This window comes from Cryptomeria japonica, chromosome 4 (assembly GCF_030272615.1).
Source record: "Cryptomeria japonica chromosome 4, Sugi_1.0, whole genome shotgun sequence".
Lineage (NCBI taxonomy): Eukaryota > Viridiplantae > Streptophyta > Pinopsida > Cupressales > Cupressaceae > Cryptomeria > Cryptomeria japonica.
This window is the reverse complement of record NC_081408.1, coordinates 617,059,981-617,348,338: the sequence shown is the minus strand read 5'-3', so window position 1 is coordinate 617,348,338 and position 288,358 is coordinate 617,059,981. Positions and strand designations below refer to the sequence as shown.

The 288,358-nt window shown below is 37.0% G+C and overlaps 1 protein-coding gene across 1 annotated transcript; it reads left to right on the top strand.

Moving 5' to 3' along the window:
• The first annotated feature begins 241,156 nt into the window (after nucleotides 1-241,156).
• On the top strand, nucleotides 241,157-246,396 carry LOC131050101 (basic helix-loop-helix protein A). Its single transcript, XM_057984251.2, has 8 exons — nucleotides 241,157-241,917; nucleotides 242,016-242,282; nucleotides 242,841-242,937; nucleotides 243,059-243,073; nucleotides 243,167-243,223; nucleotides 243,341-244,090; nucleotides 244,985-245,374; nucleotides 245,738-246,396. The coding sequence occupies exons 1-8, from the start codon at nucleotides 241,790-241,792 to the stop codon at nucleotides 245,810-245,812; spliced, it is 1,779 nt and encodes a 592-aa protein (XP_057840234.2). The 5' UTR covers nucleotides 241,157-241,789; the 3' UTR covers nucleotides 245,813-246,396.
• The last annotated feature ends 41,962 nt before the right edge of the window (nucleotides 246,397-288,358 follow it).

Sequence of the window (288,358 nt, the reverse complement as noted above, 5' to 3'; positions counted from 1 at the left end):
GCCTGCTCATATTTCACCTCTAATGTTGATGTGATCCAAATAGAATTCCACCACTTTAGGACAATCAATGCCCATTATGTAGTCTCTTCATTTTGGTTGTATGCACTACCATATCAACAACCCTTTTTCTCAGTGGAGTGGTCACTTTTTTGCACCTCCAGCATACTGGTACACATTGGTTCTTCCTTCTGCATGAAGATGGTCACCTGGTTGTCACCAATGACAACACATCAACTCTTCTCCCATACTGGTCCATCTTTTATTCTGGCTGACATCATACTCTAATTGCAACAACCTCTTTTTCACTAGTTGACATCAATGTCAGTGATACCGGTAACATCCTATATCGGTTGACATCAATAATAACACAATGCCAACAATCTCCCCCTTTGGCATTGGTGTTAACACATACAGTATCCGATATACTATAATCTCTTTCTCCCCCTTTGACAACAATGGCAAGGGCACTGTCAGGATAACATTCCTCCTTGTTTCTACCAGGAACTAATAGAAATCTTTCTCCCCCTTTTTACCAGGTGCATATCCCCCTATGAAGATTGTGCACAACATCATCTCAAACATAAACACTTGAGATGGAAAGCTTAGGTACCAAAGAACCCTTAACAACATACACCGGTCTCTCTCCTTCTTTCACTCAGAACCAATTGAGGAATGAATTTATTCTCTTGTGTATGTGGTCCTATCGGTTTGCCAGGATTCTCTTTCTTTCATCTGATGACCCATAGTTAGATGAGCAATTTCTTTTCCAGTATTATCAAGCATTCATTTGATCTTCTTCTATATTCAATATATCTGATATTAATTTGAAGTATGGCCCTGAACTCCCCCTGAAACAAAAACCTCTGATCTTCATCTATTTAGTCAGGTCCTAAACTAGGATTCACATCTATACCTGTGAGATCCACCATCATGAACACAATGCCAACTGTAGGTCACATATCCAATTGCTTGACCCAAAAATATGTATACACATAAGGTCAACACATGTCATTTAGGTTCTTTCCAATAACACTTGAGACAACTTCACCCATCTAGGCTACCAGAGTTACTACAATGATCCCTCAACTCATTGACTTACATAACCTGTAAAACTAATCAACATTCGTGCTAGTAACATGCTACACATACCAGACTCTTATATCTACCCTGAGACACTTTCCTCTTTACCTTTATCTCCCAGCTCCAATGACCTTTGCTACCATTCATTTCACCTGTAGTAGTAAACCATCTTCCATATGTAGTCAAGGTAGTAACTACACACATACTGCCATTTTCATTTTCTTCCTCTTACTGGCAGCAACTTGTTCTTCTTCTTGTCCATTTTCACTAAGGGGATGAATGATCTAATTAGCATTTAGCTCCCCCTTAGACTTGTATCTTGTTTAAGCCATAGGAGATATCACCAATGCATTGAATGCACAATGTTGGTCCATGCTCTTATCTTTTGGCTTCTTCCTCCATGTTTGTTTGATTTCTTTCCTTTCCACATCTGCAGTCTTGGGAGCAGTGTTAACCTTCTTCACCTCATTGGTCCTCTCTCTACAGGTAGTGCTATGGTAGAATACAACATCCATGCCAATCTCATGATTAGGGAACCTTATAACATACCGATTTTCTCTTCCCTTTCTGATCATGCCATTGTGGCTGGTTACCGGTTTCCTTGAAATCCTTGATTTTGTAGGAACAATTATCCTCTCATTCCAAACAGGTCTATGCTCCTCATAACCCCTGTATCTGCTCTCACACTAAGCATAATTGATCCATCAGTTGTCATAGGACTGCCTATTCTTCTTCCTGCATTCATAAATTCTATGACCTAATCCATTCCAGTTATAACACACAATGTTTAAATTTTTAGGAGCAGTGCATGGATTCTTGTTAGAATAACTGGGAAAGGGAACATGCATGTTTCTACTCAGTGAAACATTCTACTTATATGCATGAAATATATAGCCACCTGATTTATTATTCTTAGGAAGAATACTCTATCTATTGCTAGACCTCATTTTACATTCTTCTACCCTATGGCCATAGCCATTACATTTAAAGCAATAACCAGAGAGAGGAGATTTATTACTTACAAATTTATTCTGCCAAATGTGAGGTGATCTTACTGGTTTGGCATCACCATTTCTTCTTCTCCAGGAATGGAACTGGGGTTGTCCATTTTTTGCAGGTCCTCTAACAGATCCCTTCTTCCTCCACACTTGATTTGATGTGTGGGCACCAACATCTCCCTGTCTTCTACTGGTGGAAGGCCTTCTAGGATGCCTTCTTATGTTCTTGCTTCCGGTGAAGAAATCTTCTCCTATTTTACCTTTTCCTTTCAGATCTGTATGATTCCTGCGTTTAGCATATCAGACTATGAAGGTTTGTCCTTTGCCTTTTCCATTTGAGGAGAGAAACTGAATGTCTTCTTGAGAAGTCTCCTTGCCAGTGGAGCATTCACCAACACCACATCCTAGTCCTCCATTGTCCTTGGAATTTTTTTGTTGGCTTAACATCCTATCCAAGGCTTTAGTGCCACTATCATATTTCTTTCTCAGTTTAAGATCATCTTGGCACTTATCCAGCTCTAATGTGAGCTTTGCTACTTCATCCTTAAGAGAATGACACTCCTTTCCTTTAGTCTCCACCTCTTGCTCTAACACTTTTCATCTACACCTGTTGGATCCGATCTGGATTCTACATTCACATTCTTAGCATCAACCACTTGTGCTTTGAGATTAGCAAGGGCTAACTATGATTCTTGAAGACTATTGACCAACCAATTATGTTCCATAACAGCAACATTCTTGAACATCTTGTATTCTTTCCTTAGAATCTCCATTTCACTTTCCTTGGAGTCCAAGACTGATTTCAAATCATCAGTCAATCTCATTGCCTCTTCTAATTGAGTGGTCAATAAACTAACCTTTTGGTTTGATTCTTAAAGGAAGGTTCTTAATTGGTTGCAATCCTCATGAACCAATCTTTTGTAACTTTTAAATTCCTTTTTAACATTTTGCAGGTCTTCTAGAGCACTTACCAGTTCACACTCAAGATCTACTTATGCATCTTATTCTTCTTCATCATCATTTCCAAATAGATCTTACTGGCTAGATCTATCTACCTTGACTCCTTCCTCTTCATCTTCTTCAAGGTCACTACCAAACACATCATACCGGTGGAATCTATCTACATTATCCCCTTTTGATGTGTGCTCCTCACATTCTGTCTCATGGGCCATGAAGAGATGAGTTTCCTCTTTACCAATGCTGCTGCAACAATCTAATCTGCCTCTGCCATTTGCACAGGTATCTGCAACATTGTTCTTCTCACTTCCACAAACTGATCCAGCAGTGCAGGGTTCATTTCCATAGAGCTTCTTCAGTCTATCCCATAGACTCTTTGTTGATATGCATTTATCCACTTGTGAAGAAACATCACAGTTAGTCCACTGAACATAGCCTTCATGGATTCTTCATTGCAGTTGCATCTTCTTTCATCTTTAGAGATGGTGGGACGACAAACTGTATACACCTAAAAATTGGCTATGAACAATTAAATAAATATTTTATATTTATTTAATAATTATTCATCTATTAAATAGTTAATTCGAAAAGATTAATTAATTTAATTCATTTTCATATCTTTCTGTTAATTAATTCATCTATCATATTCCTCTAATTAATTAAATATCTAATATTTAATTATTCCTCTAACCAAGTTAATTAAATATCTAATATTTGATTATCTTCTCCAATCAATTAAATATCCAATATTTAATAGTTATTCTCCTATCCTAGATTCTCTTAGTCAGCAACCCAGTCAAGGTGAGATGAGTGACACTTGTCTTCTCCTTCCCCCTTTCTCTCAACATTCACTTTTGCTCACATCCATTCAAATTTGCAAATCTAATCATGACCGTTGATCTGAGCCACATCATCTTATCCTCTCAAAGTCTATAAAACCAAGAGCTTCAATTGAGAGGAACTTAGTCTTCAAAAAAAATAGTTTTCAAGCCAATCTTATGCATCCGTGAGTTTTTGAAGAAATTAGCAATTAGTAATTAGCAAATATCATTTTAGCAATATAAGCATATAGCATTATCATTTTAGCATAATCATGTAGCTTTGCATATCATACTATCAGTTAACTACAAGTTATCAGTCCATTCTTCATATGCCATCTTGGAAGCCAACAGTGCATTATCTGAGAGCACACCATCTGCAACCAAGAACAATGGAGTTAGGACACAATGAGACATAAGCCATGAAGGTAAAATAATGTTTTATTTTAGTATGTATTTCATGTAGTTTCATTGGTGGATTTTGGATTTCCTGTATGCATTTACATTGTATTTTGTGAAACTAACTTATTACAGGTAACATTCTAAGGATGAAATTCAAGCTCATGCATTTTGGTGCCCACCGTGGGGCTAGAACTTGCATATATCTTTAAAAATCTTGCAAAAATAAAATTAACATATTTTGTAATGCAAATTCACGCATGTCTGAATTTTGACAGCGCTTTTGCATCATAGGTTAGGGCTTTTGCATCATTGGTTAGCACATATGTCATGTAGGTTAGCACTTTTGTCTGAAAATCAACGCTTTTGCATCATTGGTTAGTGCATATGTCATGTAGGTTAGCGCTTCTGTCTGAAAATTTGCACATTTGAATCACAGGTAAGCACATATGTCATGTAGGTTAGCGCTTTTACTTGAAAATCTGCACATTTGCATCATAGGTTAGCGCATTTGCATCACATGTTAGCGCATTTGCATCACAGGTTAGTGCTTCTGAACATAGGTTAGCACTTTTGTAATGCAGGTTAATGCATTTGACAGATGGGTTAGTGCATTTGTCAATTGTTTTAGCGCATATGTTCTCTAAGATAGCACATTTGAAACAGAGTGCAAATTTTTTAATCAAATCTTGAAATTAGGCTTGTGCGAGGGTAATATATATGGAATATAACATTTAAGTATAAGTGACATTTTCTCTTCTCTTTTCTTTTTCTTATACTTTAAGTTATACTTTAAGTTATATTCCATATATATTGTCAGGATGTTTGAGAGGGGTTTCAAACCTCTAGGAGTTATAATGCAAGATCTAGTTTTTGGAAGATCCTCTAAATTTCAGACTTAGTCAAATTTCAGGGCATTTCAGAATTAGGAGTGAAAAATTTGTAACCACGATTTGAAATTAGGCTTGTGGAAGCCCACCTAAGGTTTTGGATTTTCACTAACTTCTTTTTTTATTGCAGGTTTAAAACAATTTCTTGCAGATTTGGAGGAGTTAAGTTAGGATTTAGTGATTTCTTTTCTAGCTTTTTTCAAAGTTGGTTAAAAAGAACTCATATTTCCTTTTGGGTAAAAAAAACTTCATTTTTCAATTTGGCATTCTAAAAAGTACCTCACTTGTTTTTGGGCTCTAAAAATAATCACATTTGTAAGGTAAAAAGAACAACAAATCAAACATTTACTTTCTTGCAAAGTTGGGATTCACACCTCAAATTTTGGGCTCTAAAAAGAGCAACAATCTTTCATTTTCTTGCAAAGGTAAAAAGCACAATCAATCTTATTTTTTTGCAAGTTAAAAAGAACAATCAAGTTGTCCATTTTTACAAAGCAAGTTACTTTTTGCAACGATTTTCATTTTGTTGACCAGGATTTCCAATTCCTAGTTTAGAAAATCATTTGCTATGTGGGGCTAAAATAAACACCATGCTTGTTGGAGCAACATCTCCAAATAGGACTTAGCCAACAATTTCTTTGAAAGGATTAAAAAGAACATTTGTATTTCGTGTCTCGAAAGTGGTAGGATTATGCTCTCCCCTTAATTGGGTGACCAAAAAGCCAAACCCACTCTTTTACGCTTTCTTTACTTTCAAGCAATTAATCCTTTAGAGGGCCTGCCTTCCCGAGCTGCCTTGAGGGGGCCAGTGAGAGGGAATGACCTAAAGTGGAAACAGGCTAATACCGAGTCCTTCCAATCCACTATAAATAAATCATCTTTGTGATGAAAGTCCCAAACCACATGTGTTGATAAGTTCATACCAACACTATGTTTCCCCATAAATCCTATGGAGCATAACCTCTATAGGCTGGGAACCTTCTGTATTTACTAAGCTGAAAGTGCCGCATGTATGGCCACATGACCGGAAGCCTTTACTAAAAACCACTTGTACTAGTTGCCAAAATCCTTCTAGTTGTTGGCACAGAAGGTCGGACCTCTGAAGTGGCTCACATACATACGGTTCCTAGTAGAGATATAAAGTTTGCCATGGGGAGATTTCATGGAAACTTGTGCTTGGCTGCCCCGAAGAAGTGAGTGTTGAGGGTGGAGCCAGTGGGGTCAATCATCTAAATATCCACTTTGAATAGCGTAGCCTCGGGGGAAACCCCATGTGAGATTCAACAACTATTGTCTCAGCCTGCCATAAGATTTGTACTTGCTTGTGCATTCTGTTTATTAAACATTGTGTCTTCTATGTCTGTAACATGTTCCAAATGGTCAAAAATTGAAGATGATTATCATCTACAAGTGAGCAAAAATCCCAACAAATTGCTAAAAAAAATTAATCAAAAGGGTAATACAAAGGTTTTCCAACATTTGAAACACCAGATCAAACCAAGTGATCAAGAGTATATGATCCAACTATCTCAACGACAACAATACCTAGATAGGTATTCAAGTTAGTCAAGTCAAGTTTCCATATCAAGAGACTTTATCCATATCATTTGACATACTTTGTCATAGGGGCCTATCGAACAAACCCTCTATTCGACTTAGTGAGCTTGAGTATCGAAAATGAAGTATCCATCAATTCAACAACATCAACCTATCTAAACTGAAACTTTGATCACTTGTGTGACCATCCCTTGTCACTTGAAAAATAAGAAGCTTATTCAAAGGAAACGAGTCCTATCCTAAATCAAGATCAAGATATCATGGCTCTCCAATCTAATCCCATTTTTGATCAAGATCCTACCAATCAAGAATCTTATGATGATATCCTAAAATTTTGGTACTCCATCCATGATGATCCCCTTTTATCTCAAGAGCAGAGTCCCATTCAACATCCACCTCCTAAGAAAGAGCATGATATCCCTTCCATCTCCTTCACTAATCTAATTCAAAATCAAGTGGAAAACACAAACTCAAATGATCCTACTCCAAGTCAAGATCAAGAAAACTCTTCATCCTCCAAATCCATTTTAGGTCCTTTCATTCCAAAGTCAAAATCTTCATCCTCCAAATCCATTTTAGGTCCTTTCATTCCAAAGTCAAAATCTTCATCCTCCAAATCCATTTTAGGTCCTTTCATTCCAAAGTCAAAATATTCATCCTCCAAATCCATTTTAGGTCCTTTCATTCCAAAGTCAAAATCTTCATCCTCCAAATCCATTTTAGGTCCTTTCGTTCCAAATTCAAACTCTCTATCCCTTCCATTCATCTTGGGTCCTTACTTCCCTCCATCCACCATTCCATCACCTCAAATGATCCATAAGAAAGATCAACAAAGGCACACATCTTTGAACTTCTTTCAAACAACTATCTAAACATCTTTTCAAAACTATTCTTCCATCATTTCCTTTATCTATTTTGGGTTCTTATGTCCCAAAATTCAATTTCCTCCATATCTTCATTACTTCTTAAGTTGTGTACCAACACTCATCTTGAATACATTTCCATCTATCCTTGTACAAATCTTCAAACATTCTATCTATTATCTAACACATATTTTCTATCCTTCCATCCCTTTCATTCAACCCTTTGCATAAATTCATCATTTGTGAAATAGGCATTTGTGTCATTTTGTCACATGCTTGCCCATGCTCAAATCTCATGCTCAGTCCGTTTCCTAGATATCTATTCATGATACACTTCAGAATCCGAGGTTATTCCTCTTCAACATTATCTTTTGGTTGGGATACACACTCAATCCAGAAAAGAACCACTTATTGTATCTTGGTACGGACACCTTTTGATTACTATATCTCATACACTTAATCAATTGCTCTAAATCATTGTGATCTCTTAGTCGAAGACATGGCTAGTGAAAAATCTAAAATCTTACTTCAGCGCCACTGTAATTATGAGACCCATGTAAGTTTCATTGCTTACAAGCCAATGCAATCAAAATAAGAAAAGAAAAAGACAATGTCAAAAGATCCAAAGCATGATCAGGAAAAGAAAAAAAATCAAATATCAAAAGCTTGGCTATGGGAAAATGCGAGTAACTCCATCGGGGCTATGGACGCCTAGCTAGAAATGGGGCAATATTTGTGATATTACAATGATAATCTCATTGGAGCTATGGATTCTTTCCGGCAACGAGGCTCTATCTAGGATGCTTTTGAAGTCAAGGTAACTCATGTAGCTAGCCACGTTGGATTCTGAAGATTACAATGGTCATATGAGCCAGAATGAACCCAATTGCACACACATGCTTAATCAAAGACTAAGTACCTTGATCCAGTTTGGGATTCTTCTTCCCTTTTGAGTCTACTTCCTAGTTGCTAGAAATTTTTGGTTGAATTTTTCTGAAGGTTCTAAGTGTGGGTTGGGTCTCTATCTTTGAAAAGTTCAGGAACATTTATTCAGGTGGTGCTAAATATTGTGACAATCTTACATATCACCTCTTTACAAATGAAAACTTCTATACTTGGGGTCAAAGTTTCATCCACTCTATTCTTCATACCACATCTCCTATTATCCTTCCTCCAGTATCCATTACTCTATCTAAATTCATCTAGTGCTATCTACGATCTTGCTTCACGCTTATCTATACCATCTATCCTAACTATTCTTTTTTTTCATCATCTATCACTATCTATGATCTTCCATCCTTGATCTTGATCAAAACTAAGGACAAAAACATGATTTCAAAAAAAATCTCTTGACATGTCTCCTCATAAGCTACCTCGATCTTTCACCCATTCATCTTCAGCTCAACAATTCATCCATTCCTTGTCTTGCTATGCATTGGGGAAACCAAATACATCTCTCTTCTAATCCAAAAAGCTCAAAAAATAAAAAATGTCCAAAAACTAAAAAAAAAAAAAGAACAAAATGGAAAATCAAAGCATGAGCGCATGGTCCATCCATCAAATCAACAATATGAAAACTATCAAAGTCTACAATCAAACTGAATCAATCATCGATTATCAAATCTATCAAATCAAATTGAAGCAACTTAATCTATCAAATCATTTTTTAAAACCTATCAATCATGGTTTTTATCAATCACTGAGTTCAATCAAAACTCTGCTAAGCTCTTGCATTAGAGACTAAATCAGTTTCTTAGAGCCAATAAAATCTATCAAATCAAACTGAATCAATCATCAATTATCAAATCTATCAAATCAAATTGAACCAAATTAAGCTATCAAATCATTTTAAAACTATCAATCATGGTTTTTTATCAATCACTGAGTTTACTCAAAACTCTGCTCAGTTCTTACGTCAGAAACTAAATTGGTTTCTTAGAGCTATTGAAGCTAATAAAGCAATCTATCAAGCAATCAAGCTAATCAAGCAATCTATCAAGCTATCAAGCAATCAAGCAATCAATCAATCAATCAAGCTAATCAAGCAATCTATCAAGCAATCAAGCAATCAATCAATCAATAAAGTAATCAAATCAATCAATCAAGCAATCAAATCAATCAATCAAATTAATCTATCCAACAACATCAATCAATCGATCAATCAAATCAATCAATCAAGTCCTTATTTCATCATACATGTGCATCAAACACATTAAATCTAATCATCAAAGTGATTTTTAGCTTTTGCACTTATCAAATACTGCAATCAAACTGATCACATGTCTTGTTAATCAATTCATCACTCAAAATCTATCAACATCAACATGTCTTATACAGGGATAGGTACACTCAAAACCAGACAAATCAGTCTTACACTGGGTACTCACTCTTTGAAACCAGACATTCTTATCAATCATTGAACAAATCAAAATAATGACATAGATCAGTATGACTATTGGATTTTGTTCTTGGTAGTCTTATCTTTATCAATTGATGGCACAACATGTTTCATCTCTCAAAAATCAGGAAAGACAAAAAAATAAAAAAAATAAATCAAAATGTGCAATAAAGACAAGTGGTTAAAACCTGGTAAACAAACGCTATCTAGAAAGTGAGTTCCTCCATCTATAAGATCACTTTGCGCACCTATCCACTCCATCCTCTTGCACCTATCCACTCCATCATATCCAATCTATCTCTTCCTAGCTTATCCATTCCATCTTTCGCATCCATTGCTCTGAACCATTAGCAAGAAATATGCGGCTTACCAACAATTATAACCTTTTGACATACTTGTCATAGTCACTGTCTTAGATTTTATCAGTATCTATCAATCTGCATTTCTATTCTGTCATGGTTTGGATATTGATCAATTCATATATCCATAATAATTTTTGTTTCCGCTGGGGGCAAAATCCTAATTCCTTTTGCTAAGGTGATCTTTTGAATCTTTAAAAAATCCCAAAACATTCAAAAAAATTTGAAAAACCAAAAACATCTAGGGTTTTGAAAAAGATAATAAGCAACAAAAACAACAAATAAATCAAGGCATTTCATAAACAACTGAATTGTCAAACTTAGAAAATGAAGAATCAACCAACAAACTATAAAGGATTATCAAAGATCGTTCATCCAGATGATCATATAAGAACATTTGAATGACATACAAGGTTCAATGTTTATATCTCAATTTTATTGTTAATCATATACTCTATGCGACTCAAGGATGTCCGTGACTAGATGAGCTATGATGGGGCATGATTATTTTCTTTGATTGTTGTCTGTGGTTTATCTCTTACTACGGTATGAACTTGTCTTAGGATATGATCGACAAAAGATCAAGGAGGACATTCCAAGTCATGTATGAAAGGAGATACTCCTTGTCTGTTCTGCAAGCAATACTCATGTCAACTTGATCCATTATATCAAGTTGCTTGTATTAACTTGCTATATCAAAATCCATGTAAGAAATACTCAGGTCATCTTGAATCATTATGTCAAGTTGCTTGTATTTTCTTACAACATTTTTAAGCTCAATGATGAAATCAAGCACTGTTACCCAATAGCATATGAAGAATGGCAATGTAAATTTTAGTTAGATCATTTCATTAGCTCATTATTTATTTACATTATAAGCATTCATTTGTCAGCTGCATTATAAGCATATCATTTCATTAGCAGATCAACGATCATAAATTAAGATTGAGTATACTTGGACAACAAAAACAATTTGCATTTAATCATTATAGGTGCATTCATTTTTTTTTAGAATCATTTTAATCATTATCCATCTCATTTAGTTTTATATAAATCATTGCATTTTATTTGCATTCGCATTTGCATTTAGCTTGCATTTCATTCTTGAATGGGATCCTACAAGCTCATCTTATCCAAGGCTAAATCCATCATAAGAATCATCAAAGCATAATCATAAGTGTATACACAATCAAACTGATGACTCATCTCTCTCATGATATTGTCAACCCAGCGCCAATCTTATATCACCCCTCAACCGAATCACCATCAACATGTCTACTAATCCTACAACCTGATATCAACAAATTGTCAGTTCTTTATCCAATCAATCCTAATCCATTCTATCAATCAATCACATCTGATCTATCATATCATGTCTTATACAGGATGTATCCTTCCCGAAACCAGACATTCTGATCACGTCTTATATAGGATATATCTTTCCTGAAACCAGACACTCTTGATCATCTTTGTCTTATATAGGAGGTGTCATTCCTAAAACCAGACTATATCTAGATCTTATCGATCTCATCTTATCAATAGAAAACTAAACCATTGTGATCAAAGAACTCGCACTTTCATCAATCAAAGTTGTAGAATCAAACCTTTTCTAATCGGGACATCAATCTCGTAATCATCCAACCACTTTGCCAATCAATTATCTTAATTGATCTCCCAAGGGGGCATCATCATACTACAATTTATCAACCAAGGTCTGGGACATCCTATCAAACCAATATCATCATCAAATGAAATTATTCTTTGAATCAATGCGTCATCACACCTCGCTTCAAAGAGGGGCAAAATGTATACACCTAAAAATTGACTATGAGCAATTAAATAAATATTTAATATTTATTTAATAATTATTTGTCTATTAAATAGTTAATTCGAAAAGATTAATTAATTTAATTCATTTTCATATCTTTCTATTAATTAATATTTTATTAATTAATTCATCTATCTTATTCCTCTAATTAATTAAATATCTAATATTTAATTATTCCTCTAACCAAGTTAATTAAATATCTAATATTTAATTATCGTCTCCAATCAATTAAATATCCAATATTTAATGGTTATTCTCCTATCCTATAGTCTCAAATATTAAATAATTCCTAAATTATTTAATCCCTTTATCCAACTCACCCTCCATCTCCACTTCATCTTCCCTTTGCCAACTCATCCAACATGTAGCTAAGGAAATTAATATTTCTTAATATTAATTAATGATTTATCTTTAACCTCCAAAATTAATGAAATTGTGTATGTACACACATTTCATAACCATTTCCTATATTCCCTCCAACACCCCCTGCATCTTAGGAAGGACTTGAGTCCACTTGTCCTACCATGCCTAAATTTCCTCCAACCATCCCTAGATTCTCTCAATTAGCAACCCAGTCAAGGTGAGATGAGTGCCACTTGTCTTCTCCTTCCCCCTTTCTCTCAACCCACTTTTGCTCATAGCCATTCAAATTTGCAGATCTGATCATGACCGTTGATCTGAGCCACATCATCTTATCCTCTCAAAGTCTATAAAACCAAGAGCTTCAGTTGAGAGGAACTTAGTCTTAAAAAAAATAAAATTTCAAGCCAATCTTATGCATCCGTGAGTTTTTGAAGCAATTAGCAATTAGCAATTAGCAAATATCATTTTAGTAATCTAATCATATAGCATTATCATTTTAGCATAATCATGTAGCTTTGCATATCATACTATCAGTTAACTACAAGTTATCAGTCCATTCTTCATATGCCATCTTGGAAGCCAATAGTGCATTGTCTGAGAGCACACCATTTGCAACCAAGAACAGTGGAGTTAGGACATAATGAGACATAAGCCATGAAGGTAAAATAATGTTTTATTTTAGTATGTATTTCATGTAGTTTCATTGGTGGATTTTGGATTTCCTGTATGCATTTCCATTGTATTTTGTGAAACTAACTTATTATAGGTAACATTCTAAGGATGAAATTCAAGCTCACACACAAACATTCCTAGGAAGACCATTAACAACTGCCATCCAGACATCATAACCTAGGGAGGACAAGTAGACTTCCATCCTGCAACTCCAAATGGAATAGTTTGAACCATCAAAGACTGGAGCAGGGATTAACACTAAACAGACCATTGTATCCTTAAGCCAAAATCTACCCAAGTGAGAGAAAGATTGAAAAATAGGGCATGTAGGCTTTGATACTAATTGTTAGACACAATCCACCACTGAGAGGGGGGTGAATCAGTGGTTCTTAACTTTTTCCCTTTAATGAACTTATGCATGTCCACCAATTATGGGATATAACATAATGCAAACTTACCAATTAGTGGGGAGACTTAATCACAAATGCAATCACACACAAAGGGACATCTCATAACACCAGGATGTACAAGGAAAACCCAAGATGGGAAAAAACTTAGTTAGCAATGCTGCTGGAGTCTACTGCTCCAATCCGGCCTCACAATGAATCTCAGTTACAATGTTTAGGGCACCAACCCCTAATATAGAGCACCAACCCAAGGAGCACCAACCCCTAATAGATTTATGGGCTACAACCCAAAGGAGCTACAACCTTTGCTGGTTTATGGGCTACAACCCAAAAGAGCTACAAACCCTGCACCAAGCTACAACTCATTCATTACTATACATTATATTCAAATACAAAGGTAGTAATCTAGTTACAAGTGAATCTTGTAACCTCTCAATACAATCCTCCCTGCCGGTAAGGTACCTCCTCTGCCTGACTAGTTCTCTACTTACTCTGACTGAATATTCAGCACCTTAGCCACTATCTTGATGTATATCCTCTATCATTCTCTTCTCTCTTCTTCTCGCTGTTGTTGCTTACTGGTTCATCCACTCGGCACACTACCTCTTCTCTTCCGGTTTAACTCTATTTTGTCAACAACTATCTGTCACTTTCAATTCTCTACCATTCCTTCTTACTTAACTGGGTTCCTCTGGTTATTCATTCAACTTGCATTCACTCCCTACCTCCTTCTCATAGGTAGCCTTAACCTTACCGGTTAAACCCTCTTACCGGTTCTTCTTCTAATATTCGAACACTTAAGATCTTCACCAATCAGACTTAGAGTGATTTCATTACTCACAGAGGTATACCAACACTCTGTCCAGCATAGTCTTCTCATGAAACATCATTCAAACAACACCCTCATTGATTTTGGCTTGCATATATATAAACACGTTTTCTCACCAAAAAACAATTCAAACTTTAGTTGGTTAGGGTTTCTTCCACCAACCAAATCTTAATCAGATCTGATCCAATCTGCCTTGATCGATCATCTACATTGAAGGAATGCACCTATATGTGTTTTCCATCATCCAATGCATATTTTCTAAAAATAGCAAATCCAACCCTATTCTTCATCCTTGAAATCAGTCGACACATTTATGATCCAGTTGTTTCCTTCTCGAGGACAATCTGAAGTCAGATATCAAGCATCGATCATGGCACCAATAGATCTATGATCTTCCTTTGTTGTTCATCTTTCATTGAGATGCACACTCTGCAACTCCTCCATGATTGTCCCAATCAATATTTAATGTCGACCAATCACAACTACCTCTTTGACACCAAACATCACCAACCTCTGCATATTTGTCATCTCAGTTCCACGTGGCATCACATTCTCATGCATCCAATCTCACTGACATAGAGTCGGTTCATGCTTGCACATTCAGCAAACCCTTACCTAAACCAATCCTTACTGGTTTGCTTATGATGAATCAACGATGAATAATTAGTACCAAACCGGTACTGAGAGGGGGGTGAATCAGTACTGACAAAAACACTTTTCCTTGAACCGGTTTGACTGAAAACACTACACTTGACTAGAAAGCAATAAGACCGGTCTAAACCAGATTACTACTAGTTAAACACAATGAAAGACATAAACCGGTAACTCAACTTTCCACAAAATCTAACATCTTATTTCCACTTCACCCATATGCATACTCTAGTAATACTTTTAACAGAAATGTAAAGACTTACAGTTTCAACATGCTTTACCGCTTAACAGAGAATAACAAACCATCACACATAACACACATATTTTTCACGTGGAAACCCAACTGGGAAAAACCACGGTGGGGATGAATACCCACAAGCTGCTCTTTGAACCCTTTTGAAGTCTGCTTTGTTAGAAGCCTAGTCCGGTTAAATACTTTACAATAGGTTATGTTAGGAACCGATCCTGCTAGGGATCACCCAGTTAAGAGTTAAACCCTGTTAAAGGTTACCTTGTTAGAGGATTTCTAGAACTCAATGATTTTGAGTCACCCTGTTAAAGGATTTACAGCAAGCCAGTTAAAGCTACCCTATTAAGGGATTTTCCAAATGTTGAAGTGGTTAGAGGTCAACAGGCATTACAATTATCTGGTAACAACACTCAATGCCAATGCAGATCCACTTTAGTTCCTTCCTTCTGCACTCACACTCTGCAGGTATCTATTCTCTTATCTGGTCTGGCAAGAATCACGTATATTTGCACTTAGATACACACACAACATTTGCCAACAACCTCAATATGAAAAACAACATCGACCTTATAGGAAACAGATAGATCGGTAGCATAAACCCTAAACCCTAAAAATTTAGGTTAAGCAATTCAGTCGGTTCAATCCTAACCATTAATCATATTGCATTGATTACAACAGTCTTGAACAAATCTAAAGACGTTCTCCAATGTTCGTTCTTCACCTCTTCTTGGAGGTTGATAACCCATCACGCATTCTCCACCATTTATAGAGACTTCACACATTCCCAAGGTAGATAGGATCAATTTCCTTCATGCAAGATCCTTCACGCGCACAAGGCTAACGTGGCAACACAATCTGTTCTTCATTACAATGCTAACTCATCACACAATGTCATCGGTTGAATCACATTGGCATAGAACACTTCAACCGGAAACCTTGAAGCTAAGACTACCAACTGGTAGTCATACCATATGAAACCTTGATGCAAAACATTGCATATACCGGTTCACATTCCAACAGACAGGTTCACTCTTCATCATATTGACATCAATGACAACATACAATATCATCATGTCAACATACTCTGCACATATGCCAACAATCTCCCCCTTTGGCATTGATGGCAATATACGAAGATATCTCTGAGCTTCACATCTTCTCCCCCAATACTACATATATCTTCTCCGCTTCACATCTTCTCCCCCTTTGACAACAATGCCAAAGTGAAGGCATAAACATCTACATTCTACTATGCTGCTCCCCCTAAGGAGTAGAATCCTTCAACACACTAACCCTGAGAAAAATATATCAATGCAAGCCCTGACTGATGTGGAGCACACACCTTTAGTTCACCTCTTGAAGGGGCACGACCCCTAATTCACCTCTCAAATAGGTAAAAGTAGCCTTCAGTATAGGCTTGGTGAATATGTTTGCTAACTACTCCTTACTAGAAACATGTTCCAGTACAACTTCTTTGTTCTGAACCTTTTCCCTTAAGAAATGATACTTAAGATCAAAGTGCTTGGTTCTAGAATGTAAAACTGGATTCTTAGAGATGTTAATCACACTTGTGTTGTCACAAAATATACTTACCAATTCAGATATAGGAACTTTGAAGCCATTTAATACATGCTTCATCCAAATTTTCTGGGTGCAGCTCATAAATGCTGCAACATACTCTGCTTCTGTTGTAGACTAAGAGATACAGCTCTGTTTCTTACTCATCCATGAGACTAGTCTTCCACCAAGAAAGAATGCACCACCAGTTGTGCTCTTTCTGTCATCCATATTACCATCCCAGTCAGCATCTGTAAACTCTTTAAGGTTGAAATCATTACTGTATGGATACCATAATCCATAGTCAATAGTTCCCTTCAGATATCTCAGAATCCGCTTGACTGCTACCAAGTGGGATTCTCTTGATCTTTTCTAGAACTGTGCAGCAATGCCCACTGCATGTGCAATGTCTGGTCTGCTATCTACTACATAGTGCAATTTACCAATCATTGATCAGTATTCCTTCTCATTTACCAACCTTGAGTCATCCTCTTTGGATAATTTACAACCGGTCACCATCGATGTACCAACCGGTTTGTTGTCTTCCATGCCAAAGGTCTTCAACACCTCTTTGACATATTTGGACTAAGTGATAAAGATTCCATCTTTCATTTGTTGAATCTACAGTCCAATGAAGAACTTAATCTCCCCTATAAGTGACATCTCAAACTCCTTTTTCATCTCATCTGCAAAATCATGACTCATCTTGTCATCTCCTCTAAAGATTATGTCATCAACAAATACCTCACAGATCAAAATCTGATCTCCTTCTGACTTTAGGTAGATATTACTATCCTCACTTGTTCTCTCAAATCCAATCTTGACAAGATGGGAGTTCAAGCATTCATACCATGCTCTAGGTGCCTGCTTTAGTCCATACAAGGCCTTATGTAGCCTACACACCATGTCATTGTCTTCTGATAGGGCAAACCCATCTGGTTTCTCTATATACACCTCCTCTTCTAGTATTCCATTTAGGAATGCAAACTTTACATCCAACTGATATACTTCAGATCCCTTGAATGCTGCATATGCAAGAAGCATATGAACTCCTTCCAATCTGGCTACTAGAGAAAATGTTTCTCCATAGTCTTCTGCTTCTTCTTAGGCATATCCTTTACACACCAATCTGGCTTTGTTTCTAACCACTGAGCCATCTTCATTCATCTTATTTCTGAAAACCCATTTGGTGCCAATGACATTTTTATGCTTCGGTCTAGGTACCAAAGATCATGTACCATTCTTTTCTATTTGGTCAAGTTCCTCTTCCATTGCCTTGATCCAGTCTTCATCTTTATGTGCCTCTCTGAATGTTTTAGGCTCAAATTCAGAGATCATGCAAGATTTTTCTCTGATCTTTCTTCTTGTAAGAATTCTTGCATCCTTGTCTCCTATGATCTACTTTGGATCATGATTCAGCTTTACATACCTAGGAATGATCTTAGTTGTTTCCTCTTTCTTTTCTTCTTCATCCTCTTCTTTATCAACATCAGCATCTACTAGTGTAGGAGCACTATTACTGGTGCTTGGCTATTTTGCAACCGATTCCCAGAAGGTTAATACCAATTCATCTCCTACTTGCTCACTGTCGGTTTCCTCAGATTTCTCAGAGGTTTCATCAACTCTAATATTGATACTTTCAACAATTCTCTGAGTCCTATTGTTGAAACATTTGAGAGCTTTACTCTTTATGGAATACCCTAGGAATATTCGCTCATCACATTTAGCATCAAACTTGCTCTGATGTTCACTCCTCTTGATATAACATTTACTACCAAACACTCTAAAGTAGCTTACCACTGGTGTCTTACTGGTCCAATGTTACTACTTACTAAGATTGCCATTAGTCATATGTTCAAAGTTATTCTATATATTCTAGTCGGTTACTTCTATTGAATCTTTCTGTCAGTAAGCACAGAATAGTCAGTAAGCACAGTACAATCGGTTATAGAAGAAAGTAGTCTCAGAGCGTAGTATACATCAAACACTCTACCGAGTATCACTCTATGTCTACCGAGCAGAAAGAATGATATACCGAGTGAACACACATCGAGTGAAATGTGTTACCAGATTCATTGAACCTGGACATATATGGGAAACGTGTTACAAAGATCGAGGAACAAGTAACTGTTATCACATTGGAAATTGCACTTAAATATTGTGTATGATTTTGAGGTCATCTAACCAATGAAATATTTTGCATGGTTATTCATTCGAGAAATCATGTTCGTAAGATCGAAGCATGGACTAGATCACCGACATAAGAGATCTATTTTTACAACATGAATTCAGGATTAGAGATGTGAAAGTATATATGTGCATGTGTGTGTGAAGCAAGAAATATACAAAAAAGGAAAATCATGAGATATCACAGAGTGTTATGACTGTTACAGTTGACAGAGAAACACAGAGGTCACCGAGAAGGATTTCAGAGAACAGTCAAGGAACAGAGTAAACATAAGGGTTTACCGAGTTAATATATGGATTACCGAGGTATGCTATAAGCAAGGTAATGTCATTTTGAGCACATAGAATCTGCTATAACATTTCAGATGTAAAGTTGCAGATATTTGTAATGATTTATTGTAATATTTTGAAGTTGTAAGAGAAACCTTTAACAGGGTAAAAGACTCTAAGTAAGTCTATAAATTGTAAAGCCTCTAACCAGGTGCAACATTTAGAATAAGTGTTGTAAAATCCTTTAGCAAGATAGATCTAACAGATCTTGATACTGCTAATAGGGTAAGCTATTAGAAATAGCTAAACATGTAGCTCTAACCGAGCAACCTTTATTATTGTAATAGTGAAGTTGTGGGTGTCATCCTCACCGTAGTTTTTCTCTCTAACCAAGAGTTTCTGTGTAACCAAAATATATGTGTTATGGAGTGAATCATGTATGATTGTTATTTATTTGTTTTAGCACTATATTATGTTACTGCACTATTTAGTTTATGCTTAACAGTAAAGTTATTGTTGAGGAAAAGTTTTGAAGTACTGATTCACCCCTCCCCTCTCAATACATTAGCTTTCCATAGTGGTCCTAACATCCAATACTCATAAGGTGTTTTTTCCTTACCCTTTTTGATGAGTACTCGGTTCATTGTGTAGACTGCAGTGCTCACCGCTTCTCTCCAAAAGGTGTGAGCAACCTTTCCTTGGATCAGCATAGTTCTAGCTACTTCAACCACATTCTGATTGTTTCTCTCTGCTAGGCCATTCTGCTATGGAGTCTGGGGGGCAGATAGTTGTCTCTTGATGCCATTCTCTTCATAGTATTGGTTGAATTCACCGGAAGTGAATTCTCCTCCTTGATCAGTTCTTAAGCACTTAATCCTCTTACCGCTTTCTTTTTCTACAAGTGCTTTGAAGGATTTGAACTTTCCAAAAGCTTCAGATTTGTCCTTCAAGAATGTGACCCACATCATTCTTGAGCAATTATTAGTAAGAATCACAAAATACCTATCTCCCTACACACTCCTAGTTTTCATAGGACCACACAAATCAATATGCACAAGATCAAGTAAATTGTCTGCATTGAAAGGTTTACCTTTGAAGGTTGAGGAAGACATTTTCCCCAGTTGGCACTCTCTGCACAAAGGATTCTCCGGTTTACTCAGCATAGGCAATCCTCTAACTTCCTTGATCTTACTGGCCTTCACAATATTATCAAATTTTACATGGCAGAGTCTCTTGTGCCATATCCAGCTATCCTCAAACTTAGCCATTGAACATGTACTGACATTGGCATTTATCTGAAATAGGTTACCTTTGGTTTGCATACCGGTATCCATCAGTTCACTATTCTTTCCTTTGATTTTGCACACTCCATTTCTGAATTCCAGAGTGAGTCCATTATTATTCAGTTGAGCAACACTCAAAAGGTTGTGCTTGAGACCTTCTACCCAATACACATTGTTAGCACTGCTTCTTCCATTGAAAGAGATGGACCCTCTACCTTTTACCATACATGGTGCATCATTACCAAAACGAACCACACCACCATCATACTCTTCCAGAGATAGAAACTTACTCCGATCACTAGTCATATGGTGAGAACAACCATTGTCAATAATCCACTCATTGGAATTATCAAAGCGGGAGACAAGAGCCTTCTTGTCTAACACATCTTCCTTGACCACTACAAACACAATATCTTCTTTTTCTTCATCTTCTAATTCTTCATCAGTGACACCTTCATCAACTGCTACAAAATAGTTTCTCTGGTTTCCTCCTTTGAACTTCTTGAACCTCTCTGATTTATACTTGTTGTCACCATTAGGGCACTTTACAGTAATGTGTCCCATCCAGTTACAAGAAAAGCATTTCAAAGGAAGCTTACCTCTATATTTACTTGTTCCCTTGGGAAGTCTCTTGGCAAGAAGAGCTTCAAATTCCATCAGAATCTCCTCATCATCCATTTCTCTACTTTGTCTTGGTTCACCACTGGTACTAGCTTCTTTGCCTTTTCTAGATGGTGCAATAGATGCTCTGAAGGCTGATTCAGTCTTCTGAATACTACCATCATAATTATTTATCTCATAAGCTGTTAACTTTGCAGTGATGGAGTCCAAGGATACCTTTGTCTTGTCTACAGACCTCAACTCCTGAATAGCAGCAACCCTTATTGCATAGACCAGTAATAAGGATCTCAAAAAATTTCTAAAAATAATGGAATCTTCCATTTTACCACCTGCACTCTTGATATTTCCAACAATAGTTTTGATTCTTATTCCATATTATTGAATGGTCTCTCCTTCAACCATCTGCATGTCTTCAAACTTTCCCCTCAGACTTTCTTCCTTAGCTTGTTTCACATGCTCATCACCGTCATAGATATTCTCAAGAGCATCTTATACTTATTTGGGATTCTCTTTATCCCGAACATCAATAAACTCAATGTCAGATAAACTGTTGATTAGGGCTTCCATGACTTTCCCATTCTCTTGAATCTCTCTCTTTTGATCTTCGGTGAGAGTACCAGTAGCGATAACATAAGCATTCTCAACATAGTTCCAATGTTGAGCACCCATGCTTCTGATGTATATCTTCATTCTATCCTTCCATATTTTAATGTTGTCTTTGTTGAACTTTGGACCTTCCCTCTTCATCATTAGAGTAGGATCTTTACCTCAAGCGGTTAAGCTTACAACATAGAGGACCTAGAAGATACTCTGATACCAATTGATGAATCAATGATGAACAGTTAGTACCAAACTGGTACTGAGAGGGGGGGCGGGTGAATCAGTATTGACAAAAACACTTTTCCTTGAACCGGTTTGACTTAAAATACTACACTTGACTGGCAAGCAATAACACTGGTCTAAACCAGATTACTACTAGTTAAACACATTGAAAGACATAAACCGGTAACTCAGCTTTCCACACAATCTAACATCTTATTTCCATTTCACCCATATGTATACACTAGTAATACTTTAACAGAAATGTAAAGACTTACAAGATCAACATGCTTTACCGCTTAATAGAGAATAACAAAGCATCACACATAACACACATATTTTTCACGTGGAAACCCAACTAGGAAAAACCATGGTGGGGATGAATACCCACAAGCTATTCTTTGAACCCTTTTGAAGTTCACTTTGTTAGGAGCCTAGTCCGGTTAAAGACTTTACAATAGGTTATGTTAGGAACCGATCCTGCTAGGGATCACCCGGTTAAGGGATGGCTAAAATACCCAGTTAAGGGTTAAACCCTGTTAAAGGTTACCTTGTTAGAGGATTTATAGAACTCAATGATTTTGAGTCACCCTGTTAAAGGATTTACAACAAGCCAGTTAAAGCTACCCTGTTAAGGGATTTTCAACTGTTGAAGTGGTTAGAGGTCAACAGGTATTACAATGATCTGGTAACAACACTCAATGCCAATGCAGATCCTCTTTAGTTCCTTCCTTTTGCACTCACACTTTGCAGGTATCTATTCTCTTATCTAGTCTCGCAAGAATCACGTATCTTTGCACTTAGATACACACACAACAATTGCCAACAACCTCAACATGAAAAACAATATCGACCTTATAGGAAACAGATAGGTCGGTAGCATAAACCCTAAACCCTAAACATTTAGGTTAAGCAATTTAGTCGGTTCAATCCTAACCATTAATCATATTGCATTGATTACAATAGTCTTGAACTGATCTCAAGACGTTCTCCAATGTTTGTTCTTCACCGCTTCTTGGAGGCTGATAACCCATCATGCGTTCTCCACTGTTTATAGAGACTTCACACATTCCTGAGGTAGATAGGATCAATTTCCTTCATGCAAGATCCTTCACACACACAAGGCTAACGTGGAAACACAATTTGTTCTTCATTACAATTCTAACTCATCACACAATGTCATTGGTTGAATCACATAGGCATAGAACACTTCAACCGGAAACCCTGAAGCTAAGAATACCAACCGGTAGTAATACCATATGAAACCTTGATACAAAACATTCCATATACTGGTTCACATTCCAACATACTAATTCACTCTTCATCATATTGACATCAATGACAACATACAATATCATCATGTAAACATACTCTACACATATGCCAATGGCTTATACTGGTACAACCCTTTCCGATAAACCTTCATACCAACACCAGCTTAATCTTGTTGGTGTAACACATCAATTGGGCATCAACCAAGATTGTCCTCAGCAACCATCAAGAGTAACTCAGCATGTATAAATTCATCTGATGAAGGTCTTTCACTTCTTTGCATTCCACTCACTCACCTACATACCAGTATCCTTGTTTACGAGTAATTACCTAGATGACTCAATTTCATCATCCTCCATTAGATCTATATCGGTGGAAACACAACACACCTTCTTTATTCTAGTAACTCTATTTTGTGTGTAGCTGCAGACATAGCATCATTTGTCCAGCTCATCTCTCAACTAGTTTGCCATAGTGGAAAAATCCTTCACTTCAAATCTTCCTTCACCATCCTCATAACACATCTTGTCTTCACATGCTTATCTGGTGTGTATCTCTGATCTCACTCTCTGGAGGCTTAACTGATCTCAAACTTTGGAAGCATTCTCATTTTCCGCTTGATCATCCAGTCTGTTTATTCAATCACCTGCCTTCTGCATCCGATATTGTACAAACATAACAAAGTTGTCATTATGCAGATATATCTCCAGCTTTACATATGTCCTAATGGTTTTCCATAAGTCAACCTGCACTCAGAGGCAGTACACTCTATCAACCTATCACCTAGCCTGTGATAGCTTCTTCATCCAGTGGGAGTCCTACTAGTTAACCTTACACTAGCAATCCAGTGGCCTTCTCATACTTCACCTTCAGTGTTGATGTGATCCAAATAGCATTCCACCACTTCAGCACAATCGATTCCCATTATGTAGTCTCTTCATTCTGGTTGTATGCACCACCATATCAACAACCCTTTTTCTGAGTGGAGTGGTCACTTTTTTATACCTCCAGCATAGCGGTACACACCAGTTCTTCCTTCTGCATGAAGATGGTCACCTGGTTGTCACCAATGACAACACATCAACTCTTCTCCCATATCAGTCCATCTTCTATTCCGGCTGACATCAAACTCTAATACCAACAGCCTCTTGTTCACTAGTTGACATCAATGTCAGTGATATCGGTAACATACTATACCGGTTGACATCAATGACAACACAATGCCAACAATATGAAATTGGCCTACAGGGGTCACCTCTGGAGTTATGGCATTGAAATTTGGTGGTTGGAGCAAGATTAGGTCTGAAATGGAGCATCGAATGGGACCTTGAAACATCCTCGACCATTGGGTCAACAACCACCCACCTGCAGAGCATTCAAAACTCAATGGCAACTACAAGTTTGAAAATCGATTGTTGGTCTGAGATATTCATGCGAAGATGGACGCGCAAGAGCTCTCCGTGTAGGCATTTGACAGGCCCAATGCAAGATTAAAATGTGACCATTGGATCGGGCCTTTAGGAATATTCAATGACCACAATTAGCCGACGTGGCACATCGGGTCCACGTTTTCCTTATTGTGTTTGACTACTGAACAACTCTGCATTCCATGTAGGATAAGCATTCCTATGTTTCTGCTTTGTTTCTTATCCTGTTGGTCCTTTTCACTCTCTACTCCACCTTGTGGGATAAGCCTTTCTTGTTTCATCTTGCCTTGTTTTCTTATCCTACAACATCTTTGTGTGTCTATTTTTACCTAGCAGGATAAGCATTCTCTTTGTCCTACCTCACTTTTCTTATCACGTGGCCTTTCTTCACTCTCTGTTGAGCCTCGTGGGATAAGCCTTTTTCTTGCTTTCCTTGTCTGGCCTTCACTTCTCTTATCCTACGAGTCTCTCATGGCCTCAATTTTACCTAATGGGATAAGCGTCTCCTTGAGTTTTCCTTTATTTCCTTATCCTACGGAATGCGCAGGATAAGGAAGTCCTTCATTCACTTTTCTTTGTTCTTTTATCTTGCAGCCCCTTCTTGTTGACCTTTTCACCCTGCAGGATAAGGGGAAACAATTTCCTTAGTTATTTCTTATCCCGCGACATCACTTGTGCGTTGTTTTAACCTCGTGAGATAAGGGGCAAGCCTATCCTTTGTCCTCAACAAGCTTATCCCGTGCGACCACTTTTGTCTCCATTTTTCCCTGTGGGATAAGGAGGAGATACTTCCTCACCTTTGATATTTCTTATCCCATGCCACTTTCTTGGTTGTTTATTTACCTCGTGGGATAAGCAAAAAGACCACCCGCCTTTGAATTTTCTTATCCCACGGTACCACTTGCATCCCTTTTAACCTCGCAGGATAAGGGAAAACACCTGCCTCTTGTTATTTTCTTATCTCACAAGCCTCGTCGATGCTTCATTTTACCCCACGGGATAAGGGGAAAACCTCATCACCTTTGATGTTTCTTATCCCGCGCCATTTGACTGTTGCCTTTGAATGCATGTAGGATAAGCGCAAAGCTCCTCGCCTCTGATAGAAAACTGCCATCGACTGATAAGAGGAAGTCGGGGAAACCGGCCTACTAACGACCAAGAGCCCTCTAACCGGTAAAAATTAAGTGAATTGACCAGTTGACTTGGTCAACTCAAAAATAAAATTGGAGCTCAGAAATGATGCAAGGGCAAAAAGAGAGCCCTCAATGTTGCTTGTTGCTCTTATCCCGCGTGACCACATGACTTATTCCAATGTGTTGCGGGATAAGGGAGCAACCCTTAGCCGATTGAAATCCTTATCCCACACACGGCTAAGGTTGACACAAAAATTTCCAACAGTTAACTTGGGCCAAATATTAATTTTGATCTTAATGGCTCTAATTTTATTTTTTTGCACATGATTTTGATTAGGGTAAGTGAATGGATAAAATTTAAACAAGTATAGAACCTTAACCTATGTAAAGTCAAAACCTTTCAATTTTCATTTTATTTGTTGAGATTTACACAAAAATACACTTATATTTTATTCATTACACTAGGGACAAGTCAAAGTGAGCCTTAAAATATACTTTTCTATTATAACTTACATCTACTTTAACTTTCATTTGATTTTTTTAATTGGATTTTGGGATTATATTATTATTTTAAATAGTAAAGCATACATACTATATTAGCAAAACCAAGGATTAACCCCTGTCCATGTCTCAATGCATGTAGAAAACACCAAACTAATAACCATAAACCAACCTACCGCCAAACTGCTATATCACCTATCAGATTTTAATACTGCCTGCCTACAAACCAAAACCCCGCTACTACAAAATGTGGTTTTTTAACACCATCATAGAACATGATTGACCGAATACAAAATAAAATAGAACTAACTCCACGCCCAATTACAAAAGAAAACTAAATAGACTGTATTTTTTTCTTCTTCTTTCCTGGGACATTGAACCAAAATTCTTAATAGCCAAAATTTGGTTTATGTTCAACATCCTTCTTTTTGGCTTCCCTCGACAACCACAACTCCACTTCTCTTTCCCAAATGAAATCCTTAAGAGATTCCCCATCCTAGGCAAGCTTCCTCTATCTATACCTCCCTTTCCACACCATCATTCCAAAGTAGAAGGGGTGAAATACTACTTCTACACCCTCCAACATGATGCCTTCACCAAATGGTCTCTGCAACTCCTTTCCCACTATCACATGCACCATGAGGGACGTCAACCCACACAAGGAATGGTTCAAAACACTTACTTTTTACACCAAAATCACCCCCTCTCTCAACCCAAAAACCAGTCCCCAAGCAACCATTATGGAGATGATATCACCATTCATCCTGTAATGAAAAATTTCATTCTACAAAAGGTCCTCACCAAGAAACAACTCCATTATTTGCAGGAAGGAGGGATTGTAAAAGTTGAAAATCCTCCCCAGCCATTTCTGTAAAATCTTGCTAAAAAAGGAAAGTTGTTGCTTGAAGGAATGAAGCAAGAAATCTGTTTCCATCTCACTTAGTTGTAACTCTCTCTGACACTCTCCTGTCACAATTTCACAGGCTTCTTCAACACAACTACACTACGAGAATGCAAAATAATGGCTACCACCATTGCACTTAAAAAACTCCATCTCACCCCCTGTCATTTCCATCATAAATGATAATTTAAGCTCATTCATTTGACAACTTACTTGTCATCCTTCAACCAGCTCAACTTCTTGAAAATCCTCCCACACACCATCTTTGCACATTTCAATCAATGATGTGGCCATTGAAGTATATACATCGGCCACATCATTGCCTTCCCTTAATACATGAGAGATTTTGTAGGATTTGAAGGATTCTAATTCCTTCTTAATTATTTGAATGAATTTATTAATTTTTCATGCATTTTCCTCTCCTTTCATAAGGGCATTCACAACTATTTGAGAGTCCCCCTCTAAATGTAGACATGAAGTTGATAGATGCTATGCTATTCTCACTCCCAACAATGCATCTTGCACCTCAACTTTGTTGTTCATCCCCTCTACCAATCTCTTAGCTCCGATAGCCAAAATATTCCCATTCCAATCTTGAGCAACAAAACCAACCCCTAAAGGCCCTAGATTACCCTTTGATGCCCCATCAAAGTTCACCTTCAACCAACCAATCTCTAGCTTCTACCTAACAATTACTGCCCTTATATCCCCTTTACCCAAAGACTCATCTGGATCCACCTTAGAAAGCCCATTAACAAGCCAACTTTCATTTGAATTACTATAAAGATGTCTGTCAAATTAAATAAAGTACAATCAAAATGAAAGTAATTATTTAAACACTTGTAAAAGGGATATAGATAAATATGATGTTTTGATGCACTCTTATGAGTGTACCATCAACAAACCTACAAGAAAGAATAAAAATATGTAATTTACTAATATTTGTAGTGTCATAAATTGTAACCCCTTACAATTTCACACTCCTTTTTGGGCCCCTTGCTTTTGTTATGTCTCTTCTGTCTTTTCAAGTCCATTTGAGGTTCTATCCTATTTTAAATTTCAAGGCACTTTCTTCCCCACTTAAATATCATTAATCCACAAGACATTTATAATTCCGATATTAGGACCCTATTATCTCATTTCTTGAAAAAAGTGTGGCCTATTTTGTTAGGTCACTACCAATTAGCCATAGTGATCAATGCTTTTTTGGCTAAAATTTTGGGAAATTAACGTGTTGGCCTTAACATTATGGAAACTAGTCTTGGTATGTGGAAATAACCATTGTAAGTTGGCCTAAAGACAAAAATATCTTGAGAAACCTATTAATTAATTTTGAACAACTTACATAAGCTATCATTTTAAACCAAGAGCAAATACTCTTCATTCAAGAGTAGATCTGAGTACAAGGAGTAGGAAGCTACAACAAGTTATCTTAAAGTATGTTTTCATGATCGATTTTGTTATGATTTATCATGTTATTGCATAAACACTTGGAGGACTTATCTAAAGAACATTGTATCATCAATCAAAGGCATGATCATTTAATTTTAGCATTTCAATTTAGTAGAAAAGATATGGTCTAGGGTGACTAGTTCCCTAATCCACCTAGTTTATGGTGCTTGGTGTTGGGACTCATCAAAAATTGAGTCAAGTTTCGAGGCCCAATTCAAATTTTTGCTTTGCATTTCCAAATGAGTCAATTTGAATGGCCTAGTTAGAGAGGGTAAAGTGGAGCCAGTTGATTTTCAAGGGGTAAGGCTCGGGATTCATGTCCTACACCATTCATTTGGCCTATTCAGTGATGTGCAACTTTCAAAATTTAGTTCGGATAAGTTTATGAGGTACCCATTTCAAGGGGTGAGCTAAAAGTGCATTTTAGGCACAAATGCAGATTTTATTGAGTAGCCTACTTTGAGTGTTTCTATCTTTTTACCTGTTGATTTTCATGAATAAATTCAAAATGGATTCAATTGTATGCAAAAATGTGAGTTATCTTGCAAAATTTCAAGTCCTAACGAATCCATTTGCTCAGTTTTAAAAGCCAAATCCGTTTGCAGTTTGTGTGTTTTGGCAAGTCCCTGTTTCGACAGCTAGTCGAAGCCCTATTTTGCACAAGTGTAAAATTTGCCTCACTGAGTGTTATGCTAGAATGTTTGTTTTGAGCTAATTTTGGTATAAATGGTGAGCTACTTTTCAATTTTCAAGCCTCTGCCAATCCGTTTGATTGGTTTTCAAAAGGGTTCATTGAGTCATCATTTTCAGTGATCCGTGCTTTCAGTGCTATGTTAGTTCAAGTAGCCATTTTCATGAATGCACCATTTGCACCCAGTCAGGCTTTTGGTTGAACTAAGATTTCTAAGTTTTAATATGCACTTCAAGGTACCTATGTTTCAAATTTGAGGGCCTACGGAGGTCGTTTGATATTTTTGAGAAAGGCATCATGTGTTGCCAGAGCATTGACTTCATCAGGTCCGCAATGTCGACAAAGCCAGTTGGCCATTTTCGTCGATAATATCTCTTCGCTCAGGACTCATTTTGAGAAACCATTTGGTAGAGTTCATCCTTGTATTTCAGCGTACACGCCTGTCAGACGGCGAGGGCCAAAAAGTGTTTTGACCACTTTGAAAATTACGTCTTTGCGATTAAATGCGAAAATGTGGCATAATCGCTTGAAGGTTGCAAAATTCAATCTAATGATCCGAAAATGATGCCGATTGTTTCCAGAGGTATGGGTAAGGTTCCTGAAGCGTTTCAGAGGTTAGTTGCATGAAAACAAATTTTTTTTTAGTCGGACCCACTTTCGGGCCCGACTTGACTCATGCTTATGCATTAAATTTTGTGGCAAACTCTTCATATTTCATGGCAATGCATCTTCCCATGCCTTGGTCTTCACATCACTAATATCATTCTTCAAGTGCTTTGATTTCTTTCAGTGTGAGCAATTGGATTGGTCACAAATCTTCTCATTGCAGTTTACTCTGGAGTAGTGGGTTCAAGAATTGCGTAGTGTTCCTGAAATGTGTGAAGATGTGAGACTTGTTATTTTTAGGAATGCAATGGGATGCAATTTCCCGGGGATAGATATATATAACTATGCAAAATCTCTATTGGAAATATTTGAAAGAAAATGGGGAAATGTTTTGGAACCAAAGCTTATTGAAGCATGGAGCAGTGCAAGTGATTTGCAGCAAGCATGAAATGCTTTCCTATATCATGGATCAAATTTGAGTGTGCTAGAGTGAGGAGAGAATTTGAATAAAGTTTAAAATTCCGAAAGAGCAGACTAGTTTCAACCTCCTGCGTGACACTTGAAGTGGTAATGGTATTCAAAACCAAAACTCCATCTCTACACTATGGTGGTAAGGGGCAACGTTTAAGGTCTGCTAACAAATAAAAAAATGCATTAGTATCCCCTCCTCACGTGGAAGCCAGTTTCAACCCCCTACGTGGTGTGTGAACTGGCAATGTAGAAATTTTGAAAAAGAGAAACATAGCAATGAAAACCCTCCCACGTGATTGTTCGAAAGGGGCATTGAAACATGATATAGTGCAAAATGTGGTAGCTCCTCCCTCACGTGCCCTCCCAAAGCATTCTCCCATGCTTACGTGGTGTTTGAAAACAAGCTGGAATGGTGATTGAAGACACTACAGAAACTTTCAGTTAGATGCAAACAATTCACACTCCCCTTTTCTCATGTGTTATCTAGCAAAAGAAGTTTAAAACAAGTTTCAGTAAAATGAAATGTTAATGGCAACTCCTTTGCATGGCAAATGCTGGGTTGGAGTTCAATAAACAACAATAAAATGCAAATCAATGCCATGTTTTCCTTCCCTGCTGGAACGTGGTGGTTGGGAGATGAGTTTTATGCAATATGCAAATCAAATGAAAACCCCCGCATATTCCCTCTTTGTTGTAGCTCACGTGGCTGTATGGAAATCAATGAAATTTCAAACTATATATGATGAAAATGGATAACAATAATAACGATATTGAAAGGCTAAATGAATTCAACCACAAAACCCTAGCCTAACAACAACAAAGATCCACCATAACATATGAAGATTACCTAAGACAATGAAAATCAAATGAAATCACAAAGATTATACCATCACATGTCCAATACGGTTTGGATCTTCATTCTTCCTATCTCCATTGATCTTGCTTGATATATTTGCTCTCAGATTTTATGTGCACAAGAGCTCAACAAAGAATGGAATGTGGTTGCAAGAAGGATCGTAAATGCCAAGTAGTCAATTGATCAAGTAATTGGGTAGTTAGAATGATTGATTAGAATGATTGATTAGGGTTTGCTAATGAAGGAAGTATCTCCTTATATAGAAGACACTATATGAAATGGAGGGATAAGATTGAGAGGTGTAAAAGAGGTCGGCTATGATTAGAGGGTAGGTAAAAGAAATAATAAAATAATGAAAGGGGTAGGTAGTGTATGAATTAAGAGATGAATGACATGTGTCATGGGTAGAAAAGGTTAATGAATTAATTAAATAAATAAAGATTTATATAATTAATAGAAGGAGTGGGATAATTAAATAAATAAAATATTTATTTAATTTAGGAAAAGGATAATTTAAATAAATAAATGTATTTATTTAAATGAGAAATAAGGCTAGAACAGGATAAATGAATTAATTAAATAGAAGAATTAAGCTTAGATAATTAAATAAATAAAATATTTATTTAATTAGACTGGACAATTTTGGGTGTCTACACAAACAAATGCTTCTGCCAGCATCTTCTCCCTCTGTGTGGTGGATAAGAACTGCAGGCAGCGTGCCATGGGCAAAAGCCATTGAACTTGGAACAATGCATGGGCAAAATCAGAGCCAAATCCTCCTGCGTAGAAGGTGGAGGAAAGACTTTTCAAAGTCTTCATCAAACACAACAACGACATCCTTTCTTCCCTCATGATGCTGGGTGGGGCGTTGAGGTTTATGAAACATGCAAATGAAGATGTGAAAAGGGCATTGAAACTCAAAGCAAATTAATTGCTAGAACTATCCTCTGCATGAGCATGTGGTAAGGCAACAATTAAACTCAAGAACAATGCAGTTTGTAGTTAGTTTTCCTCCTTCAGCAAGAATCTCCATGCCATGCATCCAGATCCTCCATGCATGGAAGAAGGGGCAACATTAAAACACAAAATTTCAAGCAAATAAAGTTAGTAGATGTAAAACCAACATTCCACAATTTCTATGAGCATCCTCCTCTACGTGAAAATAGAGGCATTCAAGTTTCAGAAGGAAGGCAGCCATTAAAACACTCAGGAAAAGCTCTAGAATGCACAATCCCAGGCAAAGTCATTTAACCCACATTGGCTGGGAAATGAACTTTTTCGATATTTATATCAAAAGCTCCACACATCTAATATGTCAAAGCCATCAAGGCTTTTTCACAGACGGTGCTCGTTGAGTTCCCAAAGAGGACCCCACGCACGTGGGTGCGCATCCCAAGGCGACTAGGAGGTGACAGATGGCAACAGGTGGACCCCACGTAGGTGCGCTTCCCGAGACAAGAGGGTAAATTTTGCAGAGAAGGGTCAACTTAACCAGTGAGCAGGTCGCGGAAGATCCGACGAAGCGCATTGATTCACAGGCCAAAGATGCTCGTCAGTTAAACCTTGCGAAACAGCGAAAAGAGATAAAGACCCTGCAGGTGCCGGAGATCGCACAGCTCACACGACTTCATGAAGGCGAGATGCATGAACATTAGAGGCTTCAAAATGGTGAAAAGCTCAGGGCAAAAATGCAGAAGTTAAAGATCGTGCAAGTCCGAGATGATCGACGGTGCGCGTGGTTTCGTGAGGCAAAGTTGCACGCCGGTTACTGTCTGCGAAATGGCGAAAGCCAGGTGGCGCTCACGTGGCAAGTCCAGTCAAAGGTCCAGCAAGCAGGTCCCATCCCAGTGGCAGTGATGTGGCGCACATGTGGCGTACAGGTGGACAGACAAGCAGGTGGACACGTGGCAGTGATGAGGTGTCAGTTGAGATGGCACCTAGTAAACCCTGCGAACCAATCAGAGGCCGCCACGTGGCAAAGCGTCAAAGCAAAAAAGGGCCAAAAATCAAAGTTAAATGCATAATAAACATATAGTTCAGACTATATAAAAAAAATGGAAAATTTAAATGATGTGCACACATGAGGAATTAATTCGCTCAAGGCTCAATTTTTGGCCAAAATATGAAGTATTATATGTTTCCGGAAAGCTCTCGGAGTGTGGAATTCAATTATGTAGTCACTTTTGACAAAGAATAGATATTTTGGGAGCAGTTTGGTCGGGAATGAAATTCAATTAGAAAGAGGGACACATGGCAGCGTGATATGATGACTTTCTTTTTTCCCTCTTCTTCTTATTCCCAATTCTTCTCAGTTGGAAGGGTTCTAGAAATTTGGAGAATGGCTCCATATTTTCATGGCTTCCAATTCTAAGTTCTCTTCCATATTGTATAGGGCAGGGTTTTTCTTTTGAGTAATAGAGTTCTTTCTTGATGTAGATGTTTTGTTGTAGGTTCTTGTGTATGTAAGGCATGCACAAATTCACACAGAATTTGTCTCTGGATGTATTTCTTGTTGTTATAAATTGAAGGCCTTAAGGAGGTTTGAAGTTTATCAATTTCAAGGAGGTTGTAGTGATTTTTTGCAGGCATTCTTCAAGGAAGAATTTAAATTCTGTAATACATCATAGATAATGGGATATACATTTTTGCAGATCTGATGGTTTTGTGAAGGAGCTGGGTAATGCATTTTTGTAAGACATTAATGCAGGGATATTAATAATGAAGATGGGTTTACAATATATGTGATCATTTACAGTTTGATATATGACTCTGTTGCCCTTAGATAAGGCACTAGTCTCACAAGTTTTGGGGATGTTCTCAGAGCAATATATTTTAAAAGACAAATCTATTTCCCTTCATGTTTTAGGGGTTAGTGTTCCATTCTTTCCAAGCTCTATTTCATCTTATTGTTTGTACAGATCTAGCCAATTTGTGGTGTTTCCTAACCTATTGATCTTGTGAAATGATCTATCTGCTTATAGTTGATGCAGTTGTGTGTTTGTAATCATTGTATTCAAAGCATCAAAGGGTGTGCCCCCTAGGTCTAGCAGAACCTGAAGTGTAGGGGGATCAATTAGGGTCCTATGTTATGTTGTCCAAGCCCTGATGTGTTTTGTAGACTGAAATTGGCCATTTCATAGAAGGATTGCAGGTGTTCTTGGGTTATCACTTTTGGTGAACAACAAAAATGGCGACTCTACTGGGGAATATGAAATTTAAAGAGTCTCTAGTTGAAAATTTTGTTTCAAATATAATTGAGTCTGCCCATTGAGATTGCACAGAGCTGAAGATATCTTTTATGGTTGAGGGATTAGTAGATGATTTGATAAATCCCATTGAGATGCAAATGATTAAATTTGTTGTATGCTCAGACATGAATATTTTCATCATAAAAGCTTGAGATGAAAAGTGTTATAAAAGATTTCAGTTCACACATGAATCTGATGTATTTTCCAGATTTGTGTTTATAGCCTAGAGTGTTTGTTGCAGCGAGATTGAAGAAGTAAATAGAGAATTAACTAGCGTTGAATGGTATTCTACTATTCAAAATGTCCTCTATGCAAGAGGTGGCAACTCTGAGGTAAAAGACAGTGCTAAAATGTGAAGTAAATCTTCAGATCTACAAGTCTTACAGCTGCAAATCTCCAAGTATTGTTCAGAGGTTTCAAATGCAAAGATATTTGTTCTCAAAATTAGAATGGTAATGTCATTTTCCCATTTAGTGAACAACACTAGTCTAGAGGGAAAGAGGAATCACAAAAAATTAATTTGCATATCTATGATGCTAAAATATCTAGTGTATATGATCTTTCGTAATATGCAAATTTGGGAAAGATTTGTGTCAAGCAATGTTATGAATAGATCAGTATGATGATATGTGCTTGAAGTTTTTTATCCAATATTGTATAATCATTTGTGGGAGTAGGAAAAAATGAGCAATGAAGTTTTTCAGCCTTGTGTATTTCCACATACGGCCATGCCTAGTAAACCAAAACAACCATGTAATAGGAAGAGTTTCAGTATGAAGTATAATGTTGCTCTAAAATTTGAAGGTATTCCGAGTTACCCAGATCCCATACGCACAAAAATTAGAAAGTATTTGCCAATTTTCAGTGGGAAGAAATCAGAATCAGCATGTCAACATTTGAAAAGATTTTCAGATTTGATAGGAGAGTTTGAAATTTGCCAAGAAGATGTGTGCATGAAGTTGTTTGTCCAGTCACTGAAAGAGGATGCAAGGGATTGGTTCTCTTTTTTGCCAGTGAATTCTATTACCTCATGTGAAGAATTGATTTCAGATTTCATAGATCAATTTGATGAAAAAGTGAGTGAGTATGACTTGCTGAAAGAATTCACTTATATACAAATCAGGGAAGATGAATTGGTACCAACATTCAATATCAGATTTTCACATGCTTTGTCTAAAATTTCCAGAAAGTATAAACTTGATGATAAAGTATGTCTGGATGTTTATATGAGTGCATTTAATGAGAAGATGAGTTTCTTATTGAGAAACAAAGAACCCAAAACCTTGCATGAAGCTTTTAATACAGCTAGGGACATTGAGAATAATTTGAAATTTGGGATAGCCAAGAGATTCGTGTATGCTGTTGTTTCATGCCAAAGTACCTTCAATGGTGAAATACCATGTGAAGCTGAGCAAATCATTCCTTGTCTAGGTGCATCCAGCTTTGTAGTTCCGAAAGGTTTTGTTGATGCATGTGTTTCAGATTTAAATGAGAGTCAAGAACCTCTGATGTTAATGTCGGTTGTCTCTCATAGTAATGATGGAATGATCAATGGGAAGTGTTGTCAAAATGTTGATACAGAGGTAGATATATACAAGGGATACGTACCATTTGATTTGTATGCCGGTTATGCTGATTATGTGGCTGCCAATTATCAAGTTAATCATGCATCTCTCAAGGATAATGACAATGAAAATAATGATGGTGATGGCCATCGATATTTACATGATGCTGATGTATTTGATGTTGAAATACCAAATACAGAGGGATTACCAAGTGTTGTTGTTTGTGCAAGTGAAACTGTGCAATATGATGAAAATCAAAGTTTTTTGGTGCAAATAATAGTTGATCCTCACTTAAATATTGATAATGTCAATTGTGTTGAGGATGAAGTTGATGTATTTTTAGATTTCACTTCTTCTAATCATGTTGATAATCTTTCTATTTTGAAAGTTATGCACAAAGTTAATTCAGAAAATTTCAAGGGTGCACATGATTGCAATGAAAATATAGCACACATGGATGGACAATTTTTTATGGAATCTCACATGGAACAACAAAGTGCAATGCAAGTCCAAAAGATTGTAGAACTTAGGAAAGCTCTTGAAGCTGTGGATAAGAAGGTTCAAATGTTGGAGGGCCTTCGAGCCGTTAATGAAGACCTTCTACGATATAGTGAAGAGGATTCTTCAGAAAAGGACTGTGAACTGAATGCTTGTATACTTAATCAACATGCTGATCTAACAAATGGTTTTATGATAGAAAATTTTAGTGAACATGCTGAAAACTCATCAAATGAAGTAAATGGCAGCAATAGTCATCTTTGCTCTTTGGCTGATGACGAGTGTTCTCTTGGTGAAGAAGATCAATTGTGGCAAGATAAGTATGATTATCTTGATTTTCAGAATGATGGTCATAGGATAAAATCTTCTGGATGTGAAACATGGAACACTGAGAATTGTTCTAGCCAAGTTTCATTTTCTTCTTTGTCTGATGAAGATGATTATGATGATCGAATGGATGGTATCTTTAGCAATTTTACTAATGTTTTATTCAATATTGATATAGATACGAACCAACCACTTCAGTACCATAATGTTCATAAAGGGATTTTTCATTTGGTTTCTAACCCTTTGTATGAAGAAATAAATGATCAGCCAGATGTTGTAAATGATGAACCAGTCCATAATGTTGATGAAAGTCCAAACAGCAGTAGCATGCGTTATAAAAATTTACTTCATGATGAAGACAAGAGGCATGGGTTGTGTAATGACTACTCCAGACCACAAATGGAAGTTTCTCAAGTGGATATAAGTTTGAATGAAGAAAACTTAGCAAAGGATTTGCTTCAACCAATGGTATGCATTCTTTTTCATGAATGGGATTTTGAGAATTTGGAGGTTTTGAGCTTGATGAACAAGGATGGTAAAGAGTGTGATCAGCATAGGGAAGTATCACATCCAGATTGTAACATTTATGTTCCTTGTTTGCATCAGTTGGTTAGTAGTGTCCCTCATTCTATTGATTTAAATGATAATAAGGCATGTGCTAATGAGAATTATAATGTTGAGAATGAATGTTTTACTTTTGAAGTTCACCATGATGATGTCCTTGAAAATGATAGAGTTGAGTGGGATTGTGAAAGGTATGGTAGCTTGTGGGAAGGCCTTTATTGTGATTTGTCTCATGATTTTACTTGTGTTGAAATAGCGTGTGATTACAAAGTTCAAAATTAGATAAGAGGTAAGCACACTAGTTGTTACAGTGATGAGACAAAAGAGGTGGATTTTAAAAGTTGTGTTCAGTTGTTATTGAAAGGTGCCTTTGTTTGGATCATGATATCAAGTGATGAGAATCAGATTTTTGATAGAGGTAAATGCTAAGATTGTTTGAGCAGCTTATGATCAGTTGTGAGTATGTTTGTATCTCTTGTATAGTTGCTTTGCTTCAGTTGTATGGTTTTCAATAAGGATGCCCTATTTTTGAGAAGAGAAGAGGAATGATCCGTCTTTTGGATGGTCTGCTTAACCAATGATATCTAGATTCTTGTGTTTATCTTGCAATAAACCATCCCCAGTCAGAGCCACTCTTGGGACTCATAAAAAAATGAGGCAAGTTTCGAGGCCCAATTCAAATTTTTGCTTTGCATTTCCAGATGAGTCAGTTTGAAGGGCCTAGTTAGAGAGGGTAAAGTGGAGCCAGTTGATTTTCAAGGGGTAAGGCTTGGGATTCATGTCCTACACCTTTAATTTGGCCTATTCAGTGATGTGCAACTTCCAGAATTCAGTTTGGATAAGTTTATGAGCTACCCATTTCAAGGGGTGAGCTGAAAGTGCATTTTAGGCACAAATGCAGATTTTATTGAGTAGCCTAATTTGAGTGTTTATATCTTTTTCCCTGCTGATTTCCATAAAGAAATTCAAAATGGATTCAATTGTATGCATAAATGTGAGTTATCTTACAAAATTTAAAGTCCTAACGAATCCATTTTCTCAGTTTTCAAAGCCAAATCCGTTTGTAGTTTGTGTGTTTTGGCAAGTCCCTGTTTCGACTAGTCGGAGCCCTGTTTGGCACAAGTGTAAAATTTGCCTCACTGAGTGTTATGCTAGAATGTTTGTTCCAGGCTAATTTTGGTATAAATGGTGAGCTACGTTTCAATTTTCAAGCCTCTGCCAAATCCGTTTGATTGGTTTTCAAAAGCGCTAATTGAGTCATCGTTTTTAGTGATCCATACTTTCAATGCTATGTCAGTTAAAGTAGCCATTTTCATGAATGCACCATTTGCACCCAGTCAGGCTTTTGGTCGAACTGAGATTTCTAAGTTTTAATATGCACTTCAAGGTACCTATGTTTCAAATTTGAGGGCCTATGGAGGTCGTTTGATATTTTTAAGAAAGGCATCATGTGTTGCCAGAGCATTGACTTCATCAAGTCCGCAGTGTCGATAAAGCCAATTGGCCATTTTCGCCAATTAATATCTCTTCATTTGGGACTCATTTTGAGAAACCGTTTGGTAGATTTCATCCTTGTATTTCAGAGTACACGCCTGTCAGACGGCGAGGTCCAAAAAGGTGTTTTGCCCACTTTGAAAATTACGTCTTCGTGATTAAATGCGAAAATGTGGCGTAATTGCTTGAAGGTTGCAAAATTCAGTCTAATGATCTGAAAATGATGCCGATCATTTCCAGAGGTATGGGTAAGGTTCCTGAAGCATTTTAGAGTTCAGTTGCATGAAAACGATTTTTTTTTTAGTCGGACCCACTTTGGGGCCCCACCTGGCTCATGCTTATGCATTAAATTTTGTGGCGAACTCTTCATATTTCATGGCAATGCATCTTCCCATGCCTTGGTCTTCACATCAATAATATCATTCTTCAAGTTCTTTGATCTCTTTCAGTGTGAGCAATTGGATTGGTCACAAATCTTCTCATTGCAATTTACTTTGGAGTAGTGGGTTCAGGAATTCCGTAGTGTTCCTTAAATATGTGAAGATGTGAGACTTGTTGTTTTTAGGAATGCAATGGGATGCAATTTACCGGGGATAGATATATATAACTATGCAAAATCTCTATTGGAAAGATTTGAAACAAAATGAGGAAATGTTTTGGAACCAAAGCTTATTGAAGCATGGAGCAGTGCAAGTGATTTGGAGCAAGCATGAAACGCTTTCCTATATCATGAATCAAATTTGAGTGTGCTAGAGTGAGGAGAGTATTTGAATAAATTTTAAAATTCTGAAAGAGCAGACTAGTTTCAACCTCCTGCGTGACACTTGAAGTGGTAATGGTATTCAAAACCAAAACTCCATCTCTGCACTATGGTGGTAAGGGGCAGCATTTAAGGTCTGCTAACAAATGCAAAAATGCATTAGTATCCCCTCCTCACGTGGAAGCCAGTTTCAACCCCCTGCGTGGTGTGTGAACTGGCAATGCAGAAATTTTAAAAAAGAGAAACATAGGAATGAAAACCCTCCCACGTGATTGTTGGAAAGGGGCATTGAAACATGGTATAGTGCAAAATGTGCTAGCTCCTCCCTCATATGCCCTCCCAGAGCATTCTCCTATGCCTATGTGGTATTTGAAAGCAAGCTGGAATGGTGATTAAAGACACTATAGAAAATTTCAGTTAGATGCAAACAATTCACACTCCCCTTTTTCTCACGTGTTAGCTGGCAAAAGAAGTTTAAAACAAGTTTCAGCAAAATGAAATGTTCATGGCAACTCCTCTGTGTGGCAAATGCTGGGTTGGAGTTCAATGCCATGTTTTCCTTCCCTGCTGGAACGTGGTGGTTGGGAGATGAGTTTTGTGCAATATACAAATCAAATGAAAACCCCAACATATTCCCTCTTTGTTGTAGCTCACGTGGCTGTATGGAAATCAATGAAATTTCAAACAAATGCTTCTGCCAGCATCTTCTCCCTCTATGTGGTGGATAAGAATTGTAGGCAGCATGGCATGGGCAAAAGCCATTGAACTTGGAACAATGCATGGGCAAAATCAGAGCCAAATACTCCTGTGTAGAAGGTGGAGGAAAGACTTTTCAAAGTCTTCATCAAACACAACAACAACATCCTTTCTTCCCTCATGGTGTTGGGTGGGACGTTGAGGTTTATGAAACATGCAAATGAAAATGTGAAAAGGGCTTTGAAACTCAAAGAAAATTAATTGCTAGAACTATCCTCTGTATGAGCATGTGGTAAGGAAACAATTAAACTCAGGAACAATGCAGTTTGTAGTTAGTTTTCCTCCTTCAGCAAGAATCTCCATGCCATGCATCCAGCTCCTCCATGCGTGGAAGAAGGGGCAACATTAAAACACAAAATTTCAAGCAAATAAAGTTAGCAGATGTAAAACCAACATTCCATAATTTCTACGAGCATCCTCATCTGTGTGAAAATAGAGGCATTCAAGTTTCAGAAGGAAGGCAGCCATTAAAACACTCAGGAAAAGCTCCAGAATGCACAATCCCAGGCAAAGTCATTTATCCCACATTGGCTGGGAAATGAACTTTTTCGATATTTATATCAAAAGCTCCACACATCTAATATGTCAAAGCCATCAAGGCTTTTGACAGACAGTGCTTGTTGAGTGCCCAAAGAGGACCCCACACGCATGGGTGCGCATCCCAAGGCAACTAGGAGGTGATAGATGGTGATAGGTGGACCCCACATAGGCACGCTTCTCGAGGCAAGAGGTCGAATTTTGTAGAGCAGGGTCGGCTTAACCAGTGAGCAGGTCGCGGAGGATCCGACGAAGCGTGTTGATTCGTAGGCCAAAGATGCTCGCCAATTAAACCTTGTGAAATAGTGAAAAGAGATAAAGACCTTGCAGGTTCCAAAGATCGGATGGCTCGCGTGACTTCGCGAAGGCGAGATGCACGAACATTAGAGGCTGCGAAATGGCGAAAAGCCTAGGGCAAAAATGTAGAAGTTAAAGATGGTGTAAGTCCGAGATGATCGACAGTGCGCGTGGTTTCGTGAGGTGAAGTTGCACACCAGTTACTGTCTGCGAAATGGCGAAAGCCAGGTGGCGCTCAGGTGGCAGGTCCAGTCAGAGGTCCAATAGGCGGGTCCTATCCCAGTGGCAGTGATGTGGCACACACGTGGCATACAGGTGGACAAACAAGCAAGCGGACACGTGGCGGTGATGAGGTGTCAGTTGAGGTGGTGCCTAGTAGACCCTGCGAACCAATCAGAGGCCACCACATGGCAAAGCATCAGAGCACAAAAGGGCCAAAAATCAAAGTTAAATGCATAATAAACATATAGTTTAGACTATATAAAAAAATGGAAAATTTAAATGATGTGCACACATGAGGAATTAATTCGCTCAGGGCTGAATTTTTGGCCAAAACGTGAAGTATTAGATGTTTCCGGAAAGCTCTTGGATTGAGGAATCCAATTATGCAGTCAATTTTGACAAAGAATAGATATTTTGGGAGAAGTTTGGTCGGGAATGAAATTTAGTTAGAAAGAGGGACACATGGTAGCGTGATATGGAGACTTTCTTTTTTCCCTCTTCTTATTCCCAATTCTTCTTAGTTGGAAGGGTTCCAGAAATTTGGAGAATGGCTCCATATTTTCATGGCTTCCAATTCTGAGTTCTCTTCCATATTGTATAGGGCAGGGTTTTTCTTTTGAGTAATAGAGTTCTTTCTTGCTGTAGATGTTTTACTGCAGGTTCTTGTGTATGTAAGGCATGCACGAATTCACACAGAATTTGTCTCTGGATGTATTTCTTGTTGTTATAAATTGAAGGCCTTCAAGAGGTTTGAAGTTTATCAATTTCAAAGAGGTTGTAGTGATTGTTTGCAAGCATTCTTCAAGGAGGAATTTAAATTCTATAATACATCATAGATAATGGGATATACATTTTTGCAGATCTGATGGTTTTGTGAAGGAGCTAGGTAATGCATTTTTGTAAGGCATTAATGCAGGGATATTAATAATGAAGATGGGTTTGCAGTATATGCTATCATTTATAGTTTGATATATGACTCTGTTGCCCTTAGATAAGGCACTGGTCTCACAATTTTGTGGATGTTCTCAGAGCAATATATTTTAAAAGACAAATCTATTTCCCTTGATGTTTTAGGGGTTAGTGTTCCATTCTTTCCAAGCTCTATTTCATCTTATTGTTTGTACAGATCTAGCCAATCTGTAGTGTTTCCTAACTTGTTGAGCATGTGAAATGATCTATCTGCCTATATTTGATGCAGTTGTGTGTTTGTAATCATTGTATTCAAAGCATCAAAGGGTGTCCCCCTCTAGGTCTAGCAGAACCTGAAGTGCAGGAGGATCAATTAGGGTCCTATGTTATGTTGTCCAAGCCCTGATGTGTTTTGTAGACTTAAATTGGCCATTTCATAGAAGGATTGCAGGTGTTGTTGGGTTATCATTTTTGGTGAACAACACTTGGCACCATAGTCTAGGTAATTTTACTAGAAGTAAGTTAAAGGATCTTGAGGCTAGTTTTGACCCCTATTTGCACCAGGGCACCTATCAAGAATAGGGCACCTATCAATAGTGACCAAAAATTTTGAGCCCCAATTTTAGACACAAGTTCTTCTCTACATATCATTTCTAGTTCTGTACATGTCAGATGACTCTTGGTTCTTCAATTGTCTATTTATGTTGATTATTGTCAATTTCGCATCATTTAGCCTAGTGCTTGCATTTTAAATCTCTAATCATATCCAATCAATCAAATCCAAAAAATGATAATGAATCAAGTGTCTAGTTCTCCTAAGGGATTGAAGTTGGTCCTAATTGGTTATTCTCTAATGAATTTTGATATGAATGGGGTTGATTCCTAGTTTTCATGTTTAGACTAGTGAACACCCATTTTTGCATCATTATATTGAAGTGAAATGATTATAATTTTGATTGATGATGCAATTTTTTTTAGATAAATCCTCCAAGTGTTGATGCAATAACATGATAAACCATAAAAAAATCCATCATGAAAACATACTTGAAGATAAAATTTGTAGCTTTCTATTCCTTTTATTCAGATATACTCTTAAATGAAGAGTATTTGCTCTTGCATTGGAATCATATCTTATGTAAGATGTTCAAAATGATTGAGATATGATGTATTATATAGGGTTCTCAAGGTATTTTTTGTATTTAGGATAACTTACAATGGTTATCTCAACAAATTGAGACTAGATTTTGCAATGTTAAGGCCAACATGTTAATATCCTAGAATTTTAGCCAAAAAGCATTGGTCACTATGGGTAATTGATAGTGATTTGATAAAATAGGCCCCACTTTTTGTGGGAAGGAAGATAATTGGGTCCTAATATTGGATTTGGAAATGTCTTGTGGATTAATGACATTTAAGTGGGGAATATAGTGTCGTGAAATTTAAAATAGGATAGAACCCTAAATAACCTTTAAATGACATAGGAGAAAGCATACTAAAGAAAGGGGCAAAAACCAGCATGAAATTTAAAGGGTTACAATTTAAGACATAATATTTGGCCCCCTCTAAGTGAGAGAATGAACTCATGCTCATACTCATGGTTAAGTAGAGATTAATAGATAGATTATCTAAGAACAAGATAAGTTAAGGATAGGATGAAACTAAGTTTTAGGAACGATCAAGTCCCCATGCATAGGATCCTATCTGTAAGGTGGTGAAATAGGGAATCCACTAGTTTAGCTATGTAAACAAGGTATAAACCCATTTCATGTGATCCTTGAATTTAGAAGGAGATTAATGATGAATTTAATAGATTCACCTCTAAGGGGTGGATGTTGATTGACATGAGATGGTTTCCTTAGTGAGGGTTGAATTGGATACTAAAAATATGAAAGTTGTAAGATAGATCTAGAACTAAACATGGAAGATTGATGTAAATGAACATGAACATATATTTTTAGATTTAGTATGAAGCTGTAAGTACACATCTGAGATGAGGAAGATGAATAGAACTTGTGACTATAATCTGAGCCTAAAAATAAATTCAATGGAGCTCTGAATGACCCTATCCTTTGAATATCAAATCCAGATGAACTTTATCATTCCAAAACTAAAATTTTTCTTAGAATGTATTCCTAAAGCTTCATGATAAATTTATATAACAAAGGAGTGTGGTTTGACCCTATCCTTTTCTTTTTGTGCCTATAAAAGCTAGATTTGATTGTCTCTATCTACTCTACCTAATTCTAGATTTATAGCTTTTAAACCTATCACATGCATAAAAAAAGAAGAGAAAAGTTGTTGTGGATAGGGGTTTGCCTAAGTTAAACCCTGGGTTTGGAATTAACCCTATAATTAAAATTAAAATTGAAATATAATGGAAGAATAAAGTATTCCTTTTGAGGGAAGGGTCTATATTTGAATTGAAATTATTGTAATTGAAATGTTATACCTTAATAAGTCTTGCTTTAAATTCATCACCCAAGAATTGGTGTTGTCATGTAGGATGTAGGATGTTTTCATGAAATCTTGATCATGGATGTCATTTTTAATGCTTAAATATGAATGTTTTGCTAGCAAGAGACACTGCACATGTTATCTGGTGTTTTCATTGATGGAAATTGTTGTCACAAAAGTTTGCACCCTTGATGACCCAAGAAACCTTGATCATCAACCTTGTGAAACATTGAATCAACCTCTCAAGTGTGGGACTTTGCGTTGTTGTGAGGTTGAGTCTGTAGAGAATGCCAACTTCCTCTTCAATCTAAAATGCAGAGTGTTGGACAAACCCAACACTTGGTAAAACTAATCTATTGTTTCTCAGGAAAAGGGAGAGAGAGAAGGGAATGCATGAAAGAAGGGAAAAGGGGTTTTCACCCAGACTGAAATGATGATCTCCTCTGCTTATGACTGCACATAACATTAATAAAACAACCCTAGGTATGCACTGATTTTTATCCTAATTGTCACCTAAGTGCAAGTGAAAGTTAAAATATATGAAACAAATAGAGGAGCCGAGTTCAATTCATAGTCAACATCCATAGAGGGATCAATGCAAACACTTACAACTAAAGAAAATAAAGAAGAATACATTCATACAAAGAGGTAAAATATTACACATGTTGTAAGAATTGAAATCATGCAAAACAAGTTAATTTTATTCATGAGAAGGCAAGGAAAATTTTACAAGTGCAAAGAAAAATTAAGAGTTCTGCAGAAGAAAAAGGAGAAGATTCAAACAATATGTTACAATTTTGCCTTTATAGTTCAGGCATAACTGAGATGGTTACAACTGATGAAAACCCTAACCCTAACCAGGGTTAGGTTACAAAATGTTTGAGGGGGGAGAAGATTAGATTGACAAATCTGACAACGTATTATAAAACCCTCAGGAAGGCGTCTCTCAGCCTAGTAAAGAGAAAAACCACTCCTTAGTGAAGTAATCTCCGTTGACAAGCATGGTTGAGCACACTTGTATGGATAAATTTTTTATGTATTTCATTGAAAAGGTATGGTGGAATATGAAATCATCCTGTAGGGATCACCGTTGGAGTTATGGCATTGAAATCTAGTGGTTGGAGCGAGATCGGGTCTGAAATGGGCATCGACTGAGCACCAAATGTCCTTGGCCATTGGATCGACAACCACCCTCCTATAGAGCACTCAAAACCCAATGAATACCATGAATTAAAATGATTGTCATTGATCTGAGAGATTTGTGTGAAGATGTACGTGCAACATCTCTCCATGCAAGCACCCAACAAGCCCAACACAAGATTAAAACATGGTCATTGCATCGGGCCTTTATGAAAATCCAACGGCCGTAGATGTCTAACATGGTACCCTAGGTCCAAATCTCACTAGTTGTATTTGACCATCAACTGCACTGAGTTCTTATCCCACAATATCATTGTGGGTCTACTTTTACCCTGTGAGATAAGCCCTTTGCTTTTTTCTACTTTTCTTTGCTTATCCCGCGACCCTTGTTCACTATCTGTTCAACCTTGTGGATACGTCATCCTCATTTATGCCTTTGTTTCCTTATCTCATGGCCCTCTTTGAGTCTTCTCTTTACCCCGGGTGATGCAAAGATCTTGTGCCTAGCTCTCCAATTCACCCTTACTCACCCCAACTCCTCAACTCACCCTTCTACTCAATCTCCTCCAAGGCCTAAAATATATTGGATTTCCTCCTAGGTATAGCCTCTTGAGGTTTCTTGTTGGTTTTGACCCAAATCTCTGATTTTCAGATGGTCTCCTACTAGTTTCCCAAAACTCCACCTAGGCTCCAGCTAGGCTCCAAAGACCTCCGCCAAGGATCTTCACTCTAACCATGTTTAAAATTTGTGGTTATTTTTTGCAAGTATTTTCAAGGTAATTTTATTCATTATAAAGGTCCTCACCTTCCTCCCAAACCCTAGGCTTTCAACTTGCTTCTACCGGCTGCTATTAGGCCTAAATGACTAGCCCTTCGAGGACTATTTTTTGGTATTTTCCCCAAACATTTCCTAACAACCCCCAGATATTCTTACATATTCAGATACCCATTTTGATGTGAAAAAATATCACAAATTTTCCCATCTGGGTTTGTCGTACAACTAGGGTAACTCAAAATGAGCTATTTTAAAGAGGTTTAGGGCTTCCAGGCAGTTTTGGAAGATGTGCTCCAAACTCTTCACCAGTCAAAATCTACAACTAGAAAAATCTTTGATACTTTTTTTAAACCCATAGAACTTTCCAAAACACTATGGGTTGCTAAGGTATCAGTTCTCCATGGCTCTGAAAATGAGCAATCTCTGCTGCCCCCACACACTAGCTACAAGCTTGTGTGTTGTTCATCTCACCCATTCTCCTCCTTGTCGCCTGCAAAAACACAAAATGCCTACTCTAAACCTATTTATAGAGCCTACCCAAGCCATCCAATGGATTTCAACTTGTGCCATTCATGGATGCTCAGGTAAAATACATTTTTACAATCAAAACCCCAAATTTCAAGGGTTTGTGAGCAACTTTCACAATAATAGTGATAACTTTTGTTTCAAAGCACTTCAGACCTTCATATTATACTTGTTGGAAAGGTAAAACAAATTGATAACTTCCTATGCTACTATGAGCACTGTAACAGACTATACAGGTCATACAAAATCATAAATTCAAAGAAAAAATAGTCCAAACGTGAGAAAAAGCATAGGAAACCCTTGGCAAATGAATGAAATGCAAACCAAAAGTTGATTAACCTCATATTGGAGATGTTTAGAAGGTTTTATACACAATTTCAATTTTTTTCCAACCAACTTCCAATGCCATTTCCTTCATGGATAACTTTTGCCTAAAAATGCAAAAGTTGTCATAACAATTTTGACAACTTTTACCTATGAGTGCAAAAACACACTCCAAGGCTCTCAAGGCCTTAAAAATAACTCAAATGGCATCCTACAATGGATTTAAGCCATTTACAAACATTCTAGCAAGTTTCCATGCATCCACCTGTTAGGGTTTCAAGCAGATCCGAAGCAAATATGAACTAACAATTATATGCAGATTTAAATACAAAAGATAAAGAAATAAAATAGGACACAGATAACACAAAGATTTAACGTGATTCACCCAAAATGGGTTACGTCCACCATACACAACCGTCCAATCTTTCTTATTATCCAGCAAAAATAGTACATCAACATTATAATGCCTTAAGCATCCCAACCGCTTATAACATGCATTTTTAGGGCAACAAACAAAGTTGGCCTTTTTAGGGTTTTATTACAATGTCAATTTTCATCAACAAAAAATGGCAAAAATTTTTTTCTCCCAGCAAGGATACGTGCTGAATGTATATTACTTTGCTGATCAATCACCACATTTCAACAATCTCCCACTTGGAGACTGATTAGGCTCCACACCGAACAATCTCCCACTTGGAGACTGAAACTACACGACACCACTGTACATGCAACATCCGCTAGAAAAAACACTAGGAATCGACTGGTATACATTCCACAATTATCAATCAAGAAGACCAATAGAAACTGATGAAGAAATCAACCTCTCCTGTGGAACTGCCTTTGCGAACGTATCGGTAGGATTCTCACTTGTGTGAATCTTCGCAAGCCGTAACTGACCCTCCTCCAAAATAGTCTGGATAAAGTGGTACCTGAGCTGAATGTGCTTTGTCCTTGAATGAAAAGCAGAGTTCTTCGCAAGATGAATGACACTCTGGCTATCAGTATACAATGGGCGATCCTCCTGTGTTTGACCCAATTCCTCAAGAAAACATTGTAACCAAATCATCTCCTTGTTGGCTTCTGTAGCAGCAACATACTCAACTTTAGTGGTTGAAAGTGCAACAACCTTTTGCAACCTAGAAATCTAACTGACTGTAGTTCCCCCTATAGTAAAAACATACCCTGTAGTACTCCTCCGTGAATCAATATCACCCACTAGATCAGAGTCAACAAATCCACTTAGAGCAGCATTAGATCCTTTGAAACATAATGCCTTCGTAGTAGTTCCTTTCAAATACCAAAGAATCCATTTCACAGCATTCCAATGTTCCATACCCGGATTACTCATAAACCTGCTCACAACTCCCACTGCATGTGTAATATCTGGCCTTGTGCATACCATTGCATACATCAGACTGCCAACAACTGATGAATACGGGATGTTAGACATTTTATTAACCTCTTCCTATGCCTTTGAGCACATCTCCTTAGTCAATTTGAAATGACCAGCCAAAGGTGTACTAACTACTTTTGCATCCTGCATGTTAAATCTTTTCAACACCTTCTTCATATACTCGCTTTGGGATAAATTCAAGGTTCTATTTTTCCTATCCCGTGTAATCCTCATACCGAGAATTTGCTTAGCTACATCCAAATCCTTCATAGCAAATGACCTAGCTAATTTCTGTTTAAGATCATTTATATGTTGCATGTTAGACCTAGCAACAAGCATGTCATCAACATAAAGCAACGGGATAATATAACTGCCATTATCAAATCTCTTAAAATATACACAATGATCAAAATGACATCTATGATAACCATGTTCAGCCATGAAACTATCAAATTTTAAATACCATTGTCGGGGTGCTTGCTTTAGGCCATACAAACCTTTCTTCAACCTGCACACCAAGTTCTCCTTACCTTTGACCTCATATCCCTGTGGTTGCAACATGTAAATTTCCTCCTCCAAATCTCCATGGAGAAAAGTTGTTTTCACATCTAATTGTTCAAGATGTAAATCATCTACAACCACAAGACTAAGTACAGTTCTAATTGAAGTCATTTTTACAACTGGAGAAAATATTTCATCATAATCTATACCCTTTTTCTGTGCAAAACCTTTTACCACAAGTTTGGCCTTATATCTTTTCTGACATCCTTCCTCCTCCTTCAGCCGATAAACCCATTTGTTAGGCAAGGCTCTTTTTTTTGCAGGTAATGGGACTAAGTCCCAAGTCTTATTTTTCATCAAGGAGTCCATCTCCTCTTTCATGCCTAGCTCCCACTATTGTTTGGCATCCACCTACATTGCTTCTTCATATTCTTCTAGTTCACTAGAATCAATTAATAATATAGAATACAAAGAAGGAGAAAATCTTTCAGGGGGTCTACTTGACCTCGTAGAACATCTAACACTTGCAAGAGTTTGTGGGATATTCTGTTGTTGCTGAGCATCAGGTACCTGTGGCATTTCATTTTCAGGAATCTCATCCAACACCACATATTCTTGCTTCTCCTATTCATGCTTCTTTTCCTACATCTGTTTTTTATACATAACCTTCTCATTGAATATAACATCTCTACTTCTAGTTATTTTCTTATTTTCAAAATCTCATAACTGATAGCCATATTCATCTATCCCATATCCAATGAAGGTACATTTATGAGATTTAGCATCAAGCTTGATTTTGTTTTCTTTATCAACATGGACAAAAGCTTCACAACCAAAGGTTTTTAGAAAAGAATAATTTAGCTTTTTACCAATCCATGCCTCCTCTAGAATACCACCATCCAAAGGGGTTGAAGGTCCTCTATTTATCAAATAGATTGCAGTATGTACAACATCTGCCCAAAAATGTAAGGGCAATCCAGCATGCAATCTCATGCTCCTCGCACGTTCCATGATAGTCCTATTCATTCTCTCTGACACACCATTTTCCTGTGGAGTTCCTGGAATTGTCTTCTGCTTTCTAATCCCATTTAAGGAGCAGTAATATTTAAATACCTTGCTGCAATACTCACCTCCATTATCCAATCTGAGACACTTCAACCTTTTTCCTGTATCATTCTCAACCAAAGCTTTCCATTTCTTAAAAGTTTAAAAAACATCTGATTTTTGCTTTAGGAAATATACCCATGTTTTTCTGGTTGATTCATCAATAAAAATAACATAATAACAAGAGTCACCAAGAGATGATACCTGAGCCAATCCCCATACATCTGAATGCACAAGCTCTAACTTCTCACTCTTCTTCTCTTTCCCAACCTTGGAAAATCTGACTCTTTTCTGTTTGCCATAAAAATAGTTTTCACATAACTCTAAATCAATCTTCTTTAGTCCTGGCAATAGATTTTTGGAGTGAAGGATTTTCATCCCTTTCTCACTCATGTGCCCAAGCCTATGGTGTCACATTATCGAATCTGTTCTTGCAACATCTATTGTTGTTGTCCCTATAGTAGCTTTATCTGTAGCAGCTAAGGTAGAGTAAGTGTTACCAGTACACAAATATAATGTGCCTCCCTTCACACCTTTAGCTACTACTAATGATCCTTTACTAACCTTCCAGATACTGTCTGAGAAGGTAACTATGCAACCTTCACTACCTAGTTGCCCTGCAGAAATTAAATTTCTTCTTAAGTTAGGAACATGTCTTACCTCCTACAGAAACCAGTCATTACCATTCTGCAACTTGATCTTTATCTTTCCTTTTCTAACAATTTGATAGGGCTCATCATCACCCAAATATACCAATCCAAAATCACATTGAACATAATCTAGAAAATATTTTCTATGGGGTGTAGCATGAAATAAAGCCCCAGAATCTATTACCCAAGAATTATTAACATTATCCAAATATAAGATTAAAGTATCTTGTAAAGTATTACTTGCAATATTAGCTTCCTTACTATCATTTTCATTTTTGTCTCCTTCTTTATTTTTTCGAGACCAACAATCTTTCTTTAGACCAGGCTTTCCGTAGTACCAGCAATCTTTCTTTCCTCTAGATTGAGAGCATCATTTATTTGACTTCCCTCATGACTTCTCATTCCAAGGGCCTTTTCCTCTTTCCTTTGATCTTCCTCTGTTCTCCACATTCAAAACACTACCCGATGATGTTGGAGTTTCACCTGTGCTTTTCCTTCGCATTTTCTCGCTTAGGATAACACCAACAATATCATCAAATACCAAAGTATTTTTACTAGAGACGGAGTTACTTACAGCCATAACCAAGCTATTCCAGCTTTCTAGCAAAGAACATAAATTCAAGAGAGCCCTAACCTCTTCTGCAAAGGTAATTTTTACCAAAGACAATTGACTGGTAATTGTATTAAATTCATTTAAGTGCTCCGCTACAGATCCCCCCTCACTCATTTTCAAATTAAACAAACGCTTCATAAGAAATACCTTATTCGAAGCCAAGGGTTTCTCATACAGCTTAGCCAATGTTGACATAAAATCTACAACCATTTTTGCTTCTGTTATATAGAAAGCTACAGACAGTGCAATGCACAATCGAATGGATCCCAGTGCCTTTCTATCTAAAATGTCCCATTCTTCATCTGACATTGTGGTTGCTTTCTTTGTCTTTCCTTCTAATGGCTACCACAAATCCTTTTGATACAGGCAATCCTCCATCTTCATTTTCCATAACTGATAATTCTGGCCGTTAAACTTTTCGACCTTGAATTTGGAATCCTCCATTTCTTCCACTCAAATCTGAAAGTCCTACCAATTTACAAAAAACCTTGCTCTGATACCAATTGTTACGGTTTCAAGAAGATCTGAAGCAAATATGAACTAACAATTATATGCAGATTTAAATACAAAAGATAAAGAAATAAAATAGGACACAGATAACACAGAGATTTAACGTGGTTCACCCAAAATGGGTTACGTCCACCATACACAGTCGTCCAATCTTTCTTATTATCTAGCAAAAATAGTACATCAACATTACAATGCCTTAAGCATCCCAGCCGCTTATAACATGCATTTTTAGGGCAACAAACAAAGTCAACCTTTTTAGGGTTTTATTACAATGTCGGTTTTCATCAACAAAAAATGGCAAAAAAAATTTTCTCGAGGGCTACCGCCCCTGAACCCTTGTAGTGGGCTTCGCCCACTTTGGGGGCTGTCGCCCCCAAACCCCCACCCGGGGCCCGGCTAGCCCTAGACCTCGGCAAGGATACGTGCTAAGTGTACAGTACTTTGCTGATCAGTCACCACATTTCAACACCACCTGGTATAAACCAAAAATTGGCATTTTGACAATATTTCAGGATAATGACAATTTTGGATCCTGAGCACAACAAAAGTGTGGAGAACCAAACTATGGCTTCAAAAAGCATCATAGGACTTATTCCACCTTATTACAACATAAAATTACTTGAAATCACACAAAAACTCTAAAATGGAAGAAAAGACAACTTGAGCTAGGTGCCCTGCACCATACTCCCATGGGGCAAGGAACTCAAGTCCCTTGAATTATTAGGTCTGCTAGTTGCACTCCATGATGAATTATGTCAGCTACTAACATCCACGTAGCCTCTGAATCAGGTAGACCTACCCACTTCACAAGGTAATGTTTGTAGATGCCCTTTCTTGTCTTCTTGATCACCTTGGTATCCAAGATGCTTTCCAACTGAACCGGTTGACTAACTGGTAAATCCTTCACCCAATCCTCTTCAAATTGCAATGTGGTATCCATCTAAGAGGTCTAAGATTCTCCTTTATAGGGATACAAGTCACAAACATTGAAAATAGGAGATATGGCCAAAGAAGGAGGTAGTTCAACCTCATAGGCATTTTGGCCAAACTTATGCACAATCTTGAGTGGCCCAATCTTCATCATCAGCAACTTGGTTGGCTGTCCTTTTGGAAGTCTTTCCTTTCTGAGATAAGCCAAAACTAAGTCTCGAACCTTAAATTGCAAGTTCCTTCTTGATTGATCAGCTTGTTCCTTATATTTTTATGATTTGTGTTGCAAGGATTGTTGTACTTTGTCATGAATTTCTTTAATACCTTCAGCAAAACTCTCTCCTTGATCACTCTTGTGGGTCATTGTACTGATATCACTAAGTTCTAAGACACCTCTAGGATGCATTCCATAAAAAATTTCAAAAGGACTTCTACCTGTGCTCCGATTGACTGAATCATTGTATGCATACTCTGCTTGGCTGATCACCAAGTCCCAAGTCTGACCATGTTGCTTAGTGAGACACCTTAGGAGATTACCCAAGGATCTATTGACCACCTCAGTCTGACCATCTGATTATGGATGGTAGGCAGATGAAAATGAGAGTCTAGTACCCAACTTCTTCCATAAGGTTCTCCAGAAGTGACTCAAAAACTTAACATCCCTATCACTCACAATGCTAACTGGAAGTCCATGGATTCTTACTATTTCTTTGAAGAAAAGACCTGCAATATAGGTGGCATCATTGGTACTCTTACAAGGGATGAAGTGAGCCATTTTGCTAAACCTATCTACCACCACATAAACACTATCAAATCCTCTTGGTGTTCTTGGTAAACCCAACACAAAATCCATGCTCAAACATTCCCAAGGCCTTTGGGGTATGACTAAGGGCTGATATAAACCTGCATTGCTTGCTGATCCTTTTGCTCTCTGACATATGGCACATTGTTCAACAAATCTCCTTACTTCTGATTGCAACTTGGGCCAATAGTAGAACCGACTAACCTACTCCATTGTTTTATCATTGCCAAAATGACCTCCTAGACACCCTTGATGTTTCTCTTGAATGATGTTTTGTCTCATAGAGCATTGGGGTATACAAAGGAGATGTCCTGTAAACAATAAACCTTCCTGTATCATATACTCTGAGTAGGAAACATGAGAAGTGTTAGAAAAATCAGAACATGTAGCATATATAGCAGCAAAATCTTTGTCTTCTTTGTAGAGGTCTCTCAACTCCTCCAACCCCACACTATGCAATTTAATCTCTTGTATGGTCATAACTCTCCTACTAAGTGCATCAGCAACTTTATTTGAGGTGCCCTTCTTATTCTTGAGAGTGAAGGTGTAAGATTGTAGGTATTCTACCCACTTGAGGTACTTCTGATTCAACTTCTCTTGTCCATTGAGAAAACTAAGGGCATGATTGTCAATATAGACCACAAACTCTTTGGGAAAAAAGTAATGACACCACTTCTTCAAGGCTTGCACCATGGCATACAACTCCAAGTCATACACAGAGTACTTTTGTTTTGCTTCATTCAACTTTTCAAAGAAAAAGGCTATGGGAAGACCCTCTTGACTCAAAACAGCCCCTATTGCTCTTTGACTAGCATCACACTCAACTATAAATAAATGATTGAAATCAGGTAACCTAAGGGTAGGTAACTTAGCTATCTTCTTTTTCAACAGCTCAAATCCCTTTTGGGCCTCCTCTGTCCACCTAAACTGACACTTGACTCCCCCTTTGATAGTATTGAGCACAGGAGCACACACATGACTAAAGTTGCTTACAAACTTCCTATAAAAGGATGCTAACCCATGAAAGATCCTAACATCACTGATATTCTTAGGTGTAGGCCAACTAAGGATTGCTTCAACCTTACTAGGATCTAGTTTTAGACAACCTTGTGAAATGACAAAACCAAGATATACAAGTTCAGTCTTGAGAAACTCACATTTTTCAAGGTTGATTTTGAGTTGTGCCTTTTTTAGCTTCTTCAAGACCATCTCCACATCCTTGAGATGTTCTTCTTTGGACCTGATAAATATTAGAATATCATCAAGATATACAATCACAAATTTACTTATGAACTCAGCCAAAACTTCATTCATGAGCCTTTGAAAGGTGCTAGGTGCATTAGTAAGGCCAAATGGCATGACCAACCACTCATAGAGGCTGACATTGGTCCTAAAGGCTGTCTTCCATTCATCCCCTGGTCTGATTCTTATCTGATGATAACCTGATTTTAAATCCACCTTTGTGAAGTAGCTTGCACCCCCAAGATTGTCTAGCAAGTCTTCTATCCTTGGCATAGGGAACCGGTACCTTATAGTGATCTTATTGATTGCTCTGGAATCTGTACACATTCTCCATTTTCCCCCTTTCTTGGGTGATAAGACAGTAGGTACAACACATGGACTCAAACTCTTTTTGATGAATCCTTTGTCCAAGAGCTCCTGCACTTGTTTGGCAATTTCTTCATTTTGACTAGGTGTCATTTTGTAGGCAGCCTTGTTAGGAAAACTTGCCCTTGGAATCATATCTATTTGGTGATTTACATCCCTCATTGGTGGCAAGGAATTAGGTAGATCTTCTCCTATTACTTTTGCATATTGTTTGAGTAGACCCTTCACCTCTTGTGGCACTTCTTCCATTGGATCTGCCTTACCTTCTTCACTAGGTTTGAGCATAATAGCATATCCTTGATCTCCTTCTTGTTTCATCACCTTAAGAAAATATTTCCCACTCATCATCATCACACTTGATCCCACTTTTGTTTCCTCTTTTGGATCAGGTAATGGATCCATTTGATACCTCTTAAAATTCTTGATAATGATATAGCTATTCTTTTCTCCATCATGCTGAGCCTTTACATCAAATTGCTATGGACATCCCAACAGCAAATGGCAAGCATCCATAGGAAATATATCACATAATATCTTGTCCTTATACTCACCAATCTCATAGTCTACCCATGCTTTCTCATCAACTAAGACATGTTGGCCTTCTCATCAACTAAGACATGTTGGCCCCGGTTGAGCCATGACACCTTGTAGGGAGTGAGATGTGGCAGACTTTTTAACTTGAGTTTATCCACCATTTTAGTTGAAACTATATTCTCAGTTGAACCTGAGTCTACAATCACTTTGCAAATCTTTCCTTGAGACTTACAAGTTGTTCTAAACAAACTCTTCCTTTGTGGTGGCTCTTGAGCTTGTGGAATCTTCAACAAAGACCTTCTTAACATTAAACTTTCACCATCCATCACTGGGCCTGCCTTGCTGAGAGGGGAAGATACACTTTGATTGTCTTCTTCTTGCACTAATTGTGTTCTTCTCTCACCCATGTATGAGTGTGAAGAGTTGGTTTCTTTGTCTGGACACCTTCCCATTGTGTGGCCAACTTGATTACAATTGTAACAACTACCAATGAAAACTGAATTTCCTCTTCCTGAGCTTCCAAATCTGCCCCTAGAATTGTTTCTTCCTCTGAAGGATCCTCTAAATGGCCCCCTTGAAGAGTCTCCACCACCTTCTTGCCTGGGGTTTTCTTCATTCCTTGATGTTTGTTGTCCTCTACTAAAAGTGCCCCTTCCTCTAAAGGATCTGCCACCTCTAAACTTTTGATTTTGTTCACTCCTCCTCTTGATTTTGTCTTCTGCCCTTAATGCTAACTAAAAACACTTATGAACGATATCAGGAGTAAGGATACTGATTTTATCTTGTATATTTTGTCTCAATCCATTCATGTATATAGCCAATTTCTCCACCTCATTCTCATGCTTCTTAGCTATGAGGCTTAGCTTATGGAATTCTTCCATGTAAGCATTGACATCTAGCTCCCTTTGTTTCAGATTTTGCAGTCTCTTATGAATTTGAACTTCATAATCTCTTGGAAGGAATCGTGCCTTAAGTCTAATATTCATACACTCCCATGAAGTTATCTTCTTTTTGCCTTCTTGTATCCTTTCTTCTTGCATCATATTCCACCAAACCAATACTGATCCTCTCATTCTTGATTTGGCCACATTAACTATTTTTTCTTCTGCTACCTCTCTGTAATCAAATTGATTATTGAGAGCTTCTATCCAATCTATCAACTCTTCTCCATTGAAGTTTCCTCCATATGTGGGTAATCGATCCAGATTGTCCTTAGAAATGGATTTGACTACATCTAGGAATAACTTTTGGTCTTGAGGCATAGCTACTGCTGTCGGTTCCTCTCCATCTTCCACTTCTTCATCAGTCTCATCACCCCATTCTGTCTTAACCTTTCCCTTCTCCTTCTTTGCCTCTCTAGTTCCTCTGCTTCCTTTTGTGTCCTTCAATCCTTCTATCATCTTTGCCACCATCTATCGGATGGCTTCTAGAGTCATTGACTTTGGAGGCATTGAACTTGCTTCTGATTCTTCACAATCTGACATACATCAAATCTTTCAAAGAATGGCTCTGATATCACTCTGATGCAGAGATCTTGTGCCTAGCTCTCCAATTAATCCTTACTCACCCCAACTCCTCAACTCACCCTTCTACTCAATCTCCTCCAAGGTAACTTGTTAGGGTACACTCCTTAGACCTCCAAGGCCTAAAATATATTGGCTTTCCTCCTAGGTATAGCCTCTTGAATTTTCTTGTTGTTTTTGACCCAAATCTCTGATTTTGAGATGGTCTCCTACTAGTTTCCCAAAACTCCACCTAGGCTCCAAAGACCTTCGCCAAGGATCTTCACTCTAACCATGTTTAAAGTTTGTGGTTATTTTTTGCAGGTATTTTCAAGGTCATTTTATTAATTATAAAGGTCTGCACCTTCCTTCCAAGCCCTAGGCTTTCAACTTGCTTCTACCGACTGCTATTAGGCCTAAATGACTAGCCCTTCTCGGACTATTTTTTGGTCTTTTCCCAAAACATTTCCTAAAAACCCCAAGATATTTTTACATATTCAGATACCCATTTGGAAGTTAAACAAGATCACAAATTTTCGCATCTGGGTTTGTCGTACAACTAGGGTAACTCAAAATGAGCTATTTTTAAGGGGTTTAGGGCTTCCAAGTAGTTTTGGAAGATGTGCTCCAAACTCTTCACCAGTCAGAATCTACAACCAGAAAAATTTTGGATACTTTTGTTAAACCCATAGACCTTTCCTAAAAACTATGGGTTGCTAAGGTATCAGTTTTCCATGGCTCTGAAAATGAGCAATCTCTGCTGCCCCCACACACTAGCTACAAGCTTGTGAGTTGTTCATCTCACCCATTCTCCTCCTTGTCGCCTGCAAAAATAAAAAATGACTACTCTAAACTTATTTATAGAGCCTACCCAATACATCCAATGGATTTCAACTTGTTCCATTCATGGATGCTCAGGTAAAATACATTTTTACAATCAAAACCCCAAATTTCAAGGGTTTGTGAGCAACTTTCACAAAAACAGTGATAACTTTTGATTCAAAGCACTTCAGACCTTCATATTATACTTGTTGGAAAGTTAAAAAGAATTTATAACTTCCTATTCTACTATGAGTACTGTAACAGACAGTACAGGTCATACAAAATCAAAAATTCAAAGAAAAAACAGTCCAAATGTGAGAAAAAGCATAGGAAACCCTTGGCAAATGAATGGAATGCAAACCAAAAGTTGATTAACCTCGTATTGGAGATGTTTCAAAGGTTTTATACACAATTTCAATTTGGTTCCAACCAACTTCCAATGCCATTTCCTTAATGGACAACTTTTGCCTAAAAATGCAAAAGTTGTCATGACAATTTTGACAACTTTTACCTATGAGTGCAAAAACACACTCCAAGGCTCTCAAGGCCTTAAAAATCACTCAAATGGAATCCTCAAATGGATTTAAACCATTTCCAAACATTCTAGAAAGTTTCCAGGCATCCACCTGGTAGAAACCAAAAATTGACATTTTGACAATATTTCAGGATAATGACAATTTTGGATCCTGAGCACAACAAAATTGTGCACAACCAAACTATGGCTTCAAAAAGCATCATAGGACTTATTCCACCTTATTAAAACATAAAATAACTTGAAATCACACAAAAAATCTAAAATGCAAGAAAAGACAACTTGAGCTAGGTGACCTGCACCACCGTGGGATAAGCAGTTGTCATTTTTTCTCCTTCGCTTCTTATCCCATGGGCCACTGCTGATGTCTTTCTAACCTCACGAGATAAGGGGAAAGCCTAGCTTTTCCCTTGACAAGATTATCCTACAACATCTTTGGTGCATCTATTTTATCTCGTGGGATAAGAGAGAAGCCTCCCTGCCTTCGATGTTTCTTATCCCACAGGGTCTGTTGCATTTGAAAATCTTGCGACCGGTAAGAGGAAAAGGGAAACTGACCTACTAACGACCAGGAGCCGTCCAACCCATTGAAATTAAGTGAGTTGACTGGCTGACCCGGTCAACTGAGAGAAAGAACTGGAGGCCACCCACCTCACTTTTCTTTGTTATTTTCTTATACCGTGCGGTCTCTGTTGTCTCCATTTATCTCTGCGGGATAAGTACTCTTAGCTTTATCTTGACTTCCTTATCCCACGAGACCTCCCTATTGAGGTTGGCACAAAAATTGCCAACATTTCTAGTGACTTAGAGGGGGTGACAAGACTTCTTGGCACATTCATTAGTAGCCATGAAGTCCATTGGGTGCAGAGTCAAAAATTGAAACAAAACGATAAATCTCTGCCCTTGCAAAAAACAAAAATTTTCCATTCTGGAGAATAGCATATACAAGCGCACTTGTTGGAAAGCAGAAGAACATAAATTACAATATTTGCAACAGAAGATGCAACATGAACCCTTTAAGCATAAGGTGAATCCCATTCACCCCAATGGGTAGATCTTCCCCATTCATTAGCCTCCTTGCAGCCTGTAATCACATAGGGACCATTCCATATTGCGTCGAATTTTTAGTGTCTCCTAGGTTTTTCTTTATCAACATCCCATTTTAGGATAAAATCTCTGACCTGGAAGGTCCTCAACTTGGCCCTTTTGTCAAAGTATCTCTTTACTTGTCCCTAGTAGACATTTAAAGCCTTCTTGGCTTTCTTCCTGAGCTCTTTAAGCTTTGTAAGTTCAACATACCATACTAACAAGGCATCATTTTCTAGGAGCTCTAACTAATGTGCCAGGTCCAAGGATGGTAACTCAAGGGATAGGGGGAGACTAGCTTCCCTCCCATATACTAGCATGAAAGGAGAATTACCCAATTCTCTCTTGGGATTAATATTATTAGCCCACAGGGTTGTTCCCAACTTTAAGTGCCATGCTCTTTGATTGTCCTTAAGAGTCCTTTTGATGATCCTGATTATAATCTTGTTGGAGGACTCATCAAAGCCATTGCCTTGAGAATAATATGTTGGGACTCATTAAAGTTGAGTCAAGTTTTGAGCCCCATTTCAAAATTTTGATATTGCATTTTTAGAAAGGCACCTAATCTCATTCAGGTGGCCTAGTTAGAGAGAGGGCAAAATGGAGCCGGTTGATTTTCAAAGGGTAAGGCTCGAGAAACTTGTTGAACACCTTTCATTTGACCTATGCAATGATGTGCAACTTTCAGATTTCAGTTTAGATCAATTTATCAGGTACCCATTTCAAGGGGTGAGCTGAAAGTGCATTTTAGGCTCAAATTCATATTTTACTAAGTAGCCTACTTTAAGTGCTTATATCTTTTTCCATGTTGATCGTCATGAATAATTTAAAAATAGATTGAATGGTATGTATAAATGTGAGTCAACATGCAAAATTTCAAGTCTTCATAAATCCATTTGCTCAGTTTACCAAGCTCGAACTGTTTGTAGTTTGTGTGGTTTACACAAGTGTAAAAATGCCCTGGTGAATGTCATATCAAAATGTTTATTCCAGGCTATTGCTGGTATAAATGATGAGTCATGTTTCAAATTTCAAGCCTCTACCAATCCGTTTGATCGGTTTTCAAAAGGTTATATTGAGCCATCTTTTTCAGTTATCCGTACTTTTGTTGCCGCATCAATTAATGTAGCCATTTTCATGAGTGCATCATTTGCACCCAGTCAGGATTTTGGTTGAATTGAGAATTCTAAGTTTTAATATGTACTTCAAGGTACCTATATTTCAAATTTGAGGGTCTATGGAGGTCGTTTGATATTTTTGAGAAAGACATCATGTGTTGCCAAAACATTGACTTCATTAGGTCCGCAGTGTCGACAAAGCCAGTTGGTCATTTTTGAAAAATAATATCTCTTCGCTCGGGATTCGTCTTGAAAAACCGGTTTGTAGAGTTCATGCTTGTATATATAAGTACACACTTGTCAGATGACAAGGTCCAGAAAGGTGTTTTGACAGGTTTGAAAATTACGTCTTCGCGATTAAATGCAAAAATGTGACGTAAGTGTCTAAAAGTTGTAAAACTCAGTTCGATGATCCAAAAATGATGCCAATCTATTCCAGAGGTATGTTCAAGGTGTCTAAGGCATTTCAGAGGTCAGTTGCATGAAAACGAAAAAAAATTTAGTCGGACCCACTTTGGGGCCCGACCTGGCTCATGGTTGTGCCGTATTATTTTATTGGTGACTTTGTTCACTGAGAGATTTTCAAAAAATCTAAATATGGATTGTAATCATGAGGCATGTCATAAGAGTTCAAGATGCTATTATGAACTTCAGGCAATTTCAAATTGGCAAGTTTAGAGCCAAATCCTCCTTCAGCGACAGAGAAGAGACATTAAAAATGCAAATGTACTTGGTAGCCGTGGTGTTGAGAAGACCATTTAAAATTTTTAAACCAAATTTATTGGCATGTGAAAAGTCATTAAACCTTTCAACTAGATGTAATTTGGGAGGTTGAAAGCCAAATTCCACAACCTTGCCAACATTTGCCTTGCTGTGTGTAATGTCTGGGAGTGCAATTTAAAACTTCAGCCAATGCAATCAGCAGGTGTATCTCCAACATTTCCCCTTTGATGATGCAAATGGTAAAGGCATGTTTTCCAGGCATAAATCCAATTCCAAAAACAATGCAAAGTCTCCCTACACAAATGAGAAAGGGGCAAATCAGAAACAATTAGGAGAAAATCGCAATTGGCTGGAGGAGAGGCAAATGAAAAGCATAGAATATTTTCAATACAAATGAAATTTGGCAGCCAAGCCAAACTTCCTCCCTGCTGTGGTGCGTGGTGGTTGAACAGACATTTCAAATTTTAAAACAAATGCAAACCAATCTTGTTTTCTCCCTACTGTGGATGGATGTTGGGAGGCATTAAGTTTCAGAATGCAAATTGGCAGTGGTAAAGCCAACCTCCCCCTCTACATGGTATTTGAGTAGGTCACGTGAGCAATAGAAACCTCAACCAAATACAAATGCTGGAGCATGCAAATTGGCATGTGTAATACCAGCAACTAAACCCCCCCAATTTGGCGTTGAAAAGGCCAAGTAAAGAAAATATGCATTGGCTGGTGTAAAGCCATTAAGTTCTTTGCAAAATGCGTTGGAGGGGAAGATAAGAGATTAATGAAGTTTTTAGCAAAATGCCATTAGAAGTCTTAGAAAGCTTCACAAAATGCAGTCCCACGCAAAAGACTTTAGTCCCACATTAGCTGGGCGATGCAGATTTTTGGTATTGTGTAGGGGAAAAAGTGACACTAAGCAAACATGCCCTAATCTCACTTTCAATCACACACTTGTGGAATACGAAAGACCCTAGAGGTATCACACAATTGGCTACTTCTTTTTGTAGAAGAGAGAGACACGGGCTACCTGTTAGGATTTCTATTCCTTTGTTGCAAATGATGGATAAAATGATGCAAGTTCAACTACTAGCCCTAGAGTGCAAGTATGAACTAGTAACAAGATTGCAAGATTGAGATTAAGTGATGAAAAGCTGTAAACACAAGGATAAAAGGAGAATGCAGATGTGTACATGGGGTTAAAATCTGAGTGGAAATGTTCGAGAAGGGGGCGCGGGCGCCACTGTCCTGATTCTGCACCTAAAACTGTTGTTTTGCAACCTGAAAAGCTGTCAGAAAAATGCTGAAACTGCTGTCTGACAGAAGGACCAAGGCGCCCAGCACCCCTGTCCCAGGGACCAAGGCGCCCAGCGCCCCTGTCCTGGCAGGACCAGGGTGCCCCACGCCCCTGTTCTGGTCTTTTTCTCTGCAATTTGGTGTGAAGTTCAGTCTCCGTCTGCTTCCGTCCGATCTCCAACTTGCGGCGTCGTCTGAATCCCGAAACCTACACTTATATCTGAAAAGGTATGGTGGGCGGCTATATAGGGTTTTACCTTAGTCAAACCCCCGCTTTGGTGATTTCCACCTCCACGAATAGCCAAGTTGTATTGTAAAAGTAGTGTGTGTGTGTAGACCTTGTGTGTGTGTAAGATCCTAAAATGCAAGTAAGCAAACTAGAGCAACCTAGAAAGTAAACCCTAATTGCTTGTACATGATAATGTAAATGCTCCAAATCAAGATGCAAAGTGATCTAAAGCATGAATACAAATGATATAATGAAGCTTATGCAAAGACATGAAAACAACATGAAATCATACCCAACCCCAAGGGAGGGGTACAAGCCAATCTTTAGTCGGTGATCCCTTATTGTTCTTCAATGCCTTCAAAGCCCTAAATGGATGAATGAAATTGATAGATGCTTGATGGATGGATGTTGAATGTTGTTGAAGTCTTCAAAGATCTGCTCTTTCGCTGCATAGAAGGCCCTTGAAACCAAAAATCTCATCCTTTCAAATGAAGAAAGAGAGCTCTTATATATGAAACCCTAGGTCTTAATTTCAACTTTTGGCCGACCTAGAGATTGAATCTCCCACCAATTTCTTGGGGTTAAGCTTTATTTTATGATTGGATCGCGCTCCTAAAATTTCGGGAAAAATGTCCAGGACCATGTGCACGCCGGGCGCCATGGTCCCGACAACTTTTCACCAAATTTTCAGTGCCGTCGGATATGATGATTTTAGAGAGAATCCCGAAGTTACAGGTGATTTCGAGATGTTTTGACCCCCGAAATCAAGCCCCCAAGTGTCAAAATAGGACCTAATTAGGGTTTTAGATTAAATGATATATTGGAAGAATAAAATGAAAGGGGCACACTTTAATGAAAAGGGCCCAACTTTATGATATGGGAGATGATAAAATAGAACCCTAGACCTAATTAATTTAATTAATTAAGTGCTAAAGGGGAAATGCAATCCAAATGCAAAATGCGCCAAGGCGGGTGCTAAACTAGGTGTGAAATTGTACCACCCTAGCAAGTGCGTACAATTTACGACGCTACATTTAGCCCCCACTTTAGCGGTCATATGAACACTACGTGCATATGCAAGCTAAAGTACAGAAAAGTAAACATTATTTGAAAAAGGATATATCCATAAGTCTGTCGAACGAAGCCCCCAGCTGTATCTGCAGTACATAGTTAGGAACCGCACCCTACAAAGAACACGTTAGATCACAAAATCACCTAATGATTACTAAGGAAGGTGATGAAAATTTGAGGGTAGCTATATGCCCCCCCTGTTTCGGCTTGCTAATTTTAGTGAGTTGAAACAGGGTATCATGTTTACCACTTCGAATTATTAAAGAATATTGATGACAAATGCTCACAAGAAGATTTGATATGAGATCAAAAACTAATGGAGAATCATTTGGTAAGAAAGAGGACCAAATCTCAATTGCAACACAACAAAGAGTGTGAGGATTTGAGAGTTCTCTAACACAAGATGAAGGATGTGAATGGAAACAAAATGCAAAGAGAAGAAAAGATAAGATAGTTGAAAAGGGATATCTTGTAGTATGTGTAAAGGAGATCCTTATAGGAGAAGAGATCTTTGTACAAAAGACACCTATCCCCGAGAGGAATTGTCTTAGACAAATATAACATCTTCTAGAATAAGACAAAGAAGAGAATAAGAATGCAATATTTCCTTCTTTTGCGAGGTGAGAATGATTCTTAATGAAGGATGATGCTCTTTTTAACCCAATTGGGAGAGTGAATTCATTATGGATGTATTTTACCAAGTGCAAAAGAGGTTGTAGTCAAGGACTTACACCTCTTGTAAGAGAGAATCCTTGAACAAACAACAACAAATGCATACAAGGAATAACATCAAGTAATAAAGTTCACACCATCCACGAAAATAGGAAAAAGTGGATCCTTAGATAAAAATAAGAAAAGGTCATTGCCTGAGAAGGACTTACACAATCTTCCAGGGAGATATTTAGACATAAGCAAATTGCAAGACATTAGTGTATGTAAAATGCTCCTCACAAGAAGTGGGTAGGATAAGAGAGAGAATACACATCTTCTCCCATATCTAGGAAAAGAGGATTCTAAAGAAAAGATGATCAATATCTCCACACTATTACCCCCAAAGGGAAATTTTAACCATAAAAAGAAGAGATGTATGAAATTACTCTTGTCCCCATAGGAACAAGAGATAACATAGAAAACTAGGCTATTATGTTGCTTCAAAAATATGATTGCACTTGAAATTGTACCATCATGAATGACAATGAGCCCCCAGTAAATGAGCTACCAATGTCACATAATGATGAGCAACATAATAGCCATTAATGTTATTTAAAGACATGATAGATTGAATGAGGTATTTGAATATGACATGCTGAATGCTCAACTATAAGTGAGATCAAAAACATGTATAAAATGATAAAAATTGAAGAAGAAAAGTCACAAGACATCTTAGAAGAGGGATGAATGTAATTTATTAGAGCCTTATCCTTGGAGGAAAGGACTTTATTATGAATAGGAGATAAAGATTCATAAGTGGATTTAGAAATTTGAGGGGAGTCATAAAGAGATTTGTTCATCGCCAATATTTCCTTATGAGGGGAATGAGAGTTGATAGAAGTAGAAGATGATTTAGTTGAAGTGAGATCATCATCACCACTAAATATAGCATTCACATTGAGAGATGGTCTTTTAGATGCTTTGGTGGGCTTAGAAAGATTATATCCAAGTCCAAATGAATATTCATGCATGTTATGTTCTAAAGGAACTTTAATTCCTTGTTCATTTGCACCACAACCATTTCCACTATAGCCACTCTTAGCCAAAATATGGAAACCACGACCATAACGATTAGCCATTTCAGAAAGAAAAGGTGGTTTTTCATAAGACAAAGAATCAAATTCTTCAGAATTAGAGGTGTGAGGGGAAGGAGTTTGAGAAGCGGCCACAAAATTATTGCTCATAGGTTCAGGTAAGACAGATTGATCTCTAGTTTCTTCCTTCTTTTTAACTTTAATCTCTCTAGGAGGAACCCTATACTCACCTACAAAGGTGGGATTAAAATCAAGAGATCCCCAATCGTCTTCTGTGAGAACCTTCTCAGGATCAAAAGCCTTTTCATGTGTAGATTCAAGTTGATAAGAATCTTCTTCAGGAACTTCAGACTCATCCAAATAATTTTGATTATCAGAGGGTGATGATTCATCCATAGGTATCTTGTTTAACGAGTCATCACTAGAAGAGGAAGGCTTAGAAGAACTCCCTTTGGAAGTAGATGTTTGCAAACAAGCTTGAAAATTAGTATCACCTATCAAGGTATATGTCTTTTTATTATAAATAAATTTAACTTGTCTATGCAATGTAGAGGGGACAGCTTACATACTATGAATCCAAGGTCTCCCTAATAACAAGTTGTATGTTAGATTTCCCGACATAACATGGATAGGAGTAGGCAAAGTAACAGGTCCCACTATGATGGGTAAGGTGATAATACCTAATGAAGACTTAGCCACATTATCAAAGCCTCGAATGGGATTAGAGTCAGGCTCAATAAGGGATGTATCCACATTCATCTTATGCAATAGATTAATGCTACACACATTAAGGCTAGAACCATTATCTACCAGTGTTCGTCTTATAGCAGTGTCATTTATGATAACCACAATCATCAAGGGATCATATTGATCTTGAATTTCACTAGTAGGCAATTCATCTTGAGTAAACACAATTTGAGCTTTAGGATTCATCACAGAGTTAACCAAAGATACTATATTACTAGATGTATTAGGTGGAGGAACATTCAAATCTTTCAAGGCATCTTGTAACATTCCATGATGAGCAGAAGAAGTTTGGATCAAATCCCAAAGGGATATCTTAGCAGGGGTAGCTTTAAGTTGTTCTATGAGATCATATTTCTTACCAAGAACTTGTGAAATACGTGGAGCTTGCGGAAGAATTGGTTGAGGATTAGGAAGAGACACTGGAGTAACAAGAGGAAGATTAGGCTGCCTATTATTTCTAGTATTATAAGTATGGGCAACCGCATGATAACTCTCTCTAGTTAGTTGCTTAGCATACTCATAAGGGCTCTTAGTAGAATAACCTCCTTGCACAGTAATAATAGGTTTCTTAGGAGTGCAAAAAGAATAATCAGCATAACCACCTTGGACCACTAAGATAGGCTTATTTGAAGGTTGAGAATTTTGAGAAGGACAGGCACCTTGGACAGTGAAGAGAGGTTTGTTAGGTGTTTCATTCACATGTATCAAATTAATTAAGGATGGTTTAGAGGAATGAACGAAAGTGTTGGAAAGATTATTGATAGTCTTCTCTTGCACTAAAATCTTATCACGGATTAAATCAATTCTAGGAGAGAGACAAGGGGTAGGCATTGATGTTCCAGTAGGAAAAGTAATACTAGGAAAGGTCATATCATCCTCTATCATCAAAGGATCTACATGGGGAATAAACTCTCTAGGAGAAGGATCAACATTACTCTCTAAAGTCCCACTTTTGAGAGGGAGATCTTTGAAAGAGATGTTAACCATCTTGCTTTGAACTAGGGTTTCCTTATGAGTAGAACCAAGTTGAGGAGGGGGAGATGCTTTATTTTTAGAGGGAGAATAATTGAGATTCAAGGAAGGTGAGAAACTATCAAGGGAGTTTTCAATCTTGATTTCATCCCCTTTGGCTAGGGTTCTCTCATGGGGAAGAGAATAATCTACACCTTCTTCTAATGGTTCATCCCAAATAGTGAGGTTGTTGAAAGGAGTGTTTGAAGTATTTTCAATTTCGGGAGAGGAGATAACATTGTTTATTAATTCCTCATCCTTAGGAGGGAGAGCATCAATAGATGTGTTAAACTCATCCTCTTTCCTCAAAATATGTTCAATATGATCTTTAGGGGAGGGAGAATTAAGGAAATTGCTTTTTATTTCATCTTCTTTCTCTAAGGGATGCTTATGAGCAAGACAAAATTTAGGAGAAGGGTAAGCATTTATCATTAATTCATCATCTCTAGTGGGAATTTTGTTGGAAAAAGAAATGCCATCACTAGGGAATGTAGGGATAATGTCATCTTCTTGCACAAAAGGATCCTCATGAAGGGAGTGTTTTTTAGGAGCCACAAAGTCATCAAGGGCATCATCCAACAAAGCATGATCATATATATTAAAAGGTTTATCTTTTGATTCAAAAGGAGATATCTCTTCATAGAGGGGATCATTGAAAACAACCATGTTACTAGATTTAGTGGAAGAGTTGATAGGAATGTACCCTTGAGAGGAATCATTCGACTTATCTTTCTCATCACAACGAAATGGCATAGTAACAATGTTTATGAGTTTTTGGTAAAATGAAGGTTTGGTATCTTTAGGTTTCAAAAACTCATCTAAAGCTTCATCTAACTCATAATCATCACAAATATGAACATCTTGCAAATAAAAATCTGACATTTTGAAATAAAGATTGCATAGAACTTAAACACACAATGCAAAGAAACCAAAACACACTCTTTCTTTTCCTTCCCTTTTACTTTTTCTTCTTTTTTTTTTTTTTTTTATGAAAATGAAACTTAAATGAAACACGCTAAATCTAGATTTAGATCTAACAAATGTAATGCAAGAGAAAGCAATAATAAGATTCACGTCGGGTTCACCAAAATGTGTAGGGGAAAAAGTGACACTAAGCAAACATGCCCTAATCTCACTTTCAATCACACACTTGTGGAATACGAAAGAGCCTAGAGGTATCACACAATTGGCTACTTCTTTTTGTAGAAGAGAGAGACACGGGCTACCTATTAGGATTTCTATTCCTTTGTTGCAAATGATGGATAAAATGATGCAAGTTCAACTACTAGCCCTAGAGTGCAAGTATGAACTAGTAACAAGATTGCAAGATTGAGATTAAGTGATGAAAAGCTGTAAACACAAGGATAAAAGGAGAATGCAGATGTGTACCTGGGGTTAAAATCTGAGTGGAAATGTTGGGGACGGCGGCGCGGGCGCCACTGTCCTGATTCTGCACCTGAAACTATTGTTTTGCAACCTGAAAAGCTGTCAGAAAAATGCTGAAACTGCTGTCTGACAGAAGGACCAGGGCGCCCAGTGCCCCTGTCCTGGCAGGACCAGGGCGCCCCACGCCCCTATCCTGGTCTTTTTCTCTGCAATTTGGTGTGAAGTTCAGTCTCCGTCTGCTTCCGTCGGATCTGCAACTTGCGGCGTCATCCGAATCCCGAAACCTGCACTTATATCTGAAAAGGTATGGTGGGTGGCTATATAGGGTTTTGCCTTAGTCAAACCCCCGCTTTCGTGATTTCCACCTCCACGAATAGCCAAGTTGTATTGTAAAAGTAGTGTGTGTGCAGACCTTGTGTGTGTGCAAGATCCTAAAATGCAAGTAAGCAAACTAGAGCAACCTAGAAAGTAAACCCTAATTGCTTGTACATGATAATGTAAATGCTCCAAATCAAGATGCAAAGTGATCTAAAGCATGAATACAAATGATATAATGAAGCTTATGCAAAGACATGAAAACAACATGAAATCATACCCAACCCCAAGGGAGGGGTACAAGCCAATCTTCAGTCGGTGATCCCTTATTGTTCTTCAATGCCTTCAAAGCCCTAAATGGATGAATGAAATTGATAGATGCTTGATGGATGGATGTTGAATGTTGTTGAAGTCTTCAAAGATCTACTATTTCGCTGCATAGAAGGCCCTTGAAACCAAAAATCTCATCCTTTCAAATGAAGAAAGAGAGCTCTTATATATGAAACCCTAGGTCTTAATTTCAACTTTTGTCCGACCTAGAGATTGAATCTCCCACCAATTTCTTGGGGTTAAGCTTTATTTTATGATTGGATCGCGCTCCTAAAATTTCGAGAAAAATGTCCGGGACCATGTGCACGCCAGGTGCCATGGTCCCAACAACTTTTCACCAAATTTTCAGGGCCATCGGATATGATGATTTTAGAGAGAATCCCAAAGTTACAGGTGATTTCAAGATGTTTTGACCCCCGAAATCAAGCCCCCGAGTGTCAAAATAGGACCTAATTAGGGTTTTAGATTAAATGATGTATTGGAAGAATAAAATGAAAGGGGCACACTTTAATGAAAAGGGCCCAACTTTATGATATGGGAGATGATAAAATAGAACCCTAGACCTAATTAATTTAATTAATTAAGTGCTAAAGGGGAAATGCAATGCAAAATGCAAAATGCGCCAAGGCGGGTGCTAAACTAGGTGTGAAATTGTACCACCCTAGCAAGTGCATACAATTTACGACGCTACAGGTATTTATAAGTACGGCTTCACACATTCATAGTGTCAAAGCCTTAAGGGATTTTGATGCAAGGTGCCTGATGGGCGCCTTAGGCAGACCCCACACACGTGGGCACAGATCCCAAGGTGACTGAGGATGTTGACTGAATGGCGACCAAGTGGACCACACGTAGGCACAAATCCCAAGGTGTGTGAAATTTTGCAGATAATGGGTGGCTTAACCGGTTAGCAGGTTCTGAGAAGATCGACGGTGCACGTGATTTCGCAAGCCGAAGATGCACACTGGTTAGCCATCGCAAAATGGCGAAAAGTAAAAGGCCAAAAATGAAGTGTTAAAGAGTGAGCAGATTTAGCGAGATCCGACGGTCGACGTGATTTCACGAAGGAAACATGCTTGAAGGTTAGCCATCGTGAAATGGCAAAAAATAGATTGCAATCTGGTTCCCGCTGAGGTGTCATTGACATGGCGCATAGGTTGGGGTGACATTTCGCATAGGTGGCCGACACATGGCGAAAGGTGAGGTGTCATCCCAGATGGCACCCAGTGGATCCCATCGATAAATCAGAGGCTGCCATGTGGTAGGACATCAAAGCAAAAAAACCAGGCAAAAAATTAAAGTTAAATATATAGTTGAGACTATATGAAAAAATGAAAACTTTAAATGATGTGCACATATCCAAGTTTAATTCGCCTAGAGGTCCATTTTTGCTCAAAATACTAAGTATTATATATTGTCGGAAAGCTCTCAAGATAAGGAATCCAATAAGGTAGTTAATTGTAACAAATTTGTGATATTTCAAGAGCATTTTCCATGGGAAAGAGAAAGAGATTGAAATTCAGTTAGAAAAAAAGGACACTTGGTAGTGTGTTATGGAGATCTGATCTTTCCCCCCTCTTCTTATTCTCAATTCTTCTCAATTGTAGGGGTTCCAAAAATTTGGAGAATGACTCCATATTTTCATGGTTTCCAATTCTGAGTTCTCTTCAAGATTGTACAGGGTAGGGCTTTTCTTTTAGTAATGGAGTTCAATTCTTTGCTATAGGTGTTCTTAGATGCAGGTTCTTGTGTATGTAAGGCATGCACAAATTCGTATAGAATTTGTCTCTAAAATGTAATCTCATTTTATTCAAATCTGATTCTTAAGGAGGATCAAGTTGGTCATGAGCAGCTGTGTTTGTGAGTGTAATGTTGGTTTGTAGGTAATCTTCAAGGAAGATTTTAAACTCTATGAGAAAACATTAATAAAATAGGGATTACGTTTCTGGATCTGATATTTTCTGTGGATGAGCTGAGTAATGCATTTATGCAAGGCATTAAATGCAGGAATACTTAAGAATTAAGATAGATCTGTAGTATAAGTTTTCATCAATAGTTTGATTTGTGACTCTGTTTCCCTTGGATAAGGCACTAATCCTACAATTAAGGGGATTCTCAAACCAATCAAAAATCCAATTAGAATATCTTTAGTTTATGTTATGTTTTGAAATGTTTCATCTATCTCATGCTCAAACATAGCTAAGTTTTATGTGTAGATCTAGTCTATCTATAGTAAACTACTTGTTATAGAGCCCTGGTGAGATCTATCTGTTTATGTTGATGCTGTCATAGGTGTGTAATAGGTTTAATTCTAAGCATCAAAGGTATACCCGCCTAGGTTTTGCAGAGCCTGAAGAGTAGAAGGATTTAGATCCTTTTCATGTTGTCCAAGCCCTGAGGTTCTTCATAGATTGAATTGGCTACTTCATAGATCAATTGCAGGTGTGCTTAGGTTAATCAATTTTGATGAACAAAAAAAATGGTGACTCTGCTGGGGACAGAGATGTAAGAATTTTGGCAAGTCAAATCCATGAGTTTGGCCATATCCATTTGAGGAAAGAGTCATAAAAGTGTTGTAAATCTGAAAGTGTTTTTAGATCTATTGTTATCTGCCTGGTAGTGTTGTATGAAGTCAAGAGTGTCTTCTTTGTGTCATGAGAATCAATTCATATCCAAGTGTTGAAAGTCTGCTATCTTTTTATCTTTGTGTAAGTCCAGATCTGTTCATGTTCTGTAATGATTTTATAAATTCTCACAGCAGTGAGTGGTGACTCTGAAAGATCTCTGCACTAGTGTGCATTATTGTAAAAAATTTAAAGGATTTGGTGAGTTTTGTCATGCCCAAAATTTAGGGCAAAAACAGAACAAATTTTTTTTTTAAAACATACTAATTAATTAACAAGTCCACTCACACGACAAGCGTTATAGAAATTTCCATAATTAAATTCGAGCTAGTCCTGAGGTGAACCAAGCATCGATAGATTGTTAAATATTATTTGCGGAAAACTAACTGGTTTAATATTATCTCCACGAGATACCTAGTCCTTGGGTTTATTAATTCAATCAAGCTAAAGGAATAGGAGAGAGAAAAATTAATTTAATCTCCAATATGACTATAAAGTCTAATCAACCATTTTTTTTTATTTCTCTTTATTACTTGCTTCAAATTATAACCAGAATTATATAAATATAAATATATATATATATATATATATATATATATATACATATATATATATATATATACATATATATATATATATATACATATATATATATTTATAATTAAATACTTCATCCAAATTATGACCAAAATTTATATATATATATATATATATATAGATACATATATTTTAAATATTTTGATTCTAATTCAAAAGCACATTAACTTTCTAAATATTAATCCATATTTCCCCAACCCTAATTAGGGTTCTATTTTCTCATATTATAATATCAAACCTAATTATCATATTATTTTTAAAATCCATTTGCCCTAGCCCCACCCGGGCTAGGGTTTAACCCATATCTTTTTAACAGAAAATTTTATGCTGGGCCGAAGACCCCAAGGTGGCCATGTTTATTTTTTTGTGCAGGTTTCGGATGTTGGAGGCGGGAAGAGCCGTGGCGCCACTGTGTGGGCGCACAGTGGGCGCCGCGGCACCACTGTGTGTCCACACAGTGGGCGCCGCTAGCGGCTCCCCACTGTGTGGCCACACAGTGGCGGCCGCGGCCATCCACTGTGTGTCCACACAGTGGGAGCCGAAGTGGCTCCACTGTGTGTGCACATAGTGGGCGCCGCACGGCCCTCACTATGCGTACACACAGTGGGGTCCGCATGGACCCAAAAAAACATTTCCCCATTTTTAAAAAAAATTTAATATTATTTTTTTTTTTTAAATATATTATATATAAATATATATATATATATATATATATATATATATTTATATATATGTATATATATATATATATATATATATTTATATAAAATTTATAATCATAGTTTAAAAAGGGTGAAATTATTCCAATAAATACATTTTTTTTTTAAAAAGATTTACATGCAACAATCTTAAATTAATATACAAAGGAAAAGCAATATATGTTAATTCAAATATATATATATATATATATATATATATATATATATATATAGACTTAAGTTTCCTTTTTTAATTATTTGTTTCTAATTGCTGAGAGGAATGAAGCAAATTCAATTGTTAAGCTTTTTAACCAACACTAATTAGAAATACAATCTAGAAAAACTTTTCAGGAAAAACAATATACTTCTCCTTAATAAATATATTCATTGATTTTTCAACTAATTAAGCAATAACTTAAAGCATTCTTTTTTTTTTAATACATAAGATTTTTCAGTAAAATAAATTCGTATTTTGCCACAAGTAAAATATAGATAAAATTTAAATGAAATCTATTCTTTTTCTCCATAATACAAAGAGGCTTTTGCATGCAACTCAAAATAACTTTTCTTTTACTACAAATCAGAAGTAGAAATAAAACAAGCTTTTCTTCTTACAACTCAAAGATATTCTGCAAATTGTACTGGATGTTTCTTTGTTTAACCACAACAATAACCCCAAGTCAAATTTCAAGAATTGCATCTTGCCTCTCATTTCTAAGAATGAGGGCTTGCTTCTATAATAACTTTAAACAATTATTTGCAAATGAAATAAAGTATCTTCAACAATAATCTTCTGTATCTTTTCATGTTTCCTATTCTCTTTCTCCTGACTTTCCTGCATAATAGAAAAACACAAAAATGACCACGGAGTGCTCACCTCCCAGCCTAGGCTAACTGGTAGCCACCCCCGAGCTCGAAGAACCAAATCCTAGATGGGTAACAAACAGGCAAACACATAGAAAGCATTGCATACAGATTTTCCAGACACATTCCCAACTTGGCTTTCACAGCACCACACTTTGGTGATGAACATTTTCAAAGGGTGGTAGTGGACCAATTCCCTGAGGAGAACTGCAAGTATGAATTAAACAAGAAGCCACCTCATGGCACAATAATAATATCAAGAATCTCAACCCCTTATTCCTTATGCCCCCCAAAGGCATTCTAGCCTTATATCCCTCCTTATGACCCCCATTGCACAAACAGGCCATGCAGCAAGGGTCACACAAAGATCCCTTGTGATCGCTCTCAAAGAGAGTCTCTCACTCGAGGGTTGTCACTGCTACCACCCTCAAGATCCTCTTCTCTCCCAAGAGTAAGAGATCTTGAGAAAACTCCCAAAACACAACAATTCATAAAGCAAAAATACCAAAAGATTTTCTAACACAAACTTTCAAGAACACAGATTTCTTACACCACAACTTCCAGACATAAACAAGAAGAAGACATTAAAAGGAATAACTGAAACCAACCTTAATCTGCCCAAAGGTATTTTGATATTTGATGAAGAGCTGCCCAATCCACCAATCTTTTTCCTTCTACCCTTAATCAATTTTTCTATTCCATAGCATTATTTTCTTTTCAAATTTGCTTCTGTCTCCAAAAATGGAGAGTGGGTGATTACCCTTCAATTCTCAAAAATCTTGCTTAAGAAGCTCACTCTCAAAGTTCTCACAGGTTTCTAAAAACCAAAAAGGAAAGAAAGCAAAAATGCAAAAAGACTCTCATTCCAAAAGGAAAAATCTTGATTAGATTTAACTTCTAATCTTCAATTTTCGCTCAACTCAAAAAAGCCAATTTTTAAAGCGTTAAAAAGATCATTATAAAGTAGAAACTTGCCTAAAATTACCCCTAACCCCTAGGTATACCTTATGGGCTTTAGGAAACCCTACTAAACTACCCCTAGGTGTTCATTTAACCCATTTTAAACCCCTCTGAAGTTTATTTTCGGGTCAAACATAAGTTGACCACCCCAAATATTATATTCCCAAAGTATTTATGACAACACTTTATTTTATTTAAGAAAACTAAAATTAAACACTTTCCCACCAAGAGACAAAATAAAACATTTAAATTTAAATCCACACATGTGTCAAGTGACACAAATAAAACACTTTTACAAAAATGAAACATGAAATTGTCTCTTGTGGTTTTTTACACAATAAAATTAAATAACACTTAACACTCATGCAGCATATACTGTTACGAATAAAATACAACACAAACGGGGTGTTGTCTCTCCAAATAGACAAACCCTGGCTTACGAACATACATAAGTCTAGGTTTGATTCTCCATAATTTCCATGGTCACATGGTAAATTTCCTGCGCATCTCAATTTACACATTAGTACTTTCAAATATCCACATATAATGTAATTCAAAGGAATAACAATACACATCATCACTTGCATACAACTTTCATCTGCACAGATTAAGTACATCTTTTATCAAGCAAATTCACATAAGCAATTTCATCCCAATTCACATAACTTAACCATACATCATAATTCTATATTCATAGTAAAGTCCTGCAATTTCAATAATGGCATACCTCCTCTCAAATTTATCCTATTCTAGGATCATCTAGAGTTCTGTATCAATAAAGCATATAAATGAAGCATCCACATTCATAAATGTTACCCAATCACATAATCATACAAGTTCTTCATCCAGACATAGCTGACATACGTTAAATCAAGATTATCCAATCAATGGGTCCTTTAGGATTTCAACTTCATAACACATCAAAAGTACACCACTAGGTGTGATAACTCTATAACTTGGTTCAATTATCTTTCTCAAAAACCTATTTGCCTAACACAGTCCATTCTATTGAATTATAAAGCATTTATTAATAGGTCAAATAGGGTCAACTAAGTAAATCAAAGCTTGGTTTGGGGAAGGCCTTACAAGTTTGTAGCAAAGAGATAACAAAGGCTTGGAGTTTTGAGTTTGAAGGTCTCAGTCAAGGAAAAATGAAGTGAACAACAACAACATTAATTTTCTCTAGGTATTCCTCAAGGTATTCATGGAATTATATGTTCCTTATAAGGTGAAACAGTCACCATAGAAAGGAAAATAAATCTGCACTTTACATACTTCATGTTTTTAAAAAAAAATCCAGTTAAGTGATGGGAGAAGTGTGTATGGTTGTGAAAAATTATGATTGCATATGTTTTGAAAAGAGTTTATGAAACAGTAAGATGCATGGTCATAATAATGGTTCAGTAGATATTTTAAAATTGATGGATCTAGATGTAGTTCCTAGATCTTCGAATCCTTTGTCAAATCTGAAAGAAATTGACAAAGAGATTGCAATATGTCTTCAAGAGATCCAAGATAAAGTTGTCTGGTTATTAAAAGGGAAAGTAGGGAAAAGAAAAGAAGAGTCATCATATGTTTTCTATGAAATATTTATAGCTGCATTGAATGAGCTTTCAACTGATGTTAGACCCCATGAGTCTGTTTTGATTGAGTTATTTTTAGAGCTCGATGAGCCCGATTCAGTTAATTGGTCTACAACCTTGAGAGAAGAAAGTGTCACATGTATCAAAGAATGGATGGATGAGATTGAGCTAAATAAATCTGAAAATGCACATAATATTGAGTATACCAATGCTGACAGTGAAATTGGTGAATACAAAAGTAATGGAGATGAATCTGTGAATAGGGATATCTCTTGTGATTTTGAAAATGATTCTTATGATTAGCATGATAGTACAAAATTTTGTTCTCAATATGAGGAGGATGAAAATATAGATTGTAACTATCTAGAGTTTTCAGATTTGAATAGTATGAATGACAGTATTGTTAAGTTCAATCCACAAGATGTTTGCAACCCCAGTTATGAAACTATGTTGCAACATATAGAAGCACTTTATGAGCAGTATGATAAAGGCTATGATGCGGATGCGAGTTGTTGTAATGATGAAATGAATGTGTATAGAAACATGAACATTGCTGATTTAATACCTTTATTAGATTGGGACAATGTTTACAGCTCAGAGGATGAAGCCAAGGAAAATGGAAATGAAGAAGGTTCACTAAGTAGTGAACAAATTTCAAAGCTCCTAGCTTCTGATTTTTAGAGGTATGCATCCAAAAATGTGCCCAATCTCTCACGCCCAGCCAGTACCTATTTAGATATTGATGATGTTTTTGAGGGTGTGAAGTATGATACATATGCTATTGATTCTTTCTCTATTTTTTATTTGAGTGATTGGAAAGATGAAGATGCATATATGCTTGATAGGTGTGATAATGTAGATTCATATGTTGATATGAACTCAGATTTTGGTATGCATTGTATGGAACATGTTGTTAAAGAGATTGACAGATTTGAAGTAGTTTTTTCAGATTTGCAAGTGGGAAATGAACTATTGATAAGTGATAATCATGTGTTTTTACTTGTGCAAAGTGCTGATAGAAATTGTGATCAGCAAGACGAATTGTAGTCATGTTATGAGGAAGTTTTCCTCTCTAGTTCACAAGCCATTATTGTGGAAGAGTGTTCATCATTTGAGCAAACTAGCAATAGAGATGTGCCTGATGTTTTCAACTTTCAGAATAAGTTAGGCCACTTTTCATTTCAGCTGGGAAAGAATGGTAAAGAGTATGGCACTCTTATGTCACCTAGTGATCAACCCTTTCAGCATTTGTTTGGTTTTCAAGGATTTTATGATTATGAACGTGCTACTGATTATGTTTTATGTGATCAGTTGATTAGAAATGGAAGTGTGATTGATCAAGAAGATGTGAATGAAATTCCAGTTGACCTCCAGTTTGTGGAAATGAAAGTCATGTGTTCGATAGAGGTAAGAATTGATTTCAGTTTTTTAATGGCCCGGGGCCATTTATAAGTTGTATTTTTTGTACAGTTGCTTTGCTTCAGTTGTGTGGTTTTCAATAAAGTGCCCTGTTGTTTGGGTAGAATAAGGAAGCCCCGTTTTTGAGAAGAGAAGAGATAAGATCCATTTTTGGGTGGTCTGCTTAACCATAGATATTTGGATTCTTGTATTGATCTTGCAATCAACCATCCCCAGTCAGAGCCACTATTGGGACTCATTAAAATTGAGTCAAGTTTTGAGCCCCATTTCAAAATTTTGATATTGCATTTTCAGGAAGGCACCTAATCTCATTCAGGTGGCCTAGTTAGAGAGGGGGCAAAATGGAGCCGGTTGATTTTCAAAGGGTAAGGCTCAGGAAACTTGTTGTACACATTTCATTTGACCTATGCAGTGATGTGCAACTTTTAGAATTCAGTTTAGATCAATTTATCAAGTACCCATTTCAAGGGGTGAGTTGAAAGTGCATTTTAGGCTCAAATTCATATTTTACTAAGTAGCCTACTTTCAGTACTTATATCTTTTTACCTATTGATCATCATGAATAATTTCAAAATGGATTGAATTTTATGTATAAAGTCAGCATGCAAAATTTCAAGTCTTCATGAATCCGTTTGCTCAGTTTACCAAGCTCGAATTGTTTGTAGTTTGTGGTTTACACAAGTGTAAAAATGCCCCGGTGAATGTCATATCAAAATGTTTATTTCGGGCTATTGTTGGTATAAATGATGAGTCATGTTTTAAATTTCAAGCCTCTGCCAATTTGTTTGATCGGTTTTCAAAGGGGTCTATTGAGCCATCTTTTTCAGTTATCCATACTTTTGTTGCCGCATCAGTTAATGTAGCCATTTTCATGAGCGCATAATTTGCACCCAGTCAAGATTTTGGTCAAATTGAGAATTCTAAGTTTTAATATGTACTTAAAGGTACGTATGTTTCAAATTTGAGGGTCTACAGAGGTTTTTTGATATTTTTGAGAAAGGCATCATGTGTTGCCAGAACATTGACTTCATCAGGTCTGCAGTGTCGACAAAGCCAGTTGGTCATTTTTGACAATTAATATCTCTTCGCTCGGTATTCATCTTGAAAAACCAGTTGGTAGAGTTCATGCTTGTATATCAGAGTACATGCCTGTCAGATGGTGAGGTCCAGAAAGGTGTTTTGACAGGTTTGAAAATTACGTCTTCGCGATTAAATGCGAAAATGTGGCGTAAGTGCCTAAAAGTTGTAAAACTCAGTTCGATGATCCGAAAATGATGCCGATTGATTCTAGAGGTAAGTTCAAGGTGTCTAAGGCATTTCACAAGTCAGTTGCATGAAAATGAAAAATATTTTAGTTGGACTTGCTTTGGGGCCCAACCTGGCTCATGCCTATGCCATATTATTTTATTGGCGACTTTGTTCACTGAGAGATTTTCAGAATATCTAAATATGGATTGTAATCATGAGGCATGTCATAAGAGTTCAAGATGCTATTATGAACTTCAGGCAATTTCAAATTGGCGAGTTTAGAGCCAAATCCTCCTTCAGCGACAGAGAAGAGACATTAAAAATGCAAATGTACTTGGCAGTCGTGGTGTTGAGAAGACCATTTAAAAGTTTTAAACCAAATGCATTGGCATGTGAAAAGTCATTAAACCTTTCAACCAAATGTAATTTGGGAGGTTGAAAGCCAAATTCCACAACCTTGCCAGCATTCTCCTTGTTGTGTGTGATGTCTGGGAGTGCAATTTAAAACTTCAGCCAATGCAATCAGCAGGTGTATCTCCAACATTTCCCCTTTGATGATGCAAATGGAAAAGGTGTGTTTGCCAAGCATAAATCCAATTCCAAAAACAATGCAAAGTCTCCCTGCACAAATGAGAAAGGGGCAATTCAGAAACAATTAGGAGCAAATAGAAATTGGCTGGAGGAGAGGCAAATGAAAAGCATAGAAATATTTTCAATACAAATGAAATTTGGCAGCCAATCCAAACTTCCTCCTTGCTGTGGCGCGTGGTGGTTGAACAGACATTTCAAATTTTAAAACAAATGCAAACCAATCTTGTTTCCTCCCTGCTGTGCATGGATGTTGGGAGGCATTAAGTTTCAGAATGCAGATTGGCAGTGGTAAAGCCAACCTCCCCCTCTACATGGTATTTGAGTAGGTCACGTGAGCAATAGAAACCCCAACCAAATACAAATGTTGGAGCATGCAAATAAACTTCAAATAAATTGCAAATTGGCATGTGTAATACCAGCAACTAAACCCCCCCAATTTGGCGTTGAAAAGGCCAAGTAAAGAAAATATGCATTGGCTAGTGTAAAGCCATTAAGTTCTTTGCAAAATGCATTGGAGGGGCAGATATGAGATTAATGAAGTTTTCAGCAAAATGCCATTAAAAGTCTCAGAAAGCTTCACAAAATGCAGTCCCAGGCAAAAGACTTTAGTCCCACATTGGTTGGGCGATACACGTTTTTGGTATTTATAAGTAAGGCTTCACACATTCATAGTGTCAAAGCCTTAAGGGCTTTTGATGCAAGGTGCTTGATGGGTGCCCAAGGCAGACCCCACGCGCGTGGGCACAGATCCCAAGGCGATCAAGGAGGCTGACTAAGTGGCAACCAAGTGGACCACATGCAGGAACGGATCCCGAGGTGGGTGAAATTTTGTAGACAAAGGGCGACTTAACCGGTGAGAAGGTTCTAAGCAGATCAATGGTGTGTGTGATTTCACAAGCCGAAGATGCAGACTGGTTAGCCATCGCGAAATGGCGAAAAGCAGAAAGCCAAAAATGAAGTGCTAAAGAGTGAGCAGATTCAGCAAGATCTGACGGTCGGCGTGATTTCTCGAAGGAAAGGTTCTCAAAGGTTAGCTATCGTAAAATGGCGAAAGATAGATTGCAGTCCGGGTCTGGCGGAGGTGTCGGTGACGTGGCACATAGGTGGCGGTGATGTGGTGCACAGGTGGCTGACACATGGCAAAAGGTGAGGTGTCATCCCAGATGGCACCCAATGGATCCCATCGACAAATCAGAGGCTGCCATGTGGCAAGACATCAAAGCAAAAAATCATGCGAAAAATTAAAGTTAAATATATAGTTGAGACTATATGAAAAAATGAAAAATTTAAATGATGTGCACATATCCAGGTTTAATTCACCCAGAGGTCCAGTTTTACTCAAAATACTAAGTATTATACGTTGCCGGAAAGCTCTTGAGACAAGGAATCCAATAAGGTAGTTAATTTTAACAAATTTGTGATATTGTGAGAGAAGTTTCCATGGGAAAGAGAAAGGGATTGAAATTCAGTTAGAAAAAAGGACACTTGGCAGTGTGTTATGGAGATCTGATCTTTCCCTCCTCTTCTTATTCCCAATTTTTCTCAATTGTAGGGGTTACAGAAATTTGGAGAATGACTCCATATTTTTCATGTTTTCCAATTCTGAGTTCTCTTCAAGATTGTACAGGGCAGGGCTTTTCTTTTAGTAATGGAGTTCAATTCTTTACTATAGGTGTTCTTAGTTGTAGGTTCTTGTGTATGTAAGGCATGCATAAATTCGTACAGAATTTGTCTCTGAAATGTAATCTCATTTTATTCAAATCTGATTCTTAAGGAGGATCAAGTTGGTCATGAGCAGCTGTGTTTGTGAGTGTAATGTTGGTTTGTAGGTAATCTTCAAGGAAGATTTTAAACTCTGTGAGCAAACATTAATAAAATAGGGATTACGTTTCTGGATTTGATATTTTCTGTGGATGAGCTGAGTAATGCATTTATGCAAGGCATTAAATGCAGGAATACTTAAGAATTAAGATAGATCTGTAGTATAAGTTTTCATCTATAGTTTGATTTTTGACTCTGTTGCCCTTGGATAAGGCACTAATCCTGCAATTAAGGGGATTCTCAAACCAATCAAAAATCCAATTAGAATATCTTTAGTTTATGTTATGTTTTGAAATGTTTCATCTATCTCATGCTCAAACATAGCTAAGTTTTATGTGTAGATCTATCCTATCTATAGTAAACTACTTGTTATAGAGCCCTAGTGAGATCTATCTGTTTATGTTGATGTTGTCATAGGTGTGTAATAGGTTTAATTCTAAGCATCAAAGGTATACCCACCTAGGTTTTGTAGAGCCTAAAGAGTAGAAGGATTTAGATCCTTGTCATGTTTTCCAAGCCCTGAGGTTCTTCATAGATTGAATTGGCTACTTCATAGATCAATTATAGGTGTGCTTGGGTTAATCAGCTTTGATGAACAATATAATAATTTGATGATGTTTTTAGAAACACATCATGTTGGACTGCCCATAAGATGACCTCAAATCCCACAAAGGCCTTGGCATTATCTAATATGATTGTGGAAGGGGCTCCAAATTTGGTTGCAATCCCCTCAAGGAATTGAACCATTGAATTCTCGATTGCATCCTTTAAAGCAACAGCGTTTGTCCACCTTGTGAAATAGTCTGCGGCAGCCAAAATCCACTTGTGGCCTATACATGACATTGGATTTATAGGGCCAATGAAATCAATCCCCCATTGTGCAAAGGGCTGATCAGTTGAAATGGGATGAAGAGGAAGGGTAGCTAACCCTTTCTTACTTGCAAAAAGTGCACATTATTTGCATTGTCTAACCCATTTGTGAGCATCATTAAATAGAGAAGGCTTATAATAGCCTACTCTCATGATCTTAATAGCTATAGTTCTTGTTGAGAAATGGCCACCAAATGGCCCATTATGGAATTCCTCTAATAGCTTGCCGGTCTGATCTCCATGGATGGACCTCAACAAGACACCATCCACTAAGGCATAGGGTATGGAATGCAATCTGAGATACCTTCTCTTGATTCTATCAAAGTGAAAAGGGTATCTACCATCCTTTAAGAAGGTAGACATAACTTCCAACCAACTGGTTTGTGCATCTCCCTGGTTATCAATCTATTTTTCTTCCTACAGCAAGAGGGAGGTCTCTGAGTCTTTCTCAAGAGATGAATTGAACTGCTCATAGAGTCCTCTTCCCCTCACTATCCTGGTAATTTTGATGTCAAGGTCATACTCCATGAGCTTAGTGATCCATCCAACTCTCTTCTTGCCCATATCCTTGTTGAGAAGAAAATCCTTAACATTAGCATGGGGCTAGGAGTTGAATCCTGTTGTTTGAGAGCATGTGTTTGAACCTTTTTAGTGCCCTCACAATTGTGATGACTTGTTTTTCCACATAGTTGTACTGGAGTTCATAGTCCTTTATACCTTCATTGAAAAAAGATATGGGTTGCTCCAAATTATCCTGATTTAAATATGTTAGGATGACAAATATACTTGATTCTCCTCCCAAGGTGTAAAGGATGAAATCCTTCTCATAATTTGGAATTACTAGAGTAGGATCCTAAGCAATGGCCCATTTGATATGATCAAATCCCTCCTTCCCCTCCTTAGTCCATTTGAAGGGAAAATACTTCTTTAACATGGCTATGAGAAGCTTGACCAAAGCTGCAAGGTTTGGGATAAACCTTCTGACAAAGTTGATTCTTCCAAGGAAGCTTTCAGGTCCTTTCTTATGATGTGGAAGTGGAAGAGACACAATGGATTCCACTCTCTTTGGGTCTATGGCTAGACCATCTTTGGATACAATGTGTCCAAGTATTTTTCCCTGATTAGTGGAAAATAAACACTTGTTGGGGTTCAAGGACACACCATATTCCCTGTACTTTTTGAAAACTTACTCAAGATGAGAAAAGTTGTATGCCACATGCTTGGAGTATACAATAATATGATCGGGATATAGTAGTACAAATTTTTCTAATACTCCCTTAAAATCCATATCCAAGGCTCTTTGAAAAGTTTCACCTACATTTGTTAGTCCAAAAGGCATCTTACAGTAGGTATAAGTGCCCCATTTAGTAGTGAATGCAGTCTTGTATTGGTCAGATTCTTGGACTAAGATTTGGTTATAACCTGAGAGCCATCCAAGAATGAAAATCTTTCAAAGCCACTAACTTTGGCTAAAATTTGTTCCACGGAAGGGAGGGGATAATGATCTTTAAGGGAGGCTCCGTTGAGGTTCCTAAAATCTACACATAGTCTGATTTCCCCATTCTTCTTCCTAACTAGAACAAGATTGGATACCCAAGAAGAATGCTTAATTGGAAAAATAATGCTAGATTCTATAGCTTGGATAGTTCTCTCCTCATAAAAAGGCTCAATTTTGGGATTTATAGGCCTTTTATTTTGTCTAATTGGTTTAGAATTAGGATCTAACTCTATGGTATGTTGAGCTAGACTAGGATCAAACCCTTTTAGATCCTCATAGGTAAAAGAAAAAATATCATTATACTCTTGACAGAGATTAACAAAAGTATTTTGATCAGATCGGAACATACCTTCCCCAAATTGAGAGCATTTCCTTCTACCATGGCTATTGATTTGTAGTCTCCTTTCTTGGTGGCCAAGTTCATTGCTCTCCCTTTTTTTTTATCATCATGGTTGAAGATCCCCTCCAAGGTGATCATCCCCTTGGGAAACTTGTTAGAACTGAGCTGCATGATTTGATCTCCATACTAGTCTTGTAGCATGCCCTTCTTCTTATGGGAGAACTGTGCCTCATCTTGTAGGAAGTTCACAATCTACTAGTTAGAATCAAATACCTGCCAATTCACTTGGTTATCAGGCACTGTACGTCTCACCACAAGTTTGGTCTGTTGTTCTTTCTTTGCTACAATATGAGATGGAATGTCATGTTGGGCACCTACTGCTGCTAGTCTATCAACATATTTATTTTTATTTCTAGGAACACTAGAAATATTGAAGGCCTTAAATCCCTCAATTAGGTCCCATGCTCTATGATTGTAGGACTTGAGAAGGTTGTTCTTGGTGGTATTATGAGCTCTGACCTATTTTATGACCAACTCACTATCTCCATGCACCTTCAAAGATTTGATCCCTCTCCTCTGTGCTATTTGGAGACCAAAAATCAAAGCTTCATACTCAGCTTCATTATTAGTGCAACTAAACTGAATTCTGAAAGAAAATAAATATTTCTCCCCCTTGGCAGAGATCAACAATACATCGGCCTCTGCACCATTTTTGCTCCTTAAACCATCAAAGCACATGTCCCATGTCCCCTACATATTATTTTCCTCCTTTGAAAGATTTGGAATGGGAGTGTCTTCTTCATGTAAACAATATGTACCCAGACCGGTATCATTTAACTCATCAATGAGGTCAAACTGAAATGCATTTGCCCACTCATCAAGTAGGCAGTCGGGAACCTTATCTAGCTGAGTTGCAGGCTCTCTTACTAAAATTTCTTCTTTCTCCTCATGGAGAGTACAATTCATGTTGATAGGACTTGGGGTATAGGGCTCTATATGATCACTGGCAATAGGTTCAACCCTAATGGTTACTTTGGTACCATATTTTTTCCTAAACAACATGTGTGACCAATCAGAAGATAGGTAGCCAGCTATCTTAGCAGTGAATTCCCTAGATAAACAAATGGAAAAATAAGGAGGGAGGTCAATCATTGAGATGTCTTGCAACACACTACAACCCAGATAGACATGCAAGGTTAGATTTAAATCTTTAATGACTCTCACAGTCTGAATTGATGTGCCATCAAGTTGCACCACCCCTCTTGTTATAGGTTCATACTTGATACTTAGGCAGTTAGCTATCCCATTTGGTATAAATGAACTACTAGCCCCACTATCTATCATGCAATTATGAACAAGTATATATCCTATGATTAATAACAGATAAAAAGGGGGAGGCTTACTGATTTTCTTTGAACTCTCTACATCCAAGGGTTGCACCAAGCTTGTGGAAGTTGAAGAACTACAACCCTGACTGGTACCTTCTGCAACACCCATCCCCTTTAGGGCTTCCTGAAGTAGGTCTCTTTGAGATGGGATAGCCAGAGCATCCCAAATTGGTACATTGAGGCTATCCCTCTTCATCTATTCAATATTGTTAAAGTGGATGGAAGCCTTAGCAGGGACCTTCATGGTGACTAGGTTTGATTTTGGTGTGATAGGAACCCTAGGTGGCTCTCCCTCCTTAAAATTTTGTGTCAAGGCTCACTCTTTCTTGGAGCAGTCACCTTATCAGATGACTTTAGTATTGAATATTGTAGGATAGGTTGTGAATCTTGAGATATAGATGGAGTCTGATTTTCTATTGTAGAATTAACACTAGGATCTATGGCCCTACCTTTTGATCTTGTGTTGTAGGCCACACTATCCCCAATTGTCTGATTCATGCCACAAAAATTAGCCTCCTACCAATTCATGAAAGTTGTATCTCCTTATGGGTGACTGGGACAATCAAAAAATTGTTGTTTCCCCGATGTTGTTGGCTCCTCTTGTGCTACTAAGGATTGAGAAAACTCACCATTCTGACATGAGGCCTGACTATGTGGTTGATTGCATGGGACACACCAATTTTTCTCCTGAGCAAGATTGTTTTGAATTGGAACTATAGCCTTTGAGGTGCTTGTAGCTATGGGATTCACATTGTTCAAGGGCCTAGCATTGTTCCACTGGTTCTGCCCTTGAAAATTAGGCCTGTGTTGTTGATAGTTCTAGTTTTGGGGTTGATAAGGCTTGTTGTTAGCTTGTGGTAATTGTCTCTTGACTGAGACCAATTCGTTTCCATATCCTTGCAGTTGTTGGCTCATTTTTTGCATTGAAGCCTCCATAGTAGCCCTGAACTCTTGGATTTTAGAAACTGGGGGGGGTGCAGGCATGAGAAAATGGCTTGAAAGCGTCGTTGGTATTGGTGCTAAAATAGGCTAGTGGAGGAGCCTCTGGAAATAAGGGCATTGGAGGCCTAGGAAACAACTTTCTTGCTTGTATTAAGGAATTTTCTACCCTTATAGAAGTTTCATAAGATAATGGGAGATTATTTCCCCCCATAGATTGGATCATAGCTACAATATCATTGTTTAAAGCCTTAAGAAAATATAGAAAAGCATGATTTGAGGAAGGCTTTATCAATGATGGGATCCTATCCCATGGTTTTTGGAATCTATAATTGAAATCAACCATGAACTCATGGGGTGCTCTTTTTATTGTGGTCAACTACTCCATAAGTGATAAATGGTCACTTTTTTCCTCAAAATGTTTGCATAGCTTCTCCCCTAACTCATCCCAATTGTGAATGGAATTAGGAACTATTCCTCTATACCATTGAAGGGCCTTTCCTTTGAATGAGGAACCAAGAATCCTTACTGCAACATCATCTTCAATGAGATTAAACACTATGTAGATGCTTGATACATCTTGGATATGTTATTTAGGAGAGGTAAATGTTTCTCTAGTAAAAATAGTATAGCCTTCAAGGTTTCTACTGGAATGTCATTCTTTTGAGTTAGGACTAAGCGACTACCACCATTGAAAGTGACAAAGGTATGTTCTCTTGGGACCACCATTGCGAATAGGGGTCTGTTAATATGGATGGTAGGGTCTCTAGATTGAGAAGGTATGATAAAAGGAGGGGTAGACTGAAACCTTAAGGGTGTAGGTGGTTCTCCTTGAGTTCCCCTTGTAAGTGACAACAAAAGGATACCTCTAGTTCTTCTAGAATTTGAATATGAAAGTTTAGAGTATTGGAAATTACCTCTAGAATATGCTCTAGTGTGTATTCTTGGCATTTAAGTGGTGGCTGGTCCTCGCCAAGAGTTTGAGTTTGTTTAGCAAAGTCGTCAAGTTATTGATTGATTGCCTTCAAAGGCTGAATTGTTCAGGAAAATCACTGAATCCTCACCAAGTATGTTGAAATTATGTCCCACCGGGCATGCCAAAAACTATTGTCACAAAAAATTTCACCCTTGATGACCCAAGATACCTTGATCATCAACCTTGTGAAATGTTGAATCAACTTCTCAAGTGTGGGACTTTGCATTGTTGTGAGGTTGAGTCTCTAGAGAAGGTCAATTTCCTCTTCAATTTGAAATGTAGAGTGTTGGACCAGCCCAACACTTGGTAAAAATAATCTATTGATTCTCAGGAAAAGGGAGAGAGAGAGAAGGGAATACATGAAAGAAGGGAAAAGGGGTTTGCACCAAGACTGAAATATATGATGATCTCCCCTGCCTATGACTGCACAGAACATCAATAAAAATACCCTAGGTATGCATTGATTTCTATCATAATTGTCACCTAAGTGCAAGTGAAGCTCAAAATCAATGAAACGAAGAGAGGGACTGAGTTCAGTTCATAGTCGACATCCACGGAGGGATCAACACAAACACTTACAACTAAAGAAAATAAAGAAGAATTCATTCATACAAAGAGGTAAAATATTACACATATTGTAAGAACTGAAATCAGGCAAAACAAGTTAATTTTATTCATGAGAAGGCAAGGAAAATTTAACAAGTGCAGAGAAACATGAAGAGTTCTGCAGAAGAAAAAGAAGGAGAAGATTCAAACAATATGTTACAATTTTGCCTTTATAGTTCAAGCATAACTGAGATGGTTACAACTAATGAAAACCCTAACCCTAACCAAGGTTAGGTTACAAATATCTGAGGGGGGAGAAGATCAGATTGAAATATCTGATAATGTGCTAGAACACCCTCAAGAAGACATCCCTCAACCTAGAAAAGAGCAAAACCACTCCTTGGTGAATTAATCCATGTTGACAAGCATGGTCGAGCACACTTGCAGGAACAAAAAGTTTTTGTATTGCATTGAAAAGGCATGGTGGCATCTGAAATCATCCTGCAGTGGTCACCTCTGGAGCTATGGTGTTTAAATTTGGTGGTTGGAGCAAGATCAAGTATGAAAAGGGCACTGAATAAGAAGAGAACTTCCTCGACCATCGGGTCGACAACCACCCTCCTAAAAAATCATTCAAAACCCAATGGTCATCATGAATTGAAACATCTGTCATCGATCTAAGAGATTCACGCAAAGATGGATGCATAAAATCTCTCCATGCAAGCACCTAGCAGGCCCAATGTAAGATTAAAACATGACCATCAGATCAGGCCTTTATAAAAATCCGACGGTTGCAGATGTCTGACATGGCACCTCGGGTCCACGTCTCACTGGCTGTGTTTGACTGCCGACTGCACTGAGTTCTTATCTTGCGAGATAAGCCCTTCACTTTGTTCTACTTTTCTTTGCTTATCCGTGACCCTTCTTCACTATCTATTCAACCTTGTGGGATAAGTCATCTTCATTTCTGCCTTTGTTTCCTTATCCCGTGGCCCTCTTTGAGCCTTCGCTTTACCCCATGGGATAAACATTTGTCTCTTTTTCTCCTTCGCTTCTTATCCCATAGGCTTCCACTGATGTCTTTATAACCTCATGTGATAAGGGGAAAGCCTATCTTTTCCCTTGACAAGCTTATCCCATTGCATCTTTGGTGCATCTGTTTTATCCCATGGGATAAGAGAGAATCCTTCTTGCCTTCGATGTTTCTTATCCCGCGGGGTCTGTTGCATTTGAAAATCCTATGAATGGTAAGAGGAAAGGGGACACTGGCCTGCTAACGACCAGGATCCCTCCAGCCTGTTGAACTTAAGTGAGTTGATCGGCTGACCCGGTCAACTCAGAGAAAGAACTGGAGGCCACTTGCCTCACTTTTCTTTGTTATTTTTCTTATCTCATGCAATCTCTACTGTCTCCATTTATCTTCGCAGTATAAGCGCTCTTAGATTTATCTTGACTTTCTTATCTCATGTTACCTTATCCCATGAGACATCCTTGTTGAGGTTGGCACAAAAATTGCAAACAACAACCCAAGTCAGTGTACCCATCTGTAGTGAATGATTTGTTGATATCAGAAGTTAGATTGGAGATTGGATTAAGTCCGACAAGCTTAGTTCAAAGCATCTGACAGTGTGATATTTTTGGTTAAGATTTTCTTTTCTAGTTAATATTTTGTGTTTCACATCAAAGGGAAGCTAGCTTCATGTCTCAGATACCTTATTCCATAATTTTAGCCTATGGTGATGATTGGTGTGCGAGCCAAAAGATCTGATATATTGGTTTTTGGTTTGATAGTGCAATATGACTGACTAGCATGATAAATCTTTGTGCGGATTTGATGGTGCAATTTTCATAATTTTTTTTTGTGATCAAGGATGTTTAGCTAATATATGTGGTAGTGTGTGTTCAATTGTTTTGGTCCGCATTAGCATTTGAGTTCAAATTTTACCGCTAGTTTGTACGCATTTGAATAAAGTGTTAATGTTCTTGAGCCAACATGTGGCCGATATGATTTCTTGTTGTGGATATACAAGGGTGATTATTTTGATTATTTTGGACATGTGGAAGGTGTTAGTGATCGATTGTGTGCAGTTTCACATGCATAGGTTAGAGATTGGTGCTCTAAATTATAGTAGAACAGTGTAATAGAGAAGTGAGATGAAGTGTATGAAATTCATGTATTGTGCTTAACCAAAACTATAATTTGGCATTTATATATGTTGTTCATCAGTTCAAATAATCTGTAATATTTGTATCTAAGTTGCAGGCAGTGAGCCTCTCTCTCTTTTGAGCAGTGAGCTCTAAGCAGTGTGCCTGAATGCATGTGCATTTCCTAATTGTAATATTTATGTATCAGCATAAAATAGTTAGTAAGGTTAGTCAATAAATAAACAAACCAAAACCATTTCAAGCATGATATCAAGAAAGATTTGAAATTAAATCATAATGAAAGACAAACAATCAATCAATAAAATATAATCATGAAGCTCCCATTGCAAGTAACTCTTCCTTGTTCTCCTTATCTCCATGAACTTTTCTAGCTCCAAAGTTGACTAATGGAGAGTGGGAGAGAGATAGAGTTGTGTGGAATGCTCTCAAACTATCATAACAACATAATGATGGATGTAGATATGATGGATCAAAATGGGAATTATTATTGTGCTATGATAAGTGGATAAAAATCCAACATGAGGATGCATAAAAAGTGGATGGATTGATAAGAGATGAGGGCTCAATTTATAGAGTTGTTGGCTTGGAAACCGATGGTTAAGATCAAAAGTTGATCAAGGGCTCAAATTTAAGGAGAGAGCAAGGTGTTCTCACACATGTGTGAGCATATCTTGGGAAGAACAACTATCATAGGGAAAAGGGGAAGATGTTCTACACATGTGTGAGAAAATCTTGGGAAGTCCAAGAGGTTGACAAGTGGAAACACTTGTGGAAGGGTGTAAGGGCTAGTGGAAGAGAGCTTATGACATACAGGCTAAAAGGGGAAAGTGTAGGGTGGCTCTATGGGGAAGAGAATCCTCACACATGTGTGAGAACCCATTGGTCAAAGGTGATGTGGATATGTTGAAGTGACTTGTGCATGCAAGTCCTTCAAGAATGGGTCACATGTGGAGTCACATGTGGGTTTTGGGTAGATGTGTAATATTTTTAATTTGAATAAATACTAACAAGGGTTAGGCCTTGGTTTAATTAGTTTAATGGGGGGATTAAAAGATAGGTTTGTAGTAATCATAGAATTATCTTAATTAATTATAAATTAATTTAGCTAATTGGGATTAAGAATAAATTTGGAATATTCCTTAAAGGTGAGCTTGATTTATTGAAATAAATCAACTTTAGGATAAAAGAGACATGTATAATTAATTAATAAATAAATTATATATGTGGAAGGGGAAAATTAATTAAATGTAACTTAATTAATTTTGGGGAATAATGGCTAACATGATTAATTAAATTAATCAAGGGATAAAGGTATACTTAATTAAATATAATTTAATCAATTTTATGTGTCTACATTTTGCCACTCTTTGATATAGCGTCATGAAGTGATTTTATGTAAAAGAAGAATAAAATATAGTGGATAGAAAAGGAAAAGGACTAGTGGCATGATGCCCTAGTCATTGGTGGGTTGAGGAAGGACAACAAGGAGGAAATGGTATGCCCCCTCGAGAGGACATGCGGGTTTCAAGAACACGGGTGTTCTCGCGAAATGGATAGGACTATAGGATGAAAGGAAAAAGGGGAGGGCGAGGGAAAGTGAATAAATTGAAGACCCTAAGGAAAAGGGGAAATGGAATGAAAGAGGATATGATAGGTTTAATAGGATGATTATGAGTGAAGATGATGGGATTGTTGTTATGTAATATGTAGAGAGAAATCCTAGGTTTGATTTTGAAAGGATTATCAACATCACTGATTATAGGAATCAGAATGTAATGAATATCCGATGCATGGACTAGAATTGTAGACAATAGGTTACCTCAATGTATGCAAGTGTACATGTCACTATGACTAAATATATGAGGTATATGAGTTGAATGGTATCCTCGTACATTCAAATCCTTTACGAGGATTCAATTGGAATATGCAGAAGATGGGATAGACAACTATATCAACATACTCAAAGTGAATGCAATACTTGTTGGATCAAACATGAGAAACCATCAAAAACATCATACGACAAAAACTATGCCCCAATGTAAACCAACTCAGACATACCAAGATATAGAAAGATCAAGGTAGCCATGAATAGGTATAGTCCTAGGACAAAAAATAGAATCAAAGAAAAAGGATCATTCAAGCAAACAACTCGTTTGGCCAACAAAAATCCCTTGCCAAGAGTAGGACATGGATTTGGATAGGATTACCAGATATGGGCAGGATGCAACTCAATGGGCATGATGATGGAATATATCAATGGAAGGCAATACATTATACTGATTGGGAGAGATGTTAGTCAAGAGGATCTCTACTTGGATTTGGTTAAGACATTGTGTATGTGTGTTTGGATTATGTATAAGTCTAGGTAAGCTCAGATTGAAGGGAAAGCTCATTGTACTAGGGGAAAGCTCGATGTAATGGGATAAAATATCAGTGGGATGGGATGGTCTATATTCACAGTTCAGACAAAGACTCATCATCTCCTGAAAGCAGGGGATTTGCAGGGTTGGGAGCAGGGCCAGCGGATAAATTTTCCTAATGAATATACAATCCACTGACGAGGTTTAAAGTTTTATGTGGTGGCATGGCTTGAAGAATGAAGGAGAAAAGAAAATGCAAGAAAGAAGGAGGGGAGGGATGGGCGGATTTTCAATGTGGGTGATCAAGACGGGGAGTCATCCTGCACAAATGCCCTTATTTGGCAAGTAAAGTTGTACAATCCTCATAATTTGAGAAGATTGGGGAACTACATGTCAGATTACTCCATTTAGGAAATATGGATATCGGGTTTTTGGGTGGGGGGGAAAGGGGTACGGTATAAAGAAGAATTTTCTCTCGAACACTATAAAAGTGGCCAAACCACGAGACTATAGGTGGGGAGATGTAGATTTTTTAAAAATCTCATCTCTAAAAAGCGTGTTTATCCAAGTAGACAATGGATCTAGCTTATTTACCTCGATGCTTGAAACTAGGTTTTCACCAAGGCACTTGCCCATAGTGCCACAAAGTGGTTTTCATTGATGGATGAATTGATTTTTCTTTTCTTTTTTTTCTTTTTTTTTGTATTTTTCTTGAGTTTTTTTTTTAACCTTATTTTTCAATTTATTTTATTATTTTTTATTTTTTTTGAGAGACTGGCGACCTCTGAGCACTAGGCATAGAATATTTTCAAGTACATAATGTTCATAGGCTCATCCAAGGGTTCACCTTTAAGAGTGGCCAATTTATAGGCACCCAATCCATACTTTGGAGTGATCACATATGGTCCAAGCCACTTAGGCTCAAAATTGCCTTTCTTTTCACGGTCATGTAGGTTTCTCTGGTTCTCCATAAGAACAAGAACACCAACATCAAATTCCCAGGTTCAGACCTTCTTGTTATAGCTCAACCGTAGCCGGTTTTGATATACCCAGAGGTGATTTAAGGCTTTGAGACACCTTTCATCTAGCAAATCAAGCTCTTGTAGCCTAGTGAATCTATAGTCCTCATCAGGGAGGATGATCTGCAACAAAACCCTTAGTGATGGGATCTCGATCTCAAGGGGTAGGACGGCTTTAGAATCAAAGACTAGGGAGTAAAGGGTGGCTCTTATGGGTGTGCAGATACTTGTGCAGTAGGCCCAGAGGACAGGATGGAGTTGCAAGTGCCAATCACGACCAATTGCATTGACTGTCTTCTTGAGGATTTTGATGAGGGTTTTATTTGAAGCCTCAACTTGACCATTACCTTGTGGGTAGTAGGGCATGGAGAAGTGGTGTTGAATGCCAAACTTCTGAAAAAGTCCCTTGACATCCTTATTTTTGAAAGGTTTTCCATTATTCGTGATGATTACCTTGGGGATTCCATATCGACAGATGGGGTGATTCAGAATAAACTTGGAAATTTGATTCCTAGTGGTGAAGGTGATGGGTATGGCCTCCACCCACTTGGTGAAGTATTCAGTGGCAATTATTATGAATTTGTGACCATTAGATGAAGCGGGTGGATTTTCCCAATGAGATCAAGCCCACACTGTGAGAAGGGCCAAGTTGTAATGAATGGCTATAGATCTTGAGATGGTGCATGAATCTTGTCATCATGTTTCCGGCAAGGGATACATTTCTTCACATAATGATATGTGTCTTCTTCCATGATTGGCCAATAGTACCCTGTGTGCAAGAGCTTTTTAGCCAATGTGAGACCGCTTGAGTGTGCCCCATAGATACCCTCATGCACTTTGCATAGTGCCCATTCAACCTCCTATTTGTCTAAACACTTTAGGAGGGTTCCATTGAAATGCCTTCGAGATAGGGTGTCTCCAAGGATGGTGTAACAGGCACAACAATGGATGAAGGTCTATTGTTGGGTTTTGGTGAGGTGGGGAGGGATGATTTTGTCACTCAGGTAGGTGAAGGTCTCTTGATACCAAGGGGAATTGGAACCAATGAGTACACACACCATTTCACACTCAGGGAGGTCGTATGTCAGGATAAGGAGCTACTCAACCAAAAACTCACATCTTTGACTATTTATCGACATTTACAGGAGGGAGCCAATTATAGCCATAGCATCCATAACTTTGTTATTTGTATGCGAGATCTCCTCAAATTGGTTCAGAATGTCATGAGATAGTTCAGTCTATATCCAGTGCAGGCATTAGATCCTCAACCATACTACGGTAAGGAAGAAGTTTTTCTATTACTCATCATTGAATTGCTTTATGACAAGTTGGGAATCACCATAAATCTACAATTCCAATATCTTCTATTGAATAGCCAAGCAGAGTCCAGTGATTAGTGCTTTGTATTCTGCTATATTGTTGTTGCATGAAAAGGCTATTTTTTATGAATTAGGGATATAATCTCCTTGAGGTGTGACCAGTGGAATGCTTGCCCCTGATCCATTCTGCATGAAAGATCCATCAAAGTATAATTGCCATTTGGATGATGTGATGACAATCATTATGGAATCATCAAGGAATTATGTGACAAGGGGATGATCCCCTTATAATGGAGTGTCAACCAGTTGATTTGTGATTACTTGTTCCTTGATTGATTTCCTGTCTAAATACTCAATGCCAAAATCACTTAAAAGCATGACCCATTTTGTGATTCTTCATGTGAGATCATCTTTTGATAGAAGATACTTCAAGGGGTCAATCTTCACAATCAATTTTTTCTTATTGTTGAGCATGTAGTGGAAGATATTTTGTGTCCTGAAGAAAAGTGTGAGGCATGCCCTTTCTACGAGGGTGTTGTTAAGTTCGTATCCCACTAAAGTTTGACTGATGTAGTAGATTGTGTGCTCTTTACCCTAATCATCTATTTGTGCCAATAATGCCCCCAGTGCCACTACGGTTGTTGATATGCTCTTTACCCTAATCATCTGTTTGTACCAATAAACCTTTTGATAGACTAAATCTTTCCTTGGAGACTGTGTAACTGCCTAAGAGTCTTCGAGGGAGGCATTTCCATAATAGCTTTCACCTTGGCAGGATCCACTTCTATGCCTATACGAGAAACTATGAAGCCAAGGAGTTTTCCAGATGTGTCGTCGAAGACACATTTCTTAGGGTTTAAGCGTAGCTTTTAATTTTCAAGTCTTTCAAAGATTTGCCTTAGGACTGGGATATATTGACCTCTTATCTTAGATTTCCCAAAGAGGTCATCAACACAATCTTCCATTATTTTATGTAGCAGATTAGGAAAGATTGTAGTCATTTCTCTTTGGTAGGTTGCTCATGTGTTCTTCATTCTAAAGGGCATGACTTGGTAACAAAAATTACCCCATGGTGTTGTGAATGCAGTCTTGTGTCAGTCTTCCTCTACAATCCTGATCTGGTTGTAGCAAGAAAATCTATCCATGAGGGAGAGAATCTCATGCTCGACTGTTGGGTCCATGATCATATCTATATTAGGTAGGAGGAAGTCATCTTTAGAGAATGCTTTGTTCAAGTCCCTAAAGTGTTGGAATACAATGAATCCAAGAACACTGAGAGGGGGGGGTGTGAATCAGTGTTCTGTCAATAACACAAGATTTTAACCTTTTATAACATAAACATATAAACCGGTAAATGAAGAAACATATAACATGAAGTAAATAAACCAGCAACATGAATAAACACCATAACACACTGAATTTATACGTGGAAAACCTCAAAGAGGAAAAACCACGATGGGATTTGTGACCCACAATATCAATTCACTGGCCATATGAAAGATATTACATAGCATGGGGGTCTGCACATGTAGGAAGGCACACTGCCTAGAGCACACTGCTCAAAACAAAATAGTCTCATTGACTACAAGCTTCTGCTGAGATAAAACAGTAATGGAGAACTCACAAAATGCATCTGTAATGCCAAAAAGAGTTCCGGTTAAAGATATGTTTTGTACCGGTTCATAAACCCTGAATCCTTATACCGGTATCTTCTTTCCTCCAAGAATGCTTTACAAACCATCTACTAATCATAGTATGATATTACATTTACATATAAATAACCTACATACATATCCTTCGCATCACACAGTTCTACTTTTTTTGTCCACATTCAAAATGACCTAACAGACTAACTTATATACCCTTTACAAACAATATGCCTTATGTTGGCTTACAATAAAAAATTGTTTCAATGTTGGTCCTATACAATAATTAAAAAATAATTTTACGAATAAAACCTTTCAGATCCCAAACCGATGTCGGCTTCACTGAAGTGTTGGATGTCGGTGTCGGTGATGACAGTGATTACTCCAATGCTGGTGTCCGTCGGTGTATGCCTCCAAATGCCAGTATATGCCTTCAATAGAATCTTGTTGTCATCAATGATAACATATGAGTCCAATGAGTGTCAATTTCCAACAATCTCCCCCTTTGGCATTGATGGCAACACTCATGTGAAAAATGGATTCCCTTTCAGTTCAACTAAAATATGAAAACATGCTCCCCCTGAGTTGATTGACTCTGTTTGCAATATACTCTGTCGGATATCCTCCCCCTAGGATTATATACATATACATATTTTTCACATAATATACACTCCCCCTTTGGCATCAATGCCAAAGACCGGTAAAATAATTAAAATAATAATTACAGATTACTTTACTGGAGCTTGACCAATCTCAAAATTTCCAGATAAGCTTTCTCTAGCAACTGTATATAGGTATCCTAGCTAGTTTTGAATGTTTCAAATATGGATACAAGTCCACTCAGTAAATATGCTAGTGTTTCTTTCTCAGTGACTTCTGACGGTGTGGGCTTCGCAAATGTATCCATACATTCCCTCTTATGTACACCAAGTGAATCCAATCTTGGACTCATCAAACCTCTAAGACTCTTTGCTCTCTGAATAATCTTGTCTTTCCTTTTCAAAAGAAAAAACTTGGCTCTCTAAGGTCAAACTTTTTCCATCAATGGAAGTTGTAAGTGAAGTTAGTCCATCAAAAGAATTAGCAATATTAGCAATCTTTTCATGTATTTCCTTTAACCTCAGATCTACATTTGCTATAAGAATCTCTATATTACAACAGACCCTGTAGATGTTAGTACACTATTTCAAAGAATTTTCAATGAGTACAAGTTTCTCTTCAACCTTCCTCTTGTCTGTCTCAATAATCTGGTCAAAAGCAATTTTTTTGGCCAGAGTAAATCTTTCAAGTGCTTTCTTATCGGAAATCTGCTGCAATGATTGAACATTTTTAGATACATGCTCTGTTAATGCCTTAAGCTTGTCGGAAGGGCTTGCTTCATTTTCAATCATACAATCAGGAATCAATCTATGCAAAATTGTTATTAACTGATCTATTATTCCTTTGTCTACAGATCCTTCCTTCATTATCTTCTGAGTAGCCATCATCATTAGCTCTGTGGGACTCATCTTTGTGATTGATTTCTTCTCAACTTGAGAAGTGTCGATTGCCAAAAGTTTTAATAGAGAATCAACTGTCGATATGGTACTGTGTGTCTTATCAGTTTCCTTTTTCTTATCCTCTCTCGGTGTATCCCTTTTCTCATCCTCTTTTGCACCAGTGGCTTTGCCACTTGGTGTAGTATCTATTAATTTTGGTGGAGTGTTATCCACAATATTATCTATATCCTGTAAATTATCTATATTACCTTTATCAGATTGTACAAATGTAGTCTCTGTCAGTTTAGTTTGTACACTCTCATCAGTTTTAGGTTTATCTATCGGTTCACTCAAAATTTGATGTGAACTTCCCAAAATTCCTTTCCATTTAGATTTGTCCGGAATGGTGGGAGTTGTTGCCTTAGCAAATTCTTCTTGAGAAGTGATAAAATCAAGATTCTTTTGGAAGAATTTAGCCCAACCATCACTGGTCTCATTTATTATCTCATTGACTCTACCCATCATTAAGCTTATTTGTCAGGTTTTGCTACTAAAGATTGTTCTATTTGCAACATCTATACATCTTTTCATTTCCTCGTTATTTATAGAACCACACATACTCAAAAGTTTAACTTCTTTAATCTCTATATCCCTCCTGATTGCATCTAATCTCCTTGCATCTAACTTATTATATAATGATAAAGGAATTTCTTTTAAAATCTCTACCAAAGCCTTCTTATACATATCTAAATATAATAAAATTGCTTCTTCTATTTTATTTTTCTCATCATCCTCTAAGTCTTTATAAAAAATTGACACATTTTTCAAGATTCCATATTTAGTTACCTCATCAATTAATTCTGCACAAGTCATTGGGGGGATGATGGTAACAATACCAGATTCAATTGCTTCATCTATCATACTATGTTTCTTCTTTCTAGGGGTTGCAGGAGCAGATGGAGCAGGTTGCATCTTCTTTGTTGGAGGTGTGGATGCAGTTGTTAACTTTCTTACTAGCTTCCTCCTTGGTTCCACCTTCTTCTCTTCTACCAGAGGCTTGTCAGCTTTCTTCCTCTGTACCCTTCTGAATGCAAGAGGTTGATTATCCTCTAGATCAGAGTCATAAGTGATAGAAGAAATGAAAGACTCGGGTCTCTTCACCTCAGGAGCACTTACTATTGCTGGTTGATCTACCAGTTTAGATCCAAAACCTAGTTTTGTATCTATCTTGTGAATTACATTCTAAACAAATGCAGACATTTTGTCTATCTTATTTTCCCTTATTTTCTTGTTGAAACCAATTTTTACCTCAAGATCCTTCTCCTTTGTAGTACCAAAGTGTTCATCCTTATCATCTAAAGGAGCATCAATCAACATTTTAACATATAGCTCCAAAATGGTGTCGTCTAATTCATACCCCAATTCAGTGACCCATATAGTTATACGTTCCACTGCTTCGATGAGTGTCTCATCTGTTTTTACCATGAAGCAAATATCAGTGGAGTATTTCTCCATATTGTGTTTGGAGATTCTTTCCCTTAGTCTCATGTTCCTAAAAAGTTTTGAAGTAGCCCCAAAGCTTCTCATCCCTGTTACTACCAAGACCAGTGATTGCATCTTTGATTTGCATACCTATCGGTATGTCATGAGCCCAACGTTTCTTTCCCAAACCTGGTAGCTCATTCATGAAGTACAACATTAAACAAACAATAAGATTGCCAAACCAAAAGGTTCCTTTCTTAACCCCTTTGATCTTGCCAAGATTTATCATTGATTCACTCCTTGACCATTCACACAAGTCATACTTTTCATTATTCTTTATCATTTGGTATGCAACATGGATACAGGAACTAGCAACATGGTTCAATTGACTTGATTGAGTTAGCTTGTTGCTGATGATCATGCTGGAAAATTTCACATCTGCATCTTTGATGGTGTTGACCCTCATTGATCTTCCATCATGGGTTGCATCAGTGAGCTTTTCAACTGTAATGTTGGAGATCTTCTTTCTTGGTTCCTGTCCAACTTTGGGTAAGTCGGTGACCGCCTAAATAGCTTCTTTGGTGATCATGTGAGGCCGGTATAGCCAGATGAATTCATTATGAACCCTCCTCATAACATATCTAATCACTTCATCCTTGAATTCTAGTATATACAGGATTCCAGTTAACCCTAGATCTTCAATTATTTAATATTATGGTTTGATTGTTTTGGAGATACCTAGTATCACACATTGATACATTACCTTGATTTCCTCAGTGCCTAAATCCTCCAAGGTGCAGTGAATATAGGCCCTGACATCTTCCACATAAATCACGCCATCGGGAACCCTAAAAAATGCACCAATAGAGTCTTCCTTCATAGCAATTTGGGGAAATTCCTTGAAAATAGATCTAAGCCTATCCTTAACCTCAACAACAGTTGGATTTGCAAGGAAAGTAGGAGCAGATGATGATCTGTATGCCATTTCAAAGAAATACCTGGAAAACAGTCGTTGGTTGAAGGGTTTTGATTACTTCTGGAAATTATTTGGAATGCCTTTTCTCGCTTTTAATCACCTATGATTCACCTTTGCTTTGCTCTGGTTTGCTTGAGTACTGGGTGAGTGAAAATGAGTCCATTTTCTCTTTTTATCAGTGAGTAAACCCTAATTCATCACTATCATAAATCCTTAGTGATGTACCCTACCGGATGTCAGTTTCACAGTTTTATGTTGGATAAACCTACATCAATGATCAATACCACTCTCCATATCTCTTCAAGGGAATATGCAATATTTGCAATGAATTTTCCAACTCAAGAGGTGTATGCCTCAGTTATTAGTTGAATTTCCTACCGATGCAGGAATGATCTGCTCTACTGATGGAGTTACAACTGCAGTTACCAGTGTAGTTGTATCTCCACTTGGTTCTTCAGATTTTCTAACCCATCTCTTGGTGTGATCTTGTTGTATTTCATTTACCTTTTGTTTTCCTTTCTCATTTTCTTTATCATTGCTAACCGGTGTTTACTTAGCAATATGACCTATTTTATTGCATGCATAACATGTAACATTGTTCTTTTGAAATTATTTGACATATCCAATGTCATTCCTTGACCTACATTGATTAGCCAAATGTCTAAACTTTTTGCATGCATGATATGTTGGTATTTTGGTATGGTTTTGTCATTGATGTCAACACCTACTGAAAACAAGCACTCTAGAGATCCAGCAACACTCACCAGCAAACAAGTAACTATTGCACAGTTAGTGGTATATGGTTCACCGACAGGATATAATGTTCATCGGTACCTGGAATGATATGGAAGACACTTGATAATGTCGAAGACAATGTGTGGACACTTTGTTTTGAAGAATTGATCATTGGTATATTCATATTTGCTTTTACTGGCAAATAGGTCTAGGGTTATCTAGGGTTACACTGACAGGTTTATCTTTTTCAAATAAGTATGGCACGCTATGGAGATGATTTATTATTGATGTAAATGCATTAAGACGACATGTTTAATCGGTTAATTGCATCGGATATTATATTGTATGTAAAATGTTTATTGTAATATCTTGTAGAGCCGACCTACTAAAATTGGTCTTAGGTTATGGTATAAATGTAAGATCTTATTTGTAAGATCAAGTGTGGAATGCGAAAAAGAATAGAGTGAAGGTATATGCAAGATTAAGCAGAGGTATACACGAAGACATCATTTGAAGGTGAAGCTAGGTTTTTGTAGAAGCATATCAACATTACACCGGTACTGAATCCAGCATATGAAGATGCTATTTTGTGCAGTACATTCTTATTGGATTTAACCATCCAACTGTAGTCATTGTGACTCCCATTTTGTCATTGAGCAGTGAGCTCTAGGCTGTTGGCCTTTCTGCATGTGCAGACCCCATTTATGTACACTTACTATCTGCAGTAGTATCATCTGATTGTGGGTAAGGTTTCCCATCGTGGTTTTTCACCTTACAGGATTTCCACGTACAAATATTGGTGTTATGTGTTGTGGATGACTTTATGTTTATGTTTCATGCATTAATCTTTACCGGTATAGCAATTTACTATTAACAATGTCTACCGGCATACTTAACTTGTTTACCAGTATTAAGCATCAAGTTGGTTAATTGGTTTTTGCTTTGAATTTATTAGACAACTGATTCAGCCCCCCCCCCCTCTCAATTGTCTCTGGGACCTAACAATTGGTATCAGATCCTAGTCCTCTTTTGCAGAAGTTTAACAACTTGAGGAGATCCAATGTCTACTAATTATTTCAGGAAGGACAGTCCTAAACTTGATGGAGCCAACTATGGGATATGGAAGATCAGGATGGAGACACATCTAAATTGCATTGGTAAAGACATCTGGGAAGTTACAAAGAATGGATATACTGCAGCTGTAGCCGGTCAGACTGCTCCAACTACCTTAGCTAAAGATGAAGAGAATGATTGCAAAGCAAGAGAAGCACTTTTGAGCGCATTATCAGATCAACAAATCATGGGATTATCAGATAGGTCTACTACTAAATCTATTTGGGATCATTTGGAAACACTAAATGAAGGAGATTCCACAGTCAAGATTGCAAAACTTGAAAGCTTTCGAGTCAGGTATGAACATCTAAAAATGGAAGAAGATGAAAGGATTTCTACTTTTATGGAAAGAGTAAATGAAATTATTTTGGGTATTAAATGTTGTGGAGGAACCCTGAGTGAGGATGAAATTGTTTCAAAAATCTTAAGAGGATTTCCATAGGCATATTAAATGAAGGTTACTGCTATAAATGAGTTAAGAACAATGCCTAATACATCAGTAACTAGGGATACATTGATTGGAAAACTTTCAGCCTTTGAAATTGAGGAATTTGGTCTTGTTGCTACTATAAATACTGATTTGGATTTTAAAGCATCAATATCATCTGCTCCATCATTTGACAAATCAGACTGGAGAGCCTTTTATGCAAGAGAACTTGAAGAAACCAGGAAGGAGAATGAAGAGCTTGAAGAACTTGAAGCACTATTTGCAAGAAAAATGCCAAAAGGTCTAGTTGGAAGTAAGTATGAAGGTAAAGCACCCTTTAAATATTTTAACTGCAATAAGATTGGTCATATCGCTTCAAGATGCCCTGATAGACATGCTAGACTAAGAGAAGAAGCTAGAAGAACATACAAGCCTAATCCTGAATATTAGAGATACAGATTTAAGAAGAACAAAGACAAATCATGTTACATTGCTGATGAAGGTGTGACTGATGATTCTGATGAGGATCCAGCAGACAATGGATAGGTTTTTGTTGCTATAAACGAGCATCAACTGGCACCTACTGCTCAACCGGTAGAACAAGCCCTAGTAGCTAAAGTTGAAGCAAAGGATGAATGGATCATTGACTCAGGATGTTCACATCACATGACTGGAGATAAAGGTAAATTCTTGAACTTTCAATAATACAATGGAGGTTTAGTAAGATTTGGAGATGACAAAGCTTGTTCAATCAAAGGTAAGGGTTCAATATCTCTTGATGGTAAGCATAACACTGACAATGTCTACTATGTTGAAGGATTAAAGCCAACAATCTTCCCCTTTGGTATTGATTAAAACTTTGAATTATGTGCATACACAAATGCAAATTGGGCAGGAGACATAGATTATAGAAAAAGAACCACCGACAAAGCATTTTTTCTTGGAAGCAAATTAATTTCTTAGCTGAGTAAGAAACAAAGTTGCACATCTTTATCAACAGCAGAATTAGAATATGTTGCAGCAGAAACTAACTATACATAGGTATTATGGCTTAAGCAAATGTTGAAGGACATAAAGGTAAAATGCAAGGAACATATAACTATCTATTGTGATAACACTGCAAAAATTGATATATCTAAGAATCTGGTACTACATTCTAAAACTAAACATATTTCTATCAAACCGAATTTTCTAAAGGAGAATGTTGAAGCAAAAGAAGTAAAACTGGTTTATGTAAATACTAAAGAGCAGATTGCAGATATTTTCACTAAACCTTTGCGTAAGGAGACTTTTGAATATCTTAGAGATTAGCTTGGAGTCATATCCCCACCGGTAGAGACTTAGACAGTTGATGTTTGTCATCAACCAACAAAACTAATAGAGAAATCTTTTACTCTGCCTTTTGATGAGGAGAGCTACTTCTCAGGGGGAGTAGTTGGTATTTTGTATTTGAACCTGGTTTTTGTATTGCTTTGGCATTTAATGTCAAAGGGGAGAGATTGATATGGAAAAACACATGTTACTCCTAGGGGAAAGATTGTTATTTTGGGAGAGATTGATTACTCTCTGTACCTGAATTTTGATCTCTGGTTTTGATCTTTTTTTGAGAGATTGTTGGTTTTTGGTATTTGGCATTTCTATTTTGGCATTTTGATGGTTTTTCCATCTTGTGTTGCCATGAATGCCAAAGGGGGAGATTGTTGGTATTTTGGACATGTTGATATGGTTTTGTCATTGATGTCAACACCTACTAACAACTTATCAACTCTGGCACTTGGAGAATTGACAATGTTCACCGGTAAGCAAAGTGACTTATGCACAGTCTCCAGTATCTGGTACACCAGCAGGATATATTGTTCACTGGTACTTGGAGTGATATGGAAAACACTTGGTTATGTCAAAGACATCGTTTGGACACTTGGTATCATCTGAAAATTCCACAGTAACTGAGGAACATCAGCAAACAAAGACACCCCAGTATGTAAGACTGAATCACTCTGAATATCAGATAATTGGAAACAATTTTAAAGGAGTTATGACAAGAGGAAGATTGGAAAATGAAGAGGTATGTCCTATTTCTCAAATTGAACCATCATCAGTTAATGAGGCATGTGAAGATAAATTTTGGATTAAAGCTATGGAAGAAGAATTAGAACAAATTGAGAAGAATAACACTTGGACATTAGTTCCCCGGCCTAGAGATAAAAATGTAATTGGAACCAAATGGGTATTCAAAAAGAAACTTAATGAAGATGGTAAGGTTATCTAAAATAAAGCAAGGCTAGTGTGTAAGGGATATTCTCAGAAAGAAGGAATTGATTACAATGAAACCTTTGCACCGGTAGCTAGAATTGAGGCAGTTAGATTATTTTTGGCTTTTGCAGCACATAAGAAATACAAAGTATATCAAATGGATATTAAATGTGCATTTTTGAATGGAGATCTTGAAGAAGAAGTTTACATTGAACAACCTAGTGGATTTTATTTGATAGATAACAAAGATATGGTTTGTAGGTTAAGAAAAGCTTTGTATGGATTGAAGCAAGCTCCAAGAGCTTGGTATGCAAGATTGGATAAGTATCTTTTGAAGATTAGTTTTTCTAAAGGTAATACAGATAGCAATTTATATTATAAAGTGACTAATGATGACATCTTGGTTATAGAAGTATTTATTGATGATATAATCTTTGGAGGAGAAGATGGATTATGTCAAGAATTTTCTATTAAAATGCAGCAAGAATTTGAAATGTTTATGATTGGAGAAATAAAATTCTTTTTAGGATTGCAGATTTCACAAACTCATAAAGGTATATTCTTGAGTCAATCCAAGTAATTAAAAGAGTTACTAAAGAAATTTGGGATGGAGAACTCTAAACTAGTAAGCACACCTATGACTACAAATGACAAACTATCACCAAGGGATGAATCTACACCTGTCAATCCAACTAGATACAAGTCTATGATAGGAGGTTTACTGTATTTGACACAAACTAGACCTGATATTATGAATGTAGTATGTATTGTTTCAATATTTCAGAGTAATCCTAGAGAAAATCATGAATCAGCAGTAAAAAGGATTTTCCGGTAGTTACAAGGCACTATAAATCTTGGATTATGGTATCCTAGAGATGAAAACTTTGAAGTATATGCATACACAGATGCAAATTGGGCAGGAGATGTGGATGATAGAAAAAGCACCACCAGTGGAGCATTCTTTCTTGCAAACAGACTAGTTTCTTGGTTGAGTAAGAAACAAAGTTGTACATCTTTATCGATAGCAGAATCAGAATATGTTACAGTAGCAACTAACTATACACAGGTACTATGGCTTAAGCAAATGTTGAACGACATAAAGGTAAAATGCAAGGAACCTATTACTATCTATTGTGATAACACTGCAACAATTGATATATCTAAGAATCCAGTATTACATTCTAAAACCAAACATGTTTCTATCAAACTGAATTTTCTAAGGGAAAATGTTGAAGCAAAGGAAATAAAACTAGTTTATGTGAATACTAAAGAGTAGATTGTAGATATCTTTACTAAACCTCTGCCTAAGGAGACTTTTGAATATCTCAGAGATTAGCTTGGGGTCATACCCCCACTGGTAGAGACTTAGGAAGTTGATGATTGTCATCAACTGGCAGAATTAACAGAGAAATATTTTACTCCACCTTTGATGGGAAGCTACTTCTCAGGGGCAGTAGTTGGTATACTAAATTGATTGGTATTTTGTATATGAACTTGGCTTGGTAAGAACTTTGGCATTTGATGTCAAAGGGGGAGAGATTGGTTATGGAAAAACACAAGGAAAACACATGTTTCTCCCACGGGGAGAGATTGTTGTTTGGGAGAGATTATTACTCTCTGTATCTGTATTTTGATTTCTGGTTATAATCTCTTTTCGGAGATTGTTGGTTTTTGGTATTTGGCATTTCTGTTTTGGCACTTTGATGGTTTTTCCATCTTGTGTTGCCATCAATGCCAAAGGGGGAGATTGTTGGTATTTTGGTATGGTTTTGACATGGATGTCAACACCTACTAAACACTTATCTACTCTGGCACTTTGGAGAATCAGCAACATTCACCAGCAAGCAAGTGACTTATGCACAGTCACCGGTATCTGGTACACCGGCAAGATATAATGATCACTGACACTTGGAATGATATGGAAAACACTTAGTTATGTTGAAGACATCATGTGGACACTTTGTCTTGGAGTTTTATTTATTGGTATATTAGCATTTGCATATTTGTTGTTACTGGCAAATAGGTCCAGGTTACACCGGCAGGTTTATCTTTTCCAGATCAGCATGGCACGCTATGGAGATGACTTATTATTGTTGTAAATACATTAAGCCGACATATTGAATCGGTTATTGTGTTGGGTATTAATTGATTTATAAATTAATTTTATTGTAATATCTTGTAGAGCCGACCTACTAAAATTGGTCTTAGGGTATGGTATAAATGTAAGATCTTATTTGTAAGATCGATTGTGTAATGGGAAAAAGGATTGTGTGAACGTATATGCAAGAATAAGCAGAGCTATACATGCTGACATTATTTGAAGATTGAAGGAGGTTTTTTGAGAAGATAATCAGAACTACACCGATACTGAATCCAGCATATGAAGATGCTATTTTGAGTAGTAAATTCTTATTGGATTTAACCATCCAACTGTAGTCAGTGTGACTCCCATTTTGTTATTAAGCAGTGAGCTCTAGGCACTTGGCCTTTCTGCATGTGCAGACCCCATTTGTATACACTTACTATCTGCACTAGTATCATCTGATTGTGGGTAAGGTTTCCCACCGTGGTTTTTCCCCTTACAGGGTTTCCACGTACAAATATTAGTGTTATGTGTTGTGGATGACTTTGTCTTTTTGTTTCATGCATTAATCCCTACGGGTACTGTAATTAACTACTAAAACTGTCTACTGGCATATTAGATTGGTTTACTAGTATTAAGCATTAAGTTGGTTAAGTTGTTTTTGGTTTGAATTTATTTAACAACTGATTCACCCCCCCCCTCTCAGTTGTCTCCGGGAACTAACAAAACTTCTTCCTCAACCTTTTGGCACGCCACACTCCACCTTCCAACTTGCACGTAGGGAGGATTTGGCTTTGCATTTGCCTTTGGAACTTTCTAAAGTCTTTTCAACTTTCTTTTACCTTGCATGAGGAAGAGAGGATAATTGTAGACATTGTTGAAATTTTAAAAACCCTTTAGCAACACCTTTGACCATGCAGGCCAAACACCACTCCACGCAAGAGGAAGATTGACTAGTGTGCAGCTGCTAATTTGCATTTGCTTTGTTTTATTGCCTCATCCTCCACCTTCTATGCCATCTTCTAACTGTAGTCTATCCAAAATTTATGTACTTCTTGTCACGCAGGGGAGGATGCTATTACACATGCTAAAGTTTATCCTTTTGTTATGGGAACAGAGCATATAAATTCTCAAGCAATTCAAATTCCTTCTTATATCTTCCCACAAGTAAAAGTGATGAAATTATTCATTATCACTTTCTATGGCTTCATGACTGCTCTAGTATTCCTCTTCATGTTCATCATTCATATGCAAAAATTATTTGTTTGAAAGATTAATGGCCTCTTTACACAGCCACTTCCACGCAGGACAAAGGAGAGATGTTGGCAACTACATTTACCAATTTGCATTCACTTGGTTTTTGATTTTCTGTGCTGGTTGCTACCACGTGGGAAGGGGAGGGTTTGGTTGAGATTCATTTGCTTGAGAGTTTCTACCTTCCCTCTCCTCCACCATCCATGCAGGGGGGCATTTTGCTATGGTTTAAAAATTCTACATTTCCAATTTCACTCACCACAGAAGACATTAACTTGCTTGGAGTTTAAATCCTCTCTTCAAACACGCACAGGAGGTTCATGCTTGCTAGATCTACATTGGCATTTGCAATTGCTAAAAGGTTTTGATGTGGCCTCTCCTCCACCACGCACAGGGATGTAGTTGTTGTGAGACCTCAGAAAACTCCATGCAAAACTTCACACCTGCCATTTGCTAAAAGGTTTTGATGTTTTATTGCCTTTTACCATGTGGGAGGGGAGAGCATGTGAGGGGGTTTGACTGACATTGAATTTGCCATTTGTTGAAGCTGCTAAAAGTCTTCTCAATTCCATGATAGAGAACAATTAATTACTGAAGACCTTCTCAAAGTGCCACCTTTAATAACGACGCATCCTTGAGTCTACATGAAGTCTCAGGCCCCTCCATATCTCCACTGCAGAGAATATTGAGTCGTTCCCTAGAAGAGTTTATTGATTCTTGATCTATACCATCTCGCTCCTCTATAGATTCAAAGACTCTAGAAGATAAGTCTAGAATGTATGGAGCCTTTGGAGGTGTAGGCAAAAAAACGTGGAGTCTGGTCTTTATATGAGAGCATATCATAGGGTTCAACCGAGAATATCTGATCATGTCTCGCTCAACTAAGAGATACAATAGCTGCATTGTATGGCCTATTGCTCATCAGCATCTTTCCATTCTCAACATTATGTAATGAAATGGTTCCATCAAAGCCTCTCAGTTATATGCCCACATAATGAAATGGAATCATTTCTTAATAAACCAATTTGCCAACAAAAACAATGCACAAGCATGAGCCAGGTCGGGCCCCAAAGTGGGTTAGACTAAAAAAAAAAGGTTTTCATGCAACTGACCTTTGTAATGCTTTAGGAACCTTAAACACACCTTTGGAAATGATCGACATCATTTTTGGATCATCAAACTGAGTTTTGCAACTTTCAGGCACTTACGCCACATTTTTGCATTTAATCGCAAAGACGTAATTTTCAAACCGATCAAAACACCTTTCTGGACCTCGACATCTGATAGGTGTGTACTCTACCAAACAGTTTCTCAAGATGAAACCCAAGTGAAGAGATATTAATTTTCAAAAATGACCAACTGGCTCTGTCGGCACTACGGACCTAATGAAGTCAATGCTCAGGCAACTCATGATGCCTTTCTTAAAAATATCAAATGACCTCCGTAGACCCTCAAATCTGAGACATAGGTACCTTGAAGTATATATCAAATTTTAGAACACTCAGTTCGACCAAAAGACTGACTGGGTGTGAATGGCGTGCTCATGAAAATAGCAACTTTAACTGATATGGCAATGAAAGTAAGGATCCCTGAAAAAGATGGCTCAAGAAACCCTTTTGAAAACAGATCAAACGGATTGGCAAGAGCTTGAAATTTGAAACGTAGCTTGTCATTTATACCAATAATAGCCCAGAAAAAACATTCTGACATGACACTCACTAAGGAAACTTTTACACTAATGCAAAACAAGGCTCTGACTAGAACCTGAAACAGGGACTTGTCAAAACATACAAATTGCAAACAGATCGAGGTTGGCAAACTGAGCAAATGGATTCATAAGGACTTGAAATTTTGCATGCTAACTCACATTTATGCATATAATTGAATCCATTTTGAAATTATTCATGAAAATTAACAGGGAAAAATATATAGGAGCTCAAAGTAGGCTACTCAATAAAATTTGCATATGTGCCTAAAATGCACTTTCAGCTCACCCCTTGAAATGGGTACCTGATAAACTTATCCAAACTGAATTCTGAAAGTTGCAACATAGTGCATAGGCCAAAAGAAAGGTTTACAACAATTTTCCAAGCCTTACCCTTTGAAAATAAATTGGCTCCATTTCAGCTTCTTTCTAACTAGGCCACCTAAATGAGATTAGGTGTCTTTCTGAAAATGCAATATCAAAATTTTGAAATGGGGCTCAAAACTTGACTCAAATTTAATGAGTCCCAACAAGGTACTTGCAGGTTATGTAAGAAAATGAGGTTGAAGATCATTGCAATAGCCCCGATAGCATGAAGTGAAGCTATATCTCAGGTGGTGTTGATGAAGACCTTAGTGACATGAGTGGGACCAGTTGCTGATCATGCAGGCTTGCATATATTTGGGCTAACCAGTTTATTTTATGGCAATATGATGTCATTGTATGGCATTGTGTGAATTTAGGATCATGTCATAAGCTATGGTGGATACAATGGAACTGAAGGATCATCAGATGATCATATATGCATAGCTCAACTAGTATATGGTGAATATTGGAGTCTCGGTATTGGACCTGACCGGTGATGAGAACCTAGGATGTATAACTCAGGGGGAGTTCAAGTGCTCATGATGCAAAGCTGGCATGCTTGAACTAATAAGGATATTCACTCCTCAAACTACAGATGATGAAAATTGCAGTAGGAATACCTAGGAGAATTTCATTGTCAGGGGTATCTACCTATCCTCTGGTTGGTTGTATTGGTAGTACAATCACATTTGATTCCTAAGTAAATTTGGATCAAATGGGAGGTGATGCAGGTTGACCGACATGTGAGTAGTGTTCACTGACATATCCCTCTGAAATTGAGTGTTTTAACAAATGGTACAGATTTTACATACTCAATTGGTGTCAGTTGATGGTTGAATCCCCCATCTCAAGTGTTGTGACTTGAGAAAATGTAATAGAATGTAACAATTGGTATCAGAATGTGACTTGAGGAACAACCAATAAAGAAAAAGGGGAGAAAGAATTATGTCAGTGACCGCTAAATACAGGGAGGAATGATCTCCTGATAGTGCCCTTTGTCATGATTGTAGCATACTGCATACTACATGTGTGATAATCCATGGATCACAGTAAGGGGGAGAAGGATTATGTAGTATGTCGGATACTACAAGAGTTTCCATCTATTGGCATTGCACACTCTAAGGGTAGTTAAAGGTGATTGAAGGTGTTGTCATTGATGGCAACCTTGCAATCTTATGGCACCGGCAGGCATCGGCACCAACAGACTCTACACTGGTAGATAGTTCACCGGCAGCAACAATAATGTTTACCAGCATCCTAGCCAATAGGATTTTGATTATTATATTTTGTATTTAATTATAATATATTTTTGTAAGCCAACATGGCATGTTGTAATAAGACTCATATATAAGTATGAGATCTTCTAGATCATTTGTGATACATACATGATAGAGGATAGATATGATGGATATGTAGAGTGAATATTAAGGCAGATTTTGTAGAAGGGTTTATGATTATTGTATGAGATTAAACCGGTACTGAACCTGGCATAGAAGATGCTTTTTGTAGTCGTACATTATATTGGATTTTCATAATTCATTTTGTAAGTCAGTGAGACTTGTTTTTGTAATTGAGCAGTGATCTCTAGGTAGTTGGCCTTCCTACATGTGCAGGCACGTCTTGTAAGTAATATCCATTCATTGGCCAGTGAGTGAATATTGTAGGTCCCAAATCCCACCGAGGTTTTTCCCACACCGGGTTTCCTCGTTAAACATCTTGTGTTATAGTGTGCTTTCTATGGTGTCTTTACTGTTCATATTTACTTCATTAATCCTTGTTTACCGGTACATTGTTTTGGAATGCAAAATACTTAATAAGGTCAAAAATTCTACAAACTGGTTAGATACTGATTCCCCCCCCCCCCCCCCTTAGTATCTTTGGGACTATCATCAATCCTAACAATTGGTATCAGAGCATGGTCCTCTATTTTCAAAAGCCTAACAGCTTGAGGAAGATTCTGACACCGGTACAGATGGAAAACTTGAGAAAGCAATTGGAAACAGCTCTTGCAGACTTTGATGCAGAAAAGTTGAAGAATATCAAACTTGGAGATGATCTAAGGACTACACATGAATTCATTCAAGGACTTTAGGAGAATCTCACTATTGCTAGAAACAAAAGAAGAGAACTTCATGAGATATACATAATGATGATGATGAAAAGGAAACTCTTAATGATCTTGTAAGCAAGATGAGACAAGAAAACATGACCTTGAGGAATGAAATGCAAGACATGACTATGAGATTTTGTAAAGACATTGAAGATAGAAAGAAGAATGAAGATGACTTGACTAGGAGACTCAATGATGTTAGAAATGAAAATCTAAGACTCAGTCATGAAAATGATATGTTAAAAACAGATCTGATTCACATGGAACATGATAAAATAGAACTTATGAGACAGAAGGAATTTTTGGAAAATGAGTTGGCTACTACAAATCAACATAAAGAGAAACTCAAGAAAAGTTTAGAAGAAATTGATGATATGCTAAAAAGTCAGAAACCCAATGGAGACACTAATGGACTTGGATTTGAAGTTGGTGAAAGTTCTGGTACTGCAAACAATCATGATCACAACAAACTGGTAAGACAACCTAATGCCTACAAATTTAGTGGGAAATGCTTTAACTATAACAAGTATGGTCATAGAGGAAATCAATGTAGATCTAGAAACTATCAGAACACTAATGCACTCACCGTTCAATGTTCCAAATGCAACAAAATTGGTCACAATTCATAAAATTGCAGAATGAATTTAAGATTTTATGTTTGTGGAAGATTTGGACATTTATCTAATCAATGCAGAACACAAACCGGAAAAGGATATGGAAAGGCTATTCAGAAAAACAATGTGACTTGTTATGCTTGTAACAAGATTAGACATATTGAAAATTTTTGTAGAAGCAAGACTTCACCAAAAAATAACAAAGGACCCAGTTTGAAAGGCAAAGAGAAGGTAGATGAGGTAAAGCAATAATTTTCAAAACAATGGATTAGAAAGAGAGATCACAATGTTGATGAGACTATTCCTTCACCGGTAGAACAGAGTATTACTCCACCGGCAGGAGATTCTTCATCCAACTGAAAAGTAACCCTTGAAGGTATTGCAACAAATTGAAAATCATGCAAGTTTACCCTCGGTTGATGGTGAGAAGATGAACTTCTTCTTTACAGGCAGATGTGTTAAGTTTCACTTAACCGATAGGCATTTATTGTGGATGTTGAAGGAAAAGACATTATAAATCGGTATTTTTCCCTTTTTCATTCACCGAGCATTCAAACTTTCAAAGAGCGCGAAAAACCCGAGCGAAGGTATCCATAGTGAGAAGTGAAGCAAGTTCTTTCAAGCATCCAAACCTATTAGGCAGATTAAGGTATTTATCAATGGCTTCCTCCTCTGCTCGAGAATTCATTGCAAACCCTACTATTATAGAAGTGATTAAACACCCTAGGCCCGTTTTCAAGATTATCCCCGAAGTAGCGAAACAGGATGATACCCTAGGTGTTTTTTCAAAAATCCCTAAAGGAGTTGCATATGCAGAAGACCCTAGAATTTACATACATTACCACATTGAGGAATTAGGTTATGAGGAAATCATGAAAATGTATAAGAATGTTATCTGTGATGAGAATGGAACTGTGAAACCCGAACATAAGATTATTGAGACCCTAGGTTTTGTGGAAATCCTTAACATTCTGGAATTTTCTAAGGAAGTTGTAAGGATTGTGCTCAGTAGAGTTCATGGAGAATTATTTTGGCTTGACTCTATTCATAAAATCACTAGAGAAGCAGTTAGGGCAGTGACTGGCTTACCATCCACCGGTAGCAGGCTAGATAAAACTGAGAAGGTTCCTAATAACACAGTGATGACTTTAACAGGTGCAACCTATGATAGCAGATCCCTGAGAGTTAATGATGTAAAAGATGAGAATGTTAGATTCATTAGCATGATATTAGGATACAAAACCACACATGCTAACCGACTGAACTTAGTTTCAAATCTATGTATCAAAAGTGCATATGATATGGTTAACAGTGATGCTAAGATAGATATATGTGAATGGTTGAAAGATGAGTTGATTGACAATTTGAAGAACATAAAAGGAGATAAGAAAGGTAATTTTCGATTTGGCAATCTTCTTGTATGCTTAATGCTATATCTTACAAAAGAGGTTCCCAGTATAGGCAAGAAAGACTTTGGTTATGACATACCAATGGGGAAGCAACTGTTAGATATCTTCACCGGCATGGGAACAGATAAGGAAAACAAAATAACAAAGTATTTCCAAGCATTTAAAGAAAAAATGAAGAATAGGGTAAGGTTACCTCAAAGTATTGTCGACAAGTATGAGAAAGGAATTTGTTTTGTGATTAAGAAGGATGAAATTTGGATGGAGGCAGTTCTTCCTAGAACTATTTGGGTGACAGAAATGGGATATGAGGCTAATGTAAACATAACTGAAACATATGCCAAAGCCTTACTTGAAGCCCCTAGAGAACCGAAAGAAAATGTTTTTGGTAGTGTAGAAACAATAGAGAGCGGTGTGCAGACACTTAAACAAAGGAAGAAAAGGGAGAAATATATAAGGAGTGCATCTAAGAGGGTTAAATAAATAAAGGAAAACATAATGAATATCACTGGTATCAAGGAAAGTGATTTGGAAGGATTACAACCGAAGGCTCATGTCTCACCAGTTGGTACATCCTCTAACAATGAAATTCCTGTTGAGTTTATAAGAGTTGATAGGAAGAGAAAACCCTCACCAGTACCCTCTCCTCCTTCCAAGAAAACCAAGACAACAAGGCAGAAGCAACAAGCAGTAAGGCCACCAGCTAAAAAGATGACACCTAGAAAGAGAAAGGAAAAACAGGTCATTCCTCCACTTGACAACCTATTAAATGAGATAACAGATGATGGTAACTTATCAAATGTAAGTAAACTGTATGATACTTTTACAAATGAGGAGAAATAAAGCATAGAAAATAGTATCATCTTACACTTTGATATTTATAAGAAAGTTTTGATAAAGGTTGAAGATGATTTGCCTAGTGATTTGTATAGGCAACTAGATGCTAAAAGGTTAGCCATTATGGAGCTAGACAAGAAAATCAAGATTGAGAAACTGCTAGTTGTTCACCCTATAAAATCAGTTGAGGAAATTGATGAGTTGATCAATGAAGCTAACAGAACAACCTTTTCTAGTGGACGTCGACATGTAAGTCTAATGGCCGACAGAGTAAATGAGATCTCAGAAGAGACAACTAGAATAAATGGGATATTTTCTTTGTTGAAAAAGAGAAACAAGAATTGAACAGACCTAAAACATTCAAGGTATACCAAAAGGATAAGGACAAAGGAAAAGGCAAGGTAGGTGGACTACCTAATATAAAAGTGACAGATAACCTTACACCACCTTCAGTTACTCCATCGGTACTAACTGACAATTCACCAGCTACTAAGAATGTGGAGACTTCACATGAGGATACAAATCCTGAGTCTAAAATTTTATACACAATGAACATAAACACTCAGGAGGTCAATATTGTAGTTGATAAAGAAAGTACCGAGGAAAAGAAGAAAGATGTTGTTGCTGAGCAACCGGCTAACAATGTTGGAACACAAGATGAAAATGTTGAAGTTGAAACACCAGCTGATAACATTGAGATTGGGGTTAGTAAAATGATTATTGACAGTACTGTTGATGCAAACATTGAAAAACTGACAGAGACAGAGAAACTGGCTGCAGATAATACAATGAAACCAACTAAGTCACTGGTAGTGGACAGTACAGAGGTACCATCAGAAAAATTAGCTAATAACACTAAAGAATAATCAGAAAAAATGGCAGAAGAGAACACAGTGAAACAGACCGAGACACAAGCTGAGAAACAAGTTGAGAAATAGGTTCATACAGAGATAGTGCCATCGGCAAATGCTGAGAAGCTTAAACCTTTCCTAATTTAAATGCAAACACAAACTGACCTATCAGAGGTCGAGACAAGCAAAGTTGTTACTACCACTGGCAGCATGGAAATTGTTAAGGTAGTTGGGCAGTCATCTGGTACTTCCATGACTGAATTCAGACCCACAAATGTGACTAAAGTGCTTTTGGATTCTATTAAGAAAATTACAGATTGTAATGCATTGGCTTATAAGGCTATAGATGACACATTACCCATTCTTAAATTGATTGCACCCAAGTGTAATGTAGACAATAAGGATTCTTTGAGTTAGTTAGACACATTGTCTAAATACATCATAGGCAACATACTAACTGTGGACCAAATAAATGAAGAGACATTTAAGGAGAAAATGGACAAGGAAAAAGAGAAATTCTTTGGAGAAACAATAAATAAGTGCACGAAACATATTGACACTCTTTTACCGGCACTCTTTACAACCATAATGGAATTTAAGGAACTGTATAGAGACACCCGCAAGACTAATCTTCTAACAGTGGATATTGATAAGGAAATTAGAAAAGTGCAAAAAGAAATTGATGATATAGCTGACAATATCAGTTATAGAATAGGAGATAGTTGGATTTGAGGACAACCTTGAGAAGTTAGAGAAGGAAAAGGAATGGTTAAAGGGCAAAGCAAAAGATCTTAAATGTAGACTCAGTCCTAAATTGGATAATCTCATCTCTTTAAGGAAAGAGATATCAAAGGCACTTATTCTAGGACAGAAGACACCAGAAGAGAAAATGCGTCACCTCACCGGTACTATTTAGAGAATAGAGGTAGCATTAAAGGATAGCAACAAGTTCACTCAGAGCCTGAATTTGGTATTAGCAGACCTATTCTAGATTGTAACCAACCGGTTACAAGGTACCAACTGAGCACTACACTCATTGACATTTTGACAACCTTTGTCATTGATGTCAAAGGGGGAGTAGTAGAACTAAGAAAAATGACTTTCAGAAGAGATCATCTACTCAGGAGGAGCACATAGTTTTGGTAAGATTTTTGGACTTCAATTTTTGGATACAATTTTGAATTTTTCTCATGAGTGTTGCCATCAATGCCAAAGGGGGAGATTGTTGGCATTGCACACTCTAAGGGTAGTTAAAGGTGATTGAAGGTGTTATCATTGATGGAAACCTTGCAATCTTATGGCACTGGCAGGCACCGACAGACTCTACACTAGAAGATATTTCACCGGCAGTGACAATAATGTTGACCGGCATCCTAGCCGACAGGATTTTGATTATTGTATTTTGTATTTAATTGTAATATCTTTTTGTAAGCTGACATGGCATGTTGTAATAAGACTCATATATAAGTATGAGATCTTGTAGATCATTTGTGATACATACATGATAGAGGATAGATATGATGGATATGTAGAGTGAATATTAAGGTAGATTTTGTAGAAGGGTTTATGGCTATTGTATGAGCTTAAACCGGTACTGAACCTAGCATAGTAGATTCTTTTTGTAGCAGTACATTATATTGGATTTTCATAATCCATTTTGTAAGTCAGTGAGACTTCCTTTTGTAATTGAGCAGTGAGCTCTAGGCAGTTGGCCTTCCTGCATGTGCAGGCACCTCTTGTAAGTAATATCCATTCATTGGCCAGTGAGTCAATATTGTGGGTCACAAATCCCACCGAGTTTTTTCCCACACCGGCTTTCCTCGTTAAACATGTTGTGTTATGGTTTGCTTTCTATGTTGTCTTTAATGTTCATATTTACTGCATTAATCCTTGTTTACCAGTACATTATTTTGGAATGCAAAATACTTAATAAAGTCATGAATTATACAAACCAGTTAGATACTGATTCACCCCCCCCTCTCGGTATCTTTGGGACTATAATCAATCCTAACAACATCAATGCCAAAGGGGTATATTATTGGCATTGATGTCAACCAGTATACGAGTACCTACCGGCATGAGAGATGTATGTACAACATTGTCAAGAAGGAGTACAAGTTGAGATATCTAGGATATCACCTTGTGTTGCAGAACACCGGTAAGGTAAGGAAGATGACCCCAGGAGTCACCGGTACATGGGTTAGTGCCTAACTTGTGTAGATGAGATGGTAAGGTGTGTTACTACTTATCAAATTGCCATTAGTTTTATATCCAAAGTCATTCTATATACTCTAGTCGGTTACTACTACCGAAATATTTAGTCAGTATGAACAGTCTAGTCAGTTATAGAAGGAAAACAGTCACAAAGCCCAGTATACACCGAGCTGTCTATCGAGTGTTATTTCATGTCTACCGAGCAGTAAAGATAATACACCGAGTTGATATACACCAAGTGAAACGTGTTACCAAATTCATTGAACCTGGACACACATATGAAAACGTGTTACAAGATCGCGGCACATAGAACCGTTATCGCATTGGAAATTGCACATATAGATTTTGTATAATTTTGAGGTCATCTAACCAATGAAATATTTTGCATGGTTATTCATTTGAGAAATCATGTTTGTAAGATCAAAGCAATGAATCAAATCACCGACATAAGAAATCTATTTATACAGCATGAATTTAGGGTTAGAGATATATGTGAATGAGAGAAGTGTGTGTGCATATGTGTATGAAGCAAGACTTATGTGATACATGAGAAATCATAGAGTATTATGACTATTACAAAGACACAGAGGTCACCGAGAAGGTTTTTAGAGAACAGTCAAAGAACAAAGTAAACAAAAGGGTTTACCGAGTTACTTTATGAGTTACCGAGGTATGCTATAGGCAAGGTAATCTTATTTTGAGCACATAGAATCTGCTACAGCATTTCAGATGTAAAGTTGCAGATATTTGTAAAGTCTTATTGTAATATTTTGAAGTTGTAAGAGAAACCTTTAACAGGGTAAAAGACTCTAATCGAGTCTATAAATTGTAAAGCCTCTAACTAGGTGCAGCATTTATATAAAGTGTTGTAAAATCCTTTAGCGAGGTAGATCTAACAGATCTTGTTACTCCTAACAAGGTAAGCTATCAGAAATAGCTAAATATGTAGCTCTAACCGAGCACTCTTTATTATTGCAGTAGTGAAGTTGTGGGTGCCATCCCCACTACAGTTTTTCTCTCTAACCAAGAGTTTTTGCGTAACCAAAATATATGTGTTATGGAGTGAATCATGTATGATTGTTACTTATTTGTTTTAGCTTTATGTTATGTTACAACAATTTTTGGTTTATGCATAACAGTAAAGATATTGTTGTTAAAAGGATTTGAAGTACTGATTCACCCCTCCCCTCTCAGTACATTAGCTTTCCATATTGGGCCTAACAATTGGTATCAGAGCTTGAATCTTGGAAAAGGGTTTAACTGCCTAAAGAGAAAGATCTTATCAATGGAAGGCTACAAACAATCTCGGAGGATTGTGTATCTGCAAGAAGAATTGGATCATGCTAATGAAGTGATTGCAGACATGCAAAGGCAAATGCAAAAATATCTGAAAGTGAGAAGAAGATTATCTAATGATTTGCAGGACTCTCAAGAGTTAGTGGAACAAATTGAGACATCATCTAAGAACAGTATGTCTAAAGAGACTGAAGAAATGATTGGACAATTGAAAGAAAAGAACAAAGCACTGGCTGATCAACTAAAAGCGATGAAAAGAGAACATGAACATTTCAGCACACAGATGACTGAAAATCTTGATGCATTGAGGACAACTTAGGACAAAGTAAGAGATCTAGAAAGAGATAAACAACAACTTGAAGCTTTAGTATCTAATAAGGATGATGAAATCATAAGGTTGATTGGGATTCAACAAAATCTGTCAGATCAACAAGGTTATGCACATCATGAAGCAAATTTGAAAGATGATGAGAATCAAGCATTGAAACTTGAAGTATCAAGGTTGAGCAATGAACTTGAAACAGAGAAGAAATCCAAGGAAACACTGAAGAAGAGTTATGAAGCATCAAAGATGTTGGATGAGCAACTGAATACAAGATGACCCTACAAAGAAGGAGGACTCGGTTACAAAGGAAAAGACTCTACTGAGAAGGAAATTTGCACTACCGAGAGAGGAGAATCATCAAAGCAAGCTAGAATCAAGAAGAACATCAAAAGAAAGAATCCTATTTGCAACTACTGTGGAAATCAAGGTCATACTGCCAACATATGTCAAATCAGAAAAGGTAAGCAACCGAATGCCACTAAGACCAATGGTTATTGTTACAATTGCAATAAATATGGTCACACATCTAATCAATGTAGGACAAAGTCTATTAACAATTATCAGAAGGCAAAATTCAAAGGTTTTTGTAAAAACTACAATAGATATGGACATAGTACCGAGAAGTGTTGGTTTAAGCAAACGAACCACATGTGGTCTGCACACCGAGCAAATACTAGAGGTTACCGAACTCACACAGATCCTTACCGATAATATTCTGCAGTACCATGGGATTAAAATACAAGGATATGGTGTGAATATTGTGGAAGATATGGACATATAAGTGCCAACTGCTTTATAAGGTTTGGAATGAACAATCGAAGATCATGGAGAAATCCTGGTAAGGCATGTTTTCATTGTCACAAAGTTGGACACTTGGCTGGAGATTGCAGAGATCAACCTTGAGAAGACACTAAGGAAATAAAAGAGAAATTAAAGATGATTTGGAGAAAGAAGGAAATTTTGTCAAATAAAGAAAGCACCTTACCTACCGAGTTAGGTGCTCCTACTCCAAATTAATAGGTAAAGGTATGAAGGGACTGCATTCTCACAAGGTTAAATCTTAAACAGTTCCTATTTTAGTATGTACTGAATTCAAAATCTGCATAGTAAGATGTAGTAGTAAGTTTGAAATTCTATCAAAGTCTTTTGGAGCACTTTATAGGAAATCTGTCAAGTCGGTGAATTCAGGAAGCCTGTCAAGTCAGTATATGAAGGAAATTTGGTTACTCGGTTAAAGCGCAAAATGGGAAAGAAAGTTAAGTAGAACTGAGTGCATTTAATGTCTTTGACCTAACTTGAACGGAGCCCGATAAGGTTTATTATGTACTTAAAGCATTCTTTGAGGTCATTTTCATTCACCAAGTTTTTGAGAAGCAGAGTAGAGCAAATCAAGGTGATCAAACCATCTTCAAAGTGAAATCTAAAGTATTTACATCAAATCTCATTGCATTGCTAAGCTGGTTTACCAAACTCATTAAGTTGTTATTATCTGCTGAGTGTGAAGCATCTATCGTTTGTTAAGTTCTCAAACCCTAAGGTTCCTATGTCAATTTTTATCTGAAATCAAAATGGCACCTAAGATCCAAGACCCCATTGTTGTCAAGACTGTAGAGAAGCCCTCACTAAAATACTCTTTGACTCCCAAAATTGCATCTGAACTAGATGACAAAACTGCCTTTTCACTCATCTCAGATCGAGTCTTGTTAGTCGCGGATGTGAGATTCTTCACCAAATGCCATGTTGAAGAACTCGGTCATGTTGAGATCAAAGATGCATATGATGAATTGTGCACAGATGGTAAAATGGATAGCAAGTATGTGCACATAAAAATCAAGGGATTGACTGAAGCCCTAACCTATCCCCGTGTGTTCAAACCCCAGTGGGTCAAGTTTGTACTAAGCCGAGTGCATGATGATTTCATGTGGCTACAAGAGCAACTGTTTAAGATCACTAAAGAAATCATTCATCTGATCACCGGTTATCCTATCTATGATCATGCTCGAGCACAAAAAATGATATCACAGAAGGAATTGATCAGTTTGACTGGAGTAGAATCTGATTGCAGAGGTCTGAAGTTGAACAATGTCACTAATCTTGAACTCAAATTTGCCATTAGAGTAATTGGTTACTGTTTCTTCCAATTGGCAAGGGAAAACAGTGTACCCTATGCAGCAGTGGACTTAGCATACAAAATTGTTAAGAAAGGCATGAAAATTGACTTGTGTGAAGTATTGTTGAAGAACTTGTTTGAAAATCTGAACACAATCAAGAAGCCGAAGAAGAACAACTCGGCAAATACTCTAAAATTTGGATCACTACTTGTATGTATGTTTTTTTACTTTGAGAAGTTTTTTCCAATAGTCGGTAAAGTTGTTTGGGAACTACACTGACCAATCACCCATCAGATCAATGACTTCATCAAGAAGTTAGGTGATAACTTTAATGATATAATGGATGATTACTTCAGCAAGTTACAAGAGAAAATGCATAACAAGTACCAGATTCCACCCCAGCTAGTAGAAAAATACAAAGATGAAATATGTTTTGAAGTTGACACCGATTACTGTTATGTGAATGTTGTGGAACCGAGGATTCAATCTTTGTCACCTATGGGTTATGAGATTGATTTTGATATCACACAATAGCAAATTGATGCATTTATGACACTACCAAGGCATACTACCGAGCTGAGGTATGAAACCTATGAAGAGGTGAAAGAAAAAGTAAAGATGAGCATTATAGTACCCAAAGCTACAAGGAAGGCATCAAAGATGATTAAGGCATTAACTGAGAAATTCGAAGAAGAGTCTTCCTCCACACCTATCAAAGGCATTCTAGCCATCACCGAAGAGGAGACAGAAGCCCAAGAAGTAGCCATAACACTTAGCACCGAATTTCCTAAGGGAAAAGTGTTGAAGAGAAAGAAACAGGACACTTCAATGGCCCTACTAACTCCTCCAACAAGAGACCTAACACAAGGGCATCTACTGCATCACCGAGTAAGAAACAAAAGATTGTTGCCATTCCTAAGGTAACTAGAACTTACAAGAAATCTACTCGGGGACTCATTTTGCCAAAAGAGTCGAGTGATACCAAATCTGAAGATGCAAGTAAATTTCAGATTGTGAAAAGCAAGAAGGTAGATTTACATAGTGTAGAAAATTTTTGTAATAATCTGAAGGAATATGGTGGATTTGGTGGATTTAGATTTGTCAAATATGAATCCAGATCTGCCGATGAAAATAGGCAAATTGAAGAAGTTGTCATTTGCACACTTCTAAAATTCCGAGTGGTCCCATTAGAAGTATGTAATTCTATTCCTAAGGAATTATATGCACATATTGAAACTAGATGGCAATATGCCCTAGACTTGGAGAAACAAATCAGAGAAAGAAGTCTGGTGCATCTCTTTCCTGATATGTCAGTTGATGAAATAAAAGAACATCTGACAAATAGCCAAACACAATTTATAGTAAAACAAAAGGCCTTGAAATTGATGAATGGCCTATATATAGAAGTGGAGAAGGAAACAAAAGAGCAATGGTAGGACATCTTTCGAAGAAAGAATGTTGGTGAACAATCTATAGTGGAAATAGTCGATGTCACCGACCAAGAGCCTGATGTCACCAAGCAAGACCCTGCTGACACCGTTCAAATAGATGAAGATATCATGGATGCAGAGGCACCTGAACAAGAAATGATAGAAGGCAATGCTTATGCAAAACTTGTCTCCAATGAATCTGTTTTGGAGCAAGTTCAGCCTTACCCACCGATCAATCAACCTGCTACAATCAAAGCTCCTCAGGATACAGATGAAGGCACCAAAGGTCAAAAGTCTACAGCAGAAGGTACTTCACAAGAACAAACCTCTCAAGCACCTTCTAGCATGGAAAATGTTACAGCTGAGACACCAAGTACCGAGACACCGAAGGACACTACCGAGACTAAAGAAACCGACCAAAGTGTTGTCTCTACCGAGCAACATACCGAGGGTCCTCAAGCCTCTCAAGCTATTGTAGTGGTTCACCCGGTGAAAGGTAAAGAAGAGAAGTTGAAAAAGCATAGTTTCAAAATAGATTTATCGAAACCGATAGTGTTGCCCAATGTAGACATCTCCAAATTGAAAGGGCAAGCACTCACTGAATTTGGTGAACTGTGCAAAGCAAAGGCCGAACAGGAGAAGCAACTGGCCATACAAACAAAGAATAAAGTACTTCAGAAGGTAAAGACCTTACTATCAGATATGCTACCTTCAGCTACAGTATCAACCGATGCGGCCATCCATATTCAATTGGATGAACTCCTAAATCAGATTGAGACACCTGGAGTAGATGCATCTGAATACTTGAGCAAACTAAAAGACAAGGAGCTAACTACTAAAATGATAGAGGAAGTACAAAAATCCATTGTTGTTGGCAAGGTAAAACTTGTCAAATTTATTGTTGAGTTGTCCCCTCAACTCAAGCACATTCTTTCATTATTTCAGAAACTCTGCACATTTTCTTTATTCATTAAGGACATTAAGAATAAAATAGAAGCAATTGAGAAAGAGATCACCAATCTCTCAAATAAGTTGACCCCCGAGCCCAATTCAGTTCATAATTTTTATACTAAGCTACAACAGCTCATGGCTCAACAATTGGAACTGAGGAATGAAGAACACAAGATCAGGATGGACATAATGACACTTCAAACATTATTCCTTCCTCATCTTTCATTCATTCAAGAACAGCTCAACTGAGCCACTTACCTCTCTACTACACAAGAGGGAAGCACTTTAGATGGCTTAATTTCATTATTGTCTGATATTAATGCACAAAATTCTTTAATGGACAGTATAAAGGATGCACTCTCTGTCACTCTCACCGAAGCCAAGACAAAGTACAAATCCATTTTTGATCAGTTACCACCTCCAAATGGTAACTAAATTTTGATGTTTGTCAAAAAGGGGGAGTATATCATCAGAGTATATATAGCATCAAAGTACACAGGGGGAGTGTATAGTATTCAAAGTATCAAACAACCGGAGTGTACTATACATGGGGAATATACCGAGTAGAATGAGCAGAATAAACAGAGTATCCAAGAGCAGTGAACTGAGTAGTGAACAGAGGAAAGAACAGTGATTATAGAGTATTGATCACCGAGCACAAATAATCAGAGTTTTGTACAGCATATTGATAAGGGGAGTATATTTGATTATACTATTTCATTGACTAATGTATATACTGTATGTTTAGTCAAATTTTGTAAAGTATACAGATTTTTGAGTAATGACTTTGAAAGTAGTTTTGTCAAACATCTCAACTAATGTCAAAAGGGGAGATTGTTACTACTTATCAAATTGCCATTAGTTTTATATCCAAAGTCATTCTATATACTCTAGTCGGTATGAATAGTCTACTCAGTTACAGAAGGAAAACAATCACAAAGCCTAGTATACACTGAGCTGTCTACCAAGTGTTATTTCATGTCTACCAAGCAATAAAGATAATACACTGAGTTGATATACACCAAGTGAAATGTTTTACCAGATTCATTGAACCTGGACACACATATGAAAATGTGTTACAAGATCGAGGCACATAGAACCGTTATCGCATTGGAAATTGCACATATAGATTTTGTATAATTTTGAGGTCATCGAACCAATGAAATATTTTGCATGGTTATTCATTCGAGAAATCATGTTTGTAAGATCAAAGCAATGAATCAGATCATCGACATAAGAAATCTATATATACAGCATGAATTTAGGGTTAGAGATATATGTGAATGAGAGAAGTGTGTGTGCATATGTGTATGAAGCAAGACTTATGTGATACATGAGAAATCACAGAGTATTATGACTATTACAGAGACACAGAGGTCACCGAGAAGCTTTTTAGAGAACAGTCAAAGAACAGAGTAAATAGAAGGGTTTACCGAGGTATGCTATAGGCAAGGTAGTCTTATTTTGAGCACATAGAATCTGCTATAGCATTTTAGATGTAAAGTTGCAGATATTTGTAAAGTCTTATTGTAATATTTTGAAGTTATAAGAGAAACCTTTAACAAGGTAAAAGACTCTAATCAAGTCTATAAATTGTAAAGCCTCTAACCAGGTGCAGCATTTATATAAAGTGTTGTAAAATCCTTTAGCAAGGTAGATCTAACAGATCTTGTTACTCCTAATAGGGTAAGCTATCAGAAATAGCTAAATATGTAGCTCTAACCGAGCACTCTTTATTATTGCAGTAGTGAAGTTGTGGGTGCCATCCCCACCGCAGTTTTTCTCTCTAACCAAGAGTTTATGCGTAACCAAAATATATGTGTTATGGAGTGAATCATGTATGATTGTTACTTATTTGTTTTAGCTTTATGTTATGTTATAGCAGTTTTTGGTTTATGCATAACAGTAAAGATATTGTTGTTAAAAGGATTTGAAGTACTGATTCACCCATCCCCTCTTAGTAAATTAGCTTTCCATATTGGGCGTAACAAAGGTGATCAATACCGGTACACTATATCACCAGTAAGGAAAGGATGTCAACTGGTAAGTGATGTGTTGACATGGGGAAGTCAGATCAACCAAGTGAGTGGTTGTTAGCCTACAAAGGTCATGACTAGTGTGCAAGCAAGATGATCAAGGTGTTTGAGCGGTTGTTTATGATGAATAGACAAAATATTACCTGAATCACATCAACACTGGAGGAGAAGAATGAACAGGTATTATGTTGTAAGGTTGCAGGACAGCAGGACTCCCACCTGATGAAGATGTAGTCACCATATGAAGAGATGACTAATAGTGAATGTGCACACATCAGATCACATGTGCCTGTTTGAAGAAATGTTGCAAAAATAGGGAAGTCAAATGAGAACACTACAAGATGCAGAAGGCAAGATGCCACTCCACTAGTAAGTGGAACTTATCTCTAGGTATGCATGGTGTGCATCATGATTCTTTGAGATAAGAGAGAAGGGGTAAAGGCATGTTGAAATGTTGGTATAGAAGAAATGTGATGTGTTTGTCATCTTGAAAAACCGGTTGTGATATGGTCCTAGCTGATCAAGGAAAAGGCAAGGCTGAACCAATGCAAATAGAGGAAGTGGCCTGACTGAAGATGGTGTCTGGTGAAGGTTGATGATAGAGTGTCATCAAGAAGGTTTACCAGCATGTAAGTCCACCAGTAATATGTGCAAGGTGTAGATGTAGATGTCTTCCCACCTTGTGGGAATGAGCATGCCCAAGAGAGACATGTCTAACGATTGATCAAGGTGTTCCATCGGCAGTTCAGTAGAGAGAAGACATGATGAGTTAACTGGTAGAGTGTGAGATACCGGTAGGGTTTGTATACCAGCAGAGAAGAGAAACTGGTAGAATTGTTTGGTTGGTGATCCTATCTAGACTGACATGGATGCCACTTGGAGTCAAGGTGGCGAACCTGCATTTGGATAAAGATGGAATATACACCGACAGGGTAGTTGCAGGGTTGGTCAACATTAATGGAAGGTACCACAAATCATGAGACATGTTGCAGAGCTGTTGCGGGGGTTTGAGGCTTGAGGTTTGGAGGACAACTACAAGCCAAGTAAGAGTGATTGAGGAGATCAAAACGGATGAAGGAAATAGTAGAACCAAATCTTGGTGTTTGATCAAGACACTAACCGATAGGGTAAAAAGAAGATCGCCAGAGATGGAAGGCGTGATCTAGGAGGTGTATAAATGACAGAGTTATGCAGACTAGACGTCTGGAAGATTAGATCAAATAGAATATGATTGGATTTGGTTTGCCTCAAGGATGGTGAAGAAACCCTAACCACCTAGAATTTGAATTGGCTTTCGACGGGAAAACGAGTCTATAAATATTAAGGCAAAATACATTGTTTGTTGCTACTGAAGAGAAGAAAGATATTGTGCTATTGCGAAGTGATTAAGTGTTGCTTCTGCATGTGACAGAAAATTAGCCAAGTGCTCAAAAAGTATCTGAGACAAGAGGGAGAGTGAAGAGAAAACCCGGTAGTGGTTATACCAGCAGAGCAGGCAGACAATGGACTGTTAGAGTTTAGCACTGGTAAAGTGTAGAGAACTGAAGAGGATATCCTATAGGGAAGAATATTAGAAGAGTTATATCAGTAGGGCTTACCAGTAGAGAAGCAGTAGGTGAAGAGCAGCAAGAGAAGTGAGTCAGTGTTGCAGAGAAGGTATCTCACCAGCAGAGTAAGGTATATGATATGGTTGAAAGATTCACTTGGAACAAGATAACTACTTTTGTATTTAAAGTTTACTCTAAGAACACTGAGTTGTAGATTAGTGCAGGGGTTGTAGCTCCTTTGGGTTGTAGCCCATAAAGTCACGGGTTGGTGCTCCTTTAGGTTGGAGCCCATAAAGTCAGGGGTTGGTGCTCCTTGGGTTGGTGCCCTAAACTTTGTAACAATGTTTTCATTTTGAGGCTGGATTGGAGCAGTAGTCTCCAGTAGCATTGATCACCAAGGTTTTTCCAATCTTGGGTTTTCCTCATATATATTAGTGTTATGTGATGTCCCTTGTGTGATTGCTCTTGTGTAGGTATCCCTACTAACCAGTAAGTCCGCATAGAGTTAGATCTATTAACCGGTATGCTCATAGAGGATAGCAAAAGAGAAAAGTTTGAGAACCACTGATTCACCCCCCTCTCAGTGGTGCATTGTGTCTAACAAAAGGAACTTAGAAATCCAGGAGATTCAATTGGAAAGCATGGAAATCAATTCCTTAAAATACATGTATCAAGGAGATGAAGATTTCAAGGAGGTCTATGAGGTTTGTAAGGATATGAATGACAGGTATCAAACTAATTTTTCTGATTATATTCTTCAAGAAGGCTTACTTTTCAAGGGTAGTCAGCTTTGTATTCCTAATTGCTCCATGAGGAAAATATTGTAAATGAAAAACATTGTGGGGGTTTGTCAGGACACTTTGGACTTGATAAGACACTTGAATTAGTTAGGAGATTCTACTTTTGGCCTAGGATACAATCAGATGTGAGAAAGTATGTGACAAAGTGTGTGGTATGTCAAAGGGAAAAGGGGACAAGTTCCAATGCAAGTCTATATACTCCATTACCAATCCCTACCAAACCTTGGGATTCATCTAGCATGGACTTTGTCTTAGGTCTTCCTAGGACTAAATCAAGATATGACAGTATATATGTTGTTGTGGACAGGTTTTCCAAAATGGAACACTTTTTGCCATGAAAAGTTACACATGATGCTTCCAATATTGCAGGTTTGTTCTTCAAGGAGATTGTTAGACTTCATGGGTTACCCTTAAGCATTATATCAGACCGAGATCCTAAGTTTGTAGGACATTTTTGGAGGACTTTGTGGTGTAGGTTAGGGACAAACTTGTCCTTCTCTTCTGCTTATCACCCTCAATCTGATGGACAAATAGAGTTGATTAATAGATCCCATGGTAATTTGTTGAGATGTTTTACTAAGGACCATGGGGCCACTTGGGATACTATTCTTCCACAAGAAGAGTTCTCATATAATGACTCTGTGAACAGAAGTATAGGACTGAGTCCTTTTCAAATTATATATGGGACCCATCCTAGAGGTGTTCTTGAACTCCGAGAAGTGTATAATATTGAAAGGAGTGCTCAAGCAGATGATTTTGTTGAAGTGATGAGGGACATACATGAACAAGTCTAGGATAGATTGATACAAACCTCTAGAAAAGTATAAGCAAGTAGCATATGTCACAAGGAGATATGTTCAATTCAAGGTGGGAGACATGGTGATGATTCATCTCAAAAAAGATATACTCCCTAAGGAGAAGTACACCAAGCTACTCATGAAAAATATAGGTCCTTTCAAGGTCCTAAAGAGATGTCAGACAAATGCATACAAGATAGATCTACCCCCTGATGTTGGTCTATCTCATTTATTCAATGTATCTGATATATATATATATAAAGGTTCTATGGATGATGTTTGTGTTACAGGTCCATTTGATTCTTCTAATCTAGCTATGTTGGAAGGACTTCCTCCCCCTCTCAAACCTAAGATTGAGTGCGTTTTGGATCAAAGGGTTAGAAAGAAGACAAGGAGGAAGACTTACTTGGAGTACCTAGTCAAATGGAAGAATCAACCTTTATAGGATGCTACATGGATGACTTCTGAGGCCATTGAGAAGACCAGAACTAGATTTGCAGGCATCCCAACTCAAGGGACTTGAGTTTCTTTTGGGCCCAGGAGTATGGTGCAGAGCACCTTCCACTACACCTCTATTTCAAGCACATAGTGGTGTCTACATGTTCTTTTGTGATGTAATAATGGGTTGGATCAATGATCACCCTTGATGTAATTGAGTGTCTATTTGTATGGTCAATAATCTCTTAGGTGAGCATATAAACCTAGAGGTCTATTAGGCCATGAAGGCTTGGAATTTGGATTTTCAATGTTGGTGTGTTTAGGATGTTTTCTTAGGTGTTTTGATTCTAAAAATGACAAATAATGACCTTGGATGTGTTTCCATAAGGTCTAAGTGGTTAATAACCAATATTGTCCTAAGTTGCAAAATGTTGCATTTCTTGTCAAGCAACTTTTCAAAGTTATCGGTAGGATGCTAACTACTTCTCCAATGGTCCTAACTATTCAAAAGTTGGTTATGGACATTGGAAAAGGTTTATATATGCTTGGACAGCCATGGGAAAGAGATAGTAGAAATTTTTGTAAAGTTTGGTGGAGAAAGTGAATAGAACAAGTCTGATTTTGTCATAACAATGACATTTTTTTGTACTGTCCATACAAGGTGTGAGATATACTGATGAATTTTTTATTTGATTGGAAAGAGCCCTGAAATACCCTTCCAATGCATTTGATCTAACCTCTTGAAGTGAATTTTAGAGGAAGTTATAAGCGTTTTACCCTCTGCAGGTCTGAAACGCTCCATTTTCAAGGGTTACGATGCAAATGGGACCCTAACTTGAAATATACTCATTAGGATCTGATGACCATTGGTAGAATGAAATTTAGGGGCATTTATTTTGAGATTCCAAAGGAGAAAGGTTAGAGGAGTTGGTTGGTAATCTTACCACCAAGCCCTAGTCTAAATTGTTTGATGTTTTAGATTAGATTAGATGAGTTTCATTGAGCATACTATGAGTAATGATGAGATGATGAGTTGAATTGATAGAATTGGAGTATTTAGACATATAAGAAACCTCCTAAAGAGTTGGAACCTTCTTGTGATCCCATTCTCATATGCCTCCTTTGTAAAACCGGTCTAACTTGGTCAATTAGGCCTGTGACCCAAGTAGGTGTTGAAGAGTGCAGGAATAGGGTGGCATTCCAATATTTTGGAATCTGATTTTAATCCCAAAATGGTGTCTGAAACCTAAATTTTTTTAGGGTGTCATTTGGTAAAATTTGGAGAAAAATCCAAAAAGACAGTGAAATAGGGCTACTAACCAGTAGGTGTGTCTAAGCCTCAAAAGCCAATATCTGCCATGTGCTCCAAAATAGCATTGTGGGAGATCTTGATAGGTCTTAGGAAGTGTTTAGAAGTGTTGTTCCATCCCTTGTTAGGGGTAAGAGTTTGATTTCACATTTGAGGTGTGATTGTAGCCTTAAGTAAGACTCAAGGGATAGAAGACCAAGGTGTGTAGGTGGGTTTATCACCTTACTGCTGGCAACCTCTGCATCAAAAATTCTCAAGGATGGAAAATCCTTCAGTGATCCTCCACCTAACTAGAGCATGAGATGGGTAAGATAAATGATAATGGACATGAAATGAAAGGTATTCTAATAATCAATAAATTATAGTGATTCATAAGTGAATTTGAACACAAGACTGATATTTAAAGACAGATACAAGGAGTGATAAGTTCCTTACTCCATTGGGTACTTGAAGATACAAAATTTGAACTCAAAATATGATAGATGTTTATCTAACAGTATAAGATCTAAGATAATATTCCCTTACAATATATCTCATTTGCAATCCCAACCCAAACCACTTATCTAAATCCCTGCATAAGCCCCATCACTCTGTAATCCCACTCAAGCATTTAATCGACCCCTTAGGTCAAAGCATGAAATGAAAAATTACATACATCATAACAATGCAACAAATGAAAAAACCCTTGATTCTATTCATTTGAAAGATGACAGAATTATACACTGGAGAGAAATAGATCAGAATTTTATTTCTGTTGAATAAAATTACTACTTTTGTCATAGAATAATTTGCATATAAATCCTTCAAGAACCTGCACAAAGCTTGACTCTAAATGCTTTTCATTTTTCTCTATAAATGACTTTACAACTTGCTCACTTCACCTAGACTCACTACTAGAACCAAACAAGGAAACCGTAAAGGAACTAGAATCTTCGAACCCTCCAGAGACTCCCCAAATCTGAACCCCTCTAATGGCCTTGATTTCCCTTTTTTATAAAAGAAAAGGGAGCAACAAGCTTCAGGCCAAGAGACACATGTCAACAACAAATTTACTCTCAGCAATTAGGCCTAAAAGGCCATATGTGATTCTGTTACAAAATTATCCCATATCCATGCGCTGGCACCCGTGAATCGGAAATTTCAATTGAAAATTGGTAGAAGAAAAACTGCTTGATCCATGTGATTATCTCCCAGATGCCTTTGGATGGAGTGTGAGATGTTACATTCTGTTCAACAGAGCATTTCCCTTCTTGAAAGGGATACTGGGTCTCGAGAAGAAGAAAAGGTGCCTCTAAACTAGAGGAGGAGCTTCAGCCTTCATGCCCAGGATCAGAGAAAGTGGAAGGAGGAGCTTAAGGGGAAACATAATATGTTGGGGAGGGGTCACAGCTTCCATGCAGTCACAAAGATGACTGGCTGCCACTCCCCACCCAAACAAATCCTTCTTTCATTCCTCTGCGAGCTCCTTCTTCAAACCCCCTGCCATCCAGTGGCAGAGTAGAAGTAGAGGTTGTTCCATGCATGGCCTTTCTTCATAAGAAAAGGCTTTCATGCCCCCTCTAGAAATCCTTCTCACTTTCACAAACCCTCTGACAATAAACACACTCACACAGGAGGAAATACCCATCTGGTATCATAGAGAATACAGCAACTCCATGCATGATCTTTCTCAAACATCATCTTCCTTGTAGAGGAAAGTGTAGACACCTAAAAATGTCTCATTGATCATGTACTAATTATTCCTCTAATTGATTAAATAATTATTTAATTATTTAATTAAGTCAATTAAACTTATTCTTCTAAATTCTTCTAATTTCATATTTCCTCATCATCTTACTAATTATTCTATTTTCCCATTCTATCATCATTTAATCATTTTAATCAATATCTAATGTTAATTAAATATTTATTATTTAATTAATTATGGTTAATTCCCCAATTTAAATATCTTTATTATTTAAATAAATTGCTAATTATTCAATTTCTATCTCTAATCATTTAATCATTCAACCCTTTTCTAAATATTAATTAAATATTTATTATTTAATTAATTGTGATTTAATCCTTTAAATTAAATAATCTTTATTATTTAATTAAATTCCATTTCTAAATAATTAAATAGTTTCTTTAAATTATTTAATTAACTAATTAATTCTTCCATTTCCAAATCCCCCAAATTCTAATTTCATTTAATTTCATATCCTTCTAATTTCTTCCAAATTCAAATACATGTGCATGATTTCAAAAACCAAATTGAAAATCAAAGTCAAGTTCTAAATATATTCAAATGCTAAATTGAATTAATAAATTCAATTATTTGAATAATATCTCATGCAAAGATTAAATTAATAATCTAAATCTAAATGCAAGCACATGCTAAATTAATTAATTAAATCATTTATCTCTTCAACTTCTATTTCCATCTTTCAGTTAGCTTTTTCTAAATTAAGCTTTCTTTGTCATCCTCTTTATTTCCACCAAGCATTCCTTTTCTTCCTTCAGTCAGCTTTTTCTCAATCAGTTAACTCAATTAATCTTTTCAATCTATTGAGTTTCACTCTTATAATCCGCAGTTCAACTATCAATTTTCATTTGAGCTCACCTGAGTTCACACCTCTTGATCAATTTGTTCCACCTTTCAATCAATCTTCTCCAATTATCTATAAATTGAGCATCCAATCTCCATTTTCAACAATCATGAACTTTGAATCTTTGTGTCACTTGCAGGTTACTAGCGCAATATCTGAGAGCCATCATACCACGAAGAGGAGAAGAGCAATGGAAGCAATATGCAAATCTTGGAATAGGGAGTTTTATTTTAATTGATTTATAATTCCTATTTTATTTGATCTTGCATTATTTCATTGTATTGTTTGTTAAATTTTGATTAGGAAAGGGACTCATGATTTCCCTTGTTTCTAATTGATTACTTTGTTAATAGAAGAATGAATTTTGCATCCCACATTTTGGTGAACCCGACGTGAACTAACAGCAATTTAACCTTTTTCTGTGTTCTGTGTGATTTTTGCAGATTGTACAGATTATTCATTTTTTTCAGGTAGCATGAATTTAGAGAAAAGATTTTCCGTCACGCAATCAAGCTTACATCGTCATGCAATCGCATAGATAGAATTACGCATTCGACCCTTCAGGGTCATGCATTCGCTCTGACAGGGTCATGTAATCGCCCTGTCTAGATCACGCAATCGCCCTGTCCAGATCACGCAATCGCACTTTCTGGGTCACACATCCGCAGGGTTAATTGTTGTTTTATTTTTCTTTTGTCTATTATTGCTTCTGTATAATTCTGTCTTAAATTTGGTTAATCCGGGATCAAAATTACTTTTTTATTTTAGGATTTGATTAACACATTTTATGGCAAGAAAAGTTTAGTTCAAGATTTTAGGTGCAAGAAGGACAAAACAACAAAGGAGAGAAGCCAAACAATATCAAAAAGTTCTCCAAGCAGAAAAATTGATACAGGATTCGGAAGAACAACTAGCCTTAGATAGATATAATAGCCTAGTTCTTTCTTATATTGTTAAATATGATCTAATCAATATTGAATGGATGATGAGGGATTTGGCTAGGGCTTCACAATTGGTTTCGCAGGTTCCTGATCGGGTTTAGTTTTCTTGTATTTTTTTTTTTTTGTTGTTGTCTGCATTCTATCATGCAATCGACCTGTTAGTGCTACGCAGTTGAGCAGATAACGTCACGCATTCGCTCTGTCAGATTTACGCATTCGCTCAGTAAGTATCACACAATCGCTAAGGTAGTATCACGCAATCGCCTCTGTCAAGTTTTAAATTTCTGTTTTCTGTTGGTTTATTTTGCTACTAATCTTCTGTTTACAGCCTGTGGCAGATTCGCAGAGAGGATTAGATTAGTAATTTTGCATGCACATCTCACAACAGTTAAAATGGACATGCATGGATAATCTCACACTTCAATTTTTAGTGCTTAAAATCAACAATAGTTAAAATTGACATTCATGGATAATCTCACACTTCAATTTTTAGTGCTCAAAATCAACAACAGTTAAAATTGACATCCATGGATAATCTCACACTTCATTGTTGGTGCTTAAAATGAACATGGGCTAAAATTGACATGCATGCATCTTACACTTGGTTATTGGTGCTTAAAAATCAACAAATGGTTAAAATTGACATGTATGCCTTCATACTTGGATTTGGTGTTTAAAATTGACGTGCACATGCAGATCTAACACCTAAATTTGGGTTATAAAACGAATGTGAATCAAGCTGCATTAGATTAAATCACTTTTCATTTTCTTAAGGGAAAAGAACTTTTCATTGTGTTTGGGGTGGACCTACTATTGCACTAACTGACTTTCTACCCGCCATCAAGCCCATGGGAGAAAGAAGGAAGGTGACAATGACATCCAAATTTTTTTTTTGTTCTACGTAGTGAGGGGTATCTTTGATTGGGGATTTCATAACCCCACAAAGGTACTTTGAATTGGGATGCGTTGGGGATATCATCTCTGCCAGCGTACTCTCGAGTGGGTTTTTTGAGCAGCTATAGAAATATACTGGTCAGGCGGCTAGAGTGTTGAGTGAATTCGATGTATGTGGGGGCCTTCCTTGCACCGATAAGCTCAACTAAAGCCTTAAGTGGCTTGCTCTGGGAATCCATCATTGGATCAAGATCCCTCGAAACCTAATACTAAGAACCAAATTAGTTGCCAAAAATCCTACATTCAGTGGTTCCGAGAGTGTGGATCGTACCCCATAGATACCCCTCATGTACCTTACATTATGAGATAGAAATCCCTCGGTGATAAGTTCTTCGGATCTTCAGGGTAAGAGAGACTGGCATGCCCAAGAAGTGTGTGGAGTGGAGTCAATGCTGCCAGACTCTCTATCTGTCCATCTTATTTTGGTATTTTGCTGCGGGGGCCTCACTGAATGGTTTCCAATATCCAGCCTAAGATTGTATTCCATGCTTTTTTATATATCATTGTGATAGACCAGTATTGAGTCAGTCCCTTGGGCTATTTCAGGCCCTATCCCACGTATCTCTGAATTTTTTGAGATTGTATGAAAATTGAGCTAGTCAGCTATACATACCTACCAACCATTGTTCTCAGACTTGGAAAACTACAAACCATTGTCCTACACACGAAGTTACCAAAAACAAAGTCCATTTTGAAACTAATTTTCAAAACGTCCTTACATACTTGTGACCATAGTCTTTTGCATACTCTCACTTACGTCCTCATTATTGTCCATAGTCTTTTGCATAGTCCCATTTATGTCCTCATTATCGTCCATAGTCTTTTGCATAGTCCCACTTACGTCCTCATTATCATCCTAAGTCTTTTGCATTATCAACTATATCATATACATCTAAGTCTATTATCATTTATAGGTTCATAGCATGTGCCTTCATGGGTCTCCTAGGTGATGGTTTGCTCCCCTTCGAGCAACCTAATCTAGTTCCAAATGGTGGTCAACGAGAAATCATTGATGGTCTAGCTAACTTAGCTTGGGATTTAAGAAGAAGCGCACCCCAATATATGGGAGTCATACACGAGATAGATATTGAGTCTAGGATTGCCCATACAATTGATAGAGAGATTGAGGCCGAACAACTTCGTCAACAAATGGAAAGACTTGCATTAGAGAAAGCTAGAAAAGCTAAAAAGGTCTCACATCAAAATCCTCAATAGAGCATCTAGTATAGTATTGCATACCTCATATTTACGTCTATTGTCTAGTGTTAGGTCATCATCTCGCATAGAACCATCATCATATAGGCAATTTTAGATGCCCATCACAAGGTCCTAGAAAGCAAAAGGAATAATGGACCCGAACAACACATAGTCTATAAACCCTACTCGGAACATGGACATGTCAATAGGTCAACACTTAGGTACACAAACAATGTCCACCATAAACGAATTACAACAACATCTGACAAAGGAAGAAATTGAGTCCACACAGCAAGACCCGCATGTCCTCATGATCCTAGATGCACATATACATAGCGATAGGGACAAGTATCTTTCGTTGTTAATACAAAATGGGGCAAAATTACCTGAGGATTTTGATGTCACAAAGATTTTACCACCAGGAAAAACTTTAGGTCAAGATAACAGTCAAACACCACCCTTGACGCAAATACAAGCAATGACCTCTAGTCTTCCTCAAAACATACCTCTTCCAACAAATGCAAACTTTCAAACAAGCGTGTCATCTTCAGTGATCAATGCTAGTATACCATCATAGAGCATACTGATAATGTCAAGTATCTTAGCACCTATTCAAACACAAGCAACAAGTGTAACTCAACCTCCAGTTTCCTATTCTATGGGATCCACATATGGTTATCAAAATGCAAATCTAGGTATTACCAATACAACAAGTACAACTCAACCAAACATGGGTTCACATATCGCCTATTTCACAGTACCTACTGGAACACACAACACACAAGGTTATAATCTTGGTACCTTTCAATAACCTCCTAGTTATGCAACCACGAATCCTTTTGTGGGACATACACACACACAAGGTATACCTTTGACATCAACAGATATTCTGACACAACAAGTATAGAGTTTGCAACAACAGATGACGACCATGCAAACTGGTAATGATAAAAAGAGCTACACAATGCAAGACTTACGTCCTTATCCATTTGATCACACATTATACATGCCACCTTTCCCACAACATTTTGAAACGCCCAAATTTGATAGATATCAAGGGAAGGGTGATCCTAGAGATCATATCAGAGAATTTTTTATGGCATGTATAGAAGTTGCCTCAGAAGATACTTACCTAATGAGACTATTCCCTAAAATTCTGGGAGGTCCAGCTTTAGAGTGGTTTTCACATCTACCACCAACCATCATGTCATGGGGGGAATTAGCTGAACAATTTATTGCAAACTTCTCGCACAACATTGACACCCTGGTTACTTTGATGGTTCCGCTAAGCAATATGAGAATGAAACATTTGCATCCTTCATACAATGATGGAGGGCTCTCTATAGGAGATGCAAGACAGTTATCCCAGAAATAGAGCAAGTGGATATGTTTACAGAAAATTTGATTCCTAAGATAAAGTATCCAATACAAATGTAGTGTCTTACCACATTCAAACAAATCATAGAAAAGGCTCTCAAATGTGAGAAGGGCTTGGTAGATCAAGGTCTTATTAAGTATGGCAATACCAACAACAATGACAAATCTAAGTTTTGGTCAAAAAACAAAAATGTGACCAATGATGGTATTGTAGACGCCAGAAAAATAAACAGAACTCAACCCGTTTTATCACTAGGAATGAGTCAGTCAACAAATCCACATACTGAGAATAACACAACATCAACCAATGTAAATGCTATGCAAAATACAAACACAAGATACCCCAAGGTAAACACTCCAAGAAGAAATTACACACCTTTAGGAGAACCTATTGAGTCAGTGCTCAAAAAGTTAATGCAGACAAACATGATCACTCTACCTAAAGTAAGAATATATGAGCTAGGTCCTTTCAAACCCACATGGTGGAATGACAATTATTTCTGTGATTATCATAGGACTAAAGGTCACAAAACGGCAAGTTGCTACAAATTGAAAAACTTGGTCCAAGGGGACATCACAATTGATACGGATAAGACCTCAACAAACACAAATCATATGATTTTTAAAGATCCTTTTGTTAAGCATGATAAGGGAAAAGATACCACATCAGGTACCCAAGACAATATGGCTAACTACATGAAGGTCTCATATGACTACACTATTCATGCCATTAGCTCAGGAGATACAACAAACAATGATTCACAAGAAACACCTGATCAGGAGGACCAATATCAAGACACTCATAAAGATGACAACCAAATTTTCATGATATCTAAAGGACCAAAATACGATGATGATATGAATCTTTGTCTCCAAGACTGGGGGCATGATCAACCATCTCACTCAGATTGGTTTGAAGATGAACTCATTGAGCATATTATGAATGTCAAACATACACACTGGGACTATGAAGAAGGATTTAATATAAATCTAGATAAGATAGCCTATGATACAAATGATACAATTTCTACAATCACAATTACTCCTAGAGACAGAGACTGTGTAGTGGTTACTCATAGGTCAAAGGTAACCTTGCAAGGGATACCACAAAATCAACCACTAGCAGTAGGGACTTACAATGTAGTTGAGCAACTTTAGACAACTCTGGCATAGATATCCTTATTCAAACTATTGCATATTTCACCCAATCATAGAGCTATATTGGACAAAGCACTTCAAGATACAGTAGTGGACAGAGCTATAGATGAACGTGCCTTCCAGTCTATGGTAGGAAATTTGACACAAGGTACACATATTGCATTTACAGAACAAGATATTCCTAGTGATAAATTGCTTCATAATGACCCACTACATCTGGAAGCTTACATTCACAAGAAAAGAATCAGAAGAGTACTTATAGATGGGGGAGCCGGTCTGAGCATTTGTACCTTAAGGCTGGTCAAAGCACTGGGATATTCTAAACTTCACATTGATTCTTCCAAAAGGATAAACATCAAGGCTTACGATGATGAAGAACATCCATCTAAAGGCATTGTAACATTACCTATACAAGTAGGACTAATAACGACAGAGGTTGCTTTTCAAGTCTTGGATAGAGAGCTATGATATACATGTTATTGGGCCACACATGGATCTGCACCATGCAAGCAGTACCATCCACATTTCATCAATGCGTTAAATTCCCATACAATGGTATTGAAATCACCATAAAGGGTGATCCAAATCTATTTTAACATTGTAATTATCTAAAACACAAAAAGATATGCCTATGACATCCTCCTTACAAATAAAGGATATGGGTTGTGGAGAGTACTCTATTGCAAATACTTTAAATGGGAAACCATCAGATTACATATCACAAAGGAATTGGTCCATATAGGCTCTTCCATCTTCATCTCAAATAAGCAATCAGGTACTTACATCACCAAGCACAGAATCAGATGGGGAAGACATGAGACAACTCTTGCAAGAACCCACTGAGGAGTTACAAAATGATGCAGTTATTGACACAACAGTACAAGCTAATGTGGCAACAGATGCAGGATTACCCCCACCACCTGAATCCCACCCATGGTTATTATCACTACTTCTACCACGAGAGGCAACTCAGGCTCAACCTAACGAAACAAATGAAGAAATATTACAAAGGCTTATACTTGGCTTAAGAAGAGTCACTAATGTACAAAGAAGACCAGTCAATCTATTGATAAGTGATGATATCCCATATAATGAAACATATATTGATAGTGAGACAGATTCTCATGACTACGAATTCTTATCACTCCATGATTCTACCCCACCAGACAGTGTAATATCAAACAATCAAGTCTTCATGTTTTCAGACTCTACTATAGAAGGGAATACTGATTTACCCCTAGTACATTCATACTTGATTGATTGGGGGAAAGAAGGAAAACCAACATTGGATTGGTTTGAAAATGACGAAGCGATTTTAGAATTTCTAGGAGTCGTAGAGGGATTTCCACAAGGTGATCATAAAGCAGGGTTTGCTATAGACCTAAATAGAACGACATACTTTGGAGAAGAAAGTACTTCTCAAATAGAAGATAAGGATCAAACTACCCCTAATGGCTTGGGTAATCTTCCTATGCAAAGAGAAAGTTCAGCATTACTTATAGAGGAAACAGAAGAAGTAAATATAGCAGAAGGGGAAGTTGTACATAACATCCATCTTGCAAAATCACTGAGCAAAGAAGAAAAAGACAGATTCATTCATTTTTTTAAACAACGACCTATCAACTTTGCTTGGCCCTATTCAGACATGCCGGGCTTATATTCTAAATTAGTGTTGCATCACTTACCATTGATACCAGGAGTTAAACCTTACAAGCAAAAATTAAGAAAAATGCATCCAAGTATCACATTACTGGTTAAAATAGAATTACAAAAGTTGTTGGATGTAGGTTTTATCAGACCTATTGACTACACAGAATGGATATCAAACCTGGTACTTGTGACTAAACCCACGGGAGGCATCAGAATCTGTACCGATTTTCAAGATCTAAATAAAGCTTGCCCTAAGGATGACTTCCTGCTACCTAATATCAACATGATAGTTAACCTAACAGTTGGAAATGAGATGTTATCCTTAACGGATGGTTTTTCAAGATACAACCAAACTAAAATTGCACCAAAAGATCAACATAAAATGGCCTTTACATTCCCATGGGGAACGTACTGTTGGAATGTGATGCCATTTGGTCTTAAAAATGCCGGGGCAACATACCAGAGAGCCATGACAACATTATTTCATGACATGATCCATAACATAATGGAAGATTACATGGATGACATATTGGCTAAATCACAAACTAGAGAAAGTCACGTTACAGTTCTTACACAGATATTTGATTGGTTGGAACAGTATAATGTCAGATTAAATCCAAAGAAATGTGTGTTTGGCATAACAGAAGGTAAACTAATAGGGTTTATAGTATCAAATAGAGGAATTGAAATAGACCCTTCCAAGGTCAAGGCAATCATTGATATGCAACCTCCATCAACACTTAAACAACTCAGAGAGTTACAAGGAAGATTGCAATCCATAAGAAGATTCATAGCACAGTTGGCAAATAAGTGTCTCCCATTCCAGCATTTACTCAGGAAAGGAGTTACTTTTAAATGGACAGAACAATGCCAGGAAGCTTTCCAAGCTCTAAAAGATTATCTTTTGAACACACTAGTGTTAATATCTCCTACTCTAGGACAACCTCTATTGTTATACATATCAGCAACGAACTCAGCTCTGGGAGCTCTATTGGCACAACATGACAAAAATGGAAAAGAAAGAGCCATTTATTATATAAGTAGGACTTTGATCAGCTATGAGCTTAATTGTATGCCCATAGAGAGAGCATGCTTAGCAATAATCTTTCAATCCTAAAAGCTTAGACACTACATGTTGAGTCATAAGGTACAACTCATTGCACGGTTTGACCCACTCAAATACCTATTGAGTAGAGCGACATTGACCGGGCGATTGGCCAAGTGGGTTATGATCTTGAGCGAGTTTGATATAGAATACATAGACAAAAAAGCTATCAAAGGACAAATCATAGCAGATCAATTAGCAGAGGCTCCTATACAAGACAGTCACCCATTGCTGATAGACTTTCCAGATGAATCCGTGTTTACACTAACTGCCTCAGTAATGTGGAAGTTATACTTTGATGGATCATATACAAATCACGGATCTAGAGCAGGTATTCTCTTCATTACTCCTCAAGGGGATGTTATACCTAAGTCATTTAGGATCAATTTCCCATGCACCAACAATATGGTTGAATATGAAGCTCTCCTCATAGGGCTTCATACAGCTATACAATGGAAAATACAAGAGTTACAGGTCTATGGTGATTCGCAGTTGATTGTAAACCAGGTCAATGATGATTACAATACGAAGGATGACAAACTCATGCCTTATAAGAAGTTGGTCAAAGATTACAAGGAGCACTTTAGCAAAATTACCTTCAAACAAATCCCAAGAATACAAAACAAGGTAGCAGATGCAATGGCAACCATAGGATCTCTTCTCAATATGCCTACTAATGAAACTCAGTTTGAGTTTATCATAGAACAGTTAATGCTACCTACATATGAGACCCCCCTATCAGACTATGTATGTGCAATTGTGGGTCTAGAATCACCTTTGTACAATAAAATATATACATATTTGCATACCCAATACATGTCACCAGATCTGTCCAGAAATCAAAAGAAGACCTTTATTCGTCAGGCTTCTAGATACACCATTATAGCTGATACTCTATATAGAAAGGGTTTTGATGGAACTCTTCTCCAATGTCTGGATGAGAATGAAGCACACGTTGCTTTAAAAGAAGTCCATGATGGAATCTGTGGGGCTCACCAAAGCGGTCCGCCATTATCAAAGAAACTGCTGAGAATAGGGTATTATTGGCCAACCATGGAAAAAGATGCTTACAAGTATGTGTAGAAGTGTAAACAATGCCAAATGCATGGAGACCTTATTCATCCACCAGCATAAGATCTTCAACCCATCACATCACTGTGGCCATTTTCACAATGGGGATTAGATCTATTAGGTAAAATCAACCCTACTTCTTCCAACGGGCACAAGTTTATCTTGACAGCCACCGAATACTTTACAAAATGGGTTGAGGCAATTCCTTTAACATACACTACTGGAAAGCAAATATCAAAATTCATGCTCAACTACATTATATGCAGGTATAGAGTTCCAATGTGCTTTGTTACAGATAATAGGCGTCCATTTAAAAACCAGGAAATGAAAGAATTGTGTGACAAATTTCACATACAACAGAGATTTTCCATGCCATATTATCCACAAAGTAATGGACAAGTAGAGGCTACAAACAAAACAATATTGAAAATTCTTAAGAAAGTAGTCACTGACACAGGATGGGACTAGCATCTCCAATTAAATCCCGCTCTTTGGGCTTACAGAATAGGAGTACACACATCTATAGGAGCGACACCATATTCCTTGGTCTATGGTATAGAAGCAATACTCCCCATTGAAATAGAAATACCGTCTCTAAGAGTATCCTTACAGAACATTATGTCAAAAGAAGACTACAGGGTAGCAAGGTTGCAAGAACTAGAGACCCTTGATGAAAAATGACAAGCAAAATTCAATCATTTACAAGGATATCAAAACAGACTAAGATGAAGTTATAATAAAAGGGTCCGCCCACGAACTTTTCAAGTGGGAGATCTAGTACTTAAAGAGAATCAAAGGAACTTAGCAGAATGAGAAAGGCCAAGGAAATTCGAACCTAATTGGCTAGGTCCTTTCATTATAAAAAGGGTCATAGGCAATGGAGCCTATAATTTGGCTACCATAGAGGGAGAACCAATCTCTAACCCTATGAACATCATGCACCTTAAGCAATATTATACCTAAGGGTTGTGCAGTTTAGGTTTTGCTTTCCGCATTGCATATCGTATCATTTAACACACTGCATAATATGTAGTTTCCTTTTTAGATGCATTGCATTCTTAAAGTTCTGCATTCTTATATAGAAGCATCAAATAAAACAAGGCAACTGTTTGAGTTTATCATTCATTTGCATCTAAAGAAAACAAGGGTCGTCACCTTTATTAGATATTTGGACATGAAGTCTCTAGGGTTCTAAAGTCATTCATTCTCAACATTACCATGTGACGATGCTTTACTTATGGTTGGGTAGTGGTTTCACTATTTGAGACTTGTTAACCTACAATCTATCAATTGCTATATCTCATACCTTAACAAGATCTCTAATTCATTCTAGACACCTAGTTGATCATATGACTAGTGAAAAATCTGAAATTCTACTTCAATGCTACTATAATTGTTACACCCAAGTAGGTTTCATTACTTACAAGTCAAGGCAAGAAAAGAAAAATAAAAAGAGCTATGCCAAATATCCATCTAAAGGCAAAAAGAGCAATGATATAACTGAAATATCATGTATATAATTGCGATAAAAAAGATTGACTATGGGAACATGCAAGTAACTCCATGAGGGCTATGAATGCCTACTGGCAATGGAGCAATATTTGAGAAATTATAGTCTATAACCTCGTCGGAGCTCTCAAGGCTTGCTAGCAGCGAGGCTCTATTCGGGATGCTTTTGAAGTTAGAATAATCCATGTAGCTAGTTGTATAGGATGCTAAGGATCTTTAGTGAATGCAACAGTGGGAATTAACTCATCTACACACACATGGGCAAAAGAAGATCAAAGTTTCAAGAACCAATGGGGAATTTTTCCACGTCTCCATTTGTAAGACCTAGTCACTAAGTGTGTTGAGATGAATGTTCTGAAGGATCTTAGAAATCGATTGACTTCTTATCTATGAAATGTTTTGCACCTTCATTTTCAATCGGAGTATTACAAATGATAAATACAAAGACAGTCAACCTTGTTCGAATAGGAAGTGCATCTTCATCCTGCATATTGCATTCACATAGGTTATGTCAAAAATTATTTGTCTCCACACACATTTTGTAGATCATCATGTCATACAGGTCTACACACTGGGGGCATAACTGAAAAAATCCAAAAAATCAAATGAAGTCCTAAAAAAAAAATCCAAAAAAAAATCAGATAAAGTCTTGAAAAAATCCAAAAAAAATCAGATAAATGATCTTGCAAAAAATATCAAAAACATTCATATAATGTCTTTAAAAGATCAACCAAAAACATCCATATATGATCCTGAAAAAACTTAAAATCCAAAAACATCCATATAATGTGCTGAAAAAATATACCAAAAAACATTGGAATACAATCCTGAGAAAATCAAACAAAACATTCAAAAATCTACGTACATAATCCAACAACATCAAAAAAGCTCTTGGAAAAGAACTAAAAATCGAAAATCAGTCAATCAAAACACTTGCAATAAGATGTCTTGTGAGAAACCAATACCCTAGCAGATATCCAACAAACACTTCGTACGAAGTTAACAAAGAATACGACTATCTATTCAAACATATGCAATCAACTGATCAAACTATCTTATCAATCGTATCATATCCATATCAACGTAATCATTATCTTGTCTTAAAAAAAGAGGATACACTTGAAATCAGACAGGTCAGTCTTAAATGAGGTCCGCAACTTTATGAGATCAGACATTATCAACTATCACATCAAACAACTGAGAACGAAGGCACAAGGTCAGTATAGCTGCTGAATTTTGTCCGGGTCAGTCTTTATCTTTTTATCATTTGGTGATAGATATTGTTTCTATGCTACTCAAGGATGTCCACAAGTGACTAGAAGAGCTATGATGAGCATTATCTTTTTCTTTGTTTGTTTTTTGTGGTGTGAACCGATGAAATTCTAGGGAAATTGCTCTAGTGGGTGTCTGTGATAAGAGCCTTCACATCAAGGTGAAATCGCCACACATACCTCGACCCCTAATGCAATTCCCAGAATGGAGGGTTCACTCCTTGTCTGCTATGTGTTTGTTTCTACAATGAGATATCTTTGCATCTTGGTTCCTTATACCCTGATGCGCTAAAGTTTCATTGCTCAATAATAAGGCTCAGTGATGAATATATATTGATGCAATAAAATACGTGACACAGGTTCATGATTCATTCAATTTCATTCTTATTTTCATCTCATTTGCTTATTGATAGTTTGTTGGTTTCTCATCTTCTGTCTAAATCGCATTCTTTCTAACATTCTTTCTATCATCAATTTTTCTCTCTACCATTTGACTAACATTTCTTCAAGGTGTATCTAAGTTAAAATTGATTCAACCATTATCATACAAAAAAGTATTCATTATAGAGTTCATTTGCATTCATTATAGCTTTCATTTGCATTTCATTATAGAATTCATTAGCATTCATTTTAGATTTCATTTACATCATTACTACATACATGTACTACCATTGCATTTAGAATCATATAGAATTCAAGTAGATATGCATCATACAACTCATAACATCATATAAGGCATACATGGAAAATAATATACACAGATCATTTCCAAAAACCCGCATGCCATATATATAGCTCAAAAATGATAATGTGTGTGAATACAATAAATAAGCCTGAAGGCTCAGATAACATGATCAACCAACACTGCCTCTGTCAGCAGGTGGATCCTGTCCACTAGATCCTGCCCCAAGATGTCAAGGTGGTCCCATAACACCACCACTGCTAGTCCATCATGAAGTAGATCTACTCAATCTCCTCCCCATGCATGCACTAAAGCTAGGCTCTCTCTGACCCTCAGGGACGGCTCTCTCATAGGCATACCGATAATAAATAGACTCCTGCATAGCAGTGAAATACCTATCTGCATCATTGCATCCATCTGTACCTGATCTAAAAAGCCAATCAAAGGCATCCATAGTAATCTGACATCTCTACACTACCTCATCTCTCCCTCTGGAGATGATCTCGCTCGATATCCTGTCTAGCGACCTCGTCCTCCAAACTCTGAACCTGTGCTCTAAGAGTCTCCAGCTCATCATCAACCTGTCCTCTCCCATCCTCAACACCAAGCACATCCTCTAACTCTAGCATATCCTCATCATCATCTCCATCCTTGTTGCTCGATGAATCAAAAGAATCATCATCATCCTCACTGCTAATAGACTCGGTGTCCCCACCAATGTCTACATCCTCATCTCCATCATCTCCACCATCTCCTCCCTCATCTCCACCATCTCCTCCTCCTCTGACTCTCTCCCCTTCATCTATCCTCAACCACTGTCTAGGATGGAAAATCTATTATGTTGTAATAGGAACAGTAGGATCAGTCAAAGGCACTGACCCGTGCCTAGAAAACCATGCATCATACTTTGCTGTCATCCCCAGATCCACTCCATCTCTACCCCAACCCTAGAGTAATGGTTGCAAAGAATCGAACTTAGTAGAAGCAACATGTGGTTGAATACACACACCCCAATCAGATACCTCTCATGATACATGAGAAAAATATGCAGTAACCACAGGTGTCACCTGTACCTCACCAAACTATCTGAGAACCCGCATAGGAAGATACATCTCTATGATCCGCTAAGTCTCAAAGGTCCTCCCAATAAGATATCTCTGCTCTCGATAGAAAGACAAGTGCACTACATCATCAGGCCAACCGGGGCAATCTAAGTAAGGTCTCCAAATGAAATGCTGCAATGTATCCAACTGATGTCTCCAGTACAAGGTGTTCCCCGAACCCCTGTGTTTGATACCTGTTGTATACCTGAAGGCATAAGGCTCACCAGGCTACAAGTCTACATGAATGATAGGCCTAGAAATAGAAATGTGCTCCCATGCCCATGTCTGAAGCAAAGTAACACCACAAATGATAGAAAGGTATCCCAAATACATAATACCATGCATCTGATAGTACAACATGGCAAGTAGACAAGGACCCCAAGCATACAGTCGACAATGCACAATCATATCATGGAGCACTTTGCCCCATCCAACTGGAAACCCATGACCTCGTCGATCAGGTATCAGTAAACCACCGACAATACCACATTATATAATGGTCAAGTCATCATAGTCTAATCGGGCCCAAGGGATCTCATAATGGCCACTGATCTGCAAATCCTGAATCTCACACTCAAAAAGTGCACATAGTCTAGCAATGCCATCATCATGGTCATATATAACTCTCTCACCATGAATGGGAATACACAGTATATGCCATACATCCTCTAAGGTAATGGATGCCTCACCAGTTGGAAGATGAAATGAACATGTCTCTGAGTGCCACCGCTCTATCAAAGCTATAATCATGGCCCTGTTGACCGTAACCTCTAGCAAATGCAATACATGGTAAAGACCAAGCTGACAAATATGCTCAATCTCATCATCTGGTAGGTCAACTCAAAGATCAAGTCCACTAGGTCTGCTCTGTTGACAGTATAACACTCCAATGTTCTCCTGCAACGAGAAAATGATCAAAATATCAGATGTTGGATCTAGATAAACTTAAAATATTTTCAAACGCATGACAACAAATAACATATACAATTAATGCATAGCAGTTATGACTTATGTGGTACAAATAAGACTCTTGCATGACGATTAAAGCTAATGTGTGACAAAATGGGCGCATGCATGACAAAAAAACACTTATGCGTAATGATATACACGAATGTGGCATGTTAAAGCTAATGTGTGACACTTGTAGCCTACTCAAACAATCTCAAAATGACACAAAATTTCACACGCTTGCTCTTTAAACTAGTATCGAAAACATGGTCTCAATTTTTCAATTTTCTGACCACCTTTTCTGAGGGGGCATATTTACACTATACAACAATACCAAGGCATACTAGGGCAGAATTTTTTGTTTTCTTTGAAACAATGTCATTTCGACTTTGTCTCAAAGAGGGGCAAATGTAGACACCTAAAAATGTCTCATTGATCATATACTAATTATTCCTCTAATTGATAAAATAATTCTTTAATTATTTAATTAAGTCAATTAAACTTATTCTTCTAAATTCTTCTAATTTCATATTTCCTCATCATCTTACTAATTATTCTATTTTCCTATTCTATCATCATTTAATCATTTTAATCATTTTCTAATGTTAATTAAATATTTATTATCTAATTAATTATGGTTAATACCCCAATTTAAATAATCTTTATTATTTAAATAAATTGCTAATTATTCAATTTCTATCTCTAATCATTTAATCATTCAACCCTTTTCTAAATATTAATTAAATATTTATTATTTAATTAATTGTGATTTAATCCTTTAAATTAAATAATCTTTATTATTTAATTAAATTCTATTTCTAAATAATTAAATAGTTTCTTTAAATTATTTAATTAACTAATTAATTCTTCCATTTCCAAATCCCCCAAATTCTAATTTCATTTAATTTCATATCCTTCTAATTTCTTCCAAATTCAAATACATGTGCATGATTTCAAAAACCAAATTGAAAATCAAAGTCAAGTTCTAAATATATTCAAATGCTAAATTGAATTAATAAATTCAATTATTTGAATAATATCTCATGCAAAGATTAAATTAATAATCTAAATCTAAATGCAAGCACATGCTAAATTAATTAATTCAATCAATTAATTAATTAAATCATTTATCTCTTCAACTTCTATTTCCATCTTTCAGTTAGCTTTTTCTAGATTAAGCTTTCTTTGCCATCCTCTTTATTTCCACCAATCATTCCTTTTCTTCCTTCAGATAGCTTTTTCTCAATCAGTTAACTCAATTAATCTATTCAATCTATTGAGTTTCACTCCTACAATCAGTAGTTCAACTATCAATTTTCATTTGAGCTCACCTGAGTTCACACCTCTTGATCAATTTGTTCCACCTTTCAATCAATCTTCTCCAATTATCTATAAATTGAGCATCCAATCTCCATCTTCAACAATCAAGAACTTTGAATCTTTGTATCACTTGCAGGTTACCAGCGCAATATCTAAGAGCCATCATACCACGAAGAGGAGAAGAGCAATGGAAGCAATATGCAAATCTTGGAATAGGGAGTTTTATTTGAATTGATTTATAATTCCTATTTTATTTGATCTTGCATTATTTCATTGTATTGTTTGTTAAATTCTGATTAGGAAAGGGACTCATGATCTCCCTTGTTTCTAATTGATTACTTTGTTAATAGAAGAATGAATTTTGCATCCCACAGAAAGAACTACTCTCAGAAAATGAAAAGGCTTCTTTTCTCTTCTACCAATTTAGTCACCACCCTACTATATTTTTAATAAAAAACACTTCATCTGGTGATGCTCATTCACGTGAAAAATCATCATTTTGGTGCTTTCAACTCAACCTGCCAGCTATGGATCCTAGAAATCATGCCTATCAAATCCAATGGCTCCTGCTAAGGCTCATCTTATGTGAACGATTTTATTCTGATTTTATACTTCCTTGATGTACAAATTCTTCTTCAGAATCCCTGACAACAAGCAACCTCTAATTTCTTAGAGAAATTTGTGATCTCCACCTTTAGCTTAGAAACTATCAAATCCTTTCATGCCCCTAAAAACATCATCTTTGATTGTCTAATCAACCCTGACTCACTAGAAACCTTCAAACTAGTCCATCATGAATGAGTCAGCATCCAAGTGTCCTCACTTGTCACTATCTTGTTCCATGTCGACAAACTTGCATTATGTTTGTTCAAACTTTCCCGAGTGGGTGACAAATAATACCCTTTTAAAAATTTGTTTAAAACTCTCCTGTAGATCTTGTTCAGCCTTGCGAATCAAACGATCACTAACGATCAATCTGGCATTGACCTTCCATTGTGGCTTGTGGACCCATTAAATATGCGATGTAGCAGTGTCATGTTATCTCTTGGCTTAACACTGTCAGCAACCCCACCGTCGGTCTTCTTGGTCAACCCGGGACATGTGGCATCATCTCATGGTGCCACGGTCCATAAACTTCTTGCATCTATTCACATTTAACCTTGCAACCACAATGCTCACCAACCTTTGTAAATTAAAAGTCAAGCGCCTTTTCGTCTAGATTATAACATCACCGTCCATTTGAAACACATGCAAATTGATGGAACCATTAGTAATCCAGTCTTTACCTCTTGAGAACCGGTAATATAAGGATTTTGAATAGTCAAACCACCAGCTTACCCCTCTTCACCGAGAACACGTGGCATCATCTCGTGATGTCGCGGTCCTTATCTTCCTTGCATTTTTGTCCACAAGGTTGTGCAAACCGTAGGATCTATTATGCCTTTATCCACCAGTCGAAGTATTTAAAATTTTAGACTTAGGAAAAATATAAAGGGATCGGCCGAAAACAACTTAATGCTTAGGAAATACAATGGCCCCGCCAACATGTTGGCATTCTACACTCTTATGAGAATGGTTGGTGTTGTCATTGATGGCAACCTTCTACCAACCATCTGCCAACCTTCTGGAAACCTTCTGCACTCATCTTGTAAAGCCACCGGTAGGCACTAGCACTGGCATAGACATCTACATACACCGGTGTTACTACTTATCAAATTGCCATTAGTTTTTATATTCAAAGTCATACTATATATTCTAGTCGGTTAGTATTACTGAATCATGCAGTTGGTACACACAGAGAAGTCGGTATGAATAGTCTAGTCGGTTACAGAAGAAAGCAATCACAGAACGCAGTATTCACTGAGTTGTTTACCGAGTATTGTTTCATGGCTACTGAGTAGTAAAGTTAACTCACTCAGTTGATACTCACTGAGTGAAATGTATTACTAGATACATTGAACATGGACAAGCACATGAAAATGTGTTACAAGATCGAGGCACATCTAACTGTTATTACATTGGAAATTGCACTAGAAGATTGTGTATGATTGCAAGGTCAATCTAACCAATGAAATATTTTGTTTAGTTATTCATTCGAGGAATCTTGTTTACAAGATCGAAGCAATGAATTAGATCACCACTTTAAGAGATCTATTTATACAGCATGGGAAGAGAGAAATATATGTATGTGTGTGTGTGTGTATGAAGGAAGACTGTTTCAGAGACACAGAGAGGTCACCAAGAAGGTTATCAGTGAACAATCAAAGAACAAAGTAAACAGAAGGGTTTACCGAGTTACAATATGGGTTACCGAGGTATGCTATAAGCTAGGTAATCTTATTCTAAGCACATAGAATCTACTATAAGATTTCAGATGTAAAGTTGCAGATATTTGTAATGATTTTATTATAATATTGAGAAGTTGAAAGAGAAACCTTTAACAGGGTAAAAGACTCTAACCAAGTCTATAAATTGTAAGTCCTCTAGCCAAGTGCAGCATTCAGATTAATGTTGTAAAATCCTTTAGCTAGGTAGATCTAACAGATCTTGTTACTCCTAACAGGGTAAGCTATCAGAAATAGCTAAATGTAGCTCTAACCGAGCAATCTTTATTATTGCAGTAGTGAAGTTGTGGGTGCCATCCCCACCGCAGTTTTTCTCTCTAACCAAGAGTTTCTACGTGACCAAAATATATGTGTTATGGAGTGAATCATGTATGATTGTTATCTGTTTGTTTTAACTTTATTTTATGTTACTACACTATTCTGTTTATGCATAACAGTAAGGTTATTATTGAAGAAAAGTTTTGGAGTACTGATTCACCCCTCCCCTCTCAGTACATTAGCTTTCCATATTGGGCCTAACAATTGGTATCAGAGCTTGAATCTTGGAAAAGGGTTTAACTACCTAAAGAGAAATATCTTATCAATGGAAGGCTACAAACAATCTCAGAGGATTGTGTATCTACAAGAAGAGCTGGATAATGCAAATCAAGTGATTGCAGACATGCAAAGGCAAATGCAAAAATCTATGAAAGTAAGGAGAAGATTATCTGATGACTTGCAGGATTCTCAAGAGTTAGTGGAACAAATCGAGACATCATTTGAGAACAGTATATCTGAAGAGACTGAAGAAATGATTGGAATGTTGAAAGAAAAGAACAAAGCATTGGCTGATCAACTAAAAGCAATGAAAAGGGAACATGAATATTTCAATACACAGATGACTAAAAATCTAGATGCATTAAGGATAGCTGAGGATAAAGCAAGAGATCTACAAAGAGAGAAACAACAACTTGAAGCTCTAGTATCTAATAAGAATGATGAAATCATAAGCCTAACTGGTATTCAACAAAATATGATAGATCAACTAGGTTATGCACATCATAAAGCAATTCTAAAGAATGATGAAAATCAATCATTGAAACTTGAAGTATCAAGGTTGTCTGGTGAACTTGAAATAGAGAAGAAATCCAAAGAAACATTGGAGAAAAGTTATGAAGCATCAAATATGTTGGATGAGCAACTGAACACAAGACGACCCTACAAATAAGGAGGACTCGGTTACAAAGGAAAAGAATCAACCAAGAAAGGAATTCATACTACTGAGAGAGGAGAATCATCAAAGCAAGCTGGAAACAGGAATAACATCAAAACAAAGAAGCCTATTTGCTACTACTGTGGAAATCAAGGTCATACTACCAACATATGCTAGATCAAAAAAGGTAAGCAACTGAATATCACTAAGTCCAATGGATATTGTTACAACTCCAATAAATATGGGCACACATGTAATCAATGCAGGACAAAGTCTGTTAACAACTATCAGAAGGCAAAATTCAAAGGGTTTTGTAGAAACTGCAATAGATATGGACATAGTACTGAGAAGTGTTGGTCTAAGAAAAAGAACTACATGCGGTATCCACACCGAGCAAACACTAGAGGTTATCGAACTCACACAGATCCTTACCGACAATATGCAGCAGTACCACGGGATTACAATACAAGGATATGGTGTGAATGTTGTGGAAGATATGGACATATTAGTGCCAACTATTTTATAAGGTTTGGAATGAACAACCAAAGATCATGGAGAAATCCTGGTATGGCATGTTTTCATTGTCACAAAGTTGGACATTTAGCTGGAGATTGTAGAGATCAACCTAGAAGAGACACTAAAGAGATAAAAGAAAAATTCAAGATGATTTGGAAAAAGAAAGAAATTATGTCAGATGAAGAAAGCACCTTACCTACCGAGTTAGGTGCACCTATTTCAAATTAGTCAGGAAAAGGTATGAAGGGACTGCATTCTCTAAAGGTTAAATCATAATAGTTCCTATTCTATTATGTACAAAATTCAAAATCTGCATAGTTAAGATACAATTAGTCAGTTTGAAATTCTATTAAAAATACTTTACACGAAACCTGTCAAGTCGGTGTATACAGGAAACCTGTCAAGTCGGTTATTAAAGGGAATTTGGTTACTCGGTTAAAACAAAAAAAGGAGTCAATCGGTAAAAGGTGAATCGAGTGCATTTAATGTTTTGACCTAACTTGCACGGAGCCCGATAAGGTATTCTTGAGTACTTAAAAGTATTTTTGTGGTCATTTTCATTCACCAAGTTTTCGAGAAGTAGAGCAGAGTGAATCAAGGCGATCAAACTTCATTTAGAGCGAATTTCAAGGTATTTACATCAAATCTATTCACACTGTTAAGCTGGTTTCCGATCTAGTCAAATTGTTATTATCTACCGAGTGTGAAGCGTAAGACGTTTGTAAATCCTAAGGATAATTTGCTAAATTTTACCCGAAACCTTCAATGGCGCCCAAGATCCAAGATCTAGTAGTTGTCAAAAATGTGGAGAAGCCCTCACTGAAATATTCTTTAACTCCTAAAGTTGCCTCTGAACCAGATGACAAAACTGCATTTTCACTCATCCCGGATCGAGTCTTGTTAGTTGAAGATGTTAGATTCTTGACCAAATGTCGTGTTGAGGAACTCGATCATGTCGAGATTAGTGACACATATGATGAACTTTGCACTGATGGCAAATTGGATAGAAAATTTGAGCATATCAAAATCAAGGGATTAACTGAAGCCCTAGTCTATCCCCGTGTGTTCAAACCCCCAGTGGGTTAAGTTTGTCTTGAGTAGAGTACATGATGATTTCATGTGGCTACAAGAGCAACCGTTTAAGATCACTAAGGAAATCATTCATTTGATCACCAGATATCCTATCTATGATCATGCACGAGCATAGAAAATGATATCACAAAAAGAGCTAATCAGTCTAACTGGAGTAGAATCTGATTACCGAGGACTGAAATTGAATAATGTCACTAATGCAGAACTCAAGTTTGCAATTAGAGTAATTGGTTATTGTTTCTTCCAATCTGCAAGGGAAAATAGTGTACCATGTGCTGTAGTTGACTTGGCCTACAAAATAGAGAAGAAGGGAATGAAAGTAGATTTATGTGAAGTGCTACTGAAGAACTTGTTTGAGAACCTGAACACAATAAGGAAGCCGAAGAAGAACAACTCGGCAAATACACTAAAATTTGGATCACTTCTTGTATGCATGTTTTTCTACTTTGAGAAGTTCTTTCCCTCAGTCGGTAAAGTAGTATGGGAGCTACACCGACCTATCACCCATCAAATTAATGACTTTATCAAGAAACTGGGAGATAACTTTAATGATATCATGGATGACTATTTTTGCAAATTTCAAGAGAAGATGCACAATAGGTACAGGATTCCACCACAGCTGGTAGAAAAATATAAGGATAATATATGTTTTGAGGTAGACACTAATTATTGTTATGTGAATGTTGTTGAACTGAGGACTCAATCTTTGCCACCAATGGGTTATGAGATTTATTATGATATAACACAGCAGCAAATTGATGCCTATTTATCATTGCCAAGGCATGCAACTGAACTAAGATATGGAACATATGAAGAGGTGAAGGAAAAAGTAAAAATGAGCATTGTAATACCTAAGGCTACAAGAAAAGCTACAAAAATGATAAAGGTTTTATCTAAGAAATTCGGAGAAGAATCCTCCTCTACACCTGCCAAAGGCAATCTTGCCATTACCGAAGAGGAATCAGAAGCTCAAGAGGCAAAAATAACATTAAGTACAGAGTTGCCTAAGGGTAAAGTTTTGAAAAGAAAGAAACGGGACATTTCAAAGGCCCTACTGACTCCACCAACAAAGAGACCCAACACTAGAGCATCAGCTGCATCACCAAGTAAGAAACAAAAGAGTGTTACTGCACCCAAGGTAACCAAGACATATAAGAAATCTATTCAAAGACTCATTTTGGCAAAAGAGTCGAGTGATACAGAATCTGATGATGCGAACAAATTTCAGATTGTAAAAAGCAAAAAGGTAAATATTCATAGTGTTGAAATTCTTTTTGCCAATCTTAAAGAATACAGTGGATTTGTAGGATTTAGATATGTTAAGTATGAGACTAGGAATAATGATGAGAAGCGAAAAATTGAAGAAGCTGTCATCTGTACACTTCTAAAGTTTTAGCTAGCTCCATTAGAACTAGTAAAGTCACTTCCGAGTGAATTATACTTACATATTGATAACAGATGGAAATATGCAATGGACTCAGAGAGACAAATAAGAGAAAGAAGTCTAGTCCATCTACTCCCTGATATGTCTGTAGCAAAAATCAAGGAGCATTTGACCACATACAATTCTAAATTTCTTGTCAAACAGAGAGCCTTAAAATTGATGAATGGGCTATACATAGATGTGGAAAATAAGACAAAAGCCAAGTGGCAGGAGATCTTCAAACAAAAGGATGTCAGTGAACAATCTCAAATTGAAATTGTTGATGTCACCGAGCAAGATCCAGATGTCACCGAGCAAGGTCCAGACCTAGTTGACACTATTCAAATTGATGAAGATGTTATGGATGAAGAAGCACCAGAGCAGGAAATGATTGAAGGCACTACCTATGCAAAACTTGTATCTAGTGAATCTATTTTAGAACAAGTTCAGCCTTATCCGCCGGTGAAGCCACCTGTCTCAACCGAAGCTCCTAAGGACACAGAGCAAGGAACCGAAGGTAACAAATCTGAAGTAGTAAAAGATACAACCAAAGATTAGACGTCTCAAGCACCGTCGAGCACTGAAAATGTTACAGCTGAGACCCCTAGCACCGAGACACCCAAGGACACTACAATGGCTACAGGAACTAACCAAAGTGTTGCATCTACCGAGCAACCTACCGAGGGTCAGCAAGCCTCACAAGCACTTGTCTTAGTACAACCATCCAAAGGAAAAGAAAGGAAGGTGAGAAAGCATAGTTTCAAATTTGATTTGACTAAACCGATAGTGTTGCCCAATGTCGATATCTCAAAATTAAAAGGGCAAGCACTTATTGATTTCGGTGAACTATGCAAAGCAAAGGCCAAACAAGAAAAACAATTGGCTATTCAAAAGAAGAATAAAGTACTTCAAAAGGTTAAGACACTACTAACAGAAATGCTACCTTCAGCAACAGTGTCAACTGATGCAGCCATCCACATTCAACTGGATGAACTCCTTACTCAAATAGAAACATCTAGAGTTGATGCATCTGAGTACTTAAACAAGCTAAAGGATAAAGAGATTATAGCAAAAATGATTGAAGAGGTACAAAAAGCTCTCGCTATAGGAAAAGTAAAGCTTGTCAAATTCATTGCTGAGTTGTCCCCTCAACTCAAGCATATTCTTTATTTATTTCAGAAATTGTGTACATTTTCCTTATTCATTAAAGATATCAAGAATAAAACTGCTGCAAATGAGAAAGAGATCACCGATCTCTCAACTACATTGATCACCGAGCATAATTCAGTTCAGAATTTTTATACAAAGATTCAACAGCTCATGGCTCAACAGTTAGAACTCAAGAATGAAGAGCATAAAATCAGGATGGACATAATGACCCTTCAGACATTATTCCTTCCTCATCTCTCGTCAGTACAGGAACAGATCAACAGAGCTACATGCCTATCAATTACACAAGAGGGAAGCACTCTTGATGGCTTCATATCACTATTAGTTGATATTCAAGCACAAAATTCATTAATGGAAAGTGTAAAGGATTCACTCTCAGTTGCCCTCACCGACGCCCGGACCAAGTATAAGTCTATTTTTTATCAGTTACCCCCTCCGGATGGAAATTAAGTTTTTGATGTTTGTCAAAAAGGGGGAGTAATACTATAATACTACATAGAGGAAGTAATACCTGACAAAGGGGGAGTAATACTATATTTGGAGAGTGATACAATTTTGGTAACACAGTTTTGAGTATTGTATACAAGGGGAGTATACCGAGCAGAATATATAGAGCATTTAGAGCACACAAGCACAGAATAGAACCGAACATGCAAAATTCAGAGTTATGTATAGAATAATGATAAGGGGAGTATATCTGCATATACTATTTCATTGACTCTTGTATATATTGTCAAGTGTAGTCATTTTGCAAGTATATAGTTTTTGAGTTATGACTTTAAAAGTAGTTTTTGTCAAACATCTCAACTAATGTCAAAAGGGGAGATTGTTACTACTTATCAAATTGCCATTAGTTTTTATATTCAAAGTCATACTATATATTCTAGTCGGTTAGTATTACCGAATCATGCAGTCGGTACACACAAAGAAGTCGGTATGAACAGTCTAGTCGGTTACAGAAGAAAGCAGTCACATAACGCAGTATTCATCGAGTTGTTTATCAAGTATTGTTTCATGGCTACCAAGTAGTAAAGTTAACTCACTGAGTTGATACTCATCGAGTGAAACGTATTACCAGATACATTGAACCTGGACAAGCACATGAAAACGTGTTACAAGATTGAGGCACATCTAACTGTTATTACATCAAAAATTGCACTAGAAGATTGTGTATGATTTCAAGGTCAATCTAACCAATGAAATATTTTGTTTAGTTATTCATTCGAGGAATCTTGTTTACAAGATCAAAGCAATGAATTAGATCACCACTTTAAGAGATCTATTTATACAGCATGGGAAGAGAGAAATATATGTATGTGTGTGTGTGTCTGTATGAAGGAATACTGTTACAGAGATACAGAGAGGTCACCGAGAAGGTTATCAGTGAACAGTCAAAGAACAGAGTAAACAGAAGGGTTTACCGAGTTACAATATGGGTTATCGAGGTATGCTATAAGCTAGGTAATCTTATTCTAAGCACATAGAATCTACTATAACATTTCAGATGTAAAGTTGCAGATATTTGTAATGATTTTATTGTAATATTGAGAAGTTGAAAGAGAAACCTTTAACAGGGTAAGAGACTCTAACCAAGTCTATAAATTGTAAATCCTCTAACCAGGTGCAGCATTCAGATTAATGTTGTAAAATCCTTTAGCAAGGTAGATCTAACAGATCTTGTTACTCCTAACAGGGTAAGCTATCATAAATAGCTAAATGTAGCTCTAACCGAGCAATCTTTATTATTGCAGTAGTGAAGTTGTGGATGTCATCCCCACCGCAGTTTTTCTCTCTAACCAAGAGTTTTTGCATGACCAAAATATATGTGTTATGGAGTGAATCATGTATGATTGTTATCTGTTTGTTTTAACTTTATTTTATGTTACTGCACTATTCTATTTATGCATAACAGTAAGGTTATTATTGAAGAAAAGTTTTGGAGTACTGATTCACCCCTCCCCTCTCAGTACATTAGCTTTCCATATTGGGCCTACCAACCAGTAGACACTTTACCGGCAGCAGCAACAATGCATACCGGCACCCCAGCCGACAAGGAATAAACTTTTGTTTATTGTATTTAATTGTAATCATCTTTTGTAAAGCCGACAAGGCATATTCTAAAAGACTCATATATATGTATGATATCTTATAGGTCATTTAATATGGTAGAAAGTAGTATGCATGGAGAGAATACAATGATATTTTTGTATAAGGAGATATAATTTGACAGTGAAGGTTTTGGTTATAGGATAAGCTTAAACTAGAACTGAATCTGGCATGGTTGATGCTGATTTGAAGCAGTATATTGTATTGGATTTCATAATCCACTTTTGTAGTCAGTGTGACTCTTATTGAGCAGTGAGCTCTAGGCAGTTGGCTTTCCTACATGTGCAGGCCCTTCATTGTAAGTAATATTTATTCATTGGCCAGTGAGTGAATATTGTGGGTCACAAATCCCACTAAGGTTTTTCCCACACCGGGTTTCCTCGTTAAACATCTTGTGTTATGGTGTGTTTTCTATGTTGTCTTTATTGTTCCTATTTACTGCATTAATTCTTATTTACCAGTACACTGTTTTGGAATGCAAAGTTCTTAATTAGGTTAAATATTCTGCTAACTAGTTAGATACTAATTCACCCCCCCCCCCTTTCAGTATCTTTGGGACTATCATTAATCCTAACACAACGGTAACTGACCCTTGGCTTAAGTGGAAAAAGGTAATGACATAATATAACAGGCTTAGGGTTTTTCTTTTACAAGACTTAATTGGAAATTCACAAACCCTAAACCCTAGACCTTGAACTTTGACAGAGGGAAAAATAAATCTTGAATGACCAATATTTTGACTCAAGCATGAAAAAATTTGTGCAGTCATTTTTAGAATTATCAGTGTGTTTGTGTGGTGGCCCTATTGGCATGGTGGCTTATGTCCCTGTGGAGGGACCTCCACCGGACTTGCATTTTCCTCATGTTGGTAGACTTCGAGATGGCAATTATTTATTGGTTCTCCCCAATAGTGAGTGATACGTGTGGGGCCCATCTATCCTCATCAGGAAGACCTTGCCTTTCAGCAAGACTAAGCTTGCCTCTTGTAGACATATGGTAGATACACCAAAATGTCTTTTCGGTGTGATATTTAATATGTCTGGAAAATAACAAATATCTTTGGCATAACATGGGTTATGTCTTGGAGATAGAGTTTTGTTTCAGTGTGACTTGGTCACTAGCTATGACATATTGCCCCTCATCGGCTAGTCCTATCTATAGTGATAATGGTTTTGATGTGACACTAAATTTTTCACATCGACAAAGGCTAACCACAGGAGGTGAAAACAGTTTAAACTGATCGTCAAGGGTTTTAGGTTGTTGTGACAATATAGAGTCTTGTCGATAAAACCCCGACTGCATAATATGACCAAATGGAAGGATTTTAACATCTCCAATGCAGTGCAATAAAATTATTATCCATGTGGATGGGTTGAATCCAGTTAACCGAATGACATAGATGATTTATTGGAAGACATGGAACATGCAAAATGAATGTAAGCCCATCCAAATGTCAAAATGACATTGCTTGCAGAGATTGTCTTCATTAAATGAGGTAATTTTTTATCCAATCAGAGCAGGTTGAGAATGAAAGATGTTTCACTTAATGGACAACCAGCTACAAACCGTTGTGAGGCTTGAGAAAGTCCATTAGACCTAATGTTACCAAGGATAGTAATCAAATATCTGATATACAATCTAAATGTAGGAGGATTCCAAGTGGTTGCATTTATGAATGATGGCTATCTAAATAAAGGGGATGTTAGTGATTTTTATTAATACCTTCAATCCTAAGAAGAAACACAACACTAGACTATAGGATTCGTAATCTAGGACATGAAATCAACACTATCTATAGATTGAAGACAAGAAAACGTAACTAAACAAGGCTATGCAATCCTTCTACTCTTTGAGATCCACAAGACTCGGGAGGGTGATCTTATTGCAGATCTAAAAATGATAAACTTATATAAACTAAATAGGAGACTTATTTAAACAAGGTGGATAGTTCTCAAATGCATGATAATGGGTGCTTGATATTTCACCATTAGCTGAGCATAATCCCATTTTCTCTATAAAGTGTTCAGAATAAAGACTAAACTAATCCTACTCCTAAAACTAAAATGAAATGGTATTGATAAGATTTAGAACCAATTGAACCAGAACCTACAAAGTAAGGACCAGTACCAAAGAGAGGGCAATAGAGTCACATGAAAGGTCACATGAGGTGTTGCATCCAAGCATGCTTTCAAGACCTACTGAATGTTATTAACTTGTAATAACAAGATCATTGAAATAGTATCACATAATCATTCTTAATAATCCATTTGAAACACAAAAATCCCATTACATTCATGAAAGCATTTACTTTATCTCTTAGATAGACAACAATCATAAAAAATACAACTCAAAATAGCAAGTGAGCTTGAAGATTGAAAATAATCCTTGATTATTTCAGTCAAAGAAATTTACATTCTAAAATGGAAATAATCACCTAATACAATAAAACCATGAAACATATTTCAAAGCATAAGACTTCAGAACTAGAACTAACTTTTATAAATATGGCCTAACTAAGAACACTTAACAATCATTTTATAATGCATTTTTTTGTCTTAGCAGAAAATCAAGGTTGGAACCCTTCAAAATGAGGAGAAAATGAAATAAATAGATAGAGAGAAAACCTAAATAATGTTGGCATTGAGTTGTCATTGATGTCAACCGGTATGAAGAAGATTGAACCAGCATAATGAAGAGAAGTATGTTATGAGTTGACAAATGATAACACCACTATGAGGTGAGATGCAAGAGTATGTTGGTGTGCTTAAGCTATAACCGGTAAGGCATAAACCGGTATGAAGGTTGGTTGTTTGTTTGTGATGAAGAGGTGGAACGTTAATAAATTACAACAATACCTGGTGAGTTGAACACGAAGAATGACATGAAGTTATACCAGAAGGCAAGATGAATTGTCAAGATGATATGTTTCTGGTAAGAGAGATTGATCAGTATGTTGGTTATACCGGTAAGGTTCTACCGGTAGAAGGGTTTGTTGGTTATTCATGGTTGAATAGACCCTATGATGGTGAGTTGAATATATGTTCATGTGTCCTCCATAGAGTTGAGGTGGTAAATATCCAGAGGTCGATGAAATGTTCATCGACATGGTTGTCCATGCAGTTGGTGGTCATTAAATGATAAAACCACAAATCATGGGATGATATCTGACTGATGCATCTCGAGGAAGAATGGATGACATAGAATGATTAGGCAGTTGTTGTCATTGTGATCAAGGCACGAAATCTGATTTCAGATTAACCTTCAATTAGAAACAGTTGGGTGAAATGAGATCGACAAAGATCAAGGCCGTAAAACAGGGTTAAGTTTTCTATTTTTAGCAAACATGCATTGGATGAATAAAAACATGTATAGATGCATCTCCCCAAAAGCAAATGAGCGATCCAAGGTAGATCAAATTAGATTTGATACAGATTTGGTCGAAGGAAAGAAACCCTAACCGCTTGAAGTTTGAATTTGTTTTTGGTAGGAAAACTTGTTCTTAAATACTCAAGTCTAAATTGATGAGGCTATTGTTGCAGAATGATATGTGATTATGCTAGTGAATGAAAGAGAGATAGAAAATATTGTTTAAGTGAAAAACAAGAAAAATCTTAAGTGACTATGTGTTGAAGGAGAAACCGGTAAGGTGTGTGAACTAGCAGAGAACAAATCGGTATAGACAGAACCTAGCAAAGTGTGAGTAGGTGTGAAGTGAATCCAACAGTCAGAGGAAGAGAAGTTTCAATAGAGTAAGGACTAGCAAAGAGACAAGGTTGCAGTGTGTGTGAAATTTTTCATAGACCGATAAGATTGAAACCGATAGAGAAGAGTATTGAAGGGTAGCAAAACTTTATTTGCAACAGGGAACTTATTTATGTATTTGAATTTTCATATTGTCTTCACTAAGTAGGTGCTTAGTGCAGGGGTTGTAGCTCCTTTATGTTGTAGTTGTTAGGTCCCGGAGACAACTGAGAGGAGGGAGGTGAATCAGTTGTCCAATAAATTTAAAGAAAAATTAACTTAACCAAAACTTAATGCTTAATGCTAGTAAACCAAACTTTATGTCGGTTGATAGTTTTAACAGTTAATTGCAGTACCGACAAAGATTAATGCATGAAACAGAAAGACAACAACTTCCACAACACATAACACAAATGTTTGTACGTGGAAACCCTGTAAGGGGAAAAACCACGATGGGAAGCCTTACCCACAATCAAATGATACTACTGCAGATAGTATGTGTGTACAATATGGAGTCTGCACATGCAGAAAGGCCAACTGCCTAGAGCTCACTGCTCAATCACAAAATGGGAGTCACGTTGCCTACAATTGGATGTTTAAATCCAATGATAATGTACTGCATAAAATAGCATCTTCATATGCTGGATTCAATACCGGTTTAGCTCTAATATGCCTTCTTCAAATACCTTCCTTCAATCTTCAAATGATGTATGCGTGTATAGCTCTGCTTATTTTTGCATATACCTTATTACAATCCTTTTTCCAATATCATATCAATCTCACAAATGAGATCTTACATTTATACCATAACCTAAGACCAATTGAATAGGTTGGCTCACTATAGATATTACAATAAAATCATTATGTGATGTATCATGTCGACTCAATGCATTTACGATAATAATAAAAAATCATCTTCATAATGTGTCGTGTTGATCTGGAATAGATATGCTTGTCGGTCCATCCCCTGGACCTATTTGCCAGTAATAGCAAATATGAAAACCCAAATAAATCAATAATCAAATCACCAAAACCAAGTGATCAAATAATGTATTCAACATAACCAAGTAGTCTCTAAGTCATTCCAAGTGTCGGTGAACAATATAACTTGTCGGTGAACCAGATACTAGTGACTATGCATAAATCACTGAACATGTCGGTGAACATAATCAAGAATCTCCAAGTGTTGATAAGTGTTGGCAAGTGTTAACAAGTGTTGACATCAATGACAAAACCAATGCAACACATCCAAAATACCAACAATCTCCCCCTTTGGCATTGATGGCAATACAAGATGGAAAAACCATCAAAGTGCCAAAACAGAAATGCCAAAAACCAAAAACCAACAATCTCCCAAAGAGATCATTAACCAGAAATCAAAATACATAATGTCTCACCCCTAGGAATAATCTCTCCCCAAAGGATAATGTGTTTTTCCATAATATCTCTCCCCCTTTGACATCAAATGCCAAAGCAATACAAAACCAAATACAAATAGTTCATAGAACTTATTACAAAATACCAATTAACCAATTTATCCAAGTACTCCCCCTGAGAAGTAGCTCTCCTCATCAAAGCCAGAATAAAATTTCTCTATTAATTTATGTCGGTTGATGACAAACATCAACTGTCTAAATCTCTACCGATGAGGGTAGAACTCCAAGCTGCTCTCTAAGATATTCAAAAGTCTCCTTAGGCAAAGGCTTAGTGAAAATATCTGCAATCTACTCTTTAGTATTCAAATAAACCAATTTCACTTCTTTTGCTTCAACATTCTCTTTTAGAAAATTGAATTTGATAGAAACATGTTTAGTCTTAGAGTGAAATATCGGATTCTTAGATATATCGATTGCTTCCATATTATCACAGTAAATAGTTATAGGTTCCTTGAATTTTACCTTTATGTCCTTCAACATTTGCTTGATCCATAATACCTGTGTAGAATTAGTTGTTGTTGCAACATATTCTGATTCTGTTGTTGATAGTGATGTACAACTGTGTTTCTTTCTCAACCATGAAATTAATCTGCTACCAAGAAAAAATGCTCCGCCGGTGGTGCTTTTTTTGTCATCTACATCTCCTGCCCAATTAGCATTTGTGTATGCACATAAATCAAAGTTTTCATCTCTAGAATACCATAAGCCAATATTTGTAGTGCCTTGTAGGTACCAAAAAATCCTTTTCACTGTTGATTCATGATTTTCTTTAGGATTACTCTGAAATATTGAAACAATACATATTGCATCCATAATATCAAGTCTTGTTTGTGTCAAATACGGTAAACCTCCTATCATAGACTTGTATCTAGTTGGATTAACAGGTGTTGATTCATCCTTCAAAGATAATTTATTAATTGTTGTCTTAGGTGTGCTTACTGGTTTAGAGTTGTCCATGCCAAATTTATTTAGTAATTCTTTCAAGTACTTAGATTGACATAGGAATATACCTTTATCAATCTGTGAAATCTGCAATCCTAAAAATAATTTTATCTCTCCAATCATAAACATTTCAAATTCTTGTTGCATTTTATTAGAAAAGTCTTTACACAATCCATCTTCTCCTCCAAAGATTATATCTTCAAAAAAAACTTCAATAACCAAGATGTCATCATTAGTCACTTTGTAATATAGATTACTATCAGCATTACCTTTAGTGTAGCCAAGCTTCAAAAGATATTTGTCCAATCTAGCATACCAAGCTCTAGGAGCTTGCTTTAATCCATATAAAGTTTTTCTTAACCTACAAACCATATCTTTGTCATCTGTCAAAGAAAATCCATTAGGTTGTTCAATAAAAACTTCTTCAAGATCTTCATTCAGAAATGCACATTTAAGATCCATTTGATATACTTTATAGTTCTTGTGAGCTGCAAAAGACAATAATAGTCCGACTGCCTCAATTCTAGCTACCGGTGCAAAGGTTTCATTATAATCAATTCCTTCTTTCTGTGAATATCCCTTACACACTAATCTTGCTTTGTTTCTGATTATCTTTCTATCTTCATTAAGTTTATTTTTGAAAACCCATTTAGTTCCAATTACATTTTTGTCTTTAGGTCGGGGAACTAATGACCAAGTGTTATTTCTTTCAATTTGTTCTAATTCATCTTCCATAGATTTAATCCAATATTTATCTTCACGTGCCTCATTAATTGATGTAGGTTCAATTTGAGAAATAAGACATACCTCTTCATTTGCCAATCTTCCTCTAGTCATAACTCCTTGATATTTATTTCCAATTATCTGACTTTCAGAGTGATTCAATCTTACATACATGGGTGTTTTTACTTCTTGTTGTTATTCAGTGATTATTGAATCCTCAGATAATGTTGGTGTAACTTGATCAACATTCTATACCAGTATACTCATAGTAGGTTCATTTGTGATTATCTCTATTGTCGGTTCAGAGTCCATTGACCTTGAATTACCTCTAAACTATTCATCAATCTTCACATTTGCACTTTCAACAATTTTCTGCAATCTTTTGTTAAAACATCTATATGCCTTGCTCTTAGATGAATAACCAAGAAATATTCCTTCATCACTTCTAGGATCAAATTTGTCAATATACTCATCTCTTCTAATATAGCATTTACTTCCAAATATTCTAAAATATTTAAGAGTAGGCGTATTTCGAAACCATGGTTCATGAGGGATCTTACCAGTTTCACCTTTGATGTGAAATCTTTTGAATGTATAAATTATTGTATTCACTACTTCTCTCCAATACATATGAGGTAGATTTTCTTTTGATATCATGCTTCTAGTTGCATCCAAAATAGTTCTATTTTTTCTTTCTACAACTCCATTCTGTTGGGGTGTCTGGGGTGTTGATAATTGTCTTCTTATCCCATTCACTTCATAGAATGTATTAAATTCCTTAGATGTGAGGTCACCTCCTCTATCTGATCTCAAACATTTGATTTTCTTATCGGTTTCATTCTCTACCATCACCTTGAATAGTTTGAATTTCCCAAATGCTTCAGATTTCTCCCTGAGAAAAGTAACCCAACACATTCTAGAATAGTCATCAATGATTAGCATAAAATATCTATCTCCTTGTATACTTCTAGTTCTTGTTGGACCACATAAATCAGTATGAATTAAATCAAGAGCATTATTGGATTTATCTGGTATACTCTTAAAAGATGCTCTAACTTGCTTTCCAAATTGACATTCCTTACATACCGGATTGTGAGGTTTAACAATCTTAGGTAAATCTTTTACCACCTTAATTGTACTGATTTTCACAATGCAGTCAAAGTTTACATGACAAATTCTCTTATGCCATAACCAACTTTCATCAATATGTGCAATCAAACATGCTTTCTCATTGTTATTCAAATGAAAGATATTACCTCTAGTATGATTATCGGTTGCAATTTCCAAACCAGTTCTATTTAAGATTTTGCATTTACCATTCTTGAATTGTAACTAAAATCCCTTTTCAACTAATTGACCAACACTCAAAATATTATGCTTCAAACCTTTTACATAGTAAGCATTATCAGTATTGTGCTTACCATCAAAACATATAGTGCCTTTTCCTTTGATCGAACAAGCTTTATCATCTCCAAATCTCACTAGACCTCCATTGTATTCCTGAAAGGTTAAGAATTTACTCTTATCACCAGTCATATGATGTGAACATCCTAAATCAATGATCCATTCATCCTTATCTTCAATTTTAGCTGCCAGGGCCTGCTCTACCAATTGAACAGTAGGTGTCGGCTGATCTTTTGTTATAGCAACAAAAGCCCATCCATTGTCTGTCGGTTCCTCATCAGAATCATCAGTAACTCCTTCATCAGCATAATAACAATATTTGTCTCTATTCTTCTTGAATTTGTATCTCTGATAATCAGGGGTAGGCTTATATGTTCTTTTAGCTTCTTCTTTCAATCTTGCATGTCTATCAGGACACCTAGAATCCATACAACCAATTTTATTGCAATTAAAACATTTAAATGGTGCTTTACCTTCATACTTACTTCCAACTAGACTTTTAGGCATTTTTCTTGCAAATAGTGCTTCAAGCTCTTCCACTTCTTCATTCTCCTTTCTGATCTCTTCAAGTTCTCTTTCATAAAAGGCTTTCCAATCAGATTTCTTAGATGATGATGATGATGTTGCAAATGATGATGATACCTTAAAAGCTATATCTATCTTTATAGTAGGAATGGGACCAAATTCCTCAAGTTCAAAAGTTGAAAGTTTTCCAACCAAAGTGTCTCTAGATATTGATGCATTAGGCATTGTTCTTAATTCATTTATAGCATTAACTTTCATTTTATATGTCGGTGGCAAAGCTCTTAAAACTTTAGAAACAATTTCATCTTCACTTAAGGTTCCTCCACAACATTGTACACCCAAAACAATTTTACTTACTCTTTCCATAAAGGCAAAAATCCTTTCATCTTCTTCCATTTTCAGATTTTCATACCTGACCCGGAAGCATTCAAGTTTTGCAATTTTGAATATGGAATCTCCTTCATTCAATGTTTCCAATTTGTCCCAAATAAATTTAGCAGTAGATCTATCTGATAATCCCATGATTTGTTGATCTGATAATTCGCTCAAAAGTGCTTCTCTTGCTTTGCAATCATTTTCCTCATCTTTAGCCAAGTTTGGTGGATTAGGTTGACCTTGAGTAGGAGGAGTATAACCATTCTTTGTAATATCCCATATGTCCTTTCCAATGCAATTCAAAAGTGTCTCCATCCTGATCTTCCATATGCCATAGTTGGTTCCATCAAGTTTCGGACTGTCCTTCCTGAAATAGTTAGAAGACATTGGATCTCCTCAAGCTATTAAACTTCTGCAAAAAGAGGACTAAGCTCTGATACCAATTGTTAGGTCCCGGAGACAACTAAGAGGGGGGGGTGAATTAGTTGTCCAATAAATTCAAACCAAAATTAACTTAACCAAAACTTAATGCTTAATGCTGGTAAACCAAACTTTATTCCGATTGATAGTTTTAACAATTAATTACAGTACCAGTAAAGATTAATTCATGAAACAGAAAGACAATAACATCCACAACACATAACATAGATGTTTGTACATGGAAACCTTGTAAGGGGAAAAACCACAGTGGGAAGCCTTACCCACAATCAAATGATACTACTGCAGATAGTATGTGTGTACAATATGGAGTCTGCACATGCAGAAAGGCCAACTACCTAGAGCTCACTGCTCAATCACAAAATGGGAGTCACGCTGCCTACAATTGGATGGTTAAATCCAATGATAATGTATTGCACAAAATAGCATCTTCATATGCTAGATTCAATACCAGTTTAGCTCTGATATGCCTTCTTCAAATACCTTTCTTCAATCTTCAAATGATGTTTGTGTGTATAGCTCTGCTTATTTTCACATATACCTTATTACAATCCTTTTTCCAATATCATATTAATCTCACAAATGAGATCTTACATTTATACCATAACCTAAGACCAATTGAATAGGTCGGCTCACTATAGATATTACAATAAAATCATTTATAAATAAATCATTATGCAATGCATCATGTCGGCTCAATGCATTAACAATAATAATAAATCATCTTCATAATGTGTCATGCTAATCTGGAATAGATATGCTTGTCGGTATATAACTTGGACCTATTTTCTGGTAACAACAAATATGCAAACCCGAATAAATCAATAACCAAATCACCAAAACCAAGTGATCAAATAATGTCTTCAACATAACCAAGTAGTCTCCAAGTCATTCCAAGTGTCGGTGAATAATATAACCTATTGGTGAACCAGATACTGATGACTGTGCATAAATCACTAAACATGTTAGTGAACATAATCAGGAATATTCAAGTGTTGATAAGTGTTGACAAGTGTTAACATGTGTTGACATCAATGACAAAACCAATGCAACACATCCAAAATACCAACAGCAGCCTATAAATTATTCAGGGATTGGTGCTCCTTAGAGTCGGTGCTCATAAATTAGGGGTTGGTGCTCCTTAGGTTGGTGCCCTAAAATTGTAATCAACCCATTTACATTGTGAGGATGGATTGGAGCAGAAGATCTCTGACAGCTATTCTCACCGAGGTTTTCCCACATTAGGTTTTCCTCGTATATCTGGTGTTATGTGATGCATTCTTGTGTATAAGTTATATTGATTCTATAGAAAATCCTTTCACACACTTAGTTTGCATGAGTTTGGTTTACCGGTCAACACTCTATTTATTTTATATTATACCAGTATATCCCTGTTTAAGAAAAAGTGTTTAAATCATTGTTTCACCCCCCTCTCAGTGATCCATTATGTCCAACAAAGAAAACCCTAGAATGCATCATAGAATGACACATGTCTTCATCTTTATTGTTTTCAAATTCAAATATGCATTTGTAACATCCTAAAATTGCACCGCTAGCATTTTTCGACTGTATTTGGGTCTTCGCCTTAGTGTTTGCACCCCTCGGCATGATCGGAGACCTGAATATTCTCATACAAGTCAAAATTTGCATTTTGCTCAGTTGTGCACTCAAAATCCACCTTGATCCTACCCTAAAATAGGGCAGGACTAGGGCGTGGTGCCCTAGGATCCACTAGGAATAGGGTGTGGTTCCCTGGGACCCCCTAAACAAGACCTATCTTGGGGTCCCTTCCTTTCGCCTATCTCAAAATGGAGAGGGAAAATCTCCCCTATGTCAACTCAAGTTAGAAAATGAGTCAATTAAACCCACTAGAAAGTATATAAGAGGCAGTTCCCCTCTCATTTGATAGATCAAGTAATTTACACCAAGATTTCAAGCATTCAAGAGATCAAGCATTCAAGCATTCAAGAGGAATTGAGTATTTTCAGTCTTCCTTCAATCTTTGGAGCAGCAATAAAGTCAAGATTTAAAGCATTGAAGAGGAGATCATCATTCTATTTCATGAAATCATAATTCCATGTGGAGGCAAGCAAAACTTCACAAGGAGGTATAAGCATTTCATTTTCAAGCAATTTAGCATCCCCTCAAACAGGAGGATTTCTACTTTTAGTCATTTTATTTACATTGTTTCAACCACTTGGTTAATTCCAAAACTGGGGTTTAACCTAAAGGAAAACCCCTATTCCCAACACATTTCACTTTCTTTCTATGTGCAGGAAATAGGTGCACAACTGTACTTCTGGAATTAATCTTTATTCGTATAGACGGAAAAACCCTTTTCGACGCACAGAAAGTTTGGAGGACCAAGTGGAGGGTGCCCCTGTCTGGACACACTGTCTCTACGACTTTTGCCCAATTTCACAGAGCAGCTCTGAATCATCTCAAACTTCTCAGATCTAGGTGCACGACTGAATCCTGAACCTATAGCTCATTGTTTTTGCATACTTTGTCTTTATTTTCAGCACTTTGTCTTAACTCAATCAATCAACTTACGAAAGAGGTTCAATTGCATTTCAGTCTCAACAAATCTAATTATTATTCAATCCTTGCATCCTTTGGGATTGGATCCAGTAGATTCATCCCCCTCTTTTCAATGTAAAGTCTCCCCTAAGTAAAAATTGAGCTTAGAAAATTCCCCACTCCCAAGTGGAGAGTTGGCCAAGCCCCCAATTTTCCACTTTACAAAATTTTCTTCTTCCAAAATGGGTCCTCTCTACACTCTGAATTCAAATGTGACATCTCAAATATTTGGAAAAAACTCTTCAATAGTTATCACATTCACCTTTTTCCTTTGACCAAAATTTGCCATATTTTGCATCTGCACCCTTCTTAGAAACATTGTCTAAACTTTTAAAAAATGCTCATACAAGCACTTGTCAACTCACCTTTTGCTCACTTGCCAAAGTTTGCCACTTTTAGCTATTGTCCCTCTAACTTTAGAATCCCACTCATCCATCACAAACTTTGAAAACTAAAAATTACCCCCATTTGGTGAAAAAGATTTATGCACATTTTCTTCACTAAGCTGTAATTTCCCTTTTAAGTGAAAAATGGATCCTCATAGATCAAAATTACATTTGGGCAAGAACAATATCCCTTTAATTAAAAAAAATTACTCGTATTTGAATTCTCCACTATGCCATGTTGTCTCCTATTTCAACTTTTCACTTGGAGTATTTTGAAAGTACTCTACCCTAGCAATGATTTATTTGTCATATCTCACCATTTGTCCTAGTGAAATAATATTGTTGTGAAAATAAATATTTTTCACTGGGGGTAAACAGCATTCACCCTTACAAAGATGAATTTCACCTTCCATTGTAAGGTATCTCTATCACCCCTACATTGAGAAATAACCTTTATTTTGAGTGAAATCCCATATTCTGCCAAAAGCTCTCACTAAGGAATAGAACCTTATTCTGCATTACCCTTTTATTCTCATATTTCATCAACAAATTTTACCCCAGCAAAAATAAAAAGATCATAATGCATTTTATTCATTTGGATGTAAAAGCCCTAAATTTCTCACATAAGGGAAACATTCCTTCAACTGTGTTGAACTAACCAAATGAAAAAAACCTCCCCTTTGGCATTCTTTTGTCAGAGAAGATTTCATTGCTTCCCAGTGAATATGCATGATTCGATCCATCTGTTTTCTAGAAAAAAGCAGCCCAATCTATGCATTTCCCAACTGCACATTCATTTACTAGGAGGTAAAATCAAGACATCAAATAGGTGGGCTTGTCCATATATAGCATTATGAAAAACATAGAAGAATTACACTTGATGAACCTGGGTCCAAGAAACCAAAGTGTTACTCATATGAGTTGCAGGTGTCAAGAAAACATGTCCAAGAAACTACACAAAACTCCCTTAGCATTTTAGTTGAGGAATTCTTAACCAGCATCTTGTACTCCAGTCATTTAGAGAAATTCTAATCATTTTTTTGTAGTCAGCGTCTACACCTGAAACACCACCGATTTTACCCAATCCAATGACCACAATACCCCGACATGATGAAATGAAACACTGTTCACATTCCTTTTATATTCCCACGTGATGCATACATGTCTGTCAAAGCACCCTTAACTTATAGCTAATGATTTTTTATGGAATTTAATCCATCGACCCAGATATCCCATCATGGCACTGCTAGGAGATGTCCATTGGCTCGGGTTGGAGAATATGGAGACGTAGCTACCTCATATTTGTTCAAAGTCTTCAAAGTTGTTTTAACTTCTCCATTTGATGCATACCTACAATCATGGTGTATCCCTTGACATAATTTTTGTAATAAAACAACTAATCTTTGTTTCTCATAAACCTTTTACAATGCATAAAGCCAATCCTCATAGGGCGAGTCTCCCTCAATCACATCATGGTAGCCATTCGCATTGTACTGCCTTGGAGATCAACACTATTTTTCAATCAAATGCTCAAATATCCGCACTCAACGCCTTAGCACCAACTTATTCAATGTCATTCCTTCCTTTAACATTGCACGAGAGTCTCACTTCTCTTGACATTTCTGATTGAGCCCTCGGTATAGAGAACATGTTGGAAATTACTCACTTGACCCTCAAATATTTTTAGTGTGGCACCAAGTTGTGGTCACTGGCATTCCATCCATTAGCACAATATGGACTCTATGTTGAGAGGGCTAGCCTCTGAATCACACTCCTTTTGAAATGAACTCCTTCAATAGATAATACGAGTTGCGTGTCCCTTTTGAGCCCTTCCCTATTTCTCAGAAAATTCCCAATCTGCAACATCAATGTCATGATCCTCTTCGCTACCATGATCTACACAGTCTCAAGGAAGCATTGTTGATGAACACAATCCTAAAATATGTCTTGAGGGTCCATCTTTCCCTAATCCTTTTGTCTCTCACAATACAAAAACATCCTGTAATGTCCACCGGATGCCTCCCTCCACCTTGTGGGGTGGTGGGGAGGCATCACTCTTCCTACTTGTGCTTGCTTTTTTTATCCCACGGAGGTTTCATTTGAGCCCTAATACCATCATAGGATGGCGGGACAATATCTCTCCTCAAGCTCCCTCTTGCCCCATGGGTGCCCTTTGTGTGCCCTATATGTCTCGCGGGATGGTGAGGGAGATGAAACTCCCTACCACCCACCAACCGGCACCCTTCCTTGTCTTCTGGTGAAAGGCCTACAAGGTAAGGGGAGAAATAATTTTCACTCCCTGCTCGCTATCCCGCAACTTCAATTGGATTTCCTCCTTTGCTTCAGAGGGTGAAAATAATGTGAGGCCATTGAAAATCCCTTTAAACTATCTTTTATTTTTCCTTATGGGTTCGCCTTGATTTACCCCGGGCCATGTTTGAAAAATCAAATGATTTATGTAATCTTCTAAACATTGAGCAATAATAATTATCATTCTCCCATTGCACTTACTATTCTGCTCACCTTCAAATGTTGTGGTGCAGAAGGACCCCATCAAACCCTTCAAGATGACAAGTCAGACTCTGAGAAGGGAGGATAAGGCATTAAATATGTCTTTAGAATGTTTTGTATAGGTTTTTAATCATGCATTTTGTGTTTGTAATAATGAACCCCATCTTGTGAGCCAAACTCCTATTTTGGCATTTCTATGAGCCAATTAGGAATTTTGAACAATAGGGGATCAAATTTGTTGGTTTTAGTGTTTTAAGATGTTTTAGGAGGGGTGAAACTTGACCCAAGGCATTGGGAGGCGAAAGATGACATTTTGACAACTTTTGCAAAAGTTGTCAAAAGTTGTCATGAGCAACTTTTATGCACTTTTTACATTTTGTTAATTTGAAACTCTTCCAACAGCTCTAACATCTTGATTTTTGGTTGAGAGAAGTTTTGGAGTAGTTTATACACCTTGTGGATCCAATTCCCAAGGAGTGATTGTACGGAGAAGAGTTTTGATGCCCTCAACTAATAGAATTCTGAGTTTTTTCCTGCAATTTTGGAGTTTTGGTCTGTGGTATGGTATTGTATGGATTGGGATCCATTCCCAATGATTTTAATTGGTTGGAGAGGAGATTTAACTTTTTTTTGGCTTTGAGTTGAAGTTCTAGTTGTGTGTGTTGCTCCTGAAATTCAACTTTTATTGTAGGTGCCCGAAAAACCAGGGGTTTACCTTGGGTTTTTCCTCCTCCATGGTCATATCTTGCACTTTATCAATCTAAGACCCATGGGATTTGGTGAAAGTAAAGTACGATCAGTGTATTCTATGATTCCAAGTTGTTTTTGTAAGAGGAGCAAGGGAGAGGTGTGTTTGGAGCGACCCTAGGTAGACATCTCTATGTGGTTGCCTAGACCTTGAACAACAAATTTACCTTGTGTGCAATTGGCGATGATTCCAGGTGTGTAACCCTAGAATCCCTTATGTTTTATGGTTCCCTACATTCCCATGGGATTTTAATTGGTCGGTTCATTCATCTGAGTATAGTTGCTTCACAAAAGAGGCCTAATTAGCCCTTTAGGACAGTCAACATCCTGTCAGCAAAGACCTTTATTTTCCAGACCCTGAATCTTCCTTTTGGGGATTTGTGTAACTTCCAAAAGAGTACTTGAATCCATAATTTTTTTGCCAAGGTGTTTGGGAAAATCTGAACTTAAGGTCTCTTTACCCGCTAAAAAGGGCTACAAGCCACTAGGCCTAATTGAGTAGGTTTCTTAAGGAATGGGCATGAATACTTACAACCGGTGCTTGGTCTGACCTTGGGAAGTCTTGTATCAGCCAAAAATGGTATGCAAATTATTTGTAACCCTTGGAGGTATCATGGAGTGTGTTGTAGCAAGATACCCCTGATTGAGTAGGTATGCGTCTTGAAGATGGTGAGAAGATTGAACTAATGTTGTAGAGCCTTGTCTTGATAGGATCCCATTCTTGTTTTGAGGGGTCAGTGTCATATATTTTGAGGTGTTTGGTAGATTGCAAGGAGGGCTCTACATCAAGTGGTATCAGAGCTAGTAACAGCTTTGGTAAGGAGATATAGAATTGAGAGATGTCAACGGGACAAGAAGATGAGGTCCCTAGAGGACCAATCACCAACATGGAATTGGCAAAGATTGTGAGAGATCAGGCCACTGCTTGCAAGGCAATGCAGAGGGAGCTAAAGATGTTGAGAGGCAGAGTAGATGGGAAGGAAGATGGAGGCACTGGTAGTGGTGATGAAGGGGATGAGGATGAGATCCCTATGTCGAAGGAAGAGGTGATTCCTCCTAACCAAAGGCACTTCCTTAATGCCCTCAAATCCTTGGAGAGGAGAACCATGGAGCAGAAGATTGATTTGCCAACTTTCACTGGGAAAATGGAACCAAATGTTGTGATGGATTGGATAGACTCCTTGTCTAGTTTCTTTGAGTATGAAGACATTCCATGACACCAAAAGGTGAAGATTGATAAGTCCAAGTTGAAGGGAGCAGCCCTAACTTGGTGGAACTTTGTCCAAGAGGAAAGAGAGAAGGACAGTAATCCCAAGATTGTTAGTTGGAAGAGGATGGTTGCCTTAATCAAAGAGGCCTATGTACCCAAAGACTATGAAATATAACTCCATAAGAGGAGACAAAATCTCAAGCAGAAGGAGATGGATGTGAACTCATACACTGAGGAGTTCCAAAGGCTATGCATGAAGTCTAAAACAAAAGAGGAAGAGAGTGAGAAAGTTGCCTGGTACCTGAATGGGTTAAGGTACAACATTCAAGAAGAATTGAACCTTCTTAGCTCGGATACCATTGGTAGATGCCATCAACTTGTTATCAAGGTGGAAGAGAAGATCAAAAGGAGACAAGAGAAGAATAATAAATGAAGAGGAAGACAATAGAGGGGTGGAAGAATTTTTTTTAGAAGTAAGGGAAATGGTTTTGGAAATCAAAGTGAAACCAGTCAAGAAGGCACTAAAAGAGAGAGTAACTCCAATAAAAATGGAGGATACAATCAGAGAGGTAACTTCAAAGGAAGAAGACCACCATTTAGAGGGAGATCTCAAGGTAGAGGTCCAATCAGATGTTATAATTGCAATCAAGAAGGACACATGGCCAATAGATTCCCAGATAAACCTACTAGTTCCATGGGAGAAAATCTTGATTTTAGAGGTTGACTGGTGTGGCAAGTGAAAACACATACCAAAGTGTCAATACGCCTGATAGCTATGGCTACCCTAAAAGAGGTGAAGCTTTGATAATCAGAAGAGTAGTAACTACTATGAAGATGTCTGATAGAGAACCCCCATAGAGGAAGTCTCTATTCAAGACCTCTTGCAAAGCGGGTAGAAAAGTATGCAAGGTCCTAATAGATTTCGGTTCAACTAAGAATTTTGTGTCTGTAGAGATGGTGGAGAAACTAAAGTTGAGGATACTACCTCACCCTTTCCCCTACAAGGTCTCATGGCTCACACAAGGACAACAAGTTGTTGTGGAAGAGCACGCTTGGGTAGAATTCCATATTGGAACCTATAGAGATAGGTTGATGACATTGCAATTATTGATGCTTATCATCTCCTATTTGGGAGAACATGGCAGTTTGATTTGAAGGCACAACGTGACGGTGCTAGGAATACATATTCCATCACCAAAGATGGTAAGGTGATTGAGTTGCTACCTTTAATGGAGGATGATGAGGAGACCAAAAAAAAGGAGGCCAAGGTGTTGGTATTAGGAGGGAAGCAGTTCATGAGGAACATGGCAAATGAAGGCATGGTCTATTATGCCCTTATCCCTATTCCAACAGTAACAAAGGTGGAGAAGTTTGAGGATAAGAAAGAGGACAGATTGAGGTTGATTGACCCTGCAGTGCAGCAGCTACTAGACAAATACAAGGGTGTTATCTCTGATGGCATGCCAAGTTCACTACCTCCAATGAGGGACATAAACCATTGTATAGACCTTATACCTGGATCCACCTTTCCTAATAAAGTAGCATACAATCTCACACCAGATCACAATTTTGAGATGGAAAAATAGGTTGAAGAATTGTTGGAATTCGGATTGATTGGCAAAAGTTTGAGCCCATGTGTAGTCCCTGCAGTCTTGGCACCCAAAAAGGAAGGCACTTGGAGGCTTTGCACCGACTCAAGAGCTATCAACAAGATTACTATCAGGTATAGGTTTCCCATGCCTAGGATTTAAGATTTGTTAGATTGTTTGGGAGGTTCTAGATATTTTACAAAGGTTGATTTAAAAAGTGGCTATCATCAGATTAGGATTAGGTCAGGAGATGAATGGAAGACTGCATTTAAAACAAATCAGGGGCTGTATGAGTGGAAAGTCATGCCCTTTGGCTTATCCAATGCACCTAGTACCTTTATGAGGTTAATGAATGAAGTCTTGAGGGATTTCATAGGGAAATTTGTTATAGTCTACCTAGATGACATTTTAGTTTTTAGTCAAACCAAAGGAGAACATCTAAAACATGTAGACCTGGTCCTAAGAAGATTGTATGAAGAACAATTAATGATCAACTTGGAAAAGTTTTTCTTTATGCAGGAAGAGATCATTTACTTGGGATTTGTAATCTCATATGGTGAATTGAAAATGGATCAAGAAAAGGTGAGTGCCATATTGTCTTGGCCTACACCTAGGACAATGAAGTTTCCATGGCTTAGCTACCTTCTATAGGAATTTTATAAGAGGCTTTAGCCATATTTGTTCCCCTATGCTTGATACAATAAAGGGAGGACAAAAGTGCAGGTTTAGTTGGATAGAAGAAGAAGATAACTCTTTTGAAACATTGAAGAGGAAAGTTGTTGAGAAGCTCGTCCTTGCCCTACCTAATTTCAACAAGATCTTTCAAGTGGAGTGTGATGCTAGTCACATGGCTATTGGAGCAGTGCTCAGTAAAGAAGGAAGACCTATTGCTTTCTTTAGTGAGAAGTTGAATGAGGCAAAGAGGAGATATTCATCTTATGACCTAGAGATTTATGCTCTAGTCCAATCCTTGAAAAACTGGAGACACTACTTTCTACCAAAAGAATTCATAGTTTTCACAGACAATCAGGCCCTTAGCTTTATAAATAGCCAAGAAAAGTTGAATCATCGGCACATGAAGTGGGTAGAGACCCTATAAGCTTTCATTTTCATTCTTAAGCATAAGAAAGGAGTCAAGAATAAGGTGGCAGATGCTTTGAGCAGAAGATTCCTAACTACAAATCAAATTCAGTTAGAGAGTGTTGGCATAGACTCTTTGAAATCTATGTATGAGGGTGATGAAGATTTTGGAGAGGCCTATAAGGTATGTGCTTCATTTGATGAATGGTTTCATGTTGAGTATTCTGAATTTTTGATTCAAAATGGATTGTTTTTTAAGGGTGCACAACTATTCATACCCAAATGCTTTATGAGATTGAATATAATTAAGGAGAAACATTGTGGAGCAATGGCAGGCCATTTTGGTCTTGACAAGACACTAGATTTGGTGAATAGACACTATTTTTGGCCAAAACTATAGGTAGATGTTAGGAGATTTGTGAAGACATGTGTGATCTTCCAAAAGTTAAAAGTAAAGTCCACCAATGCAAGCCTATACCATCCTTTACCCATACCTTCAAGACCATGGGAAAGCATAAGTATGGATTTTGTTTTAGGATTGCCTAGGAAAAGGAAAGGATATGATAGTGTTTTTGTATTGGTGGATAGGTTTAGTAAGATGGCACATTTCTTGCCATGCAAAACCACTTGTGATGCTTCTTATGTTATAGACTTGTTCTTTAAGGAGATTGTCCAGGTACATGGTTTTCCTTTGACTATAGTCTCTGATAGGGATGTAAAATTTATTGGTCACTTCTAGAGGACCCTTTGGAAGAAGCTTGGTATAAATTTATCCTTCTCTTCATCCTACCATCCCCAAACAGATGGCCAAATTGAAGTTGTAAATAGGTCACTAGGGAATTTGCTAGGGTGTTTGACTAGACAGCATGGAGAAAGGTGGGATAGTATATTGTCTCAGGAAAAATTCTCCTACAATGATACAGTGAATAGGAGTACCGGTAATTCACCTTTCCAGATTGTATATGGCATCCACCCAAGGGGTGTGATGGAGTTGAGAGAGATACCTCAAGGAGAAGCCATTAGTGCAGATGGAGAAACCTTTGCTACTACCATAAAAGAAATCCATGACCAAGTTAAGACTCATCTTCAACAATCTGCAGAGAGATATAAAACTCATGCTGACAAAAAGAAGAGAGATGTTCAGTTTGATGTCGGAGACTTGGTGTGGGTTCACTTGAAGAAGGAAAGACTTTCAAAAGGCAGATACACAAAGCTGATGTAGAGAGATGTTCAGTTTGATGTGGGGGACTTGGTGTGGGTTCACTTGAAGAAGGAAAGACTTACAAAAGGCATATACACAAAGCTAATGCAAAGAAATATTGGACCCTGCCAAATCTTGAAGAAATATGGTCCAAATGCCTATGAACTTCAATTACTATCTGATCTTGGTTTGTTACCTATTTTTAATGTTTGTGACTTAACTCTTTATAAGTTTAGTGTTGGTGCAGGAGAAGACACAATTCAGGTTATTGTTGATGATGATATTCCCAAACATGAACCACCAAAGTTGCATAAGGTTCTCAACACTAAGGTTGCCAAGAAAACCAGGAGAAAATTTTACATGGAGTATTTGGTGGGAAAACCTGATTCTGAAGAAGTCTAGATGACAGAGCAACAAATCAAAGATCATGGTGTAGACCTACAGACTCTCATCTCAAGTGGACTTGAGATTTCTTCTTCCAGTGAGTATGGTGCAAGAGCACCCCATCAAACCCTTAAAGATATCAGACTCTGAGAAGGGAGGATAAGCCATTAAATATGTCTTTAGAATGTTTTGTATAGGTTTTCAATAATGCATTTTGTGTTTGTAATAATGAACCCCATCTTGTGAGCCAAACTCCTATTTTGGCATTTCTATGAGCCAATTAGGACTTTTGGACAATAGGGGATCAAATGTGTTGGTTTTAGAGTTTTAATATGTTTTAGGAGGGGTGAAACTTGATCCAAGGCATTGGGAGGAGAAAGATGACATTTTGACAACTTTTGCAAAAGTTGTTAAAAGTTGTCATGAGCAACTTTTATGCACTTTTTGCATTTTGTTAATTTGAAACTCCTCCAATGGCTCTAACCTCTTGATTTTTGGTTGAGAGAAGTTGTGGAGTAGTTTATACAGCTTTTGGATCCAATTCCCAAGGAGCGATTGTACGGAGAAGAGTTTTGATGCCCTCAACTAATAGAATTATGAGTTTTGGTCCATGGTACGGTACTGTACGGATTGGGATCCATTCCCAATGATGTTAATTGGTTGGAGAGGATATTTAACTTTGTTTTGGATTTGATTTGAAGTTCTAGTTGTGTGTTTTGCTCCTGAAATTCAACATTTAATGTAGGTGCCCGGAAAACCAGGGGTTTACCTTGGGTTTTTCCTCCTCCATGACCATATCTTGCACTTTATAAATATGAGACCCATGGGATTTGGTGAAAGGAAAGTATGGTCAGTTTATTCTATGATTCTAAGAGTTTTTTGTAGGAGGAGAAAGGGAGAGGTGTGTTTGGAGCGACCCTAGGTAGACATCTCTATGTGGTTGCCTAGACCTTGAACAACAAATTTACCTTGTGTGCAATTGGTGATGATTCCAGGCATGTAACCCTAGAATCCCTTATGGTTTATGGTTCCCTACATTCTTATGGGATTTTAATTGGCTGGTTCATTCATCTAAGTATAGTTGCTTCACAAAAGAGGCCTAATTAGCCCTTTAGGACAGTCAACATCCTGTCGGCAAAGACCTTTATTTTCCAGACCCTGAATCTTCCTTTTGGTGACTTGTGTAACTTCCAAAAGGGTACTTGAATCCATAATTGTTTTTCTAGTGTGTTTGGGAAAATCTGAACTTAAGGTCTCTTTACCCACTAAAAAGGGCTACAAGCCACTAGGCCTAGTTGAGTAGGTGTCTTACGGAATGGGCATGAATACTTACAATTGGTGCTTGGTATGACCTTGGGAAGTCTTGTATGACCCAAAACTGGTATGAAAATGATTTGTAACCCTTGGAGGTATCATGGAGTGTGTTGTAGCAAGATAACCCTGATTGAGTAGGTATGAGTCTAGAAGATGGTGAGAAGATTGAACTAATGTTGTAGAGCCTTGTCTTGATAGGATCCCATTCTATTTTTGAAGGGTCAGTGTCATAAATTTTGAGGTGTTTGGAAAATTGCAAGGAGGGATCTGCATCACACTGCCTGGAGGAGAAAAAAATTACATGCATAATTTTTGGTTTCATATTTTGAAAGTTTTTTCCCACCGTAGCATTTTACATTTTAAAAATGTAATGTTGGAATCAATGAACACTGAGAGGGGGGGTGAATCAGTTTTCTGCAATTCACAAATTTGTTAATTTGATTCTTTAACCACCAACTGCAAATAACTAAAAGAAAAGTGCAGAAACATAAACCAATTAAACATGCAACCATAACACCAGAATTTTTATGTGGAAACCCAGAAGGGAAAAACCATGGTGGGATTTGAACCCACAATATTATTATACTATGGCCAGAAGTAGAACAATATTACAAAAGTGGAATGTATTTGCATTTAGGCACACTACCTAGAGTTCACTGCTCAATTACAAAACAAGGTTGCAACCCTGGAGGACTCACTGTCCGACAATTGAGATATAGAAGAAAATACAATGTCTAAATTGGAATATAGCATCTACAAATTCCAGGAATCAGTTCTGGTTAGGCTCAAGAATGATCCTCTATCACTGCTCTGAAAAACTGCTTTGTTCTGCTCTACTACATGTATTGGATCATGAAGACTTAAGATGCATACACAAAACTATGCTCAATCGCTTCCAACACAATCTCACATATACACCATCTCTTAAAATGATCATCCAAGTTGAACTTATATATCCACACCACCAAAATAGATCATCATTAAGTCAGCTTCACAAAACTGCAAAATGTGAAACGTGTAGTCTTATGCCGGCTCAATCCTTATTTCGGACCTAAAAATTATAATCACAAGCTTCCCATAAGTTGGCCCAATCACCTCAAACTCATCAACATCCACAGGAATCACCTCAAGAAATATGGACCACATGCTACACCATCAAACATGAAGATAACCTAGTTCTTCCTACAATATCGGATATTGGACCAAGAAAATTGCACTAGAATCAAAACCAGAGGCTAGAATTGCATGATAAGCTTCCTCACACATCCAATCAACTATTCCAATCACTGCAACAAGAACTACATCACTAGAAATGAATAATGCTTACCGGGTCTATTCACTGTGTTCCACCGACCAGAATTATGCTTCATGAATAACCAAACTTACTTAAGACTTCTAATAATCCTAATCTCCATATACCGGATAGGATTACTAGGTTGATTAAACTTACTTAAGACTTTTGATAATCCCAGTCTCCATATACCAGATAGGATTAATAGGTTGATTTTCCATAAATGACAACCCCTAAGTAATCTCCATGCATCTAACATCATCAATCTTCACCGAAGCATCACCAGAATAGTGTCTCTTGCCAACAATCTCCCCCTTTGGTATTGATGGCAACACTATGAAAAATGACAAGTGATCCAAGAATCCAAAATTATAATCAATCCAAAAATCTGAAAGTTTGTATACTCAATTGACTCCCCCAAAGAATGTGCACCATTTTTCACTACTCTCTCCCCCTTTGACATCAATGGCAAAGGTAGGGATCTTCCAAGACTTATGTACGAAAGAATGTATGCAATAATTTACAGGAATTTGAAAATATCTGCATAAGTTACCTTCAAAGACTTCAAATATTCATTCCATCCTCTCAGGAAATAATCCAAAAAATTAATTAGGGTGCTAAACATGTATGCATGAACCTCTACACCCTTAAGATCTATTGGAACATATTTTCCTAAAGTAGTTATTACATCCTATTGAACTCCAAGCAAAGTTTCCATCTAGGGAGTGATTAAACTCCTCAATTCTCCCACTTTGCCTATTAACCGCTCCTTTTTTGCACTCAAGATCTTGATCTTATCTGTTAGATTCATGATTTGAGCTTCTAAACTACTAGCAAAAACTGAAAGAGGGGAAAAATATTGTGAAATTGTAGCTAACTGCCCTTCATATTCCTTTATCTTTATGTCAATGTCTACTGTAAATTTGGGTAAAATGAGGCATGACTTAAAGATCTTACCACCTTCATCCAAAGCATCCTCAATGCTTTTTACCGTAGATTTTAAAAGTACCCTATCAGCCTCAATTGTTTTCAAATAGGTTTGGAGTCTCGCTCATTAAATTTATTCAAAACTTTTATATTTGTTGCTTTCTCCAATGATACAAAATTTGCTTCAACTTCGTTTAACATACCCTTAAGCTTGCTGGAGGGTGTGTCACTGGAAACTTGCTTAAGGTTAGGCAAAATTTTCTCCAAAAGTGTAGTAGCTAGAGATATAACCTCTTTTTATTCAGATGTGGACTTAAGTAAGTCCTCACTTGCCTTGATTTGCATGAGGGTGGCTAATTTCAGTGCTTGAAGAGGGGACAGGGTACTCAAATCTACCAAACCATGAGAAAATTCATCCTCGTCATCTGCAATCTGTTTTCCTTTGTCAGGAATAGTGGCTTTTGCCATGGTCACCGAAGCCTTATTAGTCTGCTCTTCACCCTTCTCCTTCACAACTTCTTATGTATTTACATCCTTTTCTTCTTTCTCACCATCACCATCACCCTTTCTTGCATCACCTATCTCCTTAGTTATCATCTCTACAATGATTTCTATCTCTAGATGATCTTGTATAGCTTCACTGGAGTTGTCAATTTCTTGATTATCGATGGTATCATCTGTGATTTCTAGCAGATCTATCTGTACATATGGATGCTCATAAGAAACTTTTGTTTGAACATGAACTACCGGAGGAGAAATATATTTTCTTGATTGTCCTTCTGGGTGGGAGTCATCCTTCTCCAGATTGACCTGATAGTTATTTTCTTTCAAAAAAAAAAATAGAATACCCTTTGTATCTTTTACTACTTCATCGACTCTTCCAAACATTATTTTATTTACTTTGTACTTGCTCCAGAAGTTTTCCTTAGAAAGTCCCAAAATTCTTGGTATTTCATCTTTTGTTACATCAGGACACAACTTTACTAAGGTAAGTTCTTTTAACCTCTCATATTCTAGACTAGTTGTGTGTCTCTAGGCATCCAAACTATCATATAAATCTTTTGGGATCATGGATGACAGTTCAATCAATGCTTTACTAAAATAATTCACATTATGTACAACTACTTCTTCAATAGCTCTCTGAACTTTTTCAATAGAATACTCATAATACACAGAAAGGTTTGTCAAATTACCTTTATTTACTATTGTGTCTGTAATCTTCTGTAACGGAGGCACAATAGTGTAGGAACCTTCAATCTTACCCGACTTGAGAGCTTCATTTATCTTTGATTTCTTTTTGTATGCTCTCGTTTTATCGGATGGCTCAACTTGTGTTTTAGTTTTCTTTGCAGGTGGAGCTTCACCGGATAGAGGTTTTCTAACTACTCTAGAAAATGTAGTAGTTTTCTTCACCTCTTTGACCTCTTCATCCGATTCAGTTTCCTCCTCTATAGCTACATACTTCCTTACAATTTTTTCTTTCTTCCTCTTTTCTACTCCATCGATTGATGTTGATTGTGGCTTAGGTGGAGGGACTGACTTCTGTACAATGAAGGTAGGTGCAGACTTGCTTTTCTTGGCCTTGGACTGCTTGGGAGTAGAAGATACTAGTTTAGATTGTGGCTTCACCATATCTTCCTCCTTCCGTATATTTTTCTCTCTGGATCTCTGCACTGCAACTCAGGTTATACATATTTGTTCAACAAGTTCTTCAACTTCCTTTCTTACTTTTCTTTTTCTTCTGATCCCAGTGAATTTCTTGTGCAAGTCCAGATCCTTCTCCTTGAAAGTGCCAAATCTATCCTCTTTCTTTTCCACTGGTTGACTCAACAAGTGTTGAGCATATGCATCATGCATGACTACATCTACATCATACCCCATGGGCATGATCTAGACAGTTCTTGGCACAACTGCCTCCATATGACACTGATCCTTGTCAGCCATGAAACATATAGTTTTCTCATATTTTTCCACTGTCTTTAGGAATTCTCTCTCTACTTTTCATAGCGGCTTGAAAATTTCTAAAATATCCCCATAAAGCTGATTTTTGCATTACATTGTCACCAAAACCCAACAATCCTTACTTGATTTGCATAGCCACCGGTTTATCATAGGCCCATTAGACTTTTCCGATTCTGGGGATCTTATTCATGAAATAAATTGCTAAACAAATAATTAGAGATCCAAACTTGAAGACATGTTTCTTATCTTTCTTTATCTTCTTCAAGTTGCTCATTAACTCATCGAGGAGTACTGCACAAAGATCATACCTTTTGTCTTCCTTTAGCATTTCATAGGCTGCAAATATGGTCATGCCGGATATAGAATTTTTCCTGCTCGATTGATATACCTTGTATCCAATCACCATCGAGGCAAATCTAACATCGTGCTCAATAATATCATTGATAGTCATCGACCGGCTATCAAACTGAGATTTGGTAACCTTTGTTACCCTTGTATCCTATACTTTCCTTAAGTCGAGGATCTCATCGGTTTCTTTTAAACAAGTAACTGCTTCAATGAATTTCTTGGTGATCTTATAAGGTCGATCCAGCCAAATGAATTCATCATGAACTCTGCTTAGAATATATCAGACCCATTCAGGTTCATCGAGTACCGAAAAATGAATAAATTGCACAAAACCCTTATCCTGAAGTGCCATGAATTCGAGCTTCAGATTTCCCAAATTATCTGACATATGCTTGTTGTAGAATGATAGCATATCGAAATTAACAAATTCTTTGATGCTGTAGTGAATATAAGCCTTAATATCCTCATTATGAAGCACATCGTAGGGACTGAAGAAAATGCACCTTCTAGATCATCTTCAACAAATTTAAATGGATGGCTCTTGAATAAAAGGCCTTGATCTCTCATAAATTTCTGCCACCAAAGGAGTCACAACACCAGATGCAGATGCCATGTTAAATTAAGGGTATAAAAAGATTGCTCACAAATGGATAAATACCTCTTTCGATCTCAACCCGATGCTAGAAATCTTAGAATGATCGCCTCTAGCTCAATTATCACATCTTAAACTCATTCTCCTTGCTCTTCTTCTCTTAATCTTCATTCATAGTGTGAAAAATGAATGACTGAAATGCATTTTTTAACCTAATTTTAAGTTGTAATAAATGCTCAACCTTAAAGGCTTCCTGATACACTGTTTTTCATCATTCCTTTCATTGGATTATCAGACCACCATAAAATCTTCTAGTTATCAACTTTATAACTAATCTCCATCATCTGCAATCATCCTTGACCAATTACGAATCTTTGCAAGGGGGTTTTAAAGATCTGCATGATAATCAGACCCATAAGGAAAAAATGCCCTAGTTACCAAATGAAGTTCCATCACCGGATTCAAGTGTGGAGCCATTTTGCACATTTGAGTCTTCCTTTTTCACCCACCTCTTCTTATGCTAATCTTTGATCTCTTCCACTTTAGCTTTGCCTTTCTCATCTTGATTGTTCTTGTTCACCAGACCATTGTTCCTACTTCTGCAATATTTTGCAATATGACCTAGCTTGTTGCATGCATGACACACAACATTCCTTTGCATAGGCCTGAAGTTCATTTGATTTGGTCTCATCCTACATTTGTTAGAAATATGTCCAAACATCCCAAAAGCATAGAATCTCTTGTTCTGAAAGTTATTTATCATTGTTTTTCACATGTTTGACTTATGACCAAAATTGTTGCATATGAAACATTGACCGGTAAAGGTAGGACCATTGTTCATTACTTTATTCATCATTCTATTATTCATCCTACTTCTGCATTGACTTGCCAAATGACCAAATTTACCACAAACAAAACATTTAGTATTGAATTTATAGGCATTAGGCTATCTTATCGGAGGTTTTTTGATCTTCTGTTGATGATTGCTCTGATCAGAACTGAAAGATTCTTCTTTCTCAAATCCAACTCCTCGCATGGCTTTCCCATGTCTCTGACTTTCCAACATCTCATCTAATCGGGTTGAACTAGATTTGAACTTTTCTTTGTACTCATTAGCAGTAGTCATCTCATCTCTTAGAATTATGATCTACCTTTCAAGTTCTTATCCATCATTCTTTGTTTGCACCAATTCAAGCTTCAATTGAACATTCTCATAGTTCATTTTGCATCATTCATTTGATCTATCTTTCTATGATTGAGTCAAGCTTTCTTCATTCTTCTTCCAATCTTCAATTTCCTTAGTCAGCTTCATCACAATGGATTGCATCTCATTCTTCAAAACTTCATTCTCCTTGGCCAACTTCTCACATTCATCTGTCTTATCTTTTAGGATTTGATTGTCAACACTTTGGTCTTCTTTCTCCTTCATCTCCTTTCTCTTTTCTCTAGAGGTGTTCAATTGATCCTTCAATGTCTTAATGAAGTCTTCAGCTGCATTCAAATTTCTTTTCAGGCTACTCTTTTCCTTCATTGTTGCATCAAGGTCTTCAAGTGCCACACTAAGTTGTCTTTGCAAACCAGAGTCATTGATTCAATCTTTTGGATATTCCTCAAGTTGTTAGGCTTCTTCCAAGGCACAAGGCTTTGATACCAATTGTTGGAATAAATGAACACTAAGAGGGGGGGTGAATTTATGTTTTTCAATTCACAAATTTATTAAGCTAATTCTTTAACCACTGAATGCAAATAACTGAAAGTAAAGTGCAGAAACATCAACCAATTAAACATGCAACCATAACACCATAATTTTTACGTGGAAACCCAAAAGGGAAAAACCACAGTGGGATTTGAACCCACAATATTATTATACTATGGCCAATAGTAAAACAATATTACAAAAGTGGAATGCACTTGCAATCAGGCACACTGCCTAGAGCTCACTGCTCAATTACAAAATAGGGATGCAACCCCGAAGGACTCACTATCCTACAATTGACATATAGAAGCAAATACAATGTCTGAACTAGAATATAGCATCTACAAATGCCAGGAATTAGTTATGGTTAGGCTCGAAAATGATTTGTTGTCACTCCTCTGAAAAAAAGCTCTGCTACAGCTACCAAATCATGAAAACTTAAGATGCACATGAGAAACTATGCTCAATCACTTCCAACACAATCTCTTAAAATGATCATCCAAGTCAAACTTATATATCTGCACCACCAAAATAGATCATCATTAAGTCAACTTCACAAAACTGCAAAATGTGAAACCTGTAGTCTCATGATGGCTCAATCCTTATTCTAGACCTAAAACTTATGATCACAAGCTTCACATAAGTTGGCCCAATCAGCTCTAACTCATTTAAATCCACTGGAATCACCTCAAGGAATCTAGACCACATGGTACACCATCAAATATGAAGATAACCCAGATCTTCCTGCAATATCGGATACCGAACCAAGAAACTTGAACTAGAATAAACATCAGAGACTAGAATTGCATGATTCGATGCCTCACACATCCAATCAACTATTCCAATCACTATAATAAGAACTAAGTCACCAAAAATGAATAATTCTTACCGGATCTATACACTATGCTCCACCGACCAAACTTATGCTTCATGAATAACCAAACTTACTTAAGACTTCCGGTAATCCCAATCTCCATATACCAGATAGGATTATTAGGCTGAGTTGCCATCAATGAAAACCCCTAAGTAATATCCATGTATCTAACATCATAAATCTTCACCCTAGCATCACTGGAATAGTGTCTCTTGCCAACATGCAATTCCCTTGTTAAGCCAATATTTGCAAGTGTTTAGGTCAACATTGAAATGATTTAAGATATGTAATTTTTATTGTACTTTTCCCATAAATCATTTAATATATCTTTCACCTAGCCCCTTAAAAATATTATTTAAATTGAATCAATTTAAATAATATTTATTTCTCTTGGCAGGCTTCAAATGACCTCACTGAGCGCCATCACTAGTCAGGCCCCAGGTGGGCCCGACTAATTTTTTTTGTTTTTGTGCAACTGACCCACTGAGAATGCTCAGGAACCCTGATTGGATGCATTCTAGATGTGAGAATTTAACTGGGCAATCATTAAATTTGATATTTTGCAACTTTGAACTTTGGCTAAAAACACTTGAGTAGCCCTCAGAATTAGCCTCAAAAACTAATCAAAACATCTGATCAAAGCCTACACTCTAGCACACTAGTAAATTGTAATATTGGGAGTCCAGGGCATCAGACAGATTGTCATTATGATATATGAATAAAAATATATTAATCATCAAAGTTTCTTACTCAGAAAAACTAGAAAGTGCTGCCTGTTAACCCTAAAAAAGTTTGTTTGGAATGGGCTTCAAAAACTGATCCAATGATGAGCTGGGGGGCTGCAAAATTGGGAAGTGGTAGAAAATTATATAGAAAATCATAGGGTACAACCACTTTAAAGTGCAGGTCAACTGAGCGTTAAATAAAAAATTACAAAGGGGCTACTAACTGCTGCTTGACATAGTCCAGTTTGCAAAACTAAACTTTTTGCAAATAGAATCAACCTTGAAAACTGAGCAGATGGATTCAAGGGGTTGTACCACTTGGCATGGGGCTTCAAAAAATTGCATAAAATCATGGACAACTCTCAGTTTGGCTTGACAATCAACCGGCACAAAGATACAACTGTTCAAAGTGGGTCCCTCAAAAAAAAGTAAATTGTTGCAAATCAGCAAGCCAACTTCTAGACCTCCAAATGAGACTTCAAAAACTCATCAAATATGGTCTAGGGAAGTTGCAAATGGAATCATAGAATCTATACAAGGTTCCTAACACTCTCCCAAGGGTATTTTTCATGAAACTCAGCGGGGTCAAAATTGCAATTTCTCAAACAAAGCAACTTAAGCATATTTTGCAAGGGCAAATTTGAGTGCATTTGAACAAAATTTTACGTGGGCCCTCAAAATTATGAAAATTTTTTGAGCTCCCAATAGGGGATGTACAAAATATCCAATCCAATTATAGATTTTATTTTATAGAGGCTCAAGCTCCAAAGAGTTTTTGAATTCAGTCTTGGAGGGAAATCATAAGCGTATAGAGATGATCAAATGTAGATACTTTTGAGATGATGTTGAGTAGTTGAAGTGAATGAGCTGAGTTGATAGGATAGTGATTTTATTTTAGGAATGGATGAAGTTGAGTTGACAGTGTTGTGTTGGCAAATGGTAGAGCTAGCAGAGAGAAAAAGACTAAGTGTATGAGCAACAAAATTGAGAGTGTGTTGAACCAAGGAGAAGGTGTATTCGGTGAAGTAGAAAGTGGAGAGTTGCAGAGAAATATAGATAGTGTTGCAAAACCGAGAGTGGAGTAATCACAATAAGTAAGATGATCATTTTCTCTTTTATGTGATCATTTGTGTTCATGAGATGACATTTTTCAAGAATGATATTAGTTGTTGAGACATTTTGATATCGAGGTCTCTTCGGCTAGTTGACTTGAGGTCTTGTTTTTGGTCTTTAGCTTTTAGGTTTTGTGTGCCTTTGTGTCTTTGCCTTTTGTTTGTCTTTTTGTCTTCGCTTGCATTTTTATTTTTTTTTGTTTTGTGTGCTCTTGCATATGTTCAAGTGAGTTAAGATCCTAAGATTGGGGACTTAGTTCCTCGAAATTAGTGATATCTTATACTCATGTGATTTTTCTCTGCATTCCTCATTTTCTTCTACTTTATTGTGAGTATTTGTGTAATCTCATACTCTCATTAAAGTGCGGGATAAATGTAGTGTCCTAAAATTGCACCCTTTGCAATTTTGACCGCATTTGGAGCCCTCACCTTAGTGGTTCCATCCCCATGCTTGATCAGGACCTACTTGTGCCTCCACCATGAAACCAAGCTTCATTCTCCCATCTTATACCTTGCATAAGCCCTTAACCCTAGCCCAATTTGGGGTTAAAACAAGGGAACCTCCTCTCCAAATCATCAAAGCACCATAGTGCAAGACCCATTAATAGGTCTATCATTACATAAAAAATTTACTCTGCCCTTATCATGAGATTGGAGAATCATATTGGAAAAAAAGTCCACCATACCTCTTTTATGTCTTTTCCTCTTCACCTTTGTCTAACCCTCCTCTTGTTCCCTATCACCTTGTGTTGCTAGCTTAGATCCATCTGATCTAACCTCCTGCCATCTCACAAGATCTTGGTTTTCATTCTCCATCTTCTCATCGTCAGCATCTATCTTTGGGCAACATTTTGTCCTTGCTCTAGTAGTACTTCCCTCTTCTGCTACGACACTCCTACATCTAGCATCAACACTGGATTTCACCAAAGCCCCTTAAACATATTTAGGCACAACAAAAGTGGAAAAAACATATAGAGAAGTGGCAGATTCAACTTTTGTCCCCTTGGGGGTTTGAGGGGAGACATTTTGACTGTCACTTTCCACCACTTAATGGGTATCAACAACATCTTTCCACCACATGCCCTAATTGTTTGATTTTTTATAATCATAGCTTGTTGTAATATGACTCATCTAGAAGCAATGGCAACATCTAAAAGGGATGCCCTCATAATTGATTACTTGCAGCCAGTTTCCTTCGCCAAACTTCACATTTAAGTCTGCAGGGAGTCCCTTTTTTAGATCCATCTCAACCAGGATACAAGAAAAGGTTGTGTGATGAATCCCAAGGGAATCCACATCCACACCCAAGAATTTTCCCAATGAATCGCCGATGGTCTCAAAGCAAGATTCAAACCAAAACTACAAAGGCAAATATGGAAGTCTTACTCACATTAGAACACAATCGAAGGATTCCATTGTAGGGTTGAAGGATGTATGCCATGGTTTCAGAGGTAACATGTATTTATCCTCCCAACTCTACTAGTTCTCACAGAGGACCTTCTCTCAATCTGCTTCATTGTCAAAAACCACCACAAAATAGCCTCAAGCCCTTGGAAAAATCAGGATATCCCCCTCAAGATTGGGTTTCCAAAATATAGTGATCTATTTATGGAGGTCGAGAAAACTTGGCTAGAAGCCCTTAAATCTCCCGATAAGACCCATTTTAGAGAAGTATTTCTCATTATCCCTAACTATTGCTAGTACAATTTCTTCATGTGGAGTCCATGATTCTCCATTAGCGGTAGTCTATTGGTCCAACCGTGTGGTGAGTTCGTCGTTTGGGGCCCGTGATCATGTGGAGGCCGCTAATAAGTTTTCCAGTGCCATGGTGTGTTCATGTGGGTCCCCTATTGGTGTGGCTATTTATATCCTTGTGGAGGGACCTTTACCGGGCCCGTGTTGTCCTCATGTCGGTAGACTTCTAGATGGCGACTATTTATTGGTTCTCCCTGACAATGAGTGAGATGTGTGGGGCTCGTTGGAGCAGGGGCACTAGGGCATGTTTCTACTTAATTTTGACGTGTATACATCATTTTAATTCATGGTTATGTTAGGAATAGCATGTGCAATGTGTGTGTTTGAAGGCCTATTGATTAGGTCTAGGCAATGTAATAAGCCTTAAGGCCCCAAGGTGTGTCAACTTGGTCAAAGGCCTTGTATGAGAATTTTATATGTATTTTTAGTGTTTAGGGGTCTGCAATGTGTGGTAGGTTCATTCTCGACCTTTGGTGTGAAGGCAAGACCGAATTGTAGAAAGTTGACAAAAGTTGCAAAGTTGCATTATTGTCTTAAGCAATTTTTCTTGCAATATTTTGAAATGTGATTATCCCAATGGTTAGTTGGTTGATGGTATGCATTGGAGGTAGTTGGAGGAGTTCCTTGGTGTGATATAAGCCTAAAGGAATGATGCCTACTAGTTAGAGATGATATTGAATGAATTTCTTGTCTTCAAAGCAAACGATTATATGTAATTTCTTGCATTTTTCTTGAGTTTTATGTTCTTGCATAATTCCCTATGAATGGTGGGCATGAATTAAACATTTGGAAAGTTGTATCATAGGTTCACCATCCATGTAGAGTTGATCTGAAGTCTTGAAGCCTTTGGGTTTGGAAGAAACTGAATTTTCTATCCCAATGGCCTGACAAAACCCTCAAAACTAGGGTTTGGATGCAAACAGTGACACAAATCAACATCTTTTTATGGGATCAACCTAAAACTTGGGAGGATGTTGATTTTACATGTATACTAGATGTTCCTAGTGGCTTTGGAGATAGGAAGTGCCATTTGTCTTTCCTAAGATGATGCCCTAGGCTTGACATCACTCATGTGGCAAGCTTGTGCAGTAGGAAAAGAGGGTGGAAACCTTGAACAACAGATTGAAGGATGGTCAAACGTGGCATGAGAGAGATCCTTGGACAAGTGAAGACCCTTGAAAGTGTTATCCTTTCATTCCTTTATGACTAGTGAAGCTTTTGAGAGCTTGAACCCCAACACCGGTTAGAAGAGATTAAATAGGGTCAGTAGGGTTTGACAATCCGTACTCAAACCCCAGATGAAGAAGTTTGGAATCTTATAGAATTCCCAAAAGGGTATTCGAATATCAAATTTATTCAGGGGGTTGTTCAGGTAGGTTGTGAGACAAATCAAGAAAAGTCCAAATGGAGGGCTAATTGCTTGTAGCCCTATTTCCTAGGTCCAAAGGGGGAAAAGATACAAAGGGCTAGTAAACACCCATCTAAGGGGTCAAGATCAGTGAAAATACCATCTAACACATGTTTAAACACTCACATAGGTTAGATTCCACCTTTTGTGTAAAGATCTTGTTGCTTGGGGTTTGGATTTGTTAGGTGTCCTTGGTTGAAGGGTTGGAACCTTAGGGGTAGGAGACTCCTTGTCAGTTGTGAGTTGTCCCGAGTGAAAAGATCCTTGGGAAGGATCTAGGGAAAGCTATAGAAACCTTGATAAGGTTAAATACATTGGCCCATTGGGTGATACCAAGTGGAGACCCTTTTTGAGTAAAACCCAAGAAATTGATATAACTTCCCAAACCCTCTGCATTATATTATGGTGCAGAGGCACTAGGACATGTGTCTACTTCATTTTTACATGTGTATACATCATTTTAATTCATGATAATGTTAGGATTAGCATGTGCAATGTGTGTGTTTGAAGGCCTGTTGATTAGGTATAGGGAGTGTAATAAGCCTCAAGGCCCCAAGGTGTGTCAACTTGGTCAAAGGACTTGTATGGGAATTTTATGTGTATTTTTGGTGTTTAGGGGTCTGCAATGTGTGGTAGGTTCATTCTTGACCTTTGGTGTGAAGGCGAGACCGAATTGTAGAAAGTTGACAAAAGTTGCAAAGTTGCATTATTGTCTTAAGCAACTTTTCTTACAAGATTTCCAAATGTGGTTATCCCAATGGTTAGTTGGTTGATGGTATGCATTGGAGGTAGTTGGAGGAGTTCCTTGGCATGATATAAGACTAAATGAATGATTCCTACTGGTTAGATATGATATTGAATGAATTTTTTATCTTCAAAGCAAACGATTATTGTGATTTCCTTCATTTTTCATGAGTTTTTTGTTCTTGCATAATTCCCTGTCAATGGTGGGCATGAATTAAACATTTGGAAATTTGTAGTAGAGGTTCACCATCCATTTGGAGTTGATCTGAGGTCTTGAATCCTTTGGATATGGAAGAAACTAAATTTTCTATCCCACTGGCCTGACAAAACCCTCAAAACCAGGGTTTGGATGCAAACAGTGACACAAATCAACATCTCTCTATGGGATCAACCTGAAACCTAGGAGGATGTTGATTTGACATGTATACTAGATGTTCTTGGTGGTTTTGGAGACAAGAAGTGCCATTTGTCTTTCCTAAGATGATTCCCTAGGATTGACATCGTTCATGTGGCAAGCCTGTGTAGTAGGAAAAGAGGGTGGAAACCTTGAACATTAGATTGAAGGATGGTCAAAATTGGCATGAGAAGGACCCTTGGACAAGTGCAGACCCTTGGCAAGTGTTATCCTTTCATTCTTTTGTGACTAGTGAATCTTTTGAGAGATTGAACCCCAACACCAATTAGAAGAGATTGTTTGACCATCTGTACTCAAAACCCAAATGCAGAAGTTTGTAATCTTATAGAATGCCCAAAAGGGTATTCGAATATCAAATTTATTTAGGGGGTTTTTCAGGTATGTTGTGAGACAAATCGAGAAAATTCAAAATGGAGGGCTAATAGCTTGTAGCCCTATTTCCTAGGTCCAAAGGGGGAAAATATACAAAGGGCTAGTAAACACCCATCTAAGGGGTCAAGATCAGTGAAAATGCCATCTAACACATGTGCAAACACTCACATAGGTTAGATTCCACCTTTTGTGTAAATATCTTGTTGCTTAGGGTTTGGGGTTGTTAGGTGTCCTTGGTTGAAGGGTTGGAACCTTAGGGGTAGGAGATTCCTTGTCAGTTGTGAGTTGTCCTGAGTGAAGAGATCCTTGGGAAGGATCTAGGGAAAGCTCTATAAACCTTGAGAAGGTTAACGACATTGGTCCATTCGGTGATACCAAGTGGAGACCCTTTTTGAGTAAAAACCAAGAAATTGATATAAAATCCCAAACCATCTTCATCATATTGGTATAAGAGCCATACCAAGGGTGGAATAGTGTATGTCAGACTCAGAATTTGGAGAAGAGGCTACTATAATGCCTCCTAAGGCAATGAACCTAGAGGCCATCAAGAAGATGGTAGAGGAGTTGCTTGAAGATAAACTCAAAGAGACCGGATATTCCAAGGGAAAGGGAAAAACTTGTGATGATGAATCATAAGAGGAGAATGAAGAGCAGGAGGCCATCCCTCAGAATATGGCACCTGATCAAAAGATGTTCTTGGATGCCCTGAAATCTATAAACAGGGACAATGTGGGAAGTTTACCTATCTATAGTAGTAGCCTGAATGGAGAAGAGGTGCTTGAATGGATAGAAGCACTCACTAACCACTTTGAGTACAAAGAGGTCCCAGAGGAGAAAAGAGTGAGTTTGGAAAAGTCTAGACTCAAGGGGCCTGCCTTGTTATGGTGGATAGTGCTGCAGGGAGAAAGGATGAACTTAAAGAAGAAGAAGATATCCTCTTGGGAGAGGATGAAGAACAAAATCAAAGACCAATTCCTACCAATAGACTATGAGGTTTAGATGTATAAGAAGCTACAAAATCTTAGATAGAGGGAGTTGGATGTGAATGCATATAATGATGAATTTCACAAGCTAAGTCTTAGGTCCAAGAAGCATGAAGAAGAGGCAGAGAAGGTGGCTAGATACTTGAATGGGTTAAGGCAAAACATCCAAGATGAAATCAACATCATGGCTCCAGACACTATGCACAAATGCTTCCAATTGGCATTGAGGGTGGAAGATAAGATAAAGAGGAGAGGAGAACAAAATAATAGAGGAAGAGGTGGCAGAAATTTCAGAGGTAGAGGTGGCTATGGAGGAAGGAATACTCCTTTTAAAAATGGTGAGTTTAACCAGCAAGAGTCCAATGGAGAGTTAAATAATAAGAATGGAGGCTTTAGAGGAGGAAGAAGACCTTTTGGTAGGGGTAGGCAAGGAAACCAAGGCAGAGGACCTGGTGTTTTCACTGGTAAATGTTACAATTGTAACCAAGTGGGTCACACTATGAGTAGATGCCCGGAGAAAGCTTCTAGCTCACATGGACCAGAAAGAAGGACTCAACTTGTGCAAGAAGATGATGGACAAAGTGTCAATTCACCCATGGGAAATGTAGGTCCCACCTTGGATGGAGAAATCCTTATGCTAAGGAGAACATTGTTGAAGGTTCCCCAATGCAAAGAGCCCCCACAAATAAATTCACTCTTCAAAACTACTTGTAAGTCTCATGGTAAGGTTTGCAAAGTGATTGTTGATTCCGGATCCATAGAGAATATTGTTACTTTAGAAATGGTAGAGAAGTTAAAAGTGAAAAGGTTACCACATGTGAGTCCTTATAAAGTGTCTTGTCTTAACAAGGGGAAGCATGTAGTAGTAGATGAACAAACTTGGGTAGATTTTGAAATGGGGGACTATAAGAATAGGATCTTGTGTGATATCCTTCCTATGGATTCTTGTCATGTATTGTTAGGTCGCCCTTGGAAGTATGATGTCAAAGAACAACATAATGGTGAGAAAAATGTGTATGTCATTACCAGGAATGGTAGACAGTTTAGGATGGATCCTTGACCTGATCAAGGGGAAGAGAACATTGTTAGTCCACATGTCATTTTTCTTAGTGGAAAAGAGTTTTTAGAAGTCCTCAAACAAGAAGAGATCCAAGGCTATGCTTTAGTTTTACACCCAAAAGATGATTCCAAGCAAGGAAATGGTGAGAAAGGAGAGATTCCTAGTGAAGTTCAAGCCATGATGGATAGATATAAGGGAGTTGTGGCCAAAGACATGCCTGATAACTTGCCTCCCATCAGAGAAATCAGTCATCAAATTGATCTAATCCCTGGAGTGACCTTGCCTAATAAAGTTGCCTACAAGATGACTCCTAGTCAGAATGAGGAGATAGCAAGACAAGTGCAAGACCTTTTGGATAAGGGGTTGATTAGGAAGAGTTTGAGCCCATGTGTTGTACCCACTATGTTGGCACCAAAAAAAGATGGAACATGGAGGATGTGCACTGATTCTAGAGCCATCAACATGATCACAATTAGGTATTGTTTTCCTATGCCTAGGATTAAATACCTAATGGACTATCTTGGAGGGCCATGCTACTTTTCAAAGATTGATTTGAAGTCAAGTTACCATCAGATCAGAATCAGACCTAGTGATGAGTGGAAGACAACCTTTAAAGCCAATGAGGGCTTATATGAGAGGATGGTGATGCCATTTGGCCTCACAAATGCACCTAGTACCTTTATGTGCCTCATGAATGAGGTATTGGCATAATTTATTGGAAAATTTGTTAGTGTTTATCTTGATGACATCTTGGTGTTTAGCGGGTCCAAGGAGGAGCATTTGAAGCATTTATATTAGGCTTTGAGGAAGCTTCATGAGGAGAAATTGGTAATCTATCTAGAGAAGTGTGAATTCATGAAAACTGAGTTGGTGTATCTAGGTTGTGTAGTTTCAATTGGATGTTTGAAAATGGATCTTTCTATGGTTGATGCTATTGTAAATTGGACTACACCTAGGACAGTAGGTGATGTTAGGAACTTTCATGGATTGGCTACTTTTTATAGAAATTTCATCAAAGGCTTTAGTCATATTTGTGCTCCCATCCTTAACACTCTAAAAGCAGGAATCAAATGCAGGTTTGAATGGACAGAGCAAGCAGCCCAAAGATTTTATATTTTGAAGAGGAAGGTTGCAGAACTTCCCACCTTGAGGCTCCCTAGTTTTGATCAACTTTTTACAGTTGAATGCGATGCAAGCAAGCAAGCAATAGGTGCATTCCTTAGTCAAGAAGGACATCCGATGGCATCTTTTCAGAGAAGTTGAATGAGGCTAAACAGAGGTATTAAACCTATGATTTGGATATTTATGCCATGGTGAAAGCACTCACAAAGTGGTGCCATTACCTTCTTCCAAAGGATTTTATTGTTTATACTGATAACCATGCATTGAGTTTTCTTAATGGGCAAGAGAAGCTGAACCAAAGGCACATCAAGTGGGTTGACAACTCCAACCCTACACCTTTACCATCAAGCACAAGAAGGGTGTGACTAATAAGATTGCAAATGCTTTGAGTAGGAGAACCCTCACTATCCAAGAAATTCAGTTGCAAAGTGTTGGTGTTGATTCTCTTAAGGCCATTTACAAGGAGGATCATGATTTCAAGGATGCATATGATCTATGTACTAAGTTTGCTAACTCTTTTCATGTTGATTTTTCTGATTTTATGTTGCAAGATGGATTTCTCTTCAAGGGGCATCAATTATGCATTCCTCAATGTTCTAGGAGGGAGAATATCATTAGAGAGAAACACAATGGCAGTCTTGGAGGTCATTTTGGTTTGGACAAAACCTTAGAGCAAGTATCAAGGTTTTATTTTTTTCCCAAGATGTAGGTAGAGGTAAGAAGATTTGTGGAGCATTGTCCTATTTGTCAAAGGGAAAAAGGTGTTTCAACCAATGCTGGTGTGTATCAGCCTTTACTGATTCCTACTAGGCCTTGGGAAAGCCTTAATATGGATTTTATACTTGGATTGCCCAAAACTCCTAGGGGGTTTGATAGTTTCTTTGTAATTGTTGATAGGTTCAACAAGATGGCTCATTTTGTGCCATGTAAATGCATAAATGATGCATCTCATATTGCAGGTTTGTTTTTCAAAGAAGTTGTAAGGATACATGGATTACCACTCAATATTGTCACTGATAGAGACTCCAAGTTTGTTAGTCATTTTTGGAGGACTCTCTGGAAGAAATTAGGTGCCAATCTATCATGTTAATCAACATACCACCCTCAGACTAATGGACAAACTGAGGTGGTTAATAGATCCCTTGGAAATCTCCTTACATGCCTTACCAAGAAGCATGGACAAAGTTGGGATTTAGTGATTAGACAAGCTGAATATGCATACAATGATTTAGTAAATAGGAGCACAGGGAGAAATCCATTTGAGTTTGTGTATGGCCTAGACCCCAGGGGGATACTTGAACTCAAAGATCTTGGAGGCATGGACAAAAGGAGTGCCCAAGGAGAAGATTTTGTTGTCACCATGAAGGAGATTCATGAACAAGTTAAGGCTTCACTTCAACAAAGTACTAATAAATATAAAATCAGAGCATATGTTAAGAGGAGAGATGTTCAATTCAAAGTAGGGGATTTGGTGATGGCTTACCTAAGCAAAGAAAGGTTATCTAAAGGCCAACCCTCTGAACTGCTCATGAAGAAGATAGGACCCCTCCGGGTGGTTCATAAATTTGGCAACAATGCATATGAAGTTGAACTTCCAGCAGACTTGGGAATATTTCCCATCTTCAATGTATGTGATTTGACAGCCTTCAAAGGATCCTTGCAAGATGCAGCACCTGATTCATCTCTTGAGAAAGAGGATGTAGAGTGGATGAAGGATCTACCGCCTAGCAAGATATTGGAATTGGAGTGCATTCTTGACTCCAAGGTGATCAAAAAAACAAGGAAAGGTGTTTACAAAGACTATATAGTCAAATGGAAGGGACTTCCTGAGTCTGAAGCTACTTGGATGAGTGAAAGTGATATCCTCAAGCATGGAACTACAATCAACCGGTTGGAAACTCAGGGGACTTGAGTTTTCTTGTCCAGGGGAGTATGGTGTAGGGGCACTAGGAAATGTGTCTACTTAATATTGACATGTCTCTACATCATTTTAATTCATGGTTATGTTAGGAATAACATGTTCAATGTGTGTGTTTGAAGGCCTATTGATTAGGTCTAGGCAGTGTAATAAGACTCAAGGCCCCAAGGTGTGTAAACTTGGTCAAAGGCCTTGTATGGGCATTTTATATGTATTTTTTGGTGTTTAGGGGTCTACAATGTTTGGTAGGTTAATTATTCACCTTTGGTGTGAAGGCAAGACCGAATTGTAGAAAGTTGACAAAAGTTGCAAAGTTGCATTATTGTCTTAAGCAACTTTTCTTGCAAGATTTTGGAATGTAGTTATCCCAATGGTTAGTTGGTTGATGGTATGAGTTGGAGGTATTTGGAGGAGTTCCTTGGCATGATATAAGCCTAAAGGAATGATGCCTACTGGTTAGAGATAATATTGAATGAATTTATTGTCTTCAAAGCAAACAATTATTGTGATTTCCTACATTTTTCTTGAGTTTTTTGTTCTTGCATAATTCCCTGTGAATGGTGGGCATGAATTAAACATTTGGAAAGTTGTAGAATAGGTTCACAATCCATTTAGAGTTGATCTAAGGTCTTGAATCCTTTGGGTTTGGAAGAAACTGAATTTGCTATCCCAATGGCCTGACAAAACCCTCAAAACCAGGGTTTGGATGCAAACAGTGACATAAATCAACATCTCTCTATGGGATCAACCTGAAACCTGGGAGGATGTTTATTTGAAATGTATACTAGATGTTCCTGATGGTTTTAGAGATAGGAAGTGCCATTTGTCTTTCCTAAGATGATGCTCTAGGCTTGACGTCACTCATGTGGCAAGCCTGTGCAGTAGGAAAAGAGGGTGGAAACCTTGGTCAAAATTGGCATGATAAGGACCATTGGACAAGTGCAGACCCTTGGAAATTTTTATCATTTCATTCCTTTGTGACTGGTGAAGCTTTTGAGAGCTTGAACCCCAACACCAGTTAGAAGAGACTAAATAGGGTCAGTAGGGTTTGACCATCCGTACTCGAAACCTAGATGTGAAAGTTTGGAATCTTGTAGAATGACCAAAAGGGTATTCGAATATAAAACTTATTCAAGGGGTTGTTCAGGTAGGTTGTGAGACAAATCAAGAAAAGTCCAAATGGAGGGCTAATTGCTTGTAGCCCTATTTCCTAGGTTCAAAGGGGGAAAAGATACAAAGGGATAGTAAACAACCATCTAAGGGGTCAAGATCAATGCAAATACGATCTAACACATGTGTAAACACTCACATAGGTTAGATTCCACCTTTTGTGTAAAGATCCTGTTGCTTGGGGTTTGGGGTTGTTAGGTGTCCTTGGTTGAAGGGTTGGAACCTTATGGGTAGGAGACTCCTTGTCAGTTGTGAGTTGTCCTAAGTGAAGAGATCCTTGGGAAGGATCTAGGGAAAGATATAGAAACCTTGAGAAGGTTAAAGACATTGGTGCATTAGGTGATACCAAGTGGAGACCCTTTTTGAGTAAAAACCAAGTAATTGATATAACATCCCAAACCCTTTGCATCACCCATTTATCCTCATCAGCAAGACCTTGCCTTTTGGAAAGACCAAACTTGCCTCTTGCATACCCATGGGAGATACACCAAAATTCCTTTTCGGTGTGATGGTTAAGATGTCAGGGCAATAACAAATATCTTCGGCATAACATGGGTTATATCTTAGTGACATAGTTTTGTTTCGGTGTGACTTGGTCGTTCGCTATGACTCATATTGCCTCTTGTCAGTCGGTCCTAGCTATAGAAATAATGGTTTCAATGTGACACCAAATTTTTTACATCGACAAAGTCTAACCACAGGAGGTGAAAATGGTTTAAATTGACCGCCAAGGGTTTTAGGTTGGTGTGACAATACAGTCTTGTCGATAAAACCTTGATGACAAAATATGACCAAATGGAAGGATTTTAACATCCCCAATGCAGCCCAATAGATGTATTATCCACGTGGATGGGTTGAATCTAGTTGATTGAATGACATAGATGATTTATTTGAAGACATGGAACATGTGGAACAAATGTAATCTCATCTGAATGCTAGAATGACATTGCTTGCAGAGTTTGTCTTCATTAAATGAGGTAGTTTTTGATCCAATCAGAGCGGGTTGAGAATGAAAGATGTTGCACTTAATGGACAACCAACCGCAAACCATTGTGAGGATTGAGAAACTCCATCAAACCTAATGTTACTAAGGATAGTAATCAAATCTCTGATATACAATCTAAATGTAGGAGGATTCCAAGTGGTTGCATTTATGAATGACAGTTCTCTGACTAAAGGGAATGTACAAAAGATCAAATCCAATTGTAGATCTTATTTTACAAAGACTTGAGATACAAAGGGTTTTTGAATTCATTCTTGGAGGGAAATCATAAGCATACAGAGATGATCGAATGTAGATACTTTTGAGATGATGCTAAACTTAATTGAAGTGAACGAGTTGAGATGACAGGATAGTGGTGTGATTTCAGGAATGGTTGAAGCTGAGTTGGCAATGTTGTGTTGGCAAATGACAGAGCTAGCAGAGAGAAAAATACTAAGTGTATGAGAAATAAAATTGAGAGTGTGTTGAACCAAAGAGAAGGTGTATTCAGTGAAGTAGAAAGTGGAGAGTTGTAGAGAAATATAGAGAGTGCTATAAAACCGAGAGTGGAGTAATCATAGAAAGTAAGAAGGTGCAAAAGAAAGACAGATGGCCAAGAGAGAGTAAGGTGAAAAACCTACACTGAAAGAAGTTGAAATTCTGATAGAGAAAAGTGTGCAAGGGAAAAAGAGAAGAAGAAGTAGAACATAGAATCATAAGTGTGTGTAGCAACTGAATAGCAGAGGGTGGATACTCCAAGTGTGTAAGAAGAAGAAAGATAGTTGACAAAAGGGAGAAGTTTGAAAAGGACTAAGAGGATGTGCAACAAGACTTGAGAATTGTTGAGAAAATAGTAGTGAGTTGTAGAGACAGAAAGGTGAAATTACAGAGAAATCCTTGACCTGAAAAAGAAGAACCAGGGTGTGTATGCAAAAAAAGAAAGGTGTGTGGATCTTAAGGATAAGAGAGTAGAAAAATAGAGTATAGAAAAGGAAAAGATCAGATTACAGAGCCAAGGTCATGTGAGAAGAAAGGTACTTGAGAAGGAAGACAATCAGAGAGATGGATAGTTGGCATTCAACTAAAGATTGTTATGAGTTGTAGAGGATAAGAGGAAACAAAGAGATATCAAATGAATTACATGTCAGAGCAATGGTGTGTGGATGAACTCCATGTTGTAAGGTGTTACAAAACTCATTTGTAACATGGTTTTTCATTATATTATTTTTAATTCATTGAATCGTTGTAATACTCTAAGTGGGTTCTTAGAGCAGGGGTAGGTGCTCCTTGAGTATGGGCTCTAAATTGCAGGGGTTGGTGCCCAAAATTTCAGGGGTTGGTGCTCCTTTGGGTTGGTGCCCATAAAACTATTGTAATTGGTGATTTTATTGTGAGGCTGGATTGGAGCAGTAGACTCTAGCAACTTTTCTCACGAAGGTTTTTCCCACATTGGGTTTTCCTCATATATCTTGTGTCATGTGACTTACTCTTGTGTCCATGTGCTTTTAATCTATTAGTTTATTATTGTTGGCAAAATTTGATTTAAAGTTTTAATTTTTTATTTATTGATTCACCCCCCCCCCCCTCTCATTGACCAATTGTGTTCTTCGAGTGCATTTTTATTGGGAGACAAATTAGTCTCTTCATTTAGCAAGAAGAAGGATTTAGTGTCTTTATCAACACCAGAAGCATAGTATATTGTTGTAGCATCTTGTTGCACTTAAGTAATGTGGATGAAGAAAACATTGAAGGATTTACAAGTAGTGTTTGATGAACCTATTGTTAGCAGCAATCAAGAAGGAAGACTGAGAGGGGGGGGGGTGAATCAGTCTTCACCAAATCTCATAACAAATTAAATTTCCAAAACATAAATTGATAAATCATAGCAATAACAAATAAGAAAATTAATATCACAACACACAACACCAAGATTTTGAGGTGGAAAACTCGGTTAATGAAAAAACCACGGTGGGAACCTACCCATAATAAGATGATACTCTACAGTAGTATATAAAAATATTACAATGGGGAATGCACATGCATTCAAGCACACTGCCTAGAGATCACTGCTCAAAAGATATATGCCTGGAAGGCTACAACCCTTAGGGAAGTCTCATTGACTTACATCATGATTCAAACTACAATCCAGAAGGAATGAACTGCAATAATAGCATCTACAAATGCCCGATGACAATTCCAGTTAAGCAAAGTTGTCTGTCCTGCAACACCGAACTCACCAGAATACTTCACTGAATGATATATCCTTTGTTCACATATTTACTTCTCTCTAATAATGCAGACACAATACCGGCACCAAAATTACATAAGCATCTCATCTATCTATACAAATCATCAACCTTGATAACAAGGTTGGCTAAACCCTCAACCCTCAACTCATATATACAAAATTACATTACACAATACAAAGATCGACCATCGGACCAATATTATTATTTACTTTACATAGCATGGACCTATTTCAAATTCCTAAATGATTACATTCACCAGAAATCCCGCCAAGATCAACCGCAACACGCTACACAACCAGAAATACTGCATAACACACAAATTAACACCAGTTCATAGAGATCACCAAAAAATCACACAACGATCAATGCGGATTGCCAAAAAAAAAAGGACAGACTATGAAACACCATCAAGCATGTTAGAATCATCCAGAATAATTGCACCAACACCACTTTTCAAATCTTCATCGGCCAATGTCTCAAGGCTCAAGAACACAACCAATCCACAACTATCACGAGGAAAGATAACTTGCGGAGCACCAAATCACAAACCATCTGAAGTGAAGATACACAAGATCATCCCAAACAATAATTCAAAATCTCAACACAAGATTTGATCATACCAAAATATACCGGAGGGAATACCGGACTCTGCAAAACAGTGATCAGCAAAACCAAACTACAAAACCAAACCAAAACCCTTCTCCAAACTCATTGGAATAAATCACAAGAATATGTTATTAATGAAATCAACATATCCTAGCAGCAACAATGAACAATCAAATCCAACAAACTTCCCAATAATCCAACACCTATTCCTATCATGTGTGATAATACTAGTGCCATAAACATTTCAAAGAATTTGGTGATGCACTCAAGGACAAAACACATTTCTATCTTGTATCATTTCCTAAGAGAGATAGTTGCAAAGAAAGAAGTAATATTGGAGTGTGTTCCTACAAAGGACTAGATTGTAAACATTTTCACAAAGACGCTCTCAAAGGATACATTTGGGTATCTAAAATAGAAGATATGGGTCATTGCCCCTCCTTCTAATTGGGTGCATAAGATGGTGCATCTATCCAAGGGGAAAAACTATCAGAACTTTTTTTCCTTTGTCTTTGATGTCAAAGGGGGAGAGAAAAGTATAGAGAAGAGATACTAGTAAAAAGGGGAGAGCAATTGTAGGAAGTACAAATGATCAGTGTTGAGTGATTGTTTCCATCAATGACAAAAGGGGAGATTGTTGGTAGTTTGGCAAGTTGTTGTCATTAATGACTAAGTGTTATCATTGATGTCAACCCTTGGGTTTAAGAAGGACATTAGAGATTTTTTTGTGGTCATGGAATGTATTAGTGCAATTAGTTGATGAGTGAAGATGTTCTATGTTGTGAATTTCCACCTTCTTGGTGTTGATGTCCTACCTTGTATGGAGATACTTATGGAAGTGATGGTGCTAGTATTCATGATTGGATAGAAGAGATGGTATATTGATGATATCTTATTAAGATGCAGATTAGAAGCATTGAGATGGGGATTAGAAGCATTGAGATGAGGATTAGAAATATTAAGATGAGGATTAGAAGCATGATGTTGAATAGATATTTTTCAGATGATCTTGTGCATACTAAAAGTTGTTGTAGGATATATCTCTCTTTTATTGACCCAAGGTATCCCCATGACCCCATCCCAATGCTTATTTGGGGCAATCTAAAGTGAGACTAGTCCTTGGGGATTTACCAAGTAGCACGCATGCCAAGTGCATTAGGTGAAATCCAAGCCTCACAGTTGAAACCAAGACCAATGGGCAGCAAACCCATGACCCAAGCCAACTCCGCTACATATGCGGGTTGTTGTAGTATGTCTCTTAAGTGAGAAAAATATTGTTTTAAGGTATCTTACACTCCATAAATTGATGAAGTGTGTAAATATTAAAAAGTGTGATGAAAACATATTGGAAGAATGCTTTACATTCCTCTACATTTGAAGATATGGTCTTACGATTTTGGATTTAATGTGTAGGCTTTGTGGATGTTGCACTACTATATTTTTTAGGTCCTTGTTGTTGCAACTAATGTTTTTGGATTAGGCAATATGTTGGCAATTTGATGACCGGTCGGGTCAGGTCTAGAGAATGCTATGTATTGGTGTCTCTATGGATGTGGCTTGATCCGAATGCATATAATGTTTTTGCAGTATCTCAATTCAAAGTTTTTGGTGATGAAGTGTTCTAGAAGTGGGTCTGTCAATGTTTTATATCATGATTGTGTTTCCTAGCATTTTGATAATGAATAAATATGTATCAATTTGGTTTTGTCAGCTGATTTTTGCTTGACCATGTGGAAATGGTGTATGGGGATTATTTCAAGGATTCATGGAATGTCTCTATGTGGTTCGCATGATGTTGGATGATCTATTTGGTGCCACGTTGTGTCTGATGTTGATTTTCAAGACAATTTGAAGCTATTTGGCTGACAAGGCTTGTTCTCTTGCTTAAACTTTTCTCCCATTAGTTTGTGCCAGCATTGGAGAGTGCATTGGGATGTATTTCAATTTTATTATTCCTTATGGGGATCCTTATTGACTCAATTCTTTTGGAGGATGTGTTTTTGGGTTGACTAGTTATGTGCTACATGTTTTACCTACTCATTACTCTCTTGATGACTCTAGAGGAGTGTGCCAATGTGTGTGATGTTTAAGACTACATTAGATGATGTATTGTGATGTTTTATGTCCTCTCTATCTCCTAGATAGGACCTCTTTTACCACAATTATGTTTTAGTGGTCGAGTTATTGGGATCATTCCTTGTCCCAAGTTTTAGACAACCTAATTAATGTTTTGTAATGGCGTGGATGGTATATATAGAACATCATTCCATTTGCAAGGGTGTGGATCAAAGTTCTAGATGAAAAAGATGTTAAATTAAGGTAGCATGTGTGTGTGGTGAAAGTATTGGATTTGAATTGCCAAAAGGTTGCTTGACGAAGTGAGTCAAGAGCAACTACATTCAATGGACTCTGTCGGATGTTATGATGTTCAATGCATATACTTTATAATTCAAATTATCTTTGTATCTTGCTTGGAGCTAATGTGTCTCAGCCTAAAAGTCTTTTGTGTCTTTCTCTAAGGTAGTGAACCTCAGCCTGCAAGTCTATCAAGGAGCAATGATCTTCCTTGGCAGTGTGCCTAAAACAAACATTGTAATATATGTTTCATATAATGTGAGTTAACTCTCACCGCGGTTTTTCCCTTTTTTTGATTTTCCATATAGATCTGGTGTTATCTTGTGCATGTGTGTTCACTATTTTATCCTTCGTTGTTGTTGATCAATTTAATGTGTTTTGGAATTAAAATTGTGCTATAAAGTTTTAAGATTTTATCAAGATTTATTCACCCCCTCCTCTTAGTCTTGGGGTGTGTTTAAAAATAATCATCATGGATCAAGTGTTCAAATGAATTAACTTCTTCTAAAATGGATAAAAATGACTAATAAAGTCCATAAAAGAGGAGAAGCTAGATAGGCATGAACAAAAAGGGAACATGAAGCATCATCAATATGAAAGAAGGATTCAATTTCATTAAACTCAAAGGATAAGAATAAATTAAACATAAACAACATCTTATAGGGTAAATTTACAAAGCTATGCCACACTTTTGGCCAACTTATCGACATAACCGAATTTAAATATTTATAACTAAAAATTAATTTTGGTTAAACATATCAGCTAGATAGATTCATTTTAACTACGTTAGATATGTCCGCAATGTTTCCAATCAAAATTATTCACTAAATGCATATGTAGCACCACGTGGAGGCCAATTTACCAAAAAAAATAAAATTATTCAAAAAACTTGATGTTTCAACAACTCCTAGTCATGTAAATAATACCTTTTAAAATCTAAAATAACCCTTTTGTAGATCTATGAATTTAGTTTTCAAAAATATATTTTTTAAGAGTATTTTTACTAAAAGTAGGTTGTCAACACCAAAATATAAGGTTGGTTATCATGTAAAGAAAAAATACAAAAACATTTAAATTTTTTGAAAAAAATATGATGCACTAGATAACTGGTATAGTTTTTTTGTATGTTAGATAAATTGTTAGGTCAAAAGGTGATGTTGAATGGGAATAGTTTATTTTCAATACATGCACATTTTAATAATTATTTTAAAAAAGTTTTGCTAAAAATTGGAGAAAAAAAAATCGATGCACTAAAATTTCAAGTTATAAATACACACAAAAAATTGAAAGCAAAAAAGTAAAATTTACTTTATAAAGAGTGACGGCCAATGTAACTTCATTTTTCAACATTTTGTCAACAACTAAATTATAGAGTCAATTTTATAAAATACTTTATTATATTTATTTTTTATTTTTTTCAATAAAAAATATTAACATAAAATATACATTTTATTAGTATACTTCATTTCAAAATTTAAAACATATGTCATTTTTTATTAGTTCAAGTTTAAAAAGTTGGTTCAGTGTTGGTCATTTCCTTTATAAAAGTGACACAAATTTGTACTTTTACTCTATAATCCTTGATATATGTATGGGGATAAGCCAAACAAAAGGGTTCCTAAGGATCCATAACAAATTTGATCTAAAAATAATTTCCACAATCAAAATGTTTTTGATAATTAAAGCAACAAAACAAGGGTGTTGTCTACACAATCAAAATGTTGGTGGATAGGAATCAAATAGATATTAAACAATGAATACCCAAACCCTAATCAAGATAATATCAATGAAAGACAAATATTTAGGGTGGACCTAAGACTAATCAAATTTGAGATGAGAGATGAACAATAAAAAATAGACATAAAATCCTAATGCAAAAGGATAAACCATAAGAAAAAATCTTAAGGGGTATAAAATATATCAGGTAGAAATGCGATGAATTTCTTTAGAAAAATTAGGCTTACTATAACATGCGATACAAACTGACTGGCCTAATATAGAACTATGATATATCACATGACATGATTTATAAAACTAGAAATTAAAAGGATTGAAAGTATTTAGTTCATTTTGGCAATTGCTAGTAAGTTACCCATTATATTGATCCTAATTTTTGAATCATAGCTTAGAAGTTCTCACTCTTGAATTTGTTATAAGAAGAATAATGGACTGTGATACATGTCATTGTTAGAAATTGTCTAGTGTTGGATTATGTTGTGAATTTGAACCTTTCTCCCACATAATGAACTTTAAGCCACAAACCTTTTGTACTTGCAAACAAAGATTTGTCTTATTATTTGGACCAATGATAAATGATTAGCAATATTGATGAGCACCTTTGGGATCTTGCTAGGCAAATATTTTCTACTTTCATAAAAAACTTGGATCCTATTAAATAAATTTGAAAAGATCTTAAGATACAACAAGAAATTATACAATACATCTAAACAAGTGCAATTGTTTTTTATATTAAAAGAAGTGAGAACAAGGGTATTGTCCCTTCCACAAGATGATTAGGTTTTCCTCGTATATCTTGTGTCATGTGGCTTACTCTTGTGTGCGTGTGCTTTTAATCTCTTAGTTTATTATTGTTGGCACAATTTTATTTAAAGATTTAAATTTTTAATTACTGATTCACCCCCCCCCCCCTCTCAGTGACCAATTGTGTTCCTTCAAGTGCATTTTTATTGGGAGACAAATTAGTCTCTTTGTTTAGCAAGAAGAAGGATTTAGTGTCTTTATCAACAACAGAAGTAGAGTATATTGTTGTAGCATCTTGTTGCACTTAAGTAATGTGGATGAAGAAAACATTGAAGGATTTCCAAGTAGTGTTTGATGAACCTATTGTTAGTAGCAATCAAGAAGGAAGACTGAGAGGGGGGGTGAATCAGTCTTCACTGGATCTCATAACAAATTAAACTTCCAAAACATAAACTAATAAATCATAGTAATAACAGATAAGAAAATTAATAGCACAACACACAACACCAAGATTTTGACGTGGAAAAACCAATTAAGGGGAAAACCACGGTGGGAACCTACCATCAATAAGATGATACTCTATAGTAGTATGTGAAAATATTACAATGGGGAATGCACATGCATTTAGGCACACTACCTAAAGCTCACTGCTCAAAAGATATGTGCCTGGAAGGCTACAACCCTTAGGGAAGTCTCACTAACTTATAATATGATTCAGACTACAATCTGGAAGGAATGAACTGCAATAATAGCATCTACAAATGCCTGATGATAGTTCTGGTTAAGCACAGTTGTCTGCCCTGCAACACTGAACTCACCACAATACTTCACTGAATGATATATCCTTTATTCACACATTTACTTCTCTCTAATAATGCAGATACAATACCGACATGAAAATTACATAAGCATCTCATCTATATATACAAATCATCAACCTTGATAACAAGATCAACTCAACCCTCAACCCTCAACTCTTATATACAAAAATTACATTACATGATACAAAGATCGACCACCAGACCAATATTATGATTTAATTTACATAGCATGGACCTAATTCAAATTCCCAAACAATTACATTCACCTAAAATCCTGCCAAGATCAACTGCAACACGCTACACCACCAGAAATACTGCATAACACACAAATTAACACCGGTTCATAGAAATCACCAAAAACTTGCACAACGATCTATTCAGATCACCAAAAAAATAGGACATGACTAGGAAAAACCATCAAGCGTGTTATAATCATCTGGAACACTTGCACTAGCACCACTTTTCAAATTTCCATCGGTCAACGTCTCAAGGCTCAAGAACACAACCTGTAGACACCTAAAAATGGTCAACGCTTGCGGAGTCATACTTTAACATTTGCACATTGCCTCATTTTAGGTTTTTGCGTCATATTAACATTTCTCCTATGTCACACACTTGGTCTTTATCATTTGCGAGCATCGAGTCATTCTTCTACATTCTTCATTTGTCTTACTCTCGAATTTGGTCTTGTCGACAACAATCTCCAGTCATGATTTTAATCGATCTTATCTTATTGCATCAATGTGCATGCTCATTTTTCATTATTTTGGACATCGTCAATCCTAATTAGGGTTTTGTCCTCCTGTCAATCTTACGATCGATTTGTCATCGATCGTTGTCCTCTTATCAATCTTGTCATCTGGCGATCGATTTATCATCAATTCTTATCATTTTCAATCTTGTCGTTTAACGATCGATTTGTCATTGGTCGTTGTCATGTTCGATTTTTGTCATTTTGCGATCGATTTGTCATCGATCGTGGTCATTTTCAATATTGTCGTTTTGCAATCTATTTTGTCATTGATCGTCGTCCTTCTCAATCGTGTCAATTTGGATCAATTTGTCATTGTTCCTCATCAATTGGCGCATTTATCAATCAAATCATTTATCACATTGGTCATTTATCAATTTAAAATCATGATCGATATCAATTATCTTCAATCAAGACCTAATTGTCATTCTCACATTGCTAATTCATCTTCTAGGGTTTTGTGATTTCATCATTTAACCTAGTCTTGTCATTTCCTCCTTTAGGATTAATAAATTATTTATTTATCCTAAGTTTTCTTGTCACAATTAAATGTTCATTTAATTGGCTAATTATTCCTCTTTGTGAATTAATTAATAAATGACAAATTATTAATTAATTTACCTAACTTCTAATTTTCATCAATTTCCTAATTTCTAAATTCTTAATTCTCTAATTTCTTAATTTTCTAATTCCTAATTTCAATTTTCCTCCTATTTCTCTCCTAAATTCATGGAAATGACATAGAAATTTGTCATAATTTGTCATAATTGATAATCACTCAATTTTTGACATAGAAGTTTGTCATAATTTGTCATAAATTATCAATCAACAAATTTTGCATAGAAAGTGCATAATTTGTCATAATTTGTCATAATTTGTCATATTGATTTGTAATTTCCATTTGAATTGAATCATGCTAATCTTGTCATCTCTCCAATTCTTCTATAAATTGGATGAATTTCTTCAATCAAATCCCTTGATTCTTGACCCCTAATCAGATTATCGAATTTCTAGTTAATCACGCTTCGAGTATTCTTGAGCAATATCTTATTTACTTGCTTTCATATCATGATCATGCACTAGTAGGTGAGATCCACAACAAAACTATTTGGAGAAGAAAGAAGGACAATGGAGCCGCATGAAGGAGCATTCAAATCATACCTTTGGTTTGCTTAATTTCTAGTTTTGAATGTTTTTATTTCATGTCTCTATTGAGTGTTGTTTAGGATAGATCATTGCAGTTGTGCTTTCGTGATTGAGCTAATGATTAGTATGTTTATCTTTGTTTGTGATGATTTCCTATTTCCTAATGTACATTAATTGGTGAACCCGATGTGAACACTAACCATCTAACCCCTTTACTGTGTCTTTGAGTGCTTTTGAGTTGATTTGCAGGCCAAAAAAAAAACCAAAAACAGGGCAGTGCAGGGCTTTCTGGAGACTTTTGCGCCTGTGTAAGATAACCTACGCCTATGTTGAGCATTTTGTGCTTGTGTTGAAGACATTATGCACCTATGTCATGACTTCTGCACCTGTGTCATGACTTCTGCGCCTGTGTAAAGTCCAGAACAGAGGTAAAAGTGCAGTGTTTTACTTCAAAATTTGTCTTGATTTTGCATTCTGTTTTCTGTGTTTTGGTTTTTGGTACTAATTATCTATGCAGCATCTTGGCATACACATGGAAAAGACAACAAATCAAACTACTAACATGTGTTATGCCGAATCGATAGTCAAAGAATAAACACCTCAAACTTCTAACTTGGGTTTTGCAGGTTGCCTTGGAGAAACAACTAAACTTGGTGTTTGTCATTAATGTTTTAGGCACCTAGTGATTTCTAATAGGTTGGAATGAACATGTTTTTGCTTTAATTGTTGAGTGTGACATTGGAGTAGGAGAGTATGCTCTCATCCTTCTTAGGGTGATCAGAAATCCAGATCTTCGATACCATGCTCGTGTCTTTGATTGTGTGTCTCCTTTAGAGGGTCTGCCTTCCCGACCACTTTGCTTTTGCAAGCAAGTGATAATCGTGAGAAGGGAACGACCCAAAGTGAGTACGGCTAGAATACCTTGGCATTCTAACTCACTATAAAAAAATACCCGATGAGAGAAAGCTTTGAAGGAAGTGTTATGTGGGAATTGCAGTTACTTGGGAAGTGATGACCCTTGAACTCTTTCTCATATCAACATCTAAGTAGGGCCTCTTGGTCTAAATCGTGCTTGCGCGACTACATTTGTTTGGTATCTTGATGGGCTTAATGTCTCAATCACGCTTGCGTGACATCAAGGAGTAACGCTTAACATAAATCCTTACTACACACCTTGTTTTAGAGGCCAAAAACCCTTCTAGTTGCTTGAGAAGGACAAGTTCGGATACTTGGAAGAGATACTAAGTTCGCCATGGGGAGATTTCCATGGGGATTGATGCTTGGCTGCCCTGAGAAGTGAGTGTCATGGAGGGGAGCCCGTGGGGTCAAGCATCTATGTATTCTCCTTGAATCCCATAACAAGTCTACCTCTCAAGTACCTAATGTCCTTGCCTACCATAAGAAATGTGTGAATGAGCATGATTGTCTTGAGTCTAAGTTGAAATATCTTGTCTTCTTTGTTTGTCAAAAGTTGAATTGCATATCATTTCAAGAACAAGGCAAATTGATTCAAAACAAGGTTAAACACAAGAACATTTCATCCAACAAAGTTCAAAACATCTTCAAACATGGTTGTCAAACATTGTTCAAAATCTTGTCTCAACATTCATGTCACTTAGATTTAGGTTCATCTTAGGTTTGCATTTTGCAAATTCATTGTCAATTACCAAGGTTAAGTTTCACCTAGGTCATACTCCTTTGCATATCAATAAGGGTCATCCATTTGCATGCGTCTTCTTGCATTAGAGTAATACCATTGTCATACATTCATATTTGCATACCCTAGGTCTCTTCATTAAGCTTAGGTCATTATCATATCATATTAGGGTCACTTGCATAGTAATTGTCCCTTATCATATAGTGCCAAAACTAGGTTTTGTCATACCTGAGTAATCCAAATCTTTGATAAACCCTAAGTCATTGTTAAGAAGTCTAGACCTTATCAAACCTTTTTTTTTTGTCATCACTGTCATTTTGGTCAAACCTAGCTTAGTATCCAAGCATATAGGGGAGACATTGTCATTTTGTCCTTTTGTCACTTTGTCCTTTTGTCCTTTGAGGTCTAGACATCATTTCAATTTCCTAAGGGTCTCATTCTTAGAATTGCATTCAAAAGTTTGTCCAAATCTTGAAAAACAATAAAAACATAGGTTGCATTCTTGCATAGATTGCATTTTCATCTATTTAGTTTGCATTTAGTTGCATATCATACATTATCCTTGAAAAATTCCAAAAATATTGCATTTGCATAGTGACATGTCTATTGAAACAAGGTTCCAAGCACCAATGATGCAACAAAGTTTGACATATCAATCGACAATGAAATCAAATTTTAATCCAAGGCAATCACAATTATATCGAACCCAACAACAAGGCAATATCGATCAAACTCTTTATGATGAAACAAGTCTCCAAATACAAAAACTAGAGGAGAAACTAGCTCAAGAAGAAGAGATATTGGAACAAAGAGTGAAAAACATTGAGAAGAATAGATCACAAATGTCCAAAATGTTTTGAAAATTTCCAGGTCAAAATCTAAAGATTGAGCCAATTGATGTAAGATCTCTTCTTGAACAATCAGACATACCAGCTCTCCTCTCCCAAATAGAGATGATGAAACAATTTCAAGAAAGGAGACAACATCAATTTCAACATTATGTGCCTCCACAACAAGAACAAGAAGGTGTTTACTATCAATCTGATTTTCAACCAATGGCTCAACCAATTGTCCAACATATTCAACCAACGCAATCAATGGTCCAATTCCAACAATATGTCCAACCAACTATACAATGTCAACAAATGGTTCAACCAATGGTGGAATATCAATGTCAACAACAACAACCAAACATTCAAAAACAAAGGTTGCAGCACACACGAACCCAAGTTTCAAACATGTCGGAACAATTGAACCAAGTCCAATATCAAAACATGACATCAAACCAAAAACGGCTTTATTGCAATGCTCTTAAGGAAATTACCAAGTGAGTTTATTGAGGAAGATCAAAATAATACACTTATGTCTAGCAATGCCTCATCCCTTCGCAAACAAATTGACTCTCCAGTGGCATCTATCCCTACACCTTTAGAAGTTTCCCAAGAACCTTCCATATTGTCCTCATCAAACAATACACCCAAGGATTCAATTACCCACGGGCTATCCATAATTGATTGCCAAGATAATCCAATTCATGGTGCACATCCTTGTCATGTTTCAGAAATACAAGATCCAATGCCACCATGCACTTTATTGCCATTACCTGTTTTAGATGACCCCATTCAAAGTCCCTCTTCCTCATGTTCAAGCATTGATTCCTTGCCAGAATCCATCACAAATGTTCAAAGTGCATCCCCTTCATGCCAAATCATTGATTCCTTGTCAGAATCCTCCATGCATATCCAAAGTCCAACCCCATGTCAAGAGGATAATTTAGAGCATGAAGAAACGTGTCTTAAAACAGATAAAGATCAAGATCCTGAAACCTTATCATCCCATCCAATTGTTGACCAGGACCCCATGTTCCCAGACACTCATGATGATTCCCCTATTCTTGTCCATCCTATCCAAAGTCCTATTGACACTCCATTCCCCGAGCAAGATCAAGATATCCTAGTCCCTCCAATCCCAAATGATCCCCTTCCATTTCATGAACACAATGTCCTTTAAAATCCCATTGACATTCCACTTCCTGAGAAAGATCAAGATATCCTTTCCATCCTTTCCAATGATCCCATTAAAAGTCAAGAGCAAAGCACCTTTAAAGAGGATTCCAATGATATTTCTCCTTGTCAAGATCAAATTATTCCTTTAGATCCTCCCCAAGATCCACTTGTTCCTCCATCTCCTTGTCTTAATGCTCCATATACACTCCAAGATCGCGTTTCTTTTGATGATCCCATTATTTCTCCCATTCCATCTCTTGAAGAGCCTGTCATTGAACCATGTCCACTACAAAATCCTAGTCCCCCTCATGATCCTAATCCCCCTCATGATTTTAACGTGTCAGTGCAAGATGTTCATGAACCCTCGACATGCATAATGGGTTCTTCCACTTTGGTGCAATCCGATCTACTTCAAGATCTCATTATTTCTCTCATCTCATATCCACCTCATAATGGACTCGCATCTTCTTCCCAAAAATAAGAGTATCCTACAAGTCAAGATATTCATAAAGGCAAAGGAGTAGATCTCCATAAGCAAGAATCTCTCCATATCAAAGAAGATCTTAAGGGTCATGTATACACAACTCACTCTCAAGATGTTGGTATCCCTCCATCAAAATCAAAACATATCCCTTCCCCGTCATACCTTTCATCCATCTTAGGTCCTTATATCCCTTCATCCTCTATGCAAGGTCAGCAAAGGCACACATCCTTGAGTAAATTTCATCAATCCAAAAGAAGTCCACTTCATTCATATCCATCCATGCATTCCTTTTCCCCTCCAAGCAATTTGGATGCCAAGTATAAACATCATAAGTCTAGCAATCCACATGTATTCAAGGATCAACATGTCCAATATAATCGACATGTCAAAACAAAGAACAAAATGATCTATAAAGAAAAAAATATATCCAAAAGGCCACAAAGGCCCACTGAGAAAAATAAAGAAAAGTCAAAATATATATGGGTTCCTAAATCCCTTGTGCAAGCAATGCACTCCAAGGAACCACAAAAGCATGAAAAATCAAAAACCATGTGGATCCCTAAGCGGCTCCTTGAAGCACAAAAGCCTAAAGAAACATCCAACTTGGCATCCAAAGTTGCTATTCCTCCATCCAACCCTCTCAAATTTGTTCCTCCATCACCTCCTTCTTCCATTTTGGGCCCTTATGTCCCAAAATCCATTGTCTTTCCTCCGTCAAAATCCCAATATTCAAAATACATTTTTCCTCCATCAATCCATCACCCCTCAAGGTGTGTGCCAATGTCGATCTTGCCTTCATTTCCATCTGCTCAAGCCCAATTCTTCCAATACCCTATCCATTATCCAATGCATATTTTCCATCCTTCCATCCCTTTGATCCAATCCTTTGCATAAATCCTTTCCTTAGTTCCATCTCATATTCCATGTCCTTATCCTACCAACATCTTTGAGCATGCTTTAAAAGGTCATGGTCCATTTTTTTCAAGGCTACTATCCAATCAAAAAGCCACTTGAGTCCTTCTTCCATCCCCTATCATGTGTCCATCTTCTATTGCAAAAGCTCAAAAATACAAAAAAATCAAAAAAATTGAAAAAAAAAAAAACAAGAAAAAAAAAAGACAAAAGAAAAGAAAAAAAGTAAAGCAAAAATAATTCGTCCACTGGTGAAAACCTAGCAAACAGGTGCCTTGGGCAAGTACCATGATGAAAACCTGGCAAACAGGCGTCATGCGTAATCTATGAACTTCTTGCATACCACACTTGGGGGAAAGTTTCATCCTTCCATTATCCTATCATACCATGTCATTACCCTTCATATCCTATTGTCCCTCATGTCCATTTCCCTTTCCACCTTTGATCTTGACAAGGCTGAGGATCATCATGAGCATCATGCATCTTGTTTGTAGCTTTTAGTCCATCATAGCTTTTGGTCTTTATCCATTTGCTTATTACAACCTTTCATCCATATTCCCTGTCTTATTGCAACTTTCTGCCACTATCCCTTAGCCAATCCCAACCTTCAGTCCATGTCCCTTATCCATTCTTGGTCTTGCTTATCCTATCCATATCTTATCACTATCCATACACTCTTTTTCATTCCTTGATCTTGATCTGACATAAGGACGCAAAATTTAAACATGGTTTCAAAAACCTCTTGACATGTCCCTCATGCCATGTTCCTGCTTTACATTGTCATATCCAGTCTATTGTCCCATCACGCCATAGCCCTTGAAAATTGCATCCACGTTGTCTCCATAATGAAAGGCCTTTATCTTCCCTCTATCCACCATCATTTCAGAAAGCCTACTTATTCACCTGTCATATTCCTTTCCTTGCTAGACACTGGGGGCAAAATCATAAAAAATTGAAAAATGTCCCGAAAAAAGATCATATAAAAATTTAAAAATGTCCTGAAAAAATCTCAAAAACATTTAAAAATGTCCTGAAAAAAGATCATAATAATTTAAAAATGTCCTGAAAAAAGATCATAAAAATTTTAAAATGTCCTGAAAAAAGATCATAAAAATTTAAAAATGTCCTGAAAAAAGATAATAAAAATTGAAAAATGTCCTGAAAAAAGATCATAAAAATTGAAAAATGTCCTGAAAAAAAAATCCAAAAAAATCAAATAATGTCCTGAAAAAAATCTCTTAAAAAATTCAAAAACGTCCTGAGATAATCCCTAAAAAGTCATAAAAAGTCCTGAAAAAACGAACAATTTTTTTTTCAAAACATCAAAATCCAAAAACACGCATTTTGCAATAAATAACCCCTCTGTGCATAAGACAGATCCCTAAGCATACATCCAATGACACGCAATCACGCATTGTGCTTTACTGAAATCATGCATAAACAGATGAACTTTTTCGATCAACTCAGGCATTCAAACTGATCAGAATTGTCATATCAATCACCCTCAAAATCATTTGTCCTTGTCTCTACTATCATGGGTCTTATACAGGGTGTGGTATACTCGAAACCAGACTGTGTCCTATCTTAGACGGGGTACCGCATGTCCTGAAACCAGACAGCATGATCGTCCTATCAGTACTTTCAACTTTTGACAATGAAGATCAAGATGTTTGTTTGATTTGTTGGAATTTGAAAATCTTATCTTTTTACTGATTTATCTTGGCTTTGATCATGTTCCTATGTTTCTCGATGATGTCACTAAGTGATTTAGAGTGACCGGGATGGTTCATGGTCCCTTTCTTTTTTTGTTGTTGTGATTGTTGTTTGTCTGCGATGTGTCTGTCTTTTGCAAAAAGGGTTGCATTTCAGCTCTGGCCTTCAATGCCATGATGCTACGCATCCATTTTGCTACATAAAAATAAAGGTTCTCACTTACAAAGTTCATTACTGAAAGCAAGTTTTTCTTCATCTCTAATTGTCCTTTGTCTCATTTTCTTCTTACTAACATTTCTTCCGTCTGTTCGGATAGTCAGTTCGGTCTAGTACTCCGATCTCCAAACATATGCTGCATCCTGCATCCATTTGGTTAGTACATTTGCATTACATCAAGCATCATATCAAGCATTTTATCCATTTCATATTATAACTGCATCAAAAACACATAAAAACAAAAAAATACATCCATACATGTTTCACAATGGTACATAAATAGTGCATAAGTCATCCATACATGGAAAATCATATAAGTCATAACACATTGCATCCCATCATATCGATGCATATCATATCATATGTCAAAATAATATCAGAGTACAAAATTGGACTGTCTGTCCTAAGTATGGCCCGCAAGCTGACTACAAAATGTCAAACTACATAATGTCCACTATCTGTAATAAGGAGCATGTGCCTCTGTCACTGGGTGCTCCCTCTGTCCTCCTCGTCCCTGCCATGTCTCGCGGATGATGTCCCTCCTGGTCCTGGCTGTGGTGGTCTCATAGGTCCACTCACCCCCATGCTGCTCAATGACCTCCGAGAGTGTGCCCTGCTCTCTGTCCTCAATCGTGCCCGATATGAAGGTGCTCTCTGCTCTGGTGGAACTGCACTCTCATATAGTGTCCTCCAATGGCGTATCTCCTCTCCGGTCTCTACCAGCATCTGTGCCATCTCGCGTGCACTGGCATCCCGAATCGACCCAATGTACTCAGTGACTCTCTGTTCCTCTCATTATGCCTGAGCAATTGTTGTATCTCGAGCCGCTATGAGTCTAGCTATCTCTGCTCTGAACTGATCCTGTTGTCTCTCTAAAGTCGCAATGTGATCCTGCTGACTCGCTATGGTAGCCCTGCACATCTCCATCTCCTCTGTCCTAGCTGTCTCCGGCTCTATGGGTATGTCCTGCAATGCATCATGCTCGCTTGAATCTGGCTCATCCTCGTCATCCCCCTCATCCTCATCATCTCCATCATCCTCATCCCCACCCTCATCCTCCTCGTCCTCATCATCTCCCTCCTCCTCTCCTGTGAGTGGGAAGTCCTCCTGTCGCCTCGGTACTGGAATATCCGGATCTGTCAATGGCACTGGCCGTCGTCGTGCAAACCACCTCTCATACTCCTCTGTCATCCCGACGTCCACCACATCTGATTCCCAATCCCACTGTCTCTGCTATAGCTGTGAAAAGTCTGCATATGCTATGTGTGGTTGAATCATACTCCCCCACTGACTCGTCTCTCTGTGAGATCGGGCAAAGTGTGCAGTCCTCCTAGGTACATCCTGCCTCTCTCCAAACTGTCATCTGACTCTCTCTGGCAGGTACAACTCAATTACTCTCTGGCGATTCACTGGTCGCCCAATCAGGTACCTCTCCTGTCTACAATACGGTAACTCCTTACTGTCATCTGACCATCCCGGGAAATCACGATATGGCCTCCATATGAACTCTCTCAGTCGATCTAGCTCATCTCGCCAATATAGTATGTATCCAAATGGACCCTGTCTCAGTGCTCCACCATAGCAATACACATAAGGTCGATGTGGTACTACCTGTCTATCTGTAATCGATCGACATATGGCTATGTGCTCAAATGCCCATACCTATAGCAATGTGACTCCACAGCTCAAAGTCTGCACTCCCTGATACGCTATCTGATGCAGCTGAAAATAGAGCATAGCCAGTACACATGGTCCCCATGCGTATACTGTCCCCTCTGTCGCCATCCACTCTAGCACTCTTCCCCATCCAATAGGGAATCCATGTCCTTGTCTGTCTCCTGCTAGTAGACATGCTATCACCACAGCTATCACCACATATCGTCGATCATACTCTAATGCCATAGTCTCCCAGCCAATCTCCCTCTCGATGATATCCAGATCATCTGCATCACACTCAAACAATCTGCACAGTGCGTCTCTCCCTGTCACTGGGTCATACTCTATCATCTCTCCATGAATTAGAATGCGGAGGATACGCCATACATCCTCCAGTGTCACCGTCGCCAGATGGAATGAGGAAGTCTCTGAATGCCATCGCTCTACCAATGCGGTAAGCAGTCTTATGTTTGCCCTAATCTCGGGCATGAATGTGACATAGTATATCCCAAGTCTTGCTAAGGTATCTCTCTCTGTGCTTCTGAGTCTGTGTCGTAGCATGAAGCAGTCAGGTCAGTTCTCCTGTGTGATCAACGGATACTGTTGACTCTGAATCACAATTGGGGCACATTTTGTCAGTTTTAGGGTTTGCTCCTATGGGTTTCATTTCCTCATTTTCATGTCCAAATCAGAGTGTTTTTCATCTAATCTGACCTATCTTACCCTTATCCCCCCTTTCCAGATCATTTGCATGTCATTTTGACCAAAATTAGGGTTTGCATTGCACAATTGCGCCTGTGTCAAGGAACCTGTGCCTGTGTCAGGTAACCTGTGCTTGTGTCTCCCTACACAAGCGCAGAAGACCCTACAAAAGCGCAGGATTCGCCCTACACAAGCACAGGAGTCCTTTTCGGCATCCCCTGTGGGCCCCGCAATGTCCCGCAAGCAATCAAAATTCATGAAATTGAAACCATGGGTTTTTGAGATTCATACCGCTGCTCCTGCATTGTCCGGTCGTCTGTAAGTATGTACACGTTCACCGAGGTGATCCGCCATTGGAATGTTCGCCATCTATCTGCAAATGTCCTTGTCCAGAGCAACAAATCCTCCTCTTTATCTAGTGCAAATGAGCAATTTTCCCTCTCTTGGTCTCATTTATAGATCTTTGTCAGTGCATAGATGGACGTGCACCCTCTCCATCTTATGTTGGTTGTGGTCTTTTGCATCTTCAATTGCTTGTCCTTCATGCATCCGATCTCCGATTGTCAGTCTGTTCGATCCTATCATTTCTTATCGATCAATTGGCCTCTTTTTCTGGATGTTTCCGGCCAATTCCTCGAGGGGGCATGCATATGTCATATGTCATTGTCATTGTCTGGGGCATTTTCATTATTGCTCTTTGAAACAATGCTTAAAATCGCATTGTGTCAAAGAGGGGCAAAATGTAGACACCTAAAAATGGTCAACGCTTGCGGAGTCATACTTTAACATTTGCGCATTGCCTCATTTTAGGTTTTTGCGTCATATTAACATTTCTCCTATGTCACGCACTTGGTCTTTATCATTTGCGAGCATCGAGTCATTCTTCTACATTCTTCATTTGTCTTACTCTCGAATTTGGTCTTGTCGACAACAATCTCCAATCATGATTTTAATCGATCTTATCTTATTGCATCAATGTGCATGCTCATTTGTCATTATTTTGGACATCGTCAATCCTAATTAGGGTTTTGTCCTCCTGTCAATCTTACGATCGATTTGTCATCGATCATTGTCCTCTTATCAATCTTGTCATCTGGTGATCGATTTATCATCAATTCTTATCATTTTCAATCTTGTCGTTTAACGATCGATTTGTCATTGGTCGTTGTCATGTTCGATTTTTGTCATTTTGTGATCGATTTGTCATCGATCGTGGTCATTTTCAATATTGTCATTTTGCAATCTATTTTTTCATCGATCGTTGTCCTTCTCAATCGTGTCAATTTGGATCAATTTGTCATTGTTCCTTGTCAATTGGCGCATTTATCAATCAAATCATTTATCACATTGGTCATTTATCAATTTAAAATCATGATCGATATCAATTATCTTCAATCAAGACCTAATTGTCATTCTCGCATTGCTAATTCATCTTCTAGGGTTTTGTGATTTCATCATTTAACCTAGTCTTGTCATTTCCTCCTTTAGGATTAATAAATTATTTATTTATCCTAAGTTTTCTTGTCACAATTAAATGTTCATTTAATTGGCTAATTATTCCTCTTTGTGAATTAATTAATAAATGACAAATTATTAATTAATTTACCTAACTTCTAATTTTCATCAATTTCCTAATTTCTAAATTCTTAATTCTCTAATTTCTTAATTTTCTAATTCCTAATTTCAATTTTCCTCCTATTTCTCTCCTAAATTCATGGAAATGACATAGAAATTTGTCATAATTTGTCATAATTGACAATCAATCAATTTTTGACATAGAAGTTTGTCATAATTTGTCATAAATTATCAATCAACAAATTTTGCATAGAAAGTGCATAATTTGTCATAATTTGTCATAATTTGTCATATTGATTTGTAATTTCCATTTGAATTGAATCATGCTAATCTTGTCATCTCTCCAATTCTTCTATAAATTGGATGAATTTCTTCAATCAAATCCCTTGATTCTTGACCCCTAATCAGATTATCGAATTTCTAGTTAATCAAGCTTCGAGTATTCTTGAGCAATATCTTATTTACTTGCTTTCATATCATGATCATGCACTAGTAGGTGAGATCCACAACAAAACTATTTGGAGAAGAAAGAAGGACAATGGAGCCGCATGAAGGAGCATTCAAATCATACCTTTGGTTTGCTTAATTTCTAGTTTTGAATGTTTTTATTTCATGTCTCTATTGAGTGTTGTTTAGGATAGATCATTGCAGTTGTGCTTTCGTGATTGAGCTAATGATTAGTATGTTTATCTTTGTTTGTGATGATTTCCTATTTCCTAATGTACACAACCAATCAGCAACTGTCACAAGGAAAGATAACTTGCGGAGCACCAAATCACGAACCATCTGAAATGAAAATACACAAGATCATCCCAAAAAATAATCCAAAATCTTAGTACAAGATCTGATCATACCAGAATATACCAGAGGGAATACCGGATTCTGCAAAACAGTAATTAGCAAAATCAAACTACAAAACCGGACCAAAACCTTCTCCAAACTCATTGGAATAAATCATAGGAATATGTTGACATCAATGACAACAACATATCCTAGAAGTAGCAATGAACAATCAAATCCAACAAAGTTCCCAATAATCCAACACCTATTTCTATCATGTGTGATAATAGTAGTGCCATAAACATTTCAAAGAATCTGGTGATGCACTCAAGGACTAGATTGTAAACATTTTCACAAAGGCACTCTCAAAGGATAAATTTAGGTATCCCAAATAGAAGATAAGGGTCATTGCCCCTCCTTCTAATTGGGTGCACAAGATGGTGCATCTATCTAGGGGGATAAACTATCAGAACTTTTTGTCCTTTTTCCTTGATGTCAAAGGGGGAGAGAAAAGTATAGAGAAGAGATACTAGTAAAAAGGGGAGAGCAATTGTAGGAAGTACAAATGATCAGTGTTGAGTGATTGCTGCCATCAATGACAAAGGGGGAAATTGTTGGTAGTTTGTCAAGTTGTTGTCCTTGATGTCAACCCTCAGGATTAAGAAGGACATTAGAGATTTTTTTTGTGGTCATTGAATGTATTAGTGCAATTAGTTGATGAGTGAAGATGTTCTATGTTGTGGATGTCCACCTTCTTGGTGTTGATGTCCTACCTTGTATGGAGATACTTATGGAAGTGATGGTGCTAGTAATCATGATTGGATAGAAGAGATGGTATTGTGATAATATCTTATTAAGATGTAGATTAGAAGCATTGAGATGGGGATTAGAAGCATTGAGATGAGGATTATAAATATTAAGACAGGGATTAGAAGCATGATGTTGAATAGATATTTTTTAGATGATCTTGTTCATACTAAAAGTTGTTGTAGGATATATCTCTCTTTTATTGACCTAGGGTATCCCCATAACCCATCCCAATTCCTATTTGGGGCAAGCTAAAGTGTGACTAGTCCTTGGGGATGTACCAAGTAGCACGCATGCCAAGTGCATCGGGTGAAATCCAAGCCTCACAGTTGAAACCAAGACCAATGGGCAGAAAACCCATGACCCAATCCAACTCTGCTACCTGTGCAGGTTGTCAAGTAGTATGTCTCTTAAGTGAGAAAATATTATTTTAAGGTATCTTGGACTCCATAAATTGATGAAGTGTGTAAATGTAGAAAATTGTGATGAAGACATATTGGAAGAATGCTTTACATTCCTCTACATTTGAAGATATGGTCTTATGATTTTGGATTTAATGTGTAGGCTCTGTGGATGTTGCACTACTATATTTTTAGGTCCTTGTTGTTGCAGCTAATGTTTTTGGATTAGGTAGTATGTTGGCAATTTGATGATTGGTCGAGTCATGTCTAGAGAATGCTATGTATTGATATCTCTATGGATGTGGCTTAATGGGCATGCGTATAATGTTTTTGCAGTATCTCAATTCAAATTTTTTGGTGATGAAGTGTTCTAGAAGTGGGTCTGTCAATGTTTTATATCATGATTGTGTTTCCTAGCATTCTGATAATGAATAAATAGGTATCAATTTGGTTTTGTCAGCTGATTTTTACTTGACCATGTGGAAATAGTGTATGGGGATGATGTCAAGGATTCATGGAATGTCTCTATGTGGTTCGCATGATGTTGGATGATCTGTTTGGTGCCATGTTGTGTCTGATGTTGATTTTCAAGGCAATTTGAAGCTATCTAGCTGACAAGGCTTGTTCTCTTGCTTACACTTTTCTCCCATTAGTTTGTGCCAGCATTGGAGAGTGCATTGGGATGTATTTCGATTTTATTATTCCTTATGGGGATCCTTTTTGAGTTAATTATTTTGGAGGATGTGTTTTTGGGCCGACAAGTTATGTGCTACATGTTTTGCCTACTCGTTACTCTCTTGGTGACTCTGGAGGAGTGTGCCAATGTGTGTGATGTTTAAGACTACATTAGATGATGTATTATGATGTTTTATGTCCTCTATATCTCCTAGATAGGACCTCTTTTATCGCAATTATATTTTAGTGGTCGAGTTGTTGGGATCACTCCTTGTCCCAAGTTCTAACCAACCTAATTAATGTTTTGTAATGGCGTGGATGGTATATAAAGAATATCATTCCATTTGCAATGGTGTGGATCAAAGTTCCAGATGAAAAAGATGTTAAATTAAGGTAGCATATGTGTGTGGTAAAAGTGTTGGATTTGAATTGCAAAAAGATTGCTTGACGTAGTGAGTGAAGAGCAACTGCATTCAATGGAGTCTGTCTGATGTCATGATGTTGAATGCATATACTTTATAATTCAAATTATCTTTGTATCTTGCTTGGAGCCAATGCATCTCAACCTAGAAATACTTCGTGTCTTTCTCTAAGGTAGTGAACCTCAGCTTGCAAGTCTATTAGGGAGCAATGATCTTCCTTGGCAATGTGCCTAAAACAAACATTGTAATATATGTTTCATATAGTGTGAGTTAACTCTCACCGTTTCATATAGTGTGAGTTAACTCTCATTGTGGTTTTTCCCTTTTTTGGTTTTCCATATAAATCTGGTGTTATCTTGCACATGCGTGTTCACTATTTTATCCTTCGTTGTTGTTGATCAATTTAATGTGTTTTGGAATTAAAATTGCGCTATAGTTTTAAGATTTTATCAAGATTTATTCATCCCATCCTCTTAGTGTTGGGGCGTCTTTAAAAATAATCATCATGGATCAAGTGTTCAAATGAATTAACTTCTTCGAAAATGGATAAAAAATGACCAATAAAGTCAATAAAAGAGGAGAAGCTAGATAGGCATGAACACAACTGGAACATGAAGCGTCATCAATATGAAAGAAGGATTCAATTTCATTAAACTCAAAGGATAAGAATAAATTAAACATAAAAACACCTTATAGGGTAAAAGTACAAAGCTATGCCACACTTTTGGCCAACTTATCAACATAACTGAATTTAAATATATATAACTAAAAAATTAATTTGGTTAAACATACCAGCTAGATAGATTCATTTTAACTATGTTAGATATGTCCGCAATGTTTCCAATCAAAATTATTCACTAAATGCATATGTAGCACCACTTGGAGGTCAATTTACCAAAAAAATAAAATTATTCAAAAAACTTGGTGTTTCAACAACTCCTAGTCATGTAAATTATACCTTTTTAAAATCTAAAAAACCCTTTTGTAGATTTATGAATTTAGTTTTCAAAAATATATTTTTTAAGAGTTTAAATATTATTTATATTTATATTTTTATTTTTACTAAAAGTAGGTTGTCAACATTAAAATATAAGGTTGGTTATCATGTAAAGAAAAAATACAAAAACATTTAAATTTTTTGAAAAAAATATGATGCACTAGATAAATGGTATAGTTTTTTTTGTAAGTTAGATAAATTGTTAGGTCAAAAGGTGATATTGAATGGGAATACTTTATTTTCAATACATGCACATTTTAATAATTATTTAAAAAATGTATTTATAAAAATTGGAAAAAAAAAAATCTATGCACTAAAATTTCAAGTTATAAATACACACAAAAAATTGAAAGTAAAAAAGTAAAATTTACTTTATAAAGAGTGACGGCCAATGTAACTTCATTTTTCAACATTTTATCAACAACTAAATTATAGAGTCAAATTTATAAAATACTTTATTATATTGATTTTTTATTTTTTTCAAAAAAAAAATATTAACATAAAATACACATTTTATTAGTATACATCATTTCAAAATTTAAAACATATGTCATTTTTTATTAATTCAAGCTTAAAAAGTTGGTTCAGTGTTAGTCATTTCCTTTATAAAAGAGACACAAATTTGTACTTTTACTCTATAATCCTTGATATATGTATGGGGATAAGCCAAACAAAAGATTTCCTGAGGATCCATAACAAATTTGATCTAAAAATAATTTTCACAATCAAAATGTTTTTGATAATTAAAGCAACAAAACAAGGGTGTTGTCTACACAATCAAAATGTTGGTAGATAGGAATCAAATAGATATTAAACAATGAAGACCCAAACCCTAATCAAGATAATATCAATGAAATACAGATATTTAGGGTGGACCAATAAAAAATAGACATAAAATCCTAATGCAGAAGGATAAACCATAAGGAAAAATCTTAAGGGGTATAAAATATATCATGTAGAAATGTGATGAATTTCTTTACAAAAATTAGGCTTATTATAACATGTGATACAAACTGACTGACCTAATTTAGAACTATGATATATCACATGGCATGATTTATAAAATTAGAAATTAATATGATTGAAAGTACTTACTTCATTTTGGCAATTGCTAGTAAGTTACCCATTATATTGATCCTAATTTTTGAATCATAGCTCAAAAGTTCTCAATCTTGAATTTGTTATAAGAAGAATAATGGACTGTGATACATGTCATTCTTAGAAATTGTCTAGTGTTGGATTATTTTGTGAATTTGAACCTTTCTCCCACATAATGAACTTTAAGCCACAAACCTTTTGTACTTGCAAACAAAGATTTGTCTTATTATTTGGACCAATGATAAATGATTAGCAATATTGATGAGCAACTTTGGGATCTTGCTAGGCAAATATTTTCTACTTTCATAAAAAACTTGGATCCTATTAAATAAATTTGAAAAGATCTCAGATACAACAAGAAATTATACAATACATCTAAACAAGTGCAATTGTTTTTTATATTAAAAGAAGTGAGAACAAGGGCGTTGTCCCTTAACACAACCCGAAGGCATTCAACAACACAATCACAATAAAAAGTTAATCAAAACATAACCAAAAAGTCTAAACAAAGAAACAACAAATAAGAATTAGCAAGGGATAAACTTCGTAAGTCCAAAGTAACCATTAAAAAATCCAGACCTAGGGACCAGACTTTCGTAAACTAACCTGCACAAGGACATTGTCTCAGTCATCTGTGAGAAACTTAAAGAGCTCCCTGCATGATTTATTGTCTTCATCCTCTCCTTTCATGGGCAATTGTTGATGTATTGTTGATGGTATTCTTTGATAATGATGATGCAATGTGTAGTTGAGTTCCTCTATGATTATACTAAATGATCATATAAAAATAGATTTGTACTTTTATTTAACACCCTAGTGTACAATTTGAATATTTCCACATTGAAGCTAGCAAATAATGGTTAATTCAAAAAGGGATTGGCCTTGAGCCTATATTAAATTAGAATTCAAAAGTTTTAGGTTCATTTCTATCACAAATTTGAACTAAATTCATCTTTATATGTATAAATTTAAATTTGAATTTGAATTTGAATTGAGTGAATAAATAAACAAGAAAATAAAATTAGACCTTTTTTTATATTAGAAATCGAGAGTTCAAAATATAGACAGAGGGTTTATACAAAATTAGGGAGCGGGGGGCAGGGCCTCAACCGCCAATCAGAGGAATATATATAGTTAGCTAACTATCCAAAAAGAGGGAGCATAGCAGAATAAATCAGAATTGGAGGATCTCATCCTGATCCTCCAGCCATGTGGTCCAACCCTATTCGCCTTCCATCCAGACCACCTTCTTTCTAGCAAGGACCTGGGAGCACATCTCAATCCTGTTGAAGGGAAGAGGACTGCTATCCTGTAGATCCTTTATCAGCTTCTGCACTACCTTATCAAAGGAGGTCTGGTTCTCTGCGATCCTAGCCCATTCGTACCCGTCTTGCATCTCGTAAACAAACATGGTTGCCTTGCCATCTTTTAGGAACCGTAGTAGCTTATTTCTCTCGAGGTTCATCACAAAACAAACCTGCACAACAATTTTGTAATGTGTGAGTTTTTTAAAAAACTCAGTACATTCCCTTGTAATACCTTGGAACTTCTCCTCATTTCTGAGTTTCCAAATAAACCAAAGAATAGACGAAGATAAGACTTGCCAAACAAGATTAGTATCCTTTCTCAGTCCATGAATAAAACTAATAACTATATCAAGAGGAAACACAAATTCTGCAATAGAAATTCCAAACAGAAGCCAAATATCTCTAGCAAAGGGGCAATCGAAGAAGATGTGGCGCGCAGTCTCAGGTTTTCTGCAGACAGAGCATTGGTCATATTCAACCGATATCCTAATAGGTAATCTGTCCAACATAAGTTGCCATCTGAAGCACTGAATCTTAGGAGGAATGGGGGATCGCCAAAGTTTCACAAAAGATTGCTGCCAAGTGTGTGGCCTAAGATTAACATACCATAGTTTGTTGACGTGCTCAATCACCGACGGATCACTGTTTAACAGGGCATAGATAGATTTGGCTTTGATTTTAGGGAGGGTAGAGCCATCCTTCCAAAGGAATGAAAGGTACCTCTGGGCGTATACATGGGTGTTCTTAGGGAGGTTAAAGGGAACGCAAGCAGTTTTAATCATATTGTATGTCTTCTTATGAGATGCAGGGAGGTCATATTTAGTGCTAAGGGCTTCCCAGCTAATAAGGTGATCATGTTCAAGAATATCCATAATGTACTTGATTCCTTTATTATGCCAATGCTTAGCTGAGCAGCCTTGGGTTAGGGCAAGGGGTTTGGAGTTGTGATGCAAGTTCCACCATATTGACCTTTCACCGTGTAGGGACTTATTAGAGTTGATGCTCGAGTTGCTGATTAGACCACGCACATGCTCCCAGGCTTTCCAGATAGATTTGAACACCCAGGTGCCTTGGACAGACACGGGAAAGTTGCCAGCAATTAGGTCACTGAGCGGGAGAGCTTTCCAAGTTTTGGCTATTTTGGGAACACCATTTTGTATGTTGTTCCTAATGAGGATTTTCCAAGGTTCTTCCCCATCCAAAGAGTGGAATATCCATTTGGCTGCAAGGGAGATGCCTTGCAGTCTAAGATCCTTAAGGCCTAGCCCACCAAGTTTTTTATCCAAGTGGCACCAGGTCCATTTGACCGTGTGGGCTTTCCTTTTACCCTTTCCATCCGACCAAAGGAACCATCTAATAGCCTTTTGGATTTCAAGGATTTGGTAGTTGCTAAACATCCAAACCGAGGAGTAGTAGATACTATATGAGGATAGGATTTTTTGGCAGACTTGAATCCTGCCAGCAAGGGAGAGAACCCTATTGTCCCACTTGTTGAGTTTACTGTCTATCTTTCCCTTCACCCAGCCCCACATGTCCTTAAGAGAGGGAGATAAAGAAAAGGGGATGCCAAGATAACGGACTAGTTTAGTGGGTCCTCCCCACGCATAGCCAAATTGTTGAAGCTAGTCTGGGGGATTCTCTTTCCAACCAAGTAGAATAGATTTGGTGTTGGATACCCGGGCTCCAGAGGCCTTATCGAAAATGTCAAGTTTTTGATTGAGGGAATCAATATTGTGTGTTGAGAGCTTCAGGAAGAACGAGGTATCATCAACAAATTGGATGTTGATCAGCTCAGAGTCATTCGACAGGGTAATGCCTTGGACACGGGGGGACAGGGTGTCATCTCTAAGGAGATAATACAGGGTGTCAGAAGCAATGACAAACAAAGCAGGGGCAAGGGGGCAGCCTTGTCTGATCGATCTAGAGAGGGGAATTGACTGGGAGAGGGTCCCATTGATCTCAAGCAAGGCAGATGCATCTTTAAGGAGGATTCGAACATAGTCACAAAATTCGCTAGGAAAGCCAAAGGTAGAGAGCATCATGAGGATGAAGTTCCATTCCACCCTATCATATGCTTTCTTAAAGTCGATAAGGAACATGGCGGTGTCTTGGTTGGAGGTCCTAGCCCATTCCATGGATTCCCAACTCGTTACAAGATTTTCCAGGATGTACCTGCCTTTGATGAAGCCTGTTTGGGTGGAATAGATGAACTTGGGGAGGATCTTCTCAAGTCGGGAGGCTAAGGCTTTGGCCAAGATCTTGTAGGAGACGTTAAGGAGGGTGATTGGCCTCCAATTTTTAATCAGGGCTTTGTCCCCTTCTTTTGGGATAAGCTTAATGATACCCCTATTTATGAATTCCCCCAGGGTGCTTGTGGCAAGGGCTTCATTATAGATATCATAAAGGTCGTCGGCAATCCAGTCAATGTTAGTTTTGTAGAATTCAGCAAGAAGTCCATCAGGGCCTGGGGCTTTGTTATCCTTAAGAGCCTTAATGGCATCCTTGATTTTGTGCATGGTTAGCTTAGCTTTGAGGAGGTTGGATTCATCCTCAGAGATTCTATTAGGGATAATGGTCCTACATCTGGTGCGGGCATCTGCCGAAGCCTCATTATCCTCAGAGGTAAACAGAGTCTTGTAAAATACTTCAAAGGCTTCTTTGATGTCATAGATATCAAGGAGTTCCTTATTGTCTATAGATATTCTATCAATTTTTTCCCTGATCTGTTTTTGTTTGAGCAGATTAAAGAATATTTTGGAGCCCTTATCACCAAACTGGAGCCAATGGTTACAGGCTTTGATGAAAGCACCTCTAATCTTAACCTGCTAGTGCTTTCTGAGGATATCTCTAGCCTCGGAGACCTGCCTAGCCAAGGTAGGGGAAGAGGGCTGCAGTTGAATTTCATGCTCAAGGGAGTGAAGGCACAGAGTAAGATTTTTTTCTATGAACCTGAAGTCCTTGGCTTTCTTAAGATTTTTTTCTATGAACCTGAAGTCCTTGGCTTTCTTCTGGCCAATGGTTTGGAGAAGAATCTACCAGGAAGAAATGTCCGTCTGCCATCTACTCAAGGGGGATTGGGGGAGATGCAGTTGCAGATTGAAGAGTCTAATTAATTTGATGGCAATAAGGACATCCTCATCTTGCAGCAAGGAGGTATTAAGCAAGAATTTCTTATTGCGGGAGTGGCAAGGGGTGATGGAGTTTCTGATGTTGATAATGACTAAGATGGGGAAGTGGTCAGATAGGGTAGTTGGTAGGACTACAACCACATTCCCAAACTAGTTGGGGGAAAAGGAGAAGAAGTCTTTATTAGCGTAGAACCTATCTAACCTAGAGTAGATCCAATTGGTGCTTTGCTGAAAGTTGCACCAGGTGTGCCATAGGTTAGGGTTGTCAGGTTTAGTGGCTTCCAAGGGGTCAAAGAGTTGCAGATGTTGTTTGAATCTATCCCAATGAGGCTTTTCTAAGTTTTTCCATTCAAACGGGAGACCCCTAGCCTTGTCATTCTGGGATTCAGTCATATTAAAGTCCCCGGACATGATCCAGGGAATATTTGGGAGGGAAGTTAACCAATTCTAGAGGGATATTCGTTCCTTATAATCGTTAGAAGCATAAATGGAGCATATGCCAAAGCAAGAACCCTTCATCTCTAAGGTAGCCCAAGCTACTCTATTACAAGGAGAGGTTCCTTTATCTTTGAGGTGCATAGCCCATTTAGGGGCGAGAAGAAGCCCAACCCCTCCTTTACCTTTCGGGTGGTTGGTACAGATTTTGATTGCATCTCGCCAAATGAAGTCAAGCGATGTGTCGAGGGAGAACCCAACAGATTTAAGTTCTTGTAACATCAGAAAATCTAAGTTTTTATGCAAATCCAAAAACCTTTTGATAACAAATTTTCAGTCAGGCGACTAAAGGCCACGAATGTTCCATGATATGTATTTCATCAAGGTAGAGGGTTTATGGGGGGCTGGTAGGGAGATCGTTGTTGATCGCCAGATTTCTTCTTGTTTTTGGAGCCCATAGGCCTACCTTTTTTTTTAATAAGGGAGTGTCCTTTCATAGATTCCTCATCATCTTCACTGGTTTTGGGAGGCTCCGCTCTAGTATTGGCATTTCCTCCTATGTCGGACCTAGACAACTGGGAGCCTGGAAAGTCAGGGAGCATAGTGCTAGATCTAATTTCTTCTAGACCTTTATTGGCGTATATAACCTCTATTATATGATTGTCCTCTATTTCTTTGAGTGAATTTGAAGCCGAGGGATTAATGGTGCTAGTGTCAGAAGTAAGTCCTGCAAGTGAAGAGGAGACCGAATGAACGGGGGTTCCAGATCTGAGGATCATTGCAGGGTTATTGCTAATGCTAGCATCATCATCACGGTTGGGGTTTTCCAACTTATTAACCATATTTCTAACCATAGATTTGACAGGGGACTTCTCAGGGACCAGGGATTTAGGAGAAGAGGCCAACTAGCTGGAGGAGGAATGGCTAGGGTTTAGGGCTTTGAGAGGGGTAAGTTTACGCCTCCGTTTCCTAGATGTAACAAGCTGGAAACCATCAGTGGGTGAGTCAACAGGGTTGTGAGAGGGGACAGAAATAGGGATGAGGGGCTCGGAGGCCAAGGGTGCGCGATCGGGCACGAGAGGGTTAGCGACAATAGGAGAGGGACCGGGATCTGTGGACAACACGTCTTTAGGGATCTCAATAATAGGAGGGGGAGGTTGCGTATTATTAACATTTTTAGGGTTTACAGAAGTTTCACCAGAATTATGCATTTGCTTCCTACGACTGATAATTGGGCAATTTTTGCGAATGTGCCCTTCTTTTTTGCAGAGAAAACAAGTATTTCAATTGGGCAGACGAATGTGTCTCCATTAATATCTAGGTTTAAAGATGGTGGAATGTCGATTTCGGGCTTGATTAAGACAAGCATTCTTGCGTCTAGGTTGGGCACCAATCTAGCAATTTCATCAACCCTAACGATTTTACCAAAAGGTGCCATTATTTGGGGAGGAAAACGCCACAAAAAGGGGGGGACATCCTTGAGGATGAACCATCTGGGAGAGGATAGCGCGAGGACTTCCTCATTAACCGCCTCTGGAGACCAGGCTAGGGCTCGAAAAGATGTATTTCCAACCGTCCAGTACTGGCATTTAAGAGCTTCCAACTAGGCTTCATGCGTGTTGAAGAAAATGAGAAAGAGACCTCTCTGAACTTGTCTACAGAATGTAATTTTAAGCCCTAGTTTAAGATTCCATAAATTATGAAACCAGTCGTTTATGAATTTTCTAGGTGGGCATTTTTTAGGATCAACACAAGCAAAAAAGATAGCAGTGTCACTTAATCTACGTTTTTCTGAAATAATTTCATCCAACATTTCAGAGTTCGGAGAAATGCAGAAAGAGCCCGAGGAATTGCAAGGGAGCTTACCGTCCTGACTGGGTCCTTCACCTGTTGGAGTCTTAAGGAAGTGCGCCATTGAGCGGACTCCATCTGCAATCTAGGCGACGGTCTTGGCGAAGGACTTAGCTAGGGCTGGTAATGTCTGTGGCGAGGGTTTAGGATTACTAATATCTCCATCTGACTCTGGCTCCATTGGAAACCATGGTTAGATCCGTGCGGGGGAGGGCAAGTGGGTGAAGTTAATCGCAATAAATATTTGTAGAGCAAAATAAATGAAAACACGAAATGCAATAGTAAGTGGGCGAAGAAGGATATGCAAACTGAGTGGAGGAGATTAACTCCTCCATGTAGACGTCATGGAAGTTGCGTCAGCCCCTGCGAGCCTCGATCCGGCTTCCACCCTCGGTGCTTTGATTTTCTCACAGAAATAATTCTCAAAAATCTGGTGGCGTTCGAAGCTTCTGCCACTCCTGGTGCTTTGATTTTCACTCGGAGGAGCATTGGATCGACTGTAGCATCTTCGGTTTCAAACCTTGCCTCCACAGGGAACTGCAACTTCTCACCTTCCAGGGCCTATCGAAATTTTTTTTGCACACCTCCCGCACTCTGGGTTGTCTCCTGCGTTTCTTTTCTTGAAGCAAATTCGCCACTTTTGAGTGTCCTCGGCCAAGATTCTGCGCTAGGGTTTCTTCATATAATCTCGGTAAATTGTTGTGCAATTTTTCAGGTTCTCTTCACCCTCTCAACATTCTGTAATGAATGACGATAAAAACTTCAAAATTCCTGCAATCTCCATGAGAAAACAACGCCACATATTCAGCAGAAGTTAGAATTCTTCTCTGCTCGTTATCATGGAGAAAATCTTGAATAATTTCGGTTTTCTGCCCTTTCAAATCTGAACTTCTCCTCCAAATTAGAACTTTGAAATAAATGAAATTAAAATTAATTAAATTCAAATAATCTATCAGTTTTTATAAAAATACACCCCTACATAATAATTATCATACCAAAAACAACTTAACTAAAATAAAAATATATACATATAAAATATATAATCTTTACAATAAAAATTAATTTAAAATTCAAATAGTTAATAATTTTTATAAAAAATACGCCTTTATATACTAATTATAACAACAAAAAAACAACCTTATTAAAATAAATCAAAATCAAATATTAAATATATAATCTTTGCCATTGCTATATATTTCCTAACTTAAATTATACCTTAAGCATTAAAAATCTTTATGAAAAGAAAATCCTTTCAATTTCATATTATCAAAACAATGAATAAAGTTTAAATGAACATGTGGAATTAAGTTCTCTTTTATTTATATTAGATTTGAAAGCTTTGAATTACGCCACTAATCAAAGTATAAGTGGTCTACGCAACTTAGGAAAAAATTCTCGTGAATATAATGTTAAATAACTTCTCTTATCGTACAATAATTATAAGAATATTGAATAAACACACTCAATCTTTCTCCTTTTCAAAATAATTTTTAATAAAGAATATGGACATTCTTTTTTCTTTCCTTTTATAAATACACCTAAAATAAATAATCCAAATATTATAATAAAAAAAATCCAATAAGAGAAAAGACAACTCCTGACGAAATAAGATCTCCATCAGTGTGACATATCCACGTGGAGGATTTCCTTCCAGTATCATGCCTGTCCATCTTTTAATTGATAAGAGTAATAATATGTTTTTTAATTATATATTATTTAAAGGTAAAATTAGGTTGGTTTCAACATAAAGATATGTTGGTGAAGTCCAATGGTATTGAATAGTTAGTATGTTTTGTTTCTGGATTTAACTGCGTAAGGTTTACTGATATAGAATTTAACTGCATACAGTTTGTGAAGAATGAATGAATGAATGAAGGAAGAAATTTTACTGATATCCACGACTAAACCGTATAAGGGACCGAAAGCCATAGAATAAGCACTTTTTCAGATTTCTTTCCATGTCACCTATTCTATTTTGAATTTTGACCTTGAAGCTTGCTAATTTGTGAAGCCCACTGTCCACCTTCAAATTATTTCAAACCCTTACAGATATCCCCATATGCTGCACACTCTACAATGAAGTGCCACTGGTTTCAACGTCTTTGCTACAAAAAATGCAAGTTCTTTCTTCCCACACTTTTCTTCAAATTATTTGTTGAATGGTATTGAATAAGTCAGAGATCAAACCTCTCGGAATGAATCAACCACATCATAAAGAATAGGATCAGATGACAACTTTGATGAAATGAAGATCCTTGACTTTCAAGAAAATAGATTTTAACCTACTACTTGTATAGAATAAAAAAATGATTTTTAAAAAATTGACTATAACCAAATACTTGAAGTTACTAAAGTAGCAATTGTTTCTGTAATGGTTTTTTATTTGTTTTTTCCTCATGAAATCTCTCTCCCACAAATTTGATAGCCACCCTTTGCTAAGAGTTGAACTGCTCCCATTAGCTTGGGTCCCAGAGCAATTTTTCTTAATTACATTCAGCTCAGCAGGACCCATTTTATGGTGTGTTAGATGGACAGATTCCACATGCAGAATAGTCTAATAATTATCAGTGACTTTGTCGGAGGAGCAAGTAAATTCTGGGTATGATATTGATGTAGGCCTGACAAATTTTGTTTTTTCATTTAGGAGTGGCAATTTTACCTAATTTCATCCTCCCAAAGTCCAATCACTGTGAGCTTTTTGTGTATTAGAAAAGAGTAACAGTGAACGTTACTACCTACCTAGGTGCAAAGCAAAACACAACGAGCCATCTGGATCCAACGTGCAAATACACACAGAGGACAGTCTCTCGATCAGAACGTACTGAAACCATTAAATCGGGAGGCATTAAAACATTTCCTGGACACCAGAGTGAAGAGCTTACTTATCACAGTGACTCATATTTTTTCCGTTGACCCACTTACAGTAGTGCTACTGCTAGCTAAGTCATTACTACATCTGTCTGTTGAGACAATTCAAGCTCCGCTCCATTAGTTTAGCAGGTTTATCAAATACCCAGATCTAAAATGTATATTAATCAAAGCTGGTGAAGCTAGCTGAGTTTACACAGAGCCATGGCACCTGCAGTTTATGTTAATGCCTCAGATCCTACCTCCAGCAACATAAGGGCGCTGCTTCAAGCAGCTGTTCAAAGCTTGCAATGGACTTATTCAATTTTTTGGCGTGTTTCTCAGCAGAGGGGGTTTGTGCTTCACAAAACTTCAACTGTTTAGCATTTCAGGGTTGTGAAAATGTGTGAATTTCTGGTTATGAACTGAATTGTTTGTTGTTGCTGTGCAGGTTGCTGGTTTGGGGCGATGGGTTTTACAATGGGGATATAAAAACAAGGAAAACTGTTCAGGCAAAGGAGAATCTCGGCCAGGATGAGCTTTGTGTGGACAGGAGCCTGCAACTGAGAGACCTTTTTGAGTCCCTGTCCTGTGAAGGTGGCAACGATGTTCAGCCTGTTAGGAGGCTGTCTGCTGTTGCTTTGTCCCCTGAAGATCTTACAGATACAGAGTGGTTCTATCTGATCTCTATGTCCTTCGAGTTTGCAACTGGAAATGGGTATGAATTTTTAAGACTGTTAAATATCCTGTGGGAGTCAACTGGATACCCAATATCTAGTCATTCAAGATAACCCATTCCCTTTGAGTACTGTTTGGATCCATTCAAGCAATGCTTGGTGATCTTGAATGGTATTTACTTGGCATTCATTCCATTAGGTAATACACTCAGGGTGAAACAATGAAATTAAAACTAGCAAAATGAACCGGGAGTGGATGACAGATGATTTATTTCACTAGTTTCAATCGCACTTCTACCTCATCTTCATCTTATAATGAACGTCAAGTAGACCCTTCAAACTTGTTAGAGATATGTGCGAATCCAGTGAACAGTTAGTCAAAAGACTTGGTTCATTGGGAATATTGTGTATTGTTACTGGAACCCAACTTTTCACATTTTATTGACAGTTTAAAGAAAGTCTGGTATGGTCATTGCCTCTGGAATTCAAGTTAAAATCTAGCAAATCCACACACTGCAGTTATCTGATAGATCATAAGTATTTCTTTGTCCCATGTAACGGAGGTCATGTATATTTATTTGGGCATTGGATTTTCGCAGATTACCAGGCAGAGCTATGGCAAATGGACATCCTCTGTGGCTGTGTAGAGCCAATGAAGTGGAAAGCAAGGTTTTCTCCCGTGTTCTTCTTGCTAAGGTGCTTTTCACACTATCCAAAGCTTTAACCATTTCTTTCATTCTTGTTATAGCGGATAAATCCATACTAACATTTACTACATTGGCTCTTTGGTCTGATCCGGAACTTCCATTCTTAACAGACTTCTGGCATACAGGTAAGCACCAAACTCTATATATTAGTGAAGATTTAGCACATTTACAGAAGCCACAAGCAGATTTCATTTTCTAATGTACATTACCTATTGCAGACCGTACTATGTATTCCGGTCACACATGGAGTGATTGAAGTAGGTGTAACAAACCTGGTAAGTTGTTAATACCCCTGAGATTTTAGTATTAGAGGCTTTGATCCTATAGTTGATATGCTATAGTATGATGTATAGTATGTTATAGTAAGATGTATTGGATCAATTTTTGGACAGGTAGCAGAGGATCCGAGTATTATAGAGCAACTTAAGAACATTTGGGTTGATGAGGAGGATCCAGATCCAGAACCAGAGATATCATCGCAGCACTCAACTTCAAGTCTGCAGAGTTCAGATGGCAGTGTGCAGTCACAGGAAGAATGCATGCAGCACCCACACATTTCTGGCTTACAGAATGAGAATGAATCAATGCAAGCCATCAACTCCCCTAGTTGTTCAAATTATATTGCTTGGCCTTACTATAATCAAGAAGACATGGTCTACAATGGTGGAGGATATGTATCCAATTCTTATAATAATTCTCAGTTTCAGGCTAATGATCCCATGCTTGTTGGAATTGAGGAGAAGACCACGACCCACTCTGTGTCTCAACACAAGAACGAGATTACTGATGACAACAGTCCTTTTTTAAAAACAGTTTCTTTTATACTGCAACAACAGCCGTTGATCTTGAATTATACGCAGTTTAAAAATTCCTATGGCGGTGCTTTCTCAAAGTGGGTCAACAGAGGAGTTGCCAGATCCTCAACCAGATCACAATCAATGTTAAAAAGCATACTGTTTAAGATTACCAGGCTGCAATGCAAGGACGGGGACGAAGCCTGGCCTAAAACTAGTGAAGAAGCCCAAAATGGTTCTAAGCTAGAAGAGCTGAATACAGGTCATGTTCTCGCTGAGCGCAAGAGGAGGGAGAAACTGAATGAAAAGTTCAAGATTCTTAGATCTATAGTTCCATTTGTCACCAAGGTAATCTAATTAAACTTATTCCTTGAATTTGCAATTTTAACTAAAATGCATAGGGAACTTTAATTAGAAATTGAATTACCCACCCCTTTGCAATGGGGATTGTGAGCTGTTCCGATCCCATTGGGATGCGGGATTGTTCTTCCAATATCCTTTCTCAAGCCGCATTCTTTTGCTTCATTAGTCTTGGCAGGGATACATGAAGAAGAACACAAAGTAGTACTCTAAATACAAGGCTTTTAATTCAATGCTCTTGCATTAACTTCCAAGGAATGGTTTAAATACAAGGTCTTAACAAACACTGCTAAATGAGTCAACAACACCCTGTAAAAGAAAACCACACAGTCTGACAGTCATACTAAAGTACCATTTCAGTTTTGTTTTAGTTGTTTCAGATGAACTTTTATTCTTCAAAAGTTCAGAGTAATCTTGAAACATTCAATAAACGATGAAGATTGTAGTTTAAATACAGTCCCAGGCTTAAGCAATGTCATTTAGAGGATTTTATCAAGTACAAAAAAATCAGAGGAGATAGTATGGATATGATGTAACTGTAGAAATGTCTGGTTGTAATGTGATTAAGCCTTCTAGGTTTCCATGAGGTTAGCTGAATACTATGTTTCATGTTCTTGGAGCCCTTTTCTAAACCTTTCTTCAATGTTAGATAATATTATGTTCTTGGAGCCCTTTCCTAAACCTTTCTTCAATGTTAGATAATATTATGTATCTTCTGGCTTCACATGTGTTTTAAATTGAAACCATTTCTTGTATACCATAGATGAGGTACAGGAAATCTTTTCTTAAAACTTCAAGATAAACTGCTTATCCATATCGAAGTATAAATACATTTCTAAATAAACAGCTCGAATGACAATTGCTATCTTTGTCCTGCAACAGACAGACAAGACATCGATCTTAGGAGACGCCATAGATTATATGAAGCATCTTCAGCGCAGAGTGGTTGAGTTAGAATCTTGCAAGAAGAATCAGACAGAAAGTGAATGTACTGGGCCTTCAAATAAAGGTTTTGAAAGACTGGATAAGAGGAAGATCCGCGTTGTAGAAGAACCTACTTCATCAACAATTATTAGAGCAGTTGATGCATTTCGAGAAGATATTGAAGTATCGATCATTGATGAGGAGGGTCTAATAGAGCTGAAATGTGCTTGGAAGGAGGGGAAATTGCTGCAAATACTGCAGACTCTCTCTCATTTCTGTGTAGAAACTTATGAGCTTCAGTCTTCAAGGGTGCAGACCGACTTCCTTGTGGCAACCATAAAAGCAAAGGTAGTCTCAATACCCTAAAACCAAACCACAGGAACTTTACTCCCAAATAACAAATAATCTGCTGGCTGTTTAGGGTTTACTCTGTTAAAACAGAAGCCATATATATTTTTTGAATTGAAATGCCCTAAAGGTGCTCAAATACCTGCTGTGTATACATGCACTCTAAGCTCTCTGCACTGAATCTGTATACACCTTGCATTGTCTGGTTCGTTGAGCCTGTTTACTGAATGCCTAACTGAATTACTTTTGCAGAGAACTGTACATTAAAGCACAAAACCCATGACCTAAATTCACCATTCAATTCGAAAACACTAAAGGTGAATTCTGTAATTAAAAGCTGACAGTGGATTTGCAATTGTGCAGGTGAGGAGAACGCCAAGTGGGGAGAAAGTAACAATTGCCGAACTTAAGAAGGCCCTTCAGCTAGTTGTTCAATGATATGGGTTGGACAATTCTGTCATTTAACAAGGTTCAGGTTCTTCTGTATGGTCTTTGACGACCGTAAACAGGAACACCCATAATAGAAGATACTTGAGATGTGACTCTTCTTCTTTTAACTACCTAGTCATCTGAAGACAGTTTTTACAGTCGGCAAAATCCTTTAATGTTGCAGAGTTTCCAGTATGTAATGTCTTGCCCACCATTGTTGAGGAAAACTCACTCAGGAGAAATTCAATGAAGAGTATACGTATATACCACCAATCTAAAAAGTTCTTACACAGTTTTCTCCAAAAGTTCTAATGCCATTACTGATATGGACTGTGAAAATCAAATCCTACCAATCTACAGATTTTCAATTGCCATTTCTGTCCAAGTGGGGAATGCCAACTTTTTACCATACTCACAGAAGGTAGAAACCTAACAGAAGATTTTACACACTGGAAACTGGAAAAACAGAAGAAATGTAATTGTAGGAAGCTGTACTCCATTGGGTTTCTTTACATTTTCTGAAAGGACAATTGAATATGTTTATTGCTCCAAGATCAAATGTTTTCATATACATCATGTTACTCCTTACAGAAGTACTATGTCACAGATCTTTGATGCTTTTTGCCATTGAAATCCCTAAAAGTCCCAAAAGTGCCAAGGCCCATAAAGCTTAACCAGGACAATATTCCTTCTCAGTCTGTTTATAAAATAAAAATTTGAAGGCCCACCTGACAAAATTCACTACTCCTTTGAGTATTATTTCTGTCCTATACGGGACTTCCTCTGTAGCCCATCCTTTACATTCATGCCTGTAACTATCCGTTTTCGCAACCCAAAAAGAACACTGATGTAGTTAAATTTACATTTTTTTATTCTCACAGCCCTTATTATTTGATTTGATAGGCTTTTTACATGGATTCTCATTGCCAGAATTTTGCTCGGGAAAAATATTCCCGGGCCGGCAAATGTCTACTTATCTTAAAGATACGTTAGAGGCTGGCTTACCTGAAGATGCGGGTCACCGTCAAAAGATTCAGTTGGCGTCGCAAAAAAATTTCTTGTCCCGTCCCTTTCAACGTGTGTGATTGCTTAAATAATTAATCTCCATACCAGGTTTTAGAAACTTCCCCCACACTGCATATATGCATTTAATATATAATTTAATAATGATTTATTCTGTATTTTAAGTATATATAATAGTATCAAAATTTTATTATTTCTATATACATAATTTAGTTGAAGAGTTATTTTCAAAATAAGAGATCTAATCATTTAAATTATTATAAATATACAATAGATAATTAGATAAAGAAAATAATGATTTTACACTATAATTAATTTATCTATAAATATACATAAAATAATTAAATAATTGACAAATATTTTGTTTTATTTAAGAACTAATTTATTCATAACAACTTTTTTTAATATACTAATAAAATAATTATAAAAAATATAATATTTTAATTTAATAATGTTAATAAAATAAACAAAGAAAAACTCATTTTAACCATGCTATTGATTGAAAATCTCCATTTTCTATGTTTTTTCTACCTCACTCTATATTCTTTTCATTGTTTTTTTCTTTTCTTTGGAATAAGTTGTAGCCATGCTAAACCAAGGTAAGTGTCAACCATTAATATTATATTTATATTTATATTTTAAAAAAAAAGGTTGTTAAATTGAAGGTAAAAAATAAAAGTATTTGTTAAGGTGTTCACATCATTACACTCTACTTTTGATTATTGCTATGGAATATCTATTAATGTAAGAAGTGTTTTTTTTTAATTAAAAAATAATAATATGAATGGATGCAATAGTGGGGTTTGAATGTTTAAGTTAAATTTAATTATGTGAATAAATTGTAATTATATTTTGGTATTTTATCTTTAGAATTTATTTTGATCTGTTTGTTTCTAGTTTAATAATTAATGTGTAAAATAATGTATTTCATGTAGAAAAAATATAATTTGATCTAATTTACATTCAAAGTTATGTTACAAGCAAATTGTCACATATTTCATTACAAATGACCAATTAGCGATTGTTGCAAGTATTTGCATGTGTAGGTTGCTAGTTTTCCTTTGTGTTAGCATATGATATCTTTCTATGTTGGATTTTTGTGGCATACCCTATTATCCAATCAACAAGGGGAAATCACTAATAAGTCTAGCCCTTGGTCATATGGTAGGATCAAAAGAGGGCTAAAAACACATGATTCCTACTAGCGAGGGCTTAAAATTAGCGTCCTTTCTACCTCTCTCTAGTTTGATTTTTCAAAAGAATTTTGTAATATTGAAATTGTGAAGTGCATTTTAAGTAGCATAAACAAAATTAAAATTTTTATAAATTTTGATTTGAAACTTGAAATTGAGTGCCTTATTTTTAAAATTGATAATTTTTTTACTTGATCCATTGGAAACATTATTTCTCTAGAATTATAAAGTATCATTTTTTTTTGTTCCATTAAACTTTCTCTAAAGAACTAAACATATAAAGTTTTGAAATTTAGGGGGGTCTAAATATTGAATTGAGGGTGTCTCGTAATGTGTTTTTGTGCACTTTCATGTTTCCTACCACACTTTTTTTTTCTTTTTTATTTTGTTGCTCAAATGATCATGTCTCCCACATGAAATCCCTTCCATTTGAGTATTGTTCATAATCCTCATAATTGATAGAAAATCAGGTGTGAGTATTGTGGGAAGAAAAGACATACAACAAAAAAATTATATTCATCATCAATTTGATGAAATAAAATAATTTCTTCTCAATCATGGTATTACCTTATATGATCATTTGATTTCAACACTGCAAAAACATCATATGGTCTCACTCAAACATCTTGCAAGACATCCACCTTATTTGGGGATGAACAATGTAGCCCCATGACTTGTATTGAGATCTCACCTCCCTCATCACCTATTGCTATATTTAAATATAATTTTGATTCGTCTATAGCTTCAAATGATTATATGGACTAGTGTCTATTGATATCATTTTTCTAGATCTGCCACATTGGGATGTATTTCCACCAAACTTATCATCTTTATTTGTAGAGTCCATATTATATATTTAGAAGACACTATTAATGATATTTATTTTTTATTTTATGAAAATCACATCAATGTTGTTAGTCGTTCTATATACATCTTTAGATCTTTCTCTTACCTTGCTTACATTAGCTTCTATTGTGACATTATATAGATATTCATTAGTTTACACATTTGACTCAATCTTCATTTGTTTTGGCACCCTTTGCAACAATATCAAATTAGTTTTAGTTCAGTTGTTACCATACATTCATGATTCATGTACTTAATTCATTTATGGTACCTAATTTATCTTATCAATATTTATCACAGTTTTACATTGTCCCAAAGATCTTTAAGTATCATTTGAAGACATCATCTAGGTCTTTGGATCATGTGCACAATTGAAATATTTTCATTCTTCTTCTTGCATATTTCTATATGCAATAAGAAGATCACTTGCACACTTTTATGGTTTCATTTCTTCACAAAGGGAGGAATGATGTTCAACATGATTGGATCATCTTTACCATTGAATATTAGGCATCTACCATCATTGTGGGAGACTCTACTTTAGAGGAATGCATAGTCTCTATTCTTCTATCTTATGAGGGCAACTTTTTCATCACATGGGTTTTATTCTTCTCATTATTCTTTGAGAATAATTTATATTTTCTCTCTTTTGGTGAGGATCTTTATCTCGATGGGTTTTATCCTTTTCTCCACTTTAAGATAAATTGCATTATACTTGGATACCTCATTAGGCCTAGTTGTTGAGACCACCTAAATTATGCTTAAGAGAGGGTATTAGCATAAAGTTAATCTTTCTTAGGAGTGCCAAGTGCTATGTGCCTATCCTTAGCTACATGTTATTATTAGCTAGCCATGTGCTTTCTTTAGCTAATTCTAAATTAATTTTTCACACGTGCCTATTTTTAGGTACCACTGTTTTTAGATAGTTGTTACTCCATATTGTGAGTTAATCCATCATCACTTCAACTATTGCTTTATATTTTTTATATTTTGTATTAAAATTATAGGTAGAGCATGCATTTTCTTGTATGGATCGATCTACACTAGCACCGGTCTACAAATCTTGGCAATTTTACACTTCCAAATATATTCATCTTCTTTATATATAAATCCTCCTCATAACATAATGAAGGAGTAAAACATTAAACCCAATGTATACTTACTCATTACTAACTTAGTTCTTTAGCTTAGAATTTGAAATATATATTTTAAAATCATTTCATTATATTTTAATTTATATTATAAAAGAAAACATGTTAGTATTACACCATTTAAAATTTCAAACATTCTTTATTTTTAGTTTATATTTTACTAAATCCAACACTTCCAAGTGATTAATTTTTTTATGCTATTTTATTTTCCAAATCGAAAGATAAAAATTAGGTTACCTTTATTGTGAGAAAAATAGATTAATTTTATCCTTCTAATCTGTATTAATTAGACAAAGAATCAAATTAACTTTCTTAAGAAAAAATAAAAAAATGTAAAAAATAAATTATTAAATTAAAATTTATATATTTATAATTTTATCTTTAATACTTGAATGGGACAAGGTTGACATAAAAATTCTACTTATAAAAGAAAATTGTTCAAAATATAAGCAAAGACTTTTGAAAGAATGATTGAATTTTGGTTTTGCTCAAGGACTAATTTCTAATGTTACAATGTTAGCACCATATTACTGGAGTGACCTTTGATCTTGTGGTATTACAATATTCATTTTTTAGATTATACTAGTGTAGGTTTCTTTTCAACAAAAGTGTTAGAATATGGAAAGACTATCATATTTATATTAAACACTGGAGCAATACTTTTATAGCATCCTAAATTGTACTCGCTTACAATTTTGCCCTCACCTTGGTGTTCTTTCCTCTACGGCCTAACTGAAGCATTGATTCTGATCACACCCTTCATTCATGTCACCTTTTTACCTTTTCATCAGTTTGACCCTCTTGACAGAGATCCTAACTTGTAGGACCATGGTACCCACGCCCTGGGCCTAATCAGGACCAAGGCATATGTGCCCTAGGCTCCTTGATTGGGCCCCAAACTATCCCCAATGGTCACATTCTAAGAGTGGGAAATTAGATCCCATGTCAACTTAGGTCAAAAATTTAATTTAATTTTTGACAAGCAAGTATAAAAGGAGGTCTACCCCTCTCATTTTGAAACCTAAGAACCTCATTCAAGATCTCAATTACACTCCAACAAATTCAAGTGAGCAAGCAATTAGTCTTCTATCAAGCATTGGAGCAGAGGTGAAGTCAAGATTCAAGCATTCAAGATGACATTCATGCTCTATGTTTTATGAAGGCAATCTACATGAAACCCTAATTCCTTATGAATACAAACAAAAATTCATTAAAGGTATATCATTAGTGTTTCATTCATTTTAAATCTTTCCCTCAAAAGGAAAGTATTCCACTGCAGTACTTCATTTATATTTTTTATTCAATTTCATGGTTAATTCCAAAACTGGGGTTTGACCTAAGGCAAATCCCTATCCCAAAAAAATTTCCCTTCTTTCTATGTGCAGGAAATAGATACAAAGATACGTTCAGGAGGATCAACAAGATTCACCATGATAAATAAGTTCAACTTTCAACCATGAGAAATTCAGAGGACCATGGCGAATTGATACTACCTAATACTAAAAATTCAGACCAAACTTATGAGAACATACTTGAATCATCTTCTTCTGCTTAGATCCATGTTGGTGGCTCTGTACAATATCTGTAGCTTACTCTTTCTATCAAATTGCTTCAATAATTCACTATCTTGCCCTAATCTTTAACAATTCAATTTCGATTCAATATGAGGAGGAAAGAGCCCCATATAGGAGGCTTGGAATCTGATCAAAATCTACATCTATCAAGGCTAGATCTATTAGATTTCTCTCCCCCTCAATGTAATTGGTTAATTAGGTCATTTAGTAGTTTTATTATCTTAATTTATCCCTAACCCTAATTTTCCACTATTACATTTTTTGGTGAACCCGCCTTTTGTACCTTAATTTCTTATTTGTGATCTTGAATCTGATTGTTTATGAATTTTCAAATTCAGATTTACACTCATAAGTTTTATTTGTAATTGAATTACATAATTTTAGAGGTTAAATTCACAAAAACCCTATTTTATAATTTTAAAATTGAACTTGTGTATTGCCTAATTCAGATCCATTGTCTCATATCTAACTGTTTATGCATTTTAAAATTCAAATTTGCACTCATAGATCTCATTTTCAATTGAATTACATAAATTTAGAGGTTAATGATTCTAAATTTAACTTATGGGTTGCATAATCTTTCAAATCTAATCTTTATGACATGTTATGCTATGATTTAGAGGCATTTATCTTTCAAATTCACAAATCAAATTGCTTAATTTATTGGCTAGTAAATCACTTTTACATAAAATTGCATTGTTTAATCACAATTTTTAATTTATGCTTTCAAATTTCCCTCCTTTGTGCATGATTTTTGTTACCATTATTCCTACCTACAATATTCCTGCGAGAAGTTGCATAATTAAGGATTCCCAAGGTTTAATTACTACGGATATGGAGCCTAATTTGTATAGCTTATTTCATGAGAATGTTGGTCCTTCCTCTAACCGAACTGATGGGGAGATTTACTCAAAGAGAGTTAATTCCTTGTTTAAGGGTAGTCAAGTGTTGTCCTAGTGGGCTTCATTCATTGTTCATCTAGTCTACTAATCAATTTAGGCATCTTAACTCTCTAAGAGTGCTCCCAATCAAGAGGTGCTCATTGGTTGCTCAGGCATGGTTGAGATTCACAAGGGTAAATCCAACCTTACACTCTCAAACTCCTAACAGATGCTTGTAGAGGTTGTGGTAGGTTTTTGTGATGTTATTCAAGGGTAATCAACTGGTTTTGAGTGAGGATTTGATTCATTTACCCATCGCTCCTTCCTTTTCCTATTTTCTAGGCTAGTAGCCCTAGAGCCCCAATTATCCCTACTTGACCAGTTTTTGTGGATTTACTCACAATCTCTCCAAAGACCCACACAAACTCTTTGCTGATCAGGATACCCTTTTGTAATTACTTTCCAATTTATGAATTTAGGAATCCTGGTCTGACTGGATAGGTACGAAACCCGATAAATGCTTGTTCTAGGTGGTTTTGGGCTTGTTTGGGTTTTTTTCCAAGGGTTAGCTGTCTTCCTTGATCTGTCTAGTGCAGGAGTACCTAAGCACCAAGAGGCTACAAGAAGATAAAATATAATTCATGAGTAAATTCAATCACATTTGAGTTTTTATGTTCATTTTAAGTCACGGTGAATCAATATGTAAGGCTAATTAGAGCCATTTGTAAAAAGTTGTCAAATTGTCCTAGTTAAGGTCTTAATTGGTCAAATGGTTAAAAATTGTGAAATGACCCTTGAAATGGTAATAAGAATGTATGAGATTGTTAAATGGTCATTTGGACATGTATTGAAGGTTTTTTGTAAAACCATGAAGTCATTTGTGCAAAAGTGTAAAAGTTGTCAACTTGACAACAAAATGTTGTCAAGCCATGTTGCAAAAATGCAACAAAAGTTGCAAAAGGGGTTAAAAGTTGGTTATGAGAGGTAGTTGTAAGGTCAAAATGGACCAAGAGTCTATAAAAATTCATTGTATGGTTGTTCCAAAGGAAAAAAGGAAGAAAGGGAAGAAAGAACATTTTGATACATTTTGGTGCATTCTACTATTGCCATTTTGATTGGCTTTCCAGTTTTTATGTTGGTTCCAGGCCTTGTAAGACCATGTATGGCCTAGAAACCTTTGTATATGTATAATTGATAGTTAGATACGTGAATTACCTTTCTTTTCCTTTTGGTTTGGAGTGATTATGTTTAGAAATGAATAAGTTATGGAATTTTTGGTGAAAGTTGTTAATTGCAGATTTGATATTTCCTAAGAACAGTCATGTTGCAGCGTATGGTATGAAATCATATGGGATTATTAAGACCTCTAAATAGATTTATTAGAAATATATGTGAATCCTCTTTCTTTTCCCTTTGGTCTAAGTCGTTTTTGTTTATATTTGTGGAAGTTGTGAATATTTTGGTGAAAACCAGTTTTAAACCATCTTCAATGGAGTTGCAGACAATGGTTTATCTTTATATAATGATTAAACCATTGTAAAATTTAATGGATTGCATATTATGAAAGTAAATCCATAAAGGGTTCATGTGAAATTGGTTTGGGATCATTTTGGTTTGTTGTTTGAAAGATATTTGATGCCCTAGGTGGACTGGGCATGCACATGATTTGTTTGGGACAACAGAAATGGATCATAATGCAGCGGCCATAACTATTAATCTAACCATTGGATGTGGCTAATTTCTAAATATGTTGTTTGTAATCTAGTTATTCCAGGTCTGACCGAAGGGATTGAGGTGTTTAAATATGGTTAGAAAGTTATAGACCTCTGTGTACAGGTCTATCCAAAGGGACAGCAAGTTGGCAAGTTTGATACCTAGATTAAGTTTATGTTTTCTTGATTGATTGATTGTTGAAGAATGATGAATTATGACTCTAATAAATTGTTATCATTATTAAAATTTGGATGGATCAACATGAACCTAGAGTTGTGATTGGTTTTCCAGGATGCTCTGCATCACTGCCACACCTCCAAATTCACACATTTTCTCTTCCACACATCACTTGTTCATCCCAAATGCTTTGCAACTCCAACCTTGCTTATTCCTACAAACACTTGCATAATCTTATTCATTTCCTAACTAGGCTATGACTAAGCTCGCCTAGGAAATGATGCTCATTGGACTTTCAATGACCTCCAAAGGAAAATAAAAGCTATATACATTGTACAAAGGTTCCATGGCTTGATTTCCAAGGGCTATTGAGAATAACTCAAAGGACTTCAAGCTAGAACCATGTTTGGGCCTCTCAAACCCTTACTCAAGCCAGGAGCTTGCAAAATTGAAAACTCAATTAAAACCTGCAAATAAACTAAGCAAATTGCTTCCTGAGCACTACAAGAACATGTAAAAAACAACAAGAAAAGTACAACAATGGAATCAATCCATTAAGTATGGATTGTTGCTCTAATTCCTGAGAAATGCAATGTAAAACTTCAAAAATGGTCTCAAATTGTATTCCAATCAGCTCCAAGCGTTCAACAACCTCATTGCATTCATTCTTAGAGATTTTATATGCCATTTTTGTCCTAACTGAATCTCCATTGGTTTCCTAACCAACCCTTTGCTCAAAAATGCAAAAAGTTGCTCAACGTTGCAAAAAGTTGTCAAGCAACTTTGACAACTTTTGCCAAAAAGTGCATTTTTGCCTTACATGCTTTGTTTTCTCCTCCAAACCATCTAGGATGACTAAAAACCATTACATTAACATGTCCCAATTCCAAACAAGGCTATTCAAGGCATTTTTCATCAAAATGAAAGATTATGCCATTTTAGGCTTACAAGGGCTTACAAGGCAAAATTGAGCAAATGCATTGTCCTAAGGACATTCAACCTAGAAAAGCATAAAAAAAGATTATGAAGACCTAAGAGAAGACTCTTATTGACCACTCCAAACCAACCTATGAACAAATACACCAAAATGAAGAAACTGGACTCAAAACTAGGTGCTCCTACACCATACTCCCCCAAAGAAAATAAGTCAAGTGACTCCTTGAGGCAGCAAAGAAAATGGAACTCCATGCTTAGAGAAGTCTGCCTTAGGTATCCAAGTAGCCTCTGATGCTAGAAGGTGCTTCCACTTGACCAAGTGCTCCATGTAGGTGGTATGCCTTATTTTCTTCAAAATTTTAGAATCTAACACCTTCTCGGCTTGGGGAATGGGTGCAACTGGTAAGGGCAGGTTTGAAACTGCTTGAGAGACCTCTAAAATTATGCTATCTTCTACTGGAAGTGTTCCCTTATACTGCACCAAATCTGCCACATTGAAAATGGGTGATAAAGCCATATCATCGGGTAAGTCTATCTTGTATGCATTATTGCCATACTTGGCCAAAACTTTGCAAGGACCTATCCTCCTCATCTGAAGCTTACTAGGGACACCTTTCTAAAGTCTTGCCTTTTTCAAATGAACCATCACCATGTCACCAACAACAAATTGGATATCTTTCCTTTTCTCATCCACTTTGTCTTTGATCTTTTGAGTAGTGTCTAATAGGGCTGTCCTAACCTACTCATGAACCTCTTGCATTGATTGAACCATGTCTAAGGCATGTCCACTCTACTGTCCCATCTTTCCCACATCTCTAAGCTCCAAAAATCCTCTAGGATGAATGCCATACACCACCTCAAAAGGAATTTTACTGGTGAACCTATTCACACTATCATTGTAGGCAAACTCAACTTGATGGATGATCTGATCCCAAGCTTGACCATACTCTTTTGTTAGGAATCTAAGTAGATTCCCAAGTGTTCTATTGATCACCTCAGTTTGACCATCCGTTTGGGGATGATAGGCTGAATTGAAAGACAAATTAGTACCTAATCTTTTCCACAAAGTCTTCCAAAAATGACCAATAAACTGTGCATCCCTATCTCGCACAATGCTGATAGGTAAACCATGAATCCTAATAACCTCTTTGAAAAACAAGTGAGCAATGTGGTTGGCATAATGAGTGACCTTGCATGGAATAAAATGAGCCATCTTACTAAACCTATCTACCACAACATAGATTCTATCAAAACCTGATTTGGTTTTTGGCAAACCAACCACAAAGTCCATACTTACGCACTCTCATGGCTGGTTGGGAATAGGTAAAGGCTGATAAAGACCAGCATTAGAAGATGTACCCTTATCTCTTTGGAAAACCACACATTGCTCCACATATCTTCTGATATCTCTTTGCATTTTAGGCCAAAAGTAGAATCTTTGGACAAGTTCCAAAGTCTTGTTCAAACCAAAATGTCCACTCAAGAATCCATTATGCTTCTCTTGCATCAAGTTTTCCCTCATAGACCCTTTAGGAACACATAGTTGTCCTCCTTTGAACAAAAGGCCATCTTGCAAGGTGTAATCTGCATATTCACTATGAAAATGGTTTCCAAACCATTGGCAAACCTTGTAGGCATCAATAAAATCTTCATCTTCTTCATACAAATTCTTGAATCTATCCACTCCAATGCTTTTTAGCTACACTTCTTGCACTATTAGTAACCTCCTACTCAATGCATCAGTTACCTTATTACATTGTCCTTTCTTGTGTTTGATGGTAAAGGTATATGACTGCAAATACTCTACCCATTTAATATGCCTATGGTTTAACTTTTCTTGAGAATTAAGAAAGCGAAGAGCTTGATTATTAGTGTAAACCACAAATTCCTTAGGTAGCAAATAGTGCCTCCATTTCCTAAGTGACTAGACAAGTGCATACAATTCCAAGAAGGCAACCGGTCTATTGTCTTGACTCAAAACTTCTCCAACCGCTATGTTGCTTTCATCACATTCAATTGTGAAGAGTTTGTCAAAGCTTGGTAGGATAAGTACTGGCTGAGTAGCCACCCTTGTCTTCAAGAGATCAAAACCTCTTTGTGCCTCCTTTGTCCATACAAACTTGGTTCTCACACCTCCCTTGATTGTCTCAAGCATGGGTGCACATATTTCACTGAACCCTCTGATGAACTTTTTATAAAACTGAGCCAAGCCATGGAAACTTCTCACTTCACTTACTGTCCTAGGTGTGGGCCAACTGATTATGGCTTCCACCTTAGAGGTATCCATCTTCAAATCACCTCTTGAGACTATGAACCCAAGATACACTAATTCCTGTTTCATAAACTCACATTTCTCCAAATTGATGGTTAGTTGTTCATCACATAGTTTACTTAAGACAATTTCTATATGCTTAAGATGCTCATCTTTAAACTTGCTAAAAATTAAGATGTCATCTAAGTAAACAACAACAAATTTACCAATGTAGTCATTGGGTAATTCATTCATGAGTCTCATGAATGTGCTAGGGGCATTTGTGAGTCCAAATGGCATAACAAGCCATTCATAAAGTCCTTTTTGTAGTCTTGAAGGTTGTCTTCCATTCATCACCCTCCTTTATTATGATTTGGTGATAACCACTCTTGAGATCTATCTTGGTGAAGTATTCAGCACCTCCCAAACAATTCATCAAGTCTTCAATTCTTGGGATGGGAAATCTATATTTGATAGTAATCTAGTTTATGGCTCTAGAGTCAGTGCAAAGTCTCCAAGTACCACCCTTATTTAGAGCCAAAATGGTGGGTACTGGACATGGACTAATACTCTTCCTAATTAGTTCATTATCTAGAAGTTCTTGTATTTGCTTGGCTATCTCCTTGTTTTGATCCAGTGTCATTTTATAAGCTGCCTTATTGGGTAAAGAAGCTTCGGGTATAAAGTCAATTTGATGACTTATGGCACGTTGAGGAGGCAATGTAGTTGGTGTTCCATCACTAATGATGTCCTCAAACTGATTTAGAACTTGCCGCACTTCCTTAGGAATGCTCACCTTCTTCTCCTTGCTATCCTCTTTTGGCTTCATAACAGTGGCAAACCCCACTCCTTCTCCCTCCTTGAGTGTGTTGATGAAATATTTCTCACCAACCAACACCACATTAGGACCTTTGGATCTACCCTCTACTTGGTCTCCTATGGACTAGGTTTTGTAGGTGGTTCCATCCTTTTGGAAGGTATAAGCATTCTTCTCTCCATGATGTATTACCTTTCTGTCAAACTGCCATGGCCTACCTAGGAGTAGGTGGCAAGCATCCATGGGGAAGATATCACACAAGATTTTGTCTTTGTAACCTCCAATGGTGAACTCAACCCAAGTTTTCTCATTTACAAGAACATGTTGCCCCTTGTTGAGCCATGTAACTCTATAGAGATCACTATGTGGTATTCTTGGCAAATTGAGCTTACTCACCGCTTCCTCTGACACTATGTTGTATGTGGATCTTGAATCCACTACAACTCTACATACCTTTCCCACGATCTTACATTTTATTTTGAACAAGGATCTCCTTTGGCTAGGTTCCTCCTTAACCGGTTCTTTGATCAAGACTCTCCTTATCATGAGGTTCTCTCCAACCTTTGAATCCAAGCTTACTTTTTATGCCTTCATGTTTGTTACATCGTCTTGAGAACAATTTACTCTCCTCTCACCTCCTTGGGATGAAGAATACTTCTTAGGACATCTATAGGCTGGGTGTCCAAGTTGATGGTAGTTGTAGCACTTCATGGTGGCAAAATAGGACCCTCTTCCTAATCCACTAGACCTTCCTCTACTAGAGTTGCTAGATCCCCTTCCTCTATAGCTGCTCTTGTTATTGGAATCCCCACTTTTCTCAACCAACTTGGATTCCCCTTATGATCTTTGGTATATACATCTTCCACCAAAACTACCTCTCTGACCTTTTTCCATCTCTTCCCCTATCTCTACCTCTGTTGCTTTGTTCTTGTTTCTTCCTGCTCTTTTCCTCCACTTTTAGTGCCAACTGATAGCACTTGTGCACGGTGTTCGGGCATAACAAGCTTAATTCCTCTTGAATATTCCATCTCAAGCCATTTAAGTATCTAGCTGCCTTGATGTTCTCATACTCTACCACCTTGGATCTCAGACACAACTTCTGAAATTCCTCAGTATAGCTGTTCACATCCAAGTCTCTTTGCCTCAAATTTTGTTTCCTCTTGTGCAACTGGATTTCATAATCTTCAGGGATGTATGCCTCTTTCACTTTGACTAACATGCCCTTCCAAGTAGCTATGGGGTTCTTGCCCTCTTTTTGCCTCTCTTCTTGAATAAACTTGCACCAGGTCAATGTTTCCCCTCTCAATCTAGTCTTGGACACCTTCACCTTTTGTGCCTCAATGATTCCATCACATTCAAAGTGATTCTCCAATCCCTCTATCCATTCTAGGACTACCTCGAGCTCCATTTTTCCACAAAAAAGTGGCACTCCTTCTAGGGATTTCCTCCTAAGGCTTTAATATCTTTAAGGAAAGGCTCTTCAGGTAGAATAGGGTCTAGTTCAGGTGTCCTATCCTCTTCTACAACTTCTTTGCCCTTCCCCTCATTGACCTTGATCGTCACTTTCTCAGTTTTATCTTCAACTGTGTCTAGTTTGATCTCCAGTTGTAGTATTCTTTATCTGAGGAGCTTATTTTCTTCTTCTTGGTCTTCTACCTTCTTTGCTAGCTCTGCACTGGTCACCATCCTTAAACTATTCTCTCCTACCAATTCAGTGTCTGTCATATGCTGGCTTCTTCCCAAATCTTGGAAGCTCTGATACCACTATGATGGGGAGATATCCTCAAAGAGAGTTAATTCCTTATTTAAGGGCAGCCAGGTGTTGTCCTAGTGGGATTCATTCATTGTTCATCTGGTCTACTAATCAATTTACGCATCTTAACTCTCTAAGAGTGCTCCCAATCACGATGTGCTCACTAGTTGCTCAGGCGTGGTTGAGATTCACAAGGGTAAATCCAACCTTACACTCTCAAACTCCTAACAGATGCTTGCAAAGGTTGTGGTAGGTGTTTGTGATGTTATTCAAGGGTAATCAACTGGTTTTGAGTGAGGATTTGATTCATTTCCCCATCGCTCCATCCTTTTCCTATTTTCTAGGCCTAGTAGCCCTAGAGCCCCAATTATCACTACCTGACCGGTTTTTGTGGATTTGCCCACAATCTCTCCAAAGACCCACACAAAATCTTTGTTTATTAGGATACCATTTTGGAATTACTTTCCAATTTATGAATTTAGGAATCTCAGTCTGATCGTACAGGTACGAAACCTGAGAAATGCTTGCTTTTGGTGGTTTTGCGCTTGTTTTGGTCTTTTTCCAAGGGTTAGGTGTCTTCCTTGATTTTAAACACCTCCAAATTCACACATATGCTCTGCCACACATCACTTGTTCATCCCAAACACTCTGCAACTCCAACCCTGCTCATTCCTACAAACACTTGCATAATCTAATTCATTTCCTAACTGGGCTATGACTGAGCTCGCCTAGGAAATGATGCTCATTGGCCTTTCAATGACCTCCAAAGGAAAATAAAATCTATATACACTATACAAAGGTTCCATGTCTCTATTCCAAGGGTTACTGAGAAGAACTCAAAGGACTTCAAGGTGGAACCATGTTTGGGCCTCTCAAACCCTTATTGAGGCCAAGAGCTTGCAAAATTGAAAACTTAATTCAAACCTACAAATAAACTAACCAAATTTCTTCCTGAGCACTTCAAGAACATGTACAAAAGAACAAGCAAAGTACAACAATGCAATCAATCCATTAAGTACGGATTGCTGCTCTAATTCTTGAGAAATGCAATGTAAAACTTCAAAAATGGTCTCAAATTGTATTCCAATCAACTCCAGGCATTAAACAACCTCATTAAATTCATTCTTATAGATTTTATATTCCATTTTGGTCCTAACTAACTCTCCATTGGTTTCCTAATCAACCCTTTTCTAAAAAATGCAAAAAGTTGCTCAACGTTGCAAAAAGTTGTCAAGTAACTTTGACAACTTTTGCCAAAAAGTGCATTTTTGCCTTACATGCTTTTTCTTCTCCTCCAAACCATCTAGGATGACTAAAAACCATTACATTAACATGTACCAATTCCAAACAAGGCTATTCAAGGCATTTTTCATCAAAATGCAAGATTATGCCATTTTAGGCTTACAAGGGCTTACAAGCCAAAATTGAGCAAACGCATTGTCCTAAGGACATTCAACCTACCAAAGCATAAAAAAATAATATGAAGACCTAAGAGATGACTCTTATTCACCATTCCAAACCAACCTATGAACAAACACACCAAAATGAAGAAACTGAACTCAAAACTAGGTGCTCCTGCACGACCAACAAATGATGTCGTTTATCCCCATTCTTTCATAATTATCATGATGAGGATGAATCACTAACTAGGGTTACAGTTGACCAATTGGAGAAGATTGACAATTAATTTGAAAATCCTCAACAATGGATGAGTCAATAATACATGAAAAATGAGGCAATCCCATTGATTGAAGGGTTTAAAAGAATGGTGCAAGTGATAAAATTGGCATTGATTTGTTGTGTGGCCTTGCTCATATTGTTGACACTAATGTCTATAGTGTCCTAAAATTGCACCCCTTGCAATTTTGACCATATTTGGGACCCTCACCCTAGTGTTCTCATCCTCATGCTTGATCTAGACCTATTTATGCCTCTACCATGCAATAAATGCCATATCATCACATTGCCCCTTGCATAACACCTTAACCCTAGCCCAAATATGGGGTAGGACCAAGGCATGGCACCTTGGTCCTTATTTGGGCCTTGGTGCCACACCATGGTCCTCCTTAGGTGGGCCCCAATTTGAACCCTTTTCCCTATCCAAATTTTGGGCGGGAATCCCCTCTCCATGTCGGCCTATGTCAAAAAATTAATATGTTTGACAATGGGAAAGTATATAAGGAGGTCTTCCCCTCTCATTTGCATATACACAGGAAGGAAAACTACAATCAATTATTCAAGCATTCATCATCAATAATTTCTATAGGTCTTCAAGGCTGCATATTCTTCATCTATCCATTATGGAGCAACATTACATCATTCACTTGCAAGCATGTGTGTGATTATGGTTTTGTCTTGTTCATGCCATTTTCATACAACATATGTGATTACATTCAAGAAGTAAAGAATCATCATCATTCATTGTAGATATTAGGTATACCTTTCCATCATTTTATTTTAGTATTTGCAATATTTCAATCAAGGTTGATTACAAAATGGGGTTTGACTTAGGCAAACCTCTATTCACAACCTTTTCCCCCTTTTGTCTGTGTGTAGGAAACAAGTATGTAGTTGTACTCTTTAGAATAAGCTTCATCCACAAAGATGAATCAACCCTTTTTGGAGTGCAAAAAAGTTCAAAGGACCATGGTGCCACATCAATGCCTCGAATTTCTAGGAGTTTTTTCCAGGGTAAGATCTAACTTGGCTTATACAACTTAGATCTAGGTGCACACAAAAATATCACATCTATAGCTCACTATTTTCTCAGTTTAACCTTCATTTTTCAATACGTTACCTTAAATCAACATTTCAACTTACAAAAGAGGAGACCAAAATCAATCCAATCCATTTAGTATTTAGTCCTTATTTGATTTGTGACTGAATCTAGTGGATTCCCTTCCCTCTTTTGAATGTAAAGGCTTTAAGCGAAATTGATTTGGTGATTTTTCCCTTCTATGTTGCAAATTGGCAAATCAAATTTTCCCCTTTACAATATCATGCCTATCAAAAGTTGTGCCAAAGTCCTTGGTTATACTCAACCCACTAGTCAAGTCAATAATTCTATTGCTATGCCTGAATCCTTGCCTAGTGTGCCTACATTTACATCTTCTATCATGACTGCTTCCACAAAAAATTTTAATCCTACACAAGTTAGTCATGGGGGCAATCTCGTTAAAAAACATTCCTATATAACTCCTTCTGTGAGTCTTCCATTTGTATCCCAATCATTTCCCATACCCACATATCATATTGTTCCGCCTCCTTATTCTCAACCTAGACACCTACATACAACAATGATCCTCCTCCATCACAATCCAATATGTCTAATTTCAATCCATCTACCGAAGCAACCATTAATTACCTTGCCCAAACTATTACATCCCTACAACAACAATTGGCTTCCATTACCCAATCCAAGTTTAATGTGCCCACATTTGATGTAGCGATCTCATTATTAGATGCCATTGTCCATGTTGTCACTCCTAAACAAATGGAAGCTCAATTGGAGTTATACCATGGAAAAAATGATCCCTTGACTCATGGGAAAATATTTTGAACTCTGTGTAGTGATTTTGCCCATGACCAAAGACTTATGGCCAAATTTTTTACTCTAACCTTTAGGGATAAAGATTTTCAATGGTATTTTCCTTTGCCTCCTTATTATATTTCATCATTTCAAAAATTAGCAAATGATCTCATTTAATAGTTTCACAATAATATTGGTCCTAAGATTACTTTGACTGATTTGATTCATTGTAAGCAAGGTGATAAATAAAAAGTGATTTATTTTATTGGTAGATATAAACATTTGTATTCTCAAATTGCTTATCCTATTCCTGATCATGATGTTCAAAGATTTTTTATTGCTAATTTACAAAAAGACATTAGGGATATGCTTCTCTTTTTTGAGTTTACTTCCTTTACACAATTTTGTGTAGTACTTCATAATTACAGCTTCAAGTGAGGCAATTTGAATCATCACCTTCAATGACCAATTGATAAGAATGAGAGTTCTCAACAATATTTTGTGTAGTTTAAACCGAACAAGAGATACATGAAGATAAACGACAACATCAATACTCAAGTGACAGCCATGACATTTGGGTTGGCCCATTTATCCAAATACTTTAGAAAAGAATTTACTCCTCTTTATAAGTCTTTTCATAGCATAATGGCAAGATTGATAAATAATAATGTGGTGAAAATTCCTCCCATCAAGTCAATTGATACCTCCAAACCTTTTCTATGTTATCATGATCCCAAAGTCTTTTGCCAATATCACCGTCAACCCAATCATGATACTAAGAAGTATTTTGCCTTAAGGAGTAAGATTCAAGACTTCATTGATAACAATACCATATCTATAGCTGGTGTGAATTACAAAGGAAACAAATCCATAGCTCCTCCTAAGCAAAATCCCTAGATATTTATTAATCCTTTGCCTTCCCATTCTACTAATGTGGTTGAGTCTGAGTCTTGCCTTTTCTCTAGACAAACCTTGGTGTTGAGTCTAATAATGTTCTTAACCTTTCTAACCAACCTACACCTCCTAAGGACCTATGCATTACCTTTGATCCTAGTAAGACTATTATTGCACCTAATGGCCCATTATATATCACTGTGAAGATCAAAGAAAAACTCTCATGAGGGGTACTCATTGATCTAGTGTGTATGGTGAATGTGATAAATGAAGAACATCTTTACACTTTACAATTGCACCAAGTAACATATGATAAGTTCGATGTTATGGTCAAGGTGTATGATGGTTTCTCTTTCCCTACTATCAGCTAAACTCTTCCCATTAAGGTTGGTATTAAGTTCTTAGATGTGACTTTTGCTATCATTTCTACATCAGATCAATTTCATGTGAAGTTAGGACATCCTTGGCTCTCTTCCATGAAATCAATCCCTTCTACTATCCATAAATTGTCTAAAATTTCTTCATAATGGCACTGTCATAACAATTAATTATAGCATGTACGAACCCACGGTGAGGTGCGGAGATTTCAGCCTTGATCACTTTTAGCCTAAACAACTTGAGCCTCTTAAGTCTCAAAGTGATGCTCTATTTCTATCTTATCAAAAGTGGAAAAATGAGATGATCTTATCTTTGAGTAATCCTAGAGACCCTAGACCTATTGCTCCTTGTCATGATGGACTTGGAATCCTTTTGACACCTTCTATTCCTCATATATATGTCATAGTCCTTCCTCTTACATCTTACAAATGAAAGCACTTGGCATCTCCTATTTCTCAACCTAGTAGACCTTCTCCTATTCCTCCTCCTTGAAAGGAAGAAAAATAGCCTATGTCCATTGATCCTCAACCTTCACAAACCTTGGCTAAAACTAAAAGAAACCATTGTGTAAGAGAACACCAATGGAGAGGTCATGCTAAGGCTCATGAAATTGCTTCTCAAACCATTTCCTCCCTGAAGACACCGAATGTTGACTTGGTCCCATTTGTCTAGCCTTCACCTAGCCCTAGGGAGGAAGTTCAACATAAATCACCAGGATAAAAAATGCTTAAGAAAAATGATGGTTCATGCTCTTTTTGTGTGAGAGATCCTATTTTTATTAATCTAGATGATGAAATGGATGACGATGTTATTCAAGATAACAGTGTTGATTCTAATGATTTTGATGATATGTATGAGCTTTTTTATTTTAATAATGATCTATCTAAACATTTTTCAAAAGCATTAACCCTAGCTCCTAGTGACAAACAAAGTGACTCATCATTAGAGCATGGTCCTTATTTGGAACTTGCAGTAGCTCCATCTACCATACTTGAAGTTTCTCCTCTTACATCTTGTGCACCTTCACAAAAAATATTCAACAAGATTGGGAGGTGAATTATTTTCTTGATTAGCTTCATTTGGGTCGTAGATTCTCTCTCTTATCTTTCTTGTTTGTAATGTGTTTCTCCCATGATGTGTTATGTTAGGGTTTGTTTAGATGATTCTTGTTACTTTGTTTGTCTACGGTAATAAAGAGGTTGAATCTGTGGTGACATTCTTCTATTTGTATAGACCCATTCTTCTATTTTTTGTCCCTTATTTTGTCTACTTAGGGATGATGCAAAGCATTAAGATCTCGTTTGGTCTCTTTCATGTTGACTCAAAAAACACATGTTCTCTTCTTCCATTGTTCTTGTAGTTCCACTACCTTTGGAGGATGAGGTCAATTTGATATAAATATTCATGACATACATTATTTGTCATGAGAGCATATTGACCCCAGAGTTAGTAGATCCCTTAATTTTTATGTTTTGTGACCATTATCCTTTGATTTTTCCTTTCTTGGGGGCATCTCATTGTGGAAATGTGATTGTATTTTAGATGCATGCTACCTTAAATAAATTGCTTCTGATAAGATGTATACAATCACTTGAATGTGGGGGAGTACACTCCACTCAATGTTACACTTTATGCACACACCATGCAATATTTTGATACTCAAGTTACTTTGCAAACTAAGCATTTTGCTTTGTAATATGGTACTTTTCTTTTCACGACTCATAGTAGGAAAAATTTTATAGGCTAGCAGTCACGATTCCCTCTCTCTTTTCTCTTTCTTATGATGTCCCTTTTATATTGATATTGAATTAGTAAGATCCTAAAGTTTCTGGGGGCTTAGTGTGTCTTGTCTCTTTGATGTCTTCATGAAAGTTTTCAATGTAGAACTTTGTATTTTACTGTGAGTATGCTTAGTCACACACTCCCACTAAAGTGGTGGCTAAATGTAGCATCCTAAATTGTACTTTCTTACAATTTTGTCCTCACTTAGGCCTCACTTTGGCATTCCATCCTCTAAGGCCTAACTGAAGCACTAATTGTGCTCACACTCTTCATTCATGTCACCTTTTTACCTTTTCACCAATTTGACCCTCTTAACTAAGATCTTGACTTGCACGACCATGACACCCACACCATAGACCTAATCAAGACTAAGGAATATACACCCTAGGCTCCTCAAATGGGCCCCAAACTAGCCCCTTTCAATGATCACATTCTGACAACAAGAAATTAGATCCCGTGTCAGTTTAGGTAAGAAATTTAATTCAATTTTTTGACTAGCAAGTATAAAAGGAGGTCTACCGCTCTCATTTTGAAACCTAAGAACCTCATTAAAGATCTCAATTACACTCCAATAAATTCAAGTTAGAAATCAATTAGTCTTCTATTAAGCATTGGGGCATAGGTGAAGTCAAGATTCAAGCATTTGAGATGACATTCTTATTCTATGTTTTATGTTTAGACAATCCACATGGAACCCTAATTCCTTATGAAGATAAACAAAATTTATTAAAGGTATATTATTAGTGTTCAATTCATTTTCAGTCTTTCCCTCCAATGGAAAGTATTCTATTGCAATACTTTATTTACATTTTCAATTCAATTTCATGGTTAATTCCAAAACTAGGGTTTGACCTAAGGCAAACACCTATTCCCAACAATTTCCCTCTTTTTTCTATGTGCAATAAATAGGTACAAAGCTGAATTTAGGAGGATCAACAGGATTTGTAGAGATGAATAGGTTCAACTTTCAACCATGAAAAATTAGGACCATGGTGAATTGATACTACCTAGTCCCAAAAAATCAAGCTGAACTTCTTGGAACAAATCTGAATCATCTTCTTCTACTCAGATCTAGGTTGGTGGCCCCGTACAACATTTGTAGCTTATTGTTTCTATAAAATTTCTCCAATAATTCACTATCTTTCCCTTATCTTTAAGAATTCAAATTCATCTCAATTTGAGGAGGAAAGAGCCCCTTCTAGAAGGCTTGAAATCTGATCAAAATCTAGATCTATCAAGGCTAGATCTATTATATTCCTCTTCCCCTCAATGTAATTGGTTAATTAGGTCATTTAGTGGTTTTATTATCTTAATTAAACCCTAACCCTAATTTTACACCATTACAACTTCTAATGTTTCTCCTAGGGATGTGTTGTCTATTTCTTTTTCTTTTTTTTGTTAATTAAAATAGTTATACTAGGTGGTTTTTCGAAGGATTTAATGTGTTTCAATTTTTTAACTCTATCATCAATTAAATTTTTCTTTTTAATAAATACATTTATAAATTATGATGCAAGAGCATCCCCGGTTCTTAGCAATCTTGCATCAACTAAAAACATTTTATTTTTGTTTTGCATTTTTAACATTTCTTTCTGCATTTCTTTGCATTCACACATAGGACCTTGTGGAGCTGGATTTTGCTTGTGGACATGTTCATCTACCTTATCCTAGGTCCATGAGATGTTTGGATCTTTTTCCGGCAAGTTATTGTTTCCGGAATCTGTGATAGTTTTCTAGCTCGAAGCACTAGAATTGCTTGGACCTATTTGCTAATGGAGAATCTTTTGGATCTTTCCCATAGCTTGCAGAGCCTAATTTCATTGCTTCCAATGTTCCTTGGCTTATGGACGACCTTCCCTTGGGTTCTGCACATCATTCTATGTTTTTTCCGGAGGGATTCCTTTGGCAGAGAACGACTTGGTTGTTTTACATGTTACACTTTGGCATTTGTTCCATCTTGTGCTGACGTGGATCTTCCTTGAGCTATGAATATCATATAAATAAATGTAATTAAGCAAATAGATAGAAGTTAAGGAAATAAGATAGAGATAAAAGGTCCAGAGTTGGCTCACATCCATGCTTGAGCCCAGATACTATATTTGAGAATGTTTGTAATTAGGCCTATGTGTCAAATCTTGTAAGCCCGCATGTTGCCAGCCAGCTGTATTGAATTCTTGATATAATATAATTCTAATTCTGCATTGCCTCCATCACTTCAAGTTATTTGTATTGTGTTTCATTTTCTGCATGATCCAGACTATTCTCTTTGAGGACTTACTCTTGTCGTGACTACACCAAGTGGTATCAGAGTGAGTTTTCATTCCAAAGATTGTGAAGTCCTGTAAGAATTTTGTTGTGGGGTGGCAGATTGTAGATCCGACCTACAACTACAAAGGACTTGCGTAAAGATAGATCAAAGAGGAAATGTTAGATGTGGTGGAGCACATGGAAATGTAGACTCTACTATGATGGAATTATTGAGAGGCATTGGAGCCCATTGGAAGATGTCAAAATGGCCCAGAGAAGAGGTTGACATATTGAGGATGTTAGTGAAGATGAAGAAGAAGAAGTGGGAGTGGGAGAAGTAGGAGAAAACCCACTGGAAAATGATCTGGATGAAGAGAGGTTCATAAGAGCCTTGACAAACCACATTTTAACCCATCAGACTATGATGTCAAGTTAGATTTGGATGATTTTCTCAATTGGATTACGAAGATGGAAAAGTATTTTGATTTTGAGAACACTGTCAAAGACAAGAAGGTAAGATATGCTTGCACTAAGTTGAAAGGACATGCATCTCTTTGTTGGGAACATTTGTAGGTAGATAGGCAAAGAATATGTAAAGAGAAGATTAAATCTTGGGAGAAAACGGTTAACAAGTTGAAATCAAAATTTATGCCTACCAATTATCAAGTAAATCTGTTCTAGAAGTTGCAGAACCTGTAGCAGAAAGCTTCTAGTGTGAAGGAGTATTTCGAAGCATTCTACAAGTTGAATATCAGATCCAGATATATTGATGATGAGATTGAATAAGTTGCTAGATACCCGAATGGGTTGCGAATGTCTATATATGATGAACTCAGTCTAATCAAGTTGTAGAGTGTTGAGAAAGCTTATCAATATGTCCTGAAGGTGGAAGAGAAGCTGAACAAGAGACATGAGCAGAAGAAAAGAGGTAGAGGAGGAATATTTCAAGGATGAAGGACTTAAATAGGAGGAAGAGGACCTAGTGTGGATCAAAGAAAAGACAAGGAAGCTAACGAAGATAGTAGTTCACACTGGAAGGATGACAAACACTTTTACTGGAGAAGAGAACCTAATGGTTACCAAAAGGAAGATAAAAGACAAGATAAGAGAGTGTTTAGAGGAACCTACTTTAAGTGTGGAGGAGAAGGACATCATGATTTTGAATGTAAGAAGGAAAAGAACAATATAAGAGCAGTATTGGTGGAAGAAAAACCTACCAGATCAGCTAACAGTCTATAAGATGGAGAATTATTGCTGATGAGGAGAGCAATATGCCACACTAGAGATGACTAGGAGCCTTTGCAGAGGAAGAATTTGTTCAAGACAAGATGTAAAGTAGGCGGTAAGTGTTGTAAGGTTATAATTGACAGTGGTAGTTTAAATAACCTTGTTTCAGAGGAGATGGTGAATAAAATGAAATTGGAGAGATTGAAGCACCCTAAGCCTTATCAGATAACATGGATTTAGGATGATCATAAGATACTGGTAAGTGAACAATGTTTGGTAAAATTGAAGATTAGATCTTATCATGATGAATTTTTGTGTGATATTATGCCTATGGATACGATAGGACCTAAAATTATGTCTTGCAAAATTTTGGTCACTGGGTAAATTTTGGTTTTTTTGGATTTATTTTACCTTCTGCCAAGGTTTCAAGGTTTAGGGTTTTAGGGGTTGTGATTTCTAACTAAGACTTGATATAAAAGAAAAACCTTGAGCCTATTATGTTCCATCATTACCTTTTCCACTTAAGCCAAGGGTTGGTTACCATTGGCGGGGCCAATTTATTTCCTAAGCACTAAGTTGTGTTAGACCAGTCCATCTAATGATTTTCCTAAATTCACACAAAAAATTTCCTAGTGGTCGGTCCCATTTCAATATTCGTGCCCACGCCCATCAAATTTTCCTATCTAGAAATTTTAATTCTTCGACCAGTTGATAAAGGCAGGATAGATCTGATGTTTCACGCTTCCCCGTGGTTGGAGGTGCAAGGAAGATAAAGACCACGACATCATGAGATGATGCCATGTGTTCTCAGTGGAGAAGGGTGACCCGACGGTTTGACTTTTCAAATTTTTAATATTATTGATTCCCAACGGGTAAAACCTAAGTTACTAAAGATGAATGTTTCTGCACGTGCTTATATTGAATGATGATGTTTTAATTTCAGTCTAAGAAATTATTGGGAGTTAGTGGCCATTGATAAGTGATCAGTGCAGTTGGAAAGTAAACAAATAGTAGATACAATGGTTTTTTTGACCCCTCGATTGAGAGATGCGAGGAGATTATGGGCCGTGACATCACAAGATGATGCCACGTGTTCAAGGTGAGCCAAGGAAAGCCGATAGTGGGGTCACTGAAAATGGTGAAACAAATGATGAGTTGGATATGCCACATCATGCCAAGGGTGGACCCGCTTGCCACATTGGAGGGTAAAGGTCAGATTGACTGGTTTGGTCTGTGAGATTTACTAGCTTGAAAGGTGATCGACGGTCGGGTTTTAAACTTTTCAAATGCAAGTTAGAGTCATTGTTTCACTCGCACGAGTAGTAATGGAAGATGGGACATTGGCATTTCATTCTAGGTAGTAATAAAAGTACTCTTAAAAGTTATTTTTGATTCGTAAAGAATTTCATAGCGATCTAGAAGACATTCCTACAGCTAAAGAAGATTGAGATAATTTCTTGCAACACAAAATTGCTATCCCTCTGGTGTAATCGAAATAGTAAGTTTGTCTGAGCTCCTTCATCTATTCTTGAAACAATTAATGTTATAAAATGTGCACAAAATTATAGTAAATGAATTTCAAAGTTTCTAGGGTTAGAAGCTAAATAGAGAAAAGTGAAATTTGCTTAAAGTACTGTTTAATTTAAATCTTGTGTTAGCCCTAGTCTTTTCATTCTGGATTTATTTTACCTTCTGCCAAGGTTTCAAGGTTTAGAGTTTTAGGGGTTATGATTTCTAATTAAGTCTTGACATAAAAGAAAAATCTTGAGCCTGTTATGTTCCGTTGTTACCTTTTCCACTTAAGTCAAGGGTTGGTTACCATTGGCAGGGCCATTTTATTTCCTAAGCACTAAGTTGTTTTAAATCGGTCCATCTAATGATTTTCCTAAAGTTGCATGAAATTTTTCCTTGTGGTCAGGTCCCATTTCAATATTTGTGCCTGCGCCCATCAAATATTCCTAAGTCTAAAAATTTTAATACTTCAACTGGTTGATAAAGGTAGGACAGATCTGATGGTTCATGCTTTCCCATGGTTGGAGGTGCAAGGACAATAAAGACCGCAACATCACGAGATAATGCCGAGTGTTCTCGGTGGAGAAGGGTGAGCCAACGGTTTGAATTTTCAAACTTTTAATTTTATCGGTTCCTAGGGGGTAAAACCTGAGTTACTAAAGATGAATGTTTTTGCACGTGCTTATATCGAATGATGATGTTTTAATTCTGGTCTACAAAATGCTTGGGAGTTAGAGGCCATTGATAAGTGACTGGTGCAGTTGGAAAGTAAACAAACAACAGATCCAATGGTTTTTGTGACCTCGCAATCAAGAGATGTGAGGAGATTATGGACAGCGACATCACGAGATGATGCCACCTCTCCAAGCCGGGCCAAGGAAAGCCGATGGTGGGGTCATTGAAAATTGCAAAATAGGTGATGAGATGGATATGCCACATCATGCCAAGGGTGGACCCGCTTGCCACATTGGAGGGTAAATGTCAGATTGACTGGTTTGGTTCGTGAGATTTGCCAACTTGAAAGGTGATCGATGGTCGGGTTTTAAACTTTTTGAATGCAAGTTAGAGTCGTTGTTTCACTCACGCAAGTAGTAATGGCAGATGAGACATTGGTGTTTCATTATAGGCAATAATAAAAGTACTCCTAAAAGCTATTTTTGATTCATAAATAATTTCATAGCGATCTAGAAGACATTCCTACAACTGAAGAAGATTGAGACGATTTCTTGCAACACAGATCACTATCCCTCTAGTGTAATCAAAACAGTAAGTTCATTTGAGCTCCTTCATTTGTTCTTGAAATAGTTAATGTTATAAATTATGCACAAAATTGTAGGAAAATAATTTCAATTGTTCTAGGATTAGAAGCTAAATAGAGAAAAGTCAAATTTGCTTAAATTACTATTGTAATTTAAATCTTGTGTTAGCCCTAGTCTTTCCATTCTCAATTTGAAACTGTAGTAGAAAACCCTAGTTCAAAAGATGACTCCCTCATGAAAACATTAAGGATAGACTAAATACATGAAAAGGAATCTTTATGATGATTTTTTGGACCAATTGAAGCCCTCGAAAAATGATAGATACCAAGGCCAAAAATTTGTGAGTGGAAAAACCCTAGGAGAAGGGTTAACTGATTAAGCATACCGCTTGTCAGATGTTAAGATACCAATGACCAGATTAGATATGTTCAAATTATGGTATGGACAGAGGAACTTGCATTCCCCACTATCAAGTCCTTGGCAGTATGATTTGTGTAAATTGGCGGTGACGGGTGTCTTCATGGATGTCGACCTTCTCAAGGCTATTGCAAATAGATATGACCCTGTCTCGAGGGTTATTAGGGGGAATGAAGGAGAGACTTTGTTGACCATCAGAAGGGAAGAATTCCAAGAGATTTTTGACCTATATGAACCATTTGTGAACCTGGTGCAAATAGACCTAAATGAGTTAAAAGAAGAATACTATAAAATGAAGGAGTTCATTAGAAGTAATTTTCTTCAAATGCATTGGGCTAGAGAAGGAAACACAACATACCATATTGGTCCTAGCTTAGAGGATCCATTCCTTATTGGTTCTTTTTCTCCTTATTTTCAGGCTACATTTTTCTCTCCATGTCAAGTATTGGGTTTCAATCCAATTACAGTTATGCCACTCGATTTCATGTACATGGCCATGAAAATTCAACATCTGAATTATACAGTGTTTTTTCACTTCTCCCCATACCTTGAAGGTAAGATTCATTAGGGGTTACAAGATATTAAAAAGGAAGTGGCTAGTGCTAAATTCTTTTGGTATTCTTTTCTCATGCATATGTTCCTATTTAGGAACGCAGATTATTTTGAAGGTGCCATGAACCTCAAAAGATCAATTGATAATAAGGAGATTCCAGTGCAACTTTGGAGCATAGATATGTCTTGGGATAGATAGGAGGCTATCTTTGTAATATTTGACAGCAACTTTGCTTCTAAGTTGATGTAGAGGTTGATAGTAAACCCACTGAGGATCTCTAAGGAGCTGCATGATTTTGTAAGGCCCAAAGAGAGGTTGCCACTTGTCAAGATTGAGCACAATTGAAGGGATTTTATCCCTTATCCTGTAAGCACTGTTACCAGAATCTATGGTTTCTCTAGATAGCCACATCTATTGCCTTTTAAGGTTCCTTTGAGAATGGGTTTTGCTAAGGTAATGTGGTAGATAGGGTGCATTCATGACAAGGAAATAAAGGAAAAAGACAAAGGAACAATTTTCCCTGATTATACTATCATCAATTATTTTGTGATTCTGAAAGGAGGATATGAAATTTAATAAATTCTTTGTACCATATCATTTACGGGTGAGCATAGATAGACACAGTGATCCTGAGGGGTTTTACAATATCTTCAAGACAAGAATAAAAGGAGGTCTATTGCCTCATGAGCATAAATTTCCCAAGGATATAATTAGAAATTAATTTGATCTTACGACTTAGGAGTGGAAGAAGGAGAAATGGATAATCTTAAAAAATTTATGGGCTGCAATTCAGAAAATGGATCCAAGTTATGATCCAATAAATGATTTTACTCCATTTTGTGCTAAGGTCAATTTTTTTATGAACAATTTCGATGAATTGAAGCTAATTTTGAAGGAGAAGAAGGCCAAACTTGAAGAAGTTCATGGATGACAAGTTGAAAGAAGGGATGTACATCGTCCAACACCCATCACTATGGAGGGATCAACTCTAATTCATCAAATGGGGATGCATCAGTCAGTCTCACGACCTCCTTTATCTCAAAGAGTAGGTGGCATGGTAGAAAAGAGACCTGTTCATGAATCTTCTCAAAAAAGAGCAAGAGAAGAAACAAGTGATGAAGAGGAGAGCAACGACGACAGTGGAAGGTTAGTATGGAGAAAGGGGAAAAATATAATGAGTACATAGACTTCCCCGAAGATGCAAATCAAGCCTTTTAAAGGAATCAAGATCATTGATCTTGAAGACTCAGATAGAAGTCCTTTGCAAACATCTGTGCCCTTTTCACCCATAAGATGAGATGAAGAAAAAATGGAGGAAGATATGTTTGTAGCAACAAGTGCAAAATAGAAAATTGGGATTCCTATTTTGCCACCTAATTTGGAGTTAGACATCACTCCTTTAGATATTCAAGGTAAAGCTTTCAGGGATGCAAGAAAATAAGAATGTGATATGCTCCTTGAAGATGATACTTTTGTGACAAGCCCAACCTTTTTTCAATTCGTATGGAAGATAAAGATAGAGTAATAAAAAAGGAGAACTACTGAGAAAAAGGCCCAAAGGCCAGACAGGTCTGATAAGGAAAATCAGGAAGAGCTCAAGAATGAAATGATGGAATGGTTTAAGAAAATCACTACTGATTAGGGCAGGATGATTATAAGTCAGGCTAGAGTCCTAATTTTTCTAGAATGGGACATAGCAGATGCAGTGTCTTTTGATGCAATCAAGAAATCAAAAGGTCAACAATTGAGTTCAGAGGAGGAAGCAAGGTTGGCATTAAAAGGATCATATTTTGTAGATGATTATGCAGCCTTTGCAATATGGGCATTGTAAGAAGGACCTAGAAAGCCTAACATAAATGACTTAAACCGCAATTTGAGGGGAGGCCTTATTATAAAAAGAGCATCTAACACATCAAGTGTAGAGGCTACAAAGTTGAATGTTGATGTTGCTAAATTGGATCATGAGACTTCAAAAAGAGAAGCCTTGGAAAAGGTGGAGTTGATGAGAAATTTTGATAAGTTGTTCAATGATTACAATGCAGTTCAAAAAAGGTGTGTGGAGTTGCAAAAGAGAGTGCAACTCTTTGAGCAGGGACAGATAAAGGTTTCCTTTCCTGCACTTATAGGGCCATCTGAGCCATCAAAATCTAGGTCATCACCTATTGCCTAGGAACAAGAAGCAATTCAACTTGATATAAATGTTGGTATCCCTGGTATGTCATTATTCCTATATGATGATGATGATGATGATGAGCCTAAAGCCACTAGATCAACTGAACCAACTCAGTCTCAACTTTTGGAAAAGATTGTTGAATTAGAAAATAAGCTGAAAGAATCATGAGATCAATCAGCCGAGCAACAAAAGGAAATAGTTAGCTCAGTGCTAACTCATTTAAATGAAAAAGTTGATAGTAGACTCAATAGTTTTCATGCCTTATATTATTTATTATTTAATGTTATTCAAAAATTTGATGATGATAAAGAAGTGGCAATTCCTTTGTTTACAAAATGGTTGAAAAAGGGAAATGAGCTCAGAATAATGTCCATGGCTTCTAAGTATCATGCTGAGAGATCACCTGCACTCCAACCAACATATTTGTTGGTAAAATAAATGTAGGAAGCTTAAATTTTGCCAAAAAATATATAAAGAAAGGTAAGGGAACTGAAGAAAAATTCCAGTGAGTTGAATCAAACTCTTTTGCTAGATATTAAAGATGAAGATGGGGTAGTCAAGTCTCTACAATTTTGGAAGGAGGAGGCAAAAAGAGTCATCCATACTGAGGTAGAGATAATATGTGAAGGGATAAACATGGATATGATGGAGGATAGAATGGATAAAATAATTGCCACGGGGTCATTTTTTGAAACTTTTGAAAGAGAGGCAAATCAAGTAGCCGTTAAATACACTCCATATAGGGCTAAAGCTGATGAAGTTGTGAGTTTTGACTAGCCATCCGATGAAGAGTATAGTGCATGGAGTAGGATGTATCTGAATGATGAATAAAGGTTGCAAACAATTTGATATAACTGCTTTTGTCTTCTAGTGGCAGATATTTTTGAACCGGTATAATGGTGATGGCGGTAGAATTCATCATGAGTTTTAGAGAAGCGGCTACAGATTTTCATCATGTATGAATGAAATCAAGGATGGAATATTTTTGTAACAAAATGTGTTGTATGTGATCATTTTGCGATGACAGGTCTCTCCTCTGCCTTGAAGCTTGTTTTCTCCCTTGTTTTTTATAAAAGGGAATTCAGGGCTATGAGATAGGGTTCCGATTTTGGTCCCTTGAGTGTTCCGAATTTCTGGTTCCAATAGAAAAGTCTAGGTGAAATGAGTAAATTGTAAAAGGTCATTTGTAGAGAAAAATAGAAAGGGTCCTGTGTCTATTTTTCTATAGGTTCTGGAAGGAGTTATGTATAAATTGTATTTTGACAGAGACAGACACATTATTCAATAGAAATATAATTCAAACCCATTTCTCTCCAGTGTATTATTCTATCATATTTTGAATGAATAACATTAAGGATTTTATCATTCATTGCACTGTTGTGGTGTATGCATTTTCTATTCATGCTTTGGTCTAAGGGGCCAATTAAATGCTTGAGTAGAATTGCAGAGTGGTAGGGATATTTGCAGGGATTTCGATAAGTCATTTTGGGTTGGGGTTGCAAATATGATGTATTGCAAGGCAATACTATTTTAGGTTTATATGTTGTTAGATAAATTCCGTCAGTATACAATTTATCTATTATGAATTCATGTACCCAATGGAGTAAGGCACTAATTGTAGTTTGTAACTATCTTGGTGTTGGTTTTCTATTCGAAATCACCAGCTATTTGCTATATAATTTGTTGAATATCAAAATATTTTCATTTATATGTATGTTGCTAAGTGCATATAATCATCTCATGCTCCAAATTGGTTGAGGATCATTAAGGAATTTTCCATTCTAGAGCATTATTCCTTTTTGTTAAGCCTTTATATGAGATTATTTGCTTTGTTTCATGTGTAATTTGTGAGTGTGGCGTAGAGATCACAAATTGGCATGGGGATCACCCTCCCGAGTTTTGCAGAGCCCAAAGTGTAGAAAGATCTTGTATCCTTGTTGAAGTTGGTCCAAGCATGAAGAATATTAACAGTTGGAAGTGGCTTTCCATAGATATTTAGAGGAATCAACTTGGTCTTTGCCTTGTGGCAGTGTAAACCCATTTTCGAGCACCAACAAAAAATGGGGACTCTGTTGGGGAATGAACTATGGAGAATATATGGTTAGAAACTGTGATTTGACAGTTGAGCCCATGATTTTGTGTTTTTGGCTCATGATTTTCTTTAAAAAGGGTGTTCTATGTTTTCATGAGAAAGACATTCCGGTTTGTGAACAAGGTTCACAAATTTCTTTCAAAGATTACCAGGCAATGTATTATTTGGTATCCCAAAGCAATTTTGGTGGTGACTTTGAGGTTTCTATGTTAGTGCGTATATTTTTGAATAATTCTAACAAATTTTTGAAGGATTTTGATACTATTAGTAAAGCGAATAACACCAGAGGTTACATGAGGCTGCACCCTAAAGAAAAGTTGGAAGAGCTTCATGGAGTTCCATAGAGATAGGGGACAAGAAGAAATGTAGAAACAAGCACTGCTCCCTCATCATGGAAACCTAAGCACAAGAATGCAAGTAAGTCACAGTTAAATCTTGTTCCTAAGGTTCATGCATCGTCTTCTAAAAGTTCTAAATCAGATAGTTTAGGATTTTTCAATTCCTTGTTTGATACACCTATTCAAGATGAGGTGCAACCACATAGAAAAGAATGTACTCAAGTTAAGTATTCAGAAAAGAAAAGAGGTCGGAGTAGAAGTAGAAGTCACCAAAGTGAAAATTCTATTGGTGTACCTCCTCCTCTAGCTCTCACAACAAATTTTTCTTGTGGTTATGAGTTAATCTGAGAACAAGGTAATGCAAACTTAATTGATTTATATGATACTTCTGGATCTGAGATAACTTTACCAGATCCTGAAGAAGTTTTTGGAGACATAGACACATTGAGAAGAGAACTCCAAGAAAAAGTAAATCTGAGAAGTAAAAGAGAAAAGGAAAAGGAATTTGAAGTCATTAGAGATGTAATAGAGAGAGATGGTTTAATACAATAATTAGCAACACTTAAAGCCTTGGCTTAGGAAAATGATAAGCCTAGTGTTGAGGGTCTTGTTTTAAGAGAAATCTTAGATAAAAAAACCTGAAAATATTACAAAGCAAAAGACTAAGAGTAATGTGGATAACCAAGGGTTAGTAGATTCTAGTCAACCAAGTGTTCGAATTCCTAAATTGGATATGGATAAAGGAAAACAAAAGGTATCTAGTATTAAGATAGATGATAAAAAATCTTCAACTATCCCAGATCTAATTCGAGAGTTATCCCAAGTTGACATTGAGCTAGAAAGAGATAGAATAGAAAATGAAACTCTTTCAAAAGAGTTGAAGGGAGTTGAAATGGAAGCCTCAAATGCAGATATAAAAAGGAAAATTGATTTCCTTAAGTTGTCAACATTAAACAATGCTTCATTCATTGCTGGCACATCCAAAACTCAGGCTATTTCTGGTATGATATCTATAACAACACCAAATGTTAGTACAAATTCTCTCTCCCAAAATGTTTATAATAATCAGAATACCGGAGTTGCAATTATTGGGCAGAAAAGCCAGGTGGTTACTCAAAGTAGTAGTCAACCCCAACTTTCTAAAGATTTTAATACTGTTGCTAGGGTTAGAACTAGAACAAATGCTATTGTAGCTAATACCACAACAAATGTTGCAGGACAAGCTGCAGTTGGGCAATTTCAAAGAGGACCTATTCATCTAGAAAGATATAGGCAATGGCATTTTGATGGGATCCCAGGATATCCTAATGCAATCCCAAATGACTTAAGGGATAAATTCAGTAAGTTTGCAGGTAATAATTCTATTAGTGGCAAGGAGCATATGAGGGAATTCACTAATAAGTTAAATGACTATGAGGTGGAGCATGAGGATGTTGTTATGAAACTATTTGTGCAATCTTTGACAGAGGATGCTAGGGATTGGTACAAAGGATTGCCAACTGCAAGTATCATCTCCTGGGAAGAATTTGAGGGATTTTTTAAAGAGAAGTATGGTGATAAAACTAATGCAAGCTTCATGTTAAATAAGTTCAATAAAATTGAGAAGTCATTAAATGAGGATGTGGCTAATTTTAATATCAGATTTCAAAAGGCTATGCATAAGTTGTTTCAGGTTTTAAGGTTGGATGATAATGTTTGTTTGACCACATATATGAATGCATTTGATGCAAAAATGACATATATCCTTAGAGATAAATATCCTCAAACTCTAAGAGATGCGTTTAGAATAGGTATTAATGTTGAAGGAAATAGAAGAGCTTCAGGTAAGCTTGGAAGGAGAGAGGATCCTAGATTTTATTTGAGTGCCAAAAACAAAGTTGAAAAGTCTTTAGGGTCAAAACCTAAAGAGGAAGACAAATGAGACAAGGTACTTAATACCTTGAAGGATCTGAAATTAACTGTGGCAAAAAATGATAAGGTTCTTGTACCAGAAAAGCCACAGTTTAATAGATTTAATAAACCACCAAGAATGCCAGATTATCCTTACAACACAAATTGGAAGGATGGAAAACCTTTTCAGTAGAAAAAGGGAAAACATGAACAACAAACTCTTGACCCATTGCAGAAACACACAGTGAATATGGTGGAGGATACACCTTAGTGTGTTGCTTGTCAATCACCCCATTCACCTGAATATTGTGTTGTAGCACAATTTATTTCTGCCAAGGATGAGCTACATGAAGAAGAGGAAGAACCTTTTGAAGGTGACAATGTTGATTGTCTCATGATTACTTCTTATCTTGGAGAAGCAGAATATTCTTCTGACATTGAAACCCAGGACTTTGATATAAATCATGAAAGGCAAATAAATGAATCATATCATCAACAAGGTTTTTTTGATGAAGAGTTATCTGTTGATGACCAAATGCGTAATGCTAAACAAGGTGAGAGTTCTGTGTCCTTGAGAAGACCCTCAGATGAAGAAATTACCAAAATAATAGTTGCTATGATAGCTTAGGTTAAAAGTAATTATCAATTGAGAAACAAAACTGTTGGTGAAGACCAGGGCAAGCCTTCTGGTTTATTTGTCAAAGAATTAAAAAATAAAGGCAAGGAGGTCAAGAGGATAAGTCAGGAAAGGATGCAATCAAAATTAAGGAGGTCAAGAGAAAGGAATGGGCTAAGAAAGTTGAGGTTGTAAAACCAAATGAAAAAACTGCTTCACCTAAGGTGAAGAAAAAGATGGTTGAAAAATTTGCTTAGCCTGCTGAAGAAGATGTGAAGAAAACACAAAATATTGGAGGCAACAAACCAAAGAAACATGAAGAACAATCAGGTATGTCTCTTGAATTACCAAATTACACACCTGTTGATATGCTTCAGTTGCTTTCTCAAATTACAGTTAAAGTTCCTTTACAAGAAATGCTAAGAATTGAAGAGCATAGAGAGAAAGCCATGGCCTGGGTCAAGGGTGTTTCTTATTTTGTTGAGATTGAAAATGAGAATGTGTTTCATAATGTAAAGGAAAGAATGAATAAAAATGAGACAAAGGATAAAGAGATAGAGGGAATGGTTTCTTAGATTCCCCAAATTTATCTTGAAGATATAGTAGGTGAGAGCCCTGATAATGTGGATCCTTTCTCTCTGGGTGTTATTATAAATGGAGTTCTGAAGAATTGTATGATTGATTGTGGGGCTTCAAACAATGTCATGCTAGTGAGAATAATGCAATCTAAGGGTTTAAAAGTATATACTACTTAGGGAAGATGTTGTGCTATGGATTCAAGAGAAGTGCCTATGATCGGTACTATAAAGGCACTACCTTCTAAACTTGTTGCTTTCCTTGAGAAGGAATTAATCATGAGTGTCCTAGTTGTAGACATCCGACCGCATTATGGGATGTTGTTGTCAAGAAAGTGGAGTGCCTCTATGGGTGGAAGTTTGCAGTGTGACCTATCTTATGCTACCTTTTGTATTGATGGTAGAAATGTAAGGGTTAAAAGAGAATCCAAGGTACCATATGTGATGGTACATGCAACAAAATTTGATGAGGACGACTTTTTTTGTAGACATAGAAATCAATGTGTTCAGAGTTGAGGATTCTCCGCAAAAGAAAAAAGATCAACCTACACCATTGGATGAAGACGTAGAAAAATCATCAAACGATGATAATTTATGGACTATGTATTTTGATGGAGCCAGTTCTAAGGAGGGCTCGGATGTAGGTGTATTATTCATATCACCCCATGGAGAAACTTTTAAATTTTCTTTTACTCTGGCCTTTGCATGTACAAATAATGTGGCAAAGTTTGAAGCGTTGCTGCCAGGGTTGAGATTATCTGAAAAAACATGAGATAAAGAATCTCAAAGTCATTGGAGATTATGAGTTAGTCATATCCCAAATCAGATCTAAATATGCATCAAAAAATAAAAGGTTGAAGCAGTATAGAAATGTTGTATGGGATCGGATTGAGAATTTTGATGCATTTGGTATTGAATGGAAGGAAAGAAGCCATAACAAAATGGCAGATTTGCTGGCAAATATAGCTCTAAGACCAGAGGATATCACTTTTGATGGAATCTCAAAAATTGAGGTTCAAACAAGGCCACCAATCCCTGACAACATTGAAAGTTGGCAGGTGTTCAATGATGATGATGATATTTTAAGGTTTCTACATTGTGTAGATGAATATGAAAATTAGGAGATTGATTTCAGTGTGTTTGTACAAATAGTGGATGATAAAGAAACAATCTTTGGGAAGGAAGTGATTCAATTGAAGAAAAACAAAATTCCCAAAGGTCTGGTTGTCTTAGAGAGGGTGTTTGATAGTTAGGACAAGGCCAACGTTGTTACTACTACCCCACACCTTGAGGATTTAGAAGAAGTTAACCTTGGGACAGAAGGAGCCCCAAGGAAGGTGTATATTGGAAAGAAGATGTCACTTAGGGTTAGGAAAATGCTGATTGATTTGTTGAGAAAATATAAGCCTGTTTTTCCTTGCTCATATGATGACCTAAAGGCTTATATGGAAGATTTATTTCAGCATGAAATTTCTTTGAAGGAAAATGCTAAGCCTTTCAGACAGAAGCAGAGGCCTATTAATCCAACCTTAGGACCTAAAATGCAAGAGGATCTTGTCAAGTTAAGAGATGCTAGGATTATAAAACCTGTTAGACATCCATCTTGGGTGTCTAACTTGGTACTCGTAAGAAAAAAGAATAGAGATATCAGATTGTGTGTTGATTTTAGGAATCTGAATATATCCTCATTGAAAGACAATTATCCATTGCCAAATATGGAAGAAATGCTACAAAGGGTAACAAGATGTGAGCTCTTGTCTATGATGGATGGATTTTTGGGCTACAACCAAGTAATGGTCAAAGTAATGGGAACCTATGTTTATATAAGAATTCCTTTTGGTTTAATAAATGAAGGAACGACATTTCAAAGAGCCATGGATGTCAAATTTTATGATATTATAAATGTGTTCTTAGTGGTATATCAGGATGATTTAACAACTTATTCCAAGAAGGAAAGTGATCACTGTGGTCACCTTGAAAACAAATTTGACAGGGCTATTGAATATGGGATATCTTTAAACCTAAAGAAATTTTCTTTTGGGGTGACTGAAGGTAAGTTGTTGGGTCACATTGTTTCAAAAGATGGTGTAAGGATTGAACTGGAGAGAGTAGTAGCAATTGACAAGGTCCCTCAACCCAAAATAGTGAAAGGTATCTAATCTTTCTTCAGGCAAATTAATTTTCTAAGAAGGGTTGTCACAAATTTTGCTGAAATCAGTAGGCCTATATCCAAGATGTTGAAGAAAGGTGAAAAGATAGAATGGGATGAGGAGCCAGTCAAGGCATTCCAGGAGATCAAGAAGGCTTTTAAGAATGCACCTGTTTTGAAGACACCTAATTATGGAAAACCTATGCAAATCTTCTCGTTTGCATCTTTTCATACTGTTGTCATTGTCTTTCTGCAAAAGAACTCAGAAGGTTTTGAACAACCTATAGCATTCTTTAGTAAATCCTCGCAAGTTGCAGAGCTGAAGTATGATTTAAATGAGAAGCAAACATATACACTAGTGAAGGTGGTTAAAGATTTTAGGAGTTATCTGATGGGAGAAATAGTGGTTGCATATGTGCCTAGTGCTGCAATCAAAGATATTTTCACACAAGAGGAAGTGTATGGAAGAAGATGTAGATGGATCAACAAGATCGAAGAATTTAAAAATTGATATCCAAATTACTAAGTTAGTGAGAGGACAAGGATTAGAAAAATTAATGGCCCAGAGTAATTTGGATGCCAATCAAATAAATATTGTGGAATAAGAACACAAATCTTATATCTGTGACATGGATGGTTGTAAATGGTATGATGACATCATATACTATTTGTAGAGGATGTAATGTCCTGAAGACATGAGTGATAATAAAAGGAGGACATTAAAATTACATGCTATCAAATATGCCATAGTTAATGGGAAACTTTGGTGGAGGAACAGTGATGGTGTCATGCCAAAATGTGTTGACCAGGATCAAGCTCAGATTTTATTGTCTGAATTGCATAGTGGATTTTGTGGAGGACATTATATGGCATAGACACCTGCACACAAGATATTAAGGGTTGGGTTTTGGTGGCCAGTAATTTTCAAGGATGCACATCAATTAGTCAAGAAATGTGATCCATGCCAAAGGTTTTCAGGACAATTGAATTTTTCAAGGAATCTACCATTAAGACTTGTAAATGTGCAGGCCCCATTCCAGCAATGGGGTATAGATTTCATTGGAGAGATAGCATGTAAATCTAGTAGTGGTCATTCTTGGATTTTGGTGGCCACTGATTATTTCACTAAATGGGTTGAAGCCATACCTACTAGAAAAGAAACAAGTAAGGTGTTAATTGATTTTCTCACAGATAATATATTGATTGGATTTGGATGTTCGGAGAGGATAGTCTTTGATAATGCCATGAGTTTTAGGTCAGAGGAATATGAAAACTTTTACAACAAATATGGTATCCAGATCTCATATTCATCACCTTACCACCCACAAGGAAATGAGAAAGTTGAATCAAGCAATAAAATCTTGATGAAGATCATCAAAAGAATCCTAGAGAAAAACAAGAAGGCTTGGGATTCAAAGCTAAGATTAGCAGTTTGGGCAGACAGGATAACAATTAAGAAAGCAATTGGATATGCACCTTTTGATTTGGTGTATGATATGCATGCAAGGTTGCCCCAAAACAACCTAATGGAAATGTATAAGTTTGTCCAAACTTATGAAGATGATATGGATGACGATATGCAATTGAGGATTGAAGCTTTAATGGAACTAGATGAAACTAGAAGAGAAGCCAGTACAAGGAATACAAAATTATAGATGGAAGTTAAAAACCTGTATGACAAAAGAGAAATTGTAAGAAATTTTCAAATTAATGATTTGGTTCTAATGTGGAATGCCAGATTAGAAGACAAGGGAAAACATGGCAAGTTTGATGCCATTTGGCTAGGCCCATATCTGATCCAAAGCAAGTGGCGAGAAGATTCGTATATTCTCCAAGATATAAATGGTGACACTCTTGAATTGTCTAGTCATGGACAATTCTTGAAGCTCTACTTTTCTTAAAGTAGTTATTATCCATGAGCATTAGTTAGGTTTTTTATATATTAGTGTAGTTTCTTTTCTATTGAAGTTGCTCTATCTAGGTAACTTGTTTTTGGTCTGCTCTGCAATTGATCTCCTTCACCAAATATTTTGGAATTCTTGTTTCATTCCTGTGAAATGAACGTCCCCAACTAGAGCCACTGATAGGACCTAAAATTATGTATTACAAAATTTTGGTCACTGGGTAAATTTTGATTTTTCAGGGATTTATTTTACCTTCTGCCAAGGTTTCAAGGTTTAGGGTTTTAGGGGTTGTCATTTCTAACTAAGTCTTGATATAAAAGAAAAACCTTGAGCCTGTTATGTTCCATCATTACCTTTTCCACTTAAGCCAAGGGTTGGTCACCATTGGCAGGGCTATTTTATTTCCTAAGCACTAAGTTGTGTTAGACAGTTCCATCTAATGATTTTCCTAAAGTCACATGAAAAAATTTCCTTGTGGTTGGTCCCATTTCAATATTTGTGCCCGCACCCATCAAATTTTCCTGTTTGGAAATTTTAATTATATGATCAGTTGATAAAGGAAGGATAGATCTGATGGTTCATGCTTCCCCATGGTTGGAGGTGCTAGAAAGATAAATACCGCGACATCATGAGATGATGCCATGTGTTCTCGGCAGAGAAGGGTGACTCGATAGTTTGACTTTTCAAATTTTTAATATTACTAATTCCCAACGGGTAAAACCTAAGTTACTAAAGATGAATCTTTCTCCACGTGCTTATATCGAATGATGATGTTTTAATTCTAGTCTAAGAAATTCTCAGGAGTTAGCGGCCTTTGATAAGTGACCGGTGCAGTTGGAAAGTAAACAAATAGTAGATACAATGGTTTTTTTGACCCCTCGATTGAGAGATGCGAGGAGATTATGGACCGCAGAAACACGAGATGATGCCACGTGTTCAAGGTGGGCCAAGGAAAGTCGATAGTGGGGTCACTGAAAATTCTGAAACAGACGATGAGTTGGATATGCCACATCATGCCAAGGGTGGACCTGCTTGCCACAATGGAGGGTAAAGGTCAGATTGACTGGTTTGGTCTATGAGATTTACCATCTTGAAAGGTGATTGATGATCAGGTTTTAAACTTTTCAAATGCAAGTTAGAGTCGTTGTTTCGCTCGTGCTAGTAGTAATGGTAGATGGGACATTGGCATTTCATTCCAGGCAGTAATAAAAGTACTCCTAAAAGCTATTTTTGATTTGTAAAGAATTTCATAGCGATCCAGAAGACATTCCTACACCTGAAGAAGATTGCGACAATTTCTTGCAACACAGAATCACTATTCCATTGGTATAATCAAAATAGTAAGTTTGTCTGAGCTCCTTCATCTGTTCTTCAAATGATTAATGTTATAAATTATGCACAAAATTGTAATAAATGAATTTTAAATTTTTTAGGGTTAGAAGCTAAATAGAGAAAAGTGAAATTTGCTTAAATTACTATTGTAATTTAAATCTTATGTTGGCCCTAGTCTTTTCATTCTCAATTTGAAGTTGTAGTAGAAAACCCTAGTTAAAAAGATGGCTCCCTCATGAAAACATTCAGGATGGACTGAATACATGAAAATGAATCTTTATGATGATTTCTTGGACCAATTGAAGCCCTCGACAAATCATAGATACCAAGGCCATAAATTTGTGAGTGGAAAAACCATAGGAGAAGGGTTAACTGATTAAGCATAACACTTGGCAGATGTTAAGATACCAATGACTAGATTAGAGATGTTCAAATTATGGTATGGATAGAGGAACATGCATTCCTCACTATCAATCCCTGGCAATATGATTTGGGTAAATTAGTGGTGTCGGGTGTCTTCATGGATGTCGACCTTCTCAAGGCTATTGCAAACAGATATGGCCCTATCTTGAGGGTTATTAGGGGAAATGAAGGAGAGACTTTGTTGACCATCAGAAGGGAAGAATTCCAGGAGATTTTTGACCTATATGAACCATTTGTGAACCTAGTGTAAGTAGACCTGAATGAGTTAAACGTAGAATACTATAAAATGAAGGAATTCATTAGAAGTAATTTTCTTCCAATGCATTTGGCTAGAATAGGAAACACAACATACCACATTGGCCCTAGCTTAGAGGAGCCATTCCCTATTAGTGCTTTTGCTCCCTATTTTCAGGCTACATTTTTCTCTCTATGTCAGGTATTGGGTTTCAATCCAATTATAGTTATGCCACCTGATTTCATGTACATGTTCATGCAAATTCAACATTTGGATTATACAGTGGTTTTAGACTTCACCCCATACCTTGAAGATAATATTCATGACCGGTTACAGGATATAAAAAATGAAGTGGCTAGTGCTAAATTATTTCGGTATTCTTTGCTCATGCATATGTTCCTGTTTAGGAACACATATTATTTTGAAGGTACCATGAACCTCAAAAGGATAATTGATAATAAGAAGATTCCATTATAGCTTTAGAGCACATATATGTCTTGGGATAGACAAGAAACTAGCTTTGTAAGATTTGACAGCAGTTTTGCTTCTAATTTGAGGCAGAGGTTGATAATAATGATGAATACTAAGAGGGGGGTGAATTAGTATGCCCAAAAACTTAGCCAAACTTTTAAGTAATTTTATTGTAGACTGGTATAGTAGTTTAAACAACAAACTGATGAAAACATAAACAAGCCAAATAGAAAATAGAGCATTC

Coding starts and splice junctions, on each gene's coding strand:
- LOC131050101 (XM_057984251.2), top strand. CDS start 241,790: ATGGCACCTGCAGTTTATGTTAATGCCTCAGATCCTACCTCCAGCAAC. Junction 241,918..242,015: donor CGTGTTTCTCAGCAGAGGGG/GTTTGTGCTTCA, acceptor GTTGCTGTGCAG/GTTGCTGGTTTGGGGCGATG. Junction 242,283..242,840: donor GAGTTTGCAACTGGAAATGG/GTATGAATTTTT, acceptor GGATTTTCGCAG/ATTACCAGGCAGAGCTATGG.